The sequence below is a fragment of the Schistocerca gregaria genome, chromosome 5 (genome assembly GCF_023897955.1).
Source record: "Schistocerca gregaria isolate iqSchGreg1 chromosome 5, iqSchGreg1.2, whole genome shotgun sequence".
In the NCBI taxonomy this organism is placed as follows: domain Eukaryota; kingdom Metazoa; phylum Arthropoda; class Insecta; order Orthoptera; family Acrididae; genus Schistocerca; species Schistocerca gregaria.
The window spans coordinates 253,601,392-253,889,749 of NC_064924.1; the positions used below are offsets into that span (position 1 = coordinate 253,601,392).

Sequence of the window (288,358 nt, forward strand, 5' to 3'; positions counted from 1 at the left end):
AAAGACAGACCTGTTGCTTTTGCATCAAAAGTGTTGTCCAAAGCTCAATGTAACTATTCACAAAAAGATAAAGAGGCATTGGCTATTGTGTAGGGTGTTATCAAATTCCACCACTATTTGTATGGTAGAAAATTTTACTTAGTAACAGATCACAACAATTGCAGTCATGGTTCATCCGTTGAGACCAGTTCCTGTAAGAACTGCCCAAAAATTGCAAAGATGGGCTTTGTTGTTGTCTCAATACCATGTATGAGATTGTTTATCATCCGACAGCTTAAGAATGTAATGCGGACGCCCTTTCACGTCTTCCGATTGGCCCTGATACAGACTTTGACGCTTGCGCTACATCTTGCACTCACATCGATGCTCAGGGTTCTGAATTGCTTCAATCCTTTCATCTGAACTATATGAAAATGGCACAGGCTATGGAAGCTGATACAGATTTGAACATTTTGCTAAAATACATACGCACATCTTGGCCTCGCTCATTGCACAGCATAAAGAACACTGTAGTGCGCCAATACTTTGCACGTCGCCATAGCCTCACTATATGGCTCGGTGTGATTCTTGTTCAAAGTGACAGTGGACAGTCACGTATGTTGATCGCAACGCTTTGCAAAAAAAAAAAAAAAAAAAAAAAATGGTGTTGCTATTACTTACACTGAGGGACTGTTCGTACGAAACAGTCAGTGCGTCGACAGGATATGGCAGCGTATGGTTACCCAAATAGGACAGATGACGTCACAGTGTCACGCATGCACAGAAAGTCAGTCTGTTCCTCCACAAAAATTCTCTGCTTCGCCTAAGTTGCAATCACCATGGCAACGTGTGCACATAGATTTTGGGTGACCTATTTGGAACACTCGTTGGTTGATTGTGGTAGACTCTTATACCAAGTTTCCTCTTGCTGTGCCAGTGAACTCGACAACGCCATGTCGCACAGTTCAGGCGTTGTCCTCTATTTCTTGCTTCGAAGGTTTGGCTGAGGTCAGAGTGTCGGACAATGGCCCCTAGTTTACGTCAAATCAATTTGAAACATTCTGTGAACGCAATGTCATTCAGCATCTATCTGGTGCACCATTCCATCCACAGTCCAACGGTGAAGCGGAACGTTTTGTCAGAACCCTCAAGCAGATGGCCAAACTTTGCATCGCACACACCAGAGATCAACCATTACAACTATTTCTGGCCTCCTATCATTCACATCCACGAGATGGACCATCACCTTCGGAATTGCTTTAGGCCGCAGCCATCGGACACTGCTCCACCTGCTCAACCCTCCTCAGCATATGTCGCCGAAGGAAGGCCGCAAGTATCGCTTCGCGCTGCATGATATTGTGTTTTACAGGGTTTTTAGAGGCAGCAGACGGCGGGCGCGAGGCGAGATCCTTTCTTCGAATTGGCGCAGGCATTTATCTCATTTCAGGTCCACACAGATTATAGCGCTGACATCACAATCAAATTAGCCACTGTCATGTGCACGGTGATCCTTCTGTATTTCTTCCCCCAGATTCATGGCTCCCGAGGACAGTGTAGCCACAGCAGCAGCCAGAAGGTGTCAACACGACACCGCGGGACGACCCCTTGGAGATGGAGCCTTCACCTCCTCCGCCTCCTCTCGTCCTACTGATGGAGTTGGACCCATCCATGCCACAGCAGCTGACGCCTTATACACAACTGGCCATTAAAACTCTTACACCAAGAAGAAATGTAATGATAAACGGGTATTCATTGGACAAATATATTATAGTAGAACTATCATGTGATTACATTTTCAGACAATTTGGGTGCATAGATACTGAGAAACCAGAAATATATTATACTAGAAATGACATGTGATTGCGTTTTCACCCAGTTTGGGTGCATAGATCCTGAGAAATCAGTACCCAGGACAACCACCTCTGGCCATAATAACGGCCTTGATACACCTGGGCATTGAGTCAAACAGACCTTGGATGGCGTGTACAGGTACAGCTGCCCACACAGCTTCAACACGATACCACAGTTCATCAAGTGTAATGACTGGCATATTGACGAGCCAGTTGCTCGGCCACCATTGACCATACGTTTTCAATTGGTGAGAGATCTGGAGAATGTACTGGCCAGGGCAGCAGTCGAACATTTTGTGTATTCAGAAAGGTCCGTACAGGACCTGCAACATGCGGTCGTGCATTATCCTGCTGAAATGTAGGGTTTTGCAGGGATCGAATGAAGGGTAGAGCCACGCGTCATAACACATCTGACATGTAACGTCCGCTGCTCAAAGTGCCGTCAATGCGAACAAGAGGTGACCGAGAAGTGTAACCAATGGCACCCCATACCATCACCCCGGGTGATACGCCAGTATGGCGATGACGAATACACGCTTTCAATGTGCGTTCACCGCTATGTCGCCAAATACGGATGCGACCATCATGATGCTGTAAATAGAACCTGGATTCATCCCAAAAAATGACTTTTTACCATTCGTGGACCCAGGTTCGTCGTTGAGTACACCATCGCAGGCGCTCCTGTCTGTGATGCACCGTCAAGGGTAACCGCAGCCGTGGTCTCCGAGCGGATAGTCCATGCTGCTGCAATCGTCGTTGGACTGTTCGTGCAGATGGTTGTTGTCTTGCAAACGTCCTCATCTGTTGACTCAGGGATCGAGTCGTGGTTGCACGATCCGTTGCAGCCATGCAGATAAGATGCCTGTCATCTCGACTGCTAGCGATACGAGGCCGTTGGGATCCAGCACGGCGTTCCATATTACCCTCCTGAACCCACCAATTACATATTCTGCTAACCGTCATTGTATCTCGACCAACGCGATAAACTGCAATCGCGATAGACTACAATACGACCTTTATCAAAGTCGGAAACGTGCTGGTACGCATTTCTCCTCCTTACACAAGGCATCACAACAACGTTTCACCATACAAAGCCAGTCAACTGCTGTTTGTGTATGAGAAATCAATTGGAAACTTTCCTCATGTCAGCATGTTGTAGGTGTTGCCACCGGCGCCAGCCTTGTGTGAATGCTCTGAAAATCTAATCATTTTCATGCCACAGCATCTTCTTCCTGTCGGTTAAATTTCGCGTTTGTAGCACGTCATCTTCGTGGTGTAGCAATTTTAATGGCCGGTAGTGTACATTATGGTATGGGCCTTAGAAGGTGGACGCATACCCTCTGGGCGTTTTCCGGGGTATGTTTCCACCAGAGCGAAGGCCAGATGGCGGAGCACGTAATTCCCTGCAGCCACAGCTTCCGGTCCCTCACCCCTCAGAATGTCTGTTTCCCCCGCCGTTGTCGTGCTCCCTACACAACGACGGTCCGTCGCTTTGGGGGGGGGGGGGGAGGAATGTTATGGCGTAAAGTCAAGCGTCAACACGCCAGTGGGAACGACGGAGAAGAGATGGCTGTGAGAAGACGTCAGCCAACGCCACGCTGGCTGACCCCTCTCCAGGATGACAACGCGACAGTAGCAGCCCCTATGTGAAGAGGACATAAGCGCCGCGACCGACTGGTGACGGCCTAGTTCTATGGCAACGTCAACTATAGTCACTTCACTTGTACTCTCTGTGTAGTGCAGACTTAGGATTGTTTATACTGTAGAAGATTAATTATTTTGTATGTCGCCCCCTGCTTGCATAATTGTCAAAGTTAAATATTGTAGTCTTCTTTTTGTAATAAAACTCATTAATATGAATGTTTGTCTAGCGAGCAGAGTACGCAGCCTCTCTAGACACCACATCTCTGTGACATTCTCCCAAGGGTCAAACCAACTTGTGACCATTTGTGCTGTACTTTTCTGTACGCATTCAATATCCCCTTCCAGTTCTATCTAGTACTGGTCTCACATACCTGAGCAATTTTCTAGAATGGGTAGCACAATCGATTTGTAAGCAATCTCCTTTGCGGAGTTATTGGTGTCAGCCAGTATTTTTTCAATAAACTGAAGTCTGTTACCTGATTTTCCTGTGACTGAGCCAATGAGATCACTCGATTTCAAAGTGTTACTTCCAGGTACTTCTACGAGTTTAGAAATTCTAACTATGACTCACTGATATTATATTCGTAGGATACAGCATTTTTTGTTTCCTTTTGTGAAGTGCAAAATTTCATATTGTTGAACATTTCAAGCAAGTTGCCAGTCTTTGCACCATTTTGAAGTCTTATCAAGATGTGATTGAATACTTGTACAGCTTCGTCCAGATAATTGCATTATCTGTGAAGTGAGGTTACTATCAATACTGACTGCAAGATCGTTAAATTACAACACGAACAGCAAGGGGCCCAATATACATCTTGGTGTGTGCCTGAAGTTCCTTCTACATGTATCGATGACTCTCCATCCAAGATAACACGCTCCGTCCTTCCTACCAAGAAATCCTCATTCCACTCCAGATTTCGTATGATACCCCATAGAATTGTACTTTTCATGTGGGTATGGTACTGACTCAAATGGTTTTCGGAAATCGAGAAATAGTCATCACCCTGACTGTGTTGGTTCGCAGCTTTCAGGATGTCATGTCAGAAGAGTGTGATTTAGATTTCACACTATCTATGTTTTTGTAATCCATGCTGGTTGGCATGGAGGAGGTTTTACTGTTCGCGATATCTCATTATGTTTGAGCTCAGAATATGTTCTAAGATACTACAACAAATGGATATCAAGGATATTGATTGCAGATTTGTGGGTCACTTCTGCTACCTTTCTTGTAGACAAGAGTGACCTGTGTTTTCTTTCAGCTACTGTTTACAGCTTTCTGTTTTAGGGATCTACAATAGATTACACTGAGATGACAAAAGTCGTAGGATAGCGATATGCATATATTCAGATGGCGGTGGTATTACGTACTGTCATGCGCAAAAGTATCCGAACAACTTGAATTGTGATCTGCCTGATTTGCATGCAACCAATATAACGTAGCTGTCTAGCGGGTCCTCTAATCGCTTTGTGGTACAGTCATTCAACTATACGATATGGATATCACAAGAGATCACTAGACAACACAGTTCTTTAAGGCAATCAGTGCTATGTAACATCACACCATGATACTGCAAAAACTAGAAAAACACGTAATTAGAGATGCGTTAGTCCCTAAAGCTTGTACAGGTTAAATGATTTTCAAAAGCGTTACCCTCTCATTACAATCTGAAAAACTAACTATGGCACATAAACTATGTAGCAATCCTTAAACAGGTAAATATTTACATGAACAAGATATTCTGAGACAATGTCTGTACTAATAAAGGTCTATGACAGTTCGAAGTATGTTTGCTTTGTATAAGGTTTTCGCGCACGTGCTAAATGTCCCAGTGACGATTGGGTTTTGCATGAACTGGTCGTTAAAGCAACTAGTTAAAGAAAACGTGATAAACAGCGGTAAACGCTCTATAGAAACCGCAATATTAATGGAGTATAATCACTATACTCATTATTCATGAAGAATTATTTACCCACATGTTTGAGCTTTAAATGACATGACGAAATGTTTTGTTCTGGATCTGAACAGAAACCCAGCAGACGTAGCCGCTACTAACTGAAGTACACTTTCGCACCTGTCCGGGACTTGATAAAGGCGACGATCATCAATGCTGACTAGCTGTAAAGAGACGTGAAATATAAAGGTTTAAAGGTTTTCACCAGTATTAGTTAACACATCTGAACTTGAAACGAAATGACGAAATTATTTCTACTACATCAAAACCATTATTGCCCTGTTAACTAACCACGAAAGACGTTTAATACACTCTCCTTCACAATCAAGCACGTATGCATGTGCAGAAAATTGGAATGCTATGATTTAAGATGTTGTGATGGGATTTTCTACCCAGCACGTTATCGGATTGTTAAATGAGTAAAATCATATGTTTGAAATCTAATTTATTTACCAGCAGCGAGCTATATTACTATGAGATGGGGGTACAATTTGTTTTGCTTGCCTCGGAATCGAACCTGGCGCGTACTCTCGCTGTTTCCCATCCATAAATAGACGTTAAGTATCAACTCCTTGCTCACCAGTAGTGAGCGCTCGCATGTTTCACTAGAAATAACGGTACCTATCGTTTTTGTTGACTGTTCATGAATAGACATTAAATATGCAAATTATTTTTCGGTGGTAGGTCAGTGTGCACATGCTTGGGCGTAAAATTAAATTATGAATATGTTTGCACTGGACCAGGATTGCAACCCAGATACGTTCCATTCCTAGAGATCCGAATTCGAATTCCAGTCAAGGACCAAAAATTGCAACGTCTCAAGTTCAAAATAAATATGAAACTGTGAACGAAATAATCATTCCTAAATTAAATGAAGTAAAATTTTTAGTGCTAGTTTACTGGCGACAGAGTTTGTGTCTTCGGCGGCTGCCGCCGTTGTTATGGCGCCATTTAAACAGGCTCTGACGCTGTTGGTAGTGTACAGATATAGTGTTTAATGCGGATTCTGAACCACTGTGCGAGATTTGACAGAAACCATGCTGGATGGCTCTAAGCGCTATGGGACTTAACATTTGAGGTCATCAGTCCCCTATGCTTAGAACTACTTAAACCTAACTAACCAAAGGATATCACATATATCCATGCCCGTGGCAGGATTCGAACCTGCGACATAGCAGCCGCGCGCTTCTGGACTGAAGCGCCTAGAACCCCTCAGCCACAACGGCTGGCGAAGCTGTGTTCATCAGAGGCAAAGGTGCAGCCAAACTTCTGTCACAGTTTGGGGGTGGATATCAGCAGATGGTTATGGCCTTTTGTGGGAACTGGACCGTTCGCCTGCTAGTCATTGCTACTCACAAATATTGGAGAACATAATACTTCCTTCTGTTCGCCAGAGGTTTCCGGGAGGCAGTATAACATTCCAACATGACCGTTCCCCAGTCCATACAGCGAATTGTGTAAAACAATGGTTTCAAATGAATGAAGACATCGATCTTCTGGATTGGTCTCCAAAAGGTGCTGACCTCAGTCCTGTAGGGCATGTATGGGCAGAGATAGCGAAAATTATTAGGTGTAGAAGACCTACACCAACAAGGCATCGCTGCCCGAAGCAGTTCATGATTCATGGGAAGAGCTTGTAAGAGGTCCATAATTAGATAACTTGTTGCTAGTGCACTCGAGCTGATGTAATTTCGATGTATTGCTCACGCACTGCCTGCGATATGTAAGCTAGGAGAGAATCTGAGACCAAAGAGTAGTATTGACTGCAGTAGGAACTGTGTGGTGGAAGGAGTAAGTTGTTGCTAGTGAGCAGTCATGTCGTGTCTGGTGTATCGTGTTGGCTGGGCCGGTCGTGTGCAGCGATGGCGGAGCCTGAGCGTATAGGATAAGAAAGCAATACCGGGTAAAAGAAATGAATTAAACAACGACAGTGGTTTACTATGAAATGGAAATTTTACCATCAGAATGAAGGAAAGAAAACGCAATATATTGTCATGAAGAGTAAATGGATCAGAATTAACAAGCATTAACCAGAATATACTGTACACATCGTATGATAGTAGTCTTGACTAATTATTTTTCTTTCAGGATACAAGGCGATTGATGCACACTGTCAGACAGAACTACAGATGTTAATTTTAGTGATGAAATATGCTAGAAGTAAGAAACTCTATACTATATGAAGTAATGAATGGTATTGAACAGTTGTATGAAGTAAATGGTAAAATGAATAATGAAGTTTTTCTTTGCAGATGATGATAATGACGAAGTTTATATATTTACTGTTAGTTAAGAAATGCTATGTAGTTATTTAAGTATTTGTTGCAGTTCCTTTTGACAGTATGTCTTATGTCGCATAGTATAATGACTGAATGTTTTGGAAAAGACAGCTAGAGTACATACATATTAAGTACACGTTTCATTACCTGTTAATTCAAAGCTTACTAATTTACAGCATAGTATGCATTTATTCTTTCAGCTCAATAATCCATTTTGTATTTTTTCGAGGAGAAGCTTTTCGTGACATAACATGGTATAAGCAGTTAGTTATAAAACCTGTTCTAGTACTTGCAGTTTTTACCCAGTTATGTCTATCATTTATGAATGTGATCACATATACTGTACTTGTTTCATAACCTTGCTACAGCTGCCTCATGACGAATGATGTTAATAATCCTTATTTCCAGCAATAAGTCAAAAGCAAATATTTTCATGCCCCAGAAATTAATTATCAATCCCAGTGCAATGCATTGCTTAAAATAAAAAAAATAAAAAAAAATTATTATGAGTCACAACTATTACCAGTATACAACTAAATAATGCTACCAGTTTAAGATATATTTTTAGTCCTAAAGATGATGCAAATTTTCTGTATATTGATTCCATTATGTCTATGTATTATTGGACTACCGACCTTGAGTAATAGTTCCAATGTCTTACATTTTAAATATGATTATGTCACTTACATGATATCGTATGTAAACACCAGTAACTTGATGCTACACTCAATAACTCCTGTTTTAAATGATGACTTGCGAATAACACTGAATAATGTTTTGTAACACTATATGAATACTTTGTAACTAGCCAATGAATGCCACTGATTCAGTCAGATGAGTTATGAATAGTGTTTCATAATACTCAATATTGTTCATATCGGTGGATACACTAGTGTAATTCTATGATGACTAGCATAAGACTTAATGTGTCCTTCACCTTCTGACCTAATTACTGCAATATCCGTTTATCCTGTCCATCCTCATGATCATGGAGCACTATATTGGTTTTTGCACTAATTCTACGTTGCTGTAAGAGTATGGATTCTACAAGAATATGGTGTTGACATATCAAGCTGTCCACAACCTTGAACGATGGAGATGTTATTATGGTCCCACTGTTTGGTGTACCTAATGTACTACCAAAATGATAACATTGAATATTAATACAACATAATCATCTTGGTATTGAAGCTCTTTTTTTCCGTGTTCGCTTTAACAATATATATGTTTTTGGATAGGGTCCGCCTTTAGCAAAACACAGTTTTGTTTTATAACCCAAACATGTTTCACTGCAGTTGCAGCATCCTCAGTGGGCTTTTATTTTCCATCTGTTAAAGATAAAGAACGTTCTTTGTTGTTTTGCATACATGTAGCTAATAGTTTTTAAAAAATGTAATTATAGATATTTGAAAAAACACATAAATTATTAAAATCCATACCTTTTTACCACATGGTGTGGTTTTTCTGACGTCTTGTGTTTGTACAGTGACCGACAGTTTGTCATCTGCAACCACTTATACCTTAAAGTAGATAAATTGTTTAAGCCAAAATTACGTTTTGAAGAACTATGTTATTATTATGCCTGAAATTATTTAATTCTATGTGTGTGTGTGTGTGTGTGTGTGTGTGTGTGTGTGTGTGAGTGAGTGAGTGTCTATTTACATGGTGTTTCACTTACTCTTTTTTCGTCTTCATCACTGTCAAACACTGAATATTGAGTTGCCACTGCCACTGTCACTGTCACTCACTGTTTCACCGTTTATCAGCTATAAAAACAAAACATGGCTGGCAGTGGAACAGCTGGAGGTGTAAAAACAAGATGGCTGACAGTGGAACAGTTGAAGGTGTTCCTGGCCGTTGTTTTGAACCTTTCAGAGGTGACTGAGATTTTTTTTAGTGTGTGTGTGTGTGTGTGTGTATGTAAAAGGGGGAGACAGAGAGAGAAAGAGAGGGAGAGAGAAAGGGAGGGAGAGAGAGATTTTAGGTTTCAGGATATTTTTTGTGGTGTGTGGAGGAGGTGGTTAAGATCTCTATAGGTTGGTTTTGTCTGTTAATTCTTTGAGGGCAGAGAACAGAGTGCCATTGCAGAGAGCTGTGTATTCATTTATCATTTGTTTGCCTTCCACTATGGCTTTTTGTATCTGGTAATTTTCTTCGATTATCAGTTTTTGTGAGGGGCTGTTGCTGCATTTGAGAATTTTCAAATCTGTGTTGATGTTTGTTGGGCTATGTTTCTTGTCCATGAGGTGTTCAGCAAACCATTCACAAAGACTCTAATCATCCAATTACACACAGACTAGCTGGCTTCCAATATATGCTACACAGACTAAACAAAACCCCACTCACTGATAACAACTACAAGAGTGAATTGCAGACAATCAGACAAATAGCAGTGGAGAATGGATATAACACAAACACTATAGATAAACTAAACCACAACATTAAAGCAAAATTAAAAAGGACACCCAACATACAAAATCAAAAACAAAAGCCTCAACCTACAAACACTCAGAACCCACCAATGAACACACATGAACAGGAAACACCCACAATGACAAACAGATGGTTCACTCTCACCTATAACAACGAAACAGTACACAGAATAGGCAACATACTCAAAAAACAAGGGATAAAAATAGCCTACAGGACAGACAACTCAACACAGAAAAAACTAAGGGCAACCAACACAAGCACAGACAAACACAACACATCTGGTATTTACCAATTAACATGCCAGGATTGCAAAGCAGTTTATATAGGACAGACAGCCAAAAACTTTAATACCAGATATACAGAACACAAAAGAGCATTAAAAAGTAACAGCTGTCATTCCACATTTGCTGAACACCTCATGGACAAGAAACATAGCCCAACAAACATCAACACAGATTTGAAAATTCTCAAATGCAGCAACAGCCCCTCACAAAAACTGATAATCGAAGAAAATTACCAGATACAAAAAGCCATAGTGGAAGGCAAACAAATGATAAATGAATACACAGCTCTCTGCAATGGCACTCTGTTCTCTGCCCTCAAAGAATTAACAGACAAAACCAACCTATAGAGATCTTAACCACCTCCCCCACACACCACAAAAAAAACAACCTTAAAACCTAAAATCTCTCTCGCCCTCCCTTTCTCTCTCCCTCTCTTTCTCTCTCTGTATCCCCCTTTTACATACACACACACACACACACACACACACACACACACACACACACACACACTAAAAAAAAGCTCAGTCACCTCTGAAAGGTTCAAAACAACGGCCAGGAACACCTTCAACTGTTCCACTGTCAGCCATCTTGTTTTTACACCTCCAGCTGTTCCACTGCCAGCCATGTTTTGTTTTTATAGCTCATAAACAGTGAAACAGTGAGTGACAGTGACAGTGGCAGTGGCAACTCAATATTCAGTGTTTGACAGTGATGAAGACGAAAAAAGAGTAAGTGAAACACCATGTAAATAGACACTCACTCACACACACACACACACACACACACACACACACACACACACACACACACACACACACACACACATAGAATTAAATAATTTCAGGCATAATAATAACATAGATCTTCAAATCGTAATTTTGGCTTAAACAATTTATCTACTTTAAGGTATAAGTGGTTGCAGATGACAAACTGTCGGTCACTGTACAAACACAAGACGTCAGAAAAACCACACCATGTGGTAAAAAGGTATGGATTTTCATAATTTATGTGTTTTTCAAATATCTATAATTACATTTTTTTAAACTATTAGCTACATGTATACAAAACAACAAAGAACGTTCTTTATCTTTAACAGATGGAAAATAAAAGCCCACTGAGGATGCTGCAACTGCTGTGAAACATGTTTGGGTTATAAAATAAACTGTGTTTTGCTAAACGCGGACCCTATCCAAAAACATACATATTAATACAACATTTCAGTGTCTTGGCTACACTGATAAATACTTCAGGGAAGAGAACTTCAGATTGTCTCACTTGGTGTTGTGCTTCTGTAGAAAGATATGGACTTTCAGTGCAGCTACGTGCAACCTACTGTGCTACAACCATGATGTAATCCTTCCCATTCCTTTCCTAGTTCCAGTAAAATAGTAAAGGTTTATACAGTGCATTTCAATTTTTGTAAAATGATACGTTTTGTACTCAGTGCGTGTGCACTCTATTTTGTTAATATATTTTGTTCTCATTGCGTATATACTTTGTCATTTCTGAATATGTTTCGAACTCAGTGCATGTGCACTCTATTTAATTTCTTAATATGTTCTGCACTTATCAATGATGTATATACTCTGTGATTGTAGCCTCAGTAAACTAAATAGATTGTAGAAAAATTTGTTGCTCATGGCAAGTCCAATTGACTCACCATCGCTGCCAAATTTTTGCCCCCAGTGGAGGGTTATGTAAGAGGTCCATAATTAGATAACTTGTTGCTAGCGCACTCGAGCTGATGTAATTTCGATGTATTGCTCACGCGCTGCCTGCGATATGTAAGCTAGAAGAGAATCTGAGACCAAAGAGTAGTATTGACAGCAGTAGGAACTGTGTGGCGGTAGGAGTAAGTTGTTGCTTGTGAGCAGTCGTGTCGTGTCTAGTGTATCGTGTTGGCTGGGCCGGTCGTGTGCAGCGATGGCGGAGCCTGAACGTTGTAGGATAAGGTAAAAGCAGCCTCGCGCATATATAGTATTGTTACATCAAGTCCCATGTAAATGTTTTTTAAAAAAGTCTGTTAATAATAATCTTTCTCATAAAAAGTAACTTTTGACATTAATCTCAATTTAAACAGTTCAATAATTTCTCCAATCCTTGGCCATCCCGATTATTGAAAAGAAAAATCAGTTCTTCCCTTTTATATAAGACAAATCTATCAGCCAGCACTGCACTTAGCTGCGCCAGGAAAAATTTCTTATAGGAGCAGATATATACGCGTTATCCGGCTATCTAATTAAGGTAAGATGTTTCAGTTTATTCAGAGTGATGTATCAGGGCCAAGACGCAGCATTGCTGACGTCCAAAAATTACCAGGGTAAATTGACTGTCAATTATTGAAAGGTTATAGGTTTGTCACATTGTATATTTTTACTGTTGGGTAGTTACGCTAAATGAGAGTATTATACATATATTATATTATTTTTGTGGGGAGGTTACACTTGGCCAAATGTAACCTCCCCACAAAAATAATATAATATACGAATAATACTCTCATTTAGCATAACTACCCAACAGTGAAAATATACAATGTGACAAACCTATAACATTTCAATAATTGGCAGTCAATTTACCCTGGTAATTTTTGGACGTCAGCAATGCTGCGTCTTGGCCCTGATACATCACTCTGAATAAACTGAAACATCTTACCTTAATTAGATCGCTGGATAACGCGTATATATCTGCTCCTATAAGAAATTTTTCCTGGCGCAGCTACGTGCAATGCTGGCCGATAGATTTGTCTTATATAAAAGGGAAGAAGTGATTTTTCTTTTCAATAATCGGGATGGCCAAGGATTGGAGAAATTATTGAATTGTTTAAATTGAGATTAATGTTAAAAGTTACTTTTTATGAGAAAGATTATTATTGACAGATTTTTTTAAAACATTTACATGGGACTTGATGTAACAATACTATATATGCGCGAGGCTGCTTTTACCTTATCCTACAACGTTCAGGCTCCGCCATCGCTGCACACGACCGGCCCAGCCAACACGATACACTAGACACGACACGACTGCTCACAAGCAACAACTTACTCCTACCGCCACACAGTTCCTACTGCAGTCAATACTACTCTTTGGTCTCAGATTCTCTTCTAGCTTACATATCGCAGGCAGCACGTGAGCTATACATCGAAATTACATCAGCTCGAGTGCGCTAGCAACAAGTTATCTAATTATGGACCTCTTACAAGCTGTAGCAGAATAACAGATTCATCTGGAAACTTGTTGCCTCTGTTCCCCAACGGCTAAATGCTGTTGTAGAGGAGGATGGAAACTGGACACGATACTGAATCATTGTGTCATTAGGGAGGAAACTTTATGACAAAAGAACGTTTTGTTTAATGTTCTATTACTCTTATTGAGCATTTGCGTTACCATGAACAAAAGGAAAATATGTTTGGCTTAAAGTTTTTTCAAATGAAGGTGTAATATAACTAAATCGAAAACGATTGATCATCAGCAGCTAAGACATTTAATTGAGAGAAGAAAACAATAATATACACATTACTCAATTAGTCTATTTCACTCTTTTTTCACTCTTTCAAAGGACTATTGATTTTAAATAATTTTGTGTTCATTGATCAAGAAGATCAAGACGACTATGGGAACAATTTTTTTTCGCATGGAAAATGATTTAAAATCCGATGAGGCCATCAAAGTGAAAGAATTAATTTTGTGTGACGTCAATGTGAAGGCGTATTACTTTGAGTTATTTGTGCAGGCAGGACTCCAATACCGACGGGAGCATAAAAGAGAGATTTTTTTTATTTAATACTGAGTGGAAAACGCAATACCGAAAGAGAAATATCAGAAAACTTCTAGTATGACTCGCACTATGTGAGTTCTGTACAAACACAGTTACGTACTTAGATAACGGTAATCCTTGTTACTTAACGCCCTGGTGCAAGTTTTTGTATTGGACACCACTTCGGTGGCTTGTGTGTCTCTAAACTACTCCAGTCATCTAAGGGGGGAGAAGCCAAGTACAGTTAAGTGGGTAAGCCGAAACACACGATGTTTCTGGCCAATCGTTACATCATTGAGAGGTGAACACTAGGTTAAAGTGAAGATTGAAATATCCATCGTATAAACGAGATTCTATCCTGAGATTTTTCTAATTGCAGTCGTGCACTTTACCGCTAAACCAGCAGGCCAAATACTTCTGACCAATATTCGTCTGTAGCTTTTATGGATTACGTTTGCAAGTATCAGAACGTTCGACATACCAGGCTGTTTCTTTTGAGAGAAGTAACTTAGGAGCTTAAATTTATTTACACAGCCACAGGACCATAGGCCTTAGCATGTGTCACAAATTTCTACTTCATATCTTTACATGTCCGGAGAATAAGAGGTCTTAGCAGACGCAAAGACAGGCAGATGGATAACAAATGGTAAAGAAAATATATTTTTTTCCGAGCCATATCATTACAAATCAATAATTTTTGGATTTATTCCTTACTTGTACTTTATTACTTTATGTTTCTTCACACACTGCTAAATTCCAAACTTTTGTGGTAGTTCTGAGACGCTCCTGTATGACAGTGGACTGAACATAGACAAAGAGCATTTCGCGGCCGAATTTACATATTCTGTTGATGATCCTTAACGACTTGGGGTTCTTTGAATTAATCAGACAGACATTTTTTGTACCTTTATCGTGATAAGTTGTATTTCATTTTTCCAAGCATATTGCATACTAAATATGGACTTTTGTTACTTCTGTAAACGAAACATACCCCCCTCCCCCCATAAATCATCGCATGAACGACAAAATAGATATAGAACTACGTGACCACGGGATAGTAAGGCTACAGAAATCACTCATCAGAAGAATGGGCACATCACCTGCAAGTATACCAACTGGATTATACACAAAGTATGGAAAGAATTAATTCCTTTCGTGACATCATTTTAGCGTAGATGTCCTGATGAGTTATCCTAATGATTGGAAAAAAGCACAGGTTATTCTCATTTTCAGGAAAGGTCCTCGGAAAGATGCACAAAACTATAGGTCTACATTTCCGACGTCGGTCTGTTGTAGAACTTCGTAATATGTGTCATGCTCGCATATTCAACAAGTTTCGGAGTTTCTAAATCGTTCTGTAAGAATCAACACGATTTCTGTAAACAAGGATCGTGTGGAACTCAGAACGCTCTGTTCACCTACGAAATTTCAGAAAACAGGAGACACAAGTGACCTGGTAGATGCCATGTTCCTTGACTTTTTTACAATCGTTTGACCAATGCTTAAATACTGCTCATCATTCTGAGTCCGTACCACATGGAATAGCCAAAATAGAAAAGATCCAAGTAATCCTTTAGTTATTGGATTATCTAGTAAGCAACGAAGTGTCAGGGAGTTGCTCATTCAATTCCATGTGAAGACGGTGCAAAAGAGGCAGCCTCCACGGCGGTATGGTCTACTGTTTAATAACTAGACCGTAGGTAACTTGAATAGTCGGGCAATTAACTGCTTATTCATACTTATATCTCGCAGAAAAACAGTGAAGATAAAATTAGAGAGAGTCTAGCGCACACAGAGGTTTACTAGCAATCGTTCTTCCTACAAAATATTCGCGGCTGGAGTAAACAAATGGGGAAATGATAGTCGTATATGTAGTGCCCTGAATCATACACCTTAATGTGGCTTGTGAAATATAGATGTAGATGAAATAATTGTGTTATTCGCAGTTTATGAATTGTCTTTGTTTATGTTCGCGTTTTGTAATCATTGTCATGTTGTGGTTTCATCTGTTTCATTATGTGTCAAAGAAACCCTATGTAATAAAAATTATTTTCACGTATTTAATAGCAAAAAGAATATTATTTACTCATTCCGTTAACGGCTTCAGGTGATACTACAGAACCTAATCGCTTCTGGAGAACATTTTTTTTTTACTTTGCAGTTCTTATAAGACATTACAACAAAAATTACTACGACAGCTACTTACAAGGAGAACCCCGTAATTATTCCCCCGATATTTATATCTGATGTTCAAGTTGCAATCGGTAGCTAATTGGCCTTTACATTTGTTAATTCAAGTCCATGTCGAAGTGATAGCAACACTGGCCATAGGTTCGATTCTCACTCGTGGTGTCCATTTTTAACATTCACGAAAAGATCTAATTCACCTATGGTAACGCCAAGTCCAGAATGTTAGGTCGCACAGTGGTTCAGAATCAGCATTAAACAAAATATGCCTTCACTACCAACAGCGTCAGAGCCTAACATGTTACGGTCACAGGTTCGAATCCTGCCTCGGGCATGGATGTGTGTGATGTCCTTAGGTTAGTTAGGTTTAAGTAGTTCTAAGTTCTAGGGGACTGATGACCACAGCTGTTAAGTCCCATAGTGCTCAGAGCCATTTGAACCATTTGAGCCTAGCATGTGCACACTGAACTACCACCGAATAATAATTTGCATATTTAATGTCAGTTCATGAATAGTAAACAATAACGATAGATACCGTTATTTCTAATGAAACATGCGAGCATCTCACTACTGGTGAGCAAGTAGTTGATGCTTAACCTCCATTTATGGATGGGAAACATCGACACTACGCGCCAGGTTCGATTCCCGGGCAAGCACAACAAATTGTACCCTCGTCTCACATTGATACAGCTGGCTGCTGGTAAATAAATTTGATTTCTAGCATCTGATTTTACTTAGTTAAGAACCGATAACGGGCTGGGTAGAAAATCACTTCGCAACATTTTAAATCACAGCATTCCAATTTTCAGCACATGCATATTTGGTTACTTGTGAATGAGAGTGTATTAAACGTCTTTTGTGGTTAGTTAACAGGGTGATAATGGTTTTGATGTAGTAGAAATAATTTCGTCATTTCGTTCCAAGATCAGATGTGTTAACTAATACTGGAGAAGATCTTTATATTTCACGTCTCTTTACAGCTAGTTAGCATTGATGATTGTTGCCTTGATCAAGTCCCAGACAGGTGCGAAAGTGTATTTTAGTTAGTAGCGGCTACATCTGCTGGGTTTCTTTCCAGATCCAGACCAAAAAATTTCGTCATGTCATTTATAGTTCAAACATGTGGGCAAATAATTCTTCATGAATAATTAGTATAGTGATTATACACCATTAATATTGCGGTTTCTATAGACCGTTTACTGCTGTTTATCACGTTTTCTTTAACTAGTTCCTTTAACGACCAGTTTATCCAAAAAGCAATCGTCACTGGGACATTTAGCACATGCGGGAAAACCTTATCCGAAGGAAAAATACTTCAAACTGTCATAGACCTTTATTAGTCCAGACATTGTCTCACAATATCTTGTTCATGCAAACATTTACTTTGTTGAAGGATTGCTACATAGTTTATGTGCCATAGTTAATTGTTTCAGATTGTAATGAGATTGTAACGCTTTTGAAAAATCATTGTAACCTGTACAAGCATTGGGGACTAACTCATCTCTAATTATTTAGAGCAGTTAGTCCACGAACCCACGCGAATTGTAAATGGTTGCGAAAACACACTTGACCTCTTGGCCACAAACAATCCAGAGCTGATAGAGAGCATCATGACTGATACAGGGATTAGTGATCACAAGGTCATTGTAGCTAGGCTCAATACCATATCTTCCAAATCCATCAGAAACAAACGCAAAATAATTTTATTTAAAAAAGCGGATAAAGTACCACTAGAAGCCTTCCTAAAAGACAATTTCCATTCCTTCCGAACTGACTATGCGAATGTAGACGAGATGTGGCTCAAATTCAAAGATATAGTAGCAACAGCAATTGAGATATTCATACCTCATAAATTGGTAAGAGATGGAACGGATCCCCCGTGGTACACAAAAAAGGTCCGAACGCTGTTGCAGAGGCAACGGAAAAAGCATGCGAAGTTCAGAAGAACGCGAAATCCTGAAGATGGGCTAAAATTTACAGACGCGCGAAATTTGGCACGTACTTCGATGCGAGATGCCTTTAATAGGTTCCACAACGAAACATTGTCTCGAAATTTGGTAGAAAATCCGAAGAAATTCTGGTCGTATGTAAAGTACACAAGCGGCAAGACGCAGTCAATACCTTCGCTGCGCAGTGCCGATGGTACTGTTATCGACGACTGCGCCGCTAAAGCGGAGTTATTGAACGCAGTTTTCCGAAATTCCTTCACCAGGGAAGACGAATGGAATATTCCAGAATTTGAAACACGAACATCTGCTAGCATGAGTTTCTTAGAAGTAGATACCTTAGGGGTTGCGAAGCAACTCAAATCGCTTGATACGGGCAAGTCTTCAGGTCCAGATTGTATACCGATTAGGTTCCTTTCAGATTACGCTGATACTATAGCTCCCTACTTAGCACTCATATACAACCGCTCGCTCACCGATAGATCTGTACCTACAGATTGGAAAATTGCGCAGGTCGCACCAGTGTTCAAGAAGGGTAGTAGGAGTAATCCATTTAACTACAGACCTATATCATTGACGTCGGTTTGCAGTAGGGTTTTGGAGCATATACTGTATTCAAACATTATGAATCACCTCGAAGGGAACGATCTATTGACACGTAATCAGCATGGCTTCAGAAAACATCGCTCTTGTGCAACGCAGCTAGCTCTTTATTCGCACGAAGTAATGGCCGCTATCGACAGGGGATCTCAAGTTGATTCCGTATTTCTAGATTTCCGGAAAGCTTTTGACACCGTTCCTCACAAGCGACTTCTAATCAAGCTGCGGAGCTATGGGGTATCGTCTCAGTTGTGCGACTGGATTCGTGATTTCCTGTCAGGAAGGTCGCAGTTCGTAGTAATAGACGGCAAATCATCGAGTAAAACTGAAGTGATATCAGGTGTTCCCCAGGGAAGCGTCCTGGGACCTCTACTGTTCCTGATCTATATAAATGACCTGGGTGACAATCTGAGCAGTTCTCTTAGGTTGTTCGCAGATGATGCTGTAATTTACCGTCTAGTAAGGTCATCCGAAGACCAGTATCAGCTGCAAAGCGATTTAGAAAAGATTGCTGTATGGTGTGTCAGGTGGCAGTTGACGCTAAATAACGAAAAGTGTGAGATGATCCACATGAGTTCCAAAAGAAATCCGTTGGAATTCGATTACTCGATAAATAGTACAATTCTCAAGGCTGTCAATTCAACTAAGTACCTGGGTGTTAAAATTACAAACAACTTCAGTTGGAAGGACCACATAGATAATATTGTCGGGAAGGCGAGCCAAAGGTTGCGTTTCATTGGCAGGACACTTAGAAGATGCAACAAGTCCACTAAAGAGACAGCTTACACTACACTCGTTCGTCCTCTGTTAGAATATTGCTGCGCGGTGTGGGATCCTTACCAGGTGGGATTGACGGAGGACATCGAGAGGGTGCAAAGAAGGGCAGCTCGTTTTGTATTATCGCGTTATAGGGGAGAGAGTGTGGCAGATATGATACACGAGTTGGGATGGAAGTCATTACAGCATAGACGTTTTTCGTCGCGGCGAGACCTTTTTACGAAATTTCAGTCACCAACTTTCTCTTCCGAATGCGAAAATATTTTGTTGAGCCCAACCTACATAGGTAGGAATGATCATCAAAATAAAATAAGAGAAATCAGAGCTCGAACAGAAAGGTTTAGGTGTTCGTTTTTCCCGCTCGCTGTTCGGGAGTGGAATAGTAGAGAGATAGTATGATTGTGGTTCGATGAACCCTCTGCCAAGCACTTAAATGTGAATTGCAGAGTAGTCATGTAGATGTAGATGTAGATGTAGAATTACGTGTTTTTTCTAGTTTTTACCGTATCATGGTGTGTTGTTACATGGCACTGATTGCCTTAAAGAACAGTGTTGTCTAGTAGTCTCTCGTGGTATCCATTTTGTATAGTCGAACGACTGTACCACAAAGCGATTAGAGGACCCACTAGACAGCTGCGTTATGTTAGTTGCATGCAAATCAGGCTTGTCACAATTCTGGTCTTTCAGATTCTTTTGCGCATGATAATACACAAGGTATAGAAGGCATTGCATTGATGGAGTTCTCATTTGTACTCATGTGATACATGTGAAAATGTTTCCGACGTGATTAAGAGACTCTGAACGCGGAGTGGTAGTTGGAACTAAATGCATGGTACATTCCATTTCAGAAATCATTACAGTCTTCAGTATTCGGATGTCCATGGCGTCAGGAGTGTGACGAAACTATGAAATTTCAAGCATTACCTCTCGCCTTGGACGACATAGTGACTGATGGGCTTCAGTTAACCACTGACTTGCGCCATAGGGTGGTGGGGTTTCGGGTTCCGCTGAATAGGTCAGGAGTTCACTACACTCAGCTGGCGGCTACACGGGTAGCGGAGGCTGTGTGGCATGGACTGGGCGGTTTTTTAGGTTAGAAGGCCTCGGGAAAGTGCGGGATGGGCTGCAATGTCAAAGGGTGCTTGGCAATTACAGGACGTGCTTGGATCAAGGAACAGTCGGAATTATAGTTGTAAACTGTTGTAGTTGCGCTGGAAAAGTCCCTGAGCTTCAAGCGCTAATAGAAAGCACAGAAGCTGATATCGTTATAGGTACAGAAAGCTGGCTAAAGCCTGAAATAAGTTCTGCAGAAATTTTTACGAAGTCTCAGACGGTGTTCAGGAAAGATAGATTAGGCAGAATTGGTGGTGGAGTGTTGGTGTCTGTCAGTAGTGGTTTATCTTGTAGTGAAGTCGAAGTAGATACTCCGTGCGAATTGGTGTGGGTGGAGGTTATACTTAACAGCCGAATTAAGTTAATAATTGGCTCCTTCTACCGACCCCCAGACTCCGATGATACAGTTGCGGAACAGTTCAGAGAATGTTTGAGTCTCGTAACAAATAAATACCCCACTCATACGGTTATAGTTGGTGGGGACTTCAACCTACCCTCGGTATGTTGGCAAAAATACTTGTTCAAAACCGGTGGTAGGCAGAAAACGTCTTCCGAGATTGTCCTAAATGCATTCTCCGAAAATTATTTAGAGCAGTTAGTCCACGAATCCACGCGAATTGTAAATGGTTGCGAAAACACACTTGACCTCTTGGCCACAAACAATCCAGATCTGATAGAGAGCATCATGACTGATACCGGGATTAGTGATCATAAGGTCATTGTAGCTAGGCTCAATACCATTTCTTCCAAATCCATCAGAAACAAACGCAAAATAATTTTATTTAAAAAAGCGGATAAAGTGCCACTAGAAGCCTTCCTAAAAGACAATTTCCATTCCTTCCGAACTGACTATGCGAATGTAGACGAGATGTGGCTCAAATTCAAAGATATAGTAGCAACAGCAATTGAGATATTCATACCTCATAAATTGGTAAGAGATGGAACGGATCCCCCGTGGTACACAAAAAAGGTCCGAACGCTGTTGCAGAGGCAACGGAAAAAGCATGCGAAGTTCAGAAGAACGCGAAATCCTGAAGATGGGCTAAAATTTACAGACGCGCGAAATTTGGCACGTACTTCGATGCGAGATGCCTTTAATAGGTTCCACAACGAAACATTGTCTCGAAATTTGGTAGAAAATCCGAAGAAATTCTGGTCGTATGTAAAGTACACACGCGGCAAGACGCAGTCAATACCTTCGCTGTGCAGTGCCGATGGTACTGTTATCGACGACTGTGCCGCTAAAGCGGAGTTATTGAACGCAGTTTTCCGAAATTCCTTCACCAGAGAAGACGAATGGAATATTCCAGAATTAGAAACACGAACATCTGCTAGCATGAGTTTCTTAGAAGTAGATACCTTAGGGGTTGCGAAGCAACTCAAATCGCTTGATACGGGCAAGTCTTCAGGTCCAGATTGTATACCGATTAGGTTCCTTTCAGATTACGCTGATACTATAGCTCCCTACTTAGCACTCATATACAACCGCTCGCTCACCGATAGATCTGTACCTACAGATTGGAAAATTGCGCAGGTCGCACCAGTGTTCAAGAAGGGTAGTAGGAGTAATCCATTTAACTACAGACCTATATCATTGACGTCGGTTTGCAGTAGGGTTTTGGAGCATATACTGTATTCAAACATTATGAATCACCTCGAAGGGAACGATCTATTGATACGTAATCAGCATGGCTTCAGAAAACATCGCTCTTGTGCAACGCAGCTAGCTCTTTATTCGCACGAAGTAATGGCCGCTATCGACAGGGGATCTCAAGTTGATTCTGTATTTCTAGATTTCCGGAAAGCTTTTGACACCGTTCCTCACAAGCGACTTCTAATCAAGCTGCGGAGCTATGGGGTATCGTCTCAGTTGTGCGACTGGATTCGTGATTTCCTGTCAGGAAGGTCGCAGTTCGTTGTAATAGACGGAAAATCATCGAGTAAAACTGAAGTGATATCAGGTGTTCCCCAGGGAAGCGTCCTGGGACCTCTACTGTTCCTGGTCTATATAAATGACCTGGGTGACAATCTGAGCAGTTCTCTTAGGTTGTTCGCAGATGATGCTGTAATTTACCGTCTAGTAAGGTCATCCGAAGACCAGTATCAGCTGCAAAGCGATTTAGAAAAGATTGCTGTATGGTGTGTCAGGTGGCAGTTGACGCTAAATAACGAAAAGTGTGAGATGATCCACATGAGTTCGAAAAGAAATCCGTTGGAATTTGATTACTCGATAAATAGTACAATTCTCAAGGCTGTCAATTCAACTAAGTACCTGGGTGTTAAAATTACGAACAACTTCAGTTGGAAGGACCACATAGACAATATTGTCGGGAAGGCGAGCCAAAGGTTGCGTTTCATTGGCAGGACACTTAGAAGATGCAACAAGTCCACTAAAGAGACAGCTTACACTACACTCGTTCGTCCTCTGTTAGAATATTGCTGCGCGGTGTGGGATCCTTACCAGGTGGGATTGACGGAGGACATCGAGAGGGTGCAAAGAAGGGCAGCTCGTTTTGTATTATCGCGTTATAGGGGAGAGAGTGTGGCAGAAATGATACACGAGTTGGGATGGAAGTCATTACAGCATAGACGTATTTCGTCGCGGCGAGAGCTTTTTACGAAATTTCAGTCACCAACTTTCTCTTCCGAATGCGAAAATATTTTGTTGAGCCCAACCTACATAGGTAGGAATGATCATCAAAATAAAATAAGAGAAATCAGAGCTCGAACAGAAAGGTTTAGGTGTTCGTTTTTCCCGCTCGCTGTTCGGGAGTGGAATAGTAGAGAGATAGTATGATTGTGGTTCGATGAACCCTCTGCCAAGCACTTAAATGTGAATTGCAGAGTAGTCATGTAGATGTAGATAAAAGCAGCAACGTTTTGCAGAGTTGTCAGTTCTAACAGACAAGCAACATTACGTAAAATAGCGGCAGAAATCAATGTGGGATCTGCAACGAACATATCCGTTACGACAGTGTTGCGAAATTTTGGCGTTATGGGCTATGGCACCAGATGACCAACTCAAGTTTCTTTGCTAACAGTATGACATCGCCTGCAGCGTCTGCCCTGAGCTTGTAACCATATCAGTTGGACCCCAGACGACCGGAAAACCCTGGCCTGATCTGATGAGTCCCGAATTCAGTTGGAGCTGATGGTGGGGTTCGAGTGTGGTACAGACCCCAGGAAGCCATGGACCCAAGTTGTCAACAAGGCACTGTGGAAATTGGTGGTGGCTCCATAATGGTGTGGACTATGTGTTTACATGGAGTGGAACTGGTCATTGACTGGAAATGGTTATATTCACCTACTTGGAGACCACTTGCAGTGATTCATCGACTTAATGTTGCGAAACAACGGTAGAATATTTATGTATGACGATGTGTCATTTCATCTGAGCCAATTGTGCACACTTGGTTTGAAGAACGTTCTGGACAATTAGAGCGAATGTTTGGTCACCTAAATTGCTCCAAATGAGTCTCACTGAACATTTATGGGACATAATCGAGAGTTCAGTTCATGCACCAAATACTCTACCAGCAACGTCTTCGCAATTATGAAGGGCCATAGAGACAGCATGGCTCAGTATTTCTACAGGGGACTTCCAATTTCTTGTTGAGTCCATGCCATGTCGAGCTGTTGCCCCACGCCGGTCAAAAAAAGGTCAGTCACGATGTTTGTGGGCATCCTATGACGTTCGTCACTTTAGTGTATAGTTAACAGAGGGGCTAACTTAGTGGCAAACTGAATATAGGATCTGATAGGGGTTCCATTGGGTCCTGGGGCTTTGTTCAGTTTTAATGGTTTCAACTGTTTCTCAGCATCATTAATACTAATATCTATTTCATTCATCTTTTCAGTGATACGAGAATTAAACTGGTGCATTACTCCTGATTTCCGTTGTAAAGGAACGTTTGAAAACAGATTTAAGCATTTCTGTTTACGTTTTGTTATTCTCAACTTCAGTTCCTGCCTTGTCCACGTTTGGCTGGACACTAACTCTGGTGCTTCTAACGGCCTTTACGCACGACCAGAATTTCTTTAGGTTTTGTGAAAGATCTTTCAACAATATTCTGCTGTGGTAGTCACTGAAGGCTCTCTTTATTGCTCTCTAGACTGTCACATATATCTCATTCAACATTTCTCAATTTATAGCAGTGTGCTTTGTTTTATGCCTATTATGCAGTAGTCTCCGTTTCTATAGAGGTTTCTTTACTTTGATTGTACACCATGGAATATCTCTACGATCATAAACTGTTCTGATGGGTACATATCAATCCAGTGTTTGGTCAACTAGTCATTTAATTTGAGCCATAGTTCTCCTTCATTTTCCTGTCCTGTGTTGAAATTTTCGAGTTCCTTGAACTTCCTGCAGCTTCTAGTCGTTTGACAGAAGTCAGGGCGATTTCCAAGTGCTTATTAATAGCAACCAACTCATCCCTTGCCTGAGAACAGCAAACAGAGTGGGGCTGCACTGTACCTGGCGCAATATTTTAGTGAACTGTAAAGAAATAACTTAAGCCTGGTGTAGTATATTACATATAGTAACTTTATACTAAACTTGCTGTTTCTCTTCTGATTTATGTGTGATATGATATAAATGTTATCAGTAACCTTTTGGAACTTAAGTGACTCATAGCCAAAAACGAGATACCTATTGCAGCAACAGAAAACTTGTGCAATTTTTACTGTTTCTCTGAAGCGTTTTTCAGTCATGGTCACAGAAAATTCGACAATAGCGTCAATGTCCGATAATTGGAGACAATATACTGTGTCATGTGGTACTTGCTGCAAGCATATCTCTCGCTTTTCGACTGGGGTCCGCTAAAGATTTAGTTTGAAAGACCTGCTGGTTCGATCCGTAGCGCTCAAGGTAAGCAGGCAATGCCATCTTGTGTAGGTGAGGTAAGTGTGGAGCTCCGACAGCGGCACTGATGCAGGAGGTTGTTGGCGAGTGTGTTTCAGTGAGTGGAGTTGTGCGCCATCTCGAGGTTGTTGTGATGGATTTTCCATTAATTCAAGAGAATGTTTTGGCGATTGTCATGAGTGGTTTTTCGACTTGTGTTCGAACGTGAATGTGGTCTTAAATGTTGCAGTTACTGAATTAGTTTGGGTTGTTGCAATTGCGATTAAGTTTTCACGTGGTTTTAAGTGCTGCACAGATCAGCTGAGCAGGCATTGCATTCGTTAGCTTTGTAGAAGTTTATTGTTTAAATTTACGAATGGTTTTCGGTGCTGCTCAGGTCAAGTGGGCAGCTGTTGAGTCCATCTGAATTGTTGTAGTTGCTGATTGAAATTTCGTGGATTTTAATTGCTGCGCAGATTACCCAGGCAGCATGTTGAATTGGATTTAATTTCTGTGTAGCTCAAGAGAGGCTGCAGGTTGGTACCGGTGGTCCTGATGGCTGTTGTAATTTGAAGAAACCCACTGGTGATATTTACCACTACTGTTAAGGCTGCAGTAGTAGACATAGGATTCCATGGACACTATACTTCAGCGATTACGAAATTTTCCTTTATTAGAGAACTGAAATCCTTCTGCATCAGAAGGCAAGGATGATAATAGTTTTAAAATGTATTGATATAAGTAGATCCTGCAGCTCTGAGAACTGCCATTAGTGTGTGCTCTAGTGCTGCAAGTGAGTTGCCAGTTCTGGTAGCTCATTTGGTTGCTGAAACAATTGGGTGTTAAGGTACTGTAATTAGGATAAATCCCCAGCTCTTCATTCAAGAATTGCCTGTGGGATCGAACTTAGGTTCAGAACACTCCTATTAAAAGACAAAACTAATGTGACACGATTTGTTACTTATTTACAGGAAACTTAATCACAACCACCGATTTATTACAAAATATGCCATTCAGAACACTCTTAAGTTATGAAAATCTTTTCAGGGATCCAAAATATTCAAAAATATATCTTTCACATAAATATAAAATAAAAAATTTAATTTGTTGTGAGCGAATCTGGAAAAGCAATCCTGGACTCTTCCTTAACAGAATGACCACAGGCCTGTTATTGTTTTTAAATGTCGTTTATGACTAAAAGATGCTATAAATCAAACAGTGGGAAATCCAAGATGGAATGTAATAATATTATGAGAACGAAAGTTGCTACTCAGCATGTAGCGGAGACGCTGAATCGCAGTTAGGCACAACAAAACCACTCTCACAATTAAAGTTTTGGCCATTGGTCTTTGTCAACAATAGACACACACACACACACACACGCGTCTGCACTCTCAGGCAACTGAAACCAGTGAGACTGCAGCTGTGTGTGTGACATGCTATAAATTCTTGTCTTGTAAAAGTAATTTTGTTAAGGGTAACAATTTTCAATGAAGAAGTGATCCAAAATGAATACTTTACTCATACATAAAAGTAATTATTATGTGCTTTACGTTCTTGTAGCTGGTACACGTAATATTTTTTATTGATAACAAATGCTGTACTTAATGTATTATTTTCGTTAGTTTTTAACTGAAACTTATCATACATAAGTGCATTTCTAAGAAATGCAAATGCAATTAAAATAAATAAGATATTAGTAGCTAATGAACCGATAATCACAATTAAATAGTACAGATTTTTTACAACAGTAGTTCATTATAACTAACTACATCAACTGCAATAAGTTTGAGTTTATTGTTAACATAGTCTACAAAGTCCTAAATAGGAAGGGTCCCAACACACTTTCCTGGGGCGCACTCAAAGTTACTTCTAATCTGTTGATGATTCTCAATACAAGATAGCATGTTGCATCCTCTCTATGATCGTACTTTCGAAAGTAAACATAGCGATGGTACTGAGTAATATGCCTTTTGAAGTAACGAAATACTGTTTCCACCAGACAGCCTTAATGCATGTCTGTCAGAATGTCGTTTGAGAGAAGTGTACTTCGGTTTTCACATGACTAATTTTTTTGGAAGCTGATTTTGTCAGAGATACCTCATTATGTTTGAGCTCAGAACATGTCCTAAATTTCTACAACAAATGGATGTCAAGCATACTGAACATACTTCAAAGTTATTTACAGCAAAACTATGTGTGCTTTCGTGTCAGACAACGTCATTAGCGATAAAAAAAGCTAGCTATATTTCATTTCCTCATCCTAATCATGAACATGCTAGAACTCTAAACTACAGAGAACTCACAAACTGCATGTTGGCTTCAGTCTCACATTCTTCGGCCGACGTTCATCTGATGATTTTTCTCACCTTTCGCCAACATGAGTGGTTAGCATTGTTAAAGGTTCACTCTCTATAGCTGGTGGTGGTCTGGAGCCAGCTCCCAGCCGCGAACTGTATGTCCCTGACGCGCCAACGTCCAAGGGCTTCTCCTCCATCATTTCCAGTGAGGTTCTCTGCTACCTGCGACGGTCATTCACTGCAGCACAGGAAGGCAGGTTCCGTTTACCTTGAGGCTTTCTTCTTTCTTGTTGAAGTTGTTCTCGTGTTTTTGTGCTTATCTGAACAACGAGTTGTGATAGTTCTTCTCTACAGCCAGAACTTCTGTGTCAGTGAATTTTACTACGTGGTCGGTCTCACATAGCAAGTGCTTTGCCACAGCCGATTTCTCCACGTGCCCCAATCAGCAATGTCGCTTATGTTCTGTGATTCTGGTGTTGATCGATAGTCGAGTCATTCCAACATACACTTTTCCGCATGTGCATAGTGTAACGTATATTTCCGGCATTTCTCCTTTGACGACCTCAGACACTCTTTGATCATGTTTGTCGGTTTATAAATAGTCTTTAACCTTTGTCTACGCAATGTACGGCCAATTGTGTCCGTCACTCTGGGAGTGTATGGCAGGAAGGTCGTGCCCGACATTTCTTTTTCTGATTTGTCACTTCATCAATTGTTTGGCTCTGTTATACTTCTAATATAATTTGTGGAGTACCCATTGCTTCTCTGAACACTTTCCAAGTGTTGTATTTCGCATTTGATGTGCTGCAGCTCAAATATACATCTTGCCCACATTACGAGCATATTAACATGCCTCTTTTCTGGCCTGCGTGGTGATTTGATAATTTGTGCAGGTATTGGTCCGTGTGTGTCGATTTTTGATACACGCTGTGTCCCAGGTTTTCACTATCTCTTGTGACCAGCACATCGAGAAATGATAGTTTTTTGTCCTTTTCTACTTCAATGAGAAATTTTATGCTGGTATAGAGACTACTCAAGTGTCTCAGGAAGTCACTGAGCTGTTCTTCACCATGGCTCCACAAAACGAAGGTATGATCGACGTATCTGCACCACGCCTTAGATTTACAAGGTGCCAAGCCCAGTGCCTGTGTTTCAAAGTGTTCCATGAAGAAGTTGGCTGCCAATGGACTAAGAGGCCTACCTGTGGCGACGCCTTCCAGCTGTTTGTGGAAGTTGCCATTCCAAGTGAAGTAGCTCATGGTGAGACATGCGTGAAAGAGCTTTGTGATGTCTTGCGGGAAGATCGAACCGATGTGCTCCAGAGTGTCACTGAGTGGCTCGTTTGGAAACAAAGCTGACGAGCATGTCGTTTGGTGCAAGTTTTAGTTTCTTCAGCTTCTCAATGAAATGTCCTGATTCCTTTATATATGTGTCAGTCTTTCCCACACGTGGCTGGAGCAGAGGGGCCAAGCGTTTTGCCAGATTATACATCGGTGAGCCAGGAGTGCTAACAATCGGTCTTAGTGAAACGTTATTTTTATGGATCTTAGGTAATCCATACAGCCGAGGTGGTCGGGATTCTGTGTTGCGCAGGTTCCTCTGTATGTACGCCAGATGAGAAGATGCCTTGATTAACGGATTCGTATTCCGTGTGACACGCTGCGTCATTGTCCATATTTGGGTTTGCAGCTCTCAGAGATAGAGCTGCAAAGCAACACAAAGAAATTGCGTCGGTCCCATAAAATGTCATTACGGGGGACAGAAGGGAAATTTTACGCACTATACATGGAACTTGAGGAAGAGGAATCTGCATTTCATATTTTGGAAAGTCGAAGCATCAGTTTTTTATCTGTTTCGTCACATTGCAGCCAGAATTACTGAAAAGGAACACAGTGCCATTAGATCCCGTGAAAATTTGGTCTGTTTTAAGGTTAACTTAGATACTAGACCAGTGCAAATTTTTGTGCAATAGTCATCTCTCGCTCAAAATCTTCCTCTTCGAGATATATAGGTTCTCTTTACATGTTGTATTTGGCGAAATAGTTCGAGAGCCTTACATATACCACATAAATATTGAACACTGACTCTTACAAAACTGTTTCATACACAATTTAGAGAGGTGCTTAATAATAAATAGCCCTGCCGCAAATCAGTATTTCAACAAACAACTTGCAGTATCTAAAGGTTTCAGCGCATTTATTTATGTAACACTACAAATGCCTGACAATATACAAATGAATTCCACCTACTAAACCATCTGATTCTAGCCACAATACTTTTTTCACTTGCTGTCGCAGCCATGTTGCAATCCATTTCATTGTATGGTACCGGTATCTATAAAAATCCCTTTTCATAGAATTAGTAGAGGGCAAGTAATTTAGTATACTCATGTGGTACAATTCAGACTGCTGTCTCACTGCTTCTGTTAATCTGTCGTCATTTATTATAAATTAAAAAAAAAGAAATAATGAAACGAAATATGAAGATTCTTGCATGGCCGTGATCATGAGGAAATGAGCTTGTGGGGCAAAGGACGGATGACGTCAGTCGTCAAATTTTTTCCAAATAAACCTTGACGGTGCTGTAACATTCCATGGCTTGACAAGATGGCCGGTGTGGATTCCACCATATGAAATGCATTGCATTGCGGAATGTTTTGATGGGATGGAACGTGACGTGACATGATGGCCAGTGTGAACTGGCCTTTGTGCTCTCATACTTTACATTTTGAACGTATTTCATCACATGATTCACGAAACAGTTCAACTCCTACATATCGCGAAGACGTCATTAGACTAATTACAGTGAGCGTTTACAAATAATTCTTCTTGCGTTCCAGTCGTTAATGGAACTGGAGAAAATCACTGTAAGTAGTTCAATGAAAAGTATCTTCTGCCATGCTCTTCACAGAAGTTTGCAGAGTAGGTACGTAGACATAGAAATACCTGCGGCTGAACGAAATACCATCGAAGTTCGAATGAGGTAAAAACAACTCCCATTTAGTTGTAAGTAGAACTGGCGTCATGAGGAGGTGATAAAACATTTCCCTCTCCACATTTTACAGATAAAGTGTGGCAATATTTGGCAACAAGGGCCCTGATTGATGAAAAATTTGAGTTGGGCTGATATCGAACGAGAATCGTCTTGCATGCGTCATAGATAGTCTCGAATATTCACTCTCTACCACTTACATCCGACGGTTACAAATAATTAAACAGGTGCATTTTCTATACATGACCAGTTATCACTGAGATCATTCAGCTCCTACGTTTGTGTAAGAATTATCTGAGGTGTTATTTAGCGGCAGGTCGCCGCACGCTTCAGTGCGGTGCGGTATCGGCATGTGAGTTGTGAGGTCTTGTTTGGACTTGTCAGGTTGCCTTTGTGTATTGTTGGTTGGAAGTGATTTGTGTTAGCCGATAAGCTGAAGTTGGGGAAAAAGTTTCACAGGTGCTGCAGCTGTGAGTATAGTATCAAGCACAAAAATTATAGAAAGGCTGTATTTTCGATTCAGTCTCTCTGTGACATACAGAAGTCAGATTTTTTCGAAATAAATAAATGGCCAGTTCTGTAATAGCATACGCTTTAAGTAAGAAAAGAGAGTTTTTCATTCACGGATTTGTTTCATACATTGAATTGTTATTTAATATAGTTACATTTTGTCAAAAGTCTACCCTGAACCTGTGAAATTGAAGACCAGACACTGCTGCTTGTTTTCAAATAGGCCTATGTTTGTTTTTGTTTTCTCCTTTCATAGAGCATTAGCATTCTTTCGTTCATGGAATGATTTAATCAGTGGACTTTATGGTAAGTTTGCTTATCAGTGTCATTCCAACCCATCGAAGAATGCGGAATTAAACTTTTGATGAGATAATATATATGCAGAATTATTGATTATTCAGAATATAATATTAGGCCTAATTCATTATGGACAGTTGTAAAAAAAAACAAAAAAAAAAAAAAAAAAAAACGGAAACGATGGTACTTAGATTTAGGTAAATAGGGGAAGTTATGAAAGAACATGTACGTGTAGCATATGTTGCACACTGAGAAAGCAATAGACAGAAAATTTAATTTCACACGCATGTTCTTGAGAATTAGGGAAAATTGACACTTTTAAACAAAATAACATCTTTGTGCTTAATAGTATGTGCATTAATGCCCAAGAAAGGTGTGACCTTATAATATATGGAGTTCAATTCATGATTATACATTCAGTGTAATTTGTTAGTCTCCATCACTGTCCACAATTTTTGCAGAGGTAATGTACTGAATTGTTGTTCCTGTACACAAACGATGTATTTGGCTAATGCAGTTTATGATTTAGAAGGACTTTGTAACTTACCCATTTTAATTAATACAGATAGTGATTATAAAGTAAATTTTACATTTAATTTAGTAATTTCAGCACACAATAAAGCTGTGTTGACAGCTACACAGATTCACAACTCATCATTCGGCTGTCCACGTTTAAAGCATCAAAATTGGTTTATTGTGTAGTGTACATTAAATAAATATAGCAATGCAGATGTGCCTTTGTAATGAAATGATTGTGTACATTCAGTTATCATCTAAGCAATAAAGATTTAGATGTAAAATATCACCAACTGAGATTTTTGCATCTTCTCTATGTTACTTAATTGTACCAATCCTAACATTTTGTGTAATTTAAAGTTTCAACATATCTTGTGTGAAGTATGTCTTAGATTTCTGAGTTTTTCCTAACTATGTTAACAAACAAAACCGAGAAACATTTTTTCTAGTTTGTCATCACAAACATCTGTGTTCTTGTATGTTACAAGTAGGGTAAGTAAGTACATAGTATATTTGCACAGTAGCATATCATAGAATGCTGAAAAGTGCGCACCCTGAATCATCTGGTCTAGCAATGTAAATTGAATTATTTTTTTAATTATTACCATCTTTTGCATAAACTGGGTGGCATTTAATCAGAAATAAAAGTAAAGGATTCATTCAGATTTACAACAGGAAATGATATACGAAAACAAAGTTAAAAGTTTTGGGTGTACTTATTGGTGAAAATTTAGACCAGAAATATTGCATTGTGGATCTTTTGAAATAATTGTGCTCAATTCTAATGCCTTAAGAGTAGTTGCCAAATTTAGGTAGACATAAATGAGTAGTTATTATAGCTTGCATATTTTTATCCACTAGTGGATATTTTCTTATAGATTCTGGTCAGAGCTTCCATTGACTGGTCATGTGTGCGTGAGGGATTACAGAAGTCAGATTCCACTCGTTCTTTGACCCATGACATCATCATATGGCAATACGGTACCTATAGTGTCACTTCATACACAGAGCAACAAACACGAAAATACGTATAAAGAAAACAATAATATCTCCCTCCAAACTACAACCATATTAACAGGACAACAATGGGGAAATTTGGGTTTTAGTGCAGGGACAAACTACATGTAACAGTAAAATACACCAAATGACGAACACAAAAATCTACAGGAATCGGACGCTTCCCTTGACCTGTGCGTGAGATATACTTGCTTGTGTCCTTTTTTCTCCACCGAAGAAGATTGTGCTCAAAAGCTATAATATGTAGGTGTGTCTTCATTGGGCCTACATCTCAACGGATCATCTTTCCCATGAGTATCAATCTATTCTTTGCTTATTTTGTTTTGGTCTTCAATTTGAAGACTGGTTTGATGCAGCTCCCCATGTTACTTTGTCCAGTGCAAGCCTATCCCAGAGTAACTATACTGCAACCTACATCCTTTTGAATCTGCATACTATATTCATCTCTTGGTCTCCCTCTACACTGTAGACACCTCCCCCCCCCCCCCCCCCCCCCCCCCCTCTGCCCCCACGTTTACATCCAGTAGTAAATTGGTGACCCCTTGATGTCTCATGATCCTCCTTCTAGTCAGGTTGTGTTGCAAATTGTTTTGCTCCCCAATTCTGTTAAGTACCTCCTCATTAGATATGTGATTATCCATCTGATCTTAAGCATTGTTCTGTAGCACCACATTTCCAAGGCTTCTCTTCTCTTATTGTCTAAACTGTTTATTGTCAATGTTTCACTTCCATACATGAGTACACCCCATCCAAATACTTTCAGGAAAGACTTCTTAATGTTAAGAAATTTCTCTTCTGGAGAAATGCTTTTATTGCCATTATCAGTCTACATTTTATTATGCTGTCCAAATACCAAAACTCATCTACTACTTTGTCTCAATTCCTAATCTGATTTTCTCAGCATCACACTATATAATTTGACTGCATTCCATTATCCTTATTTTGCTTTTGTTGATGCTCATCTTGTATCTTTCTTGCAAGACACTGCCCATTACACTCAAATGCTGTTCCAAGTCCTTTGCTTCCTCTAAAAGAATTAAAATATCATTGGCAACCCTCATAGTTCTGACTTCTTCTCCCTAGACTCTTAATTCCTACTCCAAATTTTTCTTTTGTTTCCTTTACTACTTGCTCAATATACAGATTGAATAACATCGTGGCTAGGCAACAACCATGTCACACTCCCTTCTCAAGCACTGTTTTCCTTTCATGCCCCTCGACTCTTATAACTGCCATCTGGTTTCTATACAAATTGTAAATAGCCTTTCACTCCCTGTATTTTACCCCTGCCACCTTTAGAATTTGAAAGAGAATATTCCAGTCAACATTATCAAAAGCTTTCTGTAACTCTACAAATGAGAAGACAAAGGGTCAATACTAACTCGCGTGTTCCTACATTTCTCCGGAATCCAAACTGATCTTCTCCAAGGTCAGCTTCTGTTGGTTTTTTCATTGTTCTGTTAAGAATTTGTGTTAGTATTTTGCAGCCATGACTTATTAAACTGATAGTTCATTAATTTACACATCTGCCAGCACCTGCTTTCTTTGGCTCTTGCGTACCAGGTGGAAGACTTTTGTCATAGATGGCTCTCCCAAGGCTATGAGTAGTTCTAACAGAATGTTGTCTACTCCCAGGGCCTTGTTTGACTTAGATCTTCCAGTACTCTCTTAAATTCTTCGTATCTCCCAGATCATCTTCACCTGCATCTTTCTCTATTTCTATATTATTGCCATCAAGTACATCTCCCTTGTACAGTCCCTCTACATTCTGCTTCCATCTTTTAGTTTTCCCTACTCTGCTTAGCACTGGTTTTCTACTGAACTCTTTAATGTTCATACAGGTGGTTCTCTTTCCTTCAAAGGCCTCTAGGCAGCATTTATCTTTCCCTTAGTGATATATGCTTCTACATCCTTGCATTTGTCCCCTTAGCCATTCCTGCTTAGACATTTCCAGTTCCTGTCTAATTCATTTTTTAGAGGTTTGTATTCCCTTTCACCTGTTTCAGTTAGTGCATTTTTATATTTTCTCCTTTTATCAATTAAATTCTTGTGTTACCCAAGAATTTCTACTATGCCTCATCTTTTTACCTATTTGTCCTCTGCTGCCTTCAGTCTTCCACCTCTCAAAGCTGCCCATTCTTCCTCTGCTGTAATCCTATCTCCTTTCCTTATCAGTCATTCCCTAATGCTTGCTTTGAAACTCGGAACAACCTGTGGTTCTTACAGTTCATTCAGGTCCCATCTCCTTGATTTCCTACCTTTTTGGAGTTGCTTCATTTTTAATCTACAGTTCAAAACCAATAAGTTGTGGTCAGAATCCACATCTGCCCCCAGAAATGTTTTAAAATTTAAAATGTGTTTCCGAACTATCTGTCTTACCATTATATAATCCATCTGAAACCTTCCATTGTCTCCAGGTCTGTTCCCCACAAAACTTTTTAGCTACCCAGTAATGATATTTTTAGCCACCCAGTAATATTATTAATAATAATGATATTCTTAGCATATTAGGTCTGCTGTGAGGAACAACAGGCCAGTCAACACACTAATGTAACTGAGAAATGAGAAACTTAGCAAATTGCAAAAATTTTAAAAGATCTTTTAACTTTGCAGTTATGATTAGCACTGTTATAAGAGAAATACATAGTCTAACAAATTCTTCATAATTACTGAAAAACTTGTATATTTATTACTGAGCCTGAAGATGGTGACAAATGCTGTGTCGTGAGCCTTGGCATCAAAATCAAGGATACTCTTTTAGCTATTAATGTCTTGCACAGGTCTGTCTGAAAATAGACTGGTGTAGAAGTTTCTGGCATAAGTTGTCTTTTAAGTCTGGTAGGCTGTTGATGTCCTTTAACGTTAGACTGGATGGAGATTTTCAACTAAGACATAATTTCACAAGTTTATTTGAAAAATGACCACACCTTTTTTTTTTCTCTGGTAAATGCTGCTGAAACTTCTGGCACAATGGTTTCTGTAAAATATTTCTGTATTTCATCTTTTCATCCAGTTAACAGGATAGGATTCTGGTGAACATACTTCACTGGAAAACTAGATGAAGAAGTAACTAAGAAACAGCAAAAGTCACCATTAATATTATAATTAATGTAACAAGATACTTGATTTGGTTTCCGTGCTGGTGGGAATCCGAAAATTTGTTTATTATAATGATACTCATGTAGTACTGGGAACAGAAAGTTGTCTGAAACAGCAGAAGTTCCAGATTCCAATTGGAATACATATAGTAGCAAGAATAGGCTAGGCACTGGTAGTGATGGTGGAGGGGGTGCATACATGTTGGCATAAAGTCTGTAGTATCTAGTGAGGTTATAATGGATTCTGAATGTGAGATTGTGGGTAAAGGTCAACTGTAGAATGGAAGAAAATCATATAATTAAAACTGGAACCACAGAAAGGGATTCGTATGAGATTATTTTTCAATGGCTTGTCTAAAAATTACATCCAATAGATAGTTACAGAACCAATGCACAAGGGCACTGACTAACTAGTACCCTAAACTTTTCAAATCAATTTACATTGAGGAGGGTATGAGCAGCGATAAAGCTGTGTTAGAATCAGTAACTACAGGTATTACTAGAAAAGTTTAAATAAAGTAGGAAAATATTTTTGATTAGCAAGAATGGCAGTGTAGAAATTGCGGACTATCTAAGTAGTAAACTTCAAATATTCAGCTCCGAGGACGAAACCATGGTGCACAAATAGGTAAAACTCAAAAACATTGTAGAATATATCTTAGGTGAGTGTGTGGGGAACATTATTGTGAGGGATGGAAAAAAACCACTGTAGTTTAACAGCTGTGTTATTAAGTTGCTGTAAAACCAAAGAACTTCTCCAATTTAAGTTAAAGTCTGGTAGACAAACAAAACTTGAATGTCTTCACGTAAAACTTCTGGGCTGATAGGCTGTGGTCGAAGTATAAAACTCTCCCCTGACATTTTGTCTCCGACTGCGGGAGACATCCTCAGAGGTACAGCGGCAAACTGCGAAGAGAACTCGAGGAAGCCCTGATTATATAGGCAGTACAGAGAGCCCGGAATTTTTAAGTTAAGACAATACCTGCTGTGAAAGCTTACATTGTATGATCAAAACCTGAATGAATGTATGGGGAGGGTGAAATAAATTTCAAAATAAAATTTTGCCAAACAATCTGACAAAAAATTGTAATAACTTTTGGTCTTGCATAAGATCAGTAAATGGACTGAAATCATCCATTCAATCAATGGCACTGAACAACAGAAAAAGTCCAAAATAATAAATTCAGTTCGAAATTCGTGGAAGAAGATAATAAGGTTCCTACGAATGCCGAAATGCCAGATATTGAGATAAGTGATTGCAGGGTATCAAGTCAACTAAAACTGCTCTACGTTGTAAAGCAACAGGATGGGATGAGATACCTGTGAGGTTCTACAAATATTATCCAAAAGAAATTGGTCCCCTTCTAGCAGTTATTTATCATAGGTCACTGCTACAATGAAGTGTAACAAGCAATTAGGAAACACTGCAAGTCAGTACCAATTTCAATAAGCGTTACCAGATAGACGTGCATAGTTATAGGCCCAAATTGTTGGTGATGTCCATTGATTATAAATTTAAGGAGCATGTTTTATGCTTGTGTGGTATAACAATTTTGGAAGACAATCTCCATAAATATCGGTGTAGATTCCACAAAAACAGGCTTCCAAAACTCAGCTTGCGCTGTTAATCTTAAGAGATCCAGAGTGCTGCAGATAAAGGTGCTTAGGTTGCTACCATGTGCCCTGACATTCAGAAGCCAATCGGTACAGTTCCACAGAGTCATTTAGTGAACAGAATACACCTTGGAGTATTGGGCCAGATTTTTGATTGACTACAGGATTTCCTTGCAGATGGAACTCAACATGTTGTACATAATGGAACAAAACTGATAAATGTAATTTTGGGAGTTTACCAAGATGTTGATACAGGACCATTGTTATTTACAATTTATATTAATGATCTAGTGGATAACGTTGGAGGATCCACCAGGCTATTCATGGATGATGATGTTACCTACAGGGAGGTTGTAATGCCAGAAGACTAGCAAAATGCAGGAAGACCAGCAGAGCACCAACGATCCTTGCAGGTACTACCAGTGAACCAGGAACATAAGTAAATGCAATGTACACATAAATAGACAAAGAGTTCCACTAATGTTTGATTAAGCTGTTGATGACAGATAGTTTGAAACTGTAATCTCCATAAAATACCTAGAAATAACCAATTGGAGTGAACTAAAGTTGAATTACCGCATGACACAAAGTAGGTGTCACACTGAGTATCAGTGGAAGGAAATGTAGTAGATCCACAAAAGCAATGGCTTGCAAAACACTTGTTCACCAATTCTTGAGTATTGTTCATCATTCTGGGACTTCTAGCAAGTAGGATTCATAGATGAGATAGAAAAGACCTAACAGAAAGTGTTGTTTTTTCTCGGGATCATTTATGGAGGTGCTCGGCAAACTCAGGCTGCAGGTATAAAGTAAAGGTGTTGTGCATCTTCTTCTGTGCTGTCCACATATCATTCAAGAGGGAAAAATTCTTCAGAAATACAACATGTGAGTCATTAAATTCCTTCATTGGTTGTCAGAGCACATGCAAAAATCTTCACATGACTATGCCCTTAACATTATTAAATATAATGTGTCCTGAAGGGGTACAGTTTCAAGATCATCATAACCTAGTTCCATGTGCACAGTTTGTGAAGCAACCACCGGGATTAAAGAACTAGATGGCCCATATATAGTAGGCCAAGTGTGATTTTTCTGCTTTTTCTGAAAAAAAAAAAATGTAGATCCATTTTTAAAAAATGATCACTCTTTGAGTAAACTTCCACAGTTTGAGTCTCAGAATAATAGACTAACACAATGTGACATTATATAATACCATATCCTAATCTCTGCTTGTGATATGCCCTCTTCCACAGAAATATAAATTAGTTTTCATTCTGCTTGTGCACTAATAGCCTAAAATTCAAGGTAGCACCATCTGTATGCATAACTACATACCTACATGAAGAAGGTGTCTAAGTTAAGGATAGAACTTTCCAAAAAAGACTGCGTTAACTTACCTCATTCTGAAATAAAATACCTTATAATGTTTCTCAGCCATTTGCATAATATTTCTACAGCTATAATACTTTTTCTAAATGAGTGACCAAGACTTAACATGCTATATGAACTTCATACCTCTTTGCACTTGAGGATAGAAGGCAGAAATAAGAATGAGCAGTTGCAACAGTTAAGGAGGCAATGCTTTGAGACAGCGTCACATACATACAATGGTTGCAGTTCAGCAGGTAGACTGCACCCGTACTCTCCACTGAAAAGACTCACTTTCTTCTATCCTGCTTCCCTCCCAATCCACTCCTTTGGCATCTTCTGCTGCACAAACTCATCAGCTGCGGTGCCCATGTGTCACATTCCTATTCAATTGATTTCTAATTGATTGCCACATCCAGAAGAGTCTGTCCCCCTGCGGGTTCGGGTGTTAGAATAGGCCCACGGTATTCCTGCCTGTCGTAAGAGGCGACTAAACGGAGTTTCAAACTTTTCGGCCTTGTATGATGGTCCCCTGTTGGGTTTGACCTCCATCTCTCACAATTTTCCGAAGAGCGAGCCGATTGGGGAAGGGCGTCTTACTTGGTGCATTGTGTCCATCTTGCGATCAGACCTTTCGCCAGCTTATACACCATTGAACTGCAGTCCTGTCCGCTCTCCATCTCTTGGGCATGACTCTTTTTCTGCGTGCAGTGCCTCTTTCTGCACCGACGGCGACCATGGACCACATGTTTCTAACATCCAGCACGGTAGCCAGTCCGTTGTGGTGGGGCCGCCATGTACCCTGTTGGTTGTAGCCCCCTGACAACACAGGGATCGCTCTACTGATGCCTGCGCCGTTAACTCCCCACGTATGCCAAGGAGTAGATGCCTATCCTCGTGGGGTATCGGGACTCCCGGCAACGGCCATCCTGCCAGGTGGCTCTTGCCGTGGCTGGGTGGCGCCCGTGGGGAGGGCCCTTGGTCGGAGTAGGTGGCATGAGGGCGGATGACCTGCAATGAAGCGTGGTACATCGTGTCTCGCTGGTGGCCAGCCGCCAGAAGTCTCTAAGCGTTCTCGGGCTCAGTTTAACGCCCAGAAGTACGATCCGAAAACGTTCCCCTCCCTGGCCACACCGTGGGAGGAACGTAAGTCTCAGGATGGCAGTAGCAGTTATTTGCCCCGCTTCTTAGTTTGTACGAGGGTTGATGGGGAGTCTTTTCTCTCCACAAAGCCTCAGTTCTTCGTCGAGCATTTAGAGGACAAGTTTGGGGAGGTGGAGGGCTTGTCAAAAATGCGCTCTGGGTCAGTCCTGATACAAACGGCATCCTCTGCCCAGTTACGACGGTTACTCGCTTGTGACAAGTTGGGGGATGTTGCCGTTACGATCACACCCCATAAGAGTTTAAATATGGTCCAGGGAGTTATTTACCATAGGGATCTTCTTTTGCAGTCTGATGAAGAGCCGCGCGCCAATTTAGAGCGCCGAGGTGTACATTTCGTCTGGCGTGTTCATCGGGGTCCGAAGGAAAATCGGATTGCTACCGGTGCCTTCATCTTGGCCTTTGAAGGGGATACATTACTGGAAAAAGTCAAGGTGATGGTCTACTGATGTGACGTTAAGCCCTATATCCCTCCCCCGATGCGGTGCTTTAAGTGCTGGAAGTTCGGCCATATGTCTTCTCGCTGCACTTCCAGCCTCATGTCGAGATTGCGGATGCCCATCACATCCCAATACTCCATGTGCCCCGCCTCCCATCTGTGTCAACTGCGGGGAGCACCATTCACCTTGCTCGCCAGACTGCCGAATTTTCCAGAAAGAGCGTAAAATTATGGAATACAAGACCCTGGACCGACTAACCTATACTGAGGCCAAGAGGAAATACGACCGACTCCATCCTGTGAGAATGACATCTTCCTACGCTGCTGCTACAACACCTGTGCTAGCCCTGTCTGTTTCTCCAATTGTGGCCAGATCGACGAGTAGTAAAACTCCTCCTGCCCCCTCGCCAGTGGGGGGGCTCTACCCACCGGGTTGCTCCTGCACCACCTACCTCAGGAGCAACACCATCCCACCCATCGGGGACATCCGTCCCCACTTCTAAGCCGGAGAAGTGTCCAACTTCTTCGGCTTCTCACGCTCGCAAGGGGTCCCTTGGGTCCCTCCCTTCCCAGGTTTCCGCCAGCGAGAAGCCTGACGACCGACAATGGCGTAAGTGCCCGCAATCAGCTGGTCGTAGGGCTTCACGATCCTCCTCCGTACTGGAGACTGAAGCGGTGAAGCCCTCCCAGCCGGTGCGACCCAAGGAACGGCGTGAGAAACCCAAGAAGAGCTCTCAGCCCAAGGAACTCGCGGTGGCAGCCATCCCACCGCAACCTTCCAGCTCTGCGTCTGAGGATGCTGTGGAGATTCTGGCGTCCGCTGAGGACCTCGATCTCGCCGGTCCATCAGACGCCATGGAAAGCACTATCACAGGTGCTAAATCGGAGGCAGCAGGTGACCCAGCAGCGTAATCTCCCTTCCCAGTCCCGTCAAGCCTTTCTCAACCATGGACAACACCATCCTCCAGTGGAACTGCAGCGGTTTCTTCCACCATCTAGCTGAGCTCCGCCAACTTATCAGCCTTCACCCTTTCCTCTGCATTGCTCTGCAGGAAACTTGGTTTCCGGCAATGCGAACCCCCGCCCTCCGTGGCTATCGGGGTTATTATAAGAACCGGGCAGCTTATGAAAGGGTGTCTGGTGGCGTCTGCATCTATGTCCTGAACTCTCTTCACAGCGAGTCTGTACCTCTCCACACACCTTTAGAGGCTGTCGCTGTTCGGGTGTGGACGCCACAGGCCGTTACCGTCTGCAGTCTTTACCTTCCACCGGATGGTGATGTCGCGCAGCATGTCCTGGCTGCTCTGATAGCTCAATTGCCTCCACCTTTCCTGTTACTGGGCGACTTTAATGCCCATAACCATCTGTGGGGTGGGTCAGTGGCAACAGGTCGAGGCGCCATCGTTGAGCATTTATTGGCGCAGCTCGATCTCTCGATCTTAAATGATGGTGCCTTCACACACTTCAGTGTGGCGCATGGCACATACTCCGCCATTGACCTTTCCATCTGTAGCCCTAGCCTCTTACCGTCTGTCCAACGGAGAGTGCATGACGACCTGTGTGGTAGTGACCACTTTCCGATCTTTCTGTCACTGCCACAGCGTCAGTCTTCTGAGCGCCCTAGCAGATGGGCTATGAATCAGGCTGACTGGGACCTATTCTCCTCCACTGCCGCTATTGAGCCTCTCTCTGTAACGATGCCATTGATGCAGTGGTTCAATCGGTCACCACCGGCATCGTTACTGCCGCCGAATCTGCCATTGCCCATTCTTCTGGGTCCCTTCGGCGGCGGACTGTGCCTTGGTGGTCGCCTGAGATCGCTGAAGCGATTAAAGCTTGCCAGCGGGCGCTCCAGCGTCACAAGCGACATCCCTCATTCGACCACCTTATCGCCTTCAAACGGCTGCGTGCGCGAGCCCACTGCATTATCCGCCAATGCAAGCAGGAGTGCTGGGAGCGGTATGTGTCCACCATTGGCCTCCATGTCACTCCATCGCAGGTCTGGGCCAAGATTCGCCGCCTCTATGGCTATCAGACCCCTGTCAGTGTCCCTGCGCTCTCACTGAATGGAGCAGTTTGTACTGACTACGACGTCATTGCAAACCGCTTGGCAGAGCACCTTGCTATGAATTCCGCTTCTACTAACTACCCCTTGTGCTTCCGCTCCATTAAGGAGCGGATAGAACGTCGGAGTATTTCTTTTCGCACTCACCATCCTGAATTGTACAATGTTCCATTCAGTGAGTGGGAATTTCGAAGTGCCCTCGCCGCTTTTCCTGATATCGCTCCTGGGCCAGATAGCATCCACTCTCAGATGCTGAAACACCTTTCAGTGGACTGCCAGCGACGCCTCCTCGATCTTTACAACCGCATTTGGGTCGAGGGTGAGTTTCCGTCGCAATGGCGGGAAAGTCTTGTTGTCCCCATTCTGAAACCAGGGAAGAACCCTTAGGAGGTGGACAGCTACCATCCCATTAGCCTCACCAACGTTCTTTGCAAGTTGCTTGAATGGATGGTGAGCCGGCGCTTGAATTGGGTACTGGAAGCTCGAGGCCTTCTGGCTCCGTCTCAGGGTGGGTTCTTTAAAGGCCGCTCCGCCGCCAACAATCTGGTGAGCCTGGAGTCGGCCATCCGTACTGCCTTTGCCCGCCGTCAGCATCTGGTTGCTGTCTTTTTCGACATGCGGAAGGCGTATGATACGACATGGTGTCATCACATCCTTTCTACGCCTCATGGATGGGGTCTTCGGGGACCTCTGCCGATCTTATCTGCAATTTTCTGTCGTATCGTACCTTCCGCGTGCACGTCACGGCCTCATATAGTTCCTCCCAAGTCCAGGAGAACGGTGTGCCACAGGGTTCTGTTCTCGGTGTGTGTCTGTTTTTAATAGCTATTAACGGGCTCGCTGCGGCCGTGGGAAATACTGTCTCCGCTTCCCTGTATGCTCCACAGCTCTATTGGCATTGCAGCTGCTGAACGTCAGCTACAGGGCGCAATCCGCAAGGTGCAGTCTTGGGCTGTAGCGCATGGTTTTCAGTTTTCCGCAGCCAAGACCTGCGTTATGCATTTCTGCCGGCGACGCACTGTTCACCCGGAGCCACGGCTTTATCTTGACGGCGAGCTTCTTAAAGTGGTGGAGTCACATAGGTTTTTGATGCCCGGTTGACTTGGCTGCCCCATATTCGGCAGCTTAAACAGGCGTGTTGGCGGCATCTAAATGCTATGCGATGCCTGAGCCACACAAGGTGGGGCACCGACCGATCTACTCTCCTACGGCTTTACCAGGCGTTAATCCAGTCCCGTCTGGGCTACGGGAGTCTGGCTTATGGCTCAGCATCCCCATCTGCGTTGCGGGTGCTGGACCCAATCCTCCACAGCGGGATACGCCTAGCCACTGGTGCCTTCCGAACCAGCCCTGTGGACAGCATACTTGTGGAGGCAGGTGTCCCTCCACTGCGGTTACGACACCAACAATTACTAGCTGCTTATGCTGCCCATGTTTTTAGGTTGCCCGGGCATCCAAATTATCGTGTCCTCTTCCCGCAGTCAGTCGTTCATCTGCCAGAACGTCGGCCCTGGTTGGGTTTTCCGATCTCCGTACGTGTCAAACAGCTTCTTTCCTGGCTTGGGTGTTTCCCTGTTCCACCTCCTTTCCGGGCCCCTCTGCGTACACCCCCGTGGTGTGTGCCTCGCCCTTGCCTTCGGCTTGACTTGACACATGGCCCGAAGTACTCAGTCCCTCCGGAGGCCTTCCGACGCCGCTTTTATTCCATCCTGGCCACGTATCAGGGCTCTGGCGTTGTCTACACCGACGGTTCGATGGTTGCTGGTCTAGTCGGTTATGCACTAACTCTAGGGGACCATTCTGAACAACGTTCGTTGCCGGCTGGCTGCAGTGTTTACACTGCTGAGCTGGTCGCCATCTTTCGTGCCCTAGAGTATATCCGCTCCTGCTCAGGTGAGTCCTTCGTTGTCTGTAGCGATTCCCTGAGCGATTTACGAGCTCTCAACCAGTGTTTCCCTCGTTCTCGTCTGGTGATGGCTATCCAGGAGTCCCTGCATACTCTCGCCCATAGCGGCAGATCTGTGGTCTTTGTTTGGACTCCAGGCCATGTTGGTATACCCGGAAATGAAACTGTTGACTGCCTGGCGAAAGAGGCCACCAGTGCGCCATCTCTGGAGATTGGCCTCCTGGCGGCTGATTTGCGGGCAGTCTTACGACGCAAAGTTCTCTCGTTTTGGGATGCTGAATGGCGCGGTCTGACCACCCCTAACAAACTCCGTGCCGTCAAGGACACGACGACTGTGTGGCGGTCATCCATGCGAGCCAACCGCAGGGACTCAGTCATCCTTTGTCGGCTCCGCATTGGCCACACCCGACTCACGCACAGTTATTTACTGTGTCGTGAGGATCCCCCTCTTTGTCGTTGTGGGGCATCCTTGACGGTGGTCCATATTCTGTCGAAGTGCGCCCTTTTAACCGTGCTCAGGCAGACTTTTGCAATGCCTGACACGCTCTGCTCTTTTGTCAGATGACTCTGCCATGGTGGACTTGGTTTTGTGTTTTATTCGGGCAGGGTTTTTTTATCCTTTAATCTGAGGTGTTTTTTTTTTTGTGGCTTTTAGCCTCTGATTTTAAACTGAGTTTTTAAAGTGTTCTTGGTGGTTGGCTTTTCCTCTTTTTCTCTACAGTCGGCCAACCACCGTCACACTGTGTGTTTTAATTTGTTTTGTCTGGTCTCTGTCAGAGTATTTCATGTCCTGTTTCGTCTGCTGTCTTTCCTGTTGTTCGTTTCTTATTCTCTTCGGGTGGTTTTTAGTTTTTATGGAACAAGGGACCGATGGCCATAGTAGTCTGGTCCCTTTAATCCCACAAACCAACCAACCAACCAGAAGAGTCTGACAGAAAGTAGATATCGGGGCCTCTAGCACACACCCTTCAATCAGAGGTGGTTGAGGTTATACAACATTAAACAGTCACTCTCCCACCCGTGACATGTTTAAAGTGTATGATCTTTGGGTGCACATTCTTCCTATGAACTAGAGCGATACCCTTTGTCGGAATTAAAGGAGACAAACTTTCCCCCAATTATGTGTGAACAATCCCCAGCATGCATTAACTTGTCAAGAACAACAGTTGTCCCATTCATCAATATGCCATGCATTGAGAAATAATAAAATAAAATAAAACACTTGATAATTAATGATTCCAGGAAAAGGGTGAATGATTACACACTGCCAGTTTGCTAATAAAACTTTGCCAATACAGTAACAAAAACTGAGCTGATAGAAAGACTGCAAGACATACAATTTTGCCAACATCTTGGTCTAGCCATAGTATTAAATAGACAAACTGCCGGAGGAAGAAGACATCAGACACCTGTATCTGGGAACTCAAGTCCTCGTAGGGAACTTATGTAATACCAGATTCATCTGGCCTCACAGAGACTGGGGTTAGACAATCTTTTTTACCTATCACCCACTTTTGTAACTGTTAGCAGCAAAATTCTCGAAATGCCCACCGATTCCTCAGCAATGGCAATTAAGAAAATAAAGAAGTACCTTTACTTTACAAAATTTATAAAGCAGAGTTGCAACAGGCAAAAGCATATAACAACAATTACTTACCAAATACTAGGTTAAAGGTTTATGAAAATGTTTTTAAAACCCCTGCCCACCATGAAAGTTGGAATGTGCCCACTAGTAGGTGGTAGAGACCAGATTGGTCATATAGCAAACCGACAATCAGGTATGAGCAAATCGCACAACTCCTTTACCTAACACATACAGTACAGAGTTCAGCCTACAACAACATGACAGCACCATAAGTGTGTGTACAAAATAAGTCTGGAGAGGAGTGACAGGCTTTGAAGTTTATCTCACTGCTTAGTATACCTGTAATTCATTTTAAATGGAACTGGATTGATTATGGCAAAGATCAGCTTACCAATCATGAGGGAGAACATCAGTTTACTGGAAACAATAAAACATGAAAGAATTCCCTTCCAGGTTATATTCAAATTAATTTGGAAACACTTGAACATTGTAGTATGTTATGAAACACAATAGAGACAAATAATAAAATCACTGAGTGCTGTAATGTGACACTGAATGACAATGCAGTCAGTTAACAGAAGTGAACACAAACGAATGCATGCATGTGCCCACACATGCGCGCGTGCACATAGAATAATTTAAACAAGTTGCTTAGCGGTATGTAACATAAAACATTGTTAGTATTTTCAAGCTTTTGAATCTTAACTTCTCTGTGTTTTTAACTACAATAATGGATACATAATTATTCATGATGGAGGAACTGATTTTAGTAAATAGGGAGAAAGTAGCAAAATTGAGCACACAGTTTTAACTGTGTGTCACCTGTATTCTTTTATAAAATCAAGCTGTTCAGATTTGAGACTTGCTGCAGAAGACAACACTAGTATGCTGCCAACACAGATGTATAACTGCAGTTCCCATCTCCAGTCCCATAATTGTTAACAAGCCGTCACTCATTTAAACACTGTGGACGTGCTTTTGTATTGACTTGGTCATCTTGAACAGCTCGATGAGCATGTACAGTATCTGGATCAGCAAGCTTAGGCACTTCTCTCTTTACCAAGTGCCAGATTGGGAATTCACCCACATTGTGCCCCACACAGCACAGTTAATATTGGTGCACCAAAAGCCAGCAGAAGATACCGCAGACCAGTCACTCGCTCAACATATTGAAGCAAACAACCAGCAGATGGAATTGCAATCTAGTTGGGGACAGGTAGAAAAATTATCATCTGCCTGTGGAGTCAGTATCATAGTGTTAATCACAGCCTCCTTGTGGCAGATCACTTTCTCCTTCGCCATCCCAGAAACTGAATTAGGGAAAAATCCTCACAAGGTCCATAAGACAAGAACAAACTGAAGGTGAAACAGATCTGATAGCTTCAACCCAGCAGATGTTACCTCATGAAACAGCCCATGAATGTAGACACAGTACCTCGCTAACAGACGGAACATAAAGAAATAGCAAAATAACCGATGCTCGTGTGCCCACACATGATAATAGTCCAGTGAAATTGTAATGGATATTTTCTTTATCTGGCCAAGCTCCTGAAATGGATGGCTATCCACCTTCTGGATTACTTTGTGTTACAAGAAGCAAGAGTATTTGAAAACCAACATTCAACTCTCAGAAGCTATCACACTTATTACAGAAAATGTCAATACTGAATGAGTCAGGAGTGGACTGCAAGCTGGTGTGCTGAGATACCTGCAACAAGCAAGTACTTTCAGTACTACATTAGAAGCTAAGGAAGTTTGAATCCTAATGACAATTAATGTAACTTCAATACTACATTAGAAGCTATGGCAGTTTGAATCCTGATGGCAAAGCATGAGTATCTTTCAGGCAAGGAAAATGTTCGTTATTATTTTCAAACTTTCGAATCTAACTTCTGTTCGTTTTTAACAGCAATAATGAATACATAATTATTCGTGACAAAGGAACTGATTTTAAAATAGGGAGAAAATAGCAAGTTTGAGCACACAGTTTTAACTGTATGTCACCTGTATTCTTTTATAAAATCATGCTGTTCAAATTTGAGACTGTTGCTGCAGAAGACAACACCGGTGTGCTGCCAACACAGATGCGTAACTGCAATCCCCACCTCCAGTCCCAAAATAGTTAGCAAGCCGTCACTTGTTTAAACATCGTGGATGTGCTTTTGTATCAACTTGGACATCTTGAACATCTCGATGAGCTTTTACAATGCACTCAGCATAGTATTTGGGTCATCAAGTATAGGCGCAATCTTTTTTGTCAAGTGCCAGAATGGGAAGTCCTCCATATTGTGCCCCACACAGCCCAGTTAATATTGTTGCGCCAGCAGCCAGCAGAAGATACCACAGACCAGTGAGCAATTACTCATTCAACATACTGAATGTAATTGCAATCTACTTTTGGTAGACACGACCAAGAACCATTTCATTTATGCTTTAGTTAATGGGTTTCCATGGTGTTTTAGTCCCAACCTCATCGCTGAACCAGAACATTACGAAACCCAGCACCTGAGCAATGATGATAAGACACATTCTCACAACATTTAACTGTATTCGGCATGGAGCTGAATTTTTGTCCCAGTAATAGGGAAATAATCATCCCTATTTTGAAACCAGAGAAAACATCACACTTCACTAATAACTATGGGCCAGTCAGCCTAAGGAATGGCTTATATACAGTGCTGGAGCAGGCATTTGAAACATTTGGAGATCACAATCCAAAAGGCTTTTGTCCCTGAAGATCTAGTTGTCCTGCAAAATATGTAAGAAACTACTTTTCACCACTACTTACATTCAACACTGTATGTTGGAGGTTTTTGGGGTGCCTTCTAGTCTTTATGCATACCACAGTCAATGAAGAACAAAAGAAGTCAGCTGGGGGAAAAAAAAGTTTGTGTAGTTGCAAATTTTTACACACTGGTAGAGGGAGTGCAATGAGCAACATACTAAAAATCATGACCGATGGGACATGAGTATTGGGATGGTGGGGCATTGAAAAGTCACTTTTTGATATTTTTTTTTATGAATAGCTAAAAAAACTCCAGCTTCTAACAAAAATGTTTCTCAGGACAAAATTAAAGTGCGTTAAATTGCATGTGTTAGGGAATAAGTTGTGTTCTGGGGATGCAACAGGTTGGGGGGGGGGGGGGGGGGGGTTGATGTATGTTGGTAGAAGAGCGAGAGAAGGTACTTTCCAGTTTTGATATAGCTGATTTCATGAATGTGAATACATGTGGTGCCCCAAGAACTAAATCTGAATACACAAAACTTTTTTATCTCAAGTGACTGGTAGTTATCAACTTAATATTTCTAAGTATATTTCAGTGGCCCAAGGTATGTGTGTATATGTTATTAAAACGAATATAGATCACATTTTTTTGATTCAGCTTTGGGAATTACATCCTCATATAATTAAATCCAAGACATCCAACAGATTTTTAAATAAATCTGGAAATATTCACAAAAATATTTGTCCGTATTCCCTTAAAATTAGCTTAAACAGAAGACTGGAAAACTGAAATGGAAAAAAAATTCAGAGTGATTGAGAAAATTGTGTCGTGTATCAGCAAAATAAACAAAAAATGCCACATAAATACACCCCCCCCTCCCCCCTCTGAAGTTTTGAAACAAGGAATAAACTTCAAAAAATAGTCTTATTCAACACTGATGCCATCTACAACATATTATTTGTTTACAGAACTTCAAGTCTGATCATGTTAATGGAGTTACTGCATTACCACCACACATTCTGTTTTTTAAGTGTTTACTGGCATAACTAAAACTAAACAAAATGTGTTCTGGAAGGTGCAATTTTTGGCTTGTGTAGAGAAATTATGGCCAATGGTCAGTACCTCTAGATGAATGTGGAAAATTCACATTGTAGTCGGTTGGTAGGTTTTAATAGTCTAGGAATGAATAAAGACAATTCTTATCTCTCCAGTTTGTCACAGTATTGTGCAGGCATACCAAGTGGACTGCTGAATTTGTGACTTTCTCTGCATGTATTTCTGTGTTCGCACACCATAGAGAAGCTCCCAATTCCTAGAGAATTTTGATCTTGAAATGTCACATTATTTATTTCTAGTGCAGAATTTAAATTTTTTTTATTCATGCAGTTGGTTCACAGATTGAGCCTAGATGTAAGCAACTACAGTATAGCATTCAAAGGCACTAAAATTTCTCTTCCATGTCATTTAGATGTATGATCAATACAAAATGGATAGCCACATAAGGAAGGCGGTCAGCAGCAAAATGTTGCACTGAAAGTAGACTGTAAGATAATGTAATGAATCAGACAAGAGTCCTCCTTCAGAGGTAGAAACACGTACAAACATTCACATACGCCTAACACAGAAACACATCTACTGTCATCTCTGGACACCTTGGCCTGACTGCAGTGAACTGTGATCCCAGTTGGGGCAGGTAGTGGGGGTTCAGAAGAGGTCTGAGATGGAAAGGGGAAGGGTTGAAGGGTAGGGCTAAGGGAAGATACTGCATTTGTAGCATGCAGGAACAGGATGGTGGGTTGGTAGGTGAAGCATAGTGAGACAGTGTTGGGTGTGGGTGTGGGGGGGGGGGGGGGGGGGGAGAAAAGAAGGTAGAAGCAAGGAAAGGGAAGGAACTACGTAAGTGTAGTGGGGGGGACAGAGGGCATGTGCATCTAGAGAAGAAGTAGGAAAGGGTGTAGAAGCAGATGGAGGACAGAGGCTAATGGAGGTTGGAATCAAGGGGCATACAGGAATAAAGGAGATGTTGCGGGGAGAATTTCCATGTGCACAACTCTGAAAGGCTGGCAGTAGTGGGAAGACTGCAGATGGCATGGGCTGCGAAGTAGTCTTTGAAGTCGGGCACATTGTGTTGGCTGGCATGCTCTGCAAGTGGATTGTCCAACAGTTTGGTGGTGGCATTTCATAGCTTTCACAGGTGACCATGCCTTTGACAAGGTAGGAGATGCCTGTGACAGAACTGGAGTAGGTGGCAATGGGAGAATGTATGGATAGGTCTTCTGTCTACATCTGTTATAGAGATGTGAGCCATGGGGCTAAGGGATATGGGGATGGGTAAGGATATTGCATAGGTTGCGTTAGTGTCAGAATAAAAGGAAGGATATTTCTCCTACAAGAGGTGGTTGAAACCCTGGTAGAATGTATGATTCAGATATTCCAGTCTTGGATGGTGCTGAGTGACAGTGAAGGTATGCTGGGGGTTGGTAGGTGTCTGGGAATACGATGCTAGAGGTCTGTTTCTGGACAAGGCGAGAAGGGTAATTTCAGTCTGTGAAGGCCTCACCCAGAGTGACTTTGCTATATTTGGAGAGGGACTGATTATCATGGCAGATGTGACGACCATGCATTATTTGATCGAAAGCATGTGAACACCTATTAGTGGACATTAATATGGAGTGTATCCACCATTGTCTTCATGATGGCTTGAACTTTGCTGGGGACACTTTCAGTGAAGTATCTGGATTCCTGTGGAACTGTGGCAGCCCATTCTTAATCAGGAGCCAAAACCAGACTAAGTAGTGGTGTAGGACACTGGCATCTGGAGTCAAGTTGATGTAACTCACCCCAGAAGTGTACCATTAAGTTCAGGTTGGGATTCTTGGGCAAACCAGTCAGTTTAAAGAAATTTACTGTCCACAAACCATTGCCTCACATATGCTACTTTGTGACAGGATGTGGTGTCATGCTGATAAAAACAATCATCATCCCTGATTTGTTCCTCTAATGTACACAGTACACAATACTGTAAAAAATGTTCATATACTTCTGCATTTATAATTTTCTTAAGTGCTAGAAGGGAACAACACCCTAACCACAAAAAATGCCTCCATAATGTAACATCGCCTCCTCCATACTTCACTCTTGGCACTATACGTAACAGCTAGTAATGTTCTCCAGGCATTTGTCAAATCTAAGCCCTTCCAATGCCACAGGATAAAACATGATTAATCAGTCCAAATCAACTGTTTCAATTCATCCACTGTCAAGTGGCATCGCTCTTTACACCACCTCAAGCATTACTTAGCATTTACTACAGAAATGTGCTGCTTATGAGGAGCTGATCGACCATAGTACCTCATTTTTTTAATTCCCTAAGCACAGTCATTGTACTAGCTGGACTGCTGGTAGCAATGTGGAACACACGAGTGATTCCTTGTGCTGATTTCATTTGCTTTTTTTACGATCACTCTCCACAATGCTTGATGATCCCTGCCCGTCACTATATGAGATCTGCCTGGTCCAGATTTAGCTATTGTTTTTCCTTTGCATTTCCACTTCACAGTCACAACACCAACAGCTGGTTTGGGCAGCTGAAGAAAGGGTAATATGTCCCTGATGGATTTGTTACTCAGGTGACATCCAACAACTAGTTCACTTTCAAAGTCACTGAGCTCTCCTAGCTGACCCATTCTGCTGGTACTCCTTGTCTAATGACAACACAGTACTCCCCAATTCCTTTTATACTTGCAGGTCTGTGTCTCGTGATATCTAGCGGTCAAGTCTGTTTTACGTAGGGGTGTTTGGAGTCTTTCGATCAGATAGTGTGAGTGGTTAGTCTGCATAAAATGGATTATTGGTGTGGAATGTGTGGTAGTTATTGACACGGAGGTATTTTTGGTAGTTGGTAGGATGGAGGTACTAATGATGCCATGCTTTGAGATGAAGGTTGTAAGATGGAGGTATTGATGATTTCATGCTTCAGATGAAGGTTAACTTTGAAGAAGGTTGCTTATTTGGTTGAGGACGACCAGGTGGAGCATATAGGGGGAGATAGTGTTGAGTTTCTGGAGGAATGTGGATAGTATGATCTCACTCTTGGTCCAGGTCATGAAGGTGTAATCAGTGAATCTGAAATAGATGAGGCTTTTAGAATTTTTGGTGACTAGGAAGGATTCCTCTATATGGTCCATGAATAAGTTTGGCATAGGATGGTGCCATGTAGGTGCTTGTGGCTTTACCATGGATTTGTTTATAGGAGAAGAAATTGTCAGCAAGCCATCACAGGTTGTCTTCATGCACAGAAACATGTTATATTACTTTTGTCTTGCAAAGAGGGAGAGTGTCATGTGAATTTAGGATGAATCATATGCATGTTAACTGCTGCTATTTTATGATGTTCTGGATACTGATGACTTGATCAGCATGCCAAGGGTTGGACTGACTACTTTCTGCAGCACAATAAGGGCTGAATGAGGAAGTGACAGGGAAAAGATTGAAGACACGAACTTAGCATGGTTCTGTAAAGGCTGACATCCAGCTTGATTGCAGAACAGTGGAAAAACTGTCGCCACATCAAGGAATCATCACAGTTTCCCACGAACAACAAAGACAACTAAGGAAATCAAAGGTATATAGAGACTGCTAAAGTCACAGCATTTCCTGACAGTTATCTTTAAGAAGCCTGTACGCAGATTCTAGAAGGGACCAAATGTACCCCTCCCCCAGCTTGGAGGACACCTGTGAATGTATACTAATGTTCCGCCAATTAAACTCGTGCTGAGTACTTTCACTGATTCAAGGCAATACAGCCACATGCGGAACTTTTCCACTGTAATCAAGTAGTTGAAATAATATAAAAATCCCACTTTATAGGCTCCTATCTGATAAGTTATTAACATATACATCAGCTAAAGACTAGTTATATCACAAAACTGAATGCTTCCCATTTCTTCTGTAACATCTGCTGGGTAGCAAACCACTCATTTGTCGTATGTTTCTACAACACCCCAGTTTTGGTCTGTATGGGCTACCAAGGCTTAGAATATGGATCAGTAATGCTATTGGCACTATGTTTGCAAGCTGAATCAGATATCCCACCATTGTGCATTTGACTGCAACATTTCATAACAAATTATGCAATAACAACCTCCCCAATTCGGTCTCGTTTAATAATCTGGTTGTGTCTTGTCCTGTCTGGTCTTGTTTAATACTCAAGGGTTTAGTGTCTTCATAAATCACCATAGGGTATATTTATGCTGCAGCCTCGCAATTGGCACATAACACCTCACTACTTGCTGGGAGCCTTGTTGCATTTATGCTGCAGCCTCTATGCTTGCCAGGAGTAATTACCAAGCAGCTGCTCACATTGCTAGCAGAGTTGAGCATGGCACTGTTGGAGTGACCTTGAAGTAGCCAGTCACAGCTCAAGTTTCAGGTCATGCAATGATGGTCACAGTGCGAAATATAAACAAGTTTGATATCTTCGCCTGACAAGGACTGTAGTGAGCAGTGGGACAAGCAGTGATGGTGAAGTTTAAATGGGCTGGTAAGACTCAGTGCACTTGTTTCATCATCACTGGGCCATGCAAGTGAGCAGAGGTGGCAGCATAAATGCAGCCTTAAGACAGGTAATCGATGGTGATACGCACTAACACTATTTGGAACTTTGGCTCCCTACTTTGGGCTCTATGTACAGAGCTCTTGTACAAGCTATCACACAGTGTGTAACTGCGAATCAAAGGAATTGGATATTCCTTCAACTTTTGGTGTTTATCTCTGTCCAACACAAATACTCTAACTCAGAAACCAACCACGAAGATGGGTTAAAAGTAGGTTCTGTTCATGTATACATAGAGGGTCGGGATTAAAACTCATTGCCGAACACACTCATGGCTGAATTTATAGCCATCACAAGAGCCCTTACATTTGCACGTAAACACACATAGTTCTTAGTATCCAGCACTTCAATGACTAGTTGTTAATTGATAGACCAATGTTATTCGCTAGTATCAAGTATTCAAAGTTCTACTTTTTGACATTAACAACTTTCACATGGATTCCAAGTCAAACAGAATTTCGAGGATAGAAACTTGCTGATGAGTTGACCAATAAGCCAGCCCCAAAGTAGTACTAGAAGTGATTGTGCGAGGTGAATTGAGGCATGTAATTTTGAAAGATTGAAAATCAGTATGGCAAGCCATTGCCCTCCTAAATAAACTACAAACAATCAAGGGATCCTTTCTTGCAGGATGATACACCTTCTGAACTTCTCAGAAAGAATCAGTGGTTCTTTGTTCATTGCATAATGGCGCCACTAGGCTCACTCTCACCCTCGGCCTCAGCTTCATCTGACAGCAAGTGGACCCATTCTAGTGTGGTTATGGTGCTGTCCCTGTCCCAACGTAGCTCACATTTTTGTCTAGTGTATCAGTATAACTGAATTAGTATGAAAACTAGAGTAGAGCAACTTACTATCTTCAGTGCTCACAGGTGATGTGTGTATTAGGTCATACAGTTCATTAAGAGAGTGATTGATTTTTGTTCTAAAATATAGTGGTATTTACAGTGTTTTACTATCTCTGGGACAAGCATAGGGGGAGCACCTCTTGCCCTGAAGTAGCTGCCCCTCTCCCCCTTTCTGAGACTACTAGTTTTGCTTGGTCCTGAAACCAACATAAGTTATGAATGTTTCAGAATCTTTCAAGCATTCCCCCACTCTTAGATCTTTGAACATCATGTCTTAGACTTTGTAATTGTAAAAAGAGGTTATTATTATTATTATTATTATTATTATTATTATTATTATTGAATACAGGTCACTGTCTTGCTGACTACAGAAAAAGAGTGTGGTGGGTGGGACTGGAATGTGTATCTCGGGCCCTTGTTGTTCGCCCTGGGAAACCACCAGCTGGACCGTTCTCTACTTTGACAGCCGCCGCTCCCTATACTCACTTTTGTCATTTTACTAATATTCTTTTTAGATAACAAGGCACTTTTAACTCTGAAAATGGTGATTTTTTAACATTTGCTCTGTTTGGTGCCAGTGTACTCACAAAGCAACTGGATTGATGACTTTGACCTGTTTAGTGGCTTTACATAGGCTTTATTCAACTTTTGTTTGTCCAAGAAACTTTGGCTCATTTAAATGTGTGGTGGAGCTCTCCTTGCTTTCACAGCAGCTTTCAGATATGGTTATTGAGCCATGGTGGGCCATTACTGTTATTAATAAGCTCACTTGACACATACAACACTGTTGAATTTTAACCATTGATACTCCACGTTTTCAGTCTTGGAGATGAAAATTTGATGCTAACTGCCCAAGCAGCCATCAGTCTATTTCTTCTTGAACTTGCAAAGTATAAATGTTTTTCTGCCTTTCTTAACATTCTTTTTAATACTTTTAGTCAGAATTATAATCGTTGATGCCCTCTTCTACATCTCTCAAATATTTTGGGTTTGTTTGTCGTCATGAGATTCAAGTCATTTCTTAACTGTCATTTCTTAACTGACTGCTCAGAGTCAGATAAGGTGTTTAGTACAATGTCACATGAATCTATATTTTTTTTTTCTTGTGCTCTAATCAGAGTATCCCAGTCAGTACCTGAAAGGTTTAATCTACATTTACATACATACTGTCCCTGTAGGACGGAGGGTACCTCATATCATTGTTAGTTGTTCCATTTTCTATTCCACTCACAAATGGAGTAAGGGAAAAATGATTGTCTGTATGCCTCCATATGAGCCGTATTTTTCGTATCTTGTCTTGACAGTTCTTATACAAAATGTACATTGGTGGCAGTAGAATCATTCTACAAACAGCTGTAAGTGCATATTCTCTCAATTTTCTCTGCATTTTTTGTGAAAAGAATGTTGTCTTCCCTCCACATATTCCCATTTGAATTCATCTAGCATCTCTGTAACAATCGTGTATTGGATCTCAAACACATGAATAGTATTAAAGAATGGGTTGCACAGTCACCTTTATAGATGAGCTACACTTTCCTAAGATTCTCACAATACACCAAGGTCGACCATTTGCCTTCACTACTACTGTCCTTATGTGCTTGTTCCATTTCATATCACTTCGCTTAATTACACATAGATATTTAATCTACATGGCTGTGTCAAGCAGCATGCCGCCAAGACTGTATTTGAACATCACATGATTGTTTTCCCCACTTGTCTGAATAACTTACATTTTTCCCCATTTCGGGCAAGTTTCCATTCACCACAACAAATAGAAATTCTGTCTTAAGTCATCCTATACCCTTCTACAGCCACTCAGTGACAATAATTTCCTGTGTATTACAGTGTCATCAGCTAACAATCACAGATTTATTCTCACCCTACCTGGCAGATCATTTATGTACTGGGTGATTATAATTGAAGTGCACATATTCACAGAAACATGATAGATATGCTAATGCGTTGATGTGGAACAGTTCTATGCTTGAAAACATATTAGTTTCAGGACAAATCTGGTGCTGTACCTTGTTTGTATGATTGTATGACATCCATGTTGTCATTTGGCAAGCCATGATATGAGTGAAGAGTATGGTGATTGAGAAGATAGACTGTGAGATTTTAGTGAAACTGTTTTTTGTGAACAGCGGCTTTGAGAGAGTATCAGTGACTGTAAGGTCTGGGGAGATGCCTGATACATTTAAATGGTTTAAAGAACGTATTAATGTAATTTGAAAATGAGAATGAGCTCAGAATGACACCTGGAAGAGGAATGCATCCTATGTTAGTGGAAATTATTGATGAGACTGTTGTTGCTGTAAATTACCATGCAGCATGTGCCTTGGGTATTGCTGGTGCTCTGAGAGTTGTCTATCCCATGGTCAACAGTACGGAAAAATTTGCTGTCTATTTTACAATGGTACCTATAAAAGACCCAGACTGTGCAGCAAATGGGACCTAGTGATCTGCAGAAATGTTCTGAATTTGCTATTGGGTTTCCGTCACAGATTGAAGTTGAAGACATGTGACCAAACAATATTCTATGTAGTGATGAGGCACATTCTGCACTACAGGGTGCAATGAATACACAGAACTGCTGGATTTGGGATAGTGTTAAACCGTGTGTCGTGCATAAAGAGCCACTGCACTCACTGTAAGTGGCTGTGTGGTGTGGATTCACCCGCACCTTTATTCTCGGTTTGTTCTTCTTTGAAGAGAATACACCCAGAGGACCTGTGAGGTGTACCATGACGTGATTCTTCAATGTCTGCTTGTCATTGATATCTCCTTGTACAGTGTATGATTCTTGCTTTGGAAGAAAATAACTGTGTGGAAACCACTGTTTTTCTGCAACACTTCATGTCACTCACCCAGTGAAAGATCTGCTTAATGCAACCTTCCATGAATGTTTTACATCCATACATTGTCCAGATACATGGCCTTGCAAGATCACCTGATCTGAGTGCATGTGACTTTTGGCTCTGGGAATATCTAAGAGATTGTGTTTACCAGGGACATGTTTGGTCTCTACCCGATCTGAAGGCCAGTATACAGGAACACATTGCTCGGATTCCACCAGAACTGCTGCAAGCAACTGTTTATCATGTAATTTTATGGATGCGGCATCTCGTTGATGTACCCAGTGCTCATACTGATCAAATTGTGTAAGCATCAGTTAATACGAAAATCAATATTACGCCTGCCTCACATGTCTGACCTTTCTTGCCCACATCCCGTTTCTAATCCCTTACATGTGGAAACATTTCTGTACATCTTTCTTGCATTCACAGTGCCAAATTTGCACTTGGTGGCTGAAATTGGAACTAATTCTTTTTTCAGCATAAATCAGTTCTGCATTAATGCATTAGAATATCTACCAAGTTTTGCTGCCATGTGGTAATTACAGCCCACTCTGGACCCTCTGTGAGTAACTGCACTTTAATTATAGCCTGGCATGAAAGACCACTAGCACTCCTATCAGTTCTCATGGGCACTCCAGACAGTATCCTTATCTCTGATGAACATTTGCTACCAAGGACAAATACTGAGATTTATAACATTTTCTAAGTTCTATTTGGAGAGGAGGAGACCTGTTTTTATTCTAGCTGTTAGTATATTGTTGTATTTCTCTTAACACCTTGTGTGATTTCCTGGCTTCTGTGTACTAGACAGAAAGTGTTAGCATGATTCCAGTAGACTGTAAGCAGTCAACCATATACTTTTTGTGATTTTTTTTCAGTTGACAGTATCTGTGAACAATTTGTCTTTGTTTCTTGTGAGTACTATAGGGCATGACACGAATTTGTACATAGAATTATTTACATCCTTGTTTAAATAATGCAAGAGGAAGAAACAATATGTATGTGATAAATGAATGTAATATTAGCATAACTCTCAGAGGTAATGGTAATGTATGTTAAGTGCTTTTCCTTATACGGATGAGGCAGCAGTTACTTCACTTTATAACTGCAACACTGACTGCTGTTCGGTAGTGGAATGTTCGTTAAATAGTCTCTGCTAAACAATGTAGTGTGAACTGCAGAGTGATCATGTAGATGTAGAGATACAATTATAATCACTCAACAATAACTGCACTGTTCTTCCAATCTCACATTTTGTGTATGCTATACATATTGCCTGTTTGAAGTTTCAGGTTATTACATTGAAATATTAATGTATAATTTAACACAATGTTGCAAGCTTGCTTATGGTCTGTTGTTATTTTTTAAAGGATATAGCAAATGTTCCAATATGGATGCAGGATCACATCAGCAGGGAGATGATGAGGATGATGTCTTGCCATCTTTACAAACAGTCACGAATTTTGATGATGGTATGAGTTTTTACTGTCATGTGCTATGTTATCTAATATTAAGTAATACTTGTAATAAGTGAGTAACACTACCAGCACTAACAAAACTTCCAGTGAATTAAGAACTATACATAAACAAAGAAATATTTAATGATTCTTTAGATACCTGGCAATACCTCCATGGCCAAAAAGTTTTTACCGTTCTTGGGAAATGAGTTCTGTATGTAGTAACCTGTTGGTTACTGCACCTTTCGCTCACAACAAGTTGGCCCTGTAATGCCTGCCAACACTAGGATAGCCTGACCACTGATCGTTATCAGCACCATTGCTTGGTGCACGCAGCACTACACCAGTGACACCTGACATGGATAGCATCTTTGTAAGGGCATGCACAGATCTCTGAGCTAATCATTCTTAAACGTGTTTGAGACGTGTAAAGTACGGGTGTTGTTCAATAAGTAAGGCCCCACATTTTTTTAAAAAGCCATTAAGACACATAGACAAACGTCGTTGGTGGTGCTTCATATTTAATGTTTGTTCTGTGAAGTTTAACCATTCTGGCAGATGGCAGAGCCGTAGTACAACATCAAAATGGTGTCTACATACGACTCACATTACAAGCAGCATGCTGTTATTGAATTCTTGTGTGCGAAAAAGGAAACTGTGGTGAACAGCCAAAAACGTTTGTGTGCAGTGTATGGTGATGCTGCAGCTGATAGTACAGTTGTGCGATGGGTAAACAAAGTTACAGCCTTAGGAAATGCAGAAACACAGCTCCATGATCAGCCATGTTCGGGATGTCCTATCACGGCCTCTTCTCCAGACATGCTGAATTGTACGGATGCATTATTCATTCCGATTGGCGCATCACAACTCGATAATTGGCTCTACAGTTGTCAGTCAACGTTGGGAGTGTGTCTGCAATGATCGAGACTCTCGGATATTCATAGAGGTGCTCACAGTGGACCATAAGATTCAAAGAAAGGCCTTTTCACCCGAATTGTTGGAGCATTCTGAGACCGATGGAGAGGCCTTTCTGTTACTGATCACAACAGGTGACAAAAGTTGGGTGTACCACTTTGCGCTGGAAAGAGCTTTTACCAGCACGGAATACATGCTCTTCACAACGTTGGCATATGGCCGTAGAACGTGATGGAGACTACATAGAAAAATAGGACATGAACAAGACATGTTGATATGTATGTCACCAAATTCTGACTCTTGAACAGTAAATGTGTTCCGAGGAAAATAAATGTGGGCCATTACTTATGAACGACCCTTGTACTTGCACATTATTCTTGTGGATATCACTCCATGACCCATTAAATTGTGTCTGATTTTATGGCCATTTGTTTCGTTGTGTTCCTATTTAGAGTACAAGTGGTGAAGTCGAGGATCGAATTTTGGATTCTGTGGTTTTTCTGCCATTTGACTCTTTCATGTAGGCTTTAGTCAGGTCACTTCTGCAACTACAGCAGATGCATGTGGCCATGTTAGAACAGTTGTTGGCTACTTGGACCCAGACTGAGCTGACGGCTGTTCATTTGCTGCTGTTCCCCCCTTATGATGAATCCACAGTCACTTGTGCACCTGCCTCCTTTCACATTTTTTTTAAAAACTGCTTATGATTGTTGTCTCTCATCGCACCCGTCAGCTTCTTCAACTTTTCATGGCATTCTGGGTGATTGACACAGAGGGCTCTAAGGTTCATTTTTTACTGTGAGTACCCCTCTCTTATGTATCAATAACTGTGCCAGTTAGCTCCTCTTCAAGAATCAGCTTTACTTTCTTTTGATGATATGTGTAATTTACTGTTCTCCTTTCACCACAACCATATCCATGTGGTCACTCAAAGTGTTAAATCCCACTGATGTCACAAAAAGCTGCAGAAATTGTATCTAGCTTGTGCGGCTGAGCTTCACAACCTCATTTCGTGTCAGGCGTCTTATGCGGACAGTATGGTCAGAGGCGCATTCATTTGTTTGATCCAAGATAAGGAGGTGTGCCAGTGGAGCCCTGTGTTAGAAGAGGTTTTAAATATTGCACAATCTTTCAAGATCTGCTGCTTCTCCAATTAGAAGCTTGGCGTGATGTCACCCTAGTTGACAGTGTGCAGCCAAGGGGCATAGAGACTAGCATGCTGGGAGAAGAACTAGCTGTAGCACAAACCAACCTTCGGGCTTGATGCAGAAAACACATTGTCAGTGACAGAAACAGTGAACATGACTTCCTTTGTGCTCATCAATTCACACAGCATCAGCAGATGACCTGCCCCAAGCGGTAGGGCTCTTGCAAAAAAAAAAAAAAAAAAAAAAAAAAAAAAGGTCGTCACTCTCTGACCCCTCCCCCACTCTACTTCCTGTTCCTCCTCCACCTCCTCTTTCCCCCTCCACCTCCCTTTCCCCCGTCTCATCCCAGGAGTCATTGCAGGAATCAATGGACACCAATGTTCATATTGTTTGGTCATTGTGTACACTGTTGTCTGTGGGCCAAAACAAACTTTTCATTGAAGTGTGGGTGATGGATAAGCCATTAATCCTACAGGTAGACACGGAAGCTGCTGTGTCCCTAGTCAACTCACAGTCATATGCCAAGTTAGGGTCCCCACCATTGGCATGCATCGTGTGTTGGTTGGTCAATATAACAAACAGCAAATTCCTATTCTTGGGCAATTCATGGTAGTCACAGTTTATAAATCAGCTGTCTGTTTCATTACATACTTGGTGGCTAACAGGGCAAGTACTGAAAATGTGTGTGGTTCAGATGCCTTTGCTACATTTGGTTTTTATTGTGAATATGGTGCATCTGGTGTACGACCAAGTGCCCTTTCACAAATTGGATTCCTCGTGTTCTGAGTTTTCGGTTCTGTTTACCCTGGGATTAGGATGTGCAAATAATTTCACGCCACACATCACCCTCAAAACCTCTGCCTGCTCTCACTTTCTATGACCAAGGTCAGTGCCAGTGGCTGTATATGATCAAGTTAACACAGGGGTGGATTGTTTAATGTTATTTGGCGTGATTAGAAAATTTCGTTGGCTCTTTGGCAACTTCAAGGTCACTACTTATCACCTGCCTTGCCTGGAGGAGTTGGTCACAAAGTTGGCTGGTGGTCAGTTCTTTACAAAAACCAACTTGGCTGAAGCCCACCTTTAGATTCCACTGGATGAGATATCAAACCAGCTGCTTGTGGTTAATACACCTTTCAACACCTATCACTATCAGTGGCTAATGTTTGGGGTCACTTGTGCACTTCCCTCCTTTCAGCATTTTTTAGATCAGCTTATGATGATTGTCTCTCATTGCACATGTCATCTTTCAACATTTTAGCACATCTTTTGAGAGTCATCCCTCATTGCATTAGCCACCTTGATGAGATTGTCATGACAGGTACTATCATGGAGGATCACCTACATAACCTCTTTTTAAAAGAGTAACCTGCTATTTGTTTGTGTATTTTTATGTGGATGGCTTCCCCATCACAAGTTCCCACATTGCATCTGCTGTGGCGCAGGTCTGGTGTTCTGGCAATTTGTACACCTGATACAACATGGGTGCCCTGACTGTCCAATAGGTCAGACATTGACCCACTTCATAATTTTTATCTGTTGTGCTTTCATTTCTCCCTCCTGGATGGTCTTATTCTCCTGTCAACAGAAGGATTTACCCCCCAAATCATGGTTTCAGCGGCATTATGTGGGGAGGTCCTCTGGTTATTACATCATGGTAACTGGGGGACTTGCATACAGAACTGTTGGCATGCCCACCATGTGTTATGGCCAGGCATCAATCGGGATGTGGAACATCTTGCTGCAGCATGCCACAAGTGTTCCAATCAGCAGATGGTGCCGCACACTGTTTTTTGCCATAGTCAGCCCCTACATTGCCTTGGGAAAGAGTCCACATTGATTTCACTGGTCCCTTTTAGAGACTTTCTGGTTATTGGCAATTAATGCTTTTTCTCATCTTCCTTATGTTGTTCTCTGTCCATCTGCAACAGCAGATGTGATTGTCAAAGCGTGTCAGAGATGTTCTCCATAGAAGGCTTCCTTGTGGACTGGATTTGGACAATGGTCCTCAATTCTAGGCACAGTCTTTCAAGGACATATTGTACACACTGTGTCATTTACCACGTCAAGCAGATCCTTTCCATCTGCAATTGAACAGCGAGGTGGAATGCCATCTCTGAACATTTGATATGCAGATGCGCAAGCACTTTGAAGGTACACTTCGAAGGTATCCTATCAGAGAAGGCTCTCATATTTTTTTAAGCTCTTACTGAATGATGCCAATTGGGGCAAGAGCCCTACCAACTTCCTGCTTGGTCATTAGCCATAGACGCTGCTCAACCTCTTGTTGCTGGGTAGGTGTCCCCCATGGCACCCCTTTTGTTGACTTTCACATCTGCCACACCAGTCTGGGCCAGGGCATTTTGATGATGCCCTCATGAGATTCCAGCCATCGTCCACAGCCAGTGTGGTTGCCGTGTCTTCATGTTTTACCAAAGATTGACTCGTGACATGCCACCAGACCCATCTGTGTCCCAGAATGGGTTCAGGCTCCTCTCCTCATGTTGTGGGACTGACACCTCATTCTTCATTGGCTTTGGCCACTTATGAAGGTGAAGGCATCACCGATGGTGGGTTTGCCTCCTGCAGCCAATGCTGGCACCTCTCATGGCGCTGAGCAGATACTGCTGTTAACAAGGATGGAAGCCAGGTCTCCATTGCCAAAGGTTCTCCACCATCATTGCTGCCCCTGCTGGCACCTGTCGCCGTGGAATCTGACGTGCAAATGGTGGCTCCCCCCCACCCCCTCCCCCTCCTGTCACCAGTCTTGTCCACCAGTTGCCACATGGTCCACAAGAAGCAAGGGTGCCATCATCCCACTAACTTTCTTCTGTATGCACTGATCTGGGGAGCTTGGGCACTTCTCGCACCTGCAACCACCACCCCCAGCACCATTACGAATGCCCCCCAGGGGGCTCACCACTCTTTGGTGAGGTTGTTCGTGGCTACCACTGGGCCCCCATCCTTTGCAACACCTTGTCCCTTTCCATGCTGCATGTCTATCCTCCTGCTATTCTCCATCCCCTCTGTTGGGGAACATGTCTGAGATATTTTTGGGAATATGTTCTGAAGTTTTAGTAGGCTGAGATCAGAACAGTCCTTCAACTGTTTTTTCTTTCTTTCTTCATTCTCCATCTCCTACCTTTCCTCTGCTTTGGCATTTGAGGGTCCTCCTTGTTTCTTCATCCTCCATGTACAGTTATGAAGTCCAGCCCACAAGTTTTTGATGTGTAATAGGGGACTGAGTAGTATGTAATTCCCAACCTTGAGTCAACAGGTAGGGTTCGCACAGACCCCCTGGTAAAGGCCAGGCCCAGGGAGAGGTGACTGCAGGCTGTGACCTTCCCAAATTGCCAATTGGTCCCTCTGTCTGGAGTTTGAGAGGTGTGTCCTGTGGTGTGAACAGTTATCTAAAGCAGGTAAGCCTCTCCCTGAGGGGGCCCCCATTGGAAGGAGCATGCCATTGGAGACGCTGGCAGTCATGGCGGATTTTTTTCACAATGAGTCAATCACCATCTCAGTCCACGTCTACTAAACATAAATGGAAGTGGATAAAGATTTAAAGACTCTAGTAGCTGCACCTCAGTTCCTCATGGTATCACATATTGTAGGTCAGTTCTTTTCTACAGTTGAGAGACATGTTGATGCAGTTGCAGGCTCTGTGAAATCCTGCTCTCATTTATCCAATAGGGCTTTGCTCCTGGAGACGATCCTGTTCATGTTGAGGCCCATTGAATGCAGAATACTTCGTGTGGTGTTATTTACACTCGGCTCTTTGATAGTCTGAGGGAGAAATCAAAACTTGGGCATGACTGCAGTCTATCGAGAAATAAAAAAAGGTTGATGAAACCCTATTGCCTACACACATGCTTTTTCTTACATTTGATCGAGTAGTACTTTCATCGAAGATCAAAGCAGGCTATGAAGTCATCATGGTCCGACCATACATTCCCAACCTGATGCATTGCTACCATTGTCAATGTTACAGTCACACTAGGATGTACTGTAAAAACACGGCCAAATGTGTTACTTGTGTTAGGGATGCTCATGAGGACAATTGCCCACCATCTTCTTCCTGCTGTGTCAATTGTAATTGCGGCCATGCCGCCTCATCCCGTGAGTGTCCCATGTATCTAGATGAGTGGGCCATCCAGGAAAACCAGGTGCAGGAAGAAGTACCTTATCCTGTCGCTCTCAAGTTGTTGGCTAGTCGAAAGCCCTGCATCTCTACCATCCGGCACTCACAGTACCGTTCTTGCTACGCCTTGCTCAACAAAGGACATGGCCACACTGACTTGTGACCTCCAATTTAGCACTGCAGTTGTAAAATTGCCACATTATCGTGGTAGTATTCCAGTCTCATTCTCCTCTAGCTGTGCAACAAACCAACAAATCTTTGCCTGTGGTGGCAATTGTCCTGTTACACAACTGGCAGGCCAAAGAGGACAAAAGGAATGCTCCCGGGAAGACTTTTTATGTCCCTACAGCAAACAGACATCTGAGTCTTCTTTTATCAACCACAAAGGCTCTAAGAAATCAAACAATGGCAAGCTGTCTTCCCCTTCCCTGACCTGGAGATCCTCTTCAGTAGTGTGGCTGTTTCACTGGTGCACACCACTTACCGTTTTTCTGCCCTAGAATCCATAGGCTGACACTTCTGTAGATCTTAAGGAACAGGATCTTGTAGTCTGTGTGCCCTGCAGCAGTCTTCTAAGGCTGGCACTCGGTAGATGCCGAGGTGACTGCCCTTCATTTGTTCCCTCCTCCCCAATCCCTGTTATGACTCTTTGTAAGTGGAACATTTGCAGTATTAGAACCAACAAGGAGAAATTTATGGCTGTTCTTGTAATCACAACGTCCACTCATTTTCTGACTCCAAGAAACAAAACTGTGTCCTTGCGATCGTCGTGGCGTCGTTCATTTTCTTCTAGTCTGCTTTGGTGTCCTCAGGGGCTCAGCATTCATTTGCTGGGTAGAGACTTGATGACCCCGGGGTTCCTTAGCTGGGGACAGGTAAGCAACTCCAGTCCTCTGACACTGACACTGTAAGCTCTGGGCATGCTTCAGCGACCATCATGCTGTGCAGCGGTGGAACATTGTGTGTCTCAGGGACCGGGGATCTCAGCTTGACCGCACAGATCATAAGGACTCTCAAGGTTTGCTGTGCATTGATGGGATGCATGGCTGTTGAAGTGGATCAGTCGTTAGCGGGCAACCTGTGGGGAACCTACCACACCTCAGTTGTATAAGGCTTACTTAGGCATGTGGGGCTCTGTCTGATTGGACCCTTATTTCCCTAGCTGCATGAGGGACTGTAATGGATCCTTCAAAATTTTCTTTCCCCCTCCCAGCGGAAAGAGTGGGCCACTGGAAGGTAACAACAACCAGTCTAGCAAGAGGGCTTGTGTAGCCATTCTTCCTAAATGGGTCCATTGTAACAGAATGCATGCTGTTTTGGAGAATGTGTTTCGCATAGTTAAAAGAAGATAGGAGAATATTGTGAAATTTTCACCATTTTACATAGAGAAAGGCTTAGAAGGCATTGCTGGCACATCAAAATCTGTTAAGTTCTTGTGCAATGGGACTCTGTCGGTCGAAACATCTAGCTTCCAGCAAGTAAAGAACCTACAGAAAGCTCAATGCCTCAGGAGTATGCAATAGACACTGAATTGTGCAACACCTTGAACTACAGCAAAGGTGTTGTGACTTGCAGGGATCTAATTGACATTCCATGAGAAGAGCTGAAAGCCAAATGACCTCAGGAAGGCATTGTCAATGTGCAAAACGTTATGGCGGTCTTGTGAAATCAGGCTCTTTTATCCTTAAACTTTCAATAGCACCAAACTTTCAGAGAATGTCAAGGCAGGTTTCTTACACCTAAGTGTATGACCTATTTTCCATATCCAGTGCTGTGTTTTAAACTTTCGGCACACCATGCTTGGCTGTTAAGAGGAAACCACTTGTGGGAAATGTGGTAAAGTCGCCCCTTGACGGAGTTGGTTGCTCCTCTCCTCCAAAGTGTGTCAGCTGCTCTGGATGTTGAGCAGGGCTGTAGTATTTTCCTTGAGAAATGAAAGATTCAGGAGATCAAAACAACAAAGCGTATCCTGTATGGTGAAGTCAAAAAGTTATGAAAGTCCTTGCTGTCCCCCACATTCACTGACCCCTTTTCTTTCATATTGAAACAGCCAGTCCTTAAAAGTGATGCCGCTACACAAACAGAGGTTGCTACTGTCAGCACTACCACCTGTGTTTGTCAATGCACTTGTGCTGCTACAGTACCTTTGAAGCCTGCCCCTCCCCCTAGAACTTCAGAAAAGGCTGTGGTTACTGACATCATGGAACTTCCTGCCCCTCCACAGGTCAAGTCTTGTGCATTGCCCAGCACTGCTACCACAACTACCACTTCCGTGGTTGTGACTTCAAAGCCAGCTCAGACCAAAAAATTGAAGTTGAACGTGAAGAACCACCCACTGAAGGAGACAAGAGGTACACAGTCAGATAATGTTGATATACTATCTGACGTCTCTTTCGAATCTTCTCCAGAGGCAGTGGAGCTTGATGTTGGACTGGGGCAATCATCTCGCCCCAAGACTTAGCTTCCACCTATTGTGGGCTCCCTTACCTGGCAGAAAGTTAGGATGAAAGTACTACCCGCGTGATAGGTGGCTCCATTTAGACAGCGGAACATTAATGGATTTAGGACACATGTGGAAGAACTGAAACTCCTAGCCCACCACTGCCCCCATGCTTATGTTTACAGGAAACACATTTTAAAAGCATCTGATGCTGCTGTACTACAAGGCTATATGCTACATCACAAGGATGACCTGACTGGCGAAAGGGCCAAAGGAGGGGTTGCCATGTTTGTCAATAATGTGCACCACTCCTCTGTTCTCCCCCTGGCTACTGACCTGCAAGCAGTTGCAGTTGAAATCCATGCATGTTGGAGGATTACAGTTTGCTCTTTTTTATTTACCTCTGCTGGATGCAGTAGACTCTGAGGCTCTCACAGATCTTATGGAACAATTCCCTCGATCATTTCTCCTCATGGGAGACTTCAGTATCCATCATGTCCTGTGGGGCTTGATCTCGACTTGACCTCGGGTTTGGGTTTTGGAGAGCCTCTTGACATCTCATGAGCTGTGCATCCTAAACACTGGTACTCCAACTCATTTCTGTGCTGTTACTGGCTCATTCTCGACCATCGACATCTGTCTTCAGCCCTCACTGACTCTGTTCACTGGGAGGTCATTGACAACCTTCATTCCAGTGACCACTGCCCAGTCTGTATTCACATACTGCATGGTGGATTGCTGAGCAGAGTCACCAACATGGATGATTGGCAGGGCTACCTGGCCACTTTTCAGCCAGTTGGGACCACACCACGTGTGTGATCCATAGTGCTGCTGCTTATCCACTCCACAGTCTTTTGGCCCTCTTAGGAGGCGACCTGTACCTTGGTGGACAGAAGAGTGCCATTCAGCCATCATTACAGATGCGTGGTTCTTAGGTGGTTTAAATGCTGCCTGACAGTGGGCAACCTCACAGCATTTCGAATCGCAAGAGCCAAAGCTTGCTGCGTCATTAAGAAGAGCAAGAAACAGTCATGGCAAGTGCTCTTGGACTACATCAACGGTTCCACTTGTTCTTCAAAAAGTATGGGAAGCCATCTGGAGGATTTCCAGTAAACACAGTTGTTTACCAATAGCAACAGTGGTGAAACAGGGGTGTCACCAAATGACACCCCCAGACATCGCTCAGACACTGGCCGATCATTTTGCAAATACTACAGCTGATGCAAGCCAGGATCCGGCATTTTGTTGCTACTATGCAACTGTCAAGAAGGGCAAGTTGGACATCAGAGCCAACTGTTCCTTTCTCCATGCAGGAACTTGAATTGCCACTGTCTGAGACTTGTGATACTACACCCGGTCATGACCAAATCCAGTACTGCATGCTTTGCCATTTGCCAGCGGTGTCAAAGGAAATCTTCCTCAAGGAAATCTTATATGGCAGAGAGGCAACTTCCTGAACTCATGGAGGGAGGCGGTTCTGATACCTCTCCTGAAACCAGGAGGGACTGTACATCTCCTAGTAGGTACAGGAGTATCACCTTAAAGGGTTGTGTAGTAAAGATGCTGGAGTGAATGGTTAACTGTTGTGTGGTCTAATTGTTAGAGACCAGACATCTCCTTAGCCCCTCTCAGTGTGGTTTTCAGGAGATATTGATCCACTGTCGACAACCCGATCCTGTTAGAAGCAGCTATTTAGCAGTCTTTCTTACACAACCAACATTGTTTCTGTATATTCTTTGGTATCAGTAAGGTGTATGATACTACTTGGAGACAACTGCATCAGTGGGGCTTTCATGACCACTTCCCAGTCTTCAAATGGTCTTTCCTTTCTCAACATTTTTTTCAGACTCGAGTTGGGGACTGGCTCTCAGATCGTTTTGAGCGGGAGAATGCTGTCCTTCAGGGCAGTGTTTTAGGTGTTACGCTTTATGCCATAGCATAAATAGTATGCCATCTACAGTAAGGATTCCTGTACAGTGCTCCTTAATTGGGGACAATTTGGCTGTTTCCTGTTCCTCCTCACCATCAGTTGCAGCTTACAGTGTAGAGGTTAGAGGAGTGGGCTGCAAAAACGGGTTGTCAGTTTTCTGTGGATAAGTGTGTTAGTGTGTGTGTGTTCATTTTAATTGTTCTCATCATAATTTTAATTTGCCTGCCTTGCATATGGGGGACACTATCCTACATTTTAGAGACTCAGTACAATTTCTGGTCCTCATTTTTGACTCTAAATCATCGAGGTTGCCACACCTGAGAGACCTGGAAACCAGAACCCTGGTGGCACTGAATTTCTTAAAAGTGCCTTAACCACAGGTTTTGGGGGGGTGGACCAGTGTGCATCTCCTCCAGTTTTATTGGGCTTTCGTGCATTTGCAGCTGGACTATGGGTACACGGATATGGATCAGCAAGGTCTTCTTATTTGAAGATCTGTGACGCCGTCCACCATGAAGGGATTCAGCCGGTCACGGACACTTATAGGACCAGTTCCATATCCAACCTCTATGTTGAGTCCGGAGAACCGCCACTTACCATCCGGTGACAGCTCTTCTTGGTGCATCAGGAATGTAAGAGCCTCACAGCTCCAACTTCACCCACACAGCATACTCTTGCTCATATGCCTCTGGAACACCTTTTCTCCCACTGTCCACGAGCCACAATGTTGTTTGGGATCAGTATGCAGTGTGTGCTAGAGTCACTTGGTGCTGAGCGTGTACAACCCCAAATCCAGGGTTTTAATTGTCTGCTGCCCTGGTTGCTGCAGAGGCCTAGCATCATATTAGATTTAGTGCAGTACAGGAGAGATTGCACTCCTGCTTCTGCTTTTAATTTGGTATTTTCAGACATTTTATACAAGCACCACCACTATGTAGCCGTCTTTATGGATGGGTCTAAGCAGGGAGACTTCATTAGTTGCTCTGTTGTTTTCCCAGGTCCGACTGCCTCAAGAATTTACTATCTTCAGGGCAGAATTATAAGCGATCTTGTGAGCACTGGAGCAGAAGAGATGTTCTCCCAGTGATAAATTTCTTGTCCGTTCAGATTCTCTAAGCGCCCCTCACTCTCTCCAATGTTTGTACCCATCAGATAAGGTCATTTAGGATCCCCCCCCCCCCCCCCCCAGCTACGATGACTGGGTAAGGATGTGTTTTTCTGCTGGGTACCTGGGCACATGGGAACTGTGGGGAATGAGAGGGTGGATTGAGCAGCCAAGGAGGCATGATGTCATGATTCTCAGTTATTTCAGTGCACTAGCCCCCTGCATGCTATCACCCAGATGTTGAGGTAAAAAGTCATGTGTCGATGGAAAGTTGAGAAGCTGGAAGTGGTCAACAACAAGCTCCGTATAGTAAAGCCCACAATTCAGCTGTGGAGTACGTCCTTCCAGCCACATTGACAGGATGAGGTCCTTCTTACTCATCATCGCATAGGCCACAGCCCCATGGTAGATGGATTCTTATTCCGGCAAACGGACCTTCCAGTGTGTGGTGCTTGTGGTATGCAGATGATGGTGCACTACATTTTATTGGAGTGCATTTTATTTGCTGACCAGCAGACTGCAGAGGATTTCTGACAGGTCTGTCCTCTATTTTAAGCAATGTTCAAACCAATTTGGTTCAAATTTTAGAGTTTTGTGAATTGTACAATGTTTTTAACAAGCTTTTAAGGAAATGTTTTTAATGTGTAAACAGGGTTCACCGAAGTTTTTTGTAAGTGGTCAGCCAATCTCATTTCCCTGTGCTTTTCTTTTAGCTCTTCTGTGTTTTGTTTTCTCTGTGTTTTAATTTCTCGAATGGCTACTGTCCCTCCTAATTGGTTTTGGTGCATGTGAGATAGTGACTGTGTGCCCATTATCACCACATAAGTTTGTTTTGATAGGTGTAAGTGTGCTGGTGACCTCACCATTGGGCACCCATTAGATACCAACACTCTCTCTCTCTCTCTCTCTCTCTCTCTCTCTCTCTCTCTCTCTCTCTCTGCTTTGATGTCCCCCCCCCCCCCCCCCCCTTCCCCCAAGAACAGCACTCCATCTCATGGAGAAGCCTCATGCTGCTCATCCAGAATGATGTTCATAACCAAACCATCTCACTGATCACAGAGCGGCAAGCTTTTGCAGTCTACGTTATCCTTCCTCATTTCATGTTTTGCAACATCTACATCTCTCCATCATTCAGTGTCACCAGAGCAGACTGACTACGGCATATTGATCAACTCGGTCCTTTTTGCTGCTCGGTGACTTTCGTGTACATCCTTCCCTTTGGGGCTCTTCCAGAACCTGTCTGAGAGGTGCGCTCTTGGCTGACATTCTCCATCAACTCAACCTCATTTGTTGTAACACTGGACCATGCACATTCCTTTCATAATCAAAGCACACCTATTGCCATTTGGATCCCTCATTCCGCAGTGCCCAGCTTGTCTGTCACGAATGATCTATTCTCTCTGACACGTACTCCAGCGGCCATTTCCCGTGTGCTATCTGTTTGCTGACTCCTACCCCACCCCTATGTGTAAAGCCAGCTGGCAGCTTTCTAAGGCTGACTGGAGGCTTTATTCCTCTCTGGTTACCTTCAACAAACAACATTTCCCCAGTTGTAATGACCAGATAGTGTACCTCATGAACATTATCCTTACTGTGCAGAACATTCCATGTCTCGCACTTCATCTCTACCTCATTGTGTCCTGATCCCCTGGTGGACTGAGGCATGCTGTGGTGCAATTAGTGTGCAGAGACATGGCGTCCCTGTTTTTAATCATCATCCTACGATGGCAGACTGTTTCTTTATAAGCAGTTGCACGTGCAGTGTCGTCACATTTTTTGTGATAGCAAAAAAGCTAGCTAGATTTAATTTATTAGTTCTTTTAGCAGTTCCACTCCCTCTTCCGTTGTGTGGGGGAACCCCCATCGGCTTTCTGGGACCAAGATTCATTCCGATTTCCATCCTGATAGTAGTAGATGATGTCACTGTGGACCCTACAGCTATCTCCAACACCTTGGGCTGCTATTTTGTGGAAATTTCAAGCTCCATTCACTATCACCCTTGTTTCCAAGTGGCGGGGGCTCGGGTGATACCCTTATCCTCCCAGAATAATGAATGCTACGGTGCCGCCTCTCGTATGAGGGAGCTGCAGAGTGCTCTCACTTTGTCCCGATCTTCTGCCCCAGGGCCAGATGATGTTCGCAATCAGATGTTGCAGCACCATTCCCTTGTGGGCAAACGCTTTCTCCTTCATACGTACAATTGCGTTTGGGTGGATTCTACCTTTCCCAGATGCTGATGTGAAGCCATCATCATTCTCATACCTAAGCCCAGTAAGGACAAACATCTTCCGTCTAGCTACCACCCTATTTCTGTCACCAGCTGTGTTTGCAAGGTGAGGGAACATTTGATTTATGGCTGGTTGGTATCGTGGCTTGAATCTCGCAAATGTACTAACCACTGCACAAATGTAGATTTCGATTGCACCGTTCTGCAGTTGACCATCTCGTCACTTTGTCAATCCATGCGTTAATGATTTTCTGCAGAAATACCAGTGTGTGGCCATGTTTTTTGATTTGGAGAAAGTCTGTGACACTTGCTGGAGGACTGGTATCCTTCGTACTCTACACAAGGGGCTTCTGATATGGGGCTTCTGAGGCCCATTTCCTTCAGGAATTTTGAAAAGATTGAGTTTTCAAGGTACATGTGGCATTGGCTTTGTTAGAAACCTTCATCCAGGAGAAAGGGGTGCCTCAAGGCTCTGTCCTGAACATCGTTCTCTTTGCCATAGCCATTAACCCTATTGTGGACTGTCACCTGCCAGGCACCTCCGGCTCCCTTTATGTTGACAATTCTGCAATCTATTGCAGTTCTCCACAAACCTGTTTCCTTGAGTGGCATCTACAGTGATGACTTAGTTGTGTTTACTCAGGGAGTATCGACAATGGATTTTGCTTTTCCACTGACAAAACAGTTTGTATGAATTTCTGGTGGCACAGTTGGTTTCTCCCATCGTCTTTACATCTCGGGCCTGTTCCTTTTCAATTTGCTGAAACTATGAAATTTCTGGGTCTCGTGCATGATAGAAAACTTTCTTCGTCCCACGTGTCTTACTTGACCGTACGATGTACCTGGTCTTCTGTGTCCTGTACGTGGGCCGGTGAAACATGTCACTTGACATCTCGCGTGTGGTTGGCTATACTGTGATTGCGAGGTTGCAATAACTGCCACTGCACATGCCCACAACTCTGAAGTACGTTTTGTAAGTGTAAGCTACAATCAACATTAATATGTTAAGTGCAACAAAGTATGTTTTTCCCAGAATGGAGAGAACGACGACGGAGACTAAGCATTTGATAGTGTATGAAACTCGGAAATAAAAACACCCGAAGTTAATGATAATATCTGTGAAAAGTCATTCCAAATTGTTGCCGTAATAACTGCACATAAAACGTTGTATAATAATGCACACTTGTAGAAAGAAATAAACCAAAACATGCATAGCCTACCCGATTGCAGAGAGAAAGCTTTAATTCTGTATACATTTACACTCACCAACTGACATTGTCAATGGCACAGTTCCATCCAGTTCTCCTTCATTATCGTCGGAATCGGCGCCAAAACCGTTGTCTTTGTCATCATAAGAGAAATCATTAATTGTTAGGTTTCATTTTAACTGCCGTCTATAGTCTGTGCTTCCATTATGAGTTTAGCAAGATGGTCTTCTTTTTACCACGAGGTAACGTCTACAGTAGCAGGACCTTCACATAGCAGTCTTTCCACTTCTGTTGTATTAAAAGTCGTATTGTTACTTCTAATGTACACCTTGACTTCACTCCAAACCAATTCAATTGGATTAAAATGACAGTGATAAGGCAGTAGCCTAATTACCAAGTGACTCAGTTTGCTTGCAATTTCATCTACAACGTATTTAGGTGTCACAGGCTTATTTTGTTTTATGATCGAGTATAGCAGCAGCTTTGTCAGTCTCATGTCAGCAGCAATGTCTCTCGCCTGCAATCGCTGTGCCATAATTTCTTTATGGTCACTAGCAGTGGGAGTTTTATCTAAAATCATGGAATGGTACAGTGCATTGTCCATCACAAACATTGTTGGAACACTAAACTGGGGCAACAAATTTTTAAACCACTGTAGAAACCGTGGGTGGTCCATATCCTCATGACAGTCACCAGTTTTCTTCGATCGGAAAACTAAAAGTCCTTCTGGCGCAAAGCTGTTTGAAGACCCTGCATGGGTCCCAATTAATCGGAATCCTCTTCCTGTTGGCTGCTGACTGCTGCTATTCGGAGTATCATCTGTCCAGCATTTCTCAACTGATTCTCCAGTGTTGACCCAGGTTTCGTCTAACCATATGACTGAGTGTATGTCCCTTCCTACAGTTTTGTGTAAGGAAATGGTACAAGCTGCAATGACATGAGCTTTTTCAAGTAACAGTTTTCATCCATCTAACTTTTTAAAACGGAGGCCCATATTTTTTTAGTATCATCTTAAGTGACGTTTATGGCTGAGCTTTTCGCCCTCTATCAGGCCACCTAGCACATCTGGCGACACAGACTTTTTAATTGTGTCATACGCTCCAATTCTGTCAGTGCCCTTCACAGCCTCTGCGTGCTGTAGAAAATCCATCCCTTAGTGCAATGGGTCCAAGAAAGCTTCCAGTTTCTCGCTGTTCCTGTGGGTTCCTGGTCACATTGGTCTGGCGGGAAGTGAGACTGCTGATGCTGACGGGAAGTGAGATGCTGACGCTGCTGTCAAAGCCGCAGTCTTTCTACCTCTGTCCGCTAACTCTTCCATCCCTTCGGATGATCTCCACGTTGCCGTCTGTCAGCAGGTGGTGTCACTTTGGCATCACTGCTGGTTTTCCCATCATGGGAACAAACTCCAGGAAATCAGACCTCTCCCTGCGGTTTGGCCAACCTTATCTCGGCCCTCTCACCATTAGGAGATCATTTTAGCCAGCAACATATGGAGCATTGTCATTTTAGCCATCACCATCTGTTGTGATTTCCCACCAATTTGGTCTCATTGTCGCCAACATTTGACAATTTGCCAGTTCCTGACTGAATTCCCTTTTTTTAACCATTTACATTCTCGTGTATGTTTGCCGTCTGAGTGAATGACGTGTGGGCTGTTGACTGTGTTACACTTTATATCCATCTTAGCAACATGGCGAAGGACATTTAATTTTTGGTTTGAACTTGCATTGTTTCTACAGTGTATTTTGTGGACCTTTCTCCATGAGGAAGACATTGTTCTGAGCTCGCTTTCCTTTTATTGATAGAGCTTAATGTATAGTCGCTTTGACATTCTTTTACTTCTTGATGATCTAAGGTTATGATATGGGCATTTATAACCTAAGTTGTTTTTGTGTCCTGAGGAAAAAACAGCTACCTAATTGCAGATCGCAGGAATGCCTCTTCAGTCGCAGCATCACAGATGGTGATGCATGGTGTTTCCCTCCACAAGGAAGGAGAAGTATAGTAACCCATTGGTTACTACATCTACCCACAGCAGACATAAGTTGGGCAAGTGCAGCAAGTGTTGTGCACACTGACATTCAGGTGGCACATCTGCTACTACCTGAGGTGGTCATCAGCCCGATGCCCTCAGGGGCCAAGCATTCGTTTGCTGAGTATGGGTTTGGTGACCCCAGGGTTCCCGAGTCAGGGACTGGTAAGTGCCGCCAATCTCCTGTTAACGTAATCTCCTGTTACTGTAATCTCCTGTTACCGTAAGCTCTGGGCATGCTTCAGTGATCACTGTGCGGCATGACAGTGGAACGTTATGAGTCACAGGGAACGGGGATCTTGGCTTGACCAGCCGGATCGCGAGGATGGTAAAAACCTGCATAAAAAATCACTCAATCTCAAGGTGTGCTGCGCACTGGTGAGATGCATGGCTGTTGAGGTGGAACAGTCTTTAGCAGGCAACCTCTGGGGAACCTGCCGCACCTTAGTTGTAAAATGTTTACTCAGGCATGCTGGGCTCTGTCTGAGTGGAGCGTTGTTTCCCTTGCTGTTTGTGGGACCGAGATGGAACCCTCAAAATCACCTTCTCCTCCTCCCAGTGGGTAGGGTGTACCACCTGGGAGTATTCACACCCAATCATCCAAACGAATGAGGGACGCTAGCCGTCCTGTTAATCTGCATTGACTGAATTATGTTAACAAGGCTCAAGGAGTCATAAACCAAGATGTGTTTTTGGTCATTAAGAGGACGGAGGGGACATTTGAAAAAGTATCCCCCTTCTTGGAAGAACTAGCTGTAAGCTTGAAGTCTGTTAAGCGGCTGCAGAATGGTTCTCTACTGGTGGAAACTAACAGGGCGAAGCAGGTGGAACTACTTACAAAGACTGAAAAATTGGGTGAATATGACGTAACCGTTGAACTGCATAACTCCCTTAACTCTAGCAGGAGTATGGTCACATGCCGGGACATTATGGATATCGACATAGTATACCGATGCCTCTTCTTTAGTCTTCTTCTTGTTTCTTGTTTATCCCATCGTCTTGAGATCTCTTGTGAAGAGAGATGTTACAACACATTCAGTAGTGGTGTGGGACAATCAATGAAGTTACACAACAGTTAGTAATTTAACTTTTGAAACCACCGGTCTATTGGCATTTCTGGAAATAAAATCACTCTCATACTCTCATGCGGTCAGCGAATTTCGTGTAACAGTTTGTATGTGTAATGGGACTTATTGTGTCACAAATCATTCTAATGAATTAATTAATCTGCATTACAGTGTTGCTAAGCAACGTGATCAACAAGATGACATGTGTCTCAAAACAGAACCTCGATATTTTGAATAAACTTTCGGTTCATTTTTGTCAAAATCAGCACTTGTCTCAAAATTAATTTCCAACTTTGTGCATTAAGTCCAAGCATGTTTGCAACTATTTTATGCGATTCACTGGACAGCTCGATCACATACTAGCGTATAACGTATTTCAAATCGAGCGCACAGGTTTCAGATTTCCCTAAATGAGTCTTTTGTAATAATGTGGTATGTCTATCTCATGTAAAGTCGAAATAAAACTGGATTTGTCTCCATTTGGGTCAAAATTACAAAAAATAAAATTCATTGCACAGGTCAGCGAATTGTACATGCACCTTTTTTGCATTCTAAGTGATAACTCATCTCAGAGTAAAAGCCACACATAAATTCACACGTTTTCATGAACACAAAATACAAAACACCTTTTTATTAAACAGATAAATTATGGCCTGCAATTACTAATTAACATCTCCCAATCTGAATAAAATTCAATAAAATGTTATCACTTGAAAGAAACCAATAGTTTGCTAAAACGGATTCAGATTACGGTCAACTCATGTCTAGTCAATGTTGTCATGAATTGATACTTGCTTGGAATGAATGAAATACCTGTACTGAAAAATACTGTCCATTGAGTAATTTACTGACTTTTATAACAAATTTGTACCCTTTGCGTCATTACAATAGCCAACCTTAAACAGGAATGGGCATTACAGGGAATAGTGTATGTGGAGCAAAGGGTGTAGGAATAATGGAGAAATTGAGAAGGCCGACACCTTTAATTCTCCAACGTTGCCTGACCACAGCACTGTTGGTTTCCTCCAACTCAGGGCTAGTTCTTATCTACCTAACCCTATGTGGTGCTGCAAATGCCAGCGTTGTGGTCTCACAACACTGAGTTGCAGGAGTGAAGCGGCCTGTGGGAAATGTGGAAAGGCAGCCCATGAAGCTGGGATTGACTGTCCGTCTCCAGAAGTCTGCAGTAACTGCTCTGGGAGCCACCCAGTCTGGAGCTGAGACTGCCCTGAAACTTCAAGAACCAAAAGTCACCAAGCAGATCCCCTATGCTGAAGCCGCTACAAAGCCTCCCATCTTTATCACTTCTTATGTGTCCATGGCATAGAAACCTGTTCCTAAGGTTGTGGAGCAAAAGCACATGACAAGCAAAGTCTCTCTCAATGCCCCCTTTCCCCCTCATCCTTGAAGGGACAGGGTGCAGGGAAAGGTTCATGACGCTCAGGTCAAAAGCTGTCCCGAGTGCCGTCACATGTCATTCTTTCACGTCTGGCTGATGAGGAGAACACCATGTAGTTAGATGCCTTGGCTGCAGGCAGTCCCTACACTCCCCCTCACTCTACAAGTGCTTCAGCTCTGTGGTGCAAAGATAAAGGTAAATTAAAACCACATCAATGAAATGGCTCCCATCCTGCAGTGGAACTTGCAGGGGTTCAGGACACATGTGGAGGAACTCTGACCACTGTGTCTGTGTCTCCAGGAGACTCTTCCATCAATCGTACACGCTTGATCTACGAGGCTATGTACTCCACAAAAAGGATGACCTGATTGGAGAGAGAGCTGAGGAAGCGTAGGTATTTTCATCAGTACCGACTACCACTCCTCGCCTCTCTCAGTTCCAACGACTTTACAAGCAGTTGCTGTATCGGTGCACATGCGTCATCCATTGACAATACGTTCCCTTACTTGCCCGCATGTGATGCACTTGATCAAAAGGCCCTAACCGACCTTATTATATAGCTCCCCTGCCCCTTCCATCCTCTGTGGTGATTTTAATGCACACAATTTGCTTTGGGGCTCTAAAGCTACCTGCCCCAGGGGTAGAGCAATTGAGAGGCTTCTTGTGTCATTATGTGCATACTTGCTAGACGCAGAACAGAGCACTTACTTCTGCACAGCAACTGGGTCGTTCTCTGCCATTGATCTCTCACTTTACTCTACAGCTCTCTTTCACACTGCTCAATGGGAAGTGGTTGATGAGTTGCATGGAAATGATCTCTTCCCGATATGGATTCACCAGTCAGATGGGATGGAACCCAAAAGGAAACCATCGCGATGTGTGCTCGCTAGAGCCGACTGGACACTTTATAATCAGTTGGCCCAGTTCAAACACTGTGCGAATGTTGTGGCATGGGTGGATCATATTACCAAAATGATCCATGATGCTACTGCAACATTCTATCCACAGTCTTATCAGACAACAGGAGAGGCAACCTGACCCTTGTTGGAGTGCTGAATGTTGCTCTGCAATCAGAATCAGGCGTGCGGATCTCCCTAGGATCAAGTGTTGGCCAACTGCATAGAATCTTACAGCCTTCCATGACACGAGAGCAAAGTGTCACCGAATTATTCGAGAGAGCAAAATGAGGTCATGGCAACAGTTCCTGAACACCATTAATCATTCTACAACAAATTCTGTTATATGGGAGATCATTAGGAGAATTTCTGGGAGAGGAGACAGGTGCCCCATGGCTGCTATAATGGGGAACGGCATTCTACAAACCAGTCCGTGAGACATTGCCCAGACTATGGCAGTGTATTTTGCCACAGTTACTGCAACATTCAGTTAGGATCCAGGTTTCCAGCAACATAGAGCAGTTGCTGAGAGGTGTAGTTTGGACTTCCGGTCCGCCTCTGATGAAGATTGCAACTGCCCATTTTGCATGTGGGAGCTGGATTCTGCATTGTCTGCAGCTCGTGACACATCCCTTGGTCATGACAGGATCCATTAGAGTATGCTGCAACACCTCACAAGGCGAAACAAAGCTATCCACCTCACACCTTTTAATGCCATTTGGGTGTCAGGTCACTTTCCCGACTTGTGGTGTAAGACAATTTTAATTCCTCTTTTAAAATCTGGGAAAGACAGTACATGCCCAAGTAGTTACAATGGTGTTGCTCACACTAGCTGTATGGGGAAGACCTTGGAGTGGATGGTCAACCATTCCCTTGTCTGGATTTTAGAATCCAGGCAAATCCTTAGTCGCTTTCAGTGTGCGTTCAGAAGGTATTGCTCTGCCTTTGATAACCTTGCCCTCCTGGAGACGCCTATACAGCAGGCTTTCCTATACTGGCAGCACCTTCTAAGTATATTTTTTGACATAAAGAAGGCCTATGATACTACTTGGAAGCCTCTTATCCCGGAGCAGCTTCACGAATGGGGTTTTCGTGGTTGTCTTCCCATTTTTATTCAGTCCTTCCTCTCGCCACAATATTTGAGATAACGAGTCAGTGAATCCTGTCTGATCACTTTCAGCAGGAGAACGGTATCCCTCAAGGTTGTATTTTAAGTGCGACTACCTTTTGCCATGGCTATTAACAGCATCATGTCCATAGTGAAAAGTCCTGTCCAGTATTCGTTTGTGGATGACTTCTCTGTTTTGCTCTTCTTCAAGCCTCACAACGACAGTACATCAGTCGCAATTAACTCTTCCACGTTTGGATGAATGGGCGCAGAAGACTGCTTTTAAGTTTTCCACCGAGAAGTCTGTGTGTGTTCTTTTTAACCATTCTCGTTCCATTTTAAAAATTCATGAGTTGAGGATGAGGGACACTGACCTTACTTTTAAAGACACAGTGAGGTTTCTGGGCCTCAAATTTGACTCTAAGCTTATGTAGTTACCATATCTTAAGGACCTGAAAAAATGTTCACTTAAGGCTTTGTGTATTTTAAAATGTCGTAGTCACGGTACATGGGGAGCAGACAGGACATGTCTGCTCTGGTTTTACAGGGCATTTGTGTAATCCGGGCTCGATTATGTGTGCGTGGTGTATATGTTTGTGAGACCCTCTTATTTAAAGATGTTGGATGTGGTGCACCATGAAGGGATTCGATTGGCCACTGCGGGATTTCCACCTTGGCTTCTCCAGAGGCCCAGACTTATTTTAGACTTGACAAATTTTAAGTAAGATCATACGTCAGATTATACATTTCAATCTCTGTTTTTGTAACATTTTAGATATGCATCACAGTTTCAAAGTAGTGTACACTGATGGCTCCAAACAAGGGAATTCCCTTGGCTGCTCTGTCGTGTTCCCTGACCACGTCACCAGGACTTGCCTTCCTGACGAGTATACCATTTTCTCAGTGGAGCCCCACGCGTGGCACTGGAACAGATGCATCGTATTTGGGGCAAATGGTTTTTCATTGGCTCCAGTTCCCTTAATGCCTCACAATCAGAACAGAACCTGTACCCAGCTGAGGAGTTGGTCCGGCTGATATATGGCAAGCTGTACTTGATCCAATGGCAGGGTAAGCAGGTGTCATTCTGCTGGGTGCCAGCTCACTTAGGGATATGGGGAAATGAACAGGCCGATCAGGCTGCCAAGGAGGCTTGCAGAGGACAGGATGTGGCTCAGTGTCCCATTCCCTTGAAGGCTGTAGTTTCTGCACTACGCAGGAAGTGCATGCAGTTGTGGGATGAGGAATGGCTGGTTGTGACGGCCAATAAGCTGCGGTTGGTGAAGTCAACAACCCAGCTGTAGTGTTCCTCCTGCCAGTTGCTCAGGCGGGATGAAGGGACCCTCGCGTGTCTTAGAATTGGGCACTGCCCTCTCACACATAGCTTTTTACTAAGGCAAGAGGATCCTCCATTTTGTGATGCTTGTGGCATGCACATCTCTATCCACCATATTTTAATGTAGTTCATTCTATATATCATGATGCAAGGGCAGATGCAAATATTGGTGGGGATATGCCCTTTATCTTTGTTGGTAATGAGACGAGTGTGGCTATGGTTTTAAAGTTTTGTGATTTGTCTGGACTGTGGTATAAACTTTAAGGCTGGAGGTTTTAATGTGTTGCAGAGTGGATCGCTCTTCCTTTTTTTTTTCTTCTCATCAGCCATCTGCTATATTGTTTTATCTCCTTACACCATGTTCTTCCTATGTCGTTAATGTTTTACAACTGACACAATACTTCATTACGTGATTGTGAGTGGGTAATAGTTTTTCAGCTTTTGTTAACTCCATTTTATGTGCTGTTTTATCTTCCTGTTTTGCTTATTTTACTGACACTCGCCTCAATCTGCTTTCGCACTGGCACTAAAGACCTTGCTGTCATGTGCCCATACAAATATGTCCATATCCATGTCCATAGCCTGGTCACCGGCCACCGTCGCCAGGTCTGGCATGTGCTTGCAGCAGTACACCAGTGGCACTTGATCTGTATAGCATCTTTATAAGGGCCCAGTTGTTAAATGTGTTTGAGATGTGTTAACTACTTTTGTTGTATTCTTGTGGATGTCACTCAGTGACCCAAGAAACTGGATCTCTTTTATTGCCATGTGTTTCTTTGTGTTCCTAGTTAGAGCACTATAAGATTCACATCTTGCATCACTTCAGGTATCTGACTCAGCAGAAATGAGGGTAAGGTACACATGATTTGTTATATGTGTACATTTCAAGGAAGTAAAAAATATCTTTGGTTTTTGGTATTACTCATATGGGTACTCAAAGCTTTCTTTGGCAATCCAGAATAAAAATAGATGTTTCAAGGATATAATTATTTCCAAGACACTGTGTTAATTAAAACTGTAGTGCTTATACATTGGTAGGGATCTAAGGTAATTACTGAAAATTTTGTCAGGTTACCTTCCATTCAGAAAGCTGTTGCACTCAGCGACTGTTATATTGACTTGTAAATTATAGATTGCAGCGATCAGTCGTCCTTTTTAAATTTTATTGTGCAGATCTAGATTTCAGCTGGAAGCTAGCCATTCTCAATGCACTATTATTTTCACTCAATGTATGTAATGCCTGTTGGTCGGGCTTCATCCACAGTTCATTGAATACTCAATGCATGTAATGCCTGTTGGGTGGGCTTCATCCACAGTTCATTGAGTATTCAATGCATGTAATGCCTGTTGGTTGGGCTTCATCCACAGTTCATTGAGTATTCATTGAACTGTGGATGAAGCCCGACCAACAGGCATGACATGCATTGAGCATTCAGACATTCATTGAGTATTCAGACATAGGTATTAATGAAGTAAATGAGTGGCTGCAGAATGGCAAAGATGCTGTCTGTGGTATGATGACATTTGTTAATCTGCAGACAACGATGGTAGTGCTGATGGATTGTCTGACGAAGCTGGTGCATTCAGCCAGTCATTTACTTCATTAATACCTATGTCTGAATACTCGATGAACTGTGGATGATGCCTGACCAACAGCCATTACATGCATTGAGCGAAAATAATAGTGCATTGAGAATGGCTAGCCGAAATATAGATCTGCACAATAAAATTTAAAAAGGATGACTGATCACTGCAATCTATAATTTACAAGTGAAAATTTTGTTCTTTAACCTGTTTTCTTTATTCATTACTCAGAATGAAAGAGAAACAAGAAAGTAAAACTACTGGTGAGTTGCAGAACTAAAGAAAGAAATTTTTCAGTATAAGATCAGCACTTTTAATGCATACGAAGTACGAAGCTTACTCTGAATTCTTAAGACAGTGGAATTTAAATTAACCAGACAGTATGGAATCGTAGTTCTTCTGGATTATAAAAAAACTGGATAACCGTGAAGTTCAGAAAAAAAAATTATGATCTCATAAAGACATAGACTATGTTTGATTCCATGTAAACACACAAACTATATTATTTTCAGATAAATATTGAACACACATAAGAAAAAATACTAACAGTGAGTTTTATACACTGAACTATTCAGTAAATTTCTTTTGAACAAGATTTGTATGTTGTTTACAACACAAACATTTGGTAAGCAGTTGTTCAGCTAAAGTTTTTTCTGCCCACCATTCCAAATAAACCATTATTTTGTCCAGGTAGGTTGTTTCCCCTTTATGTGTCAAAATGGATGCAGATCGAACATCAGCTTCGTCAGCCAATCCATCACCTCTACCACTGTTGTCTGCAGATTAACAAATGTCCTCACCACAGCCAGCATCTTTGCCATTCTGTAGCCTTGTAGGTGATAGTGTAGTAGGTGGTTGTAGGATCACTCATGGAAAAATTCCTGTAGTAGATGGTGTTAGAGCTGCGCCTTTTTTAGATTGAAGTCAGCTTTAGATGTACCTGCTTAAAGGGAGTCCCTCTAACTAAGGGCTCACCTTCAGAGGATGTCATGTTTCCAAATAAAGAAGGAATTAGCATATTTTGTCAAAATATAAGAGGTATTTGAGATAAAGTTAGTGAACTGCTTATAGATGTTGACTATGAAATTATTGCTATGTCGGAGCACCACTTTTTCGAGGATTTCCTTGTGGGGTGGGGGAGTGGCCATGTACATAAAAAACAGTCTTCCATTTGAGTCCATAATGTTCCAAGGCACTGCACTGAACACATATTTGAATGTTGTGTAAAGGCAGTTGAATTTAGTGAAACTAAACTTCTAATTGGTGTTATTTATAGGTCCCCTAACTATGACTTCAGAGCATTTCTGCTCGAGCTAGAGAGCGTTCTAGATTCACTTTGTAGGAAGTACCAGAAATTAGTTATGTGTGGTCACTTCAATATAAATTGTATATATGATGGTGCAAGAAAAAGGATGTTGGTAGATCTCCTAAATTCATATGATCTGATGCAGACTGTGTTTTTTTCCAACTAGGGTGCAGGGGAATAGTAGCACAGCCCTAGACAATATTTTTATTCATTCTTCATTACTAGATGGGCATTCTGTTAGTAAAAGGGTGAATGGCCCTTAAGAGCATGAGGCACAAATTTTAAAACTAAGAGGCTTTTGTACTCAAACAAATGTCATATAATTACAAACAATATAGGAAAGTTTATCAAACAGTAATAGAATGATTTTTAAACCTTGTCAAGGAACAAGAGTGGCAGGATGTAAAATAGTCCTGATAACATAGATAATAAATATAATGCTTTCCTTAACACATTTCTCGTGCTCTTTGAGAGTTGCTTTCCATTAGAATGTTCTGCACGGGTTACTAGCAGTAATAGGCAGCCGCGGGGCTGACTAGTGGGATAAGGATATCATGTAGAACAAAGTGAGAATTATATCAAAATGTTAGAAGTAGTCACAATCAAGCTGCAGTAGCTCATTACAAACAGTATTATAAGGTGCTTAATACTATTATTAGGAAGGCAAAGAGTATGTGGTATGTACTTAGGATAGTTAATTCACAGGATGAAATTAAAACGATATGATCAGTTGTGAAGGAAGTTTCTGCTCAACAGCACAAGGTCGATGATATAAAGTCAGTTTGTAGTAAAAATATTTCTGTTACTGATAAATCAGATATATGCATAGTATTTCTGAGCATTGCTGGTGAATTAAATAAAATTTAGTTTCTACAGAGAATCGTATAACTTTCTTGGCAAATGCCTTTCCGAGATTGATGTTTGAAATACTCTTCAGTGATACAGGCAAGGGGGAGATTGAGTCAGTAATGAAATCACTGAAGACTAAGGACTCTCATGATTATGATGGCGTGCCTAGCAGAATATTAAAGTACTGTCCTGTATTTAGCCATATTTGTAATTTTTCCTTTAGGAATAGTCATTTTCCTGAATGATTAAAGTACTTAGTACTAAAGCCACTTTATAAAAATGGAGAAAAGGATAATGTAGACAATTTTAGACCTATTTCTATCAGTGATTGCTAAATTTATTGAAAAGGCTGTGTATGTAAGGATAATTGATCATTTTATATCACACGATTTGCTATCAAATGCACAGTTTGGCTTTAGAAGTCATTTAACAACTGAAAATGCTATATTCTCTGAATAGGTTAAACAAAAGAACACTGGGCATATATTTTGATTTAACTAAGGCATTTGATTGTGTTGATCACAAACTATTGCTCCAGAAGTTGGACCATTAATACTAGGAGTAGCTCACAATTGGTTCCCCTCTTACTTTTAGCAACAGACAGCAAAAGGTCATTATTCACAATGTTGAGAATGGCTGTGATGTGGGGTCTTAGTGGGGTGCAGTCAAGTGGGGATGCCCCAGGGATCAGTGTTGGGGCCACTCCTGTTCCTTATTTATATAAATGATATGCCCTCTAGTATTACAGGTAACTCTAAAATATTTCTGTTTGCTGATGACACTAGCTTGTTAGTAAAGGATGTTGTGTGTAACATTGGCTCGGTTTCAAATAGTGCAGTTCATGACCTAAGTTCATGGCTTGTAGAAAATAAACTGACGCTCAATCACAGGAAGACCCAGTTTTTACAGTTTCTAACACACAATTCAACAAAACCTGACATTTTAATTTCACAGAATAGGTATGATTAGTGAAACTGAACAGTTCAAATTACTAGGTCTTCAGATAGATAGTAAACTGTTGTGGAAAGGCCACATTCAGGATCTTGTTCAAAAACTTAATGCTGCCATTTTTACTATTCGAACGGTATCTGAAGTAAGTGATCGTTTGACATGAAAATTAGTCTACTTTACGTATTTTCATTTGCTTATATCATATGGTATTATATTTTGGGGAAACTCTTCCCATTCTTAAAGGATATTTTTGGCTCAGAAACGGGCAGTTTGTGCAATAAGTGGTGTAAGTTCACGAACCTCTTGTTGGCCCCTGTTCACGAGTCAGGGTATTTTGACATTGGCCTCTCAAAAAATAAAGATAAGAAATAAATAGTGTCATTTCTTGTTAACAATATTAGCTTATTCCCAAGAATAAGCAGCTTTCACTCAGTTAATTACCAGCAGAAATCAGACCTGCATTTGGAGCATTTGGATCGGACTTCCTTAACTCTTGTGCAGAAAGGTGTGCAATATACTGCTGCATCCATTTTCAGTAAGCTACCACTCAAATCCAAAAATCTTAGCAGTAATCCCCGTGTTTTCAAATCAAAACTGAAGAGTTTCCTCGTGGGACACTCCTTCTATTGTCGAGGAGTTCCTTGAAAAATTAAGCTGATTCTTGCTGTATTGTTGATTGTGTTTACTTAAACTTATGAATTGACTTTTTCGGTTTCATAAACATTTTATTTTTATCTGTTTTTACTTTTATGTTATAATTTCGTGTGCTGACATGTTCCATGACCTTGGAGATTTGCTTCTCAATTTGGTCCTACGGAATTTTTCGACAAACTTACTCAATAGTTGTCCTTCTCCACACACTTAACATTTTCTAGAATTCCTTGGTCCATTGGCTGCAAATGTTGTTACATTTTTAGGTAGCAGAAATTTTACTTTGAAGCGACCCTGACTTGTTCTACTTCCTGATGTGACAAAGCATTGTCAGTCAACAATATGACATTCAAACACAAACCTTGCAAAAAAATTTCAGAGAACATGGCTAGGAGGAACAATTTGTGTGTTTTAAAGCATGAGGATATTTTATTTCTCTCTTAACACAGAAAGGATTTTATGTTTCCCAGCCGCATTACTGCAAGCCATTATTGTAACACTGCACTTTTTCTTTTTATAGTTTTTTGTGGAGTCATCTCATCTGGAATCTAATGATGTCTTATTGGATAGCATCTGATAAACAAATTCATCAGCATTATAAACTTATTATGGAGTCAATTAGTCAAAGAACATATGATTTTAAATTCCTTTTTGAAATTTTCAGGAGCTACTGTAGTCACTGGAAGGGTTTCACCAGTCATTGACAATTGACAATGTCCGTGTCAATCTATCTACCTTTGCAGCCAGCACTGGCTGACTGTGAAGTTATGATCGCCATTAAAAAGTGTCTTGTTTAAATTTATTCCTCTTTCCTGCAATATTAGGCCTAAACCCCTAAAACCTCTAGTAAAGTACGTCATTTGGCGAGTCATTTTTTTCTTTTTTGGTTCCCCCCTAGTTCTGTAAACAGTCCTTTATTATCATTTTGGAACAAAAGTCTTCAGTTTTTTCATGCTGCTCCTCCAGTATGATACCACTGGAGTTTTGTTCGTGGACAAAACATTAAATATTCTTTTTAGGGGTGGATAAAGGAAAATTGTTGGACAAAATAATGTTCCTCTTTTACGTCTTTTACGCTTGCAGCAAATTCAATTTCAACTTGTTAACAGCACTGTTGCTAGGATCTGTGTCTGACAGTTCACTGACTCTAAATTTAATGGTTGAGTCATCAATTGTTGTTGCTTTTATGTTCAGAGTATCAAATAAAATATAGTTGCTGTACTAAGAAACAAAAATAATAATGATGATGTTGAGATCTGCATTAATGAGGGCCAAATAAGCAAAGTTCCACTGTATTTATGCTTTCTATTATTTTTTAAAGAAAATAATTAACAAATGTGATACTCCACAGTGATATTACCTTTATCTAACACTGCAGTTTAGGTGCGAAAAGCGTAAATTGATTGTACATTTATGTAGACACTAATACACATAGGGAACAAAATATCATTTTATTTAGATATGTTTGTCACTATATTGTGGAAGATACCTAATAACAAATATTATAGTGCTGTTTTATAGCAGCTATTGTTTAAAATTTCCCCATTGTAGTTTGTCGAGTGTAAATTCTCAAAATTTTATGATGGTGACATATTTCCATTACATTTTATCAATAATTGCCTCTTTTTTTTGTTGATAAGTACCATGGACATCGTCTAATTCAAATGAAGCAGTTTTTATTGATTGCTCCATTGTACTGTGTTATTGGCTAAAATAAATTCATTTCTTTCATGTGTTTTCAGATTTTGTTCTTCATTTACCGCTTTTCTGTAATCTGTGTCCAGTACTTTCTGTTCATTGTCACTAACTTCAACATTGCCTGTTAACAGGTTAAACAATATTTGACCCTCAATGGAGTCCTGTGGCACCCTATGCTTTATGACCCTGATTTCAGATTTGCATCTATTCTATTTATTAGTCACAAACTGCTTTTTTTCCATCATAAGATTTCCACTTTGTGTGTCCACATAGCAGTTATCTCGGTAACTAGTGCGACAAGCTTTTAACAGATATAGATACATTGCAGATACTTTGTATCATTTTGTTAGTCTAGACAAATCAGTTTGAAGTAGATTTTTTGAAACCATATAGAGCTGTCATCAGTTTACTGTGTTTCGTGGGGAATGTAATTAATCTAAGTGAGTTATTACTGTATGTCCACAACATTCTGCCACTGGGCTCACTCATGTTACTTTTCTACATCTACATCTATAATTTGCAAACCATCATGAGGTGCATGACAGAGGGTGCATTCCCATTTTGCAGTTATTAGGCATTCTTCCTGTTCCATTCACACATGGAGCACAGGAAGAATGTTTGCATGAATGTCTCTGTGTATGCAGTAATTATTGTAATCTTATCCTCATTATCCCTATGTAAGCAATATGTAGGGGGTTGAAGTGTATCCCTAGAAAAATCATTTAAAGCCAGTTCTTGAAACATTGTTAATAGACTTTCTCTGGGCATTTATGCCTTGTCTTCAAGAGTCTGCCAGTTCAGTTCCATCAGTATCTCTGTTACACTCTCCCATGGATTAAACAAAACTGTGACCATCTCTGTATACATTCAGTATCACATGTTAGTCCTATCTGGTACGGGTCCCACACTCTTGAGCAACATTCTAGAACTGGTCGCATGAGTGTTTTGTAAGCAATCCCTTTCATAGGCTTATTGCACTTCCCCAGTATTCCACCTATAAACTGAAGTCTACCATCTGCTTTAACCACAACTGAACCTATGCGATCATTCCATTTCATACCCCTACAAAATGTTACACCCAGGTATTTGTATTAGTTGGCCGATTCAAACAGTGACTCATTGATATTATAGTCATTGGAAACGACTTTTTTTTTTTAATTTTGAGAAGTGCAAAATTTTATATTTCTTAACGTTTAGAGCAACTTGCCAGTCTCTGTGCCACTTCGAAATCTTAACATCTGACTGAATATTTATGCAGCTTCTTTCAGATAGTACTTCGTTATAGATAACTGCATCATCTGAAAAAGTCTGATTTTACTCTTAATATTGTCTGCAAGGTCATTAATATACAACATGAACTGGAAGGGTCCCAGCACACTTCCCTGGGGCATGCCCAAAATTACTTCTACATCTGACGATGTCTCTCCATCCAAGATAACATGCTGTGTTCTCCCTATCAAAACATCCTCAATTCAGTCACAAATTTCACTCGATACTCTATAGGATTGTTCTTTTGACAATAAGCATAGGTGCGATATTAAGTCAAAAGTGTCTCAGAAATCAAGGAACACTGCACCTAACTTGTTGCCTTGATCCAAAGCTTTCAGTATGGTTGGCACTGTGGAGGTCATTCTGTTCAAGATACCTCATTGTGTTTGAGCTCAGAATATGTTCTAAGATTTTACAACAAATCAATGTCGAGGATATTGGACAGTAGTTTTGTGGATCACTTGTACTACACTTCTTGTAGATGGGTGTGACGTGTGCCTTTTTCCAAAAACTGGACACAATTTTTTGTTTGAGGGATCTATAATAGATAATTGTTCAGTTTTCAACACCACTGACACTAATACTCATTTCATTCAGCTTTTCAGTGGTACAAGGATTAAATTGGGGCAGTTCTCCTGGGCTTTCCTTTGTAAAGGAAAATTTGAAAATGGAATTAAGCATTTCAGCTTTGGCTTTGCTACCCTCAGTTTCAGTTTCTGTCTCATTCACTAGGAACTAGACACTAACTTTGATCCCACGAACTGCCTTTACATATGACCAGAATTTCTTTGGATTCTGTGAAAGATCTCTTGACAGTATTCTGCTATGGTAGTTACTGAAGGCGTTATACATTGCTCACTTGACAGCCAAACACATTTCATTCAGCATCTCTCTGTCTATAGCACTACACTTTGTTTCACACCTATGACACAGTAATCTCTGTTTGTTTACAGTGACTGTGTACCATGGAGGTTCCCTCCCACTATGAACTGTTCTACTGGGCACATACATATCCAGTACTCGGTCAACTATCTTTTTAAACTTGAGCCAGAGTTCATTGACATGCTGCTGACCTGCACTGAAAGTTGCAAGTTTCTCAATGAGATGTGACACTACTGGTTTTTTTTATCTGGTTTACTGAACATATACATCTTTCTGCTTTTTTTTAGTTGCCCTTTGTACTTTGGTAATCATTGTTGCCACAACTGTATTGTGGTCACTGATACCAGTTTCGATGTGGACATCCTCAAAAACGTCAGGTCTATTTGTTTCCATTGGATCATATCCATTGCCATCATGAGTGGGGCTCCTACCTGTCTGTTCTAGGTATTTTTCAGAAAAGGCATTTAATAAAGTTTCACAGGATATCTTACCACATTGGGGCCAAGTGGTCAACTTTGGCATGCTAATCTTTTTTGTCCAGCCACTACAAACATAGATGATCTAATTATGACTTAATGATGGTGCTGTGCCATGCCAAACCAGTAAGCAGTGTTTAGTGCCAGCACTGTGTGATGAAAGCATGGTTTGTTCCCCCACACAGCCTCACCCCTCTTGGCAGCCCATGTCCGGGCAGAACTTGCTTCCTCCACTCGTTGCACACCTCTGAGAATTCGTTCTGGATATTATGAACAAACTATAATTCTGTTATTTTGTTTATATATGTTGAAGAACTGATGTGTAGTTGTCTGAATCAACCTTGTTCTTCCAACAGGTAGGTTTAGAGTATGATGTGTCAGTATAGTGCTAAAGTCTACTAAAAAAAGAACATAATTGTTGTTTGCACCTTGTGCTTAGAGCATTTCAACTCAATGTTAATTTTTTTCATTGATTTATAATCCTGACTTTGCTGTTGACTTGTACTGTTTCTTGGATTTTTTTTTGTTTGTGTACTTACTGCAGAGCACCACGTTGTGATCAGAGATTGCTGTTTACTGAATTTTTTATTTATAGTCTTATCAATATCGCTGGTGGTGTTATAAGTGATGGGCCTTAATCAACCACTCTCTTAAGACCCTGTTTAGTTCTTGTTTCATTCCCACATCAATTTTGTAATCTCTACATATTATAATATTTATTGCTTGAATCTTCAGCAACAATAGCACAGCTTTTTTTCCAGGTACTTTCGCTGTTACCGTTCGAAGCATATAAACAGAAAATTCTTAATTCTTTTGTTCATTACGAGTAAATTAATTTTTTTTAAAATGTTGGTAAGCTTACACATTTAGAGAACTCAGTCTCTTAAAATTACCCATTTTCTTCATTTATGTAGCTACACTTTCACCTGCTTTTAGTAGAAATATTACAAAGGCTAACTTCAAGAATAAGTACCAAGTATAAGTACCAAGTATAAGTACCAAGAATAAGTACCAAGTAATTAATCACTTATTTCCATTTACTAGAAAAAACTCGTTACTACAGAATTATTTTTCACCACAATTCTATTCTCTGGGGTGTAATAGATACAGTACAGTTAACTATGAATGAGTAATGATGATTATTTCTTGATTTATCATTGTAGGAAATGGTGATGTTCCTGAGCCTACTGATACTGAAAATGGTTTTTGCTTTGAAGAGTCTCCAGTTGTTGCAAGTAGAAGTCTAATAAGGCCAGATGTTACTCGACTTGCTGGAGAAGATGATGCAGGTCTTGTGGTAGAAGCAGAGTTTCCTTCACAGGAAACGAGTTTTTTAATTGAATCATTGGTTAAACAACTTTGCAAGTTCGTAGAGAAAAATGCTAACAAACAGAGAGCTCTGTATGATGGTATGTAAATTGACAATTTGAGAAAAAAGAAGTTAACTTTATTTTTATCTGTGGTGCAGACTGGATGATTATAGTTACTAATTTGACAATGCATGATCATTCTAATATTTGTTCTATCAGTAGGCTTCATTATAGTATGTAGATTTTCTTTTTACGTCTTATAACACTTACTTGTATGTGCTCTTCTCAGAGAGCAGCAGGAAAGATTTAGCAGGATACCTTCTTTTTGTTACCTCTCAAAAAACATATTATTCTTTCTTTCGAATAAAGATTAGGAGACATTTTTGCATGTCTCTGAAACTATTGGCTAGTGTAAGTATTCAGTGAAATGCCAATTTCAATTTTGGAAGAATCAAACAATATCTGTTTTTATATTGTGGATTAATGGTGAAAAATATTGGTGATGTGCAATATCATTATATAGCTTGTTTCAACTGTTCAGTTGTTTTTTTATTTTTTATTTTACAGCTATTTGTCGTATTCTTTACAAACTGAAATTAATTGATGGCACATATGCAATAGAAGAACTAGAGTTTATGAGAAACCGTTATGTGCAAGCAGTTTGGGATCTTCTTCAAATTGCAAAGATAGGAAATGAACCAGGAGCAAATAATAGATTGATCAGTGTTGCCAGGTATGAGTAAACTATATATATAACATATTTTAGGTCTCTCTCTCTCTCTTTCTTTTTCTTTCTCTTTCTCTTTCTCTTTCTCTGTATGTTTAATCTTAACATTGGTCTCCTTATTAACCAGGAAAGATTCGTTCAAGAAAGCTTTGCCCAGCAAGCTCCTAGTCCCTGAAAAATTGTTCGAATCATCTCGGTATCAAACGGAATTTGTCGAGTTGGAGTATATAGCACATGGTGGGTTTGGCTATGTGTACAAAGCAAGAAACAAATTAGATGGTGGTGAATATGCTGTAAAGAAAATTTGTCTGAGGTAAGGTTTGATCAATTTCATACACTTCTTCGTGGTACAATTCTGATACTATTAGTGAAACCCTTAATATATTCTCTTTTCAGTTCCTTACATTGACGTAACTTGTTACATGGAATAGTTACTTACTTTCCACCTGTAAGAGAGAAGTTGATACTTAAAATCATTAACTAATTAAAATACTGTTTTATTGGTGCTCTAAGTTTGTCATAGAATTCTGTCTCAACATAGGGAAGGCAATGATTTTCTTAATTCCTGGTATCACACCTCTGTCTGGAACTGGAGACCAGGCATAGGAGTCTCTGAAACGAACTACCAACACATTAACTTGGACAGTTTGCAGCCAGTTGACCTTTTCATAACAAAACATACCTAGGGCAGATCCATTACTTTATGGTAGGCTCACTCTTACCTTGTACCACACATCTTATAACAACTTAGATTGAGCACTAAAGATTTGGTTGTTAGGTACTTTGAATCCTTATAAACATCTCCGCAATGGGAAATAACCACGCCTGGCTTTTTTACCACCAAGTCCCTTCCTGATAACAAAGGTCTCATGACAAGGGAGAGAGCATTATTCACAGTATTAAAACAGATGTCATTTAGATTATTCTTCCTGCAGAAAAATGCTTCACTACATATGTGGAAATACGCAGGCTGTCTCTGCTAATTATTACATACCTCTTGTAACAAGGGCTTGTTGTCTGGTTCTCTTTCCAGAAATTCAGCCTGATTTCCAATGGATTCACAGGTTCCTCCGCCCATACCAGAACCTTTCACCCCACACCAACTTGACATGCTTTCCAAAACCCACAATCATAATTATGCTGTCATGCCACTGTGGATTGTTACTGCATTCACATTTAAAGGATATCTGCCATAATTGACCAGTGGTCAACCCATGTCAAGCAACATAACTTCCTGCATGAGGGACATCTCTCTCTTTCTCCATTGGCTCTCCACAGTTTATAGCCCATTATCACATGGCTTCCCGTTCCTCACTCTCAGTACTATCTTTCTATGTACGAACATCCTGCAGTTATGGACAACACTTCTGGCATATCTCTTTCTTCGTAAGCTGGTGACATTGTCCAGGACTTCAAAAACAGGTACTGCTCCTCTTTTTCCCCATCAGACTTGGCCCAACTGCAAATTAGTAGTCCCTTATCACACAGTAAGTGGTAGAAGGACAGTGAAACAAAACGTAGGCAGCAAGGCATTGGAAATTTACACCTCATCACAGAATGTGGAAGTCTGAGAGGATTATCTGATCTGTAAAACAGTATAACAAATATAATAATGCAATGCTGGTGAAGAGACAGGTGTTTCAGAGTGCACTGTTCAGCATACATTGTTGAACATAGGCTTCCAAAGCAGATGACCCCTACATATTCCCATGTTGACCCAACAATATCATCAGTTATGATTGCAGTGGTCATGGGATCATTGAGATTGAATCGTGGATCAGTAGAATGACGAACTTCCTGTTGTATTCTGTCTTGGGTTCTTCAGCCGACGTTCATCTAATGATTTTACTGATGTCTCGCCAGCACGAGTGGCTGGCATTGTCAAAGCTTCACCCTCTATTGCCGGTGGTGAACTGGAGCCGAACTCACGGCCACAGACTATATGACCTGGTGCACCAGCGTCAAAGGGCTTCTCTGCGGTCATTTCTGGTGCGGTTCTCCTCTTGCTACCTGCGACAGTCGTTTGCTGCAGTACAGGAAGCCATGATCTGTTTACGCTAAGGCTTTCCTCTTCCTTGTTGAAGCTGTTTGCGTGTTTTTGTATTTCTACAGCTTCTCTGAACAAGCATGTGTGATAGTGTTTCTCTACAGCCAGAACTTCCGTGTCGGCAAATTCTGTTACGTGGTCGGTCTCAATCAGTGCGTGCTCTGCCACGGCCGATTTCTCTACCTGCCCCAACCCGCAATGTCACTTATGTTCTTTGATCCTGGTGTTGATTGATTGTCCAGTCATTCTGACATAAACTTTTCCGCATGTACATGGTATACGGTATACTCCCGACGTTGCAAGTGGGTCCCTTTTCTCCTTTGCTAATCTAAGACACTCTTTGATCTTCCTTGTCGATTTGAAAATCACGTTTACGCCATGTTTGCGCAATATATGACTGATTCTGTCTGTCACTCTGGGAATGTATGGCAGAAAGGCCGTACCCGACATTTCTTTTTATGTTTCCTTACTTCGCCAAATGTTTGGCTCTGTTACACTTCTAATATAATTTGTGGAGTACCCATTGCTCCTCAGAACATTTTCCAGGTGTTGCATTTCGCATCTGAGGTGCTACGGCTCACATATTCGTCCTGCTCAGGTGCATATTGTGCCATAGGGTGGTCCACTTTGCTCTTGGCCACAGTTTAGTGGTAGCCATTCATCTTGGTGAGCTGCTGGTTGGTAGTCATACTAATATAAAAAGCTGTGCGGTAACTGCAGAAGACCTGATATACGCCATGGATGTTTTCACAGGTGGCCCAGCCTCTGATGGGGCCATTTTGTTGTCTATCTGTGAACTATCACTTAAACATTGGGTGCACAGATCTTACCAATGAGACTCAAGTAAGCAACATCCTGATGAGTACATATTTTATAATCTTTACATATTTTAAACAAATATAACATACATTTTAGACAGTTTGTAGACAGATATTACTTTATTATATGTTAACCAGTGGAGAATAATTAACTTTGGTTTATATTTTATACATCACAAATGGAATGACAAGAGCTACTCAAACTCACAAAGCTATTCAGCTTGCTGCTGCCATGCTATGCTACTTAAACAGCCATCTTACAAACAACTTATAAAACAAACATAAACAAATCAGAATAAAAAAACAAATCATTCATTCTGCTGCTAATCTGTCATGCATCTGTGGAGAACTTTTGTCTTGGCGCTATATTGATAAATATAAAATTATAATAAATTTTGTATTAATTCAATAATAAGATAAATGTGAGCATTTTGTAGCTGACTTCGAGACCTGTCCAATGGTGTGTTCTACATATTTATATTGTTTTGATAGCTTTTGTTACTGTTGTCATAAACAATTTTACACACATACATTAGTAACTTTGTTAATTAAAACAATGTGGGAAAAGACAGACAGCTACTTACCATAAAGAAGACATGTTAAATTGCAGACAGGCACAGTTAAAAGTCACTCACATAAAGATTTTGGCCGCAGCAAAAGATAAACACACATGATTCATCCACACAAGCAAGCACACCTGGCTGCCAAGTCCAGCATCTCTGGCCAGAATGCAACTATCACATTGGATGCAAGTGGCAATTTTGAGGGGGCAGGGAAGGGGAAGGGATAGTAGCGTACAGGTGGGGAGAGAGACAAAGGGTATCTGGTGGAGTGTGCATGGACAAGAATGCCAAACAAGTGCAACATCAGGAGGTCACAGAGCAGAAAGGTGGGGGAAAAAAGCAGCGAAAAAGGAGAGGAGTGGGAAAAATGGGCAGGTGTGTTGGCAGAGGGTGGCAAATAAACAGGGTGGGAGATGAGAATGAGGAGGAGATGATAGGACAGGGGGGTGGAAACTGTTTGGTGGAGGGTGTGAGGACAGTATGTTACAGTAGGTTGAGGCCGGGGTAATTATGGGAGCAGAGACTGTGTTGTGAGGTTAACTTCCAGTAGCACAGTTCAGAAAAGCTGGTGGTCGTGGGAGGGTTCCAGATGGCTCATGTAGTGATGCAGCCAGTGAAATCAATTATGTTCTTTTTAACTGCATGTTGTACCACAGGGTGGTAAACTTTACTTTTGTCCACAGTTTGACAGTGGCCATTCATCTTGATGGACAGCTGGTTGTTAGTCCTACCAATGTAAAATGCTGTGCAATGATTGCAGCTGAGCTGGTAAATGACACAGCTGCTTTCACGGAAGTGATGGGTGGGTGAATTGGATAGCCTTCACACCTGGGTTTTCCACAGGGACATGATCCTTATGGGAAGGAGTTGGGATTTTGAGTGGTATAGGGATGGACTAGGATGTTATGGACATTGGGTGAGTGACAGAACTCCAGTTTAGGGAGGGTGGGAAGTATCTCGGGTAGGATGTCCCTCATTTCAGGGCATGATGGTAGGTTAATCAAAGCTCTGGAAAAGGATGTGGTTCAGTTGTTATCTATCTTCATGCCCTGGAATGAGGGACATTATACCCAAGATACTTCCCACCCCTCCTAAATTGGTGTTCCATCAGTCACCCAACCTCCACAACATCCTAGTCCATCCCTATGCCAATCCCAATCCCAACTCCTTGCCACAAGGATCATATCCCTGTGGAAAACCCAGGTGCGAGGCCTACACAATCTACCCACCTATCACTTCCTATTCCAGTCCTGTCACAGGTTTATCCTATCCCATCAGGGACCAGACTGCCAGTAAAAGCAGCCATGTCATTTACTAGCTCTGCTGCAATCATTGCACACATTAGTAGGACTACCAACCAGCTGTCCACCAGGATGAACGGCCACTGCCAAACTGTGGCCAAGAGCAAAGTAGACCACCCTTTGGCACAACATGCAGCTAAAATTAATATACTTTATTTCAATGGCTGCATCACTACCCGAGCCATCTGTAACCCTCCCTCAACCACCAGCTTTTCTGAACTGCGCAAATGGTTGTTACCCTTGCAACACATTCTCCACTCCCATAATTACCCCGGCCTCAACGTACGGCAACATATTGTCCTCACACCCTCCACCCCCTTGTCCTATCATCTCCTCCCCATTCTCATCTCCCACCCTGTTTATTTTTCACCCTCTGCCAACACGTACACCTATCTTTTCTCACTCCTCTCAATTTTTGCTCCTTTTTTCCCCCACCATCCTGACCCATGACCTCCTGATGCTGCACTTGTTGACGTTCTAGTCCCTGCACACTCCACCAGACAGCATTCGTCTCTCTCTCCCCCTGTACACTACTACTATTCCTTCCCCTTCCCTTTCCCTTTCCCCTTCCCCATCCCCTTCCCCTTCTCTGCCCCCTCCAGATTGCTGCTTGGATCCCACATGATAGTTGCATTCCAGCCAGAGATGCTGGAGTTGGTGGTCATGATGTGCGTGAGGTATGCATGCTTGTGTGTATGAATGGTGTGTTTTCTCTTTGGCTGATGAAGGCTGTGACTAAAAGTTTCATGTAAATATCTTTTAATTGTTCCTGTCTGCAACTTAACATGTCTTCTTTGTGGTAAGTAGCAACATGTCTTTTCCTACATTGCTGGTATTCCTATGTGGAGTTTCTGTTGTTTAACTTAGTTATTTCTTGCTTTGTAAATGTGGTAATAATTTTATTGAATTTGCCTCTTTATTGTGATTTCAATGCTGTCATCAGATTTTTCAGAGCATATATATGAGTGGTTTTTGTGTTTTAGTGTATGAATGTTCGAAGCTTCCAATATTAGCACAATCTGACCTTGGCCATATTATTTGACATTCACAAGCATGTGGCAGTACGATTTTAACAAACCATTATGGAAATTCCAAGGTACATCTAGTCAGCAGTCTGCTGGATCCAACCTCCCCCCACCTTTCCCTTGTGGCTTTGAGCAGTCTGCAGCATTCATCCACCTCATGGTAGCTGAATGGTCAGTGCAACAGAATGTGATACCTAATGACCCGGGTTAGATTCCCAACTGGGTCAGAGATTTTCTCCACTCAGGGACTGGGTGTCCTTATCATCATCATCATCATCATTTCATCCCCATCGATACGCAATTTGGCGAAGTGGCGTCAACTCGAAAGGCTTGCTCCAGGCAAATGGTCTACCCGACACGGCATTTCCATTTACCCCCATCATGACAACTTAACAGCTACATGATGGTCAACTAAACCCTCAGTTTTTTAAATGCTTTGTACAGTGTACATACCACTTGTAATGCTACAGCTTGTTAACAACGCCTTCTGTTATCTAGTACAAGTATCCTTGGTTGTACTATAAGGAAGAAAAATTCATTTAAAATAGATGTATTTGAAGGTTAAAAATAAATGCCTCATACATGAAAAGCAAATCTCTTTTGTTACGTGATTCATAAAATTCCACAGATATTTTGAGAACACGTGTTTCATTCACACTGTCAATGTTGTATGTGTACATTGCATAAAAAAGATGATAAAAGTTCAACACAGTATCTAGAACAGATAATTCTTAATTCCTGCATGTGTAGATTCAGTTCCCTTTTGTTTGTCTGGTGATGATGATGATGATGATGATGATGAAGTCCCATACTCCTTCACAGAGCGTAGGGGAGCGATGCAGGAGACCCACACCGCGGTACTAGGCAAGGTCCTTGTGGAGGTGATTTGCCATTGCCTCCCTCCGACCGTAATGGGGATCAATGTTGATGATGAAGACGACACAACAACACCCAGTCATCTCTAGACAGGTGAAAATCCCTGACCCCGCCAGGAATTGAACCCAGGACCCCGTGCTTGCGAAGCGAGATTGCTACTGCAAGACCACGAGCTGCTGCGAGACCACGAGCTGCATGTACACTAATTATTGGTTATATAAAAATATAGAATTTGCATCTCAATCTATATGTATGCTTGGCAAACTGCCATGAAATGCATGGTAGAGGCTACAGTCCAATATCCCACTCTCTCTCTCTCTTCCTATTCCATTCACATATGGAGCATGGGAAGAATGAGTGTTTTAATGCTTCTGTGCGTGCTGTAATTAATCAAATCTTGTCTTCACGATCCCTGTGTGAGTGATACTTTGGGGGGTTGTAGTATATTCCTCGAGTCCTCATTTAAAAATGATTCTTGAAACTTTGTTAATAGACTTCCTGAAGTTATAGTGTCCTTATATCTTCATGAATCTTCAAGTTCAGTTCCTTCAGTATCTCTGTGACACACTCCCATGGATTAGACAAACCTGTGACCATTTGTGGTGCCCTTCTCTGTATACATTCAATATCCCCTGTTAGTCCTGTTTTATGCAGGTCCTACACACTTGAGCAGTATTCTAGAACCAGCCGCGCAAGTTATTTTTAAGCAATCACCATTGTAGACTGATTGCACTACCAATAAACCGCATTTTAACACCTGGTCCCCCCCCCCCCCCCCCCCCCCCCCCACACACACACACACACACATAAATGAACCTATGTGATCATTCCATTCCATTTCATTTCCTTACTAAGTGTTATACCCAGATATTTGTATGACTTGACAAATTCCACCTGTGACTCATTGGTATGATGCTACATTTTTTTGCTTTGTGAAGTGTACAGTTTTGCATTTCTGAACATTTAAAGCAAGTTGCCAATCTTTGAACCACTTTGTAATCTTACCAAGATCTGACTTAATGCTTATGTGGCTTCTTTTTGACAGTACTTCATTATAGCTATTAATATTGTCTGCAAGTTCATTAATATACAACATGAAAACAAGGGTCACAGCACAATTCCATGGGGCATACCCGAAGTTACTTCTATATCTGGTGATGACTCTCCATTCAAGATAACGTGCTGCGTCCTCCCTACCTAGAAGTCCTCAATTCAGTCACAAATGTCACTTGATACCCATATGATCGAACTTTTGACAATAAGCATTGTTGTGGTACTGAGTAATATGTTCTTCAGAAATCAAGAAATACTGCATCTACCTGACATCCCTGATCTAAGGCTTTCAGCATGTCATGTGAAAATAGTGTGAGTAGAGTTTCACATGGTAGATGTTTTCGGAATACATGCTGGTCGGCATCGAGGAGCTCATTCTGTTAAACATATCTCATTATGTTTGAGATCAGAATATGTTTTAAGATTCTACTACAGATAGATGTCAAGGATATTGGACAGTAGTTTGATGGATCACTTCTACTACCCTTCATGTAGATGCATGTTGTCTTTGCTTTCTTCCAATTACTGGGCCCAGTATTTTGGTTGAGGTACCTATGATAGACTGTACCAGCTGTGTCTCAACACTACTAACACAGATTTCACTCATCTTCTCAGTGGTAAAAGGATTAAATTGGGTCAGTTCACTGGGATTCTCATTGCTCTGTTGTCCCCAATTCCAATTTCTGCATCATTCACTAGGGACTGGACATTAACTCTGTTACCACGAACAGCCTTTACATATGATCAGAATTTCTTTGGGTTTTGTGAAAGATAATTTGACAATATTTTGCTATGGTAGTCATTGTAGGCTTCACCCATTGCTCTCTTAACAGTGAAGCACACTTCATCGAGCATCTCTCTATCTGTAGCCCTATGCTTTGTTTTACACCTGTTATGCAGTAGTCTGTTTCCTTAGAACATTCTTTACAGTGTCTGTATACGATGGAGGGTCCCTCGCATTGTGATGTTCGTCTGATTTATTTCATCGTTGGTAGTCCTCAGTGTCGACATAATACTGTTTTGTGATAATGGCTGAAAAATGGGGGGGGGGGGGGGGTGAAGTTCAACACTGACTACTTTAAATGGTGTAGCCGACAGGTGCACAGTTGCGTATCACAGTTCTTTACTTTCAGTGTTCACAACCCCCCCACCTCCCAATAATACACAATTATGTGGCCAGTTAAATATTGTTTAACTTTTGATAAGCCTCATTAATAGGTTGCAGGCAAACATCCACATACTGCTACAATAGTTTACTGTTGAACATCTACAAGCAGTAAAAACCTAACCACACAGTTCACAGAATGAAAAGGTACTTATGGAACAGATACTGTCATTATTGTAACACATGGCCTAATTGTGTTACACTCATTTCACAGTTAATTTGATACATTATTGTTGATCTAACCATTACAGGTTTCTCATCTGAAATTCAGCCGTGGACTGACTGTCTCGGGACCAAAAATCAGGCCCTTATATATCCTCACAATAATAGACAGTGAAACTACACATTGTTAGATGTTTAATTTACAGAAATTACAATTAAAACTTAGCTCACTAAATTGACTGAATACAGTGAAAACTTCCTTCTTTTTAACAGTTTCTTCTACTACAAGAGTTAAGCCAAATTATTTGTTTAAATGATGAAATTAACAGATATTGTTATGCAAACAATACTTTTGACAAAATTGTTAATTACTTTGGAATTAATTAAGGGCTGGCTAACATGTTTTCGAATAGAGCCAAATAGATCCTTCAAGAATGCAATCAGTATTTCCTCCAAATGTTTACAATTAGTACAGAATGTATATTTGTTTATAAGTCAACAACAGAATTTAAATTATGAAACAATTACTGCTTTCACCCTATAACAAAAGATACTAACTAGTAATAGTCAAAATAAATTAGAAAATCAATTACCTACATAAGACTAAAAATAAAATTAGATCTTGTGCTACATTCTTTTAAAGTGATGGCCAACCTTTCCCTTTTATGAAAATGCAGCTTGTACACCTGTATCTTAATAGTCGTTAGTCAAAAATGAATTTTAAGGAGGCAGGTGGCAAAATGAGAGTGGAAGAAAAAATATCCCAGCTTGTTTTGTCTCATCACCCTATTGGACTGACCAGACAGATGTCGCAAATAGCTAACTGTGTAATGCCCAGAAAGTGGGTTTATTATTCTACACACAAAAGAATATTTCATAAAAAATCTCCCTATCAGAAACTACAGTACATAATTATTTTCAAATTTATACTTATATGAACTGGCGATTTCAAGAAACCCATACAAAATATTTACACACAGTGTATTGTACAATTGCACAAAATATCCACAATTTATACTTTTAACAAAAAATTAGGCATCTCCATCATAAGCGATGTCCTTTTTGGGTAAGTGATAATTACACATTCGAACATACATATCATTTTATTTAAGTCCTGTCTTGCTTGAAAAAATAAATCCTCATGGGTCACAAAAAGTTAAATTACACTGCGCATTGCAGTTAACATTTTAGGCAGAAAATTTCTCTTGCTCAATGTTTAGTATTTTCCACAAGCACTTTAACATTTTTAATGAGCTTTTACACCTTTTCTCACCAAGTTGTCCACGCCTTCAACAGGTGCAAGTGACAGAATGCATAGTCAGGAAATGCACTGCTATCAGCTCACTTGGAGGTGGCTCTCCTCTGCCACAGTATGTGAAAAAAATAAGACAAAATACCCTACTTTAGTACACTTACTTTTACTTCTAATTTAAGTGTAAGAAAAAAATGTGGAACACCAATGCAAATGATAGTCATTACATGATAAATAAATATATTACATAGTTCTCATAACATTGCAATAATTAGCACTAAATTTGACTATAGTATGAAAGGTGTGGACCAGAAAATTTTTTTAAATCAAGAGCACATTACACTACAAAACCTTACTGTAAATCCTCTGTCTGAAACTGGTTAAACTTGAAAGATTTTTGTTTCTTTCCCACAGGCAAAATAGCAAAACCTCAAGATGTGCAGTAGCATAGCATCATTAGGTTGTGAAAAAAGAATAGAGTCACCATCACATAACGTAATTACTATTCAAATCAAGATTAAGGGGATGGAAGTTGTACCAAATCATTGCACTATTTCTCCACTCTGAGTACTACTCTCATTCAAACAGAAAATTAAATCCTGTTATCAAATATCTGTCCTGTTTGAAATACTCACACCATTCTAGCACCACAGTTATCAGTTAATCAGCAAAATTACTTTTCTTCATCCCAGTGTTACCACTTTTAGCTCATAATTCCTCAGAACACAAACAGAAGTTTCCAGATAACCATGGATCCAATAATGCAGCATTATATGACTTGTACTTTCCTAAAATATTCCTCTTTCCGTTAAGCTCTCATTCCCAGCTGCAGTGTCATGAATTGCACAATATAAACAGTACCCAATGTTGCCTAATTCAAAAATAGATCATCAATACAGTTACACCACATTTTTTTGTATCCAGTTATGTTTTTCATCACTCAATCATGTCTGTCAGCTCCATTATTTTACTTACTTTCCTTATCTCGTTAACTAACGGAATGCATTCTCAAAAAATATCCCTACTGCAGAGACAGGCTCCCTAACCATTGAGACCCTAACATTATTCATTAATGTACTATTTCATTAGTGCTTCATTAACTAATAAATAAACACCTGCTCTGCTTATTCACTGCAAAATTGATTCTACTGAAAAACATTCCACAGTAACAGATCCTTATGCTAAGCCAAACGTAACCCTCATTACTGATCAGACCAAACTATCACTTACAAAAACTATTACTTCACTGTATTCCATCAAATTGCTTAAGATTTTAGCCTGAAGGGCGATATACATTCAAACTTTGCTTATCCTTTCCACACACATTACTCCAGGCAACTATGTTTAAAGTTGTAAATTCTTAATTTTAAACAAGGCTGTACCATGACACTTCTATACATAGATAGTTATCTCAATATACTGATTGCACTGAACACAAACACTTGTATTATACAATAATTAATATTAAGATCTCATATTTAAGATGGTTTTTACTGTATATTGCCTGTGCTGCTACACCAATGAGCTGATTACTTCAGATGGTAATGTTTTCAGATAAGTTGCACCTTCTCCTCCACATATGCTGACACCTTTTATTTTCCATTTACCTTATCTCTTTGTTCGACAGAAATTCTTTAAGCATGGTACCACTTTTCTTCCTTCCATCCTCTTATGACTCCATTACTTATAACTAACACAACATAATATAATTTACAGGGTGTTACAAAAAGGTACGGCCAAACTTTCAGGAAACATTCCTCACACACAACGAAAGAAAATATGTTATGTGGACATGTGTCCGGAAACGCTTACTTTCCATGTTAGAGCTCATTTTATTACTTCTCTTCAAATCACATTAATCATGGAATGGAAACGCACAGCAACAGAACGTACCAGCGTGACTTCAAACACTTTGTTACAGGAAATGTTCAAAATGTCTTCTGTTAGTGGGGATACATGCATCCATCCTCCGTCGCACGGAATCCCTGATGCGCTGATGCAGCCCTGGAGAATGGCGTATTGTATCACAGCCATCCACAATACGAGCGCGAAGAGTCTCTAGATTTGGTACCGGGGTTGCGTAGACAAGAGCTTTCAAATGCTCCCATAAATGAAAGTCTAGAGGGATGAGGTCAGGAGAGCGTGGAGGCCACGGAATTGGTCCGCCTCAACCAATCCATCGGTCACCGAATCTGTTGTTGAGAAGCGTACAAACACTTCGACTGAAATGTGCAGGAGCTCCATCGTGCATGAACCACATGTTGTGTCGTACTTGCAAAGGCACATGTTCTAGCAGCACAGGCAGAGTATCCCGTATGAAATCATGATAACGTGCTCCATTGAGCGTAGGTGGACGAAACTAAAATGAGCTCTAACATGGAAATTGAGCGTTTCCAGACACATGTTCACATAACATCTTTTCTTTATTTGTGTGTGAGGAATGTTTCCTGAAAGTCTGGCCGTACCTTTTTGTAACACCCTGTATACATAGTGTAGAAACCTTTTCTAAAATACTCCTGTACTAAAGTATGCTGCTGTACCAAATTATGTGACAGTCAAAGAAAGAATGTTTCTGATTCACTTATAAACTACAGATAGGATAGGAGAAGAGTTTGACTGCCTCAGGAAACATGAAAAATGAGACAGACAGCTGGGATAAGCATTATCGCCACATAACGAATCAAACACAGAATGTTGTACCCCCTACTTGCTAATCACACAAGAAATTCGTCCCAAATATTAAACAAATCACCAACAAATTGTATTCCAGCAGCTGTCCTGCAGTATATATGCAGTATATACCACACAATGTACTGAAAATTTTATCACTCTTAATATACCATTGAACATATTTTACTTAATCAAAATATCCACGGGTGTACTGCCGGTCTATAGTGTCCAACGGGCACAATATTTCGGCGATCAAACATGTCGCCATCATCAGGTGAACTGACGGACTGAGCTCCTGTGAACGCACCGGCACGGAGATCAATTATAAATTCAAATACCTTGTTCTCATCACTACTGGATTCGTGACTGCTATCATCATTACCAATACTGTCAGAATCAGACCCACTTTCACTTCTCTCTGCTTTAGATTTAGCACCTTTTACACTTTTTTCTCTGTTTCAGTCAATTTTGAATCTACATTTTCATTTACTTTTTAACAATTTTTCCTCTACCACTATTGCACATTTGATTTCTACCTCAGTTTCTGAATCATTTTTAATGTGATCGATTTGGTTCTCAAGTTTAACCCTGTTTTCAGCACAAAATTTCCTGGCAGCTTTGACTTCATCTTTACACTGTTTTTCAGAAGCCTCCACCCTCGTACTATAGTTATCACATAGCTGCTTTCTCTCTGCTACACATTTACTACTCATTAAAGTTAATTTCTCAATAGTATTCTGCTCTACTTTCTTTATTTTTTCATCACAATATTTAACTACTGCTTCAGCCGTCTTATTCAATTCTTCAAGATTATAGCTGACTACCCTAATCTCCTTTTTAATTTCTTTCTTCAGTTCATCCTCCCATTTCAGTTCTAATACTATCAGTTTTGTTTTTCACTCTGCTTAGTCTTTTTTTCATACTGCTTTCTACCCTACTAATGTCTTATTTCATACTACTAATGTATTTTTTCATACACATACTACTCGAAATATTAATTAACATTGCTTCCACTTTTCCGTCTGCCTTAAACTTTTGCCCTTGCTGATTTTCGCTACTACGTTCCTCCTCCTTAACCTTAACGATCTCATCCACTTCAGTACTCTCCTGACCGTGTCGGGACCAAAAATTGGGCCCTTATATATCCTCACAATAATAGGCACTGAAACTACACATTGTTTGATGTTTAATTTACAGAAATTACAGTTAAAACTTAGCTCATTCAATTAACTGAATACAGTGAAAACTTCCATCTTTTCAACAGTTTCTTCTACCACAAGAGTTAAGCTGAATTATTTGTTTAAATGATGAAATGAACAGATATCATTACACAAACCGTACTTTTGACCAAACTGTTAATTACTTTGGAATTAATTAAGGGCTGGCTTTGCTAACATGTTTTCAAATAGAGCCAAATAGATCCTTTAAAAATACTATTAGTTGGTCCTCCAAATGTTTACAATTAGTACAGAATGTTTTTTTTTTTTTTTTTTGTAAGTCGACAGTAGAATTTGAGCTATGAAACAATATTACTGATTTTACCCTATAACAGAAGATACTAAGTAGTAATAGTCAAAATAAATTAGAAAATTAATTACATACATAAAAATAAACATAAAATTAGATCTGGTGCTATATTCTTTAAAACTGATGGCCAGCCTTTCTCTTTTATGAAAATGAAAATGCAGCTTATAATCATGTATGTTAACAGTAATTAGTCAAAAATGAAAAAATGAATTTTAAGGAGGCAGATGGCAAAACAAGAGTGGAAGAAAAAATATCCCAGCTTGCTTCACCACATCGTTTTGAGCTGTTCTGCTGCATACATATATGTTGAGTGCAGGGTCAACTACTCTTTTAAACTTGAGCCATAATTCATCTACATGCTCCTGCCTTGTGCAGAAAGAGTCAATCTCCTCACTGAGATAAGACACTAATGATTTTTTAAAACTAGTTTACAGAACATATATATCATTTTGCTTGTTTCAGCCCTTATTTGTACTTTGCTAATCATTGTTGCTGCAACCACATTATGGTAGCTGATACCAGTTTTGATGTGGATATCCTAAAAGAATCAGATCTACTTGTTGCCATTAGATCTGATATATCTCCATCATGGGTGAGGTTCTAAACTACGTGTTCTAGATAGTTTTCAGAGAAGGCATTCAGATATATTTCACAGGGAGTCTTCATGCTCACCAATAACAAAACTATAATTTTCCCAGTTGACTGTTGGGTGGTTAAAGCCTCCAACGATGATCACAGTATCGTTGGGGAACTTACGTACAAATGAACTGAGGTTGGCTGTATAAAGTTTTTGATCACATCGGGAGAGGAGTCTAGTGGGTGAGAGAAGGATCAAATTACAATTTTATGCCCACACTTTATACTGCATTTTGCTCAAACAGTCTCACATGCAATTTCAATTTATATTGCAGTGAATTTGGGTTTCTTGTCTACTGCAACAAATACGCCACCTCCATTTCCTATTATTCAATCCTTTCAATGAAAATTTCCCCAAAAATCTTACAGCAAATTAATTTCAGGTTTCAAACAGCTTTCTGTACCTAGTATTTTGTGAGCTTCACTGTTTTTCAGGAGTACTTCGAACTCTTGCACTTAGTCGCAAATACTCACCAGTTTACCACTAGGATTTTAATACTCTCCCCTGTGGGAAACATTTCTTTTGATCTTACACTGGTACATTTGTGTTTCCTACAACTATCAGTATCTGGATTGGATAGAGAGCTGCCTAATCTAAACAAACCTTGTCAGCTCAGTGCCTATACTATACAGTAATTTGTTACCTTTACTCATTAAAGTACCTATATCCCAACAGGAATTTCCATCACAGTATTTATTTAAAAGTATGTTTGACACATTTGTAACAAGTAAACTGTTTATCACTTATCTATTATAAAATGTATTTCAGTTTGTGCATAAGTGTTTCGAAATGTTATAAATATAATAAATAAAATTTATTTTCAGATATCACAGAGTTGATAATTTTCTTAAAAGCCTGCAAGAGGTAAAGCTTTTGGCTAAATTGCATCATCCCAATATTGTTGCTTATAAAGCAGCTTGGCTAGAACCGTTCCAGCAGAGTTCCAATTTAGACTGTCAAAGCAGTATTACTGATGATTCGCTTAGCACATCATTAAATGATGCCTCTGATGGGTATGTACTTGTTCAGCTCATTTCTGATTAAAATTCTATGCAGTATATACCACACAATGTACTGAAAATTTTATCACTCTTAATATACCATTGAACATATTTTACTTAATCAAAATATCCACGGGTGTACTGCCGGTCTATAGTGTCCAACGGGCACAATATTTCGGCGATCAAACATGTCGCCATCATCAGGTGAACTGACGGACTGAGCTCCTGTGAACGCGCCGGCACGGAGATCAATTATAAATTCAAATACCTTGTTCTCATCACTACTGGATTCGTGACTGCTATCATCATTACCAATACTGTCAGAATCAGACCCACTTTCACTTCTCTCTGCTTTAGATTTAGCACCTTTTACACTTTTTTCTCTGTTTCAGTCAATTTAGAATCTACATTTTCATTTACTTTTTAACCATTTTTCCTCTACCACTATTGCAAATTTGATTTCTACCTCAGTTTCTGAATCATTTTTAATGTGATCGATTTGGTTCTCAAGTTTAACCCTGTTTTCAGCCGGCCCGTTCACAGGAGCTCAGTCCATCAGTTCACCTGATGATGGCGACATGTTTGATCGCTGAAATATTGTGCCCGTTGGACACTATAGACCAGCAGTACACCCGTGGATATTTTGATTATCAAATACGCCGGGAGAAACTCAAGAATCAAATATTTTACTTACTTTCACAGTAATCCTTTGTAAATAAAAAAAAGCAGGTGGGGCATGACCAAGCAGTCATGTCCTAAACTCAGTATTCTCACCATTGGAGTTGGTTCTTGAGTTACTCATAAAAGCTGTCTTATGAACACAAATAACAAAGATTTTCATAATAGTGAACTTAACACTGGTCAGTCAAGTAATAAAACCAGCACTAGCTATTAATTTTGGGAATATTGCTCATAGTAACCTCTTAGGCTCACAAATGTTAGACGTGTTTTCTGCAAAGGATGCTAAAACACAAGACAGAATGAAAATGTAGAGTGGAACAAAGAGCACACGTGATTAATGAATTGAAGATCAACAGAAATTATTGGCAATTAAAAGAAGCAACTGAAGCTTGAGAAAAGAAGAGTCGTAACTAGAAATTGAGGAAGAACCGACAGACACACTATAGGCCCCCACCAGACAGAGCATAACAACAGTGATGTTGATTGATGTATTAGTTTTAGATCATTTGTGATTTAAGCTATGAAATGATAAGCATTAGTAAATAATCTCTCTCTCTCTCTCTCTCTCTCTCTCTCTCTCTCTCTCTCTTTGTGTGTGTGTGTGTGTGTGTGTGTGTGTGTGTTGGAAAATCACTACAAATTATATGTGTAGCTTTTATCTTTTTACAATTTGGCTAATAGATGTTTCAAAGGCATTGCCAACATAGTTCATCAGTATATGAAATTCACTACATAATTTTGCATCTTCAGAAAATTAATAGGACCTCATATGACCTGGTGTACAAATAACTGGAAATGGCTGAATATAATAAATCAAATTTTTAGTTTCTCAAACACAAATGTTTTCAGAAGAATCCCACTTGTTTCTTACAGGATGTCTCCATCAAGTGAGATGTGTAATGGGCAGAGAGCAAATTATGCTTTGTCTGGAAATGCAACATACAGTAGCAGTTCTCAGAGCAGTGCCAGTGAAAGTCATGAACAAGTAAGCCATGTATCTGCATCACATATGCATCTAAAAAGCAAAGAGAAATCCTGTGATTCAGCCGATAAATGCTCTTCAAAGTCTACAAGTACAGAATCCTCAGAAGATAACGCTATTTGTGTGCCATCCCATTTAGAGGAAATAACGTGTAAAAACCTGAAACGACTGATACCACCTGAGGTAAGTTGTAGCTATTATTATTGTTATTGCCACTGTTGCTATTCTGACAGCAATACATAACTGCAAAATCATCTTCTGGAACCTGTAACATATAATAGCACTTTTTTTATATGAACAAAATGAAGACATAAAGAAACCTTTTTGCTCAGGGTCTGATTTCAGTTTATTATTTCTGACTCAGCACTAAAGCATGGAGTGAGTTACTGAAATAAAGTTCAAAAGCTGTCACACTATGCTCTACACAGTCCAATACACGAATCTGTCTTAAATGAACAAATACACAATGAAATTAGTGAGCCAAGTTAATACTGTTATGCAAAGCCAAATTTGTTGTACACTGATTAGATTAGATTTACTTCCATTCCAATTGATCCCTAGTGACGAGGTCCTCCAGTATATACACTCCTGGAAATGGAAAAAAGAACACATTGACACCGGTGTGTCAGACCCACCATACTTGCTCCGGACACTGCGAGAGGGCTGTACAAGCAATGATCACACGCACGGCACAGCAGACACACCAGGAACCGCGCTGTTGGCCGTCGAATGGCGCAAGCTGCGCAGCATTTGTGCACCGCCGCCGTCAGTGTCAGCCAGTTTGCCGTGGCATACGGAGCTCCATCGCAGTCTTTAACACTGGTAGCATGCAGCGACAGCGTGGATGTGAACCGTATGTGCAGTTGACGGACTTTGAGCGAGGGCGTATAGTGGGCATGCGGGAGGCCGGGTGCACGTACCGCCAAATTGCTCAACACGTGGGGCGTGAGGTCTCCACAGTACATCGATGTTGTCGCCAGTGGTCGGCGGAAGGTGCAAGTGCCCGTCGACCTGGGACCAGACCGCAGCGATGCACGGATGTACGCCAAGACCGTAGGATCCTACGCAGTGCCGTAGGGGACCGCACCGCCACTTCCCAGCAAATTAGGGACACTGTTGCTCCTGGGGTATCGGCGAGGACCATTCGCAACCGTCTCCATGAAGCTGGGCTACGGTCCCGCACACCGTTAGGCCGTCTTCCACTCACGCCCCAACATCGTGCAGCCCGCCTCCAGTGGTGTCGCGACAGGCGTGAATGGAGGGACGAATGGAGACGTGTCGTCTTCAGCGATGAGAGTCGCTTCTGCCTTGGTGCCAATGATGGTCGTATGCGTGTTTGGCGCCGTGCAGGTGAGCGCCACAATCAGGACTGCATACGACCGAGGCACACAGGGCCAACACCCGCCATCATGGTGTGGGGAGCAATCTCCTACACTGGCCTTACACCTCTGGTGATCGTCGAGGGTACACTGAATAGTGCACGGTACATCAAAACTGTCATCGAACCCATCGTTCTACCATTCCTAGACCGGCAAGGGAACTTGCTGTTCCAACAAGACAATGCACGTCCGCATGTATCCCGTACTACCCAACGTGCTCTAGGTGTAAGTCAACTACCCTGGCCAGCAAGATCTCCGGATCTGTCCCCCATTTAGCATGCTTGGGACTGGATGAAGCGTCGTCTCACGCGGTCTGTACGTCCAGCACGAACGCTGGTCCTACTGAGGCGCCAGGTGGAAATGGCTTGGAAAACCGTTCCACAGGACTACATCCAGAATCTCTACGATTGTCTCCATGGGAGAATAGCAGCCTGCATTGCTGCGAAAGGTGGATATACACTGTACTAGTGCCGACATTGTGCATGCTCTGTTGCCTGTGTATGTGCCTGTGGTTCTGTCAGTGTGATCATGTGATGTATCTGACCCCAGGAATGTGTCAATAAAGTTTCCACTTCCTGGGACAATGAATTCATGGTGTTCTTATTTCAATTTCCAGGAGTGTAGAACATGTCAGAAAAACAATAATACATGACAAATATTTACAACTAAAACAAATAAGCTAATTACCTTCCACAGGTCCCATATGAAGAATCATCATAATTTTTTTAAACACTGTATGAAAGGATAATTTTAGAACACACATTTACTAAGATTGCATTAATACACTGAATTTAAAATTTAAAAAATGTTTTTTTATTTATAACGTAATAAACATACAATAGAACTACTACAGTACTTATTTACAAAGAACACATTACTGCACTGAAATGATGCAGAAGTTAGATTGTAAGTACACACACACACACACACACACACACACACACACACACACACACACACACACACACACAAGTTGGTTCTACTGAGAAATTCATCACACTACAGAAATGGGCCACCGATAAATCCTTTAGGCTTCTCTTAAACTTAATGTCATTGGTTGTTAAGATTTTTATGGCTGATTTCTAGTATTAGTTTGAAAAAGTGATATATTTTTAATGACAAATTTCATTAAGGGATAAATATATTGGGAAGCAGTAGTTAATATCCCTAGCTCCCTAAACAGGCCTCTGCAGGATGTTCTTGAGTTCACACCACATATAACTCTTATTTCACATTTTTGTGCCTGGAAAACTTTAGCTTGTCTTGATGACTTACCCCAAAAAATAATCTCATATGACATTACAGAGTGAAAGTAAGCATAGTATGCCAGCTTTTTCATTTGATACCCCCTATGTCTGACAGAATTCATATTGCAAATAGAGATTTGTTTAGACACTTCAGCAGTTCTGTGGTGTGCTCCTCCCAGTTGAATTTATTATCAAGCTGCAATCTCAAGAATTTAACACTATCCACTTCTATCTGCTTGTCACCATATGTTACGCATATACTCGTGGGACACCCCTTACAAGTTCTAGACTGCATTTAGTGTGTTTTTTTCAAAGTTGAGTGACAAAGGATTGGCTAGGAACCAGTGATTAATGTCCAAAAATATTTTATTAGCAGCTCTTTCTAAGACTACACTTGATTTGCTTTTTATTGCAAACTAGCATTCCCGGACATTAGCAGTAGTCTAGATCAGTTAGTGAAGTTTGAATTAATTAACAGTTATAAGTGCAAAGTGAAAGCTTCATAAATTGCAAGAGATTGCTTGTTCAGAGTGTCAGTTGCATTTGTCGGGTGCAGCAGATGAGCACTGTACTACATGATACCCACTTTGCAACCATCATCTAAGCTGCTTTGATGGAGTCCGTATCAGTAAAATTGTTTGGCAGGGATACAAAATCCATAGCCCCATTTAACCAGCACTAGTGGTCGTTAACGACCTGGACTAGTGATGAAGTGTGTGTTGTCACTGGTGACACTGAAGTGGATGTGATGTTGAACTGGCTGATCATTTGCAACATTACACATATCCATATCTCCAGGGGTGGGGAAGGGATAGCTTTGACTGTCATCATGGTGGGTGCTAAAGTACCTCTCTTTTGTGACCCAAATATATTGATAGTCTCCAGAACCCCCTGGTTGCCACTGTGGAGAAGGGCTGTAGTGTGGTTGGAGGTCGTAATACTGTCTACTTAGAGGTGGAAGTGAGGTTTGGGACCTGTAGCAGCTAGCAGTCTAGAGTCTGTGTCACAGTTGTTTTGAGTAGTTACGTGTGTGTGTGTGTGTGTGTGTGTGTGTGTGTGTGTGTGTGTGTGTGTGTGTGTGGGCGTGCGCGCGAGTGCACTTGTAGTATCAGAGCTATTGGAGCGACAGCTGACATATTCTCCATTCTTGGCTGTCCATCACTTTTATCAGTTGACACCCTTTTGTGCCAAAAACAACGATGTCAACCCTGCTGTACTGCTGAAGGTGCATGCCCAGACAGATGAATCAATATGATAATAGAGAGAGAAATGTTGTTCCAGGACTCAATGAATCATGTCCAAGAGCATCCTACATCTGCACCTATGGAACAGCTCTGTAAGGCCGCAGTCATGAATGAGAGCATAGAGGTTCATAGCAAGAAAATTTGTCAACGTTGATTCTTTGTGACCCAAGTATAATCCTCAGAAAACTCTGATTGCCTCTGTGGAGAAGGGTGATTATGTGAGTGAAGGTTATATAACCATCTTGATACAGGTGGAATTTGGGGTTGTGATCTACACCTACTAAAATTCTATGTACTATGTGCAGGCGCTAGCAAAGTGTGCAGCTTTCTCTGGCATAATTGCCTCGTGCATGTTAGGCTCAAATGTTCTGACCAACTGCTCTGCTGTGGTGTTAATGAAACAATGGTCAGGTCGTAGATATCATTTAGTTTGCAAAAAGTTCTGGAATGCCTCAGAGAAAAATCACTGGTCATTACTCAAATAATGGTGGTGTGAAGAGCTCCTTCACTTGCAAAAATTGATGCCACAGCCTGTATTGTGGCTCATATGGTGGTCATTAGTATCTGGGCATTAGAGAGGATGTACCACTGGCAACTACAATCCTCTTTTGAAAGGGCCAGCAGAATACGTGTGCACAGGCTCCCAAGATATCTTAATTATGAATTATGAAGAAAAATAGTGTACTGAGACCATTCATTCAATATCACTGTCAATGTGTGGCCACGTTGCACATATGGCACCACCCTCTACAGTAGCAGTTCTGTCATATTGATCTGACTGCTTCATTAGATGTGAGGAATTTTTCCAGCATATGTCATGTGTTTGCATCCAGCTGGAATCAGTACACCTACTGTCTCAAATTTTTAATTGGTTTTTATTGTGAAGTGTGAAACCCCTTATGCATTGGTGTGTTGGGTGGTGGGCATTGGGTTACTTAAAAATAGGACCCACTGTTGTAGGCTTTGTGCTGTGCTTTGGGTTAGGTACCAAAGAGTGATGTCAAGAGCTTTTGATCTATGCTGAGATAAAACTTTGTTTTGACCAGATAAACTAGCGATTTCTTTATATAACAGAATATGGCCAATGCTTCTTTTTCAGTTTTTGAGAAGTTTAGTTGTGCTGCTGATAATGTCAATGAGGTGTATGCAGTGGGCTGTTTAGAGATGCTGAAAAGCTCCAAAATTGCCCAGCACCTGCACAGTATTGGAAAGCATTCATGGCTAATGTTAAACTATCTTCTGGCTTCATCATAATCAAACAACAGATTGGTTTCGGAGATTTACCAGCTCACGATTCCCTCCCATGGGAAAAAAAAAAAAGAAAAGAAAGAAAAAAAACTGACAGACTGCAGACCATAAACTGAATACTGCTTTCCCTTACTTGATTAAGTGTGTAGGTACTTTGTGTGGTTGCATTTGGAAGGAAGGTATTTCAGATCTCTGTCCAGCCATCCGCATTTTCCGTGTTTTCCCTAAACTGATTTAGGCAAATAAAGAAATGGTTCTTTGTGCATAGAATATTTTCTTTCCTATCCTATCTTTCCTTTCTTTCATGGAAGAGGAAGTTTTGAAATATAGACAAGGACATTAACAAGAAGGCAGATACTGAAGAAAAGAATATATGTACTACTTTGTGTGTGTGTGTGTGTGTGTGTGTGTGTGTGTGTGTGTGTGTGTGTGTGTGTGTGTGTGTTATAGTTCTGGCAGATATGAAAGGCATTTTTGTGATACTGAAGCTTCCAAATTGTTGAGATCTTTCCTGTTTTGTTTCAGAAGTGACACTAGATACTACCATAGAAGTTAGTTCCCATATTTTTTGTCAATATAATGTAGCAGTGTTATGATAGTATGTTGTGGTAGCAATCGTAATTGAGCTGAACCATTGTTTCTGCTATGTTTCAGAGAGATTGTGCCACACTTTATATACAGATGCAGCTATGTGATCAAACACTTCTACAATGGCTAAATAATAGAAATAATAAAAGGATACGCATAGATATTACACAGTGCCTCAAAGGATTTCGCCATCTGGTTTGCGGAATTGAGTATATCCATTCCCAAGGGATAGTTCATCATGACATTAAGGTAAAGCAATTCACATGAAACACTTCCTTATGATTCTTGAATTTTCTGATTGAAATTTGTATTCGACCTGTCTGATTATTATCATTTATTATTATTATTATTGGCAAATAACTCGATCAATTTTTAAGGTTTGTTTACGCTCAGACTGTGTTCTATACTGTTTTTGCTTTTGGTTGCTCTGATATAACTTCCAATTTGTCTACTTTGTATCTGAAGGTGTCTCTTTATAGAATGTCAGCTAGTCTTATATTTTCATTATTTTGGTCCTTTCGAATTTCATCTAGCCATGGTGTGGATTTCTTAAGTGAGGTTACATAATCTGTTATTCTTTTGTCAGTTGATATTCTGGTGGTCGGCTGAGATGGCCAAAGAATTTCATTTGCATTTTCCTGATATCAATTTCAATGTTTGAAAACTTTTCTGTTGTTTGAATTGATTGTAGCCTATAACTGTCTTGGGTATGTTTTCCCCTAGATTTTTCCTGATGATCTTTCTCTCTTCTGTTTTGATGTCTTCAAGTTGTTTTCTGTTAAGGGTTAGCATTTCACTTGCCTAGAGGGTTGCTGGTTTTATGACAGTATTGTAAAGTAGAATTTTTGCCCCTCTTGACGTTGATTTTTTGTTGTAGAGTTTTTTCCATTAACCCTACTCCTTTTTTAATTTTTTGGAGGCGATGTTGCTGTGAGATGTTTTCAGTATCTGAATTCTCAAAGATATTTAAAGTATGGGACCCTGTCAATTTCACCCTATTTTGTTTTCAAGCTTGCAATTTCTGTTTTTGAACAAAAAGAGTTCAGTTTTCTCAAATGAAATTTGTAAACCCTCATTTTCTACACATTCTTTATGTATTTCCAGCTGTTTGACTGCAGTCTGCTCATCCTCTGTTAATATCACCAGGTCATTTACAAATGTAAGATATGGTAGGTAAGGTTGTTTTTGGCAATGCCCAGTAGGATTGGCTTCCAAACCCCGCATTTCTTGACTTCTTTTGCCCATTCTTCCACCACTTTGTCTAGAACTACGTTGAACAGAATAGGAGAGAGTCCATCACCTTGTGACACACCTGTTTGAATGTCGAAGGCTTCCGAAATCTCCTCCATAAATTTTACTTTAGATTTCATGCCAAATAGTGTTTGTTTTACGATTTCTTGTGTTTTGGTATCTAATCGCCTCTCTTCTAAAATTTGGCATAGTGAGCCGGTCTATTGAATCATATGCTTTTTTGAAATCTACAAATGTGCATACTTCAGGTTTTTGTCTGAGAGCTCGCATTTTGAATATGTATTTGAGGTTGAAAATTTGCTCAGGACATGATCCGTTCAGCCTGAATACTGCTTGATAGTCTGCTACTTTGGGTCCTAGTTGCTATTGTGTTTTATTCAAGAGACAAGCTGATAGAATTTTGTAGGTGACTGGTTATAGAGAGATCCCCCTATAGTTGGTTACATCTTATTTATTATCTTTTTTATATAGTGGATGAATCAGAACAATTTTCCAGTCATCCTGGACTTTTTAGGTTTGCCAGATGTTTTTGGTTATTTGAGTAATTTCTTTAAGTGAATTTTGGCCTAAATTTTTCAAGAGTTCTGCTACATTTCTGTCCTCCCCTATGCTTTATTGCTTTTAAGTTTCTTGATGTTCACATAAATCTCTCCTTATGTTGATGGTGCTAAGATTTCTGGCTGCACTTTCAGGAATCTCTCTTTGGGTTCTGGACAATTTAGAAGCTGTGTCAGGGCCCATTTACCAATTTGTTTATTATTATTCTTTCTTTTCTTAGATGTTATGTCTGGTCAAAAATAGAAAGTGACGCAGACCTTGATCAAGCATGATTTCCTTTCAGCTGTACGGTAGATGTTACATTGCATTTAGGAACTTTCGGGTAATTGAACATGTATCAATAATTACAGAATTCTGTAGTTGTATATATAAGTTTGGGTGTAGCTGTATTGCGTTGATGTACCGGTGGACATTGTGTGGTATGACTCCTGTAGTTGATAGTATAATTGGTATAATGTCAAATTTATCCTGATGCCACATGTCCTTGACTTCCTCAGCCATTTGGATGTATTTTTCAATTTTTTCTTCTGTTTTCTTCTGTATATTTGTTGTATTGGGTATGGATATTTCGATTAGTTGTGTTAATTTCTTCTTTTTATTGGTGAGTATGATGTCAGGTTTGTTATGTGGTGGTGTTTTATCTGTTATAATGGATCTGTTCCAGTATAATTTGTATTCATCATTCTCCAGTACATTTTCTGGTGCATACTTGTATGTGGGGACATATTGTTTTATTAGTTTATGTTGTATGGCAAGTTGTTGATTTATTATTATTACTATTATTATCATTATTATTATTATTTAACTGTGCATGAGATTGTAGTGGTAAGACACGGGATTGCACTCTGGAGAACAACAGTTCAAATCCTCATCCAGCCATCCTGATGCAGGTTTTCTGTAGGTTATACTAAACTGCTTAAGACAAATACTGGGATGGATCATTTGTAGAGGGCCTTGCTGAATACATACACATCTCCCCAATAAATTAGTGAGTGCCACAAATTCATAAATAAAATTGTTTGTTCATAAAACCCAAGAATTATGTTAGCAGAAGTAGAAGAAGGCATTATCAAGTGCAAAGTTTCTTAAGATTTTCGCTCTAAGACTGTGGGAAGCTGAAAGTAATGAGAAGACTTATGACGGAGAAGTTTTCATAAGATTTCTTTTTTGATTTTGATATGGCTGCATCTAGCTCCGTCACAGAAGAGGTCAAAAGCTGGCCTCCATTGAGATACGCAACCTCCACTTTACAGCTCACACCGTTACCTCACAGCCAATGAACATCTCCAGCATTCATTTCTCCCTTATTGCCTCAATGGTGGCTAGGACAGACAAATCACAAATTAAAAGACAAGATTAATTGGAATTTCTGTTTGGAACAATTTTTTTAAACTTAAAACCATAGATTAATAACCCAGTGTCCCATGTTAAGCGAAAATCACTCAGATTCAAGAATGGAGATGACAAGAACATATCAAGTGAATTTAGCAGGATAATGCTGTACCATACAGAAAACAACTTGAGGATTACAGAGTTCCCATACATATTCTGTATTGTTGCCAAGTTTCACTTCACTACCTGCAGGAAGAATATGCGTTCACAGTCAATGCGTTTCTTGAATGGATTTGGAAATGAGCGTGGCTTATGTCTCAAATGATACGTCATAGGTACTCAGAGGCACTGACTGCAAACTAGTGTGTGTGTGTGTGTGTGTGTGTGTGTGTGTGTGTGTGTACAAGGTAAAATCACGTCCTCTCTCTCTCATTCAGTCTTACCCACGAGCATCTGCACAATCATACTAGCTCACATCATGGAAGATAGTGGTAGAAGTATTTAAATGTTTTAAAACTAATAAGTGAAAGTATATCACTCACTAAAAACACGGATGAGCCGGTTACCCTAACAACACATTAAAAAATTCATCTCAAAATTTTAGGCAACAAATTTGGCAATCTTTTAATGACCACATTCATTTGCAGCACAGCTAAACTAGAGGGGAAATGTTTCACCCAATGAGCTTCCACCCTCTGGTCTGAAAATAAAACACAGTCTAGTAAAATGTGGTGCATGTGATCTGTACACTGCATGCTCTCAACATTGGAGGGTCCTCTCAGTGGAGCAAGAAGTCATGTGTCATAGTGCTGTGTCCTACCTGAATTCAAGTAATGAGGACCTCATCCTCCCTGTGTGACTGGAAAGAGTTACGCGATACCCACATTGTGGACTTTACAAGAAGCAGCTTGTTATCTGTGACTTGCAGCCCATCTTCGCATGACTCTGTACCTCAACAGCTAGGTGATAGCATGCAGGAGGACAGCATACTGAATGAACTGTGGATCGCAACATGCCTGCTTGGTTGCTACAAGTGCTCTTTCATTGCATGCAATACCCATATGCCCTGGTACCCAGCAGAAAGCCACCTCCTTCCCCAGCCTTTGTAGTTGGAGGAGGGCATCCTAGATATTCTGAACTACTTTATCTGCTGGCTACAAGCATTGTAGAGAGTGAAGAGCACTTAGGGGATCGGAACAGACAAGGAATTTAGAACATGTTTCATCTGTCCCAGTTCTTACAGGATCACATATAACTCTATGTCAAAGATACTAAAGTATTGAGGCAGTCCAATCTTGAGGACACAATCAGGGAAAACTACAGAGCTCTCGGCAGTGTCCTCATGTTTAGACCCATCTATAAATACACCTACAGAGTTGTGGTGCTCAGCTAGAACATCATAAAATAATGTATTAAAAATATATGTAGGAGTGCAACTTCTCCTATAGTGTAATTAATCTAAAATTACTGTGGGCCTCTGCAGTAATCGGGTGGAAGACAGTTCAGATCTTGGAGTTGAGGCTGAGCTTGGTCCACACCAAGTTTCTCCAGCACACTCTGCATGTGGATCCCAAATGGCCGTGCTCCTCATAGATGAGTGGAGAAAAGATGTTCCAGAGATGGACGAGCAACAGTATGGTATGCTGGTAATTTGGAGCAGCGAGGAACTTAAATACCCATTGCACCATGAGGAACTGTCGCTGAATGGTGAGTGGCACTTCACCAGCTTCAGCCACCCATAGTCTAGCCGCAATCACATGAAAGCCCAATAAATCTGAAGCAGACATGCCTTGTCCACTCCCCAAGACCTGAGGCTAAGGCATTTTAAGATGTTTTTTGGCTTCGTGGTTCTGGCTTTCTGGTCTCTCAGGTGCAGCAACAATGACAATTTGGAGTCAAAACTAAGGCCCAGAAACCTATAGAATGGTGTCCCTTATGTTCAAATCAGGTAAATTAAAAATAGGCTGAGAACAGTTAAAATGACGTAACACACACACACACACACACACACACACACACACACACACTTATTTGCAAAAAATTGAAAATCTGCATTTACAGCCCACCCCTCTGACCTCTGCACTGTAAGTTGTAACAGACATCTTACTCTTGTTACACTGGAGGAAGAACAGAAAACTGCAAATCATCCAGAAATAAGCAGCATTGTACAGGTCTCTTTACCGTATAGATGGTACTGTTTATGGCTATGGCAAAGAGGGTAACATTTAAAACACTGCCCTGATGAACACCATTCTTCTGCTTAAAATGATTTGACAGCATGTTGCTGACTCAGGACAGTTGCCACGAAAATTCCTATTGGTGGAGATGCCCTAGAATACAGTGTCTCCAAATAGTGTTGTAAGCCTTACTGATGTCAAAGAATACATCGATACACTTGTGGTTGTGTAGGAAAGCCTGTTGAATAGCTGCCTCTAGGAGGGTCAAATTGTCAACAGTGGATTGAAATCTGAATCCACACTGAGAGCAGCTAAGGTCTGACATCCAAACTACATGATGGTTAGCCATTCGTCTCAGAGTTTTTCCTACACACCTCTGGTAACTAATGGGATACATTCTGTCCTTTCCAGGTGTGAAGAGAGGTATCAAAATTGCCTCTCTCCATTAGTTGGGAAAGTGGCATGTCTCCCATATCAAATTAAAACATTTGAGGAGGATTTTCTTTAATGCTGCTTGGAAATGTTGAAATATGCTGTACTGAATTTGGTTTTAGTGAGTGCAGTATGATGAACCTCAGTGTCGAATTCAGCTCCCATGTGGAGAAAGGGCAGTTGAAAGCTCAGACTTGTTAGATATGAAGTCCAACTGGCCCCTCTCTATGCACTGTAGTGGCGGAACATCTGATCCTGGATGGAATTGGTAGTAGTCATTTCAAAATGCTCTGCAATCATCTGAGCTATGTCTCTGGACATTGTTTGGAGATACCCTTGTTTCAGCACTGCTGCTATTGCTAAATGACTGTATTTACTGGGAGTCCTTCTGATGGTCTCTCATACTTTTTTGGGACAAGTGGAATGGGTGCTAGAGTTCAGAAGTGTTTGTCATGACCATTTCTTGCTCTCCTTAATCGTGCATTGAGCTTTGGCTGCCATGATGCAAAAGACTGTGAGGTTCTCTGCTGTTGGGTGGTATGTAAACTGTCAGGGAGCCATGTTCCTAGCCCAGATCACTGAACGGCACTCGTTTGTCCACCAAGGTAGAGGTTGCCTCCTGTAAATCAGCAGCATGGTGGATCACTTGTGTGATGTGGTCCAGCCATTCCCGGACACTGCTTCAGTGTTCAGACACAGCCAGTTGACTGAACAGCATTCAGTTAGATCTGCTGACCATCCATCTCCACTGCTTCCTTCCAAGTAATGCTACATCCAGTAGGTTGATCCACAGTGGGAGGTGGTCCCTGGAATGAAGGGCATCATTTACTTCTCACTGAATGGAGTCTGCAAGAGCTCGGGAGCAGAAAGAAAGGTCAAAGACAGAGGACAATCAATTAAATACTTAGAGCAAGTTGAGTTTGTGCCCCATAAAAGATTATGGGCATTGAAGTCACCCAGTAGGAGAAATGGTCAGGGGATTGTTGTATAAAGTGTGTGAGAACGTCAGAGTCTATCACATGCTGCGGAGGTAAATACTGTAAGCAGATAGTAATCTTCTGACCTTATGGAACTTCAGTGGCTACTGCTTGTAGGTCAGTGATCATAAAGAGAGTAGAGAAGTGCTGTGCATTATTGACAAACACAGCAATCACTTCCTTGGATATTTCCACAATAAAGTTATCCTTGCAGTGGAAGTTACAACCCCATAGCACAGGGACGCCAGTGGCGTTAAAATGTGTTTCTTGCAAATGTAAGCACATGAGGTGTGTCTGTGCTAGAAGTTTCAGTTCCACTCTAGTGTGGAAGCCATTTGTCAAGGGGGTTGCCATTTCACACTCTCCCTCCATTCAGTCAGGGGGTGAGAAAGTTGCCCCTGGCAGACTTGACATGCCATTAGCTCTGAAGCAGACTCACCGTTGGCGTGATTTGGTACCTGTTTATGCCTGTGGTTGATGATTCCCATTTGTTTCTCACATTCGGGGGGGGGGGGGGGGGGGGATCTATGATCTCTGAAGTAACCGCAGCTTTGCAATTGCACTGACAAAATTCAGACTGACCATAACAATCTACATTTGTGAAATCGGCTGTCAGAATATGAATTTTAAGAGTGGCAGCAAAAGATGTAATGAATGTGGAAGGTTGCATTGCGTTTTAGATCTTTTTGGTCTTGCCATGTGGGATGAGCATTGTTGTTTTGGTCTCCCATTCCTTCTTTTCTTCAAGATATATTGTTGCAGTCTCTGCTCAAGGCAAGGTGGTCCCCACAGTAATTTACACAGTTTGAAGAGGATGGACAAATGGCACCTTCGAGGGTACCCTTGCCGTACGTAGCACAAATGGCTTCCGTTACATCCTAGTTGATATGACCAAAGAACTGACAGTTAAAACAGCAAGTTGGATTTGGAACATGGGGCGACATGCTTAAGTGAAGGAAGCCTGCCTTTGTTATGCTCTGGGAGTTTTGTGCTGTTTAAAGTCATGGTAAAGGAATCGGATTTTACTAGATCCCCATTCACCCTGTTCATGATTTTTGTACATTGATAGTTACTTCTGAAGCCCACTCATCTTTCAGTTCTTCCTTGCAAATACCTGTAAGGTCTCTTCATGATACAACACCTTTTCTGTAGTTCAGTGTGTTGTGTAACTCTGTTACGATGGTGTATTCCCCAATGCGTTTAGCTTTTCAATGGTTTGTTGCATTTTGGAAACTAAAAGTTTCAACCAATTTCACAATCACTTGACAGATTTTGAAGTTCGAACAGTGCCATCTAAACCTATTTGAATGTATAAAGGTGGAATGTTCTCAAAGCTGCCTTTTTCTGTTTAACTTAAAAAAACAAGAAAAACATTCTGACTAGCGTGTGCATTCTGTTAGTATATAATACTACAACTCTGAAAAATTCCTGAGTCGAGAAGACTGGCTGCATGAGCCCCCTTGTGTTAGATTGGGTGTTGATAGCGACCAGCGTCCATCCATTCCACTGGGTGGTAGAGGAGAAAATTCCGAGGATTCCATCTCAGTCCTACAAGCAGCTAGGGTAATAAGGGTCCACCCAGATAGAGCCACACTTGCCAGGTAATATTGTACAACTAAGATGTGGCAGTTTTCCAGAGGCTGATACACTGACAACTGTTTCACATCAACAGCTATGCATCTTATCAGCATGCACCACACTTTGAGATCGAGGATTTTTTCCCATCCTCCTGATCTGGGTGGTCAAACCAAGATCCGTGTTCCTGTAGCTCACAAAGTTACTTCATTGCAGTATTCAGTGATTACTGAAGCATACCTGGAGCTTACGGTGACAGAGTACTGGTGGCACTTATCACTCCCCAGCTAAGGAACCCTGAGGTTAGCAAGCCCGTACCCAGAAATGAATGCTGGACCCCTGAGGGAAATTTAAACTAAACATCATGAATCAATAATAATCACAATTATTTTAGTTTTTCTGTCTTAAGTGTACTGCTGAAAACTGTAAAGCTAATTCCCAGATTAGAGGATCTTTTTTCAAGCAAATTCCATTGTGTTATTACAGACATTATGAATAGGCAACATATCTTTTGATTATTAATGGACTTAAGAACATTGTTATTGGCACTATCTTCAGAACAGAGGAAACAAATGAAAATACAACAGCAGACCAGTGTCGCAAAACAAGAAATCCACAGAGATATTTCGTAAGCTTAACAGTTTATAACGAAGTTCCAAATCAAGAAAGTGAACTGTACAGGTAAAACCATACACAGTGTTCAAAAAATGGGCTCAAAAAGTCAGGAAGCCAATGAAACCAACAAATGTGTGCATTGCAAGTTTGATTCTAGCTTCTGATAGCATGAAAGGAGAAACAGTTGTCATCAGAACAGTGAATAAATAACACGAAACATGATAGTAATGAGAATATGTCATCCTTAGAGCAAAAATGTCATTCAGTCTATAATTACTGAAAGATAACAAGTATCATCTTGTTGTAATGGTTACAATGTTGACTCTTCCAATTCAGGTGAATTGCGCCTATCTTGAAGAGCTTTTCAAGCAGCAGTATGCTTAAGACACAGCGATCCAAAGGTAACAGTAGGTTTACCGAGCTGAGTGCAATGCTGATTTTTCTGTGGAGCCTCCCACAGTCAGTGCAAGGTATTGTTAATTTAGTCCCAGGTGAAGTCATATGAATGATTCCTAGGTAGCCATAATATTTATAAGAAAATTATTGAGGTGTTATGCAACAGCACAGATAGACACACAGTTCTGGAATATGCTGCTGGTTCATGATGCCAAACTTGCACTACATTTTGTAAAAGCTGTCATTGTTAGCCAAAGTATAACCCAGACTTAATTTCTACCTATAAAAGACTTGCTCAACAGCGTGCAAATAGCAGTAAGACCCCTGCACTACACACACAACACAGGTCTATTCTATGGCAGTTAAACACAGCAGAAAGCCCTCTGTTTGCATTTTTCTGCCAGTGACATAATTTCTTTCGCAGCAGACCATCATCTCGTTGTGGAGGTGATGAACAATAGTTACAGTGGATCACACTATCAAATTCCCTCCTCCCATCCCCCACCCCCACTACGAATGTGTCGTAAATTTATTGCTGAACGCAGACTGATGTTATTTCAGTATAGTTCCTTATTTTAGCTTAACCTCATTGGTTAACAGATGTTGCAGAATGACCTCCTACTGGTTACAGCATTAGTGACATTAGTGGTAGGTAAATGACATTATTTACTTTCAACCTTTGAAGTATTGAGACATTCAAAATGAGTCAAAAAGATTGCAGACTAATGTTGAGAGATGTTTTTGTTTTGAACTATACCAGTTTTATTATATCTTCAATTTATTATAGTGTGTTTTTGTGAAAATAATAAATGTCATAACATTTATGAGGATTTGTGTTTATGTACTACAGGAATAGGCATTGTGATTTAGAGTTAATGTGTGCTACATCATTCTTCAGTCAGCCAACACACCACAGTGGCATTGCTCACTATTTATCACCACCATCGATGTTTATAATATTAGACATTCCAAGGAAGTCTACACTCTGTATCGCAGAAGTACCCGTATCGTGCTATATAGTACGGAGGCACCTTCAACCTATCTAGTATAGACTGGCATGTCTATGGATTCATTACAAGTGGTACAGACAAGCTGTCATGTGAATTACTTTTGTACATATTATGTGAAAACTGTCTTGAGCAGCTAAATTGACAGCCAACGCGTAATGGAAATATTTTGGATCTGGTAGCCACAAACAGACCAGACCACATCGACGGTTTCAGTGTTGAGACAGGGATTAGTGATCATGATGCTGTCATTACGACTATGGTTACGAAAGTTAAAAAGTCGGTCAAGAAGGCTAGGAGAGTATTCTTACTAGAAAGAGCCAATAAGCAGTTGTTAGCATCTCACTTAGTAAATGAATCGACTTCATTTACTTCCGGTACAATGGACGTGGAAGAATTATGGGCAAATTTTAAACACATTGTAAATCACGCATTGGACGAGTATGTGCCGAAAATGTGGGTTATGGACAGAAAAGACCCACCGTGGTTTAACAGCGCAATTTGGAGAATGCTAAGAAAGCAAAGACAGTCGCACTCGCAGTACAAGAAAGATCGGGAGAATGAGGACAGGCAAAAGCTAGCAGAGATTCGTGCTGCTGTAAAAAGAGCGATGCCCAAAGCATACAACCACTACCACCGTCGTACCTTAGCAAAAGATCTTGCTGAAAACCCAAGGAAATTCTGTATGCAGGTTGAAGGCTTCCATCCAGTCACTCACTGATCAGTCTGGCTGGCAACAGAAGGCAGCAAAACGAAAGCTGAAATTTTAAATTTAGCATTTGAGAAATCTTTCACACAGGAGGATTGTACAAACATACCGCCGTTCGAGTCTCGTACAGATTCCTGTATGGAGGACATAGTGATAGACATCCCTGGGGTTGTGAAGCAGCTGAATGGGTTGAAAATAAATAAATCGCCAGGTCCTGATGGGATTCCAATTCGGTTTTACAGAGAGTACTCTACTGCATTGGCTCCTTACTTAGCTTGCATTTATTGTGAATCTCTTGCCCAACATAAAGTCCAGAGCGACTGGAAAAAACCGCAGGTGACACCTGTATATAAGAAGGGTAGAAGGACGGATCCTCAAAATTACAGACCAATATCCTTAACATTGGTTTGTTGCAGGATTCTCGAACATATTCTCAGTTCGAATATAATGAATTTCCTTGAGACAGAGAAGTTGCTGTCTGTGCATCAGCTCAGCTTTAGAAAGCATCGCTCCTGCGACTCGCCCTTTTTTCACATGATATCTTGCGAACCATGGATGAAGGGTATCAGATGGATGCCTTATTCCTAGACTTTCGGAAAGCGTTTGACTCGGTGCCCCACTGCAGACTCCTAACTAAGGTACGAGCATATGGGATTGGTTCCCAAATATGTAAGTGGCTCGAAGACTTCTTAAGTAATAGAACCCAGTATGTTGACCTCGATGGTGAGTGTTCATCAGATGTGAGGGTATCATCTGGCGTGCCCCAGGGAAGTGTGGTAGGTCCGCTGTTGTTTTTTATCTTCATAAATGATCTTTTGGATAGGGTGGATAGCAATGTGCTGCTGTTTGCTGATGGTGCTGTGGTGTATGGGAAGGTGTCGACATTGAGTACTGTAGGAGGATACAAGATGACTTGGGCAGCATTTGTAATTGGTGTAAAGAATGGCAGCTAACTCTAAATATAGATAAATGTAAATTAATGCAGATGAATAGGAAAAAGAATCCCGTAATGTTTGAATACTCCATTAGTAGTGTAGCGCTTCACACAGTCACATCGAATAAATATTTGGGCGTAACATTGCAGAGCGATATGAAATGGGACAGGCATGTAATGGCAGTTGTGGGGAAGGTGGATAGTTGTCTTCGGTTAATTGGTAGAATTTTGGGAAGATGTGGTTTTATAAAACACTAATACGACCTATTATTGAGTACTGCTCGAGCGTTTGGGATTCCTATCAGGTCGGATTGAGGGAGGACATAGAAGCAATTAAGAGGTGGGCTGCTAGATTTGTTACTGGTAGGTTTGATCATCACACGAGTGTTACAGAAATGCTTCAGAAACTCGGGTGGGAGACTCTGGAGGAAAGGAGGCGTTCTTTTCGTGAATCGCTACTGGGGAAATTTAGAGGACCAGCATTTGAGGCTGACTGCAGTACAATTTTACTGCCGCCAACTTACATTTCGTGGAAAGACCACAAAGATAAGATAAGAGGGATTAGGGCTCATACAGATGCATATAGGCAGTCATTTTTCCCTCATTCTGTTTGGGAGTGGAACAGGGAGAGATGATGCTAGTTGTGGTACGAGGTACCCTCCACCACGCACCGTATGGTGGATTGTGGAGTATGTATGTGGATGTAGATGTATATGTAGATGTAGATGAGACAAATGCCTAAAATATCATTACTGTCTAATATTAGACAAATAATTAAACTATCATTACTGTCTGTAGGGCTCATTATACAAATTTTACATAAGAGCTTTCATGTTTGACAATCTTTATGACACAATTGTCTGTTCGTTACAGAATTATGTGGATAACTATACAGAAATATAATCACATAAAACAAATAATATTTTAGTTGTAAGCAGTGCTTGATCTGGAACGGGAAAAAAACGTTTTGATACTGTGATTTTCCATGGGCTATTTTTGAAGTTTAGACTTGTTAAAGTGTCATTTTAATGCTTTTCTGAGTATTTTAAAAATGTGAATACAACATCTGTTTTACATCACTTCAACCACAGCAAAGAGTCTATTTGTACCACATCTCAAAATCTATGGTTATGATTTTTTTTTCTTCTTAGGTAGTGGTCCATACCACCACACATTGAGCACTTGTTATTGCAACTGTTGTCACACATTCAAATCTCACTGGAAAAGTGGTATATCTAAAGCCAGATATTATTTTTCCTTCTCTAGTGCAACGGAAAAAATTACAGCGAAATTACCTAATGTTTTCATACATTCAAATCTTACTGGAAAAGTGGTGCATCTAAAGCCAGATATTATTTTTCCTTCTCTAATGTAAATGAAAAAATTACAATGAAGGGCTGAAATTAAAAAAAATAAATCATTTATCTACTGCTAATGCTGTTGTCAGCAATACACCAGGTGCACCATCTCTTTACCAAATAGGTTTAGCTAAATCAGAGAACTATACTGAAATAACAGAACATTAGAGTGCATCCAATGTAATAATTTCAAACAATGGAAAGTCCAGGCTGGAATATTAGGACTTATGAAAAGAATAGATTGCTGCTCACCATAAAGACGACATGCTAAGTTGCAGATAGGTACAACAAAAAGACTGTTACACACTAAGCTTTCAGCCAAAGCCTTCTTCAGAAAAGAAAGGGGAAAAAGAAAGAAAAAACACACACACACACACACACACACACACACACGTATTCATACAATCAGAAATTGGGAGTGGAGAGGGATAGCAGAGTATGGGTGGGGGAGCTAAATTAATAACACTGTATGCTGACTGTCAGGCACTGCATAGAAACTCAGCAACACGCTCAGCTTGGTGAACCTATTTTGGGTTACTTTATCTTAAGCATACTGCACTTAAACGTTCTTCAGCATGGACACTATTCATTTCTGTTGTCAAAGTGGCAGCAGCAATTTCATTTTAATCATTAAAAGTAATGATACTTGTCATGTTTTCACTATTTATAGACTGAAATTCAATTTTGGCTAATGGTGAGTTATTCCAATTACTGTAGCACAATGGAAAACACAGGATGGAATAACAACAGTATGAAAAGGATAGGTTGCTGCTCACCACATAGAGGAAGCGTTGAGCTGCAGACAGGAACATCGAAAAAAAAAAGACTGCTAGGTATTATTAACTGTTGGACTAAGGCCTTCATCAGATGTAAACAAAACGAAGTGCACACATTGTATAACAGTAATGGAAATTCATTGATGGAAAAATATATAAAATAGTGGGAAGGCTACCACTGTCCTGTGACACGTAATAGAGGACAGTTAACACTAACTTTTGAGTTCTTGCTCTTTTTCTAGTAAGAGTACACACATTCTCAGTCATACAACACTCAAATGTACATGCTACCATGGATGTGTACATTTGGGGGTCTGTATGGTTGTGTGTCTGAATGTGCGTATTTTTACTAGAAAAAAATGCATCTGTTTGAAAGATAGTGTTAACTGTTTTCTGTTACATGTTTCTCTGTGCCACACACCAGTCATTCTATAGATAAGTGATCACCTTTTCCTTATTTTACATAAAATCCACACATTCACACATGCATAACTTACACAAATGTGGCCACTGTATGTTCAGGCACTAAGGCCCGACTGGTTAGTACATAAGTGCAATCGTCATGAAGAGAATGGTTCTAATTACTGTCAGAGTTTTGTGTTCTTTATTCCTCATTCCGATAACAGCTGCTTTTCCTTTTATGTGAGCAGAAGTTGGAATTGAACTTGCACTGCACACATTCATTTTCTCCATGGCTTTTTGAGCTCACTTTTTGAGTCATTATGTATAGGTTTGTTGCACAGTAGACTTTCTTGATTTGGAACTTAGCTATTTGTAGCTTATAAGGTCTCTAAGTGGATTTTTTGTTTCGCAACAATTATCTATTTTTGTCTCTCCATTTGTGTTGCTCCATTTGTGTGCCAATAACATCACTCTTAAGTCTATAACGATCAAAAAATGTTTTTCCTACTCATAATGTTTATAGTATCACCATTGGATAAGTTTGAAAAAAGTGCGTCACATATGAGGAATAAACTTTACAGTTTTCAGTAGTACATTTCTTTGAGACAGAAGTTGTACTCATGTCTGGGCATGCACAAAAACACATTCCTTTTGCTGGTAGTATAACAGAAACTTGCCAAAAACACAGAATATGTTTGGTAACTCTGTGATCGTCAAGTGGCTTTCTAGGTGGCACAGCATTATCTGCTAAATTCATGTGACATCTTCTTGTCTTTTCTATTCAAGAACCTGAGTGATTGTGTGATATCAGGTTATTGATTCATGGTTTTGAGTCCAGAAAGGTTGTTCCATGCAGAGACTGCAACTAATCTTGTCTTTTACATTGTGATCTTCTGCCCAAGCCACTCTGGGGCAATGAGAAAGAGATGGATGCTGGAGTTGTTAGCTAGCTCTGACATAATGGTGTTGAGCTGTAAGTGATGGCAACCATTCCAATCTTGATGGAGGCCAGTTTTATATTTATTCTGTGACAGAGGTACAAGCATTCAGATCGAAAATCAACAAGGACATCATAAGTCTACTCGCTACTTTCAGTACACATTAGTCTATGAGTGAGAAACTTAAGGTATTGCACACTTGAAATGCCTTTTCTACTTCTGCCAACATAATTCTTGGATTTTGTGAATACACAATTTTATTTATGAAACTATGGCACTGAATAACTTTTAATTGATTTTCTTTATGCATCCACTCCAACTGCCATATTTCTGTACTACTTGAGTGTGACACAGTATAGCATGTAAACAAAGACTGTTTCAAAGTAAAATTTGCATATCATCTTATGAATTCATGTTGATTGACAAACACTCATGTTGCAGATACTTTGTTTTATTAAAATAGGCATTTGTCATAAGGATATCATGGTAGGTACAGTGTATATTGTAATAGCATTTTTCTAATAGTTTACTGAACACAACAGTAAACATTTAGACAAAATTAATCATCAACAGTATATGCGAATAAAAAAATGACAACTGATACACATACTCAGAGCAGCCTACGTGTGTTGTGTTACCAAACTTTACTCATGTGATTTATAAAAGTTATTTTGTGTGGACAATCATACTACACTTATAAATAATTTTTTGTTCACCAATGCAAAAGCAGAAATGTGCCCATGGTGTGCTGCATTGTGATCACCTGAGTAGATATTGGCTGGTGTCAGGCAATTGGAAGTGCGTGGTTGGTGGTCACTGTGTAGCGAGAAAACCCTTTTTTATAAATTATTCTGATCTTGATGCAGCCACGAGCTGTTTCACAGAATGTTTCTGGGTGGTTTTGCTATTACTGATGGATTAGAAAGTGAAGTAAATTATTTTTGAGGTTCCATCAAACTTATATTTTTAGCAGATATTCAGAATGTGGTAAAAAGTAAAGGAAGGAGTAAACTTGAACTCGCAGTTATGTGTTTTCGTTGTACAATATTTCCCACTAAACCATGAGCAGATACAACACTACAACAGCTTGAGTGGAAGAAAACTTGTCTTCCCGAAACTTTCATATCCTACAGTGTTGCCAGAGCAAGCAGATGGTCCGACTTAGGCCTCTATTATACTATAATTTTATTTTATTTTATTTTTTGATAAATCTTATACAAAAGATTTTGTACTGTGCGCAGTTCAAATGGCTGGAAACTGCATTACCCGTACACCATTTATAAAGACTGGTGTTGGTTCAGCTTCATTTTCTTGTTGAGCAAAGAGAGCTCTGTAGCACTCTCAATATTTTCTGCACAGTAACAAGAAGTTGGAGTCTTTTTAGTTCTGTGTTCACTTGCTTTTCCTAAATTTCAGTTAGTGTTGTTCAGTGTCTTCCTCATTAGGCTTATGATACATATGCATAGCATTCTACATCTACACCTACATCTACATCTACATCTACATCCATACTCCGCAAGCCACCTGACGATGTGTGGCATAGGGTACCCTGAGTACATCCATCGGTTCTCCCTTCTATTCCAGTCTCGTATTGTTCGTGGAAAGAAGGATTGTCGCTATGCTTCAGGTGGGCTCTCCATTGAGAATGACATGCTGCGTTCTGTTATCTAGGAATTCTTCAATCCAATCACACAATAGGTATGATAGTCCATATGCTCTTACTTTGTTCATTAAAAGACTGTGGGGAACTGTATCGAACGCCTTGCGGAAGTCAAGAAACACGGCATCTACCTGTGAACCCGTGTCTATGGCCCTCTGAGTCTCATGGACGAATTCACACGACCGTCTTTTTTGAAACCCATGCTGATTCCTACAGACTAGATTTCTAGTCTCCAGAAAAGTCATTATACTCTAACATAGTACGTGTTCCAAAATTCTACAACTGATCGACGTTAGAGATATAGGTCTATAGTTCTGCACATCTGTTTGACGTCCCTTCTTGAAAACGGGGATGACCTGTACCCTTTTCCAATCCTTTGGAATGCTACCCTCTTCTAGAGACCTACGGTACACCGCTGGAAGAAGGGGGGCAAGTTCCTTCGCGTTCTGTTTAAACATGTAAATTCTGCTAAAATATTGTGTGTGTGTGTGTGTGTGTGTGTGTGTGTGTGTGTGTGTGTGTGTGTGTGTGTGTGTGTGTGTCAGGGAGAGAGGGGGAAGGGGAATGTGCACATGTGTATTGTGTTCATTTTCATGCATTTTAGCTTGCTGGATTGTGCAAAGTTTCTAGAAGTCAAATGGTATACAGTATCCAGGATACATTCAATCCCTCCGTAACAGTGCACTTATTGGTGATGTTCATCACTAATTTTGAATAATACTACTAATCCAGAGTATATGGAAAGCCATCAGCAATCAAATGAAATTAGCTTTCTATAACTCTTAGAATTGGAAGGTAATCTATCTACGATAACTGTAGAAAGTACTTTTCATTAAAAAATGGTTACATAATTTCTTTACAAGAGCTTTGTTGTGTTTCTGAGCTATTATTATTCATTCCAGTAACAAAAATTACACTCTCAGAAACATTAAATTATTTTCTACATGAGTTTGAATTGAAAAATTAAAACCTACTGTTACAACTTAAAACTTTATCAGTAGTTTGACTTAAATGTAAAAATAATGCACAGAAACTGAAACTGTGCTACTGTACACCAATAAAAATGAAGTAATAAACATAAAATTGTGTTTTTTACTTCATTTTTCTTCACACCAAAGATTGCTTTTTAACTGGATTGTCTGTGTGTCATAACAAATGTATTTTGAAATTAAGCCATGAATAAAAGGTTCTATGGAATAACTGAAATGAACTTATCAGCAGCATACATATATATATATATATGATCAATAAAGGACTTACATAACCGGGAAGACTTACACACATAATGGTCATAGCAGAGTCATGCAGTAACTGAAGTTGTCTCACATATGACAGGTGCAATACATTCGTGACACAATTCTGGAAGAAAACACAGCATCAAACTCAAGTAACTGTGAAAGCATAGACTTGTAATTGATCAAAATTTGAATAATGGAAGGAGAAAAGTTTGCCACTTACCATATACTGAGGTATTGACTGCAGTGGGAATGTGTATAGCGCGGGGTCATTACAGTCAGCTACAGTCTACAGACACCATTAAGATACTCTCTCATACACCACGATGAAAGGGGCTATTATGCATGGGGGAAGAAAACACTTTGCAACTAGGTGGCTGAGCGTACCCCTTGGGATCTCCCATCCAGCTGTGCCATTCAGTCTTTCTTTCTTTGGAGACAGGCACATAGGCACAGGCACCAGGCACAAAGGCAAGATTGAAAATGCTGTTGAGGGTCAGGTTATGTCATTCTATGGATTTAACCAATACAAAACACACACAAACGTGGCTAAATTGCCCCAACTGATTAAACTGTTTCAGCATTGTGGCTTGACTGGGGTGAGGGACCCTCAGGTGGAGAGGGTGAATCTAGAAACGAGATGGAGAATGGGAGAGATGATAATATGATTAAGCACAGAAGCATGTTCCATTCAGATGGTGCCCAGTAAGAAGTTGTATACGTAATATGTCAAAGTAAACTGAAAAATTCTGCAGTTCAATGATTCACTGGCTGCAATAATATGCTACCACAATGTATGATTACACTTGTTATAAAAATTGAACAAAATATAAAGTGGTTCAGTAACAGAATTCATATATTGGAGGACTAAGGTTACATGCGATTTCTCTACATTATTTCGGGCAAGTGGTTGGATGAGTCCTTAAGTAGGCTATGGGGTGTTTCTTTCAGACATCATTATCTATTCGAGCTAGTGTTTCCTCTCTAATTACACTGAAGAGCCAAAGAAATTCGTACATCTGCCTAATATCGTGTAGGGCCCCCACGAGCACACAGAAGTGCTGTGACACAATGTGGTATAGACTCATTTAATGTCTGAAGTAGTGCTGGAGGAAACTCACACCATGAATCCTGCAGGGCTGTCCATAAATCCATAAAGAGTACGAGGGGGATAGAGATCTCTTCTGAACAGCATGTTGCAAGGCATCACAGACACGCTCAATAATGTTTATGTCTGGGGAGTTTGGTGGCCAGTGGAAGTGTTTAAACTAAGAAGAGTGTTCTTGGAGCCACTTGTGGATGTGTGGGGTGTTACAGTGTCCTGCTGGAATTGCCCAAGTCTGTCAGAATACACAATGGTCATGAATGGATGCAGGTGACCAGAATGCTTATGTATGTGTCACATGTCAGTCATATCTAGACATATCAGGGATCCCATATCACTCCAAGTGCACATACACCACAACATTACAGAGTCTCCACCAGACGTGAACAGTCCGTTGCTGACATGCAGGGTCCATGGATTCACGGGTTATGTCTACACCTGTACACATCCGTCCGCTCGATACAATTTGAGATGAGACTCATCTGACCAGGCAACATGTTTCCAGTTATCAACAGACCAGTGTTGGCGTTGATGGGGCCAGAAGAGGCATAAAGCTTTGGGTCATGCATGTCATCAAGGTTACATGAGTGGGCCTTTGGCTCCGAAAGCTCATATTGATGATGTTTCATTGAATGATTTGTATGCTGACACTTGCTGATGGCCCAGCAATTTGCAGAAAGTTACACTTCTGTCACTTTGAATGGTTCTATTCAGTCACCTTTCGTCCATTTCTTGCAGGATCTTTCTCTGGCCCAATAATGTTGGAGATTTGATGTTTCACCAGATTCCTGATATTCACAGTACACTCGTGAAATGGTTGTATAGGTAAAACCCAATTTCGTTGCTACCTCGGAAACGCTATGCCGCATTGCTCATGCACCGACTGTAGCACCACGTTCAAACTCACTTAAACCTGCCATTCTAGCAGCAGTAACTGATATAACAACTGTGCCAGACACTTGTCACCTTATGCAGGTGTTGCCAACTGAAGCACCATATTCTGCCCGTTTACATATCTCTGTATTTGAATATGCATGCCTGTACCAGTTTCTTTGGCACTTCAGTGTATCTCAGTGTTAGCAGGGCATTAAATACTAACCATCCCTGTTTTCTTTCATTAAAATCAAACCATTGACCTTAGCAGTGGACTGAAATTGTTGACTTATATTGTAAATGGCACACTAACATTAAAAATATTGGACTGTACGGTAGGCCAATATAGAAGTGTATAAAATAAACAAACAGCAAATGGTACATGCCAGTTAATGGTAATTTTCCAGAAGATTTATAGTCAACAGATGATTGCTAATTTTTTTTGACGGTTCATGGTGTAGATGGAAAAATACACAAAATAAGGGAAAGGCAACCACTTACCTACAGCTGACTGGTATGTGATGCACAGAAACACATAATAGAAAACAGTTAACACTAGCTTTAGAGCTCTTGCTCTTTTACTAGTAAGAGTACAAATATTCACAAACACAGCCACACAGACAACCAAATGAACACACCTGCCTTAGCCACTAGTCTGATTGTTGATTATTGATTATTGAAAGCCGTTGCCTGGGTGTATAGAGACGGGTACAGGGCAGTGTAGGAAGCATGAGGCAAACAGGAGATGGCAAGGTAGTGTGAGGCAGGTCTCTTGAGGAATTGAGAAGGGATAGAGAAAGGGAGACGAGCGGAGGAAAGGACAGGAAGGTGGTGATGAAGAGGGAGACAGGAGGGAAGGGATATAGCTGGGAAAACTAATGCAACACCAAAAAATGATTGATGTAACAGCAATGAAATTTTCGGGAATATATTTGTCTAGGACCAATGTTGCGAAAAGGATAGTTGCTACTCACCATATAGCGAAGATGCTGATTCGCAGTCTGACACACCAAATAGACTCTTACAAAATAAGCTTTCAGCCAACACTGCCTTTGTCAAAAATTGATGACAGACACAACCAACAAGCTGTCTGTCCACATAAATGGCCACCGACAAACTGTGGCCAAGAAACAAGTGGACCACACTGTTGCTGAACATGCTGCCAAACATGATATCTTCATTTCAATGACTGCTTCACAGCCTGTGCCATATGGATCCTTCCCACCAACACCAGCTTTTCTGAATTGTGCAGATAGAAACTCTCCCCACAATATTTCATACATTCCCATAACCCTCTTGGCATCAACCTTCATTAGTCATTGTCCTCACTCATCTAGCCCCTTCTCTGTTCCCATCCCAGCACTACACAGCCCTCTATACCACCAACACAGTGAGTGTTTTTACTTCTCTTGTTTTCTACTGCCACCAGAAGTTCATAATCGGGGCAAATTATTTAGTTTCACCTGAGTGCTTCGGTAGTTACGTTTTTGAATCTCTGTGTGTTAATCTAATTTATTAGACACAGTTCCTGCATTTTCGTCAGGGTCTACTGTAGAGATGCGTAGCACATGCCGATAGTCCATGTATCTGCATAGTTAGTTTTTCCACGGTCTTTAGTATGGACAGTGACTGCGATTGTTATGTGTGTATGCAAGCCTAGTTGGTGACACTCCACTCTCAGCTTCAGGCTGTGATGGCTTCGGTTACACAGCTTGAGGCTGCAGTGGATGAACACCACTGTTGTGGGCCGGCCGTGGGGATCCAACGGATATCCAGCACATTCGAGTCCTCTGATCGGTCCTCACCGGTGAACAGCCAAGTTACTACTTGCACCGAGGTTGACACCTCACCTGTGGTCGAGTGGGAGGTCGCCCTGGGACATAGCAGGCAGCGAAAGACTTCCCAGGTGGCCGCATGTGAGGCCTGCCCGGTTTGTCTGACAAACAGGTTCCAGGCTCTGTCTGTGGCTGAGACTGTTGCTGAGCCAGATGCTGTCACCTGTCCTGTTTCAGAGGAAACTTCTCAGCCTGCAAGATCCAGACAATCACAGAGGGTGGGATTATTGATAGTTGCGAGCTCCAACTTCAGGCACGTTATGGGGCCCCTTAGGGATATGGCTGCCAAGAAGGGAAAGAAAACCAATGTGCACTCCATGTGCACACTGGGTGGAGTCATTCCAGATGTGGAACAGGTCCTCCTGGATGCCATGAAGAGCACAGGGTGCAGCCAACTGCAGATAGTTGTTCACGTCGGTACCAATGATGTGTGTCACTTTGTATCAGAAGAGATTCTCTCTGGTTTCGAGTGGCTAATAGAAGTGGTAAAGGCTGCCAGTCTTGCTTGCAAGATGAAAGCAGAGCTGACCATTTGCAGCACAATCGTCAGGACCGATTGCAGACTTCTGGTACAGAGCCAAGCTCAGACAGTTGACCATGTAGGCTGCAGATTCCTCAACTTGCGCCAAAGGGTGGTTGGTTTTCGGGTTCTGCTGAATAGGTCAGGTGTCGACTATATGCAGGAGACAGCTACACGGGTAGCAGGGGCCGTGTGGCGTGGACTGGGCAGTTTTTTACTTTAGACAGTCTCAGGCAAACACAAGAAGGCCTTCAGTCACAAAGGGTGCAGGCCGAACATAGGAGGAACGTAGGTTCAGGAACCATTGGTATTACAGTTGTAAATCGTCGTAGCTATGTCGGGAAAGTACCAGAGCTCCAAGTGCTAATAGAAAGCACTGATGCTCAAATCGTTATAGGCACTGAAAGATGGCTAAAGCTGGAGATAAGCTCTGGTGAAATTTTTACGAAGAACCTAACAGCACTCTGAAAGGACAGGCTACACATGGTTGGCGGTGGTGTGTTTGTTGCTGTTAGAAGTAGTTTGTCTTGTCACGAGAAGTAGTATGGGCAGAGATCATTGTTGGCAACTGGAGTAAAATAATAATTGGATCCTTTTACCAACCTCCCAATTCAGATGATATAGTTGCTGAAAAGTTCAAATAAAACTTGAGTATGATTTCAAACATGTACCCAACTCATACGATTATAGTGGTCGAGCCTTTAATCTACCCTCGATATGTTGGTGAAAATACATGTTTAATTCTGGAGGTATGCATAAAACATCGCCTCAAATTGTGCTAAATGCATTCTCTAAACTTCACGAGCCCATGCAAATTGTAAACGTTTGTGAAGAACACTTGACGTCTTAGCAACAAATAATCCTGTGTTAATAACGAGCATCAAATCGGATACAGTGATTAGTGAACACAGGGTTGTCGTAGTGATATCCAATATTGTAACCCCCAAATCCTCCAAAAATAAACGAAAAATATACCTATTCAAAAAAGCAGACAAAAATTCACTTGACTTTTTTCTGAGAGACAATCTCCACTCCCTCCAAATTAACGATATAAGTGTAGACCAGATGTGGCTTGAATTCAAAGAAATAGTATCAGCAGCAATTGAGAGATTTATACCAAATAAATTAACAAACGACAGAGCTGATCCTCCTTGGTACACAAAATGGGTCAGAACACTGTTGCAGAAACATCAAAACAAAAATGCCAAATTTAAACACTCGCAAAATCCTCAAGATTGGTGATCTTTTACAGAAGCTCGAAATTTAGTGCGGACTTCAATGTGAGGTGTTCATAACAGTTTCCACAACAAAACTTTGTCTCAAAACCAGGCAGAAAATCCAAAGAGGTTCTTGTTGTATGTGAAGTATGTTAGCGGCAAGAAACAGTCAATGCCTTCTCTGCACGATAGCAACGGGGGTACTATTGAAGACAATGCTGCCAAAGCAGAGTTACTAAAGACAGCCTTCCAAAATGCCTTTACAAAAGAAGACGAAGTAAATATTCCAGAATTCGAATGAAGAACAGCTGCCAACATGAGTAACATAGAAGTAAATATCCTCGGAGTAGTGAAGCAACTTAAATCAATTAATAAAAGCAGGTCTTCTGGGTCAGACTGTATACCAGTTAGGTTCCTTTCAGAGTATGCTGATGCATTAGCTCCATACTTAACAATCATATACAATCGTTCGCTCGACGAAAGATCCATGCCCAAAGACTGGAAAGTTGCACAGGTCACACCAATATTCAAGAAAGGTAATAGGAGTAATCCACTTAATTACAGCCCTGTATCATTAATGTTGATATGCAGCAGGATTCTGGAACACATATTGTGTTCAAACATTATGAATTACCTCATAGAAAACGGTCTGTTGACACACAGTCAACATGGGTTTTGAAAACATCGTTCTTGTGAAACACAACTAGCTCTTTATTCGCATGAAGTGTTGAGTGCTATTGACAAGGGATTTCAGATCGATTCCGTATTTCTTGATTTCCAGAAGGCTTTTGACACTATATCATACAAGCGGCTAATTGCGAAATTGCATGCTTAGGGAATATTGTCTCAGTTATGTGACTGGATTTGTGACTTCCTGTCAGAGAGGCCACAGTTCATAGTAACAGATGGAAAGTCATTGAGTAAAACAGAAGTGATTTGTGGTGTTCCCCAAGGTAGTGTCATAGGTCCTTTGCAGATATCTGTATTGTGAAAAAATTGGCAGTTGACTCTAAATAACGAAAAGTGTGAGGTCGTCCACATGAGTGCTAAAAGGAATCTGTTAAACTTCAGTTACATGATAAATCAGTCAAATTCAAAGGCCGTAAATTCAACTAAATACCTAGGGATTACAATTACGAACAACTTAAATTGGAAGGAATACATAGAAAATTTTGTGGGGAGGGCTTACCAAAGACTGCACTTTATTGGCAGGACACTTAGAAAATGTAACAGATCTACTAAAGATACTGCCTACACTATGCTTGTCCATCCTCTTTTAGAATACTATGGGAGAGAGTGTCACTGAAATGATACAGGATTTGGGCAGGACATCATTAAAACAAAGGCATTTTTCGTTGCGACGGAATCTTCTCGGAAAATTCCAATCGCCAACTTTCTCCTCTGAATCCGAAAATATTTTGTTGACACTGACCTACGTAGGGAGAATCGATCACCACAATAAAATAAGGGAAATCAGAGCTCGTACAGAAAGATATAGGTGTTTGTCCTTTCCATGTGCTATACAAATTTGAATAATATAGAATTGTGAAGGTGGTTCTGTGAACCCTCTGCGAGGCTCTTAAATGTGATTTGCAGAGTATCCGTGTAGATGTAGATGTAGATGTAGATCTAGATCCCCGCCCCCCGTCTAACCTCCCGACTGCACGTAGCTTCTCTACCCTCTCTCCACCTCATCCTGGCACACTCCCTGTAGTACTTCACTATCTGCCCCCCACCCCTACCCTGCTATCCCTCCTCCTTCCCACCTCAGCAATCTCCTTTACTTTAGCCTGTGACAGCAAAATATTACTGCAGCAATAAAACATTAAGTTGCAAAGGAAATGCACCATTTAGAACAACAAAACACAGTGCAACACAAAAGGCTGCCAACAGCCAAATGTGTGAAAGACTTTAGGACAAAGATTATGCAATACTTAGTAACGACAAACTGCTTTCGACAAGTGTGACATCACAATGGTTTACATTAGGTTCGTTTGAGCAGTTCCCCGCGGGTTTATGTGCATGCGAAGTAGTGTCGCATGTGAGCAGTATCTTCTCCTGCTTGTGGCTGCTAGAAGTGCGGTCCTTAGCTGTATCAGCAATAGCAACAAACAGCCAGATGCTAACCAGAAAATTTTTTATGGTGCGCCCAAGCTGCCAGATTTGCTCATGCACAGAGCAGTCTGAGTTGTAGTGGGATGGGTAGTAGTCTCCACATGAATCGTGTTTATGTTTGGTGATTTTGCTGTTTCCTCTTCATTTACAGCTCCCAAACCAAATAAAACTAAACGTATTTCTATGGCCGGGAGCTGTAAAGTGGATTAAAATGCATTCACATAATTACGAAAAGCTAAAATATGTTATTACTTTCAGTTTTGTGATTTCATTTTATTTCCAGGTTTTTGGACAGTCAGGCATTAATTGCCTTGCAGAACAATGAATTTATTTTTGTTGATTTGGTAAAAAAAAATTTAATTAATCTTTTCTGCAGAGGCAGTCAATTTATTTGAAATAATATTTGCTATTGTTAACTGTTTGCGGAATTTTCAAGTGTATATTCTTATTGTGTGGGATGTATGGCATTATGCCGTAATAAAGAACTAAACATAACATAATAATAGAACTGATATTCCAAGAAAATTTACACCCCAAAAACAACACCCGAAGGTTTAATATCAGGTTGGGGCCTACTTCTTTGTGAATCTGGACATACAAATGTGCCCTTTAAGCCGAATCGTGCATTTTAGTGTGGTTTATGAAATTTCAATGCTCTTGTAGTACCCTCTGGTGTCCTGTTTCGTTCATGGCGTATAATATAAAATCTCTTAATGCTTTATATGTACAAATGTATGGACTACCTTGATCATTGTAGCTGCGTGTGCACAGTAACGCCATTTTCTAGCGCTCTCTGACAACTGCTGAAACAAATTGTGACAGGTCACGCGAAAATATTACAATTGGTGGTTTGAAATGTGTTACTTTCAAAGTACATTTCATTTTACGCAACGTGAATTATGTTATGTGTACGAACGTGCTTTGCATTTCTTAAATGACAGTGTGTTTGAGTCTCATTTAAAGCTTAACACTTTTAGGGCCAGTCACTATGAAGAATTTCGAGATCAGAAGACCAGACATTTATGTCACTGCTTAAAATTTTACTGGCACATTTGTATGATTTATCAAAGTGTAACACGTGCATAAAAGTCAAATATTGTATGTGAAAGCTTAGCTTTTCTTGTAGCAACACTGTGTACATTAAGTTAAACCATTAACTTTTCTTATTTGTGTGTTTGTGCTACTTAACAGTGATGTTGCTATAGGCTGATTGGATCACATATCCCATGATCTGAATCACTACGTTTACTTGTGACACATCTTCCGAAAGACAAAAACCGAATTTTGGAAACCGCTTTAAAAAGGCCACTTCGTCAGCATTAGCTGAAAATTTTTTAAAACAAGATGAAACCTGACGGACCCTAGCACGTTTCAATACTGGCTGTTGCATTTACAAGGGAGTGAAAATTGATTGCACATTTGGAAAACTGGCAACCAGAAGCGGATTTCCAGAATGAATTTTCAAGTGTTTACATGACCACCCAAAGTGGTATTACGAAATTTGGTTTTGGGAGCCCCATTTAATGTGGTGAAAATCTGCTATCATCGGCTGGAGAGATTGTGTGACATGAGCTATGATTGGCTTTCAAAAGCGCATCGCAATCTCAATTTCAATACTTCGGAAACTAACGTTTTGTGTTTGGTACTACATACTTGAGTAATAAGAAAATATGCAGCATACATGTTGTTGCACATGAAAGATCTATCCAAAATGCATTTTTTTTCCCCTGGGGTTCATCTCCTAAATTGCCAGGAAGTTTTACGTCAGTGTATAAAACCTTAACCATTCAAAGGACATAAGTTTTACGGTTCCAAGGGAAAGTATACTGTCACTTAACACAGGAAATGTGTATTTTCACCCGGGAGAAAGTGTATTTTTAACCAGGAAATCTGGGAATTATTTTTCCTTCTCTGCGTATACACCCTACTAGGGTATCCCTCATTTCAGGGCATGGGAGGTAATCAAAGCCCTGGTGAAGGATGTGGTTGAGCTTTTCCAGGTGAGGATGATAATGGGTTGTTAAAGAAGTGCTGATCTGTGCTTGGTTATCAGGGTTACTGGTGTTAGAGGAGGAGATGGCGCAGGAGCTGGATCGGATATTGTCTGTCAGAAGGGCTCTGGTAAAGTATTGGCATATTTTGACTGCAGATGTGGCATTGATAAGTTGTGAGGCAGTATGGAAGAGCCTTTATGTTATGAAACAGGTAATAGCTGTCAAAGTCAAGGTACTGTTGATGATTGGTGTACTTAATATGAAGAGACATATTTATGGACCCCTCTGAGAGGTGGAAATGAACATCCAGGATGGTGGCTCATTCAGTTGAGAAGGAGTGAAATGGATTTGGGAGTAAGTGTTAACGTTACGGAGGAAGGAGCAAAGGTTGTATCTGCCATGAGTCCAGATCATCAGAAGTCATCAGTGAAACTGAACTAGATAAGAGATTTCATCTGTTGAGTGGATGGGAAGGATTCTTACAGAAGGCACATAAATAAGTTAGTATTGGCTCTTGTGAACACTCATGGCATACCATGGATTTGTTTGTGTATTTTGTCTTCAAAAGTAAAATAAAAGTGGGCCAGGACATTGTTGGCTAGGAGGATTAGGAAAGAGCTGGTGAGTTTGGTATCAGGGGGACATTGAGAAATGTAGTGTTCCATAGCTGCAAGGCCATGGGCATGGGATATGCAGTTGCATTCACAGTGACCAACGAGGAGTCTGGTCATAAGGGGACAGGAACTGTAGACAGGTGATGAAGGAAGTGAGCAGTGTCTTGAATGTATGATAGGAGGTTACAGACATTCATATCTATATAGTTAAATAACATCACGAAGCAAACTTCATTTTGTTAAATTCGGTAGTTGATGTTCCATTTGTTGCAACCATTGACATTGCAGTTCTGTTGCACAAATTGAGAGCACCTATATTTTTATGTTCAGTAAATCGAGTCCCTCTGCAGCCCATTCAGTGAGGACTTCATGAAATGTATCTGCAAATAGCTACAAAATATGATTCCCTCCCTTTCTTTTGCTTTGCTGGCACCACAGCTGAAGCCAGGAGAAGCCCCTCACATACTGCTGTTTGGGAAAGAATAATTTAAGATGATCCTGGCGATTCTAACTACATAAATGAGGAACTTCACTTTAAAGAAAATTTTATATATTCTCTTCTTCAAAAATGTAAACACGAAGAAGAAGTTCTTCAGACAATTCTAAAGTTGGTATACATACCCCAGTAAGTTAAATGTCGTGACTCATCTGAAAGGAATCTTTATATTCAAATCAAAATAATTGCACAAAAAAATCAAGTTCACCTGTTAAGTTCAAATTTGCTCATCCAATGTAGAACTTAGAAGAAATGTTCTGATATTAAACTGACAAAGTCAATACGCAATAGTTTCACTTCTCTTATGTTGTTACACACATGGCTTGTGATAACAGCTAAAAATGTTCTTTCATGACAAGCAATATTAAACTAAAAGTCAATCAATATCTGATACTATAACTATGTAAATCAACTCAGTCACTCATGCAATGCACTTACGTACACTGAGGTAGGTAGTGGAGTGATAATACATTGGGCATTTAGGGAACAATAGTTCAAAGTCACATCCAGCTTTGTAAGTCCCAGCATGAATCGAAATGATTCTATGCTCAAGCTCTGCACAATACTTCATTTGAGACAGACCATCCTAGGGCACAAATCTCACATCATGTTACATCAAAATGCTCTGTAGAACCTTAACTGACATTGCTCAAAATCTATTCTTGATTGTTGTGATTAGAAGGCAGTGTGCTTCTACTCATAGTGCTAATTAGCATCTCCATGACAATCTGATAATACTTTGCCACTGGAGCTGTGAGCAGAACACATCTATGTATCCAAAATCAAACCTAGGTAAATAAGCAGAATCAGGGCTAGTGTATGATTTTTTTTCTCTTCAATGTAAAGTGTTTTTTTCTAATGAAACTGGAAAAAGCTCCTCATTTTCACTTGAATGGAAAATGTGTCAGTTTCATGTATGAGTTGTCTAGAGAAAATCATCATTTAATCATTGTGCATGGAGATCTGAACTTATAAGGCTTCAGACTTTACAGAACAATGGAAAAACTGGTAGAAGCTGGCCTCAGGGAAGATCAGTTTGGGTTCCGGAGAAATATAGGAAAATGTTAGGCAATACTCGACTTTGCATCTTATCTTAAAGGTAAGCAGTAACTGAGGAGAAAGTGGGACATAGCCGTAGCTTATCCCTGATGTTATTCAATTGTACATTGTACACCCAAGGAGAAATTTGAAAAGAGAATTAAAGTTCATGGAGAATAAATAAAAACTTTAAGATTTTCTGAGGCATTGTAATTCTTTCTAAGGTGGAAAATGACTTTGAAAAGCAGTTGAACAGAATGCTTAAGCTCATGAAAGAGGTTATAAAATAAATATTAACGAAAATAAAACAAAAGTAATACAATAATGTTCAATTAAATCAGGCTATTTGGAGGAAATTAGATTAGTAAGTGAGACACTAAAAATAGTATATGAATTTTTCTATTTGGGCAGCAAAATAAGTGATGATGGCTGAAGTAGAGAGGATATAAAATGCAGATTGCCTCAGAGAAGGAAAGTTTCTCAGAAAAATATGAATTTGTTAACATCAAAAATAGATTTAAGTTTTATGGAGGCTTTTTGAAGGTATTGGAGTGTAGCCTTGTACGGAATTGAAACATGGACGATTAATAGTTCAGACAAGAAGAGATTAGAAGCTTTTGAAATATGGTACTACAGAAGAATGCTGAAGACTAGATGGATGGATCTTGTAACTAATGAGGAGGTACTGAACTGAGTTGAAGAAAGAAGAAATTTGTTATACAACTTGACTAAAAATAGGTGTCAGTTGATAGGTCATATTCTGAGGCATCAGGGACCAATGAATGCAAACAGTAAGCAGGTTCAAATGGCTATAAGCTGCAGTGCTTACTTGGAGCTGAAGAGATTTACATAGGATAGACCAGTGTGGAGAGCTACATCAAACCAGTCTTTAGAATGAAGATGATGACAACAACAACGAGACCCCAGTTTTGTCCAACCTCATTAAATGATCTGCCCTATAACATACTGCATAATGTAGTATTGTTTTCAACACTTTTGGCACTTAGTCTATTAATATTTGAGTTGAATATGGGGAAAAGTCTCCCCCCATGAACCATGGACCTTGCCGTTGGTGGGGAGGCTTGCGTGCGTCAGCGTTACTGATAGCCGTACCGTAGGTACAACCACAACGGAGGGGTATCTGTTGAGAGGCCAGACAAACGTGTGGTTCCTGAAGAGGGGCAGCAGCCTTTTCAGTAGTTGCAAGGGTAACCGTCTGGATGATTGACTGATCTGGCCTTGTAACAATAACCAAAACGGCCTTGCTGTGCTGGTACTGCGAACGGCTGAAAGCAAGGGGAAACTACAGCCGTAATTTTTTCCGAGGGCATGCAGCTTTACTGTATGATTAAATGATAAATTTAATAGTCATGGGTGACTGGAATTAGAGTGTAGGAAAAAGGAGCGAAGGAAACATAGTAGGTGAATATGGATTGGGGCTAAGAAATGAAAGAGGAAGCCGCGTGGTAGAATTTTGCACAGAGCACAACTTAATCATAGTTAACACTTGGTTTAAGAATCATGAAAGAAGGTTGCATACATGGGAGAACACTGGAGATACTAAAAGGTATCAGATATATTATATAATGGTAAGACAGAGATTTAGGAACCAGGTTTTAAATTGTAAGACATTTCCAGGGGCAGATGTGGACTCTGACCACAATCTATTGGTTATGACCTGTAGATTAAAACTGAAAAAACTGCAAAAAGGTGGGAATTTAAGGAGATGGGACCTGGATAAACTGACAGAACCAGAGGTTGTACAGAGTTTCAGGGAGAGCATAAGGGAACAATTGACAGGAATGGGGGAAAGAAATACAGTAGAAGAAGAATGGGTAGCTTTGAGGGATGAAGTAGTGAAGGCAGCAGAGGATAAAGTAGGTAAAAAGACGAGGGCTAGTAGAAATCCTTGGGTAACAGAAGAAATATTGAATTTAATTGATGAAAGGATAAAATATAAAAGTGCAGTAAATAAAGCAGGCAAAAAGGAATACAAATGTCTCAAAAATGATATCAACAGGAAGTGCAAAATGGCTAAGCAGGGATGGCTAGAGGATAAATGTAAGAATGTAGAGGCTTGTCTCACTAGGGGTAAGATAGATACTGCCTACAGGAATATTAAAGAGACCTTTGGAGAAAAGAGAACCACTTGTATGAATATCAAGAGCTCAGATGGAAACCCAGTTCTAAGCAAAGAAGGGAAAGCAGAAAGGTGGAAGGAGTATATAGGGGGTCTATACAAGGGTGATGTACTTGAGGACAATATTATGGAAATGGAAGAGGATGTAGATGAAGATGAAATGGGAGATACGATACTGCGTGAAGAGTTTGACAGAGCACTGAAAGACCAGAGTCTAAACAAGGCCCCCGGAGTAGACAACATTCCATTGGTACTACTGATAGCCTTGGGAGAGCCAGTCCTGATAAAACTCTACCGTCTGGTGAGCAAGATGTATGAAACAGGCGAAATACCCTCAGACTTCAAAAGAATATAATAATTCCAATCCCAAAGAAAGCAGGTGTTGACATATGTGAAAATTACCGAACTATCAGTTTAATAAGCCACAGCTGCAAAATAATAACACGAATTCTTTACAGATGAATGGAAAAACTGGTAGAAGCTGACCTCGGGGAAGATCAGTTTGGATTCCGTAGAAATACTGGAACACGTGACCTTACGACTTATCTTAAAAGAAAGATTAAAGAAAGGAAAACCTATGTTTCTAGCATTAGAGAAAGCTTTTGACAATGTTGACTGGAATACTGTCTTTCAAATTCTAAAGGTGGCAGGGGTAAAATAAAGGGAGCGAAAGGCTATTTACAATTTATACAGAAACCAGATGGCAGTTATAAGAGTCGAGGGGCATGAAAGGGAAGTAGTGGTTGGGAAGGCAGTAAGACAGGGTTGTAGCCTCTCCCCGATGTTATTCAATCGGTATATTGAGCAAGTAGTAAAGGAAACAAAAGAAAAATTCGGAGTAGGTATTAAAATCCATGGAGAAGAAATAAAAACTTTGAGGTTTGCTGATGACATTGTAATTCTGTCAGAGACAGCAAAGGACTTGGAAGAGCAGTTGAATGGAATGGACAGTTTCTTTGAAAGGAGGATATAAGATGAGCATCAACAAAAGCAAAACGAGGATAATGGAATGTAGTCGAATTAAGTCAGGTGATGCTGAGGGAATTAGGTTAGGAAATGAGACACTTAAAGTAGTAAAGGAGTTTTGCTATTTGGGGAGCAAAATAACTGATGATGGTCGAAGTAGAGAGGATATAAAATGTAGACTGGCAATGGCAAGGAAAGGGTTTCTGAAGAAGAGAAATTATTAGCATTGAGTATAGATTTTAATGTCAGTAAGTCGTTTCTGAAAGTCTTTGTATGGAGTGTAGCCATGTATGGAAGTGAAACTTGGACGAAAAATAGTTTAGACAAGAAGAGAACAGAAGCTTTCAAAATGTGGTGCTACAGACGAATGTTTAAGATTAGATGGGTAGATCACATAACTAATGAGGAGGTATTGAATAGGATTGGGGAGAAGAGAAGTTTGTGGCACAACTTGACCAGAAGAAGGGATCGGTTGGTAGGACATGTTCTGAGACATCAAGGGATCACCAATTTAGTATTGGAGGGCAGCGTGGAGGGTAAAAATCGTAGAGGGAGACCAAGAGATGAATACACTAAGCAGATTCAGAAGGATGTAGGTTTCAGTAGGTACTGGGAGATGAAGAAGCTTGCACAGGATAGAGTAGCATGGAGAGCTGCATCAAACCAGTCTCAGGACTGAAGACAACAACAACAACATGGGGAAAAGTACAATGAGAATGTTTCCAACTGATGTTCTGGGTGAGCTGTACTATTAAAGAAACATCTGTTTACAAGATTTCAGCTTTGCAAATGAAGTTTGCTTTGATTCCAGAGACAGTGACAAATCGTTAAAAGAAAAAAAAAATTGAAGTTTGGCATTTGGCATTTGTACAATTTTCTGTTGAATGCAATAAAAATGAAGTTATCTGTTGCTGCACAAAATTTCTGAAGTTAGGTGGTTGCATAATGCAGTATTAATCACATAATTTTCTCGGACGGTTTGCAAATGCAGTGCAAGAAACTCTAAATAGAGTTTTGGAATATCACGCTTACTTCCTCTTTAAGTGTTAAAAGCCTTGTAAAACAAGGTTGTCAAGATTATAACTGTTTGAGAGTAAACATTTCCTAGTACGTTGGGTATAGAGAGGTTTGTGTGCAAACTGTAATTTTGTGTGTGCAGATGACTCAGAGTCATATGAGGTTTGTCACAAATAACAAATTTGCAGAGTATGCTGTATGAACTGATATATATTCTTTTACAAATTAACAGATACTAGATTTTGGTATCTTCATAAACTACAGCAAAGCATGTGGCTTCATAATTCACTGAAAATGTAGGAAGCCGTAGGCTTTGAAGTCTATCAGAGCACTTGATAAATTTTATTAGAAACCCATACAAAAATAAAAAAACAACAGAAAGTATACAGAAAACATACACAAAATTTTGTGGGGTATGGACATGCATTAGACAGAAGTGTATAATATATCCTTTCCTTTTCAGTTTGTGAAGAGTATAACAAATGAGGACTGCAGATGTAACACATATGGAAAAAGAATGGGAAGAGTTTATTCAATAGTTTAAGCTGTGCTTATTACACAACACAAAAAATAGGACATTACAAGTATCCTGGAGAAATACAAAAATAAATGTAAAAATATGCACAACTCTAAATTGTAAGGGAACAAAATGAAAATTAACATAATAACTGTTTAAGAAATAATAGGGGTAGTTTACAAAAACCAGTTTTTAACATTTATTATTTTAAAAAGCAGCTCATGAACTGAGTAAATAATAAGAAGAAAGAATATTGTTTGGAAAAGCTACTGCATCTAACTTACGTAAGTTGTTAAAGGAAAGAAAACTGTCACCACCAACCAAAATAAAAATGGCAGAAACCAGTATTTTTCCAGTATTCTTATATGGATGAGAGTTTTAGACAATGAAGAAATTAGCTCATAAGAAAAATAGTTATTTTGAAATTTGTCTGTGGAAAAGAATCCTATCATGGACTGAAAAAGAAACAGAAAATAAAACCAAAAAATGCCTTACAGTCCAAAATATTGTAGATGAATCTATGATATGTATCACTAGAGCAGTACTGCATCCAGGTATATATGCAGGGACACTGTTCGTCAGGTTGCCGGAAGTAAAATGCCTAGATCATAAAAATAACAGTGGTTTTATGCAGCGGTAGATCCATTCCTCCTCCTCCTCTTCTTCTTCTTCTTCTTCTTCTTCCTCTCCTCCTCCTCCTCCTCCCCCTCTCTCCCCTCCAGTTGACTGTGTGTCTATAGACCATTCTCTTAGAGGTAATTCATTACGTTCAAACACAATGTATGTTCCAAAATCCTGCTGCATTTCAACGATAATGATATGGGCCTGTAATTTAGTGGATTACTCCTACTACTTTTCTTGAATATTGGTGTGACCTGTGTAACTTTCCAGACTTTGGGTATGGGTATTTCATCAAGTAAATGTTTGTATGATTGTTAAGTATGGAGCTATTGTATAAGCATACTCTGAAAGGAACCTAACTGCTGTACAGTCTGGACCAGAAGACTTGCTTTTGTTAAGTGATTTAAGTTGCTTAACTACTCCAAGGGTATATACTTTTATGTTACTCATGTTGGCAGCTGTTCTTATTCGAATTCTGGAATATTTAATTCATCTTCTTCGGTGAAAGACTTACGGAATGCTAAGTTTAGTGACTCTGCTTTGGGAGCTTTGTCATTGATAGTATTTCCATTGTTGTCACGCAGAGGAGACATTGATTGTTTCTCGTCGCTAACATACTTCACATACGACCAGAATCTCTTTGGATTTTCTGCCAGGTTTTGAGACAAAGTTTCGTTGTGGAAACTACTACAAGTATCTGACATTGAAGTCCGAGCTAAATTTTGAGCTTCTGTAAAAGATCGCCAGTCTTGGAGATTTTGCATCCATTTAAATTTGGCATGTCTTTTTAGTTGTTTCTGGGACAGTGTTCTGATCTATTTTGTGTACAAAGGAGGATCAGTTCCATCGTTTGTTAATTTATTTGGTATAAATCTCTCAATTGTTGTTGATACTATTTCTTTGAATTCAAGCCACATCTGGTCTATACTTAATTGTTAATTTGGAAGAAGTGGAATTGTGTCTTAGCAAGGCATCAAGTGAATTTTTATCTGCTTTTTTGAATAGGTATATTTTTTTATTTATTTTTGGAAGATTTGGGGGTTACAATATTCAATCTTGCTACAGCGACCCTGCATTCGCTAATCCATGAATCCATTTTGATGATCATTATTAGCTCAGGGTTATTTGTTGCTAAGAGGTCAAGTGTGTTTTCACAACTGTTTACTATTCTCGTGGGCTCATGGACTAACTGTTCAAAATAATTTACAAAGAATGCATTTAGCACAATTTCAGGTGGGGTTTTATGCGTACCTCAGATTTAAACATGTATTTTTGACAACATATCAAGAGTACCACCTGACACCCCGAAGCAACCTCCCACGTGAACACAGGTGAGGCGTCAATTCAGTGTGAGCAGTAATTAGGCTGGTCACTGGTGAGGACTGATTGGAGGACCCAGATGTGCTGGGCGTCCATGGGATCCCCACAGCCAGCCCACAACAGTGATGTTCATCCACTGTAGCTTCAAGCTGTGAAACTGATGCCATCACAGCCTGGAGCTAAGAGCAAAGTGTCACCAACTTGTCTCACATCTGCACACAATAGTCGCAGTCCATATCCGTACTAAAGACTGGAAAGTTACACTACTCAGACAAACAGACTATCAATACATGCTGTGGAACTCTAGTCCAGACCCCAACGAAAATGCAAGAACTCTTTCTAATAAATTGGATAAATACACAGAGATTCAAAAACCGAACCACTGAAGCAATCAGGTGAAACTAAATGATTCATCACTGATTAGGAACTTGTAATATGTTACAAAATTGGTTTACTTTTCAACACAAAAGAAAATGCGAGAACTGTGTCAATTAGATATTAAATTAACATGCAGAAACTCAAGAACTAAACTATCAAAGCACACAGATGAAATTATACAATTCACTGCTGGTTAGGAACTCATAAAAGTCACAAAATTGGCTACTTCCCTGTTGCTGCTTCTCTCTTGGTCGGTTGCTGCTGCCGCTTGACATTACTTTAACTGATTGTCCATCTCCCTTGTCTATTTTCTTTACTGAATACAAACATGCATACAGTGTGCTGTGGAGCTTCTCCACCATCTGCCACAGTGGTTGATTGACTGAGATGTTGTTACTGCCAAAAGAAATGGGCATGCTAAATACTAGTGATGTGAAGCACTCTCTGCTCTGCTGTTCTAAAGCTGATTGTTGTTGTTGTGGTCATCAGTTCAGAGATTGGTTTGATGCAGCTCTCCATGCTACTCTATCCTGTGCAACCTTCTTCATCTCCCAGTACCTACTGAAACCTACATCCTTCTGAATCTGCTTAGTGTATTCATCTCTTGGTCTCCCTCTACGATTTTTACCCTCCGCGCTGCCCTCTAATACTAAATTGGTGATCCCTTAACATGTCCTACCAACCGATCCCTTCTTCTGGTCAAGTTGTGCCACAAACTTCTCTTCTCCCCAATTCTATTCAGCACCTCCTCATTAGTTACGTGTTCTACCCATCTAATCTTCAGCATTCTTCTATAGCACCACATTGCAAAAGCTTCTATTCTCTTCTTGTCTCTATTCGGGAGGACAACAGTTCAGTCCCATGTCTGGCCATCTTGATTTAGGTTTTCTGTGATTTCCCTAAATCGCTTCGGGCAAATGCCAGAATGGTTACTTTGACAGAACATGGCCGACTTTCTTCCCCATCCTTCCGTTAACCGATGACCTCACTTTTTGGTCTCTTCCCCCCAAATCAACCCCCCTCTTTTTATCTAAACTATGTATCATCCATGTTTTACTTCCATACATGGCTACACTTCATACAAATACTTTCAGAAATGACTTCCTGACACTTAAATCTACGAGGGTCGGTCAAAAAGTAATGCCTCCCATTTTTTTTCTACTTAAAAAAATTAAGTTAAGTGAAAAATTTGAATTTGGCGCCCTTCCTCAAACCTTCTTCTGCAATCCACTGCAGTAGTAACTTTCTGTGTCAACAGGTGGCAGCACAGCAGAAGTTTGTAAGATGGCCGACATCGATGTTCGTTTGAGACAGCGTTGTGTGATTGAATTCTTGAATGCAGAAGGTGAAACGCCCATACGCATTCATGAAAGACTGAAGAAGGTGTATGGTGTTGTGACAGTGGATGTCAGCACTGTTAGACGATGGGTTCGTCGTTGTAAGGAAGCTGAAGGGCAAACACCGTTGACTGACGAAAAGCGGAGCGGCAGGCCGGTGAGTGCAGTGATTCCACACAACATTCAGCAAGTTGATGACATCATTCGTGGTGACCGTCGGGTGACTGCAGATGAAGTGTGTCGCATTATTTCTCTTAGTAAAGGCAGTGTGATCACGATTATTAAACAATTGGGGTACTCAAAAGTTTGTGTACGGTGGGTTCCAAGAATGTTAACCGATCAGAATAAAGAGGCAAGGAAAACAATAGCCTCCCAACACTTGCAGCGCTTCCGTTTGGAGGGAGATGAGTTTCTGAAAAAAATTGTGACCGGGGACGAAACATGGGTGCATTTTTTTGAACCCGAATCAAAGAGGCAGTCAATGGAGTGGCGTCACACAAGCTCGCCGAGGAAGAAAAAATTCAAAACTGTGCGATCGGCAGGGAAAGATACGAGTATGGCAACAGTTTTCTGGGATACAGAGGGTGTGATTCTGGTTGATTTTTTGGAGCAGGGATGCACAATAATTTCTGTTCAATACGTCACAACCCTCAAAAAACTTAAAGCACGTCTTCAGCGAGTCGCCCAACAAAATCAATGGCAGATGTTCTTCTTTTGCATGACAATGCAAGACCACGCACCAGTCGTCTCACCTCTGACGAGATTGTCAAAATTGGATGGGAAGTTTTGCCTCATCCCCCATACAGTCCTGACCTGGCACCATCAGACTTCCATCTGTTCGGGCCACTAAAAGAAGCTCATCGTGGGATTCATTTTGAAGATGAGGAGGCCGTCAAAACATCCGTGCGTCAATGGCTTAGGAAGCAGAGCTGTGATTTTTACCGTGCTGGGATACATGCCCTTGTTCAAAGATGGACCAAAACTGTAGAGATGGGCGGAGATTACATTGAAAAATGACAAAATGATCCTCAATGTTGTGGTTTTCAACCTATGTAATTGCATTTAAATTTCCTGACAATTAAACGTAGAAAAAAAAAAGGAGGCATTACTTTTTGACTGACCCTCGTATACTTGATGTTAACAAATTTCTCTTCTTCAGACATGCTTTCCTTGCCATAGCCAGTCTACATTTTATACCATCCCTACTTTGACAGTCATCAATTATTTTGCTTCCCAAATAGCAAAACTAATTTACTACTTCAAATGTCTCATTTGACAATCTAATTTCCTCAGCATCACCTGATGTAATTCAACTTCATTCCATTATCCTCATTTTGCATTTGTTGTTGTTCATCTTATATACTCCTTTCAAGATACTGTCTATTCCATTCAACTGCTATTCCAAATTCTGTGCTGTCTCTGACAGAATTAAAAAGTCACCAGCAAACCCCAAGGTTATTATTTCTTCTCCCTGGATTTTAATTCCTACTCCAAATTTTTCTTTAATTTTCTTTACTGATTGCTCAATATAAAGATAGAATAACATCGGGGATAAGCTACAACCCTGTCTCAACCCATTCCCAACCACTTCTTCCCTTTCATGCCCCTAGACTTTTATAACTGCCATCTGGTTTCTGTATAAAGTGTAAATAGCCTTTCACTCCCTGTATTTGACCCCTGTCACCTTCATAATTTGAAAGAAAGTATTCCAGTCATCATTGTCAAAAGCATTCACAAAGTCTACAAATGCTAGAAATGTAGGTTTGCCTTTCCTTAATCTGTCTTCTAAGATAAGTCATAGGGTCAGTATTGCCTCACATTTATATAGGAATCCAAACAGATCTTCCCCAAGTAGGCTTCCACCAATTTCTCCATTCTTTTGTAAAGAATTCTTCTTAGTATTTTGCAGCTGTGACTTACCAAAGTGGTAGTTGGGCAATTTTCACATCTGTCAACACCTGCTTTTTTTGGGATTGGAATTATTATATTCTTTTTGAAGTCTGAGTGTATTTTGCATGTCTCATACAACTTGCTCACCAGATGGTAGAGTTTTGTCAGGGCTGGCTCTCCCAAGGCTATCAGTAATTCTAATCGAATGTTGTCTACTCCCAGGGCCTTGTTTCGACTCTGGTCTTTCAGTGCTCTGTCTAACTCTTCGCATAGTATTGTATCTCCTATTTCATCTTCATCTACATTCTCTTCCATTTCTATTATATTGTCCTCAAGAACATCGCCCTTGTATAGACCCTCTATATACTCCTTCCACCTTTCCCTTCTTTGCTTAGAACTGGGTTTCCATCTGAGTTCTTGATATTCATACAAGTGGCTCTCTTTTCTTCAAAGGTCTCTTTAATATTCCTGTAGGCAGTATGTATCTTACCCCTAGTGAGATAAGCCTCTACATCCTTTCATTTGTCCTCTAGCCATCACTGCTTAGTCATTTAGCACTTCCTGTCAATCTCATCTTTGAGACGTTTGTATTCCTTTTTCCCTGCTTCATGTACTTAATTTTTGTATTTTCTCCTTTCCTCCATTAAATTCAATATCGCTTCTGTTACCCAAGGATTTCTACTATCCCTTGTCTTTTTATCTACTTGATCCTCTACTGCCTTTACTATTTCATCTCTCAAAGCTACCCATCCTTCTTCTACTGCATTTCTTTTTCCTGTTCCTGTCAATCATTCCCTAACGCTCTCCCTGAAACTCTGTACAACCTCTGGTTTAGTCAATTTATCCAGGTCCCATCTCCTTGAATTCCTACCTTCTTGCAGTTTCTTCAGTTTTAGTCTACAGTTCATAATCAATAAACTGTGGTCAGAGCCCACATCCGCCCCTGGAAATGTCTTACAATTTAAAACCTGGTTCCTAACTCTCTATCTTACCATTACATAATCGATCTGAAACCTTCCAGTGTTTCCAGGCCTCTTTCATGTATACAACCTTCTTTTGTGATTCTTAAACCAAGTGTTAACTATGATTAAGTTAAGCTCTGTGCATAATTCTGGCAGATGGCTTCCTCTTTCATTCCTTACCCCCATTCCATATTCACATACTACTTTTCCTTCTCTTCCTTTTCCTACTGTCAAATTCCAGTCTCCCATGACTATTCAGTTTTCGTCTCCCTTCAGTATCTGAATAATTTCTTTTATCTCATCATACATCTCTTCAATCTCTTCGTCATCTGCACAGCTAGTTGGCATATAAACTTGTACTACTGTGGTAGGTGTCTATCTTGGCTACAATAATGCATTCACTACGCTGTTCGTAGTAGCTCACCTGTGCTCCTATTTTTTTTATTCGTTATTAAACCTACTCCTACATTACTCCTATTTGATTTTGTATTTATAACCCTGTATTCATATGACCAGAAGTCTTGTTCCTCCTGCCACCGTACTTCACTAATTCCCACTATATCTAACTTTTAACCTATCTGTTTCCCTTTTAAATTTTCTAGCCCACCTGCCCGATTAAGGGCTCTGACATTCCACGCCCTGATGCATAGAACACCAGTTTTGTTTCTCCTGATAATGAAGTCCTCCTGAGTAGACCCCGTCTGGAGATCCGAGTGGAGGACTATTTTACCCAAGAGGATGCCATCATCCTTTAACCTTACAGTAAAGGTGCGTGCATGCCCTTGGGAAAAATTGCGGCTGTAGTTTCCCTTTGCTTTCAGCCATTCGCAGTACCAGCACAGCAAGACAGTTTTGGTTAATGTTACAAGGCCAGATCAGTCAATCATCCAGACTGTTGCTCCTGCTACTACTGAAAAGGCTGCTGCCCTCTTCAGGAACCACACATTTGTCTGGCCTCTCAACAGATACTTGTCCATTGTGGTTGCACCTACGGTACAGCTATCTGTATGGGTGAGGCAAGCAAGCCTTCCCACCAAAGGCAAGGTCCATGGTTCATGGAGGGCAGGAGGGAGCTGATATTAATCACATATATGGTGTGTGTTACTGATGCCTCAATACTAGTTTCTTTTAGCCATCCAGAAGAAACTATGTGCTGATGGATTTAGAAATGTAACTTCACCATCAGGAACATGCAAGCAGCCCTGAGTGTGTTCATAAATAGATGAAATGTAGGGAACCTCACAAGCTTTTACATCACTAGGGCTGAAGCCAGACAAGTCTTAAAGGAGATTGTAGACAGAATTCCTGATACTCACAAACAATTCCACAAGATGAACAAATGAATGGGATTCAATTAGGAGGATATTAAGAAATAAAATTCTCATCCAAAATCTAACATACTGAACAGTGGTGTTCTGCACAAGCAAAATATAGGAACATAGCGACATCCATTCATAATGTAAATCCCAATTTGTCATTATTGGGAATACATCGAGAGTAGCACTTCTCACCCAACAACTCACAGCTGTACAGCTGACCTCTCTGCATGTGGACACTGTAATCTGTGCTATCTGGCAAAAGAAATCCTATGTTGCCACCCATATTTACTGTGGGAAGCAATTATGACACTACTTCTAAAATCAGGAAAGTACTGAGTTCCTCAGCACTCACTAGATGTACAGGAGTGGTCATTGAACAGATGATTAACTTATGCCTATTGAGTAACACTGAAACCATAGAATTAATGTACTGTTTTCTGTCTTGGTTTCAGGAGTACTGCTACATGCACCAACATTCTCATCCAGCTAAGAGTGATAAGAGTCTTCCCTGCACAGACAATACTTTATTAATGTCTTCTTTGATATGGTGACAAAGTATCATCTGTTACTCAGATTGTGTTTTATTATCACCTCCTCATATTACTGCTGTTCTTCCTCCCTGAACAGTGGTTTTGTTATTTAGATGTGACATGCATTCCAACTAATTCCCTCAACAGATTTATGTCTCCTATGGTAGTATTCTCAATGTTGTCCTTACCTGTATTTCCTTTACAGGAGGAAGGCCAGTGCAGTACTAATTATTTGTGGACAAATTTACTATCGGTTTCTGCCCAGAGCCCCAAAACCACTGCTCACTAGTCCCAGTTGATACGTAAGCGGTTGGAAACCTGGGCTGATATAACTGATTTTAAATTTTCGTGAGATAAACTGTTTGTGTATGTTGTAACTATACTTCAGATGAAGTGCACCAGTCTCAACTATAAAACTTCTGTGAAGTTCTTAGCACTTGTTTCTAACACAAAATTCTCACGGCTGCCTTGCTTTGGCAATTTGAAATATAGCTGTGTGAAGGCCTTCGGTATCCTAAAGTACCTCAATAGTAAGAACAGGTGTGGATTGAATCAGTATCGTCACATTTTGAACCTTAATTCAATCATGACTTGCATATTGTACATGATCATCAAGACGTTCCTGCGGAAAGGTACTGGATGCAGTCAACAAAGAGGGCATTAGACTGGCCACAGGGACCATCAAACAAGCCTCGTAACCTAGTTTCTGAGGTACACAGCTGCATCTCCTCATAGTGTGACATATAGGTTGAATTTGATATTTGCCAGAGTCTCCTTGCATTGGTGCTGTGACTGCATAGAAAGTAGTGGAAGTTTTACAAAAACTGTCGAACAATACAGCTATTTTCCATCCAAACAAAGAAATAAACATTCTTATAGGTACTTGGTGGCAGACATTAGTTCTTAAACACAGATGTAGCAAATAACCTCCATGTTGGGGTACAGTAAGATAAGTGTTACTTAATTGTTTTTAAGTTTGTAACAGCATTTTATCTGATAACAACAAAGAGTGAAACATGGGACATGTACCCATTTATTATCCTTTGCAATGCAATTATTTTTTAATCCACCTTCTAAACATCTTCTTGGTGTAATGTGCTAAGATACGAGCAATTACAAATATACTGGGATAGATGAGGTCTTAAAATATTGGGACATTCCTTGCATTTTCTTCCTCCCTAACTGCTTTACGGGCAGTCTAGCACATGGACCCAGGAGATGAAATATTCCAAACAGTACAAAGACAAAAAGAGGAGGTGATATGTCACATGGACATAAGGAACAGAGAAGCAAAGCAGCCTGCCAGGAAAATTGCTGCTCATCATCATTTCTGCTTGCAAGCTGTTCGATCATAGTAGGTAATGCAGAGGGTGACGTCTGAGAGGAGGAGGAAGTAGGGCGAATTTAGAAGCAACAAGCTGTGGTCAGTATAGCCAACAATCTGACAGTTGTGCACTTTCTTCCAGTCTCATAAGATAGATGGAATAGTCCTCATGTCAGACACTGCCCACTGACTTGTCTCTCCAATAAGACCAGCTAGAAAGATAGAATGACTCTCACAGTGCAACACATTTAAACTTCCTGTGCTGTAAATGCTAAAAAGAGGCGAAACATTCGTCATTCCAAGGATTTACTTTTGAGTCTAGGCAGTGATCAGATGATGGAGAAAAATTATTAAACTTCTGTGGTTTACCAGAACTTCTCGCCAATGTGTTTGGGAGAAATAGCCCATATTACAAATCTGAATGACACTGGTCTCAATATGTTATTTTGCAGAAAGGGCTCCAATGATGCAGGTGTTTAGTACCCAAAAAGAAATCTATCAATCCATCCACTCATCAGTTTGCCCAAAATCTGATATTTGTTGGCCATGTTACAGGAAGAACGGAAAAATTTCTGCTTTCCTTGTCTATACATTAATGAAAAATTACTCTGTTTCCCCATTTAGTCTGAGAGTAAAATTCCACCCTGCTCCTGGTGGAAACAGGATGGTTGTATACTTGACAGTGTGCAATGAAGTGCTCACCTTGTGGCAAGGATAGTCTGGAAATGCCATACTATTTGATATTACAGGGGTTAGAACAGTGGTGGAAGACAACTGTGGGTAGTATAGGATGGATATTAGAAAGAGAAGAGCTTATTTGTGAGCTTCACTTGAGAAAGTTGTAGCCTTGGTGCCAATAATTATTGAGGCATCTGAGGGCTGAGTGTCAAGGGAGGATGCATAAGGAGTTTTTTTTTGGGGGGGGGGGGGGGGGGGAGCTGTATTTGCTGGAGAGTGAGAGGAGGAGACTATCTGGGAGATATGATTGTAAACAAGGTGCATGGGATTGTTGATGTAAATGTTGAGGAATTTTGATGATGGAACAAACAAACTTGCCTCAGAACGACTTGGCCATAGATAAGGGACTGTTTGATGTGGAAGAGGTGGCACCCATCAAACTTAAGGTATTGCTGTTTATTTGTCAGCTATGTATGGTATGAAATGTGGATGTGAAATGAAGGACTTCTTAAAGGAGAGTTGTTTTGAATTTGGAAAAAGACAAGGTGTATTTGAATTGGAAAAAGGAGTTCAGCTCCTACAAGAGTGGAAGAGAAGTTTTTAGTATTTGTCCAGCATATTTTAACAGATGTGCCATTATGTACCATATTTGTATAAAGTAACAAGCATCTTGTGAGGAATATATATATATATATATATATATATATATATAAACATTGCCTTTTGGACAAGATGCTGTGTGTTTCTAAATATTTTAGGGATGACAAATGTCTATCATTTGCTGAGTTTTATCCACTTGACATCTTGTGCATGAGGTAGCATAAAATGAACATGGTTTACAAGTTTAAAACCTGAAGATGGCAGCTAAAACTGTTGAAACTGGTTGTGTTGAATAAAAAATATTTTGTGCAATCTTGGCCTTTGAATGGTTTTTAATGAAGAGAACTTCATTATGCAAACAGACTTCAAAACTGTCATTGATAAGGGTTTGAGGTTTTGTGTGTTAGGAAGGCTTCTTCCAAATTACTCACGAGAAGTTTGGCATAAGACAGAGTCATACTGGTTCCTATGGTGGTTCCCCTTGCTTTGTTTGTAGGTCTGTCCCTTGAATGTGAAACAGTTAGGGTAAGGATATATACAGTATTTTAGGGAGAATGTACGAAAATGTAAGACTGCTACTCACTATAAAGAAGACATGTTAAATAGCAGACAGGCATAATTAAAAGACGCTTACATAAAGCTTTTGGCCACAGTCTTCATCAGCCAATGGTAAACACCATTCATACACACAAGCAAGCACACCTCATGCACACATGATTGCCAACTCTTGCAGCTCAGGCTAGAATGGCTGAATGGCATTCTGACCCAAGTTCCCGGGGTTGGTGGTCATGTGTGCATGAGGTGTGCTTGCTTGTGTGTATGAATGGTGTACGTTTCTCTTTTGCTTATGAAGGTTGTGGCCGAAAGCTTAATGTAAGTATCTTTTAATTGTGCCTGTCTGCAACTTAACATGTCTTTTTTTACAATATGGAGCAATCTATCTTCTCATACATTGTTGATGTCCCTACCTGGAGTTTCCATTGTTCAAGATTTTAGGAAAATTTTCATGTGAGCATTGGAAGAGGTAATGTTTTATAGATGGGAGGCCATGCACGATATTTGTGTAGGACAAGATTAAATGGATGGCAACAAGGAGGGCTGCACATATGAGAGGTGTAGGGATGGATTTGAAATGTTCCAATAAGTGGTTGAAGTATTTTATGTAGAATAGGTGGCAGGTAGGTTGAGTGAAATAGGAGGGTTTAACAGTTCTGTGGAGGATGTTTTGTAGCTCAATCTGGCCTACTTGCTATTTTCTTACTTTCCCACCAGTATTTGAATTCTGAGACATTTTTCACAGGTCCAGTTGTATTAGTTTAAATATTTCAAGTGCCATTCAGTTTTTCAAAGTAGTTTTTTTTTAATATATAAAGAAGACAGTGAGTGACTGGTTATCATTTGCTATATTTGTTTGAAATTTAAGTTTATAGATATTTACATACATAGAGTGTACCTGGGCCTAGTTTCCTGGAAGCATTCATTGTCAGCGGAGTACCATGTGTTCAATCCCAGTGATTTCCAATGTTTCCACTGGGTGCTTTTGTGAGCACATGTTTCTGAAAAACCGAGCTTACAAAGAACTGTAGACACAGTAGAAGTACTGGAAAATGTAATCTGCACCTTGGACACCACAAAGATTTAAAGAAAACACGTTTGAACTTTGTCATCTGAACATAAGAAAGATGAGTTTCTCATATTACTACAGGGAAATGAATAATTGGAAGGTATTTCTGCTTGTGTATTGTAATTAATGTAACATCCTTTTGAAGTCACAGACATTATGCAGTGGACCTACAAGGATGCAAGATAGTATTACATTACTGTAAGTACAATATAAGTATAATGGGATTTGCTATATATTCAAAAAATGGAATGAAGTACTTTCCTTGTTTTTCCTCTCCACCTCAAGTTGGTTTTTAATCAGTCAGTGAATCAAGATGCATTTTATCAAAGACTGAAATATGCAGTAGCAACACTTTTTTTAAGTGAAGATAAACAAGTGATCTTTAATTATAGGTCCATCTCCCTCCTTCGCATGTTCTCAAATGTTTTGAGAAGATGGCATACCACAGAAATTGAACCACTTTCTGACCATAACCTTTTAATTATTGTTCAGTTTCACTTCCGTTAATCTACACAAAAAGCAATACATGATCACAAACTTAGTTAGGCCATGATTAAACAAGAACAATTACCTTGATGGCATTTTGTACAACCTTGCCAAGGCCTAAGTATGTGGATATGGCAATGCAAACTGAACTGAAACTTACATACAAGAATTTCATAATTTTAAAAAAGAAATAGAACTAAACGACTAAATCTACAAAATAATATCTAAATTTTCAACCCATTGAAGGGCTGCTTGTAACGCTTTACAGAAATCTCCTATATCTCCAGGGTGAGACTATCTGCTGCCCCTTGTTACATTTTCAATGGTCTGATGTTCATTGCCACAGTCACATTGAGAAATGAAGCACTTCCCCATCTGCGGAGGCTTTCTGCACAAATGCTGTGGCTTGTAAAAATCATGTTAATTGTTTTCTAAGCATGCCATGGTAATTAAGTGCCAGTTGGTCTTGTGTCTTGTCTTATGTGGGTCTAGTATTCATCATTGGCAATATTATTCCGTGTTTCTGACCACTTCTTGCTCTTGTTGAAATCCACTGCTTGTAGCGATGCTGCCAGTATAATAGGTGACTGCCTTTATTTTAATCAATTCATTTTAAGTGCATGCATGTCATAGTTGATTGGGAGCGGAGGAATTGTAATTAATTTTTCATATTGCTTGAGAAGGGCGTTCTGTCCTTGAAGATATGATGGCTTAATATTGTTTAGAGTTGGTAAACAGTAAAGAGGTGTACATCAGATACAGCCTGTTCTTTTCCTCATTGCTGTTTTTACCTGAATGTCATTTTTTTCACGTGTGAACTATTATGCCACAATGGAGCTAGCTGTGTTTAGCTGAACATCAATTTTTCTCACATTTGAACAATTATGCCCTAATGGAACATAGTATTCAGCAGCAGAGTAGACAAGTCCTACAAAAGAGCATCGTACTGTTGTAACTCTTGCACCCCACGAGGAACCACTCAGTTTCTGTCTGATGTTATTGCATGTTCTCAGCTTTTCTGCAGTGTTTTCTATGTGTTTCTTGTACAAAAAGGTTCTATCAAGAGTTACTCTCTGATATTTTGGGAAGTCTTAGTGATTGAGGACATGACCATTAAAGATGACATATCACATAAGAATGATAGCTAGTCTTTATTAAAATGTTCCTGATACTCAAGATAGAGCAAGAGAGAACACAACCAAGACATGAGACAGTTGAACATCATCCGTAAACCCACACATAACACCATGAAATAAATATCAAAGCCATCATGTGCAGAACCAAAAACCCTAGAAAAAGTCCCTTCAAACTTAAGAGAGGCAAACAGTAAAAATATTTTCAGAAATTATATCAAAATTTGATAGAAATCTATTACTACAATAGTAAAGATTTTATGTGCTCTACAATTTAGTTGTAATTGTTTGTTAGTATGCCTTACTGAAGTAGCTTGCAATGTTTGCTTCTATCAGTTAATATGTAACTTGACTCTTTACACATTTCTGAAGGATTTTCTTAATTATGAGCTTAACAGAACATAATGTATGAATAAATAAATAAGTAAGTATGTTTGCTTATATATGAAAACAAATTTAATTGTCTCTCTTTTCTAAATTTTTTTCTAGCCAAGCAATATTTTTGTAAATAGTGAGCTGAGTCAAGTTCAAGTGGGTGACTTTGGCCTTGCATGTTTTCTGCAACATTCACACAAGGATGTTGCATTATTATCACAGCCAACATTGTATGGTGACCACAGGAATATGGAAATTGGAACAAAAACATATGCTGCTCCTGAACAGCTTGAAGGTGTTTGTAATCAAAAGGTAAGCTTAAGAAGAACCTTCTCTACATCTGATTCATTACAATCTAAACTATTGTTGGTCATTTCTGATCAAAACAAACAGTCAGGTAAAGGTAGTCTGAGTCGTGTGCAGCTATTTTTCGTAATAATGAAAGCATTTCAAAGTTAGCTTTAAGATATCAGTAAAATGCTGCCAAGTGTCACTGCTTTTACTTTGCCATGGCAGTGAAGCTTCTGTTGTATTCCCTGTTTAGTCATAACCATTGTATTGTATGTCTAAGTTGTACAGTTACTTGTAACAATACCGTGAAAAGGAAAGTTGCTACTCACCATATAGCGGAGATGCTGAGTCACAGATATTATGCCTATCTGCAACTCAGCATCGCCGCTATATCATGAGTAGCAACTTTCCTTTTTACAGTATTGCTGCATTCCATCCTGCATTTTCCATTGTTTGATTGTACATGTAATTGTGCTTTTTAAATGTTATCACATGTCATTGTAATATTTTGTGATTTATTGCAGAGTGACTTGTATAGTTTGGGAATTGTACTGTTTGAACTGCTTCAGCCGTGTTATACGGACATGGAGAAGAGCATTCTTATAAAAGATCTAAAAGATGGTGCTGTGTCACAGGAGTTGTGTGCAGCAGCACCAGAACTGGTAAGTCATTATTAGGCAAGTTCACTTGAAGTGTGTGTTTGCAGTTAATTTGTGGCTAACTGTTTCATGTCAGATAATATAAATATAACTATAATACCAGTTTCCAGTTGTTCTGTTTTTCACTGAACTTTCTCTCCACTGTTAATTAAGCCTATAAAAACTGTAGGCAGGTAAATAGTCCCAAGAAGTTGAGTAACAATGATACTATCTGTACGTAGCATTATGCAGTCCTCACTCACACAAAAGATTATGACAGTTCTAGGTATTTGTGAATAAAAAGTTATGTAACCTGTATTCTGTGATTTTCATGTGGAAATAATAGTGAGTGCACTTGAAGCTATCAGCAAGTAACAAAGTTGAGTTCTGTAGGAACTGAGACTTAAAACACATTAAATGTACTAACTGCAGTTATTACCAGTCTGTTTCTAGATATATGTAACAGCTGGAGAAATGTATGCTCAATTTGATGTTGATATTTGCCCTTTAAGAATTTCTTAGAGTGTGCAAACTTTTTCTTTAGTGCTTGGCTTCTTTGTTTTGAATTGGGAGAATTTGCAAGCTTTCAGATTGCTATTTTTCTGTATGGCTGTGGCTACAGATACCTTAGCAGTTGAACAATGTTGTGTGTAGTAGCCCTTTACAGATCATTAAAGATTAGGGATCATTGTACTGTCCATTTACTTGTAACTGGAATGAAGTATCAAGCAGTTTCTGGTCCATCATGTTCACTACTGATGACCCCTCAGAAAAGGAATGTTTCCATTTATAGTGAAGGTTCTTTTGGGAAGACTGGACTAACATCATGGGTAAAGAAAGAAGTGGATGACTAACTGTTGTGGTAAATTAACTTGTTACAAAGGTTGATGGCAGACTCAGATAAAAGGGTCTGGTCACGATTACAGAATTATCAGTCAGTTTCCCTCAGATATAGTGGACAATTTATGAAAATGTGACTGATTATCTTATTTATCACAAATTTTGTGTACAAAGACTGAATCCAGCAATACAAAGAGATTGGGAGCAATGTTAACATTTCTTATTAGTACGATGTAGGAGGAGACAAATTCTTGGATCACGGGTTGCATACATCAATGCTGTGGCAAAAAATCTATCACTGAAGTGGGGCCACACTAGCTTACCACCGAAGCACTGAAAGTGCTGCAAATCATTTTCTCTGTGAAAACTAATAACAGTTGTTTTTTGGGACAGCAAGGAGGTACTTTTTGGGGAGGTGCTGGGGTGATGATGATTGGGAATGGATTTCATCAAAGTCTATCACAGACTACAACATCCAGGCAGTCGAGGAACTGATTTGCAGCACTTTTAGATTTTACAATGATGAGGATGTTCACAAATGCGGTTCTTGAAAGGCTCCATGACCAAGGAGCGTGTTCCAATCGTTGAGGAATTGGTAGAACACTTTGACCGTTTTTTATAAATACTTGGTAACTATGTCAAAAAATAGTGTTATGTACCTGTGTCACTTAAGTGTTGTGGTCCATTCAATAAGTTATTTAACTTACTTTTTAAAGTCCCTTCATAGTTTCTCCTCAGTGCACATTAAGACTAAACTAAAGTAATTAAACAATGATAAGAGGAAAGGCAACCATTCACATTATAGAAGAGGCCTGAACAGCAGATATTTGCATGCACTAGCAGTTGATGACTCCCACATTTCTTGTGAAGGAAAAGTGATTTGAGCTCAATCCTATGATAACTTTTCAATCACTGCCAGTGCCATCTCACTTGGTAGCTCAGCTTTTGCTTATTGACATACACACATAAGTGCATCATACCTTTTCCCCTTTTTATTGCCCTTAATCTACACTAATGGATTTAAAAAATATATTCTGAAGACAAACCCCTTTTTCTATTATTTAGCTTGTCAGATGTCCCTCTTTATACAGGTATTCAGTAAATGCTTATCTTTTATTTCAAATATGATAGAAAACCTATTCTGGTATGGCAGCCATATCATAACTCCAGGTATTTATCAATTAAAGCTTCTATTACAGATGACTGGTGCAAGTGAAACATTACCGCTTTCATCTTCAACATGACTGGTTTTACAAGGTAGACTCCCTATCATACTCCCTTAGGTTTATTGGTAAGGTGACTCAGTGGAAAGCCTGTAAAAACCTGAACACAGATCACACATGAAAACAGGAAGAAGGTTTACTGAAATGCGAAAAAAGGCAGGATAGAAACAGTGAATGGTCCAAGCTTAATAAGTGCAACATTGAGCAAAGTGAAAGAGCAACAGCATAATGATTGAGTGGTCACGGTGCTGGGCTACAAAGTGGCAAAGGCATGTTCAAAATACTCTGGTGCATATTTATTATTATTATTATTATTATTATTATTATTATTATTATTATTTTCACAGCATTATGAACTGTCCTTCCAGTCACTGAAATCTTTGTCCTCTTTCTGTACTCTTGGAAGTTGTCTTGCTACACACTGGTTGTAGAGTATGAGTCAGGTGATAAGAATATATCACCATCACAAGTAAATGTGATGAGTAGTGAGAGCAGGCAAGATACCACATAGACGCGTCACAGAAATGAAAACAACAAATAAACAGGGGTGAACTATTTTATAACAAAGGAATTCCAGAGTCAAAACGTCCAAAATGGAAGCAACTTCAAAAACATGTTTTGACAGAGCACAGTGAAACTGTCGCATTCATTTGTTGCAGCTTATATGACAAACTATTATGTTTTCATCATTTCCTGGGAGTGATCACATGCACATTCATACGAACACCTAAATTGAGCAAGGAGGTATATCTCTCACCAGACATAGAAATTAGGTGCATCGATAAGAGATTCCTATCATATGACGCACATACTGTCACTAATGCTGTGTATGACAGACCAGATTTGTTTTTGGATTCGGTTGACTTGTTGCCTTGTCATCAAATGTTTGTGGTTCCCATTCGAGAACCACTTCCTTTCGGCTGCTAATAGCACAGTTATGCAGAATCAACTTTGATTATAGGTCCCTTCCTTGCACCTTTCTGTTGCAAACAGACGTTACACCACGACACATACACAAATCTGAATACGGATAACAATAAAAAAAATTTAATAGCATGTGGGAGCTTCAAAAATGGCTTGCATGCTCAATGTTCCAACACAGTGACAGCTTTACTGAGACACTGTTGCTGTTCACGGCTGCTATTTTGCTGCCCCACCTTCTTCCTGTTTTCATGCTTGAACCACATTCAGTTTTTGATGGGCTGTCCACTGTGCCCTCTTATCACAAAGTGAGAGGAGGGTGTGATAGGGAGTTTCCTCTGCATCTCAACATGATAATACCAATTGCATCTAAAGAGCGTAACTACGCAAATGGAATCAGGTGATAATTCTAAAGATGCCACAAAATTCCATCATTAAAACATATCTATATATCAGTTATTCTGTTGCGAACTTACATACGTACTGATAGAGCACAGAAATGAATATGTCACAGGACACCTCAGAAGGCAGTGGGAAGCAGAGACTGGTAGGGTTGAAATGATTTAAGTGTTCTAATATTGTTATTAATATAATTAAGGCTTCTTACAATGGATTTCTTACAGAGTTTGGGGATACAGTCTCGAATACACACTGAAAAGCTAAAGAAACTGGTACAACTGCCTAATATCACGTACAGACCCCGCGAGCATGCAAAAGTGCCGCAACATAACGTGGCATGGACGCTACTAATGTCTCAGGTAGTGCTGGAGGGAATGACGCCATGAATCCTGCAGGACTGTCCATAAAACTGTAAGAGTACGAGGGGTGGAGATCTCTTCTGAACAGCATGTTGCACAGCATTCCAGATATGCTCAATAATGTTCATGTCTGGGGAGTTTGGTGACCAGCAGAAGTGTTTAAACTCAGAAGAGTGTTCCTGGAGCCATTCTGTATTAATTCTAGAAGTGTGGGTGTCTCATTGTCCTGAAATTGCCCAAGTCTGTCAGAAAGCACAACGGACATGAATGGATGCAGTTAATCAGACAGGATGCTTATGTATGCGTCCCTTGTCAGAGTTGTATCTAGACGTATCAGGGGTCCCACATCGCTCTAACTACACACAACCCACACCATTATAGCTCCTCCACCAGCAGGCTGTCTACGCAAGCGAGGGAAAAAAAAAAACTTTCCCATTTTAAGTGACAGTATACTTTTCCTTTGAACTGTAAAACTTATCAATTCTTTGAATGGTTATGGTTTGATACACCGGCCTAGAATTTCCCGGCACTTTAGAAAAGGAAACTCGGGGAGGGGGGGGGGGGGGGGGGGGCGGGGGCACGTTTTGGAAAGATGTCTGATGTGCAGCAATATGTACACTGCATACTTTCATATAAATTTGAATTCCACCAAACACCACATGTTACTTTCCGAAGCATTGAAATCAATTTTGCAATGCGCATTTGCAAGCTCATGTCACGTGATCTTGCCAGCTTATGACAGCGGCTATTCAGAGCATAGGACACATGATGCAGTCAGCCGATATCAGCATCACTGTTAAGTAGCAACGAACACACAAATAGGAAAAATTAATGTACATAGTGTTGCTAGAAGCAAAGAAAAGTTTAACATAAAATAGTGGTCTCGAAGATTAATAAGCTGCAAGAGAAACTAAGCTTTCATATATAATATTGAACTTTTCATCTTACACTTTAAGATACATCACACAAATGTGCAGGAAAATTTTTGACGACGACATAAATGTGTTATCTTCTGTGATCAAAATTATTCTAAATGGTCATACTCAAAATGTTGATTTTTAAATAAAAGTCAAACACACTGTGATTTAAGTTTTGCCAGAGAGTGCCGCCAGGTAACAGGTGTCACCATGCTTGCGCAGCTATGATGATGCAGGAAGCCCGTATGTTTGTAAGTGTAAAACATTAAAAGATCTTACATTATGCCATAAAGGAAACAAGACTTTAGAGGATGCCCAAGAGCATCAGAATTTCGTGAATCGTAGTAAAATTCGGCTTAAAGTGCACATTCATAAGTTCAGATTCTGATGTAAATTTTCTTGAAGTACCTGTACTGTATTATCTCATGTTTGGTTCTTTATTATGGCATAATGCTGTAGGTGCTAGATGAAAACGTGCACTTGAAATACAGCGAACAGTTGAAACTAGCCAATAGTGCAGAATTAAACACTTTGTTTCGAATAAATTGACTGCCTCAGCCGGAAAGTTTAATAAGAGCCAAATTTTTTTAGCAAATCGACAAAAATAATTTCATTGTTCTACAAGGCGATTAATACTTTGTCAGAAAGATGGAAATAAAATAAACATATTTTAGCATTCTGCAATTATGTGAATGTATTTTAATTCATGTGATAGCTCCCGGCCACAGAAATCCTTTTTGTTTTCATTTGATGTGAGAGCAGTAAATGAAGAGGAAACAGCAAAATCACTAAATGTAAACACGGATCATGTGGAGACTACCCACTTCCCCACTCTAACTCGCACTGCTCTGTGCATCACCCCCAAGTCTACAACATTTTCAAACCGGTGCAATATTAGATAGTGGCCCCTCCCTCCCCTCAAGCATTTGAGATAGGACGTCAAAAATTTTAAAAAATATTGAATTTTCAAAAATAAGTGCATTTTGTAGTGCACATCTTTCTGAGGAGTCTCATACATAAAACATATGTGTTCGAGGAAGTCTAAGACATGTTATTTGATCTTAAGTCTGCCAAAGTGGAGTGCCACGCCTCTTCACACAGCTTTCTTTTATCGCACATCACTGTATTTCGCTCTGTGGAATTGAAATTTTTATATTTTGTAATGGATGGCATCAAACTATATCCAGGACAGCAGAAATTAGAATGTCCTGCGATGCCTCTCGTGCTTCTGTTTGGACGGTTTGACATCCTGTCCATCTTTTTTCTTAAAAAGAGGAAAAAAAACTGCAATTAATACTGGATGGGATTATTTGTAACTGGGAGAACAAGAACTCTTCAGAAAATCTGCACTCTTTATTGCCTATTAGCTAATATCTTGCTGTTTTGTCTGACATAAAATTAACCAGCAAAGACAAGAGACAAGCAAGACAGTACACATTTCTTCAATCTTTAAGTCCTAGCATTTTTTTTTTCTCTCTAATCTTACTACAGCTTTACATGGCATAGCTTTCTTTTCTGGGAAAGAAATCTATTACCCCAGTAAAGATAGTCTACATGAAAAAACAAAATGTCATCTAATACTGAAAAAGCTGTTAAAACAAATAGTATCCAAGACTGGTGTGGTTCCTCGATCTGATTATGTGTATTTTCTCACTGTCTGCTAGATAAAATGAAACAGGCCTGCCTAGCATTGCAGCAATTTCAACACAAACCAAATAAACAAGACTGTTTTGGCAAGTACCTATATCAAATGCCTATTAGGTCTACTACAAGCAAAAAGTTTTATATTAGGAAGTAGTTTCACATTTCATTCACACGCTCTAGCTTCTGAAGCATGAGATCGAAAAGTGGTATTACGAAAGTTTTATACAAATTTGGAATTGTCATATTCATCCATAATTTGTGTGATGTCCCCGTTTCTTCTCCATCCTCTTTCTAACAAACGATCTTCTCATCACTAATTCTGTAACTATTCCTGACAGTGCCAAAACTTATTCTCCGGTTAACTTCACTAACCCTGCCACAGTCATCGATTAGTTACGCTGCATTTATTCTCCAGTTAGCGTTATCCGTGCTACTCCCAGAATAGAAATTTAGCTACTGTTAGCCGGGCATGTACAACTGCCCCTTACTAATGTAGCGGTCTGGCCAAACATTTTCTGTCAAAATTTCATTTCTTGGATACACCGAGAATAAGTAATATTTCTTACCTGTTATTCCTGTTCAGGGTGTATACAACCTGGGAGATCCGGGAAAAACCTGGAAATTTTTCATTGTTTTTGTTTTCAGTTAAATTTTTGTAATTTTGACTGGTAAGAACCGATACTCTAACAAAGGATATTACTGTATCCCGCTACTGCAGAGTAATACTGCAGCAATAAAACATGAACGAGAAAAAACGAAAATAAAACTTAAAACTGCAAAGGAAATGTGCCATATACAACAAAAAAAAAAAAAAACAGTGTTCATACAAGCATCTGCCAACAGCAAAATATGTCAAAGGCTTAAGGAAGACTGTTGTGATTGGCAGGAGAGCCAACACTGTATTACTAAAGGAGGCCGAAATGCACGCGTTTTAGCTCACGCAGGCTGGCGTGAGATCTGGAACATGACAAGGGAATTAGAATTGACAAAAACGGACGTAGCTGGTGGAATACTTAACTTTAATCCATTAAAGATGAACGTCGCTCTTGACAGTACATGATTCACAATATCAATGGCAACTGAATATGGCGCCTTGCTATGTCGTAGCAATTAATGTAGCTGAAGGCTATGCTAACTATCGTCTCGGCAAATGAGAGCGTATAAGTCAGTGAACCATCGCTAGCAAAGTCGGCTGTACAACTGGGGCGAGTGCTAGGAAGTTTCTCTAGACCTGCCGTGTGGCGGCGCTCAGTCTGCAATCATTGATAGTGGCGACACGCGGGTCCGACGTACACTACCGGACTGAGGCCGATTTAAAGGCTACCACCTAGCAAGTGTGGTGTCTGTCGGTGACACCACAAAGACTATGCAATGCTTCGTAACAACAAATTACCTCCGATGAGCATGACTTCACAACTGTTTACATTAGGTTCGTTTTAGCAGTTAAGATTGGGATCATGCGTATGCGCAGTTGAGTAGTAGCTTCTCCCACTTCTCACTACAGAAATGTGGCTATTGCCTGTGTAAGCAGTTGGAGCAAGCAGCTAGATGCTACTGGGAAAAATTTTACTGGAGTGGCCAAGCTGCCAGATTAATGCATGTGCAGCAGGCCCAGATCTGGGTGGGGCATATTGATTTTCTTGAGGGGAAAAAAATACCTTGTTTCACAAAGCGATTAGCATACAGCGCACGTTAGTTTATCGATTATTCATATGACTTTGAAGCGCATCCCTGTCGGTTTTTGAACACATTCTAAGTTGATTTCTGAATGCGTGCATAGTGTACGTGATGTCTCTGTCAGGGGAATCCTCATTGCATGTAGAAGGCCTAACTTTCCTACAGACAAAAGGGGCTATATGAGCTGAGCAGAGTAACGCCAAACGGACTAGTATGAACTGCTGTCTGTGTGGTTCATTGGGTTTGCGAATGATGAGCGTTGTTATAATTACTAGCGAAATCCATAGACTCAGACTACCGGAGTGGAAATAAACTAATTACAGGTAAGAAAGATTACATATTAAAATGGCTCTGACCACTATGGGACTTAGCATCTGAGGTCATCAGTCCCCTAGAACTTAGAACTACTTAAACTTAACTAACCTCAGAACATCGCACACATCCATGTCCGAGGCAGGATTCGAACCTGCAACCATAGCGGTCGCGCAGTTCCAGACTGAAACGCTCGGTCACTACAGCCGACGATTACGTATTACCTTCTCGGTGTATCCAAGAAAATGATATTTTGACAAAAAAATTTTGACGAGATCGCTATACTAGTAAGGGCCAGTTGTACAGTCCCCCGCCAGCAGCCGCTTTAAGTTCTATTCTGGAATTAGCATGGAAAGCGCGTTGTATGAACACTTAACAACGCTTAACCAGAGAATAATCGCGGGATAATTAAACTGCTGTGAAGTTAACTGGTGAATAAGCTTTGAAATTGACAGGAATAGTTACAGAATTAGTGATAACAAGACTCTGTTAGTTGAGAAAGGAGAAGAAACGGGGACATCACACAAATTATGGAACAATATGACGATTCCGAGTTCGTATATAAATTTCGTACCACTACTTTTCGATCTCATGCTTGGGAAACTGGAGCGTACGATTGAAGTGTGAAACTATTTCCTGAAGTAAAGCTTTTTGCTTGTAGTAGGCCTCACAGGCATTTGATATTGATACTTTGTGAATTATATTCTGTCGTTTGTGCAGTATTAGAAGGCCTATTTTGTTTTATCTAGAAAGTGACAAAACAGACGTAATCAGATCGAGAAATCACACCAATCTTGGGTCCTATTTGTATTAACAACTTTTTCAGTATTTCTATTTTTCATGTAGCAAAATGTTTGACGAACTTTGATGAGGTAACAGTCTTTCGCAGAAAGCAAAGCACGTCATGTAAAGCTGTAGCAAGATTAGAGAGAAGAAAATTCTAGGAGGATTAAAGAAATGTGTGTTGCCTTGCTTGTCTAATGTCTTTAATGATTTTATGTATCCTATATTTAATTTTAGGTCACACAAAGCAGCAAGTTGTTAACTGATAAGTAATAAAGGGCGCAAATTTTCTGAAGAGAGTTTAAGGGGGGGGGGGAGGGGGGGGAGACAGGATGTCAAACTGGCTGACTGTAAGCATGAGAGGCACCACAGGACATTTTAATTTCCACTGTCCAAAATATTCACATTTCAATTCCACAGAGCAAAATACAGTGGCATGCGATAGTAGAATGCTGAGTGAAGAGGTGTGGCACTTCACTTTGGCAGACTTGCGACCAAATAACGTCTTACATTTCCTGGAACACATTACTCTTCAAAAAAAGATGTGCGCTACAAAATTAATATAGTTTTGAAAATTCGATTTTTTCTAGTTTTTGATGTCCTATCTCAAACGCTTGAGGGAGTGGCGCGGTATTGCCCTGGTTAGGAAATATTGTAGGTCCGGGGCTGATGCTCAGGGCAGTCTGAGTTATAGTGGGGAAGTGGGTAGTCTCAACATGACCCGTGTTTACGTTTAGTGATTTTACTGTTCCTTTTTCATTTACTGCTCTCACGTCAAATGAAAACAAAGATTAGATTTTATTTCCACTTTTCTGGCGGCCAAGCATTAATTGCCTTGCAGAACAGTGGAGTTATTTTTGTCGGTTTGCTAAAGAAATTTTCTTTTATTAATCTTTTCCACTGAGGCAGACAATATATTTGAAACGAAGTATTTAATTCCACACACTGTTCACTGCATTTCAAGTGCACTTTTTCAACTTCTAGCATGTATGGAATTACGCCATAATAAAGAACCAAACATGAGGTAACTTAGCACTGGTGCTCCAAGAAAATTTACATCCCGAAAACTACATTGAAAAGCTTATCAGGTCGTGCCCTACTTCACTCGGAATCTGGACATATGAATGTGCACATTTTAGTTTGGTTCACGAAATTCCGTTGGTCTTCGAGCATCCTCTGATGCCTTGTTTCTTTTATAACATAATGGAAGATCTTTTAATATTTTACACATATGAACATACGGGCTCCCTACGACATCGTAGCCGTGCAAGCGCAGTGACGCCCATCATCTGGCGCGCTCTGGCAACTGCAGAAACAAACCTGTTTCTCGTAGGTCGTGGGAAAATATTCTGGATGGTGGTTTGAAAAGTGTTGCTATCAAAGTAAATTTCCTTTTATGCAAGTTGAACTATGTGCAAGAACGTACAATGAATTTTTTAAATTACGGAGCGTTTGACTCATTTAAAAATCAACTCTCTGATGATGAGCCTTTTAGATGAATTTTGAGCCCAGATAAGACATTTATGTCATTATTAAAAATTTTACTCAAACATTTGAGTGATATATATTACACTGTAATACGCGCATAAAAGACCAACATTATATGTGGAAGCTTAGCTTCTCTTGCAGCGTATTAATCTTATAGACCAATATTATATGGGAAACCTTTGCTTTTTCACGCAGCAACACAGACACAAGCAGACATTTGTAAAGGCAAAGAGTTCCAATTGCCTTTACAAATGTTTGCTTGTGTGGGTGCGCGTGCACGCGAGTGTACACCTGTCCTTTTTTCCCCCTAGGGTAAGTCTTTCTGCTCCCGGGATTGGAATGACTCCTTACCCTCTCCCTTAAAACCCACATCCTTTTGTCTTTCCCTCTCCTTCTCTCTTTCCTGAAGAAGCAACCGTCTGTTGCTAAAGCTAGAAATTTTGTGTGTGTTATTTTATTGTGCCTGTCTACCGGCGCTTTCCCGCTTGGTAAGTTTTGGAATCTTTGTTTTTAATATATTTTTCCCATGTGGAAGTTTCTATTTTATTTACATCATATGAATAATTGATAGACCAATGTGCGCTGGATGCTAGGCACTTTGTGAAACAAGGTCTTTTTCCTCAAGAATATGAATTTGGCGCCCCCTTCCTGTGAAATTGCCGCCTGGGACATATATCCTGATTTGCCCACCGTCCCCTAGATCCGGGCTTGTTGACCACATGTGTATCTGGCAGCTTAGGCGCACCGGTTAAATTTTCCCAGGTAGCATCTTGCTGCTATTGATTATACAGCTAACTGCCACACTTGGCTAGCCAGAAGTGGGAGAAGTTACTACTCATACGCGACTCTACAGCGCTAGAGCTCGCTCACAACGGCTCAAACGAATCTAATGTAAGCAGATGTGACGTCACGCTCACTGGAGGCAATTTGTTGTTATGAAGCATTGCATAGTCTTTCCTAAAGCCTTGGACACAATTTGCTGTTGGCAGGCACTTGTATAAGAACTGTGTTTTGTTGTTGTATATGGCACGTTTCTTTTGCAACCTGTTTTATTTTCATTTTTTTCTCTTGTTCATGTTTTATAGCTCTAGTATTATTATGTAATAGCGAGATACAGAAATATCCTTTGTTACAGTACTGGTTTTTACCAATTAAAGTTACAAAAATTTAACTGAAAACTAAAACACTAAAAAAAATTCCCCAGGTCGTATACGCCCTGACCAGCTTAACAGTCCCCTGCTGACATCAGGATCCATGGGGTTGTCTCCATACCCGTACACATCCACATTCTCGATACAATTTGAGGAATACTCATCCGACCAAGCTACAAGTTTCCAGTCATCAACAGTCCAGTGTCGGTGTTGCTGGGCCCAGGCGAAGCATAAAGCTCCGTGTTTTGCAGTCATCAAGGATACACGAATGGGCCTTTGGCTCCACAAGCCCATATCAGTAACGCTTTGTTGAATGGTTCGCACACCGACACTTGGTGGCCCAGCATTCAAATCTTAAGTAATTTACAGGAGAGTTGCACTTCTGTCACATTGAACGAGTCTCTTCAGTTGCCATCGGTCACTTTCTTGAAGGATCTTTTTCCAGCGACGTCAGACATTTGATGTTTTACTGGATTCCTTATATTCATGGTACACTCTTGAAATGGTTGTACGGGAAAATCCCATCCATCCCCCCCCCCCCCCCCCCCCCCCCCCCCCCACTTCATTACCTCGGAGATGTTGTGACCCAACGCTTGTGCACCAGCTATAACACCATGTTCAGACTTGCTTAAATCTTGATAACCTGCCATTTTAGCAGTAGTAACCAATCTAACAACTGCAACACACTTGTCTTATATAGGTTTTGCTGACCACAGCACCATATTCTGCCTATTTATGTATCTCTGTGTTTGAATATGTGGCGCTTCAGTGTATCTTGTGAGCACCTCAGAGAACTAACTGAAAGCTGTGGATATGCTTCAGTGGTGAACTAGCAGCATGATGCTGTTATGCTGTGTGTCACAGGGAACAAGATCTTGGCTTGCTTTGCTAAGCATGCATGAATCATGGTGATTTCCATGAATGTATGTGTATCAGTCAGGTACAGGTAAGTTCCCATTGGTCATGTGTGTGAGGACTGGAGAGCATTAAGATCGGCCAGTGGAAGAGGATGGTCTTGTAGCAGTGTTGGAATGCTTGCTCCATTCCATATTCAAAAGGTACAGATTTCAACACAACTCTAGAAGTCCCATAGGATATTTTTTGCATATGTACACTATGACAGCAACTGTTGTAGTGTGATGGCAACATTACCTTTGCCATCTCCCACCTGGTGGTGATCTTTCTGCCTGACTAAAGGTAGGAATGTCAGACTACTTAAAACAATTTCTTGCAGAGTTAGTGGTAATGGTCACCAAGCTATGTGATGAGTACCTCAGAACTGATGCAAAAGTCTGGGCATGTTTTAGTAACCGCCTAACAGTATGACGGTGGTACTCTCCACATGGAATAAGAACTTGGCCTGTCTAATTCATATACTTATGTATGCTATTAAATAAACATTAACTTCAAGGTGGACTACAAGCCAATGGGTAGTTTGGTGTGGATGCAAAACATTGCTGGTAAGAAACTTACACTGGACCTCAGTTGTAATTGGGGGGGGGGGGGGGGGGGGCGGCGGCAGCAGCACTACATCTTACAGTGGCCAGAGCTGATTATAACACCTGACATGCTCACTGGTTGGCCACAACGTCAAACATTTGTCGTATCCTGTTGCCGACACCTTGGATCCACTTGGGTTCTGGCCAAAAGTGGGAGCCCACACAGTAATCAGACAAATACAGTGCCAGGTCTTGTAGGCGACAACATCTCGGTTGGAAAAAGATTCAAGTCCAGGTAGAGGTGCACAGCGGACAATTGCGAGTGTAAACCGCCCACTGCTCCAGTTGTGACATCAAGTGAAAAATTTACTCAACATCCATGGAATTCAAGTAAATTTTTCATTTGATGTCACAACTGGAGCAGCCGGGGGTTTACACTTGCAATTGTCCGCTGTGAGAACGCATCTCTACCTGGACTTCAATCTTTTTCTGACCGAGATGTCGTCTCCTACAAGACCTGGCACTGTGGAACCGACCCGAAGACGCAAAGTAGACCTAGTTTTGTTTATAGTAATATGCCTATTACTCTGTATACCCGCTCATGTAGAAAAGTTTCTAATGATGAGAAAATACATGTATGGATGAAAGGACTGTACTTGGCGATATTATTTTGTATTATAATTATTAGTAAAGAATTTTCCTTGACTCCTGTAACCGGGGCATCAGCCTAAAATTGCTAGATGTACTTCTGGTAATCGGGGGCTCAAGGATGCAACAATTTTAAAAAATTAATAAAGCAAAGCATAGTGCCGCACTGCCTGCCGGGCGCCTAGCCAGGCAGTTACTCAACCCGCTTAGCTCGGTGCACCAGCAGCTATGTGCTCCTAGTACGACTAGCGCGCGTACCCTATATTGCCTGCAGAGTCTAGGTCTGTTATCAGTGCATTATGTAATCAACTCTTACTAACCCTGCACAGAGGGAGGGGAGCATCTAATTTTAACCTTTAACTCTTGGAATTCATCTAACAAAAATTTAAGCAACTTAAACCATGCTCTAGTTAGAGTAGTAATGTATTTTAACTGTTGATAACTATCATCATCATGAAGATTAATGCATCATATCAACAATACTAATATCTGCATTTAACCACTAATTCACTTACAGGTCGAGATGATGATACGCTTGACTTCATGTTCTTTAGACAGAAGACCTACATCAAAAGAACTGTTGGCTCAGCTGGATTACTTATCATGCCACGATACTAATGAGAGCTCAGTAATAAAACATCTGTTAAGTGAAATAAGCCAACGTGATAAAGAAATTGAAGAACTGAAGCATGAAAAGAGACAGTATGCGCAAGAAATACTGGAACTGAAACTTAAATTGGAGAGATATGAGACTTCCTAGACTTTACAAATGTGCTCAATTTCTACTCATTGCCAAATGAATATAAGACAATGCCCAGTATCTAACTATTTGGTATCAAATACTCTAATTAGATGGGAGGGAAAGTGGAGCTATGCAGACCATGTGCCAATTTTAAAAACTTTGATTAATTTCATCGTAGTTTTCCTTTATTATCACTACCTACTTAGTGTAACAAATGTTACTAACATGATTTTTTATAAAAGTGCTTTCTGGGTAGTAGTGGATGAAGCTTATGACAGAAGAGAAGATTCAGAAACTGAGAAATCTTTCAAGTACTACATTAATGTCACACATGTTGCTCTACCATCTCCACAGGTGGCAAGTTAGATAAACCATGGCAGACAGGAATTTAAATTCAAACTACTTAAACTTGTTTCCTGTTTCAGTAAGTGTTTGAAGGCACTTCTGCACAATTTTTGTTTTGTGGCTACTGTGCCTATTATTGTAGTTTTATTTCTACTTAACTTATCCACCATACTTGGTGGTTTCACTTTTGGAGATTAATTTTTGCCACATTACTTAAATTCTATTTTTACAAGAGGTGTGTATCTTTAAGTGAATGACAAGACATGATCTCTTACACGTTATCAGTATTTAAGGCTTAATGTTACTTCAGAAGCAATAGGGTAGGACTTGGAATAAGGATAAGTGAAGTAACAAGACTATAAAATGTATTTTTGTATTTGTTGAATAAAATTCTTTTTACAAGAAAGCTTCAAATGCCATTAAAAAGTATCACACAAGTGGATGTATAACATAATATGAGCAAACTGCAGTACAACAGGTTTTATCCAGTAGTTAACACTTCAGGAAGTGTTGTGTAAGTACATAAATGGGACTCAATGGAATGCATGTAGGGATAAATTATTCTCATTTTAGAAACAAGATGTGAAACATTTGAAGAAAGTGAAATGGGAGCAGAGGGGGAAGACTCACTGGCATGTGGCCAGTTGTTACATATTTCTTACAAATAAACAGAAGTTATGGCTTGCCAAGGGCATTCATATCACACACAAAAGAGAAATTATAAATACATGCATTCCACTGACAAAATGCAACAGGGAAACTCAAGTACCACACCACAGTGTGTTCTGAATCAGTGAAGACATCTGACAACTGTCATATGTCATATTCCAGAACAGACCAATTCCATTTGATGTTTAATACCTGTAATGGTCTGGTTTAAAAGGCCCATCAGTTGGAACACCAAGATATTTAGACTGCTCTGGTGTTAATTTAGTAAGCTTCACTCCTAAGTGTTCCAAGTGTAGAGCTGCGACTTCTTCATCCAGCTGTGAGGAAGTTTAGTGTTAAAGAATGTATGAATAATGGAAGCAGAACTATACCTCTTTAGTAATTCTTAGTGTTTTGTTGAATTAATTATAAAGTAACAAAACAAATATAAAAATTGTTTTCCATAAGATATTTCGAACTCAATTATTTTGGATTAAAGCAAAATCAATTAAAACTTTCTAGAAAACAGACAGACAGACAGAGACGATGTCGACTGGACAAATAGTGCCTACTGATGACTCGACATCTTTTCGTTGAGCGTTCTCCTTTAATCCAAAACTATTTACATTCTACCAGAACTTCTACAACATATTTCAAATTCTGATATCCCAAACATATTTACCTTCTTAGGAAGCATGTGAACACCAACAGGGTATTTACCAGGTTTTGTCCACAATTCTATTTGAGCCAGTACTTGGTTACTGAATGAGTTACTCATAACAAATGATGGGTGGCCCATGGCACAACCCAAATTTACCAAACGACCCTCAGCAAGAATAATTATATGCCTTCCATTTGACAATCTGTACCTATCCACCTGAAACAGCAGATTTAGTCTGTACACATTCCAGCAGGTGGCTATACACAGAGAAAACAATGTTCCTTTCTTACCTGTGGTTTAATGTTTATCTTTTCAACTGCATTTTTCTCAAGCCATGTCACTTGAATTTCACAATCAAAATGGCCTATGTTACATACTATAGAATCGTTACGCATATTCAAAAAGTGATCTCCCGTTATAATGTCCTTACAACCAGTAGTAGTTACAAATATTTGGCCTTCCTTGGATGCTTCATCCATTGTCGTCACCTGCAAGTATGATGTAAGAAAAAATTCTTGATAAATTAATGAAGTACACTTATGCCACAAAAGCTAATGATGCAGAAATTAACAAGCCATTATTCAATGCTTAGACTGCCAACAAAAGAATTATGGTGGCCAGTAACAAATTTTAATAACAAAGTGTCAGCAGCCAATGGAATTTTACTAAAAATAATTCAAAATGAATTATTATAGAAATGTTATTCAATTTTTGGTAATGTACTCTGTGCTTTATATTGGGAAATTCTAGACAGGAACTACATTAACATTATCAATTTTTTCCAATTTCTGTTGGTGTGGAGCAGTAAATACAGGAATTGTGTGATCGGGAGGAGGGGAAAGGGGGGGGGGGGGGGGGGGAAGAAGCATTAGCAGGCAAAGAATTGACCATACCATATAGCTTTCTACAATTACTGAATATTATAAGACTGAGTGAGGCTCTGTTATGGACAATGCCTCTTTCGTATGAAAGAGGGAGGCCATTTTCAGATATGAGGCAAGAAGCCTTACATTCTGCAACTTGAACCTTATGTAACGAGGGATGGGTTCAGATCAGTTCACAGATACACAGGCGGGTTTTGACACTTTGCTTTACATCACCAGTAATTAACACTGAAACAAAAGGAAACTGTGCACGAATTGTCATAATCTGATGTTCAAAAGAGCTTTCAGGCCAAGGTTGGAAACACTTAAGTGGCTAAGTTTGTAAACTGTTCGCATGCTGGTTTAAGTATACCATGGCATGGCAAAATGTCTCAATCCAAACACTGGCACTGGGGCAACTGTTATGCTCCATAGGCCAAAGATGATAGAGGTGAACAAAGGCTGCGAAGATGTGCACAGGCAAATTAATGTGCAACTACTGAGCAACTGACTGCCCAGATGAACCAAGGGGCCTCTATTCAGCAAACATTGCTGCATATGAGCCTCCATAGCAGGTGCCTGGTTCATGCAACCATGCTGAGTGCTGTTTATTGGTGATGAAGGCTGGAACTTACATGCCAATACTATAATAGGACTTCCACTGAATGGTGACAGGTGGCCTCTTCTGATGAACCTCATTTTAGCTCCATCGGCATGAGGCCTTTAAAGTCAAATGCATTAGCAACAGTCATCAGAAGGGTGCAGGCCAGAAGGGGAGTGATGGTCTGAGGAAAGCTTTTCTGGCATTCCCTGAGTGAAACTGTCATTTGGGAGAGAATGAATCAACACAAGTATTCGAGATCGGCATCTGACGTTTATGATCGCTTGAATTTCTCAGTTTATGTAGTTCCGCTTAAGTCCTGTAGATGTCAATACAGCCATTTTGTACTTTGAGAGCAGTTGCACTCAACTTCCTTGAAGCTCATTCGAGTGTGTCATGTTCTACTTGCCTGGTCATCTACTATAGTTACCCAAGTGCTACTGATTCACCCACTGTAGGATCTTGGCATGAACCTTACATGAAGAGCGGTGTGAAAGCAAAACTTTATTTGAAAGAATATGTCTCGAGTGTGAAAGACGACGGCTGTAAATGTCTGCAAGAGATTTTTTTTTAGTGACACAGAAGGATGTGGTATGTGTTCTGTTCTCCTTACACATCTACCATAACACATATAAAGGCACATATCTGCAAAACATATAAAGTACAAGTTCTGAAGCATTACCAGTTTTAACTGTGTGCCAGAGATCTTCACCCATAGCTATTAATATTGTGTGTAGGATTTCACATTTTAAAAATCTTGTAAATGTTGGTTCAGAATTGGTACACAAAGACATCTCCAACATCTTGCCTCATCTTTTGACAATATCATGAAACAGTGTAAGACAAGCCTATGAAATATGGACAGTGCATGATTATGGAGGTACTGTGGATATATAACCGATACGTATACTTTTTATCAAGCAATCTGGGGAGTTTATTGAGAACTACACTGATGAAACATTATTCAAGCTGTTAGGAGTAGATCCTCAGTATTTTAGTAAGATTTCATTTCTCAGTGACCAAGGCAGTAATATCTGCAAGATTCTGCAGCCTTTCAGCATTGTGTACACATTACACATGTTTTCAACAGTCCTGAACCACATTTTTGGTGAGTTATTTGATAAATGAGGTTGCAGTTTTTTTATTTCGAGACTTACACTGCCAAAGAAAATATCTGTTTTATGAAGAAAACTGGCCACATGAATTCAATACAGAAAAGCTTGAAGCATTAAATGTAGAGTAGGTGAAACATTTGTTTAGGATACTAGTTTGCAGTTAGGCAGCATAATAAAAGTCATGGAAATGACTGTCTCTGGTAAAATTACTGATTATGATAACACTGGAAAAAAACTAACATTTTTAGAGCCATTCAAAGGTGCAATAAGAATGCCGGAAGGTGACAAGCATGCAACATTTCAGTTTGTTTTGTTATGGGTGCACAGGCTGAAAAGTCATAGTAATGCAGGGCTCAAAGATACAGAGATATGTTTAGATTACTGAAGAGCTGTGCGACCATAAAATGAAAAATTTCAATTTCATTATCTCCGGCATTTTGGCGATACAATATGACTGTTATATTGTCATCTATTAACTGTAGATACTACGAATGCTGATGAGCACTGTCTCCATCTCTCAGAGGAGACAGTCAACATTCGGACATTGCACAGAATAGTAACATTTCTGTGGTCACCCTTTCACTTACTAAAAATTGTGTCTCCGAGAGAAATGAGACATTAAATACTGTCAGTCTAATATGTTATGAAATTTCAGTTCCTCGTATGTTAAAACAACATGGCAGTAACACTACCATATTTTGTTATATTTGTAGACATTTATTTAGGACTGTTAAGCACATGACAGCTGTGTTCAGCAGCTAAAACTATAGCTACCAGACAGAAGAACGCACAGTTTCGACTAGCCAGTAACTTGCGAGTGACTGGGTAAGGCACTTTATCCTTTACCCACATCTCTTTAACGGCCCACTCATCAAGAAACATGGGACAATCCCAAGAGGAGGAGGCATGGCCGCCACTGCAGTTGATCTAGCAGGAAGGAGGAGGCAGGCAATCCCCCTCGTGCACATTCCTACCACAGGTGTCACATTTGGCTGGGTGTCGACAAGACGTCCTAGTGTGTTTGAAACAATGACACTAGTAGCAGCGCATCGGGTTCGGAATGTACAGCCGGACTGTGATAATTTCATAGCCTGCTTTGCACTTGGATGGAAGCACCACTCCATCAAAGACGAGAAAAAGTGTGGGTGGGCACCAAGGAGGAATTTACCCTTTTCATTACATAATGGACGGTAATGACGCCCTGATCAAAGGGGTAAGATTGGATTTTGGGCTCTGTTAGTCTGTCAAACAGCCTGGTGTAAATTACACCACAGGAACAACTGGAAGTGAATGGGTCTCGACATGAACAGGGTAACCATGGAGAAGCACGGCAGCAAGCAGTTTTTGTGCTTGAGAAGCAAAAAGCCATTCCATAAACAAGAGCAGGATTTCGCACGGCCGCCAATTGCATCAAAATCTTTCTAAATAATAAATGGATTTACGGTGGTGAAGGACTAATAGTCTTCAGTACATGAGACCACGAGGAACCATGGTGCAGCGGGAAGGGTCTGTAAATCATTAGCCTCATTACATTTACATTTTGTAGACCCTGAGTGGGAAAATGATTGACTTATCACAAGGAAATCCTCCCTGATTGCCAGAGTCTCTGATGGCATGCTCCTTCCAACTGGGGCCTCCTTCACAAGGGGCATACCCACCTAGGTGACTGTTCACACCTCAGGTCACACCACCCGAACACCTGCAGAGGGGCCAATTGGTACTTTGGGAAGGTTACAGCTCAGGCAGTCACCCCTCCCTGGGCCTGGCCTGTACCAGGGGTTTTATGTGAACCCTACCTTTCAACCGGGAGCTGGGAATTGCGTGTTACCCAGTCATCTGGTATGTGTCAGACACTTGGGCCAACCTTCAGGAGTGCACTGGGAGGAAGAATAAAAAGAGGATCCTCGAATGCCGAAGCAGGGGAACGAGAGAAAGGAAAAAGGAGCAAAAAAGAAAGGCGAGACCGTTCATATGTCAGCAACAGAATGCAGAACATTCCCAATAATACCCCAGACACATTCCCAAAGAAAGGGGGAAAAGAATAGCAAGAGGATAGACATGCAGCATGGAATGGAAGAAAATGCTGCAAAAGGCTGAGGCCCCATGGTAGCCAAGCATGAGCCTGCCAAAGAGTGGGTGACTGAGGTGTTTAAACAATTGATTATGGATGGGATCAGGGCCAGGGGCTGAAAATTGTGGTAAGAGGTGAGAGCCAGAAGTGAGCATTCAGTAAAAGCTTCACAGTAGGCTTCTGTCTGACAAGGGTAAAATATAAGTGGGAAGCTTCAGTCCCCTGTTTCTGGAGAAGAAAGGCAGCAGGATAGGAGTGACATGGATGCAATCACAAAATGGATCCGAGCAAAAGCCACCTGGAAGGGCAAGGACAGGGACGGAAGACTACCGTTGGCAACCTTGGAGGGTGCCGAGTGTAGCCCACAGCCATGATGAAGGGACAGAAGAACCTGTCGTGCTTTAGTAACGCACTTTGGCATGAAGATCTTTAAAGGTAACAAGACTGGCAGAGGACAGGTGCTGCTTAAGTCATTGCAAGGCCTGACAGCAATCACAGATGGCAATGGCTGTGGCTGTCCTCTACCACAAGACAAGAGAGGAAAGGGGTGCATCAAGTGAGGGACAGCAATGCAAAGCAGCGCAAATACTTTAATTGGACACGTCATGGATGACTTCATCAATAAAACTTCACAAAGAGGGGATAAACATGACCTGGTAACTATAAAGAGGCCAATAAGTGCAATGAAAAGCCTAATGACATAACCTGATGGGAAGGGAATGACAGAATGAACAGAAAGTGGTTACTACTGCAGAGGTCATCATTTGATGATCAATGTGATGAAGGGAGAGGGGAAGGGGAAAATCTGTAGCTGATAAAGTGGACACAAATGGGTAGGGGAATCATTAACAAGGCACAGCTTGTTGTCCATAAGAAACTTGTCTATGAGGAGACCCAAGTTAGCTGAAGAAACACTGGCCCACAAGGGGTGATTCACATTAAAATCTCAAAGGAGGAAGAGGAGCACTTATGTTTATGTTTCTTCCTCTCCTTCTCCTCTTACTCTTTCATGGGTTGACGAAGGCAGGGCCAGGAGAGAGAGCGGGCAAACTTTGGTGAGATCTAGAGCCGAGAGGGAGTGCTCAGGCTACGGGTTCCCCAACTGACTTGCGACAGCATCCAGTCTGGAAGACACTTTAGGATCTGTTCCCTGGAGTGGTGCGCTCCACAGGCCGACCCCACAAGCAAGCTGATGACCCCACAGAGCAGAATCCTACTGCTTCTGTGCCCTGTAGTGGCGACTTTTCCCTGGCTGTCACTCTGCAGGTGGCGACACCCCTACATCTCTTCCTCATCCTCCTGACTGCTCCAATAGAATGTTTGCCGTCTTCGGTCCCACAAGGAGGATTTACAGCTGCTTTTAGCATCACAGTATCCCTTGTACTCTGCCTTCAGGAAATGAAATTGCACCCTAGTGTCTGCTTTGAGCTTTCACATTGTTTACCGATTCATTTTGACTCTCCCCTGAGAGTTGGCATTCCATCTAATGGGGACGTCATGCTGCTGAGGAAGGGGGACTCTTCTCCAATGTGGTAGGGGACTGCCATCTGGAGGGAAGAGGAGAGTGGGCAAGGACAGGGGAAAGGAGGATGGCAGAAGAAAAAAAAAAAGGGCAAAATTAGATGTTATCGACACATGGTGAAGGATGAGATATTTCCGACAAGCCTCTGTTTAAGATAAATGGTCAAGGGACCTATACTCCTGTATCTTCTTTTCCTTCTTATAAAGTATATGGCGAGTAGCAATCTATCCTGGATTGCCCACTGTTTGGTTTTTCTTCTCATAAATCAGGCTACCCGGCAATTGTGGAGAGTGATTGTCATGACGAAGCGTGTGCATGTTTTGAGGTTTTCGGGCACTAAACAGCGTGGTCATCAGTGCCTAAACATATAGAAACAGTAACACATGCGGTGAAGGGACGGAGACAGACAAAAGAAGGAGAACGGCTAAAAGACACAGACCTGACGCAGTTCCAAATCCTCAAATACAGGTAAAACAAGAGGAGAAGAAACACATTGAAAAGGAAACGAAACAAGAAAGAGAGAACAGAAATCGAAGTGAAACAAGTAGGTAATCGTGACTGGCGGACCTCTTACTTAAAACCTGGGTGAGCCAGTCAACCAGCAGCACATTAAAATCCTTTCCCTAAAATCAGAGGCAACAAACTGGACAGGACACAGAACCTTAAGATCTTAACCACAGTCATTGCACCATCTTGCAAAATAGAGAACAAATCCGGTGGCAAGGAAAGCACCGCCCTCTGGTCAGAGAATACAAGACAGTCAAGTAAAATGTGGCAGACAGTAATCTGGACACTACAAGCACTGCGGATTGGGGGGGTCCTCCTGCCGGAGTAAAAAACCGTGCATTAAGGGACTGTGCCCAATGCGAAGGCGAGTGAGGAGAACCTCATCCTGCCTGCATGACTGGTAGGACGTACGCCATGGCCGTGTGGTGGCCTTGACCAGACAGCTTATTTTCACTGACTGCCAGCCATTCCTCTTCCCATTGACGCATAACACGAAAACGCAAAAGGGAGGTAACATCATGGAGGGGTCGGGATGCTGATTTAAAATATCGTAAAATAAGAGGTAAAAACTAATGCTACTCTGACAAGTCTAAAAGGATACTGGGTCTCTAGAGCAACCAGGGAGGCAGGCCAGTAAAACCCTGGAGTTGGTGTGCCACACGCTCCACACCAAGGGACTCAAGCAAATGCTTGGCACAAATCCCCAATGGTCTCGTTGCCCTGGGACGACTGGAAAAAGAGATGTTCCATAGACGGTCGGGCAACGGTAGGATACGCAGGGGAGGTAGGACAGGCAAGGAATTGACACACCCGTCGCACCATGAGGAGTTTCCGCCAGATGGGGAGTGGCAGTTCCCCTGCCTCAGCACACAGGCTGGGGATGGGACTGGTACAGAAGGCACTAGTGGCCAGCCTGATACCCTCATGGTGTACTGCGTCAAGAATCTTCTGATACGAAGGCCTCGTTGACCCATACACTGTGCATCCATAGTCAAGATGCGACCAGACGAAAGCCCTATAAAACTGCAGCAGACGCGCCCGATCTGCTCCCAGGACTGATGGCTCAGACACTTAAAAATATTCAGGGCCTGCACCTTGAGGTCTTTAAGGAGCGGCAATCACGACAACTTGGAATCAAAAGTGAGGCCCTGGAACCTCACAGAGTCTCTAAAAGGAAGAATGGTGTCCCTCAGACAATTCAGGGGAGGTAAAAAAGACGTCGAGAACGATTAAAATGAACATACACACATTTGTCTGCAGAAAAGGTAAAACCCGTCTTCGCAGTCCATGCCTCTAATTGCTTTATCGTAAGCTGCCACTGCCGACTAGCGGTGACAAGACCAGAGGAAGAACAGAAAACAGCAAAATCATCCACAAACAAGGAGCACTGGGCCGGACTCCTGATAGTGGACGTGATACTGTTAATGGCGACGGCAAAGAGGGTGACACTTAAAATGCTTCCCTGAGGAACACCATTCTCCTGCACATACAAATCAGATAGCACATTACCAACCGAATATCGAAAGAGGCGGCGGGAAAGAAAGGACCAAATGAAGATGGGGAGATGGCCACGAAAGCCCCACTGATGGAGTTGATTGAGGATAAGGCAGCACCAAGTAGTGTCATACGCCTTATTAATGTCGAAGAATACACCTAGACAATGCTGGTTACGTAGGAAGGCCTGCTGGATGGCCGCCTCAAGCAGGGTCAAGTTGTCTATAGTTGAACGACATCTCCGAAAGCCACATTGAGAGTGGCTAAGGAAATGCCTGGTCTCGAGCAGCCAAACCAGGCGACGGTTGACTATGCGTTCCAACGTCTTCCTGACACAGCTTGTCAAAGTAATAGTCTGATAACTACTGGGATGCATTCGGTTCTTCCCTGGTTTGAGGAGGGTAATCAAAATTGCCTCCCTCCACGAGTCAGGGAACGTGCCAGTAACTATATCATATTAAAACAATTCAGGAGAACTTCCTTGGATGGCAGAAACAAGTGCTGCAGCATGCTGTACTGGATTTGATCATGACCGCGCACAGCATCACGTGCCACAGACAGCGCCGAATCCAGTTTCCACATTGTGAAGGGGCAGCTGTAGGGTTCAGAATTTGAAGACCGGAAGTGCAAGTGACCCCTCTTGATGGCAGTGCGGTAGTGGCAGAAATCTGGATCACAGTTAATAGTGGCAGTAGATTCTGCAAAATGCATGGCCAGTGTCTGGGCAATGTCTTTGGGCGTTGTGAGGAGACATTCCTGATGCAGCAATGCCACGACAGGTAGTTGGCTGCGTTTCCCGGAAATCCTCCTGATGGCTTCCCATACATTCGTAGAACTAGTTGAGTGGGAGATGGAGTTCAAGAACGATTGCCATGACTGCTGTTTGCTCTCTAATCACTCGCCGCCCCTTGCCCTTGCCACCTGGAAGGCCACAAGATTGTCAGCTGAGGAACGGCACTTGAAGTGGCGCAGAGCTGCACAGCAGGCTTAGATGGCTGAGTGGCATTCAGTGGTCCACCAAGAGACAGGACGCCTCTTGGGATGACCTGAGGACCGTGGGATCGACAATTCAGTAGCATGGGAGATCACAGCTGTAACATGGTCGACCCATTAGTGGACACTGGCAGGGTGTTCCAAAACAGCGAAATGGCTGAAAATTGTCCAGTCAGCTCTGCAGAGGTGCCACCTGGGCAGCACTGGTAATGCCACGGCCTCATCCAGGAGGCGAATCCAAAGGAGGGATGTGATCACTAGAATGGAGGTCAGCAGCAACCTCCCACAGAGCAGAATCCATGAGTGTTGGAGAGCAAAATGAAAGAAATAGCTGACAATGACCCAGAAGCAGTACAGAAATGAGTGGGAGCGCCAGAGTTGAGAGGGCACAGTTCTTCAGACGTCATGAGGCTTTCCAGAACGTGACCCCTGGAGCAAGTAGTAGTGGAGCCCCATAAGACATGAGCACTGAAGTCCCCCAGAAGGAGATATGGGCAGGGGAGTTGGCTAATAAGGTCTGTGTGAGCCTCAGAGCCTATTGCATCCTGAGGCGGTAAGTAAATGGCACAGATTGTGAGCCTCTGCCCCACAAGAAGGTCAACTGCAACTGCTTGCAAGTCCATAACAAGAGGGAGCTCAGATGAGTGATGCATGTCACAGACAAAAACCTCAACACCACCCTTTGCCCCCCCCCCCCCCCCCCAATCAGATCATCTTTTCGATACATGGTATAGCCCCATAAAGAAAGAGCATCAGAGGCCCGAAAATGTGTCTCTTGGAGACATAATCACAAGGGGCGCTCTCTTACAAGAGGAGTTGTAATTCCGCCACATGCGTCCTGAACCCATTCAGGTTCCACTCTAATATGGGAGCCAGTGATCAGGGTGGCTGAACTTTCACCCTGCCTCTGTTCTTTGGAGAAGAGCCCGTACTGGCCGGAGATTTATTTCTGGGGCGAGAAGATCACCCCCGGTCGACATCAATGTCCATCAGCTCCAATGGTGACCCAAAGGAGATGTTAGACAGTATGATGGCCTCGTCATCGGACTGACCCTGACTGGTCTCCTCAGGTCGCAAAACCTTCACCTTCGGCGTCTGCCTTGGGGGGGCTTAGAATCCAGAACCTTGTCAACAGTCTGAGTTTTACTCGCCTGGGCAGAAGGCGCCATATGGGGAGGGGCAGGAAGTACCCCAATGTTGGCAACCACAGCATTGTCCGACGTTGTGGGGAGAGCTGCAGGTTGCAAAACAACCGCAGCAGCACAAGTGCACTGGCAAACACAGGTATTAGAGCTGACACTAGCAACCTCTGTTTGTGTAGCAACAGTGGCCAACTGCACCGGTTTCTGCAGAGTGGAAGCTAAAGATGTTGTAAACACAGGAGGCTGCATGGCCTTAAAGCTTCTTGGCCTCACGATAGGGGATGCGCTTAGATGTTTTGATCCCTTGTATCTCCCGCTCCTCAAGATAGATGGGGACAGACCCGGCTCCAGACAGGGTGACTCCCAGAACAATTCACGCACTTTACAGGTGATGAACAATTGGCTCCTTGATGGGCAGGCTGACCACATTTACCACAAGTGGCTATCCCATTGCACCCCAACATAGTATGCCCCAAGCACTGACATTTAAAACAGCGCATTGGGTTGGGGAAATATGGCCGTACTGGCAAACGTAAGAAACCCGCTTAACATGCTCTGGGAGTCTCGGGTAACTGAACTTGAGAAGAAACTAGTCTGATTTGACTAGGTCCCCATGGACTCTTTTCATAATATGCTGCACGTCAACAATACCTTCGTCAGCCCACTCAGATTTCAACTCGTCTTTGGGGATATCCACCAAGTCCCTAGATGTCACAACACCCTTACTATAGTTCAAAGTGGAGTGGAGCTCGGTCTCGATAGCATACTCTCCAAGACAGGTTGCTTTCCAAAGAGAAGCAACTTGACGGGAACTAGAAGTCTAACCTAACAGGGTCCCATTGCGCAGTCGCTTCACAGATTTCAGTGTTCCTGCAATTCCCTGAAGACGCTTGCGGATGTAAAAGGGAGAAACCCTCTCAAAGCTATCCTCCTTCCGTTTGACAATCAAAAACACATTCTGGTTATCAGCATGTGCTTTGTTACGACAGTCTGATACATCTCTAGTAGCACCAGGCGCTGGAGGACTCGCAGCACAAAGTCGCTTTTTTGATGGGGTGTGTTTTCCTACCAGTGGCCCACCCAATCCACTGGTAGGGGGAAACAGAGGTCAAGGGGTCCATTGTGGTCCCACGAGCAGCTAGGGAACCAAAGGTCTGCTCAGACAGAGCCCCGCATGCCTGAGTAAGCCTTATACAACTGGGGTGCGAAAGGTGCCCCAGAGGTTGCCTGCTTGCGACTGTTCCACCCCAACAGCCATGCATCTTATAGGCGCGCAGCACACCATAAGATTGAGGAGTTTTTATAGAGGTTGACCTTCCTCGCAATCCAGGTGGTCAAGCGAAGATTACCATTCCCCGCAGCACATAACATTCCACCGCCGCACCATGCTGTGGTCGCTGAAGCATGTCCGGAGGTTACAGTGACAGGAGACTGGCAGTGCTTACCAGTCCCCAGCTCAGGACCCCGGGGTTGCCAAGCCCTTACTCAGCAAATGAATGCTGAGCCCCTGGGGGCATGACAATTCACCACAGAGGGTTTACTGTACAGGGAAAGGCATGTGCCCGAAACATACTGGCAAAAACTCATGGATGGCAGGATGTCCTGCTTCACATAACACTGAAACCACAACACTGGGCTTCTCTGGGAGTGTCCCCCCCCCCTCCCCCCTCCCCCTCAAATGCCAGAATAAAGGTGACAATATCAGTGCAATTGTCCTTATGGTCTTTCCGAACTGAATGCCCCCATCATTCCAGATTGGCCCAGAGTTCCTCATCAGTTTGAAGGATAAGGTCCATATAGAAAAATGGCTAATGAGGAGTAATGGACACCAAGCTGCTCACAGGCACAAAAGGCTAAAGAACAAGGTTTGATCAACAGTGAACACAACTGCACCTTACTCAGAAAGTCCCCTTCACCAAACTTTTCTTCGATCTGCTCCACGAAAAATGAGTGCTTGGTGGCAGTGAAAGAGTCCCCATCAGTCCTGGTGCAGACCAGACAGCAGGGAAAGGGCTTCACCCCCAAGCAAGTGAGCCTGGCCCTCCTTCCACAGTGTACCCATCGAAGGGATGGTTGTAGGGACATAAGAATCAGCATTAGAAGATGCATTGCCAACTAAAGAGATGGCCACATAGATGAACAGCCAGCTTGGAGCTTTAGGCGCTTCGTTCACGACACATCCACCCTGATACCACCCATCTAATCAGGGGCTCTCCCCATGGGTGACACTCAGCCACAGCCTTGGCTGGCTGGCTGGCTGGCTACCTGGCACGGCAGCCATTACAGGGAGTTCTGATGCTCTAGAATGATAAGCAATTTCTCCTAGGCATAAACGGGGAGGTATCAGCTCAGGCATCAAAAGTGTGATTCCTGCACTCTGAGGCCTCAGCCAAAAGGGTATGTAACGACCGCACCACATTAACTGGCTACCGTACTGGCTACATAGCATTAAATGACAGTGGCATCGAGGAAAAGCGGGAAGAGGCAGAATGCCACATACCGAAGACACTAAGTACAGTGTTGTTGCCCTGTTAGTGCCACTACAGAGAGAAAATTTGGAAGGGAAAGTCAAACCCCAAAAAGAGATCAAAAATGCTGAAAAGGGAAGGGGAATCAAAAAACCGAGAGGAAAAAAACTGAAAGGAATACCAGAAACCAAGAGACTAGACAGGCCGACAAGCAAGAACAAGGTGCACACACAATCCTAAAAGCACCCACCGAAAAACTGCTTCTGCGTCCACAGTAGGTAGTAATCAGCACGAAAAAAAATGTGGAACCGGCATATTTATATAACTATTAGCTGTACCTAAAATAAAGTGTGGTTCACTGTTACAGGCCTTATTAATAATCTTAACGCCATCAAAATTAATTTTCCTCATTATCATGCACTTCATTCAACACTCATTTAAAAACAAATGATGTTTCTTTAACATAATCCATATATCATTAACTTACCTCATAGCCTTCCATTGAAGCCTGAAGTGCATTTATTGGGTCAATTTCTGTAATTATGACCCTACCGCCAAATGCTCTCAGTGACTGAGCACAACCTTTGCCTACATCTCCGTAACCAGCAACAACACAAACCTTTCCTGCTAACATGACATCCGTTGCTCGTTTTATGCCATCTATGAGGGATTCTCTGCAACCATACAGGTTGTCAAACTTGCTCTGAAAATGAAATGTTTCTACGTTAATAAATGTTGTAACGAATAGTAGAAAACACAAACACAAACACTAGGCACCAATGCTCTAAAACACTAACATGCCTTGCCTAGATAGAAAAGGCTAAAAAATTACCCTTCAAGTCAACAAAAGGCAGTACTGCTTCAATGTGGTGTTTAGCACTCAATCTGTAGGATTACCGAACATTTAGTCAGCAGTAATACCATCCCTTTAGAGGTATCACCTGAAGTCTCTACAGAAGAAAAAAGAAACTGTAATAAGATCAATGTCTTAACAGTTCCCGATTTGATGACCTACCTGTGTGGCTTTAGACAAATTAATCACCCAAATTCTGCTTGTAAATCTGAAACGATGTCTCCTGTGCAGCACTGTGTATGGTGGACATTTAGAGTGACTGCTAAAATGGGCTATACCAAATTATCAGCAATTCTTCTACGATTTTACAGGGCATGGTACATACTACACAGATTTAAACATAAATGACATTACTGTTTATATTCACTTACAACATACAAATCCTATAAATGAAAATAATCAATTACTGATAATATAATGTAAATGGATAGAAAAAAAAAAATCTTACTAAGCGGCAGCAGGGAATGCACACACAAAAAGAGTAACTTTTACAAGCTTTTGGAGCCAATGGCTCCTCCTCCTGGCAGAAGAGTTGAAGGGGAAAGGAAGAGAGATGAAGGAAAAGGACTGTAGGATTTTAGGGAAAGGAAAATAGTTCAGAAAAGTCACTCGGAACCCTGTGTCAAGGGAGACTTATCGCCTGGGATGAGAAGGAAAGTGATTGTTGAGGGATTGCATCGGGCAAGATTTGAAAACCTGAGACCTTAAAGGTGGAAGACAGGATAATATGCAAGACAGATTACTTCTACAATATCTTGCACAAATTAATAAGAGTGAAAAGCTAAGCACATTATATGTAACTGAGGTGGAGGAGGGGCAGTGAAAGGCCAACAGGAAATGAAAAATGTAGAAAACTAAAATGGAGTCAAGAATAGAGTTGTTAGTCAAATACATGCTGAGGAATTAATGTAAAATAAGGCCATGTGGGTGGCGAGAACTAAGGACATGTTATAATGTTAGTTCCCACTTGCGGAGTTTAAACTCTTGTCTGGGGGAAGAATCAAATTACACTTTTAGCGAAACAGGCACTGAGGCCATGGCATGTTGTACAGCATTTTCTGCAACAGGATATTGTGGGTTGCCTGTATATACATATACCCTCTGCCTTTGTCCCTATATCCTGAATGATAACTGGGTGGTAGTCATGCCGATGTGAAAGGCCAAACAGTGTTTACGCAACAGGTGGTATATGATTTATCGTTTCATATACTGTCAAAGGGAGAGCCACCTGGGAAATGACGTGTCAGTGCTTTGCAGTGAATGAAAGCAGTACATGGAGATAAAACATTTAAATTGCACATATAACCAAAATAAACTGAATTCCACTGGGAAAGTTTAATAATGATACGTATTGCTATGAAATTTTGTACCAGCAAAATGACAAAAACCTGCTACAATAAACACAATACAGCACACAGTATTATTTGATTGCTATGGGTGACTGAGCATGAAACCAGCAGTTTTACATTTTCCAGCAACCTATTCGAAACAGCTGAGTCAATACTTTTTTTTATGTCCAGAGCAGTACAATTAGAAAAGCTGTTACTCTGAATAGCTTAGTGATATTAAATGACATTTGCTATTAGCTTAATATTTACATGACTACAATGGTATTTCCAAAAGATAAAGTTATTTACATTTGAAACAGCAAAGGCCTGTTTATAATTAACACTGCTACTTGCCTCACAGCCAACAAGGGTTCCTAATTCTTTACTCTCCACAATTTGTTACTTTGCAATAGTTGACTATTCATCAAGTGGGTACAAGCTCAATAAATAGCAGTAATAAATTTTAGACATTGTTGATAGACATTTTTTTAATTTACTTTTGAATTTATAGATTTCCAATATCAAACAAACTATTATTTGCAATAAATACCATAAAGTGAAATAGGGGTTAAAAATCAGCAGCTAGATAATTGCTAAACGAGACTGCTTTAGATTTTCAAGGGAAGAATTTACTTCTGCACATGCGTACACACCGGGGACACTCCTGTAGTTGATATTACAACAATCAACCATTCAATGGCATTTGTGCACTAGCAAACCCTTGATTAAGAGTGAAAAAAAATAAGTTGTTTCTTTTCCATTGATTGTGAATGTTCGCACATCTTTATGCACAGAAAAGTAAAATTTCAGCACAAAATCATAACTTAAGCATGAGAATGGCAGTTTGATAAGCATCTAACCAATGGAAGATAGGTAAACTTCCAGCAATTACAAGTAAACCAAGTTATGTAAAGGTGTGAGAAAGCACAATGGCAATGAAAACATTACCAAATTTTTAAAATGTTTCCTACAGTGACAGATAGACAACAGGATAATATTTTTTATTTGGAGATTTGCAGAAAAATTAATTGTGTACTGAAATATGACTTATTGTATAAACTTGTGATCTGGAAAAATAAATTTTGCACTGAAACTTTACAATTTAATTTTAAATCGTGCAAGAAAATTTTTCTTTTCTTTTTACAAGCTTACCTTTGTTACAGAGTCATTCACATTAAATGCTGGAACCTTTAACGTATTTTCTTTCATCATTTTATACAGGTTATGTACACCAGTCGTCGTCTCTTCAGAAATGCCACGTATGTCTTTTAGATACTCTGGATATTTTGTGTGCACCAAATTAGTCAAATCACCACCATCATCCAGTATCATGTTCAGGGGCTAAAATCAGAAAGAAGTTAGTTTCCACATATACTAACATTACAATTGTACTTATTAAAACTGAAGAGGAAGATAAAACTGATAAAGTAACTATTAGAAAACATTAACAATTCGTAATGTTAGTGACAAATCAATGCAACTGAAACAGGAAAGTGCAACTAAAACTGTACACACATTTTTCAGTGATGCTTGGACATATTCAATTTCTTAAGTTTCTTGGAGAGTGTATGGAAATCAAATACAGCTATGGTTATAATTTATCAACTTCACGAACTGCACTACTGATATCCTGCTCTGGGCACAATCCTGACGAAGTTGTTGCCAAGTGCTAGCGTATAGTGGCAAAATGCAGCTGGGGGGCCATAGCTGTGTTCCAAGATATGTGGAAAACTTTCACTGCAGTCAAACCACTGTACTCTGTAAACAACTTCACTGGATTTAAATCTATGAAGAAAAAAAACGTTTCTTGAACACTCGAGGCAGGCACTTTGCTGAATATTACCATCAGTACATCATCCATTCATATTGGAGGAGGAGGGGGGGGGGGGGGGGAGGGATGACCTACATAGCATGTTAACTCTTGTAGCCATCATAACCCCAGGCATAAGTTATTAAAGGTGGAAATGAACACCTTTAAGACTGATTGAAAACAGCAGCTAGAGAGAGAGAGAGAGAGAGAGAGAGAGAGAGAGAGAGAGAGAGAGAGAGAGAGAGAGAGAGAGAGAGCGCACTGAAGAGGTGGGACGAGTACTTCAGCAGTTTAGTGGCAAAATGGGGAGGGCAAGGGCAGGTTCAGGGAACAAACAGCTCTAATTGCAAAGTCTAGAAACGGGATGTAATTTTGAATGTACGACTGGTATAAGGAAGTACCATTTTTCCTCGTTACAATTTTTTTCTATTTGCAAAGTCTACCAGAAAAGGTAATTCCAATAAGGGCAATACTTCAGGACAGAGAACATCCTCTGGGGGCTTCCACAATGAAAACTATGCTCTAATTTACTGTGAGTCCAGTGACTAGTTATCAAGGAGACAGTTGCAATAAATTCACTTTTTAGGGCTGGATTTTGTAGGCCCACTTTATTAAATGGCGACAACTGGTATGTGATTGTACTATTTTTTTTACAAGGCAGTAACACAATCTGCTATAGATTTTACACAAAGATAATTTGTAGTGTGTGAATTTTCTGAACGATAAATGTCTGCATAATTTTTTAAGAATGGATAGCTTAACTGTAGCATAAGAAGTCAAGCTTGTTCTCATTTCTGCCGTTCTAAGTGATTTTAAAGAGTGGGCTGCATGAGTGACATTAGTAAGTACACTATGTAGTACTGTTCAAATATCCACATAGCTTATAGCCAAGGTATTTATGTTTTTGCATCAAAAGGAACTTTACATTTTTTGTAGATATCAAGTATGAAATAAGTATTCCATGTAAATGAAATTCCACTTAAATACCCTATGGTATGGTCACAGGAAGGTCAATATACCCTTTCATTGCAGTAAGTGGAAGATTGTGATAGGTCTGATGTGACAGGTCCTTTTCAGTAGAACCATATTTGCACATGGTATACTTTAAATTTCAATCATAAAGGGAACTTACAAATGTGATTATGGAGAAATATTAGGACAGTAAGAGAGCTGATGCTCTCAAAGTCCATATGATGAATCAAGGGTAATAATAATACGAAAACATGTATATATTTGCATGTTATAACTTACAAACAAGTATCTTACAAAGGCAAACCCAAAATGATACAAATGTTTTAACTAGGTTTAGGAATGAGAAGGGAACAAAAGAAATGATTAATATAGTATCCAGTACAAGTAAAAAGAATGACTTCTTGTAAACTTTCACATTTGAATTAGATTACTTAAAAACAGAGGTACACTTAGTTATATGGCATGCCACCTTGTCTATAAATAAGCAAGCATATCTACAATTTTAATTTGTTTATGCTAGTTAAAGACTACAGAAAAAATGTCATTTTATGCATGTGATATCCTGTAGTAGTTCAAATATTTGTTTTGTATTTTATCATTTGACATATATATGCCACATGGAGCTACCAACACCACACGGAGTGCCAAGGAGGACCTTACATACATACACATCTATGCACTTACTCTGCAAGCCACCATTAAGTGCATGGCCGAGCGTACCCTGTAGCACTACTAGCCGTCTTCTTTTGTGTTCCACTCTTAGACAGAGCACAGGAAAAATGACTGTCTATATACCTCTGTATGAGCCCTAATTTCTCGTATCTTACCTTCATGGTTCTTACACGAAATGCATGTATCATCATCATCATCATCATCATCATCATCATCCCCCCCCCCCCTCCAAGGATACCCATACATGTTCTAGAAGTGACACTTGCATATTTTTCAAACCTATCAGTAACAAATCTAGTAGCTCGTCTGAATTGCTTTGATGTCTTCCTTTAATACAGTCTGGTGCTGATCCCAGACAATTGAGCAGTACTCAAAACTAGGTCGCACTAGCGTTTTATAAGCTATCTCCTTTAAAGATGAACCACACTTCCCTAAAATTCTCCCAATGAACCAAAGTCAACTATTGACCTTTTTTACCACTATCCTCATATGTCAATACAATTTCATAATGCTTTGCAATGTCACACTCAGATATCTAAATGGTGTGACCTTGTTACACAGGACACTTCAAATGCTGCATCTGAACATTACAGGTTCTTTTTTTCCTGCTCATCTTCATTAACTTACATTTTCCTTGCTTTTAGAGCTGGCTGCTATTCATCACACTAACTAGATATTTTATCCGAGTCCTCTTGTATTCTTCTACAGGCACTCATCTTCGGCACCTTCCCGTTCAGGACAGGATCAGCAGCAAACAACTACAGACTGCCACCTTTTCTGTCTGCCACATCATTGAGTTATATAGAAAATAGTATATGTCCCATCACACTTCCATGGGGAACTCCTGACACTACCTTTGTCTCTGAGCAGCACTCATCAAGGACAACATACTGTGTTCTCTCAACTAAGAAGTCTTCAAGCCGCTCACATATCTGGGAACCTATTCCACATGCCTGCAACCTTGTTGACCGTCTGCAGTGGGATGCCATGTCAAGTTCTTTTCATAAATCTAGAAATATGGAAATTAATCTGCCTATTGCCTTTCATCCGTAGTTCACACTAAATCGTGTGAAGAAAGGGCAAGCTGAGTTCCAAACAAATAATGCTTCCTGAAACTATGCTGCTTTGTGGACATAAGCTTTCTGGTCTCTATGAAATATATTCAAACTGAGAATATGTTCAAGGATTCTGTAGCAAACTGCTGTTGAAGATACTGGTCTATTCTTTTACCCCTCATATATGGGAGTCACCTACACTTATTGACCCTGGGGACATAGTGCTTGGTGAGCGATTAGCAATGAATGCAAACTAAGGGGCCAATGCTGTAGAGTATTCTTTGCGAAACCAAACTGGGATCCCATCTGGACCTGAAATTATTTTTTTTTGTTTCCATGTTTCTCTATGCTTATTACCATTAGTACGTCATCCATATGGGACACTGACAGTCAAACAATGGTCTTTGTACTGTTGTGCTGCACGAACTATTTCTGAAATGCAGAGTTTAAAACTTCCGCTTTCATTTTGCTGTCTTCAACTGCCACACCAAACTGTTCAATGATTGATTGAATGGAAGCCTTTGACCCACTTAGCACTTTTACATAGTACCAGAATTTTCTCGGGTTCTCAGCCAGATCTTTTTCTAAGGTATGACAGTGGCAGTAGTTGTATGCTTTGTGCATAGATCTTTTCACAGATGCACAAATCTCTTCAAACTTTTGCCTGTTGCCATCTACACATTCTCTCTTGAAACAACAGTTCAGAATTTCGTTGGTAAACCAGGGTGGTTCTTTTCTGTCTTTAACCACTTACTAGGTGCATACTTGTCCAGAGCAAGATTCACATTCTGCTTGAACTCTGCCCATAATTCCTCTGTGTTCATCTTAATGAAACTAAATTACTGCAATTCATTGTCTAAGCAAGATGCCAACATTTGCTTTTCTATTCTTTTTAGCAGAAACACTCCTCACTTTGACCCATTTATTAATTTTCATAACAACAGTCGCTATAATACCACAGTCATTAATCCCCATCTCTGTACTGACACCATCAATAAGGCCAAGCATGTTTCCAGCTACAAAGAGTATAAGAAAGATGTGATGGCACCAAGCTGTCATAAGCCTTATGAAGATTGAAGAAAACTGCTACCAGGTTGTGGCACTGAGGTAAGGCCTACTGAAGCAGGTAATTGACTAGACTGTCCCTCCTGAAAGTCACATTTGCCAGGAAACTAAACTCCCAAGATTCGAGGGCACAACAGAGCTGACAAGTCACCATCCATTCAAATAACTTGCAGGGAACACTAGTCAGACTAATCAGCCCGTAACGATTGAGGGATGATGGATCCTTACCAGGCAGGAACCACACTAATGTCCCTCCAATGAGAGCAGAAAACATCTAGAGGCAAATATGGTTGAACACGCAAGGAGATATGGTTACTGTGCAGAACTGACGTGTTGAAGCAATTGGTTAGGGTCGATATTGGGGCCAGGGGCTTAATTTTGGGAAGAGGAGAGGGTCAGAAGATGTTCCCATTCAGGTTCATTACACGATTCTGCCTAACAAGGGATAAAACCTAAGTTGAAAACTTCAGCCCCCCCAGTTTCCAGAGGATGGCAATGGGATAGGAGGCTGCCACCAATGCTGTCGCAAAATGGGCCGCAAGATGTTCCACAAAAACTGATGGATCCATACAAAGACCACTTGGCAGCCTTGGAGGGTGCAGAGTGTAACGCCAAAAATGGCGGTGGTGAGAATAATCTTATTGGACACATCATGGATGAGCTTGTCAATACAACCTGACAAAGAAGAGGTAAACAACCTGGGAGTTATACAGAGGTCAATCAGTACACTGAGCTTTGGGAGGTGGGAAGGGAATGAGGGAATCAATGGGAATTGGTTGCTATTGCAGAGGCTATCACACGGTGACCAGCATGATGAATAGAGAAGGGAGGGCAAGTCAGTGAAAGATCAATGGCAGAGAAATTGCTCTAAGCAGACTAAACTGGCTATGGGAACCATCATTAAGGTGGCACAGATCGTGGTCTACATCTACATCCGTACTCCGCAAGCCACCTGACGGTGTGTGGCGGAGGGTACCCTGAGTACCTCTATCGGTTCTCCCTTCTATTCCAGTCTCGTATTGTACGTGGAAAGAAGGATTGTCGGTATGCTTCTGTGTGGGCTCTAATCTCTCTGATTTTATCCTCATGGTCTCTTCGCGAGATATACGTAGGAGGGAGCAATATACTGCTTGACTCTTCGGTGAAGGTATGTTCTCGAAACTTTAACAAAAGCCCGTACCGAGCTACTGAGCGTCTCTCCTGCAGAGTCTTCCACTGGAGTATATCTATCATCTCCGTAACGCTTTCGCAATTACTAAATGATCCTGTAACGAAGCGCGCTGCTCTCCGTTGGATCTTCTCTATCTCTTCTATCAACCCTACCTGGTGCGGATCCCACACTGCTGAGCAGTATTCAAGCATTGGGCGAACAAGCGTACTGTAACCTACTTCCTTTGTTGTCGGATTGCATTTCCTTAGGATTCTTCCAATGAATCTCAGTCTGGCATCTGCTTTACCGACGATCAACTTTATATGATCATTCCATTTTAAATCACTCCTAATGCGTACTCCCAGATAATTTATGGAATTAACTGCTTCCAGTTGCTGACCTGCTATTTTGTAGCTAAATGATAAGGGACCTATCTTTCTATGTATTCGCATCACATCACACTTCGCTACATTGAGATTCAATTGCCATTCCGTGCACCATGCGTCAATTCGCTGCAGATCCTCCTGCATTTCAGTACAATTTTCCATTGTTGCAACCTTTCGATACACAACAGCATCATCTGCAAAAAGCCTCAGTGAACTTCCGATGTCATCCACCAGGTCATTTATGTATATTGTGAATAGCAACGGTCCTATGACACTCCCCTGCGGCACACCTGAAATCACTCTTACTTCGGAAGACTTCTCTCCATTGAGAATGACGTGCTGCGTTCTGTTATCTAGGAACTCCTCAATCCAATCACACAATTGATCTGATAGTCCGTATGCTCTTACTTTGTTCATTAAACGACTGTGGGGAACTGTGTCAAACGCCTTGCGGAAGTCAAGAAACACGGCATCTACCTGTGAACCCGTGTCTAAGGCCCTCTGAGTCTCGTGGACGAATAGCGCGAGCTGGGTTTCACACGATCGTCTTTTTCGAAACCCATGCTGATTCCTACAGAGTAGATTTCTAGTCTCCAGAAAAGACATTATACTCGAACATAATAATGGTCCACAAGAAACCTGTCTATGAGAAGACCTCGGCTAGACAAAAAAGCCGTGACCTACAAGGGGTGATGGCCATTAAAATCCCACAAGAGAAGGTGAGGTAGAGATTGAAAATCATGACTGCAGAGTCCATGTGGACCTGGACAGCAACTACTTCTAATGCGGTATGAAGAGGGTCCACGTGTTAACAACGCCTGTGCAGACCAACATGCAAATGCCACCAGAAACCCGGTGCCGACAAAGCATGGAACCTGAGAGCATCAACATGAGATTCCTGAAGAATGACAAGCTCTGGATTGGAAGGTGACTAATACCCATTTCAAAGCCACTGAATAAGTACAGAATTGGGATCCAAATGGGAGGTAAATGGTCTGAAGGTGGTTACGCCAATGGGCTATTAGACGTTCCCAATAAGGACAGGGTGGCATTCATAAACAAGAGGTCAAACTAGTTGCCATGGGGAGTTGGCACCACTGGGGGCTCCGAGGGGCCTTCTACTTCTACTATTTCATAGGTCGAGGAAGTAAGGTCTATCTCTTATTCAGAGGCTCACTTCACCAAACTCATCTGATAGTTTCCACACAAAAATAACAGCTTGGTGGCGGTGAAAGTGTCCCTGTCAATCCTGGGGTGAATTGGCTAGCAGAGAAAGGCTTTCACCTCAAGCCAACAAACCTGGCCCTTCTCCCAGTGTGCAGCCAGGGAAGGGTAGGCTGCAAGGTCATAACAAAACCACATTAAAAAATCCATTCCGAAATAAAGGAATGGTCGTAGTAGAAGAATGGCCACCTTTTTGGAGCGTAATTTGTTTCATGCGCAAAGCCACCATCCTGATACTACCCACTCTAATCAAGAGCTCTCCCTGTGCGCGTAACCGAACCAAAGCTAATGCCGTCTGGCATGGTAGCCATTGCTGGGAGTTCTGATGTTGCAGAATAACAAGCAATCACTTAAGTTACATGCGGAGGCAACATCTCAGCTATCAGAAGTTTGATCCATGTGTTAGGATGCTCAAACGAAAGGGTAAATAGTGACCCTACCACACAGGCTGAGTACCATGCTGGCTATGTGGCATTAAAAGACAATGGCATTCAAGAAAAATGAAAGAGGCAGTACAGCCACAAGGTGAAGATGCAAAGTAAGGTGTTCTTCCTCAGATGGCTCACATTACAGTGAAAATTTAGAAGGTGAGGTCAAACCCCAATGGGGGACCCAAACACCAAAAAAAGAACAAGAGAAACAAAACCATACAGTAGCACGAATCAGGATAGGTGGGCCTATGTAAGCCAGGGCTCCAAGAGAGGAGAGGAGTGAGGGCAGGGAGTAATGGGCCCAAGGAATGGAATGCAGCTTGGGAACAAAGAAAAGGCCACAACAGTTTGGGGCTCTGTGTGCACCTGCGCCCTGCAACAACTCATGAAAGAGCCACGAGCCTCCCTGACGGGAGGGGGGGGGGGGGGTGTTACTGCGACAAACAGAAACGAACGCATATCCATCATCCATACTGATACAGACAGCAGTTACAGTGCAGTGTAATAAGGTTTCCTATGCATATCCATCTATGATCAATGATTTAATGATCAATAACTTAATAGTATATCTAGAACAACAAGCCTTTCCAGTCAACACCACTTTAACCTCTCTCTCTCTCTCTCTCTCTCTCTCTCTCTCTCTCTCTCTCTCTCTCTCTCTCTCTCTCTCTCTCCCTCCCACCCCCCCCCCCCCCCCCGGTGTCGTGTGTGTGTGTCTTTTTTTATCAGGACACTGGAACAAACAAAGTTCAATGATAGGATGCTTATACTACCATCTATCCTCCACTTTCTGAGCCAAATAGTCTTAACGAAAATTGTTTGAAACTGTAGTATATCATTACCAATTATCTGTCTCACAGATGTATCAATCAAAACTGAATACCTTATTATCTTTAAAAACGAGTGTCTGTTCAATGCACCATATATATTCTTCATCTGTTTCTCCCTTCCAAGCATACACTGGGATGCCTCTCTTAGCGATGGCGGCTGCAGCATGATCTTGGGTGCTAAATATGTTGCAGCTTGACCACTGGACCTATGAAAAAAGTTAAATGCTAGAAATTTCTGTAAATGGTACTCTGAATCTTTATAACAAATTCTGATTGCTCAATGTTCTCTTTTAAAAAGAAAACACTACACAAAATAATATTTCCTACATGAGGCACATTGGTAGCCCAATGACAAAACCAACAAGGATATGAAATGAAAATGATAAATCGCAATTGTCATGACAAACGGCAAGATAGGCCTCGTATCTATAATTGCAGTCATGCATAATGGTGGTTGAGATTAGGCTTGTTCTGCACATCTACACACATAAAAAAAAGTTTTGCATCACCCCAGTTCCCAGAACTCCGGAAGACAGATCTTGACTTTGGATATTGTCTCACAGACACAGTCCCTTCCACCATAAAGGAGGTACACAGCTCGCCTTGTCTGTAGTTCAACCATGCCTAGACAGTCAACACCGCAGTTTGATCACGTCCGCATTGTTACTTTGTGGCAGGAAGTGCTGTCAACAAGGAAAGTGTCCAGGCATCTCCAAGTGAACCTACGCGATGTTGTTCGGACAAGGAGATACAGAAACTGTTGATGACATGCCTTGCTCAGGCCGCCCAAGGGCTACTACTACAGTGGATGACTTACCTATGGATTATGTCTTGGAGGAACCATGACAGCAATGCCACTATGTTGAATAATGCTTTTCGTGCAGCCACAGAACGACATGTTATGACAAACTGTGTGCAAATATACTGCATGATCCGCAACTTCTCTCCCAACACCCATGGCAAGGTCCATCTTCGCAACCATGACACCATGCAGTGCGATACAGATGGGCACAACAATATGCTGAATGGACAGCTCAGTATTGGCGTCATGTTCTCTTCACTGAAGAGTGTTGCATATGCCTTCACACCTTCAACCAGACAATCGTCAGACGTGTTTGGAGGCAACCCAGTCAGGCTGAATGCCTTAGATACACTGTCCAGCGAGTGCAGCAAGCTGGAGGTTCCCTGCTTTTTTTTGGGGGGTGGTATTATGTGGGACCGATGTACACAGTGGGTGGTCATGGAAGGTGCTGTAACGTCTGTATAATATGTGTATGCCATCCTCTGACCGATAGTGCAATCATCGGCAGCATATTCGCGAGGCATTTGTCTTCATGGATGACAATTCACACCCCCATCGTGCACAGCTAGTGAATGACTCCCTTCAGGATAATGACATCACTCGACTGGAGTGGACAGCATGTTCTCCGGACATGAACCCTATCAAATATGCCTGGGATAGACTGAAAAGGGCTGTTTATCGTCGACATGACCCACCAACCACTCAGGGATCTACACCAAAGTGCCACTGAGTAGGACAATCTGTGCCTTGATGAACTTGTGGACAGTTTGCCACGACCAATACAGGCATGCATCAATGCAAGAGGACGTACTGCTGGGTACCAGTGTGTACAGCAATCTGGACCATCACTTCTGAAGGTCTCACTGTATTTTGGCACAACATGCAATATGTTGTTTTCATGAGCAGTAAAAAGGGCAGAAATGATTATGTTGATCTCTATTCTAATTTTCTGTACAGGTTCTGGAACACTCAGAACCGAGGTAATGCAACCCCCCCCCCCCCCCTTTGTGTGTGTGTGTGTGTGTGTGTATCACGCCTTCTGACAACCAGCAAGTGTTCAGTAGAGTTCTTGGTTCTGGATGTCTTAGCCAATGCGAGCATTAAACGTGATCACAGTTAACTATTTAGTTAATGTTTATTGCATATTGTCACAGCTGATTGTGGTGATAAGCTACAAATTCTGGACAAACAGTCAAGAGAACAATTTACAGTACACAGGCTTTCATCAAGTTCACAGCACTTAAACTTACCGCAACCATTGCTCGGAATCGGCAACAACACAATCCTCATTTATGTCTTTAGCTGCAGGAACTGCCGTCAGTTGTGGTTTGGACTATAGTTCATACTTACTGAAGTGAATGCCATTCAAGAAAGTGCACAGTCTCTGTGTGAACTTGGAAAACTGCACAAATTCTGTGCTATACAATCACAAAATTATAAGTGTTTCAGCTTTGTATGAACAAATAAATGAAAGATGAATATGTTCAAGGAGTAACTCAACATATATATTAAATGAAAAACACAGGAATATGCTTAAATTGTTTAACTTTTTTTAAAAAAATTAATGCATTAGTGTGCCACTGTGTAAGCAACAAACAGATGCTGGTCTGGCAACATTTCTCTCTAATAGTACCCCTCTGCTCAAGATCAACAATACTTAAAAAAAAAAAAAACTGCCACATAATTGATTGCCCTGGGGAAGATCAGATATTAAAAAAACTACATATGCTAGGATTCTACAAGAGAATTGAAATGGCTCTGAGCACAATGGGACTTAACTGCTGTGGTCATCAGTCCCCTAGAACTTAGAACTAGCCTACTTAAACCTAACTAACCTAAGGACATCACAAACACCCATACCCAAGGCAGGATTAGAACCTGCGACCACAGCGTAAGAGAATGCAGTCTACTCCTGTATTTGATAATGAACAGCTCTTTGCAACTCAGTATTTTTTGCTGGACTGAGAAGGCTATTTACAAACATACTGCCGTAATAAACAGATGACAAATTGTGTCAAGCCCATTTATTATACCTTGAAGTAGATGCACTTGCAACATACCACTTCTTAGGATATATATTAAAAGTACCTTATACGCTGGTATTGTCAGTGAGTAAGTCCATGCATTGTGTCACTTAGTACTAACCAAGAAATTAGTTAAAGAGTGTAACTACGTTTACCTACCTCAGCTCCTAATTCTAACAGTGTCTCAATCAGTACAGCAGTTTGTATAGTCATATGAAGGCACCCGCTTATCCGAGCGCCCTGCAGAGGTTTTTCTGCTCCGTATTTCGCCCGGATAGCCATCAGTCCTGGCATTTCATTTTCAGCAAGCGTAATTTCCTTACGGCCCCATTCGGCCAGGCTGATGTCAGCTAAATTTACAACAGAAGAGCAATGTAAATATGCACTGCTTTAGGAAAAAGCACGGGAAATATTCGTAAAAATTCCCACAATTCTTCATGTAACAAAAATATTTTCAACAACGAGAAAGTATCGCTCAAAACATGTCACTCGCCGGCAACAGCACGTGTTTGTTTCTAAGACCGTCTAGTAAACAAATGCGTTGACAAGACCTGTTACAGTTTCTTACCAGTTGTAGGCACTCACCTATTTTATACGGTGGTTTAGAGACCATGTTTCTCTACTCCAAAAACTTACAAGACTCCTTCCTTCCTATTCTCCCAAATCCCGGGTAACACGAGCGCGCTTTATTTATATAACGCTCTTGGTCCAAAGATAATTGCACCTCAGAGTGCAAACGTGCAGGCATACATTCTAGAACTATATATCAAAATGCACATGATTTTGGCGCCAATATTTTGTATGTAGGAATTCCTAAATTCACTTTTGACAAGACAATACTAGTTAAGATAAAATAAATTTTCGCAAGTCCTTATTGCCAGTGCCAAAACTATGAACATCAGCACAGTAATGGTCATTGTCATACTGACGGATATAAGCAGCATTCATTTTGCTACTGACGAATACTGTGCAGCGATCAAACAAAATTTGTCTTTTAGATACATACAATCATAAAATATTAAAATGTTAGACAAGATAAAGAGAAATTAGAAACGGAGAATAGTCATATTTGTCTATATTTCATCAACCCAGTTAACTGTGATTTATAGTCAGAAGATCGAATACTGCAGCAATAAATTTGAAAACAGTTGATATATATAAAATATGTACTTATCTCAGATTCATTCAATGTTTATTTACCGTGAATTACATGCGATTCCCAAATATTGCATAATGAATGTATGTTCCATAGGGCACTTCCAAAAATGTGCAATTCATGACTTCCACACTTGGATTCATTAATTATTAACACCTTTTCAGAATATGGTTCGGAAATGAGTACCTGCAACAAACAGATTGTTTTTGTCCTCGTTCCGCTGATGTTACATCATTAGTCTAATATGGCTTTGTCATTTTATAACATCAGTGTCACGAAGACATCTATTACAGGCCATAATATTCACCAGTTATCCAAAATCAAAGTCAGTCAAAGACTATAAGCCTAAATGGGTACAATAAAGTTCATCCTCAATGGTTGCCTCTTCACACAACTGAGACCTTTCATTTGAGCTTCAAAATCACCATATCCTTATGTAACAGTAAAGGGGTTCAGGCAAGAATGAACAAACCAGTAGTATAAATTACAGCCTAGACCCTTACCTACTATTGTCCATCCCCAGTTCTAAGAAGAATTCTTCATTCTAACAATAAGTCTGCCACCAGTGTACAACTTATTCTCTTGGCAGCTCATCAAGATTGCATCCACATGCTATACTGCCAATTTATGCTCGTGTGCCCAGTTCAGGTACAAGACCTTGAGAACTTTTGTATTTTAAAAGGCTCAGTATACTGAAAACTTGACATCTATTTTACACACCAGCTTTATTTATGTTCTGCATTTCTCAGAGTCAAATCACTGGGTAGAGAATATCACGCTAGGTAAAATTAAATGGTAGTAATGCTTAAAGTAGGTGAAACAAATGAGATGAATGTGTCTGGATAAGTTTGAAATAAAACAACAGAGGATGTTGCTGTAATCCCATTGTCAGTTTCAGTGATATCTGGTTATTTTCCATATACTTATTTATTATCTATTGTGACAGGACTGGACATATCATTTTGGCTTAAATTGAGTGATTAAAATTAAAACAACATATTGTAAATGAAATTTGATAATGCTACATTTGACATACGACTACGTTTGGTAAATAACAGTGCAACACAGATTTCATCATAATAGCAAATCAAAGTGTTTTATAAAAATCGGGATGCGCAACAAAAATATTTTTTTTGTTTGTATCAAGTAATAAGAGACTTATGAACTTTGCAACATATTTATATTATTAGTATGTACAGAGCAATTATGTACACAAATTACCATTTTTTTTTAAAGGCCATGATTCTGTTTAGGTCCTTGAATTATGTGATGCAGGAGTAGTAGTGATATTAGTTTGAAATTGGTGATTCAGTCACCAGGTTAATCTCTTGCACAAAGTTAGTTGCTCATCGCCATACACACACATGAAAAATATATCTGTTGTTGAGTAGCACGAACAAGTTAAAGCTTGTCCAATGCCATTCTTCAGAAATGACTGATGAAATTTAAGTGTTGGAAGTGCATACTTATCTTTGTTATTAGGTATTGTCAGTCACATATCGACTCCATAAACAACAATCTTCCTTGCGAGCCTGCTGTGCATTTTAAGCTGCCAGTCTCTCTATCATTGTTTCCTCCCACTCACCTTTTCATGTGATGTTCAGCACATGTGGCTTGATGAATTGGAAATCTTGCATGATGACCATTGCCTCTGTAGTACTCGTTAATGCTGTTTTGGAGGAGCAAGTATAAACATTCCACATCGGGAGTTTATGACAAAAGAAAATATTATCTTCATTTGATTGACAAGTTATTTAATATGATATATACAAGTTATTTCATAATACCTGTCATAGAATATTTCAGCTGCATATGGCCACTGCATTAAATGTAAATTCTGTACAGTCATCCCGAAAATGGTTTCAATACCAGATTTTTAGGATTCCATACCTCAATCAGTAAAAGCAAAGCCATCATATAGGATCACTTTGTTGTCTGTCTCTCTGTCCCACAATTAAGAACCCTTTCCCTCAGAAACGGGTAGATATATCAAATTAAAATTTATGTCACATACTAAGGTCTATGGTCTCTTAGTGATGGAAAAAATTTAAACTTGTAGGTAAATGCGATCAAAAGATATGGCCATTTATGTTGCTCGCAGACTCACTCGTCAAAACTTATAGGATACTTCTCGTTGCTCCAGAATGATGAAATTTGACAAGAACCAATGTTTCATGATACAAATAAGAGCAAAAATACCAAAATTTTTAATCTGTAATTACATCATACGAGAAAATTATTTTTTGTTATTTGTTATCCAACATAAAACTTAAAATTAAAGCATTCTGGAAAGCTTTGTAATTCTTGGAGAACGATACATTGCGTGGTCGATATCGATAACAACCGAAAATAGTCGATATTTTAGATTCCCAGCATTGATGAACTGTCTATATACATAATTAAGTTTCTATGGAACCCGCAATACTTGAATCCTAATCCCACTTGGCCAAATTTTCACTTTTAGGGTGTATACAAATGTTAAACACACTGAGTAGCTAAGAAAAAGAAACTTCAAAGCTATTGCTTCACCAGTGAAATTGGTAGGGATCAACTGTTCCTGGTTAAATAGCTATTGACATTCAGAAGCAGGATTTATGTTTCAAGAGATAAGCTCAGTTAATTTCTGAACAACTGAGGGTTCCTGGGTCAACTTTCTCCTCAAAATAAATATATCCACTGCGAACTGGTGCCAATATGTAAAAGGATTTTCATTGCTTCTAAGAGCAGAATATTGATCTGTACTAAAGGCTTCACTTTTGTGTAATTTATTTAGTGATAATTTGATGTGACTGTGGTACAAGATCGCATCACAATCCAGTTGTGTTCACACCTGCTATCAGTATAAGTTGAGGGTTGTTGTGGCGTAAGATTCATCAACGATGGACCAATGCATGGAGTACATTTGTAGCTGTTCTAGCCTCAGAAGTAAATGTTTAAAGTGGAAAAGAGTAACGACCAAGCCTGTTCCACATCATTACGGTTCAGGATGTCCGAGAGAAACTGGGAGGGAGTAGGCAGATTCACATCAGGGCGTACAGTGAAATAGTGGTAGGATTGTCAGGTGTGTATTCAAGCAGCCTTATACAGAAGTCTGGCCCACCTCACAGCCACAATGTGTGCACACAAATGCAGCAAATTACAGTGCGCACTGACACCTCAATCATGCTGATGACATCTGTTGTCCTGGATAATGGCGGCAGCTGCTGTGACGCCAGTGCCTCCAGAAGGGGAAGGCGAGTGCAGCTCCCCAGACCCTGCAGAGTCAGCTAAGCACACTTGTGCACCCTTGTTGTCCCCATATCGCGTGACAGCTGACACAAAATGTGCTGATGCCGTGTATCAATGACCCGAACCCCTCCGTCATCCCCCTCCTGGGGTGGGCAGGATGGTCGACGATGTCCAAGTGCCTAGGAGGCTGTAAGGGTGAGCCTCCCCTGCTGGATCGTAGACAGTTTCTTGAAGTCCATTGGCTGAAGTCGCTCAAAGGGCACAAGTTAACTGTAGCCCAGCTCCCAACATCAGTGAAACTTCTCCAAAGTCCCACTGCGCCTTGTGCCAGAATCAGCGAGTCAGTCAATGACCCATAGACAGCCGATCTTCATCACCAAGGGTGGATCTTGGTTTCTCTGAAACTCAAAAATCCTGTAACTCTTCTGGTTAAAGGTGCTAACAAATTGTGGCACGACTGAATGTTTTTAGCCCCTAAGCTCGACTATTTATACCCTTATGGTCACGTTTCTGATGGAGTCCTACTCGAGGGGGATGAGTAAGTTTGCCTCTTATTACTTGTCCTGTCAGCTAGCCCACTCTGCCCCAAGTATGGGTTACTAGGTCCATTTAAATCTGCAACGTGTGGGTTACCTGGCAGCAAACAAGTGCTCTGAGTTAGAAGATATTACTTCACTCTTCTTCACACTGTGATGCAGCAGTTGGTGTTTTGCACACTTCATCTGTGACTGATGTAGCAAACACATCTAGCCATAATGTTTTTATGAAATGTCAGCAATACTGCCCAGTGGATAACTACATTAACACATTGCCCGAGCTGGCCTCTGTTACCAGGCCATGGCTGCAACTAAAGTTTAAAAAATTGACAGTTCGCATGCTGAACTTTTTGGGGGCATGTCTCCCCTCTCTTGAAAGATTCGTCCAAAGTTTCCAAGATGAGTCTTTAATTAAAATTACTCTTCAGGAAAAAAAACCTCTGTACCATGTTGGCAACTCCCAGCTCCTACCATGAGCTCACCCCAATGGGTTTCTCCATTATCCACTACTAACATGACCTTACTTTGAAAGTGCGGTCTCCAGAACAGTTTTATAATACAAGCCTTAAACTAACGCGTATACTACTTAACCAGAGGTTTTACTTCCATCAACTGTGCCCTTGGCCTATGCTAGCTACCACTAGACTGGCAACTGCTGTGTTAGAGTACTTGTAGACTGTGCACATCTCTATTTATTATAGAAATATATTTGCCAAGACCTAGTACAAACATCTCACTACCGGAAGCTGAAATTCTTATTGACATAATCTTGTGTTGAAGATTTTCTTGAAAATTTTCAACATGTTGTAAAATCTGTTCCATTGAAATTTTCTCCTAGTGTGATTTGATAAATTTATCTAATGAGTAAATAACTTCAGGATTCAGGGTGGCATTGGAGTCAGATTCTGACCGGACTGGCTGATACCAAATGTTGTGTGTCAGTGCCATGACAGCTGTACCACTGAGTGTGGCTTGAGGGCGGAAATCCTTCCTGGCTATCTCACAGGCCATATTGTTAATGATAATACTTCTTCCTAGAAACTCTGATTTTGTCAACCCCTCAAGTTTCCCCTTTTCCTAGAAGTTTCCCCACACAGTTTCTGGCAAAAAGACCGAGTACAGCCAATACCATATGGGCAAAATTTCCTTTTCGCAACTTGTCTCATCCGCTTTCCCTAAAAACATACTCGCCTCACATGAGCCTGTATGTCTGTCTGCATAGGCAGCAATACGCCCTTGAGTGCACTTCTACAAAGGCACTAATGGCATTAACACATGAGCTTCGCTACTATCAGAAATCAACAGTACCTCATGTGTTCTTATACATATCCATTTACTATTACCCACAAAGTCACCAGCTGAGGAAACAGTCTATCCACCATCTACTTCCTCCTTCTGAAACAAGTAAACAATGACAAATATAAAGCCAGAAACAACACCAACTACAACCAGACAGTAACCCTGCAATAATAAAAGAACAATACTCTTGATAACGATATGAACACACTGAATCCACCCAAATGCAACGCAATGGAAAGCGCTTATAACACAAATCAAGAATGCATCTGCACCAAAATAACATTGCAAAGTATCTAAGAACTTAAATAATTACATGACTTAAAAGTATAAGGCATGTCTTTTGACTTACGTTTCTAACCACTAGAGGTTCCTTATTTCTGCCTACTGCACCTTTGTGTACCAGCTATTTCACAGATAATTGTGGTATTGCAGCCACCATACCCGTAAATGCTTTCTCCCAATTGATGTGTATGATACTCGTTTTTGTAGGAAACTGTACCTTTACATTAAGTAGTGAGGTAATCTCCACGACCTGCTAGGGTCTGTGATTTGGTGAAGAACTTTTTCGTGTATAGGGATTAGTGGGAAATGTCCACTGCCCTATTCGATACTGTGGTAGTCTGCTCATGGGCCTGTTCAGCTGTTCCTGGCGCTCCAGAGCCTTTGTGTTCGCCTTTTGTACGTTTCTCCATACCTCCCATATTCTACACGTAAACTTCTTAACTGATTCGCAGTTCGGTTATAATTTAGGCCTTAAAACGCCTAAGATTGATTGTGTCTTCATACTGTACTCTACCTCAAATGGTGACAGCATGTTTCTGTGTGAATCTTTGAGCTGTACATGGAAACAACACGTGGAAGATAGATTTCCTAGTCCTTGCATCTAGGATTCACATAAAAGTTTAGCATTTCCGAAACGGTCTCATGGATGTGATCCATCCTACCATTAGTCTGCGGGTGGTATAGACTCGTTCATAACTTTTGAACGAAACAGAAGGTCGATGACTGTAAGAACAAACGTAATCCCTGCAGATGTTCTGTTGTATGGTTCACAATGTCGAGTCCAAGCATTGCAAATGGCTTCGATGCCTCTGGTAATCTCTGCAATGGGATTTTCGGGTGCGAAATATCCACTTCCTGCATGCATAGTTAGTAGCCTTTACTTGATTGCGTGTTACCTTAAATACAAACCTGGGAATGTGAACTGACAACCTAAATGTACTACTGAGCTCAAAGCCTGATCACTTACATGAAATTGAAAAGAATCCTATGTACGTGAAAACCGATCTCATTCATAAGCAAATAAATAAGCAAATCAATAATTTCATGCTCAGTCGACTCGGTCGGGTACAAACTGTTTGAAAAAAAAAAAAAAGTAACTGATTAAATAAAGAGAAGAAACAAACCAAACTGTAATGTCGACCTGTATAAGACTGTAACTTGAAACTTGAAATGCACGAAAATTTCTGCACTGACATATGGCCCTGGTAAAATAAAGAAACAGACAGAACCTACATTGCGCAAAGGAAACGAAACAATCACATATTATGAATCTCACTTGCAAAATAAACTACTGGGATAAACAGCAACTCAGCAAGACTCTGAATCCAGCAAGACTCTGCAGGGGCTAAAAAAATGTTGCTAAAAACTAACTGCAGTTGGTCCAGACAAATTGGGTACATAATCTTGTCACAGAATGCCAATGAAACACACAAATCAATCTTCAAGTTCTGAAATCTCATTTAGAAAGGAACTTATTAAAGAAAACAATTATAGACTCTAATATGAAAATTCATCTCATCTAATAACTTCCATGGTACAGTAAATTAACTCAGAAGATCAGTCAATAGAATAATTATCAAAAATTTGACTGCGATGAATGTGAAATGGACCAACAATAGGAGTCTACAAAAATAAAAATAAACTCTTTGCCTCATCAAATAATACCCTGCTTTTCGTTTCAAAACCTTTTGTATTTTATTGTATTTTAATTTATTTTATTTATTTATTTATTTAAGAAATTTGTTTAAGAAAATTCTCTCCTTCTTATTTATGATTTCCAGTGGTTTTATTTAGGTTTTAGTGTCAGTCTTTTAAAAGCTAAAGAATATAAGTCTTTGGTTTTTAATACCACAGGAGATCTAGATATATGTCCTGCAGCGTCGATCTCGCTGATACTCGTCATTGGAGCTGCTCTACCTGAAATCTCTAAAATGTTTATTTCGTTAGTAAGATCGTTCAGCAGAACTAGGTGCTATATCGTATGATGCACATAGATTAATGTGTCTAACTTTTTTATCAACGAAAAGTTTATTGCTTCTGAGATATTCTCTCGAAGATTACTGACCATGAAAAGTTGCAGGCTCGCACTATCATTCCACACTGCACCTCCGATCGATCTCCACCATGTGATATCTAAAGAATGTTTGTCCTATCTTTTATAAATCGATAAATACACACCTTGAATGCGTATTTTTCTTGAATGTGTTTATTGTGCTGTCGACTAACTAAACATTCACAATGGAGCTTAACAGCGTCGCACAACAATAGCAAAATCTCTCCAATATAAAACACGTCTGATCTCTGTAATCGCTTCACACAGAGTCCTCAAATTTACATCTTTGGTTACTTACTCCAGAGAGATGCGTCTGTATCTCAGAACGTCCATTTCTCACAGGCAGTGTATACTACCTACAGCATTAATAATTCGCCGCACCTGAGTCAAAGTTTTTCACCATTTACGATCCATTACAGTATGTCCGTATGCTATCCAACCACTGGTCTGAGCCATCATTCCTCCTTGTAATAAATCTGAAACCCACATAAGTCCTAAAATCCGTCTACGTATTATATTGTAAAGTCAACAGAAAAAAATCTTCCTGCTGCACACCGCAGCTATCCACTACTGGCTGTCAAAGATTCTATGACTCCACAGTGCTGCAATTGCAGACACAGATACTGTTGCTTAACAAATGTTTCTCTGACCACAATTCTTCGAGTATATTATTTTCCTTTACAAATATTAACACATCCAATAACATAATAAAAATAGCCATCTTACTATAGTACACAGTCTCTGACATATTGCTCCTGGTGCACTTCCCAGTCCTCTACCAAAAGCATTCCAGAACATGGCCGCCTCAATAGCTGAGTGGTCAGTGCGACAGAATGCCATTCAAAGGGGACCAGGTTCGATTCCCGGCTGGGTCGGAGATTTTCTCCGCTCAGGGACTGGATGTTGTGTTGTCTTCATCATCATCTCATCCCCATTGACACGCAAGTCACTGGAGAGGCGTCAACTAAAAAGACTTGCACTAGGCGACCGGTCTACCCACCGGGAAGGCCTAGCCACACTGCATTTCATTTCATTCCACAATGTGCCTATCTATTGCACATCGGCCACCATATCTGGTAACACATAATCATGAGCCTGCTCTTAACACTTCCATTTAAAAAATTGCCAGGAGCACGACACGTGGTCCACATTTGGTGACTGCACAACATAAATACATAACACACACACGCATGCACACACACACACACACACACACACACACACACATATATATATATATATATATATATATATATATATATATATATATATATATATATATATGAAAATACCATCTGCTTGTGACTATTGCCAGTACGCTCTTACCCACTGTACTATTCACGGCTACTTTGTAACTTAATGTATCAACATTTTCGTGTTTTCTACTTGAGTTATGAACAACTTCATAATCAAACTCACTAAACTTGATAGGCCAAAGTGTTAGACAACTGGATGTGTCTTTTAGATCGAGCATTCGTTTCGCTGATGCATGGTCAGACATAGCTTTACTTCTTCTAAAATACAAGTAACACCCAAAATACATAATACCATATGTGACTACTAACATTTCTTTTTCAGTTGTTGAGTAGCTAGGTTTTGCATTATTCAACTGCCTCAGAACATATGCTACTGGGTACTCTTGTTCACTGGTCATCTGATCCAAAATACAACCAACTGCCTCACTAGAAGCATTAGAAGCACTCTTTTTCAAAATCTGAAGAAACCTGTATATTTCAACTCAATGCATCCTTTAGTTTCTCGAATGCTAGATGACATTCTTGCGTCTACTGAAACTTTGCAGCCTTCCTGAGTAACCTGTCCAAAGGCTCAACTGCTTTTACAAAATCCTTTATGAATTTACCACAGTAGCTGCATAAGCCAACGAATGGCTGTATCTGTTTGGTCGTCTGTAGTGCTGGAAAATCTTAACTGCTTCTGTAAGATGAGGATCAGTCTGCACACCGCATGTGTTCCTGAGTTGGGCAAAATAACACTTGTGCATTTTCAGCATCAAACATGCTGACCATAAACAACTAAAAATATGTTTCAATCATCTCACATGTTCTTGTATATCCTTTAAATAGACTATTATGTCATCTAAATAGACTATTCAGGTCTTAAGCTTTAACCCTCTTAAAACTGCATCTAATACCACTGTAAAGCAGCAGGTGCATTTTTTAAACCGAATGGCATCTGCTTGTACTGATAATGTCCATATGTCAAAGTAAATGCTGTCTTTGGTCTATCGTCAAGTGTTACTTTTATCTGATGATTACCACTTTTTACATCGACGACTGTGACTCAAATTATCGGATGCTTTCGTAATACACACATCAAGAAAGGTTTTGCATCACCCCAGTTCCCTGAACTCCTGAAGACAGACGTTGACTGTGTATAGTGAATCACAGACACAGTCCCTTTGACTGTTCAGAGATGACATTTAACCAGCAAAATTATGTAACCAACCATGCATGAGCAGGGCCTATTAGACGAAGGGGTCCGACAGCTAATCAGTTCCAGTCATTCCACCAGGAAGGAGGTACACAGTTCGTGTTGTCTGTAGTTTAACCATGCCTAGACGGTCAATACCGCGATTCGACCGCGTCCACATTGTTACTTTGTGCCAGGGAAGGGCTGTCAACACGGGAAGTCTTCAGACGTCTTGGAGAGAACCAAAGTGATGTTGTTCGGACATGGTGGAGATACAGAGAGACAGAAATCGTCGATGACATGCCTTGCTCAGGCCTCCCAAAGACTACTACTGAAGTGGATGACTGCTACCTACGGATTATGGTTCGGAGGAACCCTGACAGCAACGGCACAATGTTGAATAATGCTTATCGTGCAGCCACAGAACGACGTGTTATGAGTCAAACTGTGCGCAATAGGCTACATGATGCGCAACTTCACTCCCGTCGACCAGGGCGAGGCCCATCTTTGCAAGCACGACACCATGCAGCGCGGTACAAATGGGCCCAATAATATGCCGAATGGACCGCTCGGGATTGGTATCACGTTCTCTTCACCGATGGGTGTCCCATATTCCTTCAACCAGACAATTGGTGGAGACGTGTTTGGAGGCAACCCAGTCAGGCTGAATGCCTTAGACACACTGTCCAGCAAGTGCAGCAAGGTGGAGGTTCACTGCTGTTTTGGGGTGGCATTATGTGAGACCAATGTACGCCGCTGGTGGTTATGAAAGGCGCTGTAACGGCTGGAAAATACGTGAATGCCATCCTCTGACCGATAGTGCAACCATATTGGCAGCATATTGGCGAGGCATCCGTCTCATGGACAATTCGCGCCCCATCGTCCACAGCTTGTGAATGACTTCCTTGAGGGCGGCATCGTTCGACTAGAGTGGCCAGCATGTTCTCCAGACATGAACCCTATCGAACATGCCTGGGATAGATTGAAAAGGGTTGTTTATGGACAACGTGACCCACCAATCACTCTGAGGGATCTACGCCGAATCGCCGTTGAGGAGTGGGACAATCTGGACCAACAGTGGCTTGATGAACTTGTAGATAGCATTCCACAACGAATACAGGTATGTTACAATGCAAGAGGACGTGCTAATGGGTATTAGAGGTACCGGTGTGTACAGCAATCTGGACCACCATCTCTGAAGGTCTCGCCGTATGGTGGTACAATATGCACTATGTGGGTTTCATGAGCGATAAAAAGGGCGGAAATGATGCTTATGTTGATCTCTATTACAATTTTCTATACAGATTCCGGAGCTCTCAGATCCGAGGTGATGCAAAACTTTTTTTTGATGTATGTGTTAAGGACTGGATATGCTTCTGTAATGACCTGTGCATTTCGAATCCTATAATCACAGCCAAATCTACCTTTTTTCGTACCACTCGATGATTTCTTATCGACAATTACAATATTTGCATCCTGGGAACTATCGCTAGGGTCTATGATCCCATATCATCGTTGCTGTTCAATGAATTCCTCCCTTAATGGCTGTAAATATCTCGCTATGCGATATGGTTTCCGATAAGTCAATGTACTATCCCCTGCTGGTATACAGCGCTTAGTTACCAGAGTTGCAGGTAATCGCCCATCTGTAGAAAACAAGTCCCCAGACTTCAATAATACCTTTTCCACAGCTGCATGACCCTGCCTTTCAAGTGATCCAGCGTCTCATGTAACGCTGCCACGACGACAGTTTGCGTCTGGCTTCTACCCACACATGGCCCATTGTAGTCGTCTTCCTCTGATACTTCCAGAATGGCTATAATTGTACCTTTTGATTGACTAACTTCACCTCTGCCAAATTTATCTATGCTAACTGGAACCATATATTCCCCATTAACATCGTTTATGTGCACTATGCTTTTGTACACAAAACAGTGTAAATCATCCAACTCTTCATTACTTGAGAATGGCTGAACCACACACAAAGTCCTATAAGGCAAACTGGTACCCACTGAAACGTACAGTACCTTTCCTGTACCTGCCAGTATTTTATTCTGCTGATCAGTCTTTAACAAACTCGTGTACAGTACAGTTGACATCATCTCATAACAGGTGAGCCTTGCGACATAGCTTTATTTGCAACTGTATCACCCAAGTGAAACAAAGCTTCACTGAGCTCAACCATGCATTGTCAAAGATAAATCCTCATAGGTTTGTCCATAAAATCTAGTCCAAGACTTACTGAATATCCTACATCCACATACGTTAAGACTTCCATTTCCCCCATTGGTGTAGTCAACTACCAACATAACCAATGACACAACACTACTATCGCCAATGACACATAACTTATATCGTGGTGGCGCAGTCTCCTCCAGACACATGCACCCCTGTGTCTACAGGAAACCTCTGTTCCATGTCACTCACTAAGCCCACTAAGCAGCATTCCATCTGTGCACTGAATTGTGCAGTGTTAAAATCTATCAGGACTGCTTTCTGACTGTTGAAGTGTTCCCATCTGAGTTGAGGAGCTGCTTCTCCCAACAGTGCTTCCCACTCAGGTGGTCCACTTACTCACATGAGTAACATGTGGTTGCTTATACTGTTTCTGCATATGGCCTTTACGCCCACACCTATAGTACCTGTCCTCAGACTTGAACACATGGCGATCCACCCGTTGCTTCATGGCGAAATCTATGTCCTTCAATGGCGCTGCATTTCTAAATGCTACTGTTAAATCACTCAGATTCTCAGTGCAGACTCTTTGTGACATTTCTGCAGGAATTTCTCGCAAGAAAACGTCTAGCGCCCTGTTTTCTGCCTCCTATAATAACAGCATAGTGGTCTCTGCATTGTGGGTAGCATCGACTTTGCGAATCCCTTCGCAAAATACATCCACCGACTCATTACATTTCAAATTCAATGTACTGAGAGCTTCTCGCGAAAAAGCTACGCGCTATTTTGTTTTTGGTAACGATGGTGCAGTCCAGCAACCAGCTGCTGAAATGACTGTGCTTTACTGACGGTTTCATGCATACCATATATGTCTTCGCTTCCTCTGTTAAACGTAAGTTAGCCACACGAAGGGTTACTTCATTTGACCAACCGCTCATTGCAGCACTAGCAGTAAAATCATGTGAAAACCAACATGGCTGCCATTGTTTTAGCCGAAGAGGAATCGAAAAGTGCAGCTAGTGATGGGTCAAAAGAAAAATAAACTACCCCCAACTATACCTTACTCTCCTTTGACTCAGGCTGTGACTAAACCTATTGGCTTCCAAAGCCTCAAATCTACGAAGGAGGTCCTCATACTCCTGTTTTTCTGAAATTTTCCTGTGTTAACACCTGCACTTGCTCTGTTAGAGCAGCAGCAGACTCTGTACTAGTAGCAGCAAAACATGTTTCTAACTAAGTGGTTCAAATGGCTCTGAGCACTATGGGACTCAACTGCTGAGGTCATAAGTCCCCTAGAACTTAGAACTACTTAAACCTAACTAACCTAAGGACAACACACACATCCATATCCGAGGCAGGATTCGAACCTGCGACCGTAGCGGTCGTGCGGTTCCAGATTGTAGCTCCAGAACCGCTCAGCCACCAGCGGCCGGCATGTTTATAACATTTTGCGTACTTTCCCTCTAGTGTAATTGGTGTCAGAAACACAAATAACCCACTAATACTCCAAAAAAATTCATAAACTACTTTTTCCCATGTAGCATCACCCACCTACTCTCTGAACAATCGCTAACCAAGCGACCAACATGTCTATACGTAAAACACAACCTTATTGCTCAGCAATTCATACCCTGCAAGAGTGCAAAACTGACACCTTACTGGTGAGTCCACTAATGCATATGGCCTTGCAAATGTAACCTTACACAAACTCGTTCCCGTATTCCACTAATACTGAATTTAAATATAAACAAAGTGAAGCTCACTACACCCCATTATGCTGAGCCATTACTACTGAAGTGGAGGTATGACAAATACCACTGTCCATATGCACTTTACTAAAGTACCCAGTCTTTATGCTCTACTTCACACCACAGTGACTGGGCATCAACAGCTGCCCAACAATCACTTCTGTCAACAAAAAAGAAAACCTGGCTGGTCGTTTGGCTCTCGACTGTTCAGAGTGTAACTGGGTGATGGTGTGAAGGAAAAAGTTTTTTTGGACGTATTGATGGGTTATTTGTGTTTCTGGTATTAATTTCTGTAAGGGTAAAGTTCGCAAAATTGTAGAACTGTACTGCTACTATTAATGCACTTGTGTCGTGAAATGTAATAACCACATGCTGACACCAAATTTAATGATCCAGTCTATTTGGGGTCGCTACTCATCGGGTGAGGGAAAGGGCAGATTCACACCAGGGCATGCAGTCAAACGGCAGTAGCGTTGACAGATGTTTATTGAAGCAGACTTATGCAGCACTCTAGCCTGCCTCAGGAATGTGATGTGTACATCCAAATGCAGCCACTTGGAGAATGCGCTGTCGCTCCAATCATGCCGATGACGTCTGTTGCCCCAGGCCATGGTGGCTAGGAGGTCACAAGGGCACATCTCTCCCAGCCAGATCATAGACAGCTTGCAGTCCATTGGGAAAATTCACTCAGAGGTCAGAGGCTGGCTGAACCCCAGCTTCCCACATAGGTGAAACTTCCATGAAGTCCTACAGCAGCCTTTGCCACTGGCAAGGCACGCCTTGGGCTGGAACTCGATGATACTGTCAGGGGCAGATGTGCAGGCAATCTTCATAACCATGGTGGGTTGTGGTTTTTCTGAAACTCAAAATCCCATAATTCTCTCTGGTTCAAGATGCAGACAGAATGGTGGCACCACTGAATTCTTTGAGACCCTAAGCTCGATTATTTATACACTTATAGCTACGCTTCTTACATAGTCTTACTGAAGGGGCAAGTAAGTTTCCTCGACATTACTTGTGCGGTCAGCTTTCCCTAGCTTGTTCTGCCCTACGCACAGGTTGCTAGGCCCAGTTGAATTTAACATGTGAGTTTCTTGGTAACACACAAATATTACTTCACTCTTGGTCATGTTGCATTGCGTCTTTTGGGGCTCTACACACTTCGCCTGTGACCAGCTTAACAAGCCCATCTGGCTAGCATGTTTTTACACAATGTCGACAATGCTGCCAGTGGCTTATCTCGTTAGAACATAACCCTAGCTGGCCTGTACTGCCTGGCCATGCCTGGGATTAAACTTCAAGCAATTTACAATTTATTTGCTGAACTCTTTCAGGGTGCTGCAATGCCATGCCAGTTGTGATTCAAAGATTAGCTCCAAGAATTTTATAACTGAGGTTAGTAACATGGAATGGTCTTGCAACTTCATCTGTGGAGCAAGATGCTGTACATGTTTATGAGTAAACAGCATTATCTGTGATTTGTGATGTGATACTGTTAGGTTATTTTTAACAGCTAACCATGTAATAATATGAAAGTAAGTTGCATGGTAGGAATCCTGCAGAGAGATAGTCATATCGCCTTCATATTATAGTAGTTTGTCATGATATAGAAATCTCACTATTGGCATTATATTTGTTACTAGCTTAGCACCCACTGCTTCGCTCTCATCGACTGTATGGCCTGTAGAGATTTCTTTTGTTTTTATTTACTCGAATTGCGTGTTGCTCAAAAATTGCAATGGATTGTAAGCTTTTCAGTCTAATTGCGGCCATATAAGCACAGTCTTTCCGAATGTACTTCTGACCAGAAAGCGTTTCTGGTAGATGTGATGCAAAGATTTTTTAATCATGCCTTTGCGTTCTTCTGGAGATATTTCAAATATTTCTTTATATCTAACAGAGAAGTGTAATACTAATTTCCATATATTTAGCTTTAAATTTTTTAATCTAACAGAATATCTTCTTAAAAATGTTCATTCCGTAATGGATTCCTTTAGGAGACGAATCTCCAGAAACATTGAAACATTTTTTTTAAAATTTCTAACTGAGATGTCAATTACAAATTGTCATAGATGTAGTCTTAAAAATCCTTTAGAAGTTCTTTAGTAATTCCTTATTTTCGAAAAACTTTCACCCACTGTTTTATTACCTTAATGGGTCAGTTTACAAAAATACCCAAAGACTTATTTTTTATTTTCTCACTGAGAAACTAAACGCCAGTTTTCGAAGTTATGTCTTCAAAAGTCTCTTAATAGTGACATACTTTCAAAAAGCTTTTCGTCCCTTATTTCACTCCCTTAGGAGTTGGATTTCTGACAATCCCTCCTTAAACAAAGCCTACAGTATATGACCTGCCCCCTCTCCAAACTTAAAGTTTCTATCCTTAGTGGTTTGGGCAGGACAGTGATGAGTCAGTGAAACAGTCTGATCCTATTTCAGCCCATTAGAGCCTGAATTTCCAGGAACAGTGACATGTGTATATTATATTTCTAACTGTGAAGCCAAATTCAAATGTTCATAGATTTAACATTAAAAATGCTTTCATAATAACATATTTTCATAAAAAACCGTCCCCTGTTTTACTGCCTTAGGGGATCAGTTTCCAAAAGCACTGAAACACGTATTTGCTTATTTGGAATCAAGAAGTCAAAGACCAATGTTTATAGATGTAGCTTTAAAAATACTTAAATAGTGCTTTGATAATGATATACTTCCCAAAAAAAGCTATCCTGACTAAGAAAACGAATACCAATTTTCGTAGGCCATGCTTCAAAATTGTCTTAATATCGGCATTTTTTTTAAAAAAAACCTTCATCCCCATCGAGTTGGTATTTCGAAAACTCCTTTCTTAAACGACACTTACAGTTCAAGATTCACACCTTCTCCAAATTTGAAGTTTCTGGGTGATGATGAGTCAGTGAGTCAGTCAGTCAGTCAGGACATTGCCTTTTATGTATAGAGATTTAGTACTAGATGAGTGCCACCCGCTGAGAAAGGCCTTATAATGTTCTGCACATAACAGCTCACCTGCATTTTACTGACAATAGTTTTTAATTTTTCTTCTACATTACATATACAAAAAAACGAAATTTATGGTTGAAAGAGATCACATGGCCTCATTCGAGAAGTGCTGTAAACTAAATGCAAAAATTATTCTGTGAGGAAACAAAATTAAATTATTTAATGTTTATAATAATAATAATCAAACACATATAGAAGCTTCCACTGATGCTGCCGATTTCTCATTTAATCAATAGTCAATAGGAGAATGAACAGGAAAAGAGTGAAGGAAATTGACATTCCACATGCAATATTTAAACATTTTTAGTTACAAGATGCAGCTCACCCAAATCGTAGTTTTTTATTCGTTAAAAATGTCGATTAGTTACGATTAGAACGATTATTGGAGATCATCGTTTGTGATTATGTTAGGTAATATCCTTATAGTATGAATGTACTCAACAGTTTCCATTCCGCTTTTCGGCTATAAAGCAAAATATAAACTTCTGCCTCCTCCCTCCCCATGGAATAATTTCTATACACTCCACAGCACTAAGTTTTGTTGAAAATGGTGATACCGTAAAATATGAATGAACAGGAAAAGAGTGAAAGAAATTGACATTCCACATGCAATATTTAAACATTTTTAGTTACAAGATGCAGCTCACCCAAATCGTCGTTTTTTTATTCGTTAAAATGCAGATTAGTTACGATTACAGTTTATGTCAAAAGATTATCTAATTTAAAAGTTGTTCAACTAATAGTTATGTGACAAAGTTGTTATAACTGTTTTAAAAATTTCAATGTAGATTTCTGTGTGTTGTGTAGATATTGCTTAGTACTTTGCATACGAGTGCATGAAATAAATTGACATGTAGCTTTAGTTAATTTTACTCATTTGTGAGCTGGACAAGAACTTTTGATTTTCTGGACTAAGGCATTATTATTAATTTGAACCGCTTTTATAAACATGGAAAAACATGCTGTTAAGTTAACAGCAAGAAAAAAAGGAACTTTGCGAACAAATCTGAAAAACATTCAAGTTTGCCCAAATTCTATCTACCTGTAAGCCAACAAAGTCATAACAACCAGCGCTTTCCGCAACACCTGCCAGCACAACAATAGTGACAGGTCATCCTCTTGAACTGATTACCAAGGACAACGAAACGATTAAATTATCGAGTACAGCCGAAACCGAGACAGAAATGATTTATCTCATTGGAAAAGGGACGACCTAACACCACAATATCAGTTTCACACCGGATAGTGACGAAACTTTAGCGGTGAAGTAAAGAATTTCCGTTGTAAATGAGAATTTAAACAATGCCAGCACTTTCACTGCGTTCTTTTATATAAAGAAGGTAGGTAATGTAAAATAGACCTGTCTTGTCTCACGACCTTAGGAAACAAGTTGCTTGTGAGTAAATCGAAATAGAATGATTAATGTATTCTCAGTCGACATATAATGTTTACACTTTCCCTTGAGTCCTAGTTGGTGAAACTTGTAAGAGCCAAAGTCAGGCAGCTGATGAATTTTCTGGTTCGAAAGAGACATCACAGGGAATGGACAAGCATGAAGGTAATGCAAAGCTTGATATGAGTGTTGAGTGATGATCAGTAACTGATGCAGGGGCACTGACAGTCATTTGAACTTCCAGTTCTTTTTTTGAGTCATCAATCTTCTGACTCATTTGATGCAGCCCACCACAAATTCCTCTTCTGTGCCAACCTCTTTATCCCAGAGTAGCACTTGCAACCCACGTCCTCTGTTATTTGCTGGATGTATTCCAATCTCTGTCTTCCTCTACAATTTTTACCCTCTACAGCTCCCTCTGGTACCATGGATGTTAGTCTGTGATGTATTAACAGTTATCCAATTATCCTGTCCCTTCCTCTCATCAATGTTTTTCATATATTCCTTTTCTCTCCGATTCTGTGCAGAATCTCGTCATTCCTTACCTCATCAGTTCTCCCCTAATTTTCAACATTCGTCTTCGCCTGTAGTACCACATCTCAAATGCTTCGTTTCTCTTCTGTTGTTGGTTTCCCAACTTTGTGACCATCAGTTCCAATGTTAAATTTTTCGCTGTTCTCATTTGCGCTACTTCTCATTACTTTCGTCTTTCTTCGATTTACTCTCGGTACATATCAGTACGCATTAGAGTGTTCATTCCATTCGATAGATTCTGAAATTCTTCTTCACTTTCACTGAAGATAGCAATGTCATCAGGGAATATATCATTGATATTCTTTCACCTTGAATTTTAATCCCATTCCTGCACCTTTTTTTATTTCTATAATTGCTTCTTCGATATACAGACTGAACAGTAGGGACGAAAAATTACATTCCTGTCTTACCCTCTTTTTAATCCAAGCACTTGGTTCTTGGTCATCCACTCTTACTATTTACTAGTTCTGGTTCTAGCACGTATTGTATGTCATTCATCCCTCTCCATAGCTTTCACCTATTTTTCTCAGAATGACAAACTTTTGCACCATTTTACTTTGTTGAACACTTTTTCCAGGTCGAAAAATCCTATGAACATGTCTTGATTAAACTGACCGTCAACTGATATAGCCTCAGTTTTTTTTCCATTCTTCTGTATGTTATTCTTGTCAGCAACTTGGATGCAAGAGCTCTTAAACTGATTGTCAGATAACTCTCGCACTTTTCAGCTCCTGAAGTGTTCAGAATTGTGTGGATAATATTTTTTTAAAAGTCATGTGGAATATGGCCAGATTTATACGTTCTACACACCAATATGAATAGTCGTTTTGTTGCCACTTCTCCCAATGATTTCAGACATTCTGATGGAATGTTATCCATCCCTTTTTCCTTATTTGGTCTGAAGTCCTCCAAAGCTCTCTTAAATTCTGATTCTAGTACTGGATCCCCTATCTCTTCTGAATCGATTCCTGTTTCTTCTTGTATCAAATCTGACAAATCTTCCCCCTCATAAGGGTCTGCAAAGTACTTTTTCCACGTACCCGCTCTCTCCCCTGCATTTAGCAGTGGAATTCCCATTGCACTCTTAATGTTACCATCCTTGCTTTTAATTTCACCAAAGGCTGTTTCGACTTTCGTATGTGCTGAGCGGCTGCAGTGGCCGAGCGGTTGTAGGCGCTACAGTCTGGAACTGTGCGACCGCTACGGTAGCAGGTTCGAATACTGCTTCGGGTATGGATTTGTGTGATGTCCTTAGGTTAGTTAGGTTTATGTAGTTCTAAGTTCTAGGGGACTGATGACCTTAGGAGTTAAGTCTCATAGTGCTCAGAACCATTTGAACCATTTATGTGCTGAGTCAGTTATTCTGACAATCATTTATTTTTCGATTTCAACACATTTTTGTCGCATCCATTTCGTCTTAGCTTCCCTGTACTTCCTATAAATTTAATTTCTCAGTGACTTTTATTTCTTTATTCCTGAATTTCGCTGAGCATTTTTGTACTTCCTTCTTTCATCGATCAATTAAAGTATTTCTGCTGTAGCCCATGGTTTCTTCACAATTACCTTCTTTGTACCTATGGTTTTCTTTCCAACTTCTGTGATTGCTCTTTTTAGAGATGTCTATCCCTCTTCAGCTGAACTGCCTACTGAGCTATTCCTAACGCAGTATCTATAACCTTAGAGAACTTCAAGTGTACCTCTTCATTCCTCAGTACTTCTCTATACCACTTCTTTGCACATTGATTCCTCTTGACTGATCTCTTAAACGACAACCTTACTCATCATCGCTAATAAATTATACTCTGAGTCTATATATGCTCATTTCGGAATCTCTGTCTGACCATGAGGTAATCTAACTGAAATCTTCTCATGTCTCCTGGCCTTTCCCGAGTATACCTACTCCTCTTGAAATTCTTCAACAGAGTATTTGCTATTACGATCTGAAATTTATTGCAGAATTAGTCTTTCTCCTCTCTCATTCCTAGTACGATGGCCATACTTTCCTGCAACCCCTTCTTGTGCTCCATCCCCTACAACTACATTCCAATACCCCATGGCTATTAGATTTTCATCTCCTTTTATGTAGTGAATAACCTACCCAGTATCGTTATACACTTTCTCTATCTCTTCGTCTTCTTATTGCGACATTGGCATGTATAATTGCATTATCTAATCACTGAACTATTCACAGAACACATTCTGCTCTACATTCCTACTGATAACGAATCCTACTACCGTTGTATCATTTTCTGCTGCTGTTGACATTACTCTATACTCATCTGACCAGAAATCCTTCCTTCTTTCCATTTCACTTCACTGAGTCTCACAATATGTCAGCATTCCCCGTTTCAGATTTTCTAGCTTTCCTACCACATTCAAACTTCAGACATTCCACGACCCAACTCGTAGAAAGTTATCTTTTCCTTGGTTATTCGGTTTTTTTCTCATGGTCACTTCCCCTTTGGCAATCTCTTCCCAGAGATCCAAACGGGGAACTATTCTGAAATCTTTTGCCAATGGAGAGGTCATCATGACACTTTTTCAGTTACAGGCTACAGATGCGTCTTTAATGCAGTGGTTTCAATTGCCTTCTGCAGCCTCATGTCGTTGATCATTACTCATTCTTCCTTCCATTAGGGGCAGTTTCCCACCCTAAGGGCAAGAGAGTACCCTGAACCCTCTTTCGACTCCTCTGCCTTCTATGACAAGCCATTAGTAGAGTGAGAGTCACTTCTAATGTTGGAAGTCTTTGGCAGCTACTGCTGATCATTTTTATCCAAACTTTAATCAGTGACACGATTCGATACTGGATCTGAGGATGTTTCGATTACTAATCAATGATGCTAACCCTAGTCCACGGTTATGCTATTCAGTTAAATAAATAACATGAATAATGTGCTAAACTTCTGTAAAGAGCAGTGCAGTGATCCTATTTCTCTCACCAAATCAGACTCCTTGATTCTCAACATAACAGTCACTACTTACGGATTTCGGAATTACTGTCAGTAGATGACCCTTTGCTGAGTGGTCACTTAGCCACATATGGCTATTTATTTAGATAAATAAAGTGCCATTTTTATATAAATGATAGTTATTTAGCCAAGTATAGTTACCTATATATTAACACGTTTTTATTAGGTCGCTTTCTTGTCTGTTTCGTACAAATTTTGCAATTGATTTAAACCACTTTTCCGATGAGCTACAGACTTGAAACTTTCATCATAGCTCAGAACAGGATGAAAATGTAATAGTACCCTGCTGTCGAGTCTTGTGTGTTGTGGACTGTACTTAACCTTTCTGTCTGCTTGTCTTTTCGGTACAATTTTTTCAGTTAAAATTTAAACTAATTTCCTGATGACCTAGAGACTTTAAACTTCCAATAAAGCGCAGAAATGGATCAAAATGTTATATTAAGTCTCATTTGTTTATGGTATGTGGTGAGGGTACTTTGTTTTTCTGTCCATTTTTCTGTTTGTTACACATTTTGTGAATGATTTCAAACTAAGTTACCAATGAGCTAGAGACTTGGAACTTCCAGATTAGCTTAGAACTGGATGACAACGCGTTATTTCCTCGCTTTCTTGTCTGGCGGAGAGTACTTTGTGTCCTACCACTATATACCCCTTTTTCTGTTCCAGCAGAAGTGATTTGTGGCCTCTATCTGAGGTAGATTATTTTTAATTTTTAACTTCACTTTCTTTCCACGATATATACGTTAAAGGATGCAATATATTGGTTAATCCAGGTGAAGAGTAATTGAAATAAACTCTAAATTTACCATAAGTCCCTGTTGCATTCTCATGCAAATGTTGAAATTGACTGAAAAATTTCACTCACACGAACCTATAAAGCAGCAAATAATTATTTAAATAAAAACTTCTTAATAGTAAACATTTTTAACATGGACTAAGAAGTGTAAAATAATTTCTCCTAGCCCCAAACAGATTCATAACCCCATACAAATACTCCTGAAAACTTTTGCTTGTAAATTTGTTATAGTTGTGACAATAAACGTAAAAATTAAAACAAAATAACCTGGGTCACATACAGTAGGTAATCGTTAGGGGTGTTGTGAGTAATGCTGTTGTGAAAAATCACACAACAGATCAAATACGTATCCAGAGCCATAAAACTGTTAGTGACCGAGTTGAACTTATCATGCATCAGTTGTGTGTGTACTGCAGGTGTCCCACATCTTTCTTTTTAAATTTCGCAGGTACTGTCATAACTACTAAAAATTTGCAACCAAAAACTTTCAAAACTATCTGTAGGACGTTAGGAAACTGGTTGGCGCTAGGAGATACGTCCATATACTTTTTGGTCTGTGTTAAAGATGTGTTATATTAAAAAGCTTTTTTATTTGAATAATTTTATGTCAATAAATAAATTACCACATTAGACTAAATGATATTTCACAGGAGGATCATCCTGTAACCTTAACTCTGAAATCAGCTGGTTATTTTAAATACATAAATTGCCATATTTTGATAAATGACAACTCAGAAAAGGGTCATCTACTGATATTATTTCTAAAATCCCCAAGATACTCTTATGCTGAGAATCTAGAAGTTTGATTTTATGAGAGAAATATGGAGACAAGGAAAGCTCTCCCTTCCATAACTTGTAAAGAAGCAACTGAACTAGTGGGAAATAAGATTCTGCAAATAATTGTTGAAGAAATACAAGTGGCTATATACTTAGATGGGAATGTTGATTCAACACAAGATGTAGGAAAGAGGGGGAGAGGTAGATTAATCCAATCAGAGTCATTTAAAATTGTGTGTCATTATCATTATCCCTGTCCTCTTACTTCTCAGCACGATTCATGGTGGAGTGAGAGAAGATTAGTTGTTGGTAAGGGTCGGTATATGCTAAAATTTCTCTAATTTCATCCTTCCAAGAGATTTTTCTTAGACTTTTCTCAGAAAAGTGCTCTCAGGAAACTAGCAGTACATTGATGTGTAGAGTTTGGTATGAATGTTGTCTGCCGTAAAAACTACCCTTAAAGTAAAAGTCTATACTGATGTGATACCCATTGATACACAGTGAAGTGGTATAAGTCAAAGGATAGCACATAATATGGTATCAAACTTCCTTTTGCCCAGCGCAATGCCCCAACTCGACGTGGCATGGGCTCAACAAGTTGTTGGAAGTCCCCTGCAGAAATACTGAGCCATGCTGCCTCTATAGCTGTCTATAATTGCGAAAGTGTTGCTGGTGCAGGATGTTCATGAACTGGCCCCTCGATTGTGTCCCATAAATATTCGATGGGACTCATGTCCTGTGTTCTGGGTTGCCAAATCATTCTCTCGAACTGTCCAGAACGTTCTTCACACCAAACACGAACAATTTTGGCTCAGTGGCATGAAGCATTGTCATCCACGAAAATTCCATTGTTGTTTGGAAACATAAAGTCCATGAATGGCTGCAAATGGTCTCCAAGTAGCCGAACATAACAAATCCTGGTCAATGATCGGTTTAGTTGGACCAGAGCACCTAGGCCATTCCATGTGAACATGGCCCACACCATTGTGGAGCCACCACCAGCTTGCACAATTTCTTATTGACAACTTATATCTATAGCTTCGAGGGGATCTTTGCCACACTCGAACTATATCATCAGTTCTTACCAACTGAAATCGGGACTCATCTGACGAGACCACGATTTTCCAGTCATCTAGGGTCCAGTCCATATGGTAATGAGTCCAGGAGAGGTTTGGTTGGTTGGTGGGGAGGGGACAAAACATAGAGGTCATTGCTCTCCCAGGAGAGGAGCTGTAAGTGAAGTCGTGCGGTCAACAAAGGCACTCGGTTCGGTCGTTGCTGCCATAGCCCAATAACGCCAAATTTCGCGGCACTGTCCCAACAGATAGTTAATTTGAAGGCCGTCGGCCACTCCGATGCCCGTGGTGAGTGGTAATGCTTAAAATCTGATATTCTCATCACATTCTTGTCACAGTGAATCTCCTTAACGACTTCCGAAATGGAGTTTCTCTTGTGTCTAGCTCAAACTACCATTCCGTGTTCGAAGTCTGTTAATCCCCGTCATGCAGCCATAATCACATCGTAAACCTTTTCACATGAATCACCTGAGAAGAAATGAAAGCTCTGCCCTTTTATACTTGTGTACGCAATACTACCGCCACCTGTATATGTGTACAGAGCTATCCTGTGACTTTTGTCACCTCATTGTAGATGCAGAATTCACAACAATAATTTCCATGTGCTTAAAAGTTAAAGGTCACAAAATGAGTATGGAATTCTGCTTTGAATTGCCACCTAGTGCCATGAATTTAAGTGTGGCTTGCAGAGTATGAAAGTAGGTCAGATGAGTTTGCTTTGTTGTCAGTGTTTTCACACATTATTTACAGGTGCTACAAACCGTGATTTTAACAGGAAACAATGAAAATTTCTGTCTTCTTCATCAAATGTGTGAGTACAAAAAAAAAGAAACAGAATATATTTATAACGTATTTAAATCGAGCGGTTCACATATGAATTCGTAAGTACTAAAAAATGGACATGAGTCCACAGAATACCATGTGTTTCATATGAAACAAAAACAAATATAGAATCATTTGTGCCACCGAATATTGTGAATAAGAGCAAAAACTAAGCAGAATACAAGCAACATATTTTCAATGCAATTCAATGAGCGCAATACACACAAGCAGGTCTTAATAAGAATCGTAATTTCCACTTGAAAACAGCCACACCGTTGAAATTGTAATACTGAGTTTTACAAATATATACAGTTTACCACTGCACTACCAGACGCACTCAGAAAGTATAAAAGAATAATTTTATTACCTAGTACTCGTATTTCGCAGATGAATATAGCTTATTACACCGCATTTTTCCGAATTAGAAGGTCACTGCTAGACCAGTTGGAGTACTATTGTTGCTCTCTGTTTCTGTACTGTAACATGGGCATTGCACATCCGTTTTTGAAGTTCTGTGAAACTGACGCTGTATTGGCGTTAGTAGTATAGTTATGCAGGTTCTGGCGTGATTTTATGTCGTGCTGACGTCACCGGTGGCGTCACTGATGAGTCATGGGTCACTCCCACTGACGAGAAACAGCCCTGACTTACTCCTCTAAGTTAAAGCCCAAACTGTATGCTGTGTAGCAGGAACACTAGCATGTCTATTTAAACAAATACCTATTCCACTGTCTCAAAGTTCACACTCACCTGACTGACTGAGAAGTCTGTCACCACTTTGACTGAGGTACCTCTGCCAAGAGACAAGATAAGAAGGAACAATTGCGTCTTTATTTAAACAACCACCACAGCCAGGAGGTCTTCTGGTAAGCTCACAACCTGTGGACCGTCTTCGAATACTCACAGAACTGACACAGTTACATGTTGTTGTATAGAGCAGACCAGTGAGACTCACTGCTTGCCACAACCACCTCACAAGTGTTGCAGCGTGCTCCCTGTCACTGAGAGATGGAGTTCGCTACTGCAAACCTCAGATGTTAACACTGCGAGTGTATTTGCAACTGGTCATTAGGCACTTCACAGCTATTCGGTCATGTGTAACTCTCTGCTTTCACCTGGCCAGCATCATGTCAGGAATGCAGGCAGATGTTTGTGCCTCCTATTACTGCACTGCTGTTGTCAGAAGCTTGGACAGAGCTGTCATCTGCAAGGTGAATTATAACTATTAAAGTTGCAGTAAATATAGATGGTGAAAAATCAACATCTTATGAGAGTAATGGCCTGTATCTTTCTATCCACAACATTTTAACACGAAAAACTGTCACAAATATCATATGCTAGACCACAGTGCATCCTGACAACATTATCCAGAAGGCTTAGGCAAATAGAACCCACAATCCATCAGTGTAATGGCCAAGCATGACGCTCATAGCACACTTAGGCAAGTGGTCACCTGTCGAGATTGAAATGAGATGTCAGGACGACAGTAGATTTGTTTACTTAACTTCTTTATTCAAGCCCTCAGCCGCATATGTCTGGAACAGCTTGGTGGAGGAACAGACATCCGGAATTGTTGACACCACAAAGAGAAGGGCTGAGCATGGCATCACTTGAATGCCGCTATCACCAATATTTCCGCCTGCGACTGTGATCACAGTGTGGCAACGCAGCTGACCATTCCACAGCGGCGGCCATGACTGCCTTCCAGCAAGCAGGCGCCTCTCTGCTCCAGTGGCTGCTGCTTTTGTGACTCAGGGCCAGCTGTGAACAGCAGACCCCATACTGCATTCAAGGATATTGTTCCGGATGTCACAGACTCATGGTGTAGGCTATGATACTGAAACTATTGTAGTACATGAATGGCTGAGTAATTATACACTCCACAGTATGTTAGTTTAGGGCTTAAGACAATCCAAACATTTTTGTCGTAGCAAGTATATTGCAGCATTGGCTGTTGCTGTACTACACCCAGCTGGCTCTGATTCGCATTGCTTGTCAGCCATGTTTTTCTTCGCAACACATAACACTCTTGCTTGCCTGCAACTGATCCTGTTGCAACTCACTTCCGATCTAGCGTCCTTTTCGACCTAATATGGTCGATAAGTGTCACTATGAAGCACGCCGGCATTCTGCCACCTACACGGCCGCAATCAGTCACGGTAATGAAATTGTGCTCGTAAGTTACTGACGTGGAGTGGTACTTCTATTAGCAATATGAGATATACACACAATATGGATCATACTGACATCTTCTATGCTGTTCCCTTTACAGTACACAGCAGCGTCCACAGTTAGGAAGACATCCACAAATTTCGACAAATGAATTATCACGTTAAGATTTACCTATGGGGGTAGGACAAAGAATTGTGGTACAGGTGTGTTCGGTGCTCCGTTTGGAATCAGGAGAAGAAGAAATTCACTAAGGCTATGTTTATGAAGAGTCAATTCAGAGGCATGTGGACGTTTAATTCGTGAAACATTAATGTTATACTTTACACAGAATCTATCGAGAAAAGGGCTGCAAGTTGAATATAATGGATAGCCCTTGCCAGTGGAATTTTAAAAATTAGAATCTAGAACTGATCATACAAGCGTCTTCTATTCTTTTCCCTTTATAGTGCACAACACTGCCTCACCTCACATAAGCTGGGAAAAGATCGAAACAAATTTTGTGGTATGTGTGGAGGCGTTCTTTTTGTGAGACTTTACTGAGAACCATTAGATATGAAATTGACAATCGACAGCTTCACATTTGACACGATTACAAATTGATGAATAACGTCAACGCAGGGAGCAAGAACACAATGCAACGCAAACCTCTTCCATTCATCAAGCACAGGTCCAAGCCAAATCAGCCAACTTTGTGCTTAAATCGATAAAAAATTTACGGAAAGATGTGAATTCGCATCATACTGCTACGCTTTCATCTGAACTACACATAAATGTTGCCCGCCATGATTTCGTTCGATATCATCCTCTAAAATTGATCGTACTAGTGTCTTCCTTTACACAACATATCAGTATCGACGTATCTGTGTGTGTGTGTGTGCGTGCATGTGTTTGTTGTAGATTAGGGCTTGATGAGAATTCAACACAAATAACTGCAATGTTCAACTCTGAAGTCCTGATAGTGTTACTGGATTAAAGTGTGTAAGAACCATCCAAAGACAGTGAAAACATACATCAACAACGAGAATACGATGCAGTCAGTGATTCACACCTCACATAAAAACCTCGCTAAAGAATCTTTACTAGGTGGTTTGGTATGTTTTACAGAACATATAATGACATCAAACTTTTCCAATGGATCTATAATGTCAGAACGACGTGGAATATTGGCTCCAAGTCTATACTGGTACAGACTCTATGATGTCAGAATACAAGATGGCGGCTGAACATGACTGGCCTGGAATACTGTCTCTGTGAAGTTGGAATCCAAGACTTGAAATACTGGGACAGGCTTTATAACGTCAGAATACGAGATGGCGAGTGAATATGGCGATCAGGACATACTGGCGCAATTGCAAGACGACAGAATTCAAGACTTGGAATACTACTACTGGCTCTGTGACACAATCCAGCTCAGACCTGTCGGTGTATTTGTAACAGTGTAGCATTCTATCATGCAGATCGCTCGAAGGTATACAGTCAGTGGTTCTCCTAATTCTATGTTTTCATTCATCCACTTTATATCTTAAACGAACATCGGGAGGGAAAGCTGCTCCACCCTATTCCAGCTCACTTCCCCCCACCCCCTCAGGTTCACGTGTGCTATGCTCCAATAGCCATCGACACCCTCCCTGATATTACAGTTTAAACAATATACCCCTCCACACCAGCTATGATAAGTTCAAAAGGTGAGAAAATTAACTTACCCTAAGTTTAAAATAATGGGAAGTCTGCTGGCTTCCAAACTACAGAACACTCGTCCTGATGTGAACACTGAACAACCCATTGATGCAGTCTGTGTGGGCGATGCATGCCAAATGATAAAAAGCCCAGCATCATAGCTCAGACTGTTTTGTCACATGTGTGTGATAGCTCAGGGTGACAGACGGTGCCAGCTGTGCCCCCTCTGCTTGTGCACGAGACACGGGCAGACGTCAGATACTCCCACATCAACCAATGAATGAAGCACACACCATAATCACAGTCCAAAGCTGTGGCTAACATTCTGTGAGAGCTGTAGGTGAACTCATTGACGAAATAGTCGTGTGCTGTAGAGCAGCATTTGAGATCCAAACGTACAGTGTGCTACAGTAACATCATAGTGATCCATATTACAGAGTACATGTCATACAGATTCACCATGCTTAAAATTAGTTGGCAGAGGCACATTTTCGTTCTCCTTGCTCCATATGCAGGCGGATGAGCAAAAGGGAAGAAACCACTCCCCTCTCTCTCAATGTGCATTTCGAGAAAATCAAGAGATGCACATTCATCCTCCTGATGGTGGACCGCTCCCTTCTTATAGTCAACATTTCAGTACAAAAATAGTCACCAGTGCCAGATGCTAGACCACAGCGTTCCCTGTATTTAACACTGGCCAGAAGTCAGGAACGCTAACTTCATGTTATAATATATACTTGACACCATAATCGAAGAGCAGTTAAGATATGTCCACTGAAGACTGAATCTCCCCATAGGAATCCACACTGCAGAGTACAACGTGACACAGGTTCACCACAATTGAACGCTTAAAGTTACTTCACAGAGACACATATCCATTCTCCCACTGCTCCATATGCATGTGAAATTGCAAAAGGGATTGACTAGCAACGATATAAGATATACTCTACGAGTACAATGTGTTGTATATGCAGGCTCACTGAGTATACATAATCCTCTTAACAGGGTTTAAGGCTTATCAGAAACAGTCTCTAACAGCACACACACAGCAGAAACTGCACATCACACATCTCATTTCTGACGATTCGTAGAGATGCTTGTACAGATAAATGTACTATATTTTTGTACCATAGATTCAATAGATTCAAACAGTAGGCTCCCTTGGCGAATTCAGATTGTAAAACATACCCAGTTAACTGCAGGATTGTCAGCCATCTGTGTAATAGCGACCTACACACACTTTTGATGGCTGGCAATATAAATTTTTTAACTAAAGCCAATTTTCGTTGTAGAAATGCCTTGGTGTGATGGAAATTTTTAAATAGATGCAAACGAAACATTAAACTCCAGCCGTCGTTCCTATAAGCAGAATGTGATCTATTGTCTGGGCCGGCACTGCATTTTTAAGTGATTCCCCACATAAATTAAGATTTCCAGCAGATCTTTATCCAAGCTTACTACCTGTCAAGAATGAAGACTCTGCCATGAATTTCTAACATTCAAATCACATCTGAGATTCCAACAGTGTAAACTACCCAGCAGGGTAACGATATTTCCATGACATCGCCCTGCAGGTACTTACCTGCATGGTTCTAAGTTTAGAATTCACAACGTCTTCGATGACGTCAGAATCCAAGACGGCTGACTTGAGGATATAAACGCAGTCCAAAACAATAGTTATTCTAATTCCCAGTGTAACGTGAAACGATCACTCATGTGAACTCGGAGAAATTCCTCAATGGTGTGCAAGTGGACTAGGTGTGATAAGGATAAGGTATAGTTCACCCCCCACCCCATTTGTTTCCTTGTTTGGCAGACCATAAGTTAAACAAGAAATGCAATTCGATTTTTAGTTTTGTGCTGAAAATCATAGAATTTAACGCGAAAAAAGTTTTCCCGCTGTTTCCTTAAGGTGAGATACAATCACAGTCAATATACTCGCTTTTCTAAGGTCACCGTTTGTAGCTTATCAGAAGAAGCGTAAAAGTCACATACTTATGTGCTGCAAATACAAGGGTGAGTCAAATGAAAACCTTAAATATTTTTTAAATATTATTAATTGTGCAGAAGTGGCACAAAGCTGTATCAGTTTTCAACACAGTCTCTCCCACGCTCAAAGCAAGTCCTCCAGCGCTTACAAAGTGCCTAAATTCCTTTTCAAAAATTCTTTTGGTAGTCCGCACAACGACTCATGCACCGTGTGGCGTACCTCTTCATCAGAATGGAACCTCTTTCCTCCCATTGCGTCTCTGAGTGGTCCAAACATATGGAAATCACTTGGGGCAAAGTCTGATGAGTATGGTGGATGAGGAAGACACTCAAAATGCAGGTCTATGGTTGTTGCAACTGTTGTACGGGCAGTGTGGGGCCTTGCATTGTCATGTTGCAAAAGGACACCTACTGACAGCAATCCACGTCGCTTTGATTTGACTGCAGGCCGCAGATCATTTCTGTAGAAGATCAGTGTATGATGCACTGGTGACATTGCTCCCTCTAGGCATGTAATGCTCCAAAATGACACCTTTTTCGTCCCAAAAGAGAGTCATCATAACCTTCCCTGGCGATGGTACTGGTCGAAACTTTTTTAGTTTTGGTGATGAGGAATGCCGCCATTCCTTGGTCACTCTCTTCGTTTCCAGTTGGTGGAAGTGAAGCCAGGTTTCGTCCCCAGTAACAATTGTTGCAAGGAAGCCATCACCTTCTCGTTCAAAGCGCCGAAGAAGTTCTTCATAAGCATCAACACGTCGTTCTCTCATTTCAGGAGTCAGCTGCCGTGTCACCCATCTTGCAGAAACTTTGTGGAACTGGAGCACATCATGCACAATGTGGTGTGCTGACGCAAGAGAAATCTGTAAATATGCTGCAATGTCATTCAGTGTCACTCGGCGGTTTTCCTTCACTATGACTTCAACTACTGCAATGTTCTGTGGAGTCACAACTCGTTGTGTGTGACTTCCACTGAAGTCACACCATTTGCGAACTTCCTACTCCATTCCTAGACTTGTTGCTGTGACAAACATGCATCAACGTACTGAACCTTCATTCGTCGATGAATTTCAATAGGTTTCACACCTTCATTACGCAAAAACCGAATAACAGAACGCTGTTCTTCGCTGGTGCAAGTCGCAAATGGGGCGGCCATTTTTATACTGATACTGCGACGGTATGTGTGCATCTGCACTATGCTGCCACCTACAGACCGTTCTGCACGCTATTTGTAGCACGCTTACCAACTTATAGGATAACGTCGCGATACTTCGATTTGTTATTACAAATTTAAGGTTTTCATTTGACTCAGCCTCGTAGGTCTAGATGTGACAGAGCAGTCCGTTAAAACGGACTGCTCTGCTGAAGCTCTTGCCTCGCTGCATACTAGATAAACAGAAATGAATGCCATAGACTTGCGATCGGAAAGACATAGAGATAGGGGACACATGAGAAGGAGGAGATTAGTGTTTAACGTCCTGTAAGCAATGAAGTCATTAGAGATGGAACACAAGCTCGGATTAGGGAAAGATGGGGAAGGAAATCGGGCATGCTCTTTCAAAGGAACCATCCTGACATTTGCCTGGAGGGATTTCGGGAAATCACGAAAAACCTAAGTCAGTACGGCTGGACCCGGATTTGAACTGCCGTCCTCCTGAATGTGAGCACTGTGTGCTAAGCACTGCGCCACCTCGCTCGGTTGGGAGACACACCTCCATCCAGATGTGTATAGGTTGCTCGTAAATTCTGGGACTTGTAGAGGGGAATGAACTCGTAACATTTTGAATAGTAAACCATATCTGATTGTGCGACGGTTTCAGTTCAGATGCTTAACTCATCCACTTTTGTAGAGGAACTGAATTAAGCGTCATGCAGTACAATTATTAGGTAACAATTCGAAACGAAACATAACGAAACGTCCATGTATCATTTAAGCATATTGGTTTTGTTAACACTGAAACATCACGTGTTTACATTATTCCGAACCAAAAAAGAACACAGCGTACTGTACGTACGGAACAGTACTCATGCAATAAAACAGCGGCTCGATGTGGTGACCACCAACATCATTACAGACGTTGTACCTACGAAGCATGTTATAGAATACACTCTCTGTCGCAACTGGTGTCTCTCAAATTTCTAGTGCAGCGCCAGGAACTAGTGCCAGCAGATCTTCCTCTGTCTCTACAGTAGGCAGAGGTTAAATGACACCAGATGACCGTTCTGACGTAGCTTTTGTGTACTCGTTCGCTGACCAGGACAACCAACTCTTGAGATTTTCCTCTTTCCCACAGCAGACGTGGACGCGTTACACAACTGAAATGAAACGCTCGTAGAACGGAAACGATACGGTTCCAGATATGGGTTCCTATTCAAAATATCATATACTCACTGCCCTCCACAAGCCATCCAATTTTGTAACGAGAATTCCGAATTCATGTATGTCTCTAGAAACGCAGGGGCAAGCAGCTATGCATGATGTCAGAAGGCAAAATTAACCCATACCAGTGAAAGCGGCTGATGGAGTCACTGGAAACTGTACCCACATTTTGACATGAGAACGGTTGACATTGTAACATTACAGGACATATTGGGACATATTGAAGTATTCGATACTGTAGACTTTTAGGGGATGTCGATACAGATATGCAAAATGTAAAGGGAGACTTTGGTGATGTTTGAATATTGTACTGTGTCAATATTGGGACATTTTGCACAGAAAGAACAAAAATAGAATTAATGTAAATATATATTAGTGTTAGTAACCTATTTTCATTAATTTTGTAATTATATTTCATTTTGTAAAAGAAAGACTCACTGTTTGCTGTAGCTCTGATTAATGGTATAAATTATCAGTTTTGAGCTAAATTATTTCGTATTATATGGACAAGATACTTTTAAAAAACTCACCAGCTAAAGAGAAAGTCTGTAAATGAGCGTTTGATGCGCACTTCTGGAGCTTTCTATGGAGAGGTTCTGTATTATGATCGCAAAAATGCGAAAACTTGTGAAAGCTGTTTCATGGCCTAGTTTCGAAAGACGATTTGTACCAAGAAATATTGCTGAAGGGATTTATTTACGTTTTGAAACACGATTTAAATCATTTTACATATAAATAGTTGTTCTAAATCACTCAAGAAATATCCAGAATCAAATGTCAAGATATTTCTGGAAACATCGGTACAAATCTGGTGAAGGTTATCCAGAAGCTGGTAGAAAAAATGTTATAAAATCTATTTGGAAATTATGCTTGTAAGAATTTATATGTACTGATCCTTTTACTTACTTTAATCTGTACTAAAATTCTGTAATGTCTAATTTAGTTTTAAGTCGTGAATTGCTATCGTATTGTAAACAAAACATTGTCAAAGACTCTCATAGTTTGGAAAGATATTAATACACCTAGGAGTTGTGAGTTGCCAGTTCGGATATGCAGTGCGGTTAGCTCGGAGAGTCAGTTGTTGAGTCTGTGAAGTCTGTCAGTTCTGTTTGTAAATAAACGTCTGTAATGAAGAATTACTTGTTGTCGTCAATATGAACTCAAGACCTTTTGCACGAAGCAGACACCTCCTAATGCAACGTTTAATTTGGTGTTGAGGAGCTGAAATGTTATAATTTGTTGCAGAAAGTCCTGGGACGTTATAATTTGGTTGAGGAAGCTGGGATGTTATAATTTGGTTGAGGAAGCTGGGATGTTATAATTCGGTGGAGGAAGCAGAGGATTTGACAACCACCCAGTGATTCTTCAAAATAAAATACGTCTGTTTTGGGACCACAAGAAGAGGATATACGACGGACCAGTCATTCTTCAGAAGTAAATACGTCGATTCTGGGGTCACAAGAAGAGGAGTGAATCAACCGAGCGAAACCATCCTGGAATTGAAAAAAATTTCGGAAAACACGGACACCAACGACCGCCGACGGACACTAAGATAAGTACCTGCTTCCTAAAATAATGGAAAAAGACGCAGATTTCAGTACTGACAGCGGTGTACCGAGTACACCTATTAGGGAAAGTGCTTCTGACAGTGTAGGAATGTTGGAAATGTTAAAACAAATGTTTTCAGAGTTAAACTCGAAGATGGACGATTCTCGTGCCGAATTACGTCAACAAATTGAACAGACACAACAACAGATGGACAGGTCGATTTCGAAGGCTGTGTGTGATTTAAAATCAGAAATAAATTCAAATACAGAACAGATTGCTCACACTAATCAGGTTCTCGAAGAATGGCGAATTACTTTTGAGTCAAACCAAAAAGAACTTAGTTGTCGTGTGGACACGGTTGAGAGCAAAATTTCTGTCCTTGAAACTGATTTAAGTAACGAAATATCAAATAACCAGTCAAAACTTAAAAAAGTTGTTGATTTTGTAAATGAGGAAAATTCTCAATTGAGAAATGAATTTGACGAGACAAAACAATTTTTTTAAAGCGAAATTGAATCTTTCAAATCTGATTCTGACAAAAAGGTCACAGAAATTTGTAGTAGAGTAGGTAATGTCGAAAAAACTGTAGACTGAAAATTTGTAGAAATACAAGAAACTATGTTGCAAAAAGGTTTTAGTAATAGTTGTAATGGGGTATGGGGAAATTTTCCCATTAAAACTTATCCCGGTGACAAGAATATACACCCAAAAGACTTCATGCAATTCTGCAAGTAGCAGTTCACGTCCTTAATGACAGATAGTGTTAAGATAAAATTTGTAAAGAAATTACTTGATGGTGAGGCGCTTTCGTGGGCCAATCAGAATTGTTCCATAGAAATGTCCTTTGAAGATTTCGAAAAATGTTTTCTAACCAAATTTTGGTCTGAAACTGAGCAAGCTCGAATCAAAAGTGAATTCTTGAATGGTCCTAGTTACAGAGAATCTGATGGGTCAATGAAAGCCTATTGTGAGAAACAGTTGCAAAAACTAGTGCATCTGGATAAGCCATTTGATGAGCTAACTCAAATTGATGCACTAAAACGGAGACTTCCAAAAAGAGTACAATGGGGATTAGTATATGGTCCAGATGAGTCCATAGAACAATCCTTGAAATATGTGGACAAACTTGATAGAGCCTTTGAACAAAACAACAGATTTAACGACTTTGTAGGTTCATCACACAGAGGGTGGGAACCGAACCGTGGAAATAATAACAATAATAGTGAACAAAGAAACTTTAACAACAACAGGGATAATTATAATAGCAATGACAGAAGAAATTTTGGTAGGAATGATCAGCACTTTAATTCAAACAGAGAATGGGAAAATCGAAACAGGTCCTGGGGTAATGACATGAGAGAAGGTAAGCCGAGGCAGGGAAACGACAGACATAGGCCTTTAAACGACTAAATGCTCCACTGGGAGTCTGTCAGTTTGGGGCAAGGAATTTTCAAAATCAGTCTAATTTCACCCGGAACAGACACCACTATAATCAGAGACCTAACCAGTATAGATAATATGCTTATGATCGATCTGTAGATAGAGGTAATGAAAAAATTAAATTTGACAGGAAATTTTGGAATGTCATCAGAGAAAATACTAGAAACAACTGTAATAGGAACCAGGCTATCTTTGATGAAGTAGTCTTAGAAGATGATATAATTGCAAATTTATATAATCAAGAAGAAGCACCTAATGCTGAAATGAAAGGTAAGGATAACTTTGATAATTTTGGATTGTACAAACTTATGTGTGGTGATGTTTTAGATGTAAGTTGTCATAATGATGTTCGTACTGAAGTTTCGGGAAAGTCTGATATTCATGTGGATGTGGTTGGTGGAGATGGTGTTGTGAGTAATGTTGGTGATACTAGTAGTGTTTGTAGTGTAAGCTCAGGCAATGATGATGATAATGTTGATATTAAGGCTAATGGTGATTATGTACTAGAAGATTTTGATGGTGAATTGGATGGAATAGTTTATGTTGAAGTTAAGGAGGATGTTATAAGCAATAGTGTTGAGAATAGTTGTGCCAGGAACTCTAACTACATTCCACATGAGAATCAGATTGTGCCAGTTCAGCTTAGTAATACATCAGGAGACAGGGGGGTTGATTGTGCTGATGCATCAGAGATTATTTTGAAATCTGTTTTGGACAAATTTAAATATTACAGTGATGACAATGATGTTAAGATCAAATTAAGGGAAATTTGTGAACCAGTTTCTGCTTTTAAGCCTAATGAAATCATCAAACGGGGTACTAGTCAGGATGTGTGTGAGGTAAATAGTAATCCAGACATTCCAGTAAATTCCAGTAGACCTAGAAGTTTGAAGAAAGTATTGCCTAATAAAGAAAACCTAAATATGGAACAGAGGTATGATGAGATAGCAGAAGATCTTTTGTATGAAGAACAGGAAGAAAGGGAAAACACCACTATTGGTAGTCCATACATAAAAATTAAAGCTGCAGGTTGGGAAGGGTATTGTTTGATTGACACAGGGAGTCCAATTAGTGCCATTTCAAGCAAATTAAGAGATATAATTAAGCATGATCCTGACTTTGTTGAATTACCAGTTGTTGGAATAAAAATTAGAGGCATTACCGGCAAACTGAGCAAAATTGTTAATAGACAGGTGTTGTTGTCCTTCAGTATAAATGATGTACAGTTTACTCAAGGATGTCTTGTAATAAGTGACCTAAATGAGAATGTACTGTTAGGTATGGACTGGATATTAAAAGCTAATGCAGCATTTGATTGGGAAAAGAGTTTGTTTACCTTTATTGATCCTAAGACGAGAGTATGTTCCAGTACTGACATGTCGGTTCAAAACTGCGCTGATAAGGGAATTGAAATTAGGGACGTTACATTTTCTAAAGACAGTGGTTATTGTGTAGAGGAAATTACTGAGGATTATGATGATGGAGAATATGGGGATATAGTTCAAGAAAAATTATGGGAATCAGATAATTTGAACCAAGAACAGAAGGTAGAGTTAGAAAGATTATTGTGGAATTACTGTGATGTTTTTGATGATAGACCTGGCAGAGTAAGGAATTATCAATGTAAACTCAGATTAAAACCACATGAGCCATTCTTTATAAAACCTTATAGTGTACCCATTGCAAAGAGAAAAGATGTAGAAAAGGAACTTCAAAAGATGGAAGAGTGGGGCATCATTGAGAGAAGTAAGAGCCAATACAATAATCCTTTGGTAGTGGTTGCAAAATGTGATGGCAGTATCAGGCTTGTACTAGATTCAAGACACCTAAATAAGTATCTGGAAAGAGAGACCGATCATCCCGAGAATATAGACGAATTACTTCATAAATTTGAAAGAATGAAATACATGACCAGTTTAGATCTCACATCAGGATTTCACCAAGTAGAATTAGAAAATGATTCCAGAAAGTATACTGCCTTTTTGTATGGGGGAAGATGTTACCAGTATTGTGTGGTACCATTTGGGCTGATTGTCTCAGTAGCCGAATTCATTAGAGCACTTGACTTTGTTTTGGGAAAAGATCTTTTATCAAAATTAACTGTGTATGTAGATGACATTTTCATCACTGGAGAAACTTGGGAAGAACATGTTAATACTTTGAGGGAGGTTTGCAATAGATTAAGGAAAGGGGGAATGTTACTTAAATTATCTAAATGTAAGTTTGGTATGAAAAAATTGAAGTTTCTGGGGCACAGTATTTCTGAGGAAGGTATTTTGCCAGATCCTGAAAAACTTGAGGCAATTGCAAAATTCCCAATTCCAAAAACCAAGAAACAACTAAAGTCATTTTTCGGGATGTGCGGTTACTACAGAAAGTTCATTAGTACCCAAGCTCTAAATGCTCCAAGTCTTAACAGATTGCTGAAGAAAAACGCAATGTGGGTTTGGGATCAGGAATGTGAAGCTGCTTTTGAAGAAATAAAAACACAATTATGTAACAGTCAAATTTTGTACCGTCCTGATTTAAGTTTACCTTTTTGCATTATGGCAGATAGTAGTGATTATGGCCTAGGTGCTCACCTTTTCCAAGAAGTAAATATAAATGGGAAAATAGAACACAGGTCTATTGCTTTTGCTAGTTGAACCTTGAAAAAACATGAGAGGCAATACACTGTTACCGAGAAAGAGCTTTTGGCCATTTACTGGGCATTTTCTAAATTCAGAAATTATTTATTGGGAAACCAGGTAGTTGTCTACACAGACCATAAGGCATTAATTTATATTCAAGAATGTAGGTTGCATCATGGAAGGATTACCAGGTGGGCACTTTTGTTACAACAATTTAATTACTCAATAAAATACCTTAGAGGACCCAATAATGTAGTTGCTGATGCTTTATCTAGACTACTTGTGGGGGGTGACTTTGAAGATGACAGTGGGGAATGTGAAAAAGAATTCAAAATTATGTATTTAAGAGGGGTGGACAATGAACAAGAAATCAGAGACATTTGTAATGACATCCAACGGAATCAGAACCACGATGAGAACTGTAAACTGGTCAAAAGTTATTTAGGGAAAAAGGGACATGAAAAAGTGGGAGATTATTACAAAATCTACAAGGGGATTCTATTCAAGAGAAACAGTGTAGATAGCGATGTATGGAAATTATGTTGGCCTGAACAGTACATCAATGTACTCATCAAGTACATTCATGAAAGTTTTGGTCATTGTGGGATTCAAAAGTGTATCCAGAAAATCCAAGAAAATGTGTACTTTAACAACATAGCCAGGAGGATTAGAAAAATTTTGACGGGTTGTGACAGGTGCCAAAGAGTAAAAGTATCCAACCAAACTTGTCGAGGATTGATGCAAAACATCTTACCAAAAGAACAACACGAGTTAGTCGCTGTCGACTTATATGGACCATTACCGAAGACCAGAGGAGGCTATTGCTACATTTTGTTATGGTTGATGTTTTTTCAAAATTCATTAAGTTATACCCTCTTTGCAAGGCAAACAGTAAGAGCATTATTTCAAAAATCAGAGGAGACTATTTTGGCAGTGTTGGAAAACCTCAGAAAATCTTATCAGACAATGGGACTCAATTTACTTCTGGAGTATGGAAAGCTTTTGTTGAAGATGAAAATATAAGTCACATTCTTATTTCAGCTTATCATCCATCAGGAAACCCTTTGGAGAGATACATGAGGGAAATTGGGCGATTCTTTAGAACCTACTGCAATACTGATCATGCTAGTTGGATTGACTATGTTGAGAAATTCGAAGATGTTGTGAACAACCTACAGCATTCCTCAACAGGGTTTTCGCCTTATGAAATACAGTATAATAGCAAACCACCACATCCAATTAGAGATTTCATTGATTTTCCAGTCTGCAAACCATTAAGTACTCAAGAGAGAGAGGAAATAGTGAGAAAGACCATGAAATCTCAAGGTGATAAGAGGAAATGTAGACATGATAAAAGATTGAAGCCTACTCAATTTAAAATTGAAGACTTGGTCCTTGTTAAAACACAAGAGAAGTCTAAAGCCATCAGTAGTGAATTAAAAAAGTTTTTTGACATATACATTGGACCTTTCAAGATTAAGGACAATCCTCATCCGAATGCTTACCGTCTAGTCTACCCAAATTCTGGCAGAATGTTTGGCCTACGAAACGTGACCGAACTGAAATTGTATAAAAAATGTAAAAAAGTATTTTAGATAATAGATGTTTATAGACTTTTATATGTAATCTTACCAGGATATTTTTATATACTTTGTTATGTTGTATTTATCTGATTCCTCAGGGGAGCATATATTCTTTGTGTGCTAAGTGTTTGGCGAGCACTAGGTCCCCTAGCTATGCAATTGTCATATTTCATTTTCGTATTCTGGCATTGCATCTTACACTTATTCTGTGATCCTGTATAATCAATTTTCTCCACCTGTCAGTCTATCCTCTCTTAGCTTTAAGAAATTATTTAGAGTAAATTTTCTTGAGTAATTAGACTTTAGAGAATTCAAATTTCTGTGTCCTTAAAAACCGGTCCACCGACTATTAAATGCTTTTGCTAATGTTTAACTGGGTTTGACCACTGTATGCTGTATATTCATAGCGGACTGTGCTATTGCAGACTGTAATAGCCTGCAGTGTATATGGAAACCATATGGACTGTGAAGATGAGACTGAAATACAGTGTGTGGCATTGAGGTATACCGACCTTTAAGGATGAAGATCACCGACCTTCAAGAAAGAAGATCACCGGTCTTCAAGAAAGAAGACACCAAAGATATGTGTAAAACTTTTCTGTTTTGTAATGTAAGGACATCAACCCTTCCGTGTTTCACGTGGAAGTGCTGATGGGGGGGGGGGGGGGGTTGTGTAACATTACAGGACATATTGGGACATATTGAAGTATTCGATACTGTAGACTTTTAGGGGATGTCGATACAGATATGCAAAATGTAAAGGGAGACTTTGGTGATGTTTGAATATTGTACTGTGTCAATATTGGGACATTTTGCACAGAAAGAACAAAAATAGAATTAATGTAAGTATATATTAGTGTTAGTAACCTATTTTCATTCAATTTTGTAATTATATTTCATTTTGTAAAAGAAAGACTCACTGTTTGCTGTAGCTCTGATTAATGGTATAAATTATCAGTTTTGAGCTAAATTATTTCGTATTATATGGACAAGATACTTTTAAAAAACTCACCAGCTAAAGAGAAAGTCTGTAAATGAGCGTTTGATGCGCACTTCTGGAGCTTTCTATGGAGAGGTTCTGTATTATGATCGCAAAAATGCGAAAACTTGTGAAAGCTGTTTCATGGCCTAGTTTCGAAAGACGATTTGTACCAAGAAATATTGCTGAAGGGATTTATTTACGTTTTGAAACACGATTTAAATCATTTTACATATAAATAGTTGTTCTAAATCACTCAGGAAATATCCAGAATCAAATGTCAAGATATTTCTGGAAACATCGGTACAAATCTGGTGAAGGTTATCCAGAAGCTGGTAGAAAAAATGTTATAAAATCTATTTGGAAATTATGCTTGTAAGAATTTATATGTACTGATCCTTTTACTTACTTTAATCTGTACTAAAATTCTGTAATGTCTAATTTAGTTTTAAGTCGTGAATTGCTATCGTATTGTAAACAAAACATTGTCAAAGGCTCTCATAGTTTGGAAAGATATTAATACACCTAGGAGTTGTGAGTTGCCAGTTCGGATATGCAGTGCGGTTAGCTCGGAGAGTCAGTTGTTGAGTCTGTGAAGTCTGTCAGTTCTGTTTGTAAATAAACGTCTGTAATGAAGAATTACTTGTTGTCGTCAATATGAACTCAAGACCTTTTGCACGAAGCAGACACCTCCTAATGCAACGTTTAATTTGGTGTTGAGGAGCTGAAATGCTATAATTTGGTGCAGAAAGTCCTGGGACGTTATAATTTGGTTGAGGAAGCTGGGATGTTATAATTTGGTGGAGGACCTGGGATGTTATAACATACACACCAGTGGAAGTGGTCTTAAGCAGGCAAATCCTACATAAGAGAAACAAATCTTTTGGTGTGATCTTCAACACCCAATTCCTTTTGTGCAAATCACGAAAGGAGTTTGAGTCGTTGTGAACCATCATATTCGATTCACTCTGAGTCTTAACACGAGGGACACTTAAGTAATAGAATACAGTGTGTTGTAACAGTTGACTGAAGTCAACCTCTTCTCTGTAGTGTAATTTCACACCAACGATTAGGCACACACTTTGTCCTGCAGCTGTCAGTTCGTCTGTACCAGTGGTAACAGTTGACTGAAGTCAACCTCTTCTCTGTAGTGTAATTTCACACCAACGATTAGGCACACACTTTATCCTGCAGCTGTCAGTTCGTCTTAATAATATGTAATATCAGATCTAGCCTACTTGAACGAGGGTAAAGAGGTACTATATCACACGTTATGCCAACATACACTATGTGACCAAAAGTATCCGGACACATGGCTGAAAATGACTTGCAAGTTTGTGGCACCCTCAATCGGTAATACTGGATTCAATATGGTGTTGGCCCACTCTTAGCCTTGATGATAGCTTCCACTCTCGCAGGCACACGTTCAGTCAGGTGCTAGAAGGTTTCTTGGGGAATGGCAGCCCATTTTTTATGGAGTGCTGCACTGAGGAGAGGTATCGATGTTGATCGGTGAGGCCTGGCACGAAGATTCCAAAACGTGCCATAGGTGTTCTGTATGATTCAGGTGCGGACCCTGTGCAGGCAACCCCATTACAGGGATGCTATTGCCGTGTAACCACAACGCCACCGGCCGTGCATTATGAACAGGCGCTCCATCGTGTTGAAAGATGCAATTGCCATCCCCGAATTGTTCTTCAATAGTGGGAAGCAAGAAGGTGCTTAAAACATCAATGTAGGCCTTTGCTGTGGTAGTGCCATGCAAAACAACATGGGGTGCAAGCCCCCTCCATGAAAAACATACCACATCATAACACCACCGTCGTCGAATTTTACTGTTGGCACTACACCCGCTGGCAGATGACGTTCACAGGGCATTCGCCATACCCACACCCTGCCATCGGATCGCCACATTGTGTACCGTGATTCTTCACTCCACACAACGTTTTTCCACTGTTCAGTCATCCAATGTTTACGCTCCTTACACCAAGCCAGGCATCGGTTGGTATTTACCGACATGATGTGTGACTTATGAGCAACCACACGACCATGAAATCCAAGTTTTCTCACCTAACGCCTAACTGTCATAGTACTTGCAGTGGATCCTGATGCAGTGTGGAAGTCCTGTGTGATGGTCATATTCCTGCAGTGGTGGTGGGAAGAGTCGGCGACGCATTCGTCTGTCAAGATGGTAGCTTTCCGATGAGAGAGCGAAAAGATGGTTGGAATCCTAAGGTATAGGCTTTAGACCTGGCTACAGGGAAAGTTTCGAAGAAAGTAACATGTAAATAGAACCTTCTGGAATTTAAGTTCAAGAGCGACACCAAGGTGGAGCCACACTAAGCTAAAGTTTGTCATGTACATCAAAGAGAAACCAACAGATGGTGCGATACTCGATTCACCAATTTTGAGGTCGGCCAAATCCAGCCTTTTAGATGATTTCTCACTGATTTTTAGCCAATATACCTCCTGCTATTGCACTGTCACCCTCATGTAGAAGAAATGATTTGCAGCCTGATGCTATCTCTCATAGAGATGGACTTGATGAATTTACCACATAGATTACTATAAATGTACCATACACGTTCCAAAGAAGTGTTTGCCAGTTGGACTCGTCGTTCTACCAAGAAGTTGAAGACTGTCTATATCATGTGATATGATGATTCACACTCATGTATAACTGGAATTATATTTATTTAACAGGCTATACATGATATATTGTTAATAGAAGTACCACTCCATGTTAGTCGCTTACGAGCACAATTTCGTAACTGGAAGTGGCTGCGGCCGTGTAGGTGCCAGAATGCAGGCCTGCTGTGCTCCACACTTTACCACGCTTAGCCGTTACGTGGGCGGACTGTGGGATCTATTTGCTCGCACTATCTAGACAATATCGGCAAGACGCACTGTGGTCTGGTGTGTGATATTGGTGATAGTTTTTCGCATTGAAATGCTGTAGATAAGGACGGTACAGGCCATTACCCTCCAAAGATGTTGTTTTTTCGTCGTCTATATTTACCTCGTCTTTGATAGTTACGATTCATCTTGTAAAAGTCAGCTCTGTCCATCCTCCTGGAAGTGGCAGTGCAGGAATAGGAGACACAAACATCTGTACGCATTCATAACGCTATGATGTGATGCTGGCCAGGTGAAGGCAGGCGGGTAAAGGTGACCTAACATCTGTTGGAGCGTCTAATGATCAGTGCAGTGAACTTCTGCGGATTGCGGTAGCGAAATCCGTCTTTTGGCGAGAAGGAACACGCTACAGCATTGGCGAGATGGCTGTGACAGCAGTGTGCCACGCCAGTCTGCTCTCTACGGCAGTGCGCAGTCCTGGCCGTCCCGTGAGTGATCGTGGACACTCAACAGGTGTTGAAATTACAGGAAGAGAACCTCCCCAGAGTGGTGTTAGTTTAAATAAAGACGCAGTTATTTCCATCTTAACTTGGCTCTTAGTAGGATTACCAAGGACGGGATAATGGCAGACTTCTCACCCAGTCTGGTGATTCTGAACTTCTGCGATAATGGAATAGAGAGCTCTTCCTGTCAAGGCATTTGTATAAACAAAGGTGCTAGTGTTTCTACTATGCTATGTACAATTTGGACTTTAGCTTAGGGGAGCAACTCAGGGCTGTTGTCTGGCATTGGGGGCAGCCCGCGGCAGGGCAGCTGCCGGGGCTAGTGCATTGCACACGGTCTGTGGGGTAGGCTCTCAGGGGTGGCAGCAGAGCCTGTCCCCTCCTTCCATCTCAGCGTACTGTTAAAGGGGAAATGGATTACGCATCTTTGAAAGAGTAGTAGTTTGGAAGGAAAAAATGTCAGCAGACAGGTTGGGACCTGCACACAAAACTTTGTTATCATAGAGTGTGTCTCAGTATTTGGAATCTTGGATTTCCCCGCCCAGTATTCCAGATCAGCCATCTTACATTGCCATCTTGTATTCTGACACCATAGCAAGATTGCACCAGTATTCCAAGTCTTGGCTTCTGACGTCGTACTATGATTGCACCGGAATTCCAGGTCGGTCATGTTTTATGCAGATCGGCCATCTTGTGTTGGTCATTTTTTATCCATGGTGGCCACCTTGTTTTCCGACATCATAGCAAGACTGCGCCAGTATTTCAAGTCTTAATTTGTAATGACATACTAAGATTGCACCACAATCTCATGTCAGCCATCTTTTGTCGGCCACATTTTATCCAGGTTGGCCATCTTGCATCACCATCTTGTATTTTGATGTCACAGAGCTTGTCCTGGCGTTCCAAGTCTCAGATTACTTGTCCCAGTATTCCAAGTGATCCAGCATAACAATGCACCATTTCGAATTTCTGCCCAATTTATACTTAGGACAACTGGCCTACTTCTACACTAGTGCAGTTGGGCTGCTTTTGAATTTCCCGACAAAATTTTGAACTTTCCGCCAAAATTTCCATTATTTTATACACAAGGCAATTGGCCTTATATCAGATGGGGTGGGATTTTAGGGAAATTCCGTGAGTTATCGATGACGTCAGCGTGCCAGAAAATCAGGGGTGTAGTCTTTCACCCCTACCATTCAATTTGTATATCGAAGAAGCAGTTATGGAAATAAGAGAAAGGCTCAGGCGTGAGGTTAAAATTCATGGTGAAAGAATATCCATGATACGATTCGCTGATTCTATTGTGATCTTCGGTGAAAGTGAAGAAGAATTACAGAATCTGCTGAATGGGATGAGCACTCTAATGAGTACTGAATATGGACTGACCGTAAATCGAAGAAAGACAAAATAAATGAGAAGTACCAGAAATGAGAACAGCGAGAAATTTAACATCAGGTCTGATGGCCACGAAGTAGATGAAGTTAAGGAATTCTGCTACTTAAGCAATATAACCTATGACGGACGGAAGGAGGACATCAGAAGCAGACTAGCACTGGCAAAAAGAGCATTCCTGGCCAAGTGGAGTCTACTGGTATCATACATAGGCCTTAATTTGAGGAAGAAATTTCTAAGAATGTACGTTTGGAGCACAGCATTATATGATAGTGAAACATGGATTGTGGGAAAACCTGAACAGAAGAGAATCGAAGCATTTGAGATGTGGTCCTACAGACGAATGTTGAAAATCAGATGAACTGATAAGGTAAGGAATGAGGAGGTTCTGCACAGAACCGGAGAGGAAAGGAATATGTGGAAAACACTGACGAGAAGAGGGACTGGATGATAGGACATCTGTAAGACATCAGGGAACGACGTCCATGATACTAGAGGGAGCTGTAGATGGCAAAAACTGTAGAAGACAGGGATTCAGGTATTGGAATACATTCAGCAAATAATTGAGGACGTAGGTTGCAAGTGCTAAAAATAAAACCATATGATCGTACTTCTGATAACAAGTGTAAGTGTTGTACTGAGTCAAATGCTTTTCAGAACTCGAAAATACTGCATCTACCTGATCCATGATTTTCATGATGTCATGTGAGAGAAGTGTGAATCACGTTTCACATGATCTATGTTTTCAAAATCCATGCTGGTTGAGATGGAACATGTCGTTCTGTTCGAGATATCTCATCATTTTTTTAGCCCAGAATGTGTTCCAAGGTTCTACAACAATCCGATGTCAGGGATATTGGAAGGTAGTTTTGTGGATCACTTTTGCTGCCCTTGTTGTAGACAGATGAGACCAATGCTTTCTTCCAATTACTGGGCACTTCTTTTATTCGTGGGATCAACAACAGATTATAATTAAGAAGAGAATAGTTGTGAATTGGGTATAGAATATGGTTGGGATTCGTTTGGGCCCTGGGCCTTTGTTCAGTTTTAACGATTTCAGTTCTTTCTAAACTCCACTGACACTAATATCTATTCCGCTCGATATTTCGCTGGTACGAGAATTAAACTGGGGCTATACTCCTGGGGTTTTCTTCGTAAAAGAGCGCTTGGAAAGAGAGTTGACCACTTTTGCTTTTGTTTCACTCCCCGCAGCTTCAGTTTCAGTCTCGTACCAGATATATTTAACCACACAACTCATACACTTCAGCAAAGAAGGTGCTAGTGTGTGCAAACTATAGGAAAATCCTTTCCAGGGAGGACGCATACCCCTTTGGGGTCTTCTAGCGAACCACGCCAGACGACATTCGTTTTTACAACTCAGTCACAGCTCAAATGTTGAAGAGTGGTTATCTAGAGCGAAAATCGATTATAGGAGCTGAATTCTGGCAGCCAAAACAACATTTATAGAATCGATTTTGGAGAATGTGCATGACGAGCCAGAACTGGTGTTCTGATAATAATACGCGTATAACAATGCCATGAGCTATGATGCATGTGATGTGGTGTGTGGTTGGAGCGCTACTGGTCGCCAGTACAAACCAGACTACCAGCAGTTATTTGTTTTTTTGTATTTATCGTTTCCGAAATATTCCTGAAGTATCTCATGTTTATAATGTATGTGTATTACGCAATGTTAGTTTTTTGTACAAATACCAGCATTCTGGAATATCCGTTGTTTGTGTAAATAGCTGCACACACTCTCCAACAGATCAGTTCTGTTCTGGCTGTACACTGGTGTCAATAATAAATGTACTTTCAGTTATAAGTGTTGTACTTCACTGACGGCCCTGTCTTCATATTTTGAATTGGTTACAATTTTGAAATGGCATTGTTGGGTGGAGTTGCTGGGTACTTCAAAACATCTATATCTTTATGACTCCAGTTACACAATATAATAGCCCTCGCTTACATGGACAGGAACCGCAATCCAAACAGTAGGCTTACACCATTCCTGAGATCTGTATATTCAGCACACAGACATATTCCAACAAAGCAGTAAGTCAGCCACACAGCAAACATCCCATAAGTGCTTTCTGGAGACGTTGGTGAGAGCCACAGGAAATAGCTGAAAGGAATCGACTGAGTCGCCATGTAGAACAGCGGGAGGGGGGGGGGGGGGATATGAGTAAGGCAAATGTGTACTTTCACTTGGGTGACACAGTCCAACTGTGGTTCAAGAGCAACGAAGAGAATTTCAATAGCTCAGACGAATTCCAGGCGGAACTGAGGAAAATGTTTGGTGATAATCAGCAGCAAGTCTGCTCGACAGAAGATCAAGTGAAAAACAGGATCCAATGTCATGAGGAAGAGACATGGTTGTACGTAAAGAATGTTTTGACCATTTGCCACACTATAAATCCGAGTATGACAGAATCCGACAAAATCTCACACTTGACGAAAAGAATCACAGAACACATGTGTCAAGTTATTTGGCTACAACAACAGAGGAATTAACGAAGTGGTTCTACCGAATCTGAGAAATGCAACAGAAAATAATCGGGAAAAAGGGGTAGGACAAAATGCTGAATGTGGTCCCTATGGCAGATGCGGAAGACCACCATGAGCCCATCTCTCTCAAACGCAAAATGGTAAGGGATGAGATACAGCCGGAAATGTCAGACAGCGTGCAAAAGAGATGGCAGCCAAGGATGTCGACACCATATGTCAGGAAGTAATAGAGAGCGTTGCAGAAGATATGTATCAATCTTTGCCACCAAACTCTGCCAGTAGCCGAAAGTACGATGAAGACTGGACTTGACCAGCTCGAACATACGTCGCAACAGTCAAAAAATACCCCAGCGTCCGACCAGCAAATGTAAAACCAACTTCTCCACCAAGCACAATGCCACAAAGAAAAACAGACATTTGGAGGCTGGAGAACAACACTCTGATATGTTTTCAGTGTGGACACTCTGGACATATTGTGCACTACTGTAAAGAAAGAAGATGAGTGTGCAATGACTGTTATGCCACAAGACATCGAACACCAAAAACTCCTACACACACCATTCGATTGCAGACGATTACACTGATGAGCCAAAACATTATGACCGCCTGCTTAATAGCTTGTTTGTCCCTCTTTGAAACGAAATACATCACTGATTCCGCGTATCAGGGGGGAGACAGTTTGTTGGTAGGTTTATGGAGGTATGTAGCATTATATGTCTACGCACAGGTCATGAAATTCGTGTAAATAACGGGCCACTGATTTGCGTACGCGGTGATGGCGCTCATTAGCGATCCAGATGGGTTCCATAGGATTTACATCAGGTGAATTTGGTTGCCGGGACATAAACGTGAGTTTACTATAATGCTCCTCAAAACACTATAGTACGGTTCTGTCTTCGAGACATGGGCAGTTATACTGCTGAAAGATGACATCGCACCAGGGAAAACATGAAGCATGAAGTGATGCAGGTGGTTCGCAACTATCAGCATGTGTTTGATTACTACGACAGGTCACATGCAAGGGCAGGAGAATGTCTCTCATAGCATAATACTGGCCCCATCAACCTGCAGCCGTGGCGCGCTGCACATTTCCAGCTGCATTCACCTCGATAACGGTGTTTGTGGAGACGACCTATTGCAGCAAAAATGTGATTCACCCAAAGAGCTGACAGGTTTCCATTGAGTGAAGGTCGAATCCTGATGGTCCCGTGCCCACTGCAATCGTAATTGACGATGTCGTTGGGTCAACATGTGATCACTTAGGAGAGGTCTGCTGCAGAGCTCTATGTTCAACAGAGTACGATGAATGGTGTTCTCCAAAACACTTGTGTATGTACTAGCATTGCGTCCTTTAAGCAGAGATGCCACAGATCAGAATCTGTCCTGCTTTACAGTGCAGAAAAGCCTCCATATCCAAGTTCTGTGAAGAGTCGTGGACGTCTAACCATTTAGCCCCTAGCGGCAGTTTCATTCTACTTCTTTCTGTAGATGCTCACGACAGTAACACATGCATATTTGACCAGCTTCACTGTTTTCTAGATACTCGATCACAGACTCAGCATGATAATTATCTGTCCTTTGTCAAAGTCGCTTACCTGACTGGATTTCCCCATTTGCAGCCGATATCTTCGTTAGGGTAACTCCCATCCATGTCTGCTCCGCTTACATACTTTTGTTACCATGCCACGTGCCTGCAATACCTGCAGGCGGCATCCAACGTCGCAGTGGGCAGTGGTCATAATGTTCTGGCTTATCAGTGTAGAGTCAATATATGGTATGAAGCCGCTCCCTAACACTGCAGTCATTCTCTGTTACCCTACAGAGGTTGGAGTAATGGGGCTTGGAGAAAATGAGACCAGGACGCATTGTTGACAGGTTTCCTCGATTCCCTCCACACCTCCTCACCCCTTATGAAGTCACAGAACATTGGAAGATGCCCCTCCCCTTTCGCTCTTCATTAACTTCTCTGACATAGGCCAGTTGCCCAATGTATAAAATGGTGGGAAATTCAAAACTTAGCTCAAGACTCAAATAGTCCAATTGTGCCAAGTGTAAAATAACAGAAAATTCGAATATAAAAGATGGTGAACTATGCTACTGGTTGAAATTGTAAATTGGTTACTTGTGTGAAGCAAAGAATACAAGGTGGCAGAACTATAGAGATGGGCCCAGCTTGCAAGATTGTCAGATTTCGTCTGTCCTATGTCATTAGATGTTGCAGTAGGTACTGGGAGATGAAGAAGCTTGCACAGGATAGAGTAGCATGGAGAGCTGCATCCAACCAGTCTCAGGACTCAAGACCACAACAACAACAACAACAACATGTCATTAGATATCAAGATGGTGGACCTGAGAGATTCGAGTCCAGGCTTCATCACTGTCAGCTTTTCTCAGCCTTATGATGCTAGAATCCGATATGGCCGACATAGATACACTGGCCCAGCCTGTATGTTTGTCAGACTTCACATTTTCTAAGTTTAGAATCATGTCCTGGCAGGAAATTAATAGATCATTCATTTTCTCCACTCCTAGGTTGTTACAATTCAGAGTCCACTGACCCCCTTCTCAACCCTGTCATAAAACATTGTCATTCTTTTTCTTCTACATCAGTTCTATGCAATATTTTCTAAATAACTGTTTCTGTATGCATTGAGTTCAGCTGGTATTGCACATGAACCATTTAGAGAACTAACAAATGTAGGTATGCTATATGTAAAATCCTATGGAATTTTTGTTTATACTAACAGACTCAGGTGCAGCATGCACATATACTTATATACATGTCTGGCTCCTCCTCCTCATCATGAACATAATGTTCCAACAGACCTGAAAACATCACTGAAGAGCAGTATAATATATATTTGCCATAGATTGAGTCTGTCCATGGCAGTCCACGCTGCAGTCTACAAGATGTGCACCTTCACAACACTAGTACACTTTAAATATGCGCACTGTGATGAGTCCTAATCTATTAATGTCATAGTATCATTTCATAAGGTGTTGATGATAAATCCACTATCGCTGCTGAAGACATAGATATCTTGAGAGAATGGAGTGTAGTTGGTTGTAATGCAATCCTCAATGTGTGTAAGTTGGCTACACAATTGATCCCACCCAATATTAGTGAACTGTTCCTTTTTTAGTTGCCATACATGCTCTATTTATACTATAACAACGAAGTCTGTAGCAGGTATTAAACAAACATTATCAAAGTTTGAGCTGTTGGTGGTCAACTGATCAGTAGTACTGAACAGTAGCATTGTAAAACAATTTAACTGATGCTTGACTAGTAGTGCAAGTGTTGGATATAGTGGAAGCTTTAAGCCTGGAAACAATTCTGCTTCATTCTTCTACATATCGGGCCCTACATCAGAGATCTTGTCAGTGTGCTGACATATCGGTGCTAGTGATGGATATAGTGCATCCTCAAAGTCTGAAAACAGTCTTCCATATGATTTCCACTCAAATGTGTTGGGAGCTGTGTCATGAAGCATATCTACATGCTGACATGAATTCTGTTACTCCTCAGATGTATCAGGCACTGCTTTGTCTACACAAGGGAGCTGTTGTGTTAAGGGAGACATAAAAGAAAAGCATAGGAGCACACATGCAGGTACACATATACAATGATAACAATAATAAACTTTAGTACTTACTTCCAACTGTGCAAGAAAGATTTTTCGATTTGGACTTGTTAGTCCTCTGATGACACTTCATGACAACCAACCTTCCACTATGGTGTACAGAGCACAAGTGGTGAGTCCACTGAGATTGAGTGGAAAAGTAAGGGACTGCAGTACCATGGAAATTGATCACTTATTTTGGTCTCCACCTGTATCAGCAGTTCACCTTCGATCACCATCTCGAATTCTGTTGTCATTCATGATATTCTGGATCTCTAGCTTGAATTATGTCATCATAGGTCCGCCGTCTTGCATTACCATCTTGGATTTTATACTTAGCACAAGTGACCTACTTCCACTGTGACACTGTCAATAAACTCAGTAAGAAAAAACTTGGTTGCAGCTAAGACGTCCTTCGTAATACCATTGTAAATGTAAATGTCTGAACACTTGTATAAGCTATGACACTGCTTCTACTAATAATACTACATCAACATGATCGGTAAGTGGGTGACACAGAACAAGTACCAACTTGTCATGTAGGGTCTGACCTAAAGCTCTCACTGATCTCTACAACTTGTAGGTGTCTAATGAATTTTAGTGTAATATAGAGGTCCATTAGGTATTGGTCATCTTTAACAGGAGGCAATTTGTTACAACTGCACTGTAACATGGTGTAATTCGTTATAGATTCACTGTAACATAGGAAGTTTGTTACCATTTTAAAATAACACAGGTTGCTTTGTTGGCATTTTGCTGTACCATGGGGCTTCGTATTACAATTCCACTGTAACATGGGGCATTTTGTTGCAATTACATTGTAAGACAGAGTAATTAGTTATAATTTTTGCTGTAACATAGGACATTTTGTTGCAATTTTTCTGTAACGTGGGGCATTTTGTTACAATTTTTGTCTGACATTTGGCCATTTGTTACAATTTTGTCACAATCTTTAGTGTGACACAGGTATTTTGTTGCAAGTTCGATATAACATAGATGTGAGGCGTTATGTGGTCTCTGCACGAATTGTTCACTTTCCACTACACTCTGCTTCATCAAAAATATTCAAAGTATGAAATTCATCCAACAAATTTCAGAGAATCCTTCAAAACTCAGTCTCCATAAGATATGGAATAATTCTCAGTTTGATGATTGTTGGAGATATTTCAATGTCTAACTATAGCTGAACATATTTCAATGTCTCACAACTTAACAGACTTGCAGACTTGCTGAATTTCCTCCAAATCCACATGCACAGCCATTTCACATCACATCTCCTGATTCTCACAACCTTGACCAGCAAAATACCTCCTACACAAGTGCTCTTATAACTGTTTCTGGCGTAAGACATATGAGTCGTATTCCAGTGGCTAGAGGAGCACTAACACTGATGTCTTACCGTTACATTTATCTGATGTGAAAGAATCTGGAACGTCATTGGTCGTTATCTCAGCACCCACCATTTACTGGAATTGTGTGTTGAACATGCAATGCTAGATGCATCCCGAAGGATCTTCTGCAGTACTGCTTTGCTAGCGTGTTTGATGTGCCTACAGCAGCAAGTTGTCATGTGCAGTGCTGTGTCAGTTGCAATGGCAGCGTGTTTAAGGAACGTCAGCTCAATACGGCAGAAATGAACTAAAAGTCTTGGGGAGACATGCCATGTCTGTGTCTAATGATTAACCGGCCACACGTTTCCAAATGAGTATATGGTGGCACCACTTACCTTTAACTGCAAACATATGACACTTATCACCACTCATCTAGTATAAAGGATTTACTCTGTCTTATCTAGAACTCTAAGGTGGAATATGGGATGCAAATAAACACAGAAAAAACAAAGAGTATGGTCATCAGTACAAGACGCAGACTGTCCAATATTAAAATAGGACAATCTACCATTAGGCAAGTAAGAGCAGTTAAATATCTTGGAAGCACAATAACTGAAGACTTGAGATGTCTGATATGTTATCAGGAGGTGAAAACTCGATTTGCCATAGCTAAGGAGGCATTCAACAGACAGAGGAGACTCTTATGTGGCAAATTAGATAAAGATCTAAGGAAAAGGCTTGTTTTGTCTGGAGTGTGGCAGTATATGGGACAGAAACATGGACGGCGAGACGAGAGGACGAAAAAAGGTTAGAAGCACTTGAGATGTGAATGTGGAGGAGAATGGAGAGAATAAGCTAGATGGAAAGAGTGAGTAATGAAAGAGTATTGGAAAGGGTTGATGAGAGAAGATGTCTGCTGAAGGTTGTAAGAGAAAGGAAAAAGAACTGGTTGGGACGTTCATTGAGAAGGGAGTGCTTGCTAGAAGTTGCTTTGGAAGAATTGGTTTGTGGGAGAAAACTGAGAGGAAGAAGGAGATACAAGATGATAGACGACATATAGGGAAGAGGAAATTACGCAGACCTGAAGAGGATGGCAGAAGACCAGACAACCTGGCGAACTAAAATGTGAAAACCTGCCTTTTGGCAGAACACTGATGTTGATGATGATCTAGAACTACTTGCAACACATACAGCTAAGAGGCTTTCACGCTGCTCGTGCTGAGCTACAAACTACGATCTTGAAATGCTACTATGGTGACCACAATTTCCTTTGTTTGAACTGAAAGTGCCCAAAAGCTTTTTTCAATGTACAATGCAGTGATTTCGACATGAAATTGAAAAAGTCAAGCTGTATTCCCTATTGACGTTGGAGTCTGTCACACAAGAAGCGAATGGGCAATGTGAAGTTCACCATTGTATGTAGCATCTTTCTGACTGATATACAGACAGTTTTCGATGAGAAATTGATTGATATGCTGGAATTTGACCCAAAACTCAATGACTTTGGTGTGAAATTCAATGACTTCCACGCGAAATTCGCTTATTTCGATGTAAAACTGATTGATTTGTTGTATGTATGCGGTATACTGCGTATGTCCATTTCCTCTTCTATCGTTTTAGAATGTTGCCTTTCTTCGTATCAGTTCATCTCCGTACTGATGTTCGCATACCTTCATTTCGAATCTTCCTGCCTCGCTTTTCGTTGTGGTAGCCAAGCATTTGACTCATGCATTTGGCTCAGTATCATTTGTTGTTTGTAGTAAGGATGACTGGAGTTTAACGTCTTTGCTGCATCAGTATCATTAGAGATTCAGAAATAAAATGCTAGCTAACACTGACGACGGTATATATCTGTAGTGATCTTGTTGAAGAAGCCACATCGACAAACCCATCAAATTGCTTTGGTCTGAATACATCTGCGTTACTATTGGGCATTGCACTCTATTTCCACTATTTGTCAGAGTGACTTAGAAATCATGTGGAAACATGTAAGCTCGCTTAAAACACACCTTTCTAGAAAGACACTTCTAGAGGTTATCTTGGAGTGCTTATGAAGTAAGCACGACAACAGATATCAAACGAAATGAGTGACTTAGTGCTAGGGTCGTAATGATGAGAAATGTAACGGTATGGAGCAGGTTTGACCAAAAAAAAAGAAGACGGCAACGTAAAAACAACATTAGGAAAAGTGAATGAAATGGATTTGTTAGAATGTTTCTCTGAAAATGTTGTATACTGTAAAGGAAACAGCATAGAAGATGCTAGTACGATCAGTTCTAAATGGTTTGTTTGGAGGGCTTATGAATTAAGCGCGACAACAGATATCTAACGAAATCAGAAATGCCCTGCTAGACTCATAACACGTATGCTTAGCCCAGACGGAAGTGTAACGACAGGGAGCAGATGTGCTGCGAAATTTATTGATTTTGTTGCGATATTAATCGATTTCATAGCAATATTGACCAATGTCGACGTAAAGTCAATGATTTGTTGAATGTATTGTGTATGTTCCACACTGCTAGCAGATAGAAGTACCACCCCACACCAGTTTCTTATGAGCATGAAAGCCTCTCACAGACCAACAGTGTTAAAGAGTCCTATTGTCAAGTTCCATGCCACTGCTCTTAGCCAGCAGAGCACACCGCCAGTCTTGAGCACAGCTGCTAGTGATCACCTGGACTGTGTGACTAATGTAGTTGCATTGTGTTTATGAAGGATGGCTCTCTCTCTTGGACCCCAGGTAGCAGAATGGACTAGGTGTTCTTGCATGCCACTGGATCACTGTGTTCAATATCTAGATGGCAACCGTTCCTGCTCTTGACACTACCGACTACTTTTTCTTGTTGAAGTGTTGTATACAAGTAGGTTATAGACGAGTACTGTCGTAAAATATCCTCCTCTTTAGGTCACATACGTCTGACACGTTTTTCATGATCGTGATTCAACTTGCAAATTTTTCACATACATGACAGGTGCATATAAGTTCGTTGGGTTTAAGGCAGAACTGTGGCTTGGCTATGAACAAGGCATGTTACTGCCCGTATATTAATAGCTGCCAACCATGCCACACATAATTATGTGGTGTTGAACTTTATAAATGTTGAGCCTAAACTCTCTTTCTTTAAAAAAAAAAATTATTGCTGTTTGGCCACTCCACATGTCTTCGCCAAGAGGATGAATGTACTTCTGTGACATTTTGAATTTCCTTTCAGAATGCTTATTTGTGCTCTTGTTCATTTTAAACCAAGCACTGGGAATCGGAACTACTATCTTGTACTACATATTAGTGAACCGAGTCGGCAGTATGCATGCGATGCAGTGGCCTGGCACGGCTCTCTGACTGATAGCAGTCCATGGTGACCTCGCTGATGGAGTGGCGGCGGTAGGGGAAGGCGACAAACTTGGCGATCGCCACATTCAGAGACCACAGAAGAGACCATATCCAATTTTGTGTTTAAATTAATATGCATTTGTTCATGTCCTATTGCAGATAATTTTAAACTTAGAGCAAGTCATTTCGAAACTTAGGAGCAGAATATCAAACAACCACACAGGCTGAGCCTGTTTCCCTGGGTCCTCCATCTTGGTCTCCGTGTTCTGCACAAGTGACCTACCTAGATTTTCAACCAATAGGGTAACTGACCATTTCGGATTTTTGAATTTCCCACCATAGTACACTTGCCTTAATTGGACTGTTTGAATTTTCCAACTATTTTTGAATTATCCCACCATTTTATATACAGAGCAATTAAGTTGTTTCGGATTTCCCTCCATTTCACATATAGTGCAATTGGACTTTGACAGAGGAGTTGGGAGAATGGGAGTGGGAAACTTGGCAATGTTACATAACATCATAGGTGGGCGGGGGGGGGGGGGGGGATCTGGCAACAATGCAGCCTAGCGTCGTCCAGATGCTGTCCCCACTGCTGTCATGAAATCTCAACGAGCAACCTGTGCCGCTACTAGACGATTCAGGACATTCTTTTTCTGTAATGTTGAATGCTCATTGTCATCACTTAAAGAAGACTATGTTCTGTGATACAAAAACAGTTGTTCTGGAGATCACAATCTGGAAATACACCATCAGCTGACAGAAACGTGTATTGCAAGAAAAATCTTAACAGCAGAACGCAGCCTCTCGAATTTGTCGCTTTAGCAGACTGTAGTCGTAAAGTTATGCTGGGATAGGATTTTTTGCAGGCGTCACAAGCATTCATAAAATGTGGAGGATCGGATATCCAGACAGATGTAGCTGTTCCAAGAAGTACATACGACAACGATTGCTCAGGGTACTTTTTAGCCATTGATGAATTTGTAACCCATCATTATCAACGAGATGAGTTCCAGTCGTCAGTCGATAAGCCTAGTTACACCGTGGAGCATTTGCCGATTGCAAAAAACTGCTCATGCTCATAACAAAAATCTATATGTCAATGGCGATCATAAGCATTGTGGGTGGTCAAGGAGAACTTTGGATTGCTAACTGTCATGAGCAGCTACAACTCGTGTGGAGGAACAGCCAAACCAGTCCAGGATGGGGCGCTGTTACCACAACCGACAATGTAGAGAAGGCGAACTACCAAAACGATCTGGCCTGAGCAGAGAACAACGCCAGCAAGTGATAGCCATTCCGGGCCAGTTTTTCGGTGCTTTCAAATTCGGAATGGAGAACAGACAGCCCAAATGGACATGTTGTGTGTGAAATCTTATGGGACTTAACTGTTGAGGTCATCAGTCCCTAAGCTTACCCACTACTTAACCTAAATTATCCTAAGGACAAACACACTCACCCATGCCCGAGGGAAGACTCGAACCTCCATCGGAATCAGCTGCACAGTCCATGACTGCAGCACCCAAGCCCGCTCGGCTAATCCTGCGCGGCAAATGGACATGTTAAGAAATCGTATCAACAATGGTGACTATCCGCCAATTAGCCAGTGCTCGTGTGGGGTGTCGTAGGCTGAACAGTGGAAAACCTAGGAGGAAGCAGAGAAGGTGCTGCTGAACCTTCAACGAATCCTTGGTCCTCTCCTGTAGCCCTGGTGAAGAAGGATGGCACATGATGTTTTTGTGTCGACTAGCAACGACTGAACAATATTCAAATGTACAGAGTACAAAACTGAAGATACATGCGATGTTGTTCGGGCAAGACTCAGTGTGAATGGTGGGCATAAATTTATAATCGGATCTTTCTATCGCCCACCAGTCTCACCCCCTGATGTAACAGAGAACATCAGAGAAAATTTCACCTCGCTGGTACGAATGTTTCCTTATATACTGTCATGAACTGACGAAATCACTGGACGAAACATCGAATGGGGGTTACATTTTTGTAAGTCGTAAGCGTGGCAAGACACCCTGCGAAACAATACTAACTGCCTTTTCTGAAGTTCAGCTAGAACAGATAGTTTTGAATCCCTCTCATGACCAAAAATGTTATAACGAAAGACAATAAATAGACCTGGACACTTTGACGACTTCAGCCTTCAAACTGGTGTCAGAGAACTTGAGGTAGCTATAGCGACATTGCTTACCAAAGTGCAAATTGTAACAAAAGCAAGTAAAACGTTTAGATGTTCAGCAAACTAAATAAAGAGGCAGTAGCATCGTATCGCAATGAGGAACATTAATATTTAACTCTGGTTATGAGCATATAGAGAAAACTGTGCCTGAAGTTTAGAAGAATAACTGAAGATACATAAACTGATGAGCCAAAACGTTATGGAGACAGACCATCGCGAGGTTAAATGCCACGTGTTGGCAGTATCTCGGAACCGGCGAAGATGTTCGGCTGTTTGCGTGCTAATGTGGTGAGTATGTACGGGAAGTGTTGAACGACGGTAAGGCCTCAAGTAGGCGTCAAGTTGCTGGACATCCACGACTCATCACAGAACGTAGAGATCGGAGGCTTGCTCATTCTGTAAAGCAAGACAGATTTCGCAGCAGACGACGCCTATGTGTTCTGGTATTGACCAAACGACATCGTCAATTACAATTGCAGTGGGTACGGAATAATTGAGACTGGACCACGGACCAGTGGAAATGTGTGCCTGAGGGGATGAATCATGTTTCTTGCTACAGCAGGTCGATGCTCGTGCCCAGATACATTGTCATCTAGGCGAACGGCTGCTTGAAACATCGATGCAGGCTAATGGGTGAGTATTGTATTACCATAGACATTCACCTAAGCTTCCGTTGGACACCCCTTCATCCTTGATGTCTTCCCTGAGATGATATCATCCTGCAGGTTAAATTTCCGTGCCTACGGTGGCTTGAAGAGGGTGATAGTGAACTCATATTGATGTCATGGCCATCAAATTTGACTGATCACAACATGATGGAGCCAGATAGCACCAACAAGGCACTAGCTCGTTATTTATGGGTATTGTTTGATCTGTGCGTAGAGATCTAGTGCCAGCTAACTCCGGAAATCTACCAAAGACTTGTACATCCGCAAAAAGAAACTTCTACAGAAACTTCAAGAAGAATATAATAATTCCAATTCCAAAGAAAGTAGGTGCTGACAGGTGTGAAAATTACCGAGCTATCAGTTTACTAAGTCACGGTTGCAAAATACTAACACGAATTCTTTACAATGAATGGAAAAACTGGCAGAAGTCGACCTCGGGAAAGAGCAGTTTGGATTCCGTAGAAACTTAGGAACACGCGATGCAATACTGACTTATCTTAGAAGGTAGGTTAAGCAACGGCAAACCTACGTTTGTAGCATCTGTAGACTTAGAGAAACCTTTTGAAAATTTTGACTGGAATACTCTCTTTTTCTAATTCTGAAGGTGGTAGGTGTAAAATACAGGGAGCAAATTTACATTTTGTAAAGAAACCAGATGGCATTTATAAGAGTCGAAAGGCACGAAAGGGAAGCAGTGGTTGAGAAGAGAGAGAGAGAGAGAGAGAGAGAGAGAGAGACAAGGCTGTACCTTATCTCCGATGTTATTCTATCTGTATATTGAGCAAGCAGCAAAGGAAAAAAGAAAAAAATGGAGTAGGAATTAAAATCCATAAAGAAGAAATAAAAATCTTGAGGTTTGCCGATGACATTTTATTTCTGTCAGAGACATCAAAGGACTTGAAGAGCAGTTGAACGTAATGGACTGTGTCTTGAAAGAAGTATGTAAGATGAACATCAACAAAAGCAAAACGAGGATAATGGAATGGAGTTGAATTAAATCAGGTGATGCTGAGGGAATTAGATTGGGAAATGAGACACTTAAAGTAGTAAATTAGTTTTGATATTTGGGAAGCAAAATAATTGATGACCGTCGAAGTAGGGAGGGTATAAAATGTAGACTGACGATGGCAAGGAAAGCGTTTCTGAAAAAGAGAAATTTGTTGGCATCGAGTATAGGTTTAAGTGTCAGGAAGTCTTTTCTGAAAGTATTTGTATGGACTGTAGCTATGTATGGAAGTGAAACATGGACGATAAACAGTTTACATAAGAATAGAAGCTTTTCAAATGTGATGCTACAGAAGAATGCTAAAGATTAGATGGGTAGATCACGTAACTAATTAGGAGATACTGAATAGAAACGTGGAGAAGAGGAATTTGTGGCACAACTTGACTAGAAGAAGAGATGGGTTTGCAAGGCACGTTCTGAGGCATCAAGGGAACAGCAGTTCAGTACTGGAGGGAAGCGTAGATGGTAAAAATCGTAGAGGGAGACCAAGAGATGAATACACTAAGCAGATTCAGAAGGATGTAGGTTGCAGAAGTTACTCGGAGATGAAGAGGCTAGAACAGTCTAGAGCACCATGGAGAGCTGCGTCAGACCAGTCTGTGGACTGAAGACCAAACAACTAAAGAAACTGCGACTACTACGCAACCGATTAACGAGCAAGCATAGAAAAACCTAACTCTGAAGGTTCCGCACAAACTTAATTACGTATATAGATAGGTCATCTACACGTTTTGATGACTGAGTTTATCAGTATCAGAATACAAAGCATAAAAATTTCCGTAACTTTTGACTGCCTTGACTTCCAGGGAACCGTAGACCTTAGTATTCACATTATTTTCATCTTGATATATCTACCCGTTCGTGAGAAAAAGGTGTCTTAACTCTGGACAGACACATAGACAAACGGACGGACAACAAACGGCAAAAAATATTTTTTGTGCAACATAATTACAAATTAACTATTTTTCAGATTTATTTCCTTGACTAGTACTGTGAAGTATTACTCCAATCAAATTTCATGATCCTAGGTCAACAGGAAGTACCCAACAAGTTTTGTTGAGTGAGTCTGCGAGTATCGAAATATGACATAAATGGTCATATCTTTTGATTGCATTGACTTACATGCTTTATTTATTTATTTATTTATTTATTTTACCTGGCAAGATTAGGGCCTTCAAGCCCTCTCTTACACCTAACCAGGCATACTCAGATTGAACGAGTTACAGTTTCTACAGAACATTAAGGACATATAACGTATTATGCAGTATTGATGTTAAAGAAAAAAATAGAGATTATAATAGTAGTACAATGGTAACTATAATAATAAAAAATTATTATAACAATCAATAATAATAATAATAATAATAATAATAGTAATGACTGTGTATATGAAAGTAAACATACCTTTCTTTTGTGAATGTCAGTCCTATTGTTAGTTGGGAATTTTCTCGTCATGTTCTTGCAGCTTGTGAGTTATTCTCATCGAGCAGAGACATAAGACGATAGAATGGGGTAAAAGAGATATATAAGAGGTAGATAGGTTAGAGGAAGAGAAATAGAATGGTAAAATTCGAAGCTGTGATGGAGAGGAGAAAGAAGGAGATGAGAGGGGCACAACAATGGTGGCTATACCGTCCCTAATATGTAAGTTTTGAGTTCCCTCTTGAATGTTGAGTAGTTCTGGATAAGACGCAGATCACCGGGGAGCGCGTTCCATAGTCGTATGGCTGAGATGGAGAATGACATGGAGAACGATTTTGTGTTATGTAAAGGTACAGCCAAGATGCTAGATGCTAGACGTATCCGATCTGGTATTGCGATTGTGGAATGATGATAGGTGTTTAATGTGAGAAGATAAGTATTGGGGGCACCAGTGGATAAAAAATCGATGAAGTAAGCACATCGTGTGGAGATCGAGTGCCTTATGTGGGCGTATCCAACCTAGCTGGAAGAATGAAGGACTGATATGATCATACAACCGAATATTGCACACGTATCTAAAGCAAGCATTCATCACTAGCTCGAGGCATCTAGAATTTTCACTATTTGTGCCATGTTGAACTACATCACAGCAGTAAAGATTAGGCAAGACTAGTGTTTGGACTAATTTTTGTGTAACATGGGTTGGAAATATTTTTCTAAATTTTTGAATTGCATGTAGGGAGGAGAGCGATTTCCAGCAAGCTGTGACTGTTTGTTCTTCCCAGTTTAGGTGTTCATCCAAGATCATTCCTAGGTATTTTACTGTTTTTTGGTATGGTAGTTGGGTACCATTGAGGAGTATTTGAGGGACTGTTTCGCGAAAGTACCGGCTGATCAACTTTGGATGAGATATAAGTATGACCTGGGATTTCTTGGAGTTTAGTTTCAGACCTAGGGTCTGCGCCCATCGAGAAACAGAGCAAAGATCTGCGTTCATACACGCTACTGCGTCAGCAATGTTTTTGGGGCTTGCGCTTATGTACAGTTGGATGTCGTCGGCATAGAGATGGTAGTTGCAGGAGTGAATCACTGAAGAAATATCATTAATGTACAGTGAGAAGAGTAGTGGACCAAGGACAGAGCCTTGGGGAACTCCAGAGCGCACGTTTTTCCATGATGACTTTTCCGACCCACAAATGACTTGTTGATTTCTGTTTTTGAGGTAGCTGTCGAACCAGTGTATTGCGCTGTTTGAGAAATTCAGCTATTTCATTTTAATTAGTAATACATCGAAGTCAATTGAGTCAAAAGCCTTGCTAAAGTCAAGCAGTGTTAGGATAGTAGCTTCACGTCTGTCCATAGCATGTTTAATGTCATCAGTTACTTTGATTAATGCAGTTGCTGTACTATGGTGCTTTCGAAAGCCTGACTGATATTCGTCATGGATGTTATGAGTTTTGACGTAATCCGTCAGCTGTTCATGGACGATGTATTCTGGGGCTTTAGATATTGCAGGTAGTATGCTGATCGGCCTGTAGTCACCTGGCGACTTAGGGTTGTCAGTCTTGGGTATAGGTTGAATTAAACTTTGCTTCCACTCAGTAGAATATGTACTACTGACAAGAGACAGGTTGAAGATGTCTGTGATAACTGGAATAATAGAGTCTACGACGTTCTTAATCATGCCAATGCTCACTCCATCATTTCCTACTGCCTTGGAAGAGATTCTCATAATTGCCTTGTGTACTGTGCCGGTAGTGACATGTTTTAGGAAAAACTTGTCTCTCGAGAGATTGATATCTTGGGGCTGGTAATTTGTCTTAAATCTCTTTACATCGGTAATGGATCGTACACCTTAGTACATGATATAAATTTCAACCTGATATCTCTATCCGATTCCGAGAAAATGGGGTCTCAGCAGCAGACGGACGATAAAGTGATCCTACAAGGGTTTCATTTTTACCGATTGATTTTACGGAACGCTGAATATCAAGAAGAATTGCTTCAGTTTACTTTACGTGTGACTGCATGGATATTAGTGCTAGTGGCGATGAGAAGAGCTAAAGTCATTAAAATTGAACAAATCTTTATCAGCGCACGGAAACCACTCAAATTTACCCAAGAATAGCGGCAGAGTTAGCCCCTCTTTTAACAACAATATACACTCCTGGAAATGGAAAAAAGAACACTGTGACACCGGTGTGTCAGACCCACCATACTTGCTCCGGACACTGCGAGAGGGCTGCACAAGCAATGATCACACGCACGGCACAACGGACACACCAGGAACCGCGGTGTTGGCCGTCGAATGGCGCTAGCTGCGCAGCATTTGTGCACCGCCGCCGTCATTGTCAGCCAGTTTGCCGTGGCATCGCAGTCTTTAACACTGGTAGCATGCCGCGACAGCGTGGACGTGAACCGTATGTGCAGTTGACGGACTTTGAGCGAGGGCGTATAGTGGGCATGCGGGAGGCCGGGTGGACGTACCGCCGAATTGCTCAACACGTGGGACGTGAGGTCTCCACAGTACATCGATGTTGTCGCCAGTGGTCGGCGGAAGGTGCACGTGCCCGTCGACCTGGGACCGGACCGCAGCGACGCAAGGATGCACGCCAAGACCGTAGGATCCTACGCAGTGCCGTAGGGGACCGCACCGCCACTTCCCAGCAAAATTAGGGACACTGTTGCTCCTGGGGTATCAGCGAGGACCATTCGCAACCGTCTCCATGGAGCTGGGCTACGGTCCCGCACACCGTTAGGCCGTCTTCCGCTCACGCCCCAACATCGTGCAGCTTGCCTCCAGTGGTGTCGCGACAGGCTTGAATGGAGGGACGAATGGAGACATGTCGTCTTCAGCGATGACAGTCGCTTCTGCCTTGGTGCCAATGATGGTCGTATGCATGTTTGGCGCCGTGCAGATGAGCGCCACAATCAGGACTGCATACGACCGAGGCACACAGGGCCGACACCCGGCATCATGGTGTGTTGGGAGCGATCTCCTACACTGGCCGTACACCTCTGGTGATCGTCGAGGGGACACTGAATAGTGCACGGTACATCCAAACCGTCATCGAACCCATCGTTCTACCATTCCTAGACCGGCAAGGGAACTTGCTGTTCCAACAGGACAATGCACGTCCGCATGTATCCCGTGCCACCCAACGTGCTCTAGAAGGTGTAAGTCAACTACCCTGGCCAGCAAGATCTCCGGATCTGTCCCCCATTGTGCCTGTTTGGGACTGGATGAAGCGTCGTCTCACGCGGTCTGCACGTCCAGCACGAACGCTGGTCCAACTGAGGCGCCAGGTGGAAATGGCATGGCAAGTCGTTCCACAGGACTACATCCAGCATCTCTACGATCGTCTCCATGGGAGAATAGCAGCCTGCATTGCTGCGAAAGCTGGATATACACTGTACTAGTGCCGACATTGTGCATGCTCTGTTGTCTGTGTCTATGTGCCTGTGGTTCTGTCAGTGTGATCATGTGATGTATCTGACCCCAGGAATGTGTCAATAAAGTTTCCCCTTCCTGGGACAATGAATTCACGGTGTTCTTATTTCAATTTCCAGGAGTGTACCTTGTAGCACAGTGTTGTGGAACACATTATTGTATGGTAGTGAGACATGGACTGTGGGAAAATCGCAGCAGAAGAGAATCGAATCATTTGAGATTTGGTTATAAGTAAGAATGTTGAAAATTAGGTGGACTGATAAGGTAAGGGAATGAGGAGTTTCTGCACAGAATTAGCGAGGAAAGGAACATGCGGAAAACACTGACCAGAAAAAGAGACAGGATGATATGACATCTGTTAAGACATCAAAGAATAACAAACATGCTACTGGAGGGAACTGTAGAGGGTAAAAAGTGTAGAGGAAGGTAGGGATTGGGTCGTTCGTGCGAAACCTCAACTTGGAATTTTCCTGCAGACATCGTACAAGCTATGTATCAAATCAGTTAGCAGGATGCAGTATTTCTTGGCTTCTGAAAAGCTTTTGACTCTGTACGACACCAACCCTTATTAACAAAAATACTATCACACTGTGTGTTACATGAAATTAGTGACTGAGTTGAGAAATTGTAGGTAGGGACGACACGGAAATTTGTCTTGAATGGAAGGCCATCAACAGCTGTAGGAGTAACTACAGCAGTGTCCAGGTGTGTGAGTTGGGCCCCTGGCTCTTCATGTTGCATATTTGTGTCCTGGCAGACAATATTAGTAGTAGCCTCTGATTTGTCGGAAGTAATAATGTTTCTTTAATGAAGTAATGTCTGAAAAAAAGTTGCTCAAATATTCACTCGGGCGTTAAAAAGAGTTCCAAGCGGTGCGAAGACTGACAACTCACTTTAAGTATACAGTAATGTAAAACTGTGCACAATACGAAATAAACGTAGCATCTTATTACTACAATTCTAATGCGTCACTGTTGGGATAAATCAACTCTTACCTGGTTGCCATGAATTGTTGGGATTTGAAACAGAAGGATCACACAGACCAAACAGGTGACGCAAAGACACAGTTATGGGCACTGGTAGTATACTGAAAAAAATGCAGTCAATCTACAAAGTAGAGGCTGGTTATAAAACACTCCTCTGGCCAGTTCTATAATATTTTATTTGTTTGACCCACGAGAGAGCGCCATGGAGACACAGAGAAACGTCAGCTGTCAGACATCTGAAGACAAACTCCAACTATCCCACTGTCCCACAAAAGCCTAACTTAAAGTTTCAGGAAATTAATATCCGACAACACTTTGCAGATCTTTTCCTAGGGACTTCCGAAGATCAGACTAATTACGGCGTGCACAGGGACAATTAAGTAATAATTCTTCCGGCGCTCCGTACGCGAATGAATTGGAATAAGCGCTAATAAGTGATACAATGGGAAGCACGTCCTGCCACACACTTCACAGTGGTCCGCAGAGTATACATATAGATGAAAAAGTATTTGTTATTGACTGATCTTGTACAGGCCTGTGGCGAATGCTACGTGACTCGCAGAAGAGAGTACTTATGGTATATTTGTGGCAATAAATTGTGAAATTTATTAAGAGAGTGTATCTACAATGAAAAAGCAAACGTCACTGTGACATTATTAGTCTAACAAATGGGCTTCTCACAGGTGAATGACAAATACAAGTGATTTCCTAAATGTCGAGTCTGCCTTCGCAGCGCTGAAATACTGATCTGAAGAATAGGTTATGTACTGCAACTGGCAATATTACCTCCGGGTAGATCCTAATGAATTTACACAAGATCTTTTTTCCGTTGATAAACTTCTACAATGGAGGAAAAGCTGCAGAGAACCTAGGTGAACGTCCCTCAAAAGCACAGGTTTGAAATATGGAGAGCAAAACTTAGCCCGAGTGCCCACTCGGAAGAAGTACCGTTAGCAGTGATCTTCCCTACCCTATATTGGCGGACACAACCTATTTAGGGTGTGGGTACCACACTTCTTCGCCAACGGGCAGAGATGAGGACCTCCACCTGAAACTACAGCCAAGTGTGTAACACCCGCTGGACGTACCTTGTACTCAAGATCTTCTAAAGTTAATTACAGGGTCATCTAGGACTCAAATATTTGGAAGAAACTTGCTAGAACAGACCTACAAATAAATAAGCAAATTTATAAGCGGCATTGTCTGCATCCTTCTGTAGCAGGAAAAGATATCTAAAGAATATGCTGTAGTTCCAAAGTACGTCATGAATTATAAGTGTAGTAGAAATAATCTGAGATAAAACGACCTGCTTCTAAAACATGATTAAAAAATTCATAACCTTGGGACAGATCGTGTTTATCTGGCAGGACAAACAAGGTTACGAAAGCACCGTTCATTTCATGGCCGGATGGCGATACGGTGTATTCTGCATGCAGCTGATATGCAATGAGAAATCTTTCTACAATTGAGATAGGAAAGGCGTGGCGGCCTGTTATGAACTGTGTATGCTGTGTTGATAATGATGTATCTGTGACGAGACTCAGAGTCAGAGATCAGTTAACAGCCAGGGCTAAGCCGGTAGGAAAAGTAGGGACAGGGACATTTGACAGAATGGAAATTCAGTTCAGTTGTATATAAGAATACCTTCCGTCATTCACTCTGGAAATCTTTCAAAATCGTGTTCGTCGCCTAGATTTAAATTTTATTCCAACCAGAGGTGTAACAAGCTGAAGAAAATATCTCAGACCTCGAACGGCCACGTTTTACTGTCGGTAGGGTCCGTTTCGATCCATCAGCGTCAGACAAGGACGGCGGGTAGAGCGAACATACGTCACCAGTACAGATAATCGCAGTATTGCACAGAGCAAGACACGTTCCAGAGATAAGGTCGGGCGTTCGCTATAGGCAACGCCATCAGCGCAAACTCCAAGGGTTTGCTTCGACACAAAATAACTTTAGCCAGACACGTATACTGGCATGTGAAACTACGACAAAGGCCACAAATTCCTATGAATGGCAATTTTTTAAAAACAGAAACTGGAGATTACGCTACAGTAATGTAAAGATATAATGAGACTTTTTATTGTGATACGACCCTGGTTTTTGACAGCATCTCATTCGTTTCTTGGTGTGGCGACAATGCACTAAACGTCACCATAACGCAATGGAAAGTACGAGAGGACTTTAAAAAAAGTAAGTTACACATTTTATGGCAGGCCAAGTAAAGTCTGTTGAATACTGCACGGCACTTCAAAGTGACACAGGTATGTGGCACAGTTTTTCAGCAAATTCATCAAGTCTCTGTAGAAAACGACCATAATGTTCTACCTACCAATCTCTCAATTCCTTGACTATAGAAATCCGCTCCTTGGTCACACAACTAACTGAGAACCGCTGTGTGAACGTCGTCATAGTTGGAAAATCTCTTTCCTCAGATTTTTCTTTCAGCTTACCTGAAAAATTGCCTGAAGATTGTCGGACTTGACCAGTGTCGATGGCCTCCCTTCCCGACCGCCACCTCCGTCCGGAGTGGCCGTGCGGTTCTAGGCGCTACAGTCTGGAACCGGGCGACCGCTACGGTCGCAGGTTCGAATCCTGCCTCGGGCATGGATGTGTGTGATGTCCTTAGGTTAGTTAGGTTTAATTAGTTCTAGGCGACTGATGACCTCAGAAGTTAAGTCGCATAGTGCTCAGAGCCATTTGAACCATTTTTGAACCCGACCGCCACCACCACCCACGGCTGGGCGGCCTTGGTCAAATACCTGGCACCGTATCGCTACGGCTGATCGCGACATTGCAGTTGTTCCATATATCGCCATAATTTCACGGTGAATTTGTGTGCAATTTTGACGTTTTGCCCGCAAGAATCATACTGTACCGCGTACTTCAACTCTGGAGTACGTTTCAAATTGCTGCGCCATTTCTCGCACATACTGTGATGCACCTGTTGTCCGTATCGCAGCAGAGCTGTGTCTACAGGCTATCCGGAACGTCTATTCTCTTCTAACTACGCACCTCTCTTGTTGTGCAATGATCTTAGAGTCGAATGACCTGCGTACCTTACTTTCCGGAAATGCCTATTTATATAGGACGTCCCAAACATTTAGGGTCAAAATTTTACAGACTTACCTAAAACGAGTGCTTTGAGGCAAGAAACTACTGGTCGGAAAATATTTTGTTGTTTATAGATATAACTAGCTTATACCTCGCGTCAAGAAATTATTTATGAGAAACTATTGAAAGTGACGAACACCAGTTTCGATGCAAGGATTACAACGGCACATAAAATCTGCGTGATTCTCTCACATGTACAGGATGAGTCACGTAAGACGCAACATCCCTTTTATTTCGTGAACGGTTACACGTATCGAAACGCTGTTTCCGCCAAGTGTTAGAGCGTCGAGGAGCACGTATGCGTTTGTTTAGTTAATCTTTCTACCGCGGGTGTCAACGGAGATATTTAAGCAAGTATTTTTTTAGAATGGAGCCGTATACTATTTATAACTGCATTCGATAGCTCTTGAGAAGACAATTACAGTGATATAGCATTTGTTCATGTTGACGTTTAAACTGTCGTTAAAAAAGTCAAGAAACGTTCTATAAGTTGAGAGTAGGATGGTCGGAATGGGCATTAGCGATGCAAACACCGCTAAGCAGAGTTTTCTCGCTACGCTGTGTCGGAATGCCAACACATTTTGCCTGTTTATTTGTCTGCATTGCGGGCCGCTCATTTCTCCTTCAACATTCGTTGCGTGCCGACATGTACACCAATGAGGAGAAATTTTATATACTACTTTTATAGCTGACTGTAAAATAAATGCCGTAAAGCCAGAACAGCGGAATAGTGCTATCATTCCGGATCGCCAATGCCTGACGCGCCAGGCAATTGCACGAATTGTTAAGCCGCCAGTGCGGACAGGTTGTTTGAACGTCAAAAAGAGGACAAGAAAGAAGACTGCAACTAACAGAGAACGAAGAATCTGTTCTAGCTAGGGCGCTAGTGAATCCGCTCAGTGATACGTAACGTACTCTGAAATCAGTCAGGCGACCGTCATTCGCATCCTGCATCAACAGAATTTCCATCCATATCATCGGTCAATACATCAGACACTCGACGACCGTGATTTTGAACGTCGTACAGAATTTTGTCAGTTTGCCCTTCAGCAACTGAGAGACGACCCTACGTTTTTACAACGTATGCTCTCCATCGATGAAGCAACATTTGCTAACCACGCTAATGTAAATTTGCTTAACATGCACTACTGGACAGCCGAAAATCCACACTGGCTTCGTCAGGTACAACATCACCGGCCGCGGAGCGTAAACGTGTGGTGTGGCATCATACGAAATTACGTCATGGGACATTACTTTATCTTAGGCGTTCTAAATGAACATTCTTATGCAATATGCACACTTTCTGATGAACGTTCTACCGGTTCTTCTACAAGAGAACCACCGGATATTCGACAGTGAATGTGGCTGCTCAAAATGGTACAAATGGCTCTGAGCACTGTGGGACTTAACATCTGTCATCAGTCCCCTAGAACATAGAACCACTTAAACCTAACTAACCTAAGGACATCGCACACATCCATGCCCGAGGCAGGATTCCAGACTGAAGCGCCAAGAACCGCTCGGCCACATCGGCCGGCAATGTGGCTGCAACACGACGGTTGTCCAGGTCCCTCGTTCCTTGTTGCAACACAGATACTAATTGAAAACTTCTCTGGACGTTGGATAGAACGAAATTCTATTGTCAAATGGCCTGCGAGATATCCTGGTTTGACTCCTCTTGGTTTGTTTCTTTGGGGAGTACTCAAAGATGCAGTATATAACGAAGCCAACTGGCATTGCATGCTGCACCATATCATCCACTGTAATTACATCTGTTCATCGTTCTTTCGAACGGAGATTGCAAATGTGCCTTTCAGTCAAGTCCATGGCCAACAGTTCGAATACGTGCTCAAATAAAGGATAAAGTTATTTTTTTGGAAGACAAAATTTATGTTCTATGTGTTACATGGTTACCAAATCACTGTTAGTAAATTATTTATTTCATTTAGTGTGTACGAAATTGCACTGCAATGTCAAACAAGTTGACAGCGTTTATTGCACTTAGCTGGTAACACTGTCATTACGCGCTTAGCTTCAGCATGGAACGACATTTCGTTAAGAAGAATATTTGTTTTGCGGTGTGCAGGTGGTCACCAAAATATTTTTAATTAAATGTTTCATTCAACGAATGTATACCATATGACATAATTCATAGCAGCGTAGACAGACAGTTGTTCGACAGCAAGTATTTTACCTCTAAGAAGCAAACAGCCACGCGACGCGTAGTGGCCGAGCAGTTTGGGGCGCCATGTCACGGATTGCGCGGCCACTCCCGCCCGCGGTTCGAGCCCTCCCTCGGGCATGGATGTGTGTGTTGTTCTCAGCTTAAGTTAATGTAAGTTTGTTTGAATAGTGTCTAAATCTAGGGACTGATGACCTCAGCAGTTTGGTCCCTTAGGAATTCACAAACGTTTGAAAACACGGCCACATACAGGGAAACATAGTTCAAATCTCCCTTCTAACATTTAGGTATTTAATACAGTAGTAGTAGCGTATGAGTCCTCTTTATGTTTGACGAATGAACAGTTGATTGCTCTGTTGTAGCTCACGTTAACCTGGGAGGATACAGAAATGTGAAATAGCTTTCCTAAGCCCTTTTTCATACGCTACATTCTAGCCTATATCGTATTTCCATGTACAACATTCGTCGGTGAACCTGCATCTAGGTCGTAAGTTGGTTCAAGGAGAAATAAATCTTTATTCTAGTAGCTCAGGCATACTTTACCGTATACAACTACGCAGCTTGGTCCGAGACGCCTACTTGGCAGTGTTTGCACCGTAAATTCCGCTTCCGACTACCGTACTCTCACGTCCAGAGACATTTCTCGACGTTTTTTACGACAGGTTTCAACGTCAACATTAACAAACGCTATATCACTGTCATTATCTTCTGCCGCGCGGAGTAGCCGCACGGTTTGAGGCGCCATGCACGGACTGCGCGCCCGCCCGCCGGAGGTTCGAGTCCTCCCTCGGGCGTGTGTGTGTGTATTATTCTTAGCGTAAGTTAGGTTAAGTTGTGTGTAAGTCTAGGGACCGATGACCACACATTTAATTCCACGCCCGGGTTCCCGGCGGGGTTAGGGATTTTCTCTGCCTCGTGATGACTGGGTGTTGTGTGATGTCCTTAGGTTAGTTAGGTTTAAGTAGTTCTAAGTTCTAGGGGACTGATGACCATAGATGTTAAGTCCCATAGTGCTCAGAGCCATTTGAACCATTTAATTATTTTCTCAAGAGCTATCGAATGCAGATATAAAAAGTATGCAGCTCCATTTAAAAAATACTTGCTTCAATATTTCCGTTAATATCAGCGCTAAAAACATTAACTAGACAAAAGCATACGTGCCCCTCGACGCTCTAACATTTGCCGGAAACCACGTTTCTGTGTGTATAACAGTTTACGAAATAAAATGGATGTTACGGTTTACGTAACTCACCCTGTATATACTCGTATATTGTCTGTAGTGGAATGACACAGCCAACTAAGATCTTACCAACCAGTTTCTATTCAGTTTGTAATGGATTTTATAACCAGTGACTTCGTGTAACTTTGTACAGATCCATAGCACTCAGATGTGATGGTCGAGATTGCTATGAGGCATTACCTTTCTTCTCAATCTGCTGATGAGGTTATCTGTAGTTTAGGTGCACATGCACGTTAATGTCGAATTGGAATGATGCGTCAGCGTGTTGAAACTTTTCCTTGGCAACAAGAGATATAGTACCCAACAACGGTGGGAGTACATCTCAAATGAACGCCAGCTAATGTGTGCCATTCAAGTGGGATGACAGTGACACTTTTAGTTATCTTCTATAACTCCAGGCCACAAGTAGTTGTAGAGACTAGTGTATAGTACGGATACTCACCACCACAGACATGGCTATTTCGTTACCTCAAAACACCACCATCTGCGAGCAACAGAAACTGTAGGAAGTTCGGCACTGCATTACTACGCTATATAATCCATTGATAGAAATGACTGCTCCGTTAAGAATCATTGGTTTCCACTGCCTGCACATGTTATTAATAAAAAGTAGCGTTTGCTGCTCCGATACTTCTCTCCACAAGGTATTCTTCGAAGTGCGCATTTAAAAGGCGTGTTGATGTGTACTTACTGGCGAATATTTTGTATCGAAATAATTCTTCAGGCCCATATTTCGTTCCTTCAGTGTTACTCGATGATTCTGTACTGTTCTAGTCTAAGACAGTTACTAAACAGATAAAAAAGTTCTGCACCACCAACATTAGGTTTCCTTTAAAATTAGAACTTACCTCACATTATCTTATTGAGAAAAAGAAACCACTACGAACAAGCTTACCATGCAATGGAGGAAAAATTAATTCTCCATTCTCAGTGCAGTTCTACGTGCTGTGTTTCCAGTCGTGAATAGAATAACGCGGCTTATGTTCTGCTCTTTAATCTGTCAACAAGCATGGGTGGGTCATTCCAGGCTTAGATCGAACATACAGTCTGGGCGGAAGTTGCTCGCCTGTTTGGTATACACAACTGCGATCTCATTCAAATGCTCAGCCACTATCGTCAGATACAGTATATCGATGATCTGCCTCTAGGAGGACGCATGCAGTTGGCAACAAAAACAGCTGATTACTGATGCCTCGTAGGGAGGGAAGATCTAGGAACACATACCAGACAATACAAACACCATCGGCTTTCAGCTTACTAGCTCTCTAGTCTATGGGCACTGCTGCTGCAGCGTTGAGGATGGTGCCAGAAGTGGGGTGCGGAAGCGACGAGTTCTTGTTAACAACAGTCTTATTACGGTGCTAAAAATTAATTTTTATGGAATTTCGATGTTATTTTTTCTTTGTGCTTAAATTGGAGTAAGCGTTTCAATACTCTTTTAAAGGTAATAACTATATGGTAAGTAGATAGTACCTTTTTAGTGCTTCTTTTAGCACAGCCTTTCTAACTTCCGAACATTAGCAAAAGCCGTTAAAGCCTTGTCCCCGCCTTGATGTGTGAGGGGGTTGATACTGACAAATATACACTCATTCTCATAAATTAAGGATAATTGCAGAATATGGTGCCACACAACGTGGCACTGCACAAAACTGGCGGTAGTAGCATAGACACATAGGGAACACACACTACACAGATCTGTAAGTCCACGGTAGTGGCGATAAGTCGAGAAAACTGTCCCGAAACACATGTGCTCAACGCCACTGTTTCCTGCGCATGTATCCCGACATCAATATGGGACATGATCACCATGCATACGTACACAGGCCGCACAACGGGTTGGCATACTCTGGATCAAGTGGTCGAGCAGTTGCTGGA

At 40.9% G+C, this 288,358-nt stretch overlaps 2 protein-coding genes across 6 annotated transcripts; one reads left to right on the forward strand and one right to left on the reverse strand.

Annotated features, from left to right (window-relative positions):
- Positions 1-30,540: 30,540 nt before the first annotated feature.
- LOC126273163 (eukaryotic translation initiation factor 2-alpha kinase 1-like) lies at positions 30,541-183,705 on the forward strand. Of its 5 annotated transcripts, XM_049976634.1 has the most exons (12): positions 30,541-30,923; positions 31,006-31,402; positions 59,925-60,026; positions 93,787-94,032; positions 94,501-94,666; positions 94,788-94,973; positions 110,581-110,769; positions 112,312-112,603; positions 118,193-118,375; positions 167,597-167,794; positions 168,298-168,435; positions 182,730-183,705. In XM_049976634.1, exons 3-12 carry the CDS (start codon positions 59,945-59,947, stop codon positions 182,970-182,972), a joined length of 1,923 nt encoding a protein of 640 aa, XP_049832591.1. In that variant the 5' UTR covers positions 30,541-30,923; positions 31,006-31,402; positions 59,925-59,944; the 3' UTR covers positions 182,973-183,705. The 5 variants fall into 5 exon arrangements, with proteins under 5 accessions (XP_049832591.1, XP_049832590.1, XP_049832593.1 ...); XM_049976633.1 differs by having other exon boundaries at positions 30,541-31,402; XM_049976636.1 differs by lacking the exon at positions 31,006-31,402.
- LOC126273164 (adenosylhomocysteinase-like) lies at positions 183,659-212,723 on the reverse strand. Its single transcript, XM_049976638.1, has 8 exons — positions 212,572-212,723; positions 212,146-212,336; positions 209,214-209,366; positions 200,718-200,906; positions 197,872-198,087; positions 184,899-185,096; positions 184,630-184,824; positions 183,659-184,285 (listed from the first exon to the last, which is right to left on the reverse strand). Exons 1-8 carry the CDS (start codon positions 212,597-212,599, stop codon positions 184,154-184,156), a joined length of 1,302 nt encoding a protein of 433 aa, XP_049832595.1. The 5' UTR covers positions 212,600-212,723; the 3' UTR covers positions 183,659-184,153.
- Positions 212,724-288,358: the final 75,635 nt, after the last annotated feature.

Excerpts from the sequence above, each read along its gene's own strand:
- LOC126273163 (XM_049976632.1), top strand. The coding sequence starts at position 30,839 with ATGCTCTTCACAGAAGTTTGCAGAGTAG. Across the intron at positions 94,033-94,500 it reads ACAGAGAGCTCTGTATGATG|CTATTTGTCGTATTCTTTAC; the intron begins GTATGTAAATTG and ends TTTATTTTACAG. Across the intron at positions 118,376-167,596 it reads TAGTTCATCATGACATTAAG|CCAAGCAATATTTTTGTAAA; the intron begins GTAAAGCAATTC and ends ATTTTTTTCTAG.
- LOC126273164 (XM_049976638.1), bottom strand. The coding sequence starts at position 212,599 with ATGGTCTCTAAACCACCGTATAAAATAG. Across the intron at positions 198,088-200,717 it reads TGAATGACTCTGTAACAAAG|AGCAAGTTTGACAACCTGTA; the intron begins GTAAGCTTGTAA and ends TTTCATTTTCAG. Across the intron at positions 184,286-184,629 it reads TTCACATGCTTCCTAAGAAG|CTGGATGAAGAAGTCGCAGC; the intron begins GTAAATATGTTT and ends ACTTCCTCACAG.